Consider the following 285,088-nt stretch of genomic DNA (forward strand, 5'->3'; position numbering starts at 1 on the left):
CGCTTAACAAATGCCAACATTATTATTATTATCTTGGGCAAGTAACTTAACTTCTTTGTACCTCAGCTACCTCATTTGTAAAATGGGGATTAAGACTGAGCCCCATGTGAGACAAGGACTGTGACCAACCTGATTAAAAATAACCTTCCTTTCTGTCCCGTAAACCCATAACCTTGACATTATCTTTGACTCCTCAATCTCATTAAGAACCAGTGTGGCTTAGTGGAAATAGCCTGGGCTTGGGAGTCAGAGGTCGTGGGTTCTAGTACCCACTCTGCCACTTGTCAGCTGTGTGACCTTCGGAAAGCCATTTAACTTCTCTGCACCTCAGTTCTCTCATCTGTAAAATGGGGATTGAGACTGTGAGCCCCACGTGGGACAACCTGATTATGTTGTACCTACCCCAGTGCTTAGAACAGTGCTTGGCACATAGTAAGCGCTTAACAAATACCATCATTATTATTCAACCCACATATTCAATCCATCACCAAATCCTGTCAGTCCCACCTTCACAACACCACTAAAATCCGCCCTTTCTTCCTTCAAACTGCTATATCATATTAATACAGTCACTCATCCTATCCCGCCTGGATTACTACATCAGCCTTCTTGCTTACCTCCCACTCTCCTGTCTCTCCCCATCCAGTCCATACTTCATTCCGCTGCCCGGATCATTTTTCTACAAAAACGTTCAAGACATGTCACCCCACTCCTCACCCTTAGCTTTAAAGCAGTCCATCATCTTGCCTCCTACCTCACCTCACTACTCTCCTACAACTCAGCCCACACACTTCGCTCTTTTAGTGTTAACCTTCTCACTGTGCCTCAGTTTTGCCTGTCTTGCCGCCATCCACTGGAACGCTCTCCCTCCTCAAATCCAGTAGACACTCTCCCCACCTTTCAAAGCCTTATTGAAGACACACCTCCCAGAGGCCTCCCCAGACTAAGCCGCCCCTTTCTTCTTCTCCCAGTCCCTTCTGCATTGCCCTGACTTTGCTCCTTTTCTTCTTCCCCCTTCCCAGCCCCACAGTACTTATGTACTTATCTGTAATTTATTTGTATTGATGTCTTGTCTCTCCACCTCTAGACTGTAAGCTGCTTGCGGGCAGGGAATGTCATTGTTCATTGTTGCATTGTTCTTTCCCAAGTGCTTGGTACAGTGCTTTGCACACAGTAAGCACTTCATAAGCATGATTGAATGAATGAATTTTGTTACTGAAGACAGCTCTAGACTTTGTTTGTGGGCAGGGAACGTGTTTGTTTAACTGTTGTACTCTTCCAAATGTTTAGTACAGTGCTCTGCACATAGTAAGTGCTCAATAAATACCACACTGTCCTCTAGCAAACTAGAGCCATTATCTGAAGCAAACTCTGGACTCTATTTCCCCTGCCAGTGACCTAAGAACATGCCCTCTTGAATCAGCCCTATGGGGCATCCAAGCCTGGCTTTCCCATCAACAGCTGCCAGTCTTCTCTTGGGGCTACACCCTCTACCCCTTTCCCAATTCCCACCATCAGAAGGATCAACCAATAAGTGGTATTTAAGTGCAGAACACTGTACTAAGTCTTGGGAGAGTACAATGCAATAGGGGTAGTGGGCAAGCCCTGCCTACAACAAGCTTACAGTCTAGAAGGGGAGACAGTAATATAAATATCTTCATAGTTGGGCTTTTTCCCTGAAGGGAACAGGTCCGGTCCCAATCTAGGAAAATTGCTTTTTTTTTTTTTTGAAATGGTACTTGTTAAGTGCTTGCTATGTGCCAGGCATTGTACCAAGCACTAAGGTAGATACAAGTTACTCAAGTTGGATACAGTCCATGTCCCACATGGGGCTCACAGTCTTAATCCCCACTTTACAGACCAGATAACTGAGACACAGAAGTGAAGTGACTTGCCTAAGGTCACACTGGACAAGTGGAAGAGCTGAGATTAGAACTCAGGTCCTTCAGACTTCCAGAACCACGCTGCTATGCCAACTAGGCCATGCTGCTTCTCTGGAACAAAGATCCCAGCTTCAAGGCAAACCTGGAAGCAAGGTGGTCTGTGAATCGGGTGAAAGAGTGGGCCAAAAATCGAATCCACAGAATGACATCGATTCCCACCCTCATCCCCAGAGCACTCATATAACATATCCAGAATTCATTTTACTGTCTCCCCATCTAGACTAAGCTCCTGTCTACCAACTGTTTATTGTACTCTCCCAAGTGCTTAGAACAATGCTCTGCACACTAAGCATTCAACAGATCCCTCTAGGCCAGGCCTTTGCATCAGTGTTCTTTTTGGCACTGCTTTAGATTTTTGAGTGTCTCCTGGCTGCAGTGTGTTGCACTTTAGCTCTAGGGATACAACAGAACAAAGAGTGGCCATGAAACCTAGAGCTGTAACCCAAACCCCCACTTTAAAATGAGGTAAAGAAGCAGCATGGCTTAGTGGATAGAGCAAAAGCCAGTGGCCCAGTGGAAAGAGCCCGGGCTTGGGAGTCAGAGGTCATGGGTTTGAATTCTAGCTCTGCCACTTGTCAGCTGTGTGACTGTGGGCAAGTCACTTCACTCCTCTGGATCTTAGTTCCCTCATCTGTAAAATGGGGATTAACTGTGAGCCTCACGTGGGACAACCTGATTATGTTGTACCTACCCCAGTGCTTAGAACAGTGCTCTGCACATAGTAAGCGCTTAACAAATACCAACATCATTATTATTCTAAACCCAGCTCTGCCACTTGTCTGCTGTGTGACCTTGGGCAAGTAACTTCACTTCCCTGTGCGTCAGTTACCTCATCTGGAAAATAGGGATTTAAGAGTGTGAACCCCAGCTGGGACAGGGACTGTGACCAACTCCATTTGCTTGTATCCACCCCAGCACTTAGTACAGTGCCTGGCTTAACAAATACCATCTGGGACAGGGACTGTGTTCAACCTGATGAACTTGTCTCTATCCCAGCGTTTAGCACATTGCTTGGCACATAGTATTATTAGATCATTTCTAGACCACGTTGAAGTTGCAGTCTTCATTGGCCCAGCTGAGGCTACATCTGATGAATCCATAACCCTTGTCCAACCAGATTTGCTTGTACCCATACTAGCATTTAAAGTTTAGTGCCTGGCACATAGTAAGTGCTTAATACCACAATCATAATTACAAGGAAAGTCACTGTTGCACCCCATTAGAGCAGTTAACCCTTCCACACGTGACTCACACAATTAAAACATCTATAAATCAGCTGCATGGCTGATGATTGATCACATCCACACACTGGAATGTTTTAAATCATAAGGGTCACAGATTTACAGATGTAAAGACAGTTGGAACCAGCAATCTAATCTGATAAGATCAAATCAAAATTATTTCCCAAATGGAAGACCTTAATTATCTGGTTACTTCTTATTTTTAACTTCAATATTCATGATTAAGGTGGTTAAATGGAAGAATGATTTTCTTCAAGTGATCTGCCCAATTTAATACAGTGCTCTGCACACAGTAAGCATTCAATAAATACAACAATTAATTTAAGGATAAACCTGGGTTGTTAGCCAGTAAAAACTCTCATCTGAGCCTTGTAGACTGTCAGCTGGTTGTGGGCAGGGAATGTGGCAACCAACTCTGTTGTATTGTACTTTCTTCCCAAATGTTCAGTATAGTACTCTGCACACAGTAAGTACTCAATTCGATTGATTGATTGATTGATCCTAGCGTCTGTCTGAAAATGCATCCCACCCCACAACACCAGGAGGAAAAGTAGTCAAATAAAAATCTCAGATGGTTTATTCATCCATACGTTAATAAATTAATGCTACATCCTTCCTTCAATCACATCTTTTAGGGCTTGGGTTATAGGCTGTGGAAAGGGTGAAACTGTCTATAGTCCACTCTGTTCAGGGAAAGAGGATGAACGGATAACTGAGGGAGGAAGGTTTGACGGTAATAAGGCAGTTCGGGGACGATCCGGGGACTGAGGGACCTGTTGGGGGGAGAGTCAAAGAGCTGAAAAGAGGGAGGGCTGAGTTGGAGAACAGGCTTTGAGGAAAAGGGCAGACTCGGTTGCTGATGGAGCAGAGGATAGCCGGGGTAGTTTTGCAGGCTTCCTTCGCTGTGGCTGATGAAAGGGGGAAAGGTGGCTGCAGGCAGGAGGCTATGCCGGAAATCTTGTAGCTGCCTCTTGAGCTTCATACGGCGGTTCTGGAACCAGGTCTTGACCTGAAGTAGATGTAGAAAGAGTGAGATGTTACAGAGGTGGCTCCCCGGAAGGAGAGGAAATCCTCTCCCATTTACAACTCTCAATTCACCAGTGAGCCCCATGTGGGATAAAGACTCTTTGGACTGATTATTTTATAACTCCCCCAGAACTTGACACACAGTTAAAGTGCTTAATAAGTACCAGTTTTAAAAAATTAGGTGGGAGAGAATAGTACAGTTAGTAGACACAGTCCCTGCCTTCAACTCAAGTAGTTCTATGGGGAGATAAATTATGGGTATGGGGAAGCAACTGAGTCTAAGGATCTGTTAGCTAAGTGTTATTGGGGCTAAGTGCTATCTTAAGGGGCACTTAAGTGCACTTCTGTGGGGCTTAGTGGAAAGAGCACGGGCCTGGGAGTCAGAGGTCATGGGTTCTAATCCTCCCTCTGCCACTTCTCAGCCATTTGGACTTCGGGCAAGTTACTTAATTTCTCTGTGCCTCAGTTACCTCATCTGTAAAATGGGGATTAAGACTGTGAGCCCCAACCGGGATGAGCGGATTACCTTGCATCTCTCCCAGCACTTGGAACAGTGCTTAACACATAGTAAGCACTTAAATACCATCATTATTATTATTATTAAGATGGCGTGTTGGTCTGTCCAACATGAAGCAGGGAGAGGTTCCAGGGAGGAGGGAAGGAGAAAAGGAGGGTGGGAGCAAGAGCTGAAGTGATAGAGAGGCAGATTAAGTAGGTTGGTATTGGAGAAGCAAATTTTGTGCAGTTGGGTTGTAGTAGGGAGTAGCAAGGTTGAGGGGAAGAGAACTGAATGAGCGCTTTAAAGTTAATTTTGAGGAGTTCCTGCTTGATGGGGAGCTGCGTGGGGAGACCAGTGGAGACACTCGAGTGAGGAGACACGTTTAGTTCAGAGAAATGATCCCTGTGGCAGAGTCACCCAGTTCCAGGACATTACAAATCTCAGTACTATGGTGTTTGTTAATAACTGTGATATTTGTTAAACATTTTCTATGTGACAAGCCCTGGTCTAAGTGATGGGATGCATACAAGAAAATCAAGTCAGACACACACAGTTCCTGTCCCATTTGGGATCACAAGGGTAGAGGGAACAGTTCTGGAATTCCAATTTGATAGGAAGAAACTGAAGCAGAAGTTAAGTGACTTCCCCAAGGTCACACAGCAGGCAAGGTGGCAGACCTGGGATTAGAACACAGGTCCTACCTCCCAGACCTGGTATCGAACTCTCCCAAGCACTTAAAGTGCTCAAAAAACATGATTTATTTGATTCTTCCCACCAGGCCACACTGCTTTCCTCTGTAGGAAGTGCAGCCTTCCACTGGTTCTGACTCTAACCAGCAGATCCCCAGAGCTCCTGGATCCAGGTTTAGAAAGCAGCACGCCCAGAGTTAGCTTCTGAAGCCTCCCAGCCCCACCATTCAGCAATTCACAGGCTTCTGAGCCACAACCAATCGATCAGTGGTATTTGTTGAGTGCTTCCAGTGTGCAGAGCACTGGGAGAGTACAATACTGCTAAGTTGGTAATAATAATAATAATTATGGTCTTTTAGGTGCTTAATATGTGCCAGGCACTGTATTAAGCTCAGGGGTGGATACAAGCAAATCAGATTACACTCAGTCCCTGTCCCATGTACATCTCAATCCCCATTTTACAAATGAGGTAATTGAGGCACAGAAAAAGTGACTTGCCCAAGGTCACACAGTAGACAAGTGGCAGAGCCGGGATTAAAACCCAGGAACTCCTGACTTCCAGGCCCGTGCTCTCCACTAGGCCATGCTATTTCACTAAGTGGCAGATATAGTCTAGAGGTGGGAGAGACCCCAGGTTTATTTATTCCATTGTATTTACTGAGCTTTTACTGTGTGCAGACCACTGTACTAAGTGCTTGAATAATGATGGTATTTGTTAAGCGCTTACTTTGTGCCAAACACTGTTCTAAGCATTCTTTAACAATCACCATCTATATGCACTATATTAAGTGTTGGGGAAGATACAAGCTAAGCAGGTTGGATGCAGTCCATGTCTTATGTGGGGCTGTTTTCAATCCCCACTTTACAGATGAGGTAACTGAGGCAGAAGTGCAACTTGGCAACTTGCCCAAGGTCACACAGCAGACAAGTGGCAGAGCTCGGATTAGAACCCAGGTCCTTCTGACTTCCAAGCCTTGGTCAATCCACTAAACTATTTCTCTATTATTATTTACTGCGCTAGCTGTATGGGAATGTCTAATCGATATTTTTACTACCAAATAGATATACTTAAAGCAGGAGTCTCATAGATAAAGCCATCTCCACGAACACTAATAATTGCAAAATGTTCACCTTTGCAACAATAATAATGTTGGTATTTGTTAAGCGCTTACTATGTGCCATGCACTGTTCTAAGCCCTGGGGTAGATACAGGGTAATCAGGTTATCCTACGTGAGGCTCAGTCTTAATCCCCATTTTACAGATGAGGTCACTGAGGCCCAGAGAAGTGAAGTGACTTGCCCACAGTCACACAGCTGACAAGTGGCAGAGCTGGGATTCGAACCCATGACCTCTGACTCCCAAGCTCGGCTCTTTCCACTGAGCCACGCTGCTTCTTATCAAAAGACAAAAAGACAAAAGACATCGATCAAATTAATAGTATTATCACACCGAGGGCTTGGAAGAGTATAACAATAACAAGATTGCTGAGAAACCTAGTTTTGTGGGGAAACAAACAAAAATTGAATGTAATAGGGAATAACCTCAAAAATACCTAAATTTTCAGGTAAACAAGGGGAGAGTTCAGTTTTTAAAACTTGTCATTTCACCTGCCTGCCCACTGGATAAAACAGCAAAATCAGGAAAATGGAAAAAGGGGACATTCTGTGCAAGTCATTCGATAGGAGTCATTTTCATAATGGACATAAAGCAAACCTAGAGGAACTCTTAGTTGTGAACACTGTGACCAGCTATGTCTGAAGTCAGTATGGCTTGAACAAGTTACTTTATTTCTGTGTTTCAATTCTTTCATCTGTAAAATAGGGATAAAATACCTGTTCCCCCTTCTCCCTTAGGCTGTGATTCATAGATCAAGGCCTGTGCCCAAGAAGATTCTCTTAAATTTCCTACCAGTGTTTGTCATATCATAAGCCTTTAATGTCACTATTTTCAGAAGCGGCATGGCCTAGTGGCAAGAACACGGGCTTGGGAGTTGTTGGGCTTGCGTTAGAGGATGTGGGTTCTAATACCTGCTCTGCCATTCATTCAGTTATATATATTGAGTGCTTACTGTGTGCAGAGCACTGTACTAAGCACTAGGGAAGTACAATTCAGCAACAAATAGAGACACTCCCTGGCCACAATGGCCTCACAGTCCAGTAGGGGGGAGACAGACAACAAAACAAGTAAAGAGTGGCTCAGTGGAAAGAGCATGGGCTTTGGAGTCAGGGCTCATGAGTTCGAATCCCAGCTCTGCCACTTGTCGGCTGTGTGACTGTGGGCAAGTCACTTAACTTCTCTGTGCCTCATAATTGCATCTCCCTGTCCATTTTACAGGGACATCTGTAAAATGGGGATTAAGACTGTGAGCCCCACGTGGGACAACCTGATTCCCCTATGTCTACCCCAGCGCTTAGAACAGTGCTCGGCACATAGTAAGTGCTTAACAAATACCAACAAATACCAACATTAAAGAGGCATTAGTAACATCATTATAAAGAAATAGAATTATAGTTATCTACACATCATTAAAAAATAGACCTTGGGCAAGTCACTTCACTTTCCTAGGCCTCAGTTCCCTCATCTGTAAAATGGGGATTAAGACTGAGTCCCATGTGGGGCAGGGACTGTGTCCAACCTGAGTACCTTGTATCTACCCCAATGCTTAGAGCAGTGTTGGCACTTAATATTAAACAATATTAACTGCTTTACTGACTTCTCATCCAAGAGGAGGAGCCCAGACGAAAGCAAAACCTGAAACCCCCGATCCTGAATATTGGGGACACAGTCTCTGGTGGATAGAGCTCGGCCCTGGGAGCCAGAGGACCTGGGTTCTAATTCCGACTCTGCCTGTAGTTTTTTGTGTGACCTTGGGCAAATCATTTCACTTCTCTGGGCCTCCCATTTCCTCAACTGTAGAATACCTGAGTGTCGAGCCCCTTGTGGGACAGGGACTGTACCCCACCTGATTAACTTGTGTCTACCCAAGTGCTTTGAACAGTGTTCTACACAGTAGACGCCTAACAAATACCTTTAAAAAACTGAACAGGACCATTCAGCTCGATTAATAGCTGAGCCAGGATGCTACAGAAGGTCAAGAGGGTTACTTGAGAACATGCAGGCACTGTACTAAACGTTGAGGTAGACACAAGGTGATAGGGTTGGACAGGGCCCCTGTCCCACAAGGGGCTCTATCTTAATCCCATTTCAGCGTGGCTCAGTGGAATGAGCAGGGGCTTGGGAGTCAGAGGTCATGGGTTCGAATTCCAGCTCTGCCACTTGTCAGCTATGTGACTGTGGGCAAGTCACTTAACTTCTCTGTGACGCAGTTACCTCATCTGTAAAATGGGGATTAAGACTGTGAACCCCACGTGGGACAACCTGATGACTCTGTATCTACCGCATCGCTTATAACAGTGCTCTGCATAGTAAGCGCTTAACATTATTATTATTTTACAGGTGAGGTAACTGAGGCACAGAAGTGAAATGACTTGCCCATGGTCACAAAGTAGACAAGTGGCAGAAGCACAGAAAAGGGTGTAGTGGATAGAGCAAGGCCTGGGAGTCAGAAGGTCATGGGTTCTAATCCCTCTGCTATTTGTCTACTGAGGGACCTGGGGCAAGTCATTTCACTTCACTTCTCTGGGCCTCAATTCCCTCATCTATAAAATGGGGATTGAGACTGTGAGCCCCATGTGGGTCAGGGACTGTGTCCAACCAAATTTGCTTGTATCTACCCCAGTGCTTAGAAGAGTGCCTGGCACATAGCAAGCACTTAATAAATACCATAATTATTATTATATCCACCCCAGCGCTTAGTTCAGCGCCTGGCCCATAGTAAGCACTTACCACATACCATTTAAACAAAAGAAAAAGAAAGGTTTCCCCACCGTAATTATTATTACTATGACCTCGTATTTTCCCCAGCGATTCTACAGTGCTGGGCACATACCAAGCGCTTAACAGATATCATCACTGTATTTACCTCAGCGCTTAGAACAAGGCTGGGCACACACCAAGCGCTTTAACAAATACCATCATTATTATTGCATCTACCCCGACGCTTAGAACAGTGCTTGGCACATAGCGAGCGCTTAACAAATACTATAATTATTATTATTATGACCTTGTATCTACCCCTGCGCTTAGAACAGGGCTTGGCACACAGCAAGTAGTTAAATACTCACTATCATTCTTATTATTATGACCTTGCATCTACCCCGGCTCTTAGAACAGTGCTTGGCACATAGCAACCGCATAACAAACACCATCATCATTATTATTATGACCTTGCCTCTACCCCGGTGCTTAGAACAGTACTTGGCACCTAACCCGGGGGAGAGAGCGGTCCCTGACCTGGACTTCGGACAGGTTGAGGTTGGTGGCCAGCTTCTTCCTGTCGCCGATCCCCAAGTACCGCTGGCCTTTAAAGGTTTTCTCCAGGAGGCAGACCTGGGCCGGGCTGAAGGCGGTGCGCGCTCGGCGAGGCGGGGGAGGCCCCTCCGAGCCCTGGACCCCGACCAGGACCGGCTGGCCCGGGCCCGGCTGGCCCTCCTGGCCCAGGACTGGCTGGTCTTGCTGGCCCAGGACTGGCTGGTCTTGCTGACCCAGGCCCGGCTGGACCTGGAGGCCCAGGACTGGTTGGCCCTCCTGGTCCAGGACCGACTGGCCCTGCTGGCCCAGGACTGGCTGGCTCCGCTGGTTCTGGACCGGCTGGCCCAGGGCTGGTTGGCCCTCCTGATCCAGGACCGACTGGCCCTCCTGGCCCAGGACCGGCTGGCACAGGACCAGTTGGCCCAGGACCGGTTGGCCCCTCTGGCCCAGGACCGGCTGGACCCTCTGGCCCAGGACTGGCTGGCTCCGCTGGTTCTGGACCGGCTGGCCCAGGACTGGTTGGCCCTCCTGATCCAGGACCGACTGGCCCCGCTGGCCCAGGACCGGCTGGCCCCTCTGGCCCAGGACTGTCTGGGCCAGGACCGGCTGGCTCCGGTGGCCCCGGCCCGGCTGGTCCTTCTGGCCCAGGCGGGCCCTGGAGACCCCCACGGCCGGACTGTCGCTCTCGTAGCCGGACGAGTGTTCGGGGGTCCCGCCCGGCGACTGCGGCCCTGCGGGAAGGAGACCGGAGACACGAAGCTTCGTTAAACCCTCGGACCACGTGTTGCGCTCCGACGCCCTACAACGCGCCCCCGCCTCCCCACAACGCGAGGCCCTCCCTCCCTCCCCCGACCCCCCAGCCCCCCGCCCCTCCCCGGGGTCCCCTGGCCCGGCGGGAGGGGGGGCGCTGACCGGGGCCTGGGCTGCAGGGGGGCGCCTCCGACAGGTCCCGGGGCCCTGAAGGGGGGATCCGCGCCTCCGCCTCAGTTTCCCCCTCGGCCCGGGCCAGGGGGGGCGACCGGCCGAAGAAAGTGGGAGGGGTCGCACAGCAGAGGTGCGGGCGGCCGGGGGAAGGGGTGTCCTCCGCCCGGGCGGGTTTGCCCATGGTGCGGGGCGATGCTGTGCGGTGCGCGCAGTTGCCAAACGGGAGGGAGGTGGCCCGGGCCTGAGGCTTTATAAGGAAGCCCCCCACCCCGGGCCCGGGAGGGTCATCATTAGCAAGTGTCAATGCGACATCAAAGGGGGCGGTGGGAGCAGACCCCCTCCCCCAGGCCCCCGCCCCAAGCCTAGGCCCGGCTCCAGAGAGTCTGTGGCCTGTACTGCGCGCCCCTTGAAATGCAAACTTGGGGGTCTTTTCATCTCTCTCCTCCCGGGTGGGGTGGGGAGGGGATCGGGGGCTGGAGGGGCGGGGACACCCCCCACCCCCCGGACAAATGCAGTATGGTGTAGTTCTGGGAGTCAGGAAGTCGTGGGTTCTAATCCCGCCTCCACCACATCTGCTGGGTGACCTTGGGCAAGTCGATTCACATCTCTGGGCCTCACTCAGTTCCCTCATCTGCAAAATGGGGAGTGAAACTGGGAACCCCATGTGGGACAGGGATTGGGATATGTACAAAGAAGCGTGGTTCAGTGGAAAGAGCCCGGGCTTTGAAGTCAGAAGTCATGGGTTCGAATCCCAGCTCTGCCACTTGTCAGTTGTGTGACCTTGGGCAAGTCACTTCATTTCTCTGTGCCTCAGTGACCTCATCTGTAAAATGGGGATTAACTGTGAGCCTCACGTGGGACAACCTGCTTACCCTGTATTTACCCCAGCACTTAGAACAGTGCTCTGAACATAGTAAGCACTTAACAAATACCAACATTATTCCCCCGATTAGACTGTAAGCCCGTCAAACGGCAGGGACTGTCTCTATCTGTTGCCGACTTGTTCATCCCAAGCGCTTAGTACAGTGCTCTGCACATAGTAAGCGCTCAATAAATACTATTGAATGAATATAGAGAGAGAAACAGCGTGGCTCAGTGGAAATAGCCCGGGCCTGGGAGTCTGAGGTCATGGGTTCGAATTCCGACTCAGCCACTTGTCAGCTGTGTGACTGTGGGCAAGGCACTTCCCTGTGCCTCCGTTACCTCATCTGTAAAATGGGGATTAACTGCGAGCCTCACATGGGACCACCTGATTACCCTGCAACTACCCCAGCGCTTAGAACAGTGCTCTGCACATAGTAAGCACTTGACAAATACCAACATCATTATCATCATTATATATATACAGGCCTGGGAGACAGAAAGTCGTGAATTCTAATCCTCGCTCGGCCACTTGTCTGCTGAGTGACCTTGGTCAAGTCACTTAACTTCTCTGTGCCTCAGTTACCTCATCTGTAAAATGAGAATGAAGATTGTGAGCCCCAAGTGGGACAACCTGATCATCTTGTATCCTCCCCAGCACTTAGAACAGTGCTGGGCACATAGTAAGCACTTAACAAATACCATCATTATTATTATTATATCAGTACAAATAAAATTAGAGATATATGCGTAAGTGCTTTGGAGCTGAGAGATGGGGGGAAGAGATTCTCCTTCTCCCCCCCCACCCAACACCTGACTGTTTCCTGGAACACCCCCCTCCCCCAACCACCTCCAGTTTCTGACCCCTCGCTGGGACCATTCATTCATTCATTCAATAGTATTTATTGAGCGCTTACTATGTGCAGAGCACTGTACTAAGCGCTTGGAATGTACAAATCGGCAACAGATAGAGACAGTCCCTGCCCTTTGACGGGCTTACAGTCTAATTGGGGGAGACAGACAGACAAGAACAATGGCAATAAATAGAGTCCCCCAAGAGTTCCTAGGACCCTCTTCCCAGCCCCCCAACTCTCACCCTCTCTGTGACCCTATCCCCCCAACTGCTCATCACAGTCACAGCCACACTTGCTTCATCATCCCGACTTTGCCCCTTGTCAGCTGTGTGACTGTGGGCAAGTGACTTCACTTCTCTGGGCCTCAGTTCCCTCATCTGTAAAATGGGGATGAAGACTGTGAGGCTCACGTGGGACAACCTCATTCCCCTGTATCTACCCCAGTGCTTAGAACAGTGCTCTGCACATAGTAAGAGCTTAACAAATACCAACATTATTATTATTATGAGTTATTGGTCCATTCAGCGCAGGTTCATTCATTCAATCGTATTAATTGAGCGCTTATTGTGTGCTGAGCACTGCACTGTGGGCTTGGGAAAGTACAATACAACAATAAACAGACATTCCCTTGCCCACAATGAGCTACAGTCCAGAGGGAAAGACAGACGTTAGTATAAATAAATGATGATGATGGTATTTGTTAAGCACTTCCTTTGTGCCAGGCACTGCACTAAGCGCTGGGCTGGATACAAGCAAATCGAGTTGGACACAGTCCCTGTTCCATGAGGGGCTCACAGTCTCAACCCCCATTTGATAAGATCACCCCCATTTGATAAGATAAGATAACTAGGGCCCAGAGAAGTGAAGTGACTTGCCCAAGGTCATATAGCAGACAAGCAGCAGAACGGGAATTAGAATCCATGACCTGGTTCGCAGGTCTGTACTCTATCCACTGGGCCATGCTGCTTCTCAAAGCACCTCTTAGAAAAGGTGCTTCTTACCTGCTTCTTCTTAAACGTCCTTCAAGAAGCCTTTCCAGATTAACTCCCAACACCCCTAATCATATCAACCCAGCAGCCACCTGGAAAGAACATGGGCCACAAGCCTGGGAGTCAGAGGACCTGGATTCTAATTTCAACTCTGGCACTCATCTGCTTTGTGACCTTGGCCAAGTCACCTAATATCTCCGTGCCTTATTTCCCTCATCTGTAAAAGAAGAGGGACCACCTGATTACCTATTAGGTAATACCTATTCTCCCTCCTACTTAGACTGTGAGGCCCATGTGGGACCTAATGATCTTATATCCCTCCCAACACTTAGTACAGTGCTTGGCACATGGGAAGTGCTTAACAAATACCACAATTATCATTATTATTATATTCATTTAATAATGATTGTGGTATTTGTTCCACACTTAACTATGTGTCAAGCGCAGTCCTAAGTGCTGGGGTAGATAGAAGCTAATCAGGTCAGACCCAGTTCCTAGCTCAAGTGAGGTTCCCAATCTAAGGGGAAGGGAGAACAATCAGTCATCAATCAATCAATCAGTGGCGCTTATAGAGCCCTTATTGTGTGCAAACCACTGTACTAAGTACTTGGGGGGGAGTTGGTAGACTCATTCCCTACCCACAAGGAGCTGGTATTGAATCCCCATTTGACAGATGGGGAAACCAAAGCAGAGTAGTGAAGTGACTTTTCATTCATTCAATAGTATTTATTGAGCGCTTACTATGTGCAGAGCACTGTACTAAGCACTTGGAATGTACAATTCGGCAACAGAAAGAAACTTGCCCAAGGTCACACAGCAGGGAAGTGGTGGAGCCAGGATTCATCCCAGCAACCCAGACCCCCAGTCCTGTGCTCTTTCCATTAGGCCACACTGCTTCTTACTTCATGCCCATCCTCAGTGAGTTCTCGATTGAAGAGTTCCCTTATTTTGATTTTTCTACTTCAATAGTATTTATTGAGTGCTTAATATGTGCAGAGCACTGTACTAAGCGCTTGGAATGTACAAATCGACAACAGATACAGTCCCTGCCCATTGACGGGCTTATAATAATGATGGCATTTGTTAAGCGCTTACTATGTGCAAAGCACTGTTCTAAGCCCTGGGGAGGATACAAGGTGATCAGGTTGTCCCACGTGGGGCTCACAGTCTTAACGCCCATTTTACAGTTGCGGTAACCGAGGCCCAGAGAAGTTAAGTGACTTGCCCAAAGTCACACAGCTGACCAGCGGCAGAACTGGGATTTGAACACATGGTCTCTGACTCCCCAGCCCATGCTCTTTCCACTAAGCCTCGCTGCTTCACATGTAAACATGTCTATGTCTGTTTCCCCCCTTAGAATGTCAGCTCTTTGTGAGCTTCCTGTGAATTAATGTCTGTCTCCCCACCTCTAGATTGTAAGCTTGTTGTGGGCAGGGAATGTATCTGTGTCAGTTTATGGTTGAATTGTACTCTTCCAAGTGCTTAGTACAGTGTTCTGCACACAGTAAGCACACAATAAATATGATTGAATGAATGATTGTACTGTATAAAAGAGTTGGTAGACACATTCCCCCGCCCACAGTTTATTCATCAATTCAATCATATTTATTAATAATGTTAATAATGTTGGTATTTGTTAAGCGCTTACTATGTGCCGAGCACTGTTCTAAGCGCTGGGGTAGACACAGGGGAATCAGGTTGTCCCACGTGGGGCTCACAGTCTTAATCCCCATTTTACAGATGAGGGAACTGAGGCACCGAGAAGTTAAGTGACTTGCCCAAAGTCACACAGCTGGCAAGTGGCAGAGCTGGGGTTCGAACCCATGACCTCTGACTCCAAAACCCGTGCTCTTTCCAGTGAGCCACGGTACTTTCTGTGTGCAGAGCACTGTACTAAACGCTCGGGAAAGTAAAATTCAGCTATAATGAGAGACAATCCCTGCCCACAACAAGCTCACAGTGTAGAGTGGGTGGTTTAGAGAAACAGCATGTTGTAGTGGATAGAGCAGGGACCTGGGAGTCCCATGGCCCTGGGTTCTAATCCCAGCTCTGCCACTTGTCTACTGTGTGACCTTGGGCCAGTCACTTCACTTCTCTACACCTCAGTGACCTAAACTGTAAAATGAGGATGAATATCGTGAGCTCCATTCATTCGTCTTTATTAAGTGCTTACTGTGTGCAAAGCATTCATTCATTCATTCAATAGTATTTATTGAGCGCTTACTATGTGCAGAGCACTGTACTAAGCGCTTGGGATGAACAAGTCGGCAACAGATAGAGACAGTCCCTGCCGTTTGACGGGCTTACGGTCTAATCGGGGGAGACGGACAGACGAGAACGATGGCGATAGAGTCGAGGGGAAGAACATCTCGTAAAAACAATGGCAACTAAATAGAATCAAGGCGATGTACAATTCATTAACAAAATAAATAGGGTAACGAAAATATATACAGTTGAGCAGACGAGTACAGTGCTGTGGGGATGGGAAGGGAGAGGTGGAGGAGCAGAGGGAAAAGGGGAAAATGAGGCTTTAGCTGCGGAGAGGTAAAGGGGGGATGGCAGAGGGAGTAGAGGGGGAAGAGGAGCTCAGTCTGGGAAGGCCTCTTGGAGGAGGTGATTTTTAAGTAAGGTTTTGAAGAGGGAAAGAGAATCAGTTTGGCGGAGGTGAGGAGGGAGGGCGTTCCGGGACCGCGGGAGGACGTGACCCAGGGGTCGACGGCGGGATAGGCGAGACCGAGGGACGGCGAGGAGGTGGGCGGCGGAGGAGCGGAGCGTGCGGGGTGGGTGGTGGAAAGAGAGAAGGGAGGAGAGGTAGGAAGGGGCAAGGTGATGGAGAGCCTCGAAGCCTAGAGTGAGGAGTTTTTGTTTGGAGTGGAGGTCGATAGGCAACCACTGGAGTTGTTTAAGAAGGGGAGTGACATGCCCAGATCGTTTCTGCGGGAAGATGAGCCGGGCAGCGGAGTGAAGAATAGACCGGAGCGGGGCGAGAGAGGAGGAAGGGAGGTCAGAGAGAAGGCTGACACAGTAGTCTAGCCGGGATATAACGAGAAAGCACTGTACTGAACACTTGGGAAAGTACAATTCAGCAATAAAGAGTGACAATCCCTGCCCTCAATGAACTCACAGTCTAGAGAAGCAGCATGACATAGTGGATAGAGCACGGGCCTGGGAGTCAGAAGGTCCTGGGTTCTAATCTCAGCTCTGTCACTTGCCTGCTGTGTGACCTTGGGCAAGGCATTTCACTTCTCTGGGCCTCAGTTACCTCATCTGTAAAATGGGGATTGAGACTGTGAGCCCTACGTGGGACAGCGACTGTGACAAATCCAGTGTTTAGTACAGTGCCTGGCACACAGTAAATGCTTAACAAATACCATAATAATAATAATAATCATTTGGAGGGGGATGACTATCTTATGCAGGAAAGAGACTGTTGTCCAACCTGATTAGCTCACATCTACTCCAGTATGAGAAGCAGCGTGGCACAGTGGAAAGAGCACGGGCTTTGGAGTCAGAGGTCATGGGTTCGAATCCCAGCTCGGCCACTTGTCAGCTGTGTGAATTTGGGCAAGTCACTTAACTTCTCGGTGCCTCAGTTACCTCATCTGTAAAATGGGGATTAAGATTGTGAGCCCCAAGTGGGACAACCTGATTCCCCTGTGTCTACCCCAGCGCTTAGAACAGTGCTCGGCACATAGTAAGCACTTAACAAATACCAACAGTGCTTGGCCCATAGTAAGTGCTTAAGGAAGACTATCATCATCATTCCCAGGAGACAATCTTGACTGGGAGGGTTTCTATATTTCCATGTCAATTGGCGACCATCGAGGCCTATAAGCTTTTCCTCCAGATTCTTTTAGGATGCAGGGGAAGGGTCGGCTCAGAAATAACAATGTCACCGCCAAGACCACCCACGCCTCAGGCGGGAGCCGAAGCGTGGGAAACTGCCAAGGACCGGAAAGCAGATCAATCAATCATCAGTCGATCATATTTATGAGGATGATGATAGTATTTGTTAAATGCTTACTATGTGTCAAGCACTGTTCTAAGCGCTGGAGTAGATACAAGGTAATCAGGTTGTCCCCCGTGGGGCTCACAATCTTCATCCCCATTTTACAGATGAGGTCACTGAGGCACAGAGAAGTTAAGTGCTTGCCCAAGGTCATACAGCAGACAAGTGGCGGAGCTGGGATTAGAACCCATGAGCTCTGATTCCCAAGCTCATATTCTTTCTACTATTTATTGATATTGATGCTATTGATCCCTGTTTACTTGTTTTGATGCCTGTCTCCCCCTTTCTAGACTGTGAGCCCAATGTGGGCAGGGATTGTCTCTATTTGTTGCTGAACTGTAGTTTCCCAAGCGCTTAGTACAGTGCTCTGCCCACAGTAAGTGGTCAATAAATACGATTGAATGAATGAATGAAACAAAGGAGATCCACTAAAAAGCATCTGACATCATCATTAGTGGCATTTATTGAGCGCTTACTATGACAGTTTGATACAATTGACTTAGTAGACACATTCTCTGCTCACAAGGAGGTTACAAGCTAGAGAAGCAAAAGAGATTCCTTCGCAACTGAAAGATGGGGAAGCAGCATGGATCAATGGAAAGAACCCAGGCCTGGGAGTCAGAGGACCTGGGTTCTAATCTCTGCTCTGCTATTTGCCTGCTGTGTAACTTTGGGCAGGTCACTTAACTTCTCTGGGCCTCAGTTTTCTCATCTGTAAAATGGGGATTAAACTTTTTCCCTCCCTTTTGACTGTAAGGCCCATGTGAGACAGGCACTGTTTCTGACCTGACTATCCTGAATCTATCCCGGTGTTTACTACAAGGCTTGGTGCATACTAAGTACCTACCCCAGCGCTTAGTACTATGCCTGGCACATAGTAAGCGCTTAACAGATACCATCAAAAAGTGCTTAGCCTAGCAAATATTGCACTTTTATTATTGTATTATATATATATATATAGTCCTTATATGGCTCTGCAGTTTTACTTTCTTTCTGGAGAGTCTCTCAAGTCGTTTCAATGCCCATTCTTACAGATCTCCTGACATCCCCGAACACTGAAGATTTAAGGCATTTGTCAACTCTGGGAATTCAGCTAAAGAGATAGCAACTGAGAATGCTCTTTTGTAATGTCTCACCCCACCCTCTTGTCCTTCAGAAAGCCTGGGCCTATTAAGTTTTATTCATTAGCAAATCACAATTGTTTTTCCACTTTTCATTAATTCAATTTTGTCTGACTACCTTTGTTTACTCAACAAACTCCTCAGTCTCAACACTAGTTAACCCCAAACCCATTTCTGAACAAAGGAGTCAAGGATGCCAGTTGCCAAAACTTATTGAGCTTCCTTTCTCCCTTATTCTGGAGGGTTTACAAATTTAGATATATGGATTTTTAAGGACAAAGATGTCAGACAAGAAGATTGTCTTAATTTGTGTAGTTTTTTTTTTTAAATAGTATTTGTTAAGCATTTACTATTGCCAGGCACTGTACTAAGAGCAGTGATTGATACAAGGTAATTTGGTTGGACACAGTTCCTGTCCCACAAGGGGCTCACAATCTTCATCCCCGTTTTACAGATGAGGGAACCGAGGCACAGAGAAGTGAAGTGGCTTGTCCAAGGTCACACAGCAGACATGGGGCAGAGCCGGGATGAGAACCCAGGTTCTTCTGACTCCCAGGCCCGTGCTCTATCCACTAGGCTGTGCCGGCTCCATTTTACACCCTCAAAAAAAACTTCCACTCCTTGTCAGATGTGGAAGAATTGAGCTCAGAGTTAAATTATTTTCTAGGAACCCTTTTTCTTCCAAACATTTTTTCCTTTTCAGTGAAGTAAGTGGCTGATTTAAAATTTCCCTTTCCAGGTCATTCCATCAGAGATGATGTCTTAGCTCCCATTAAAAGAACGGGTAGTACTACTTTGAAAAAGTATCCTGTTCCCTTTTTAATGCATTTGTTCTGCATGAACAAATGAAGAGACAGTCCTAATATTCTATAGCATTCCTGGAATCTTTACAGCTTTCTCTGTCTGAACTGTCATGCTGCCCCAGTAAGCGTTCAATAATTACGACTGAATGAATGAATGAATGCCCCTCTCATCTATAAGTCTTGGTCCATTCCTCCTGTGTTCACAGTGTGGTTTGGTCCAGTGACTGAAATACTCTGGCTCCTCCACTTGTCTGCTCTGTGAGCTTGGGTAAGTCACTTAACTTCTCTGTGCCCCGGTTACCTCATCTGCAAAATGGGGATTGAGACTATGAGCCCCACTTGGGACAACCTGTTAAGCTTGTATTTACCTCAGTGCTTAGAACAGTGCTTGGCACATAGTAAGTGCTTAACAAATATCATTATAATTATTAGTAATATTATTATTACAGTGCCTGGCACATAGTAAGTGCTTAATAGATATCAATATACCGACTCTGAATTTTAGCCTGGAGTGAGACAGTGTCCAGACATGCCTACAGCCATCATTCATTCATTCATTCAGCCGTATTTATTGAGCATTTACGATGTGCAAGGCACTGTACTAAGTGCTTGGGAGAGTACAATCCAAGATAAATAGACACATTTCCTGCCCACAGTGAGCTTACAGTCTAGACGTGGGGGGCACAGACGTATACAAATAAATAAAATTGCAGATTTTCTGTACCTAGCTCCTTCCTGGCTTCCACAACTCCAACACCATAGAAAGCTGCCCTTAGTACTTATAAAATTCATTCCTCACCTCAGAACTCATGTATATATGTATATTCCTTTGAATATTCAATGATTTATTACTGTGTTTCATCAGGGCATATTTTTACTACTATCTGTTGCATCCTTGTTTTTCCTCCTGCTGCCATTTGTGAACAAATTTATTATTATCATTATTATTATGATGATTTTTTTATTTGTTAAGCACTTAATATGTGTGAAGCACTGTTTTGGGGTAGATCCAAGATAATCAGCTCAGGCATACTCCCTGTCCTACATGGAGTTCACAGTCCAAGTGGGAGGGAGAACAGGCATTGAATCCCCATTTTACAGATGAGGACAATGAGGCCCAGAGAAGTTCAGTGACTTGCCCAAGGTCACACAGTAGACAAGTGCAGAGTGGGGATTAAAACCCGGGTCTTCTGATTCCCAGGCCTGTGCTTTTTCCACTAAGCCACATTGCTCCATCATGTAGACCTGTCTAATCCTATTAGATTATAAACTCCTTGAGGTCAGGGAATGTGTCTTTCGCTTCAGCTGAACTCTCCTGAGTGCTACTGAGTAATTCCTTAATAACTGCCAGTAAATGATCGATTGATTACTTGGGGGACTTGGAAATTTGGAGATCCAGAAGTGACCCAGAGGTACCAATAGCACTTTTCAACTTAATATATTTTAATACCCCACCACAAACAGCCAAAACATTATAATCTGAAATATCTGAGTAATTGAAGTTAAAAGATATATAGGAACCCGAATAATCCAACTGTGACCAATTCATTCATTCATTCATTTGTATTTATTGAGTGCTTACTCTGTGAAGAGCACTGTACTAAGCACTTGGAAAATACAATTCAACAACAGATAGAGACAATCCTGACCCAACAACGGTCTCACAGTCTAGAAGGGGTAGACAGACAACAAAATCAAATAAGTGCACAAGCCATCAATAGCATCAAAATAAATAAAATTGTAGACATATACACATCAGATGATCTTGTATCTTTTTCGGTGCTTAGTACAGGGCTTGACACAGTAAACACTTAACAAATACAACAGTTAATCAGGAAAATTTGCTCGTGTTTACCCAACCAAATGTCAAATGAGGATTAGAACGCAAAGACTTTGGGTTTTTAAGCCTTGATCACCTTCCTGATCTGACCTGTCCAGGACATGAAAATGATGGAAGATGAGTGCTTTGAATTTTGAGTCAGAATCTGACTCCACAACGCTCAGTCTACCACACACACGTAAATCTTTTATTTTCCACTATTGCTAAATCAACAGTAAATTAAACACTGTACCCTTGGCAACTCATTACTTGAGTCATCATGAACAAAAAAAAAAATGAATACCTGAACTGGAATTTATTAAGCGCCCTTACATATCTGAATTGGAATTAAGTGGGAGTCCCCTACAGATCACTTCTTTCCCTACTTTTAAACAATCTGCAAACAGTGTGGTTTAGTGCATGGGCTTAGAGCATGGGCTTGGGAGCCAGAGGATGTGGGTTCTAATCCCAATCGTTTAGTCTGTGAGCCCATCATTGGGCAGGGATTGTCTCTATCTGTTGCCGAATTGTACATTCCAAGCGCTTAGTACAATGCTCTACACATAGTAAGTGCTCAATAAATCCTATTGGATGAATCCCAACCTCACCACTTATCTGGTATGAGACCTTGGGCAAGTCACTTAACTTCTCTGTACCTCAGTTACCTCTTCTGTAAAATGGGGATTAAGACTGTGAGCTGTGTGACTGTTAATCTTATTATAATTAATTAATTATTATTAATAATAATTCCTAGCCCTCTTAGCTCTAGTCACCAACTCTAACATTTATGAATTTATTTAGACACATTCACAGCAAATTTATATATAAATTTATTCACTTGAAGGTTCCATTATTTATCTTGATGATTAATAATAATAATGTAATAATAATGTTGGTATTTGTTAAGCGCTTACTATGTGCAGAGCATTGTTCTAAGCGCTGGGGTAGATACAGGGTAATCGGGTTGTCCCACGTGAGGCTCACAGTTAATCCCCATTTTACAGATGAGGTAACTGAGGCACAGAGAAGTTAAGTGACTTGCCCACAGTCACACAGCTGACAAGTGGCAGAGCCGGAAGTCGAACTCATGACCTCTGACTCCGAAGCCCAGGCTCTTTTCCACTGAGCCACGCTGCTTCCCCAAATGATTCTATTTGAAAATATTTTGGTGTCTCTCCCTTTAGAATGTAAGTTCCTTCTGGGCTGGGAATAAGTCACTGCTTTGTTTTCTATTTCTCAAGTGCTCAGTATGATGCATTAATAATATTAATAGTATTTGTTAAGCACATACTACATGTCCAGCACTGTCCTAAGCACTGAAGTAGACACTGATAATAATAATAATCATTATGATATTTAAGCACTTACTATGTGCAGAGTACTGTTCTAAGAGCTGGGGTAGATACAGAATACTCAGATTGTCCCACGTGGGGCTCACGTTTTTTAATTCCCATTTTTGCAGATGAGGGAACTGAGGCCCAGAGAAGTTAAGTGACTTGCCCAAGGTCACACAGCCGACAAGTGGCAGAGCCGGGATTAGAACCCACAACCTCTAACTCCCCAGCCCAGGCTCTTTCCACCAAGCCACGCTGCTTCTCCCGTAATCAGATAATCAGGTTGGACAGTAGTGTCTTTATCCCCATTTTACAGATGAGGTAACTGAGACATAGAGGAAAGGAAGTGACTTGCCCAAGGTCACACAACACACAAGTGGCAGAGCAGGGATTAAAATCCATGGCTTTCTGACTCCCAGGCATATGCTCTATTCACTTAGCCACGCTGCTCCTCCAGCAAATAATAATAATTTTGGTATGCGTTAAGCGCTCACTATGAACCAAACACTGTTCTAAGTGCTGGATGTGGGCCAGGTGGGAAGTGAATAATCAAGATCTGTCTGCCAGGAAAAACACTAGTTGTGGACTTGGAAGGAAGCCACTACACTATAGACACCTTTGCAAAGTGGCATTTGGTAGAACATTTACACATTACCAACTGGTGAGGGGTAACTCCAGAGAAAGAATTTGGTGCCAACTCCCACTGTGTCCACAGTAGGTAGTAGCTTGGTGTAGTGGGTGGAGTCCAGGCCTGGGAGTCATGGGTTCTAATCCTGCCTCTGCCACGTCTGCTGTATGACCTTGAGCAATCACTTGGCTTCTTTGTGTCTCAGTTCCCTCATCTGAGAAATGGGGATTGAGAGTGTGAGCCCCATGTGGGACAGGGACAATGTCTCCAGCCTGATTTACTTGTATCCACCCCAGTGCTTGGTACAGTGCCTGGCACATAGTAAGTGTTTAGCGAATATCCTGATCATTATTATTATTATTGTTAATAATGTTGGTATTTGTTAAGCGCTTACTATGTGCAGAGCACTGTTCTAAGCGCTGGGGTAGATATAGGGTAATCAGGTTGTCCCACGGGAGGCTCACAGTTAATCCCCATTTTACAGATGAGGTAACTGAGGCACAGAGAAGTGAAGTGACTTGCCCACAGTCACACAGCTGACAAGTGGCAGAGCGGGCAATCGAACCCATGACCTCTGACTCCGAAGCCCGCGCTCTTTCCACTGAGTCACGCTGCTTCCCCAAATTAGGGCTCCTCCCAAGAGACCCAGATTATAGGAGGATCTCAGAGAACCGAGTTAGTTTGGCTATTTATTAAACACTTATTATGCTCCAAGCCCAGTGGGAGACATAAGCAGCGTGGTTCAGTGGAAAGAGTCTGGGCTTGGGAGTCAGACGTCATGGATTCTAATCCCAGTTCTGCCACTTGTCAGCTTCGGACAAGTCATGTTACTTCTCTGTGCATCAGTTACCTCATCTGTAAAATGGGGATTAAGACTGTGAGCCCCATATAGGATAACCTGATTACCTTGTACCACCCACCCATTGCTTAGAACAGTGCTTGGCACATAGTATGCGCTTAACAAATACCATCATTATCATCATATGAGAGTTAGATCAGTCCCACCTAGGGGTCACAATCTAAGAGGACAGATATTTGATCTCCATTTTGCAGGTGAGGAAAATGAGACACAGGGAGGTTAAGTGACTTGCCCAAGATCACACAGCAGGAGGCCAAATGAACCCAAATCTCTTGACTCCTGGTTCCAAACTCTTCTCATCAGGTTATATTCCCTCTCTTCTTCATATAGTGCACACAGGAAGCATTCAATAAATACCACTGATTGATTTTCAGGACCATTTCAGTAGATTAATTGCCACTCTCAAAGTGGCACCTGGAGAGTTTCCAGTCCTCTACCAATCTCTACTACAAGGAGGGAGAGTGAAGCAGAGGCCTGTCCATTTCATTCCTAGCTTGGACAGTGGCTAGTGAGTGGCAGACCATCTGCTACAAGTCAAAACTCACCTGTGCTGGGCAGCAGCGGCACGGGAGAGAGTCGAGGGAGGAGACTCAAGTTTACTGCGCTGAAAAAGGCAAAGGTAAACCACTTCTGGATTTTTACCAAGAAAACTCTATGGATCCATTACCAGAAGGATTGCAGAAGGAGAATGGAGCGTTCTGGGAGAGATGTGTCCATGGCGTCGCTATGGGTCGGAGACAACTGGACAGCATAAGACAAAACAGTAGATTAATTATTCAATAGTATTTATTGAGCACTTACTATGTGCAGAGTACTGTACTAAGCGCTTGGAATGTACATTTCGGCAACAGATAGAGACAATCCCTGCCCAGTGACGGGCTCACAGTCTAAACCGGGGAGACAGAGAGCAAAGCAAAACAGAACAAAACAAAAACAAGAGAACATCATCTGTGTCTTTCAATAGCATTAATTCCTGGTGCCATTGGCTTGATTGATTGCACAAATCGGTATTGATGTCCATATCTGTAATTTATTTGTTTCTATTAATGTCTGTCTCCCCCTCTAGACTGTGAGCTTATTGTGGACAGGGAATATGTCTGCTTATTGTTCTAATGAACTCTCCCAAGCGCTTAGTACAGTGCTCTGTACACAGTAAGTACTCAATAAATATGACTGACTTTCACCTCCTTATGTAAAACCCACATAGCATAATGATAATAATATTAACTGTTATTGGGCAGAGATTGTCTCTATCTGTTGCCGAATTGTACATTCCAAGCACTTAATACAGTGCTCTGCACATAGTAAGCACTCAATAAATACTTCTGAATGAATTAACAATAATAATAAATGTGGTATGTGTTAAGCGCTTACTCTGTGCCAAGGTCTGTTATAAGCACTGGGGTAGATACAAGCAAATCGGGTTGGACGCAGTCCCTGTCCCGCATGGGGCTCACAGTCTCCTTTCCCATTTTACAGGTGAGGAAACCGAGGCATTTGTCGAACACCTAATGCCTTTGCAGCGCCTTTCTTCCTAGGATTTGAAAGTCTGGTTATCCTTTCTTTAAAGATGATGTAGCTCAGTTGCCTAAACAAAGGCTGGAGACTAGGAAGGGTGGCGGGGTAGGGGAGAGTGGAAGGAATATTCAAATTCTAATCCTTTTTCCACTGTGACTCACCACAGGATCCTGGTGACCTAAGCTTAGAAAAGGGAGTCTGTTTCCTGCACTCTATAGGAAAAGGAGCTTCGTCCCTGGTCAGAGATTTGCTGGGAAGGATTTAGCAGATGAGTTAAAGGATCAACCTGAGATCAGCTCTGTGGCTAAACCCATGGTTTGTGGAGGGTTGTTCCTGATCTTCCAGGCAGCAATAATAAGAGCAATAATTATGGTACTTGTTAAGTGCTTACTATCTGCCAAACACTGTGAGAATTAAACCCTGTCGGGCATTCCTTCAGTAAATTCTTACATATGTACTGTACAGCAGGAAAAGCTAGAAAGGTTTCCAATAATAATAATTATTCATTCATTCATTCCATTGCAGACCACTGTACTAAACACATGGGAGAGTACAATATAACAATAAAAAAAACTCCACATTTCCTGCCCACAGTGAGTTTACAGTCTAGAGGCAGAGACAGACATTAAATAAATTACTGATTGCATATATAAGTGCTGTGGAGCTGGGAGGGGAGATGAATAAAGGGAGCAAGTCAGGGCGACACAAAAGGAAGTGGGAGAAGAGGAAAGGAGGGTTTAGTCAGGGAAGGCGTCTTGGAGGAGATGGGTCTTCAATAAAACTTTGAAGGTGGGGAGCGTCATTCTCTATTGGATATGAGGAGGGAAGGCATTTCAGGCCAGAGGCAGGACGTGGGTTGAGAAGAGACTGAGGTCAGTGAGAAGGTTAGAATTAGAGGAGCAAAGGAGAGTAGCTAGGTGAGGTAGGAGGGGGCAAGATGATGGAGTGCCTTAAAGCCAATGATGAGTAATTTTTGCTTGATGTGGAAGTGGATGGGCAACCACCAGAGTTTCTGATTATTGCGGTGTTTGTTAAGCATTTGCTATAAGCCAAGCACTGTAGCAAATGCTATGATAAAATGATCAGTGAGATCAAGCACAGGCTCATGATCTGAGGGAAGGGGAAAGCACAGGGGAAATGATCTGAGGCACCAAGAAGTTAAAATGACTCATCCAAAGCCACACAACAGGCAAGTTGTGGAACCAAGATTTCCAGTGCTTCCACTTTTCCAAATAATAATTAATAACAACAATAATAATTATTGTTGTGGTATTTGTTAAGCACTCACTACGTGTCAAGCAGTGTTCTAAATACTGGGGTAGATACTAGTTAAACTAGTCAGATACAGTCCTTGTTCCACAGTCTTAGTAGAAGAGAGAACAGGTATTGAACAGGTATTTCGCTCTCACGGCTTTGACTACCATCTCTACGCAGATGACATGCAGATCTACATCTCTGCCCCTGTCCTCTCCCCTCCCTTCAGGCTGGCATCTCCTCCCTCCTCCAGGACGTCTCCACTTGGATGTCGGCCCGCCACCTAAAACTCAACAGGAGCAAGACTGAGCTCCTCATCTTCCCTCCCAAACCTGGTCCTCTCCCAGACTTCTCTATCACCATGGATGGCACGACCGTCCTTCCCGTCTCTCGGGCCCGCGATCTCGGTGTCATCCTTGACTCGTCTCTCTCGTTCACCCCACGCATCCTAGCCGTTACCAAGACCTGCCGGTTTCACCTCTACAATATCGCCAAGATCCGCCCTTTCCTCTCCACCCAAACGGCTACCTTACTGCTACCGGCTCTCGTAATATCCCGGCTAGACTACTGTGTCAGCCTTCTCTCTGATCTCCCTTCCTCCTCTCTTGCCCCACTTCCTCCGCTCTCGCTTCACTCCGCTGCTCGGCTCATCTTCCGGGAGAAACGTTCTGGGCATGTCACTCCCCTTCTTAAACACCTCCAGTGGTTGCCTATCGACCTCCGCTCCAAACAAAAATTCCTCACTCTAGGCTTCGAGGCTCTCCATCCCCTTGCCCCTTCCTACCTCTCCTCCCTTCTCTCTTTCTACTGGCCACCTCGCACACTCCGCTCCTCTGCCGCCCACCTCCTCAGCATCCGTCCGTCTCGCCCATCCTGCCGTCGACCCCTGGGCCACGCCCTCCCGCGGTCCTGGAATGCCCTCCCTCTTCACCTCCGACAATCTAATTCTCTTCCCCTCTTCAAATCCCTACTTAAAACTCACCTCCTCCAAGAGGCCTTCCCAGACTGAACTCCCCCCTTTTTTTCCTCTGCTCCCTCTACCCCCCCTTCACCTCTCTGCAGCTAAACCCTCTTCTCCCCCCTTTCCCTCTCCTCTTCCCCCTCTCCCGTCCCACCCCCTCAGCACTGTACTCGTCTGCTCAACTGTATATATCTTCATCACCCTATTTATTTTGTTTATTTTGTTTAATGAGATGTACATCACCCTGATTCTATTTATTTGCCATTGTTTTTATGAGATGTTCTTCCCCTTGACTCTATTTATTGCCATTGTTCACATCTGCTTGTCTCCCCCGATTAGACTGTAAGCCCGTCAAAGGGCAGGGACTGTCTCTATCTGTTGCCGACTTGTACATTCCAAGCGCTTAGTACAGTGCTCTGCACATAGTAAGTGTTCAATAAATACTATTGAATGAATGAATCCCCATTTTACAGATGAGGTAACAGGCCCAGAGAAGTGAAGTGATTTGCCCAAGGTCACACAGCAGACAAGTGACAGAGCCTGAATTAGAACCCATGACCCATGACTCCCAGGCCCATGCTCTACCATTATGCCTTGTTGCTGCCAAATGAAGGTTCTCCACTCCCAGAATTGTCCCAGCTCAGTTTCCAAGGCTTTTCCCTCCTGGCCTGGGCTTCTTTCTGAAGACTTTCTCCATGTGGCCTAGATGAATGATAATAGTAATAATAATTGTGGCACTTGATAACACTTACTATGTGCCAGGCACTGTTTGGGGTGGATACAAGCAAAGGGGGTCAGACACAGTCCCTGTCCCACATGGGCTCACAGTCTCAATCCCCATTTTGCAGATGAGGTAACTGAAGCCCAGAGAAGTGAAGGGACTTGCCCAAGGTCACCCAGCAGACAACTGGTGGTATGGATATTAGAATCCATGACCTTCTGACTGCCAGACCCGGGTTCCACCCACTATGCCATGCTGAATAAGCATGAGCCTGGATGGGAGTCAGAAGACTCACTTCCAATCTCAGTTTGGCCACATGCCTGGGGTGTGTGACCTTGGAAAAGTCATTTCACTTCTCTGGACCTCTGTTTTCTCTCAGTAAAATGGGGATAAAATATCTTTTCTCCCTCATTTTAGTCTGTGGGACAAATCAATCAATCAATCAGTGGTATTTATAGGGTACTTAACTGTGCAGAGCACTGTACTAAGAACTTGGGCCCTAGTGAGCAGGAACCCTGTCTGATCTAATTAATCTTGCCTCTATCCAAGTGTTTAGCCCAGTGTTTGACACCTAGTAATCATTCAGAGAAACAGCATAACCCAGTGAATAGAGCGTGGGCCTAGGAGTCAGAAGGATCTGGGTTCTAATCCCTACTTGCCCACTTGTCCACTGCGTGACCCTGGGCAAGACTTTTCTTCTCTATGCCTTAGTTCCCTCATTTATAAAATGAGGATTGAGACTTTGAGCCCCATGAGGGACAGGGACTGTGTCCAATGTAATTAGTTTTGTATCTTCCCTAGCGATTAGTACAGTGCCTAGCACATAATAAGTGCTTAACAAATACCATTAAAAACTTAATAAATTTCATCATCGTCATTACTATTATTGTAATTTCTAATCTCCACACAGTATATCCCCAATTGTCAGCACTTTGGTTCTACATAAACCCTTAGTGCAAACCCCTTAAACAGTTAGGTACATATTTTACATGCTCTATTATGTTTTCTGATCTACAACTCTGTGGGATTTTACTCTCTTGAACATTTAGTTCAGTGCTCTGCACCCAGTAAAAGCTCAGTAAATAACATTGACTGATTGATTTATCTGAAAGTTAGAGCCTGTTTCCAATGCTAAGTAAGCTTTTTAAGGGCAGGAATCGTGTCTACTAATTCTTTTGTATTCTCCCAAGGGCTTAATTAGTTCATTCATTAATTTGATCATCTTTATTAGGCGTTTACTGTGTGCAGAGCACTGTACTAAACACTTGGGAAAGTACAATACAGCAATAAAGAGAGACAATCCCTGCTCATAAGGACATCATAGTCTAGAGTCTACGGGAAGCAGTGAGGCTCAGTGGAAAGAGCCCGGGCTTGGGGGTCAGAAGTCATGGGTTCAAATTCCTGCTCTGCCACTTGTCAGCTGGGTAACTGTGGGCAAGTCACTTAACTTCTCTGTGCCTCAGTTACTTCAACTGTAAAATGGGGGTGAAGACTGTGAGCCCCACGTGCTACAACCTGATCACCCTGTATCCCCTAGCGCTTAGAACAGTGCTCTGCACATAGTAAACGTTTAACAAATACCAACATTATTATTATTATTATTATTAGGGGTCGGGGAGACAGACATCAATACAAGTAAACAGACATCAATATAATTCAATAAAATTACAGATGCTGTAATTACAAGTGCTGTGGGGCAGGGAGGGGGGAAGAGCAAGGGGAGCAAGTCAGGGTGATGCAGAAGGGAGTGGGAGATGAGGAAAAGTGGGGCTTAGTCTGGGAAGGCTTCTTGGAGGAGACGTGCCTTCAGTAGGGCTTTGAAGGTGTGTGTGTGGGGGGGCAGTAACAGTGCTCTGCTCCCAGTAAGTGCTCAATAAATACCATTGGTTGATTGACCGATCAGGGCCTGTTTCCAGCACTACACTGAATGCTTCTCAAGGGCAGAAATCATGTCTACTAATTCTTTTGATCTCTCCTAAGGGCTTAATACAGTGCTATGCACCCAGTAAATGCTCAATAAATACCATTGATTGATTGACTGATTGATCTGAAAGGGCCTTGTTTCCAGCACTAAATAAGGTTCTTGAGGGTGGAATCATATCTACTAATTATTTTGTATTCTCCCAAGGACCAAATCCAATCAAAGGTTTTTATTGAGCACTTACTATATGTGGAACATTGTATTAAGCGCTTGGTAGAGTACAGTACAACAGAGTTGGTAGACCTGTTCCCTGTCCACAAGGAGCTTACAGTCTAAAGGGAGAGATAGGAATTAATATAAGTAAATAAATTATGAATATGTACATAGTACAGTGCTCTGAATAGGGTAAGTACTTATTAATAATATTAATAACGTTATAGTGACAATCATTATTAGTGTGGCATTTGTTAAGCACTTACTATGTGCCAAGCATTGTACTAAGTGCTGGAGTAGGTACAATATAGTCAGGTCCCACATGGGGCTCACAATTTAAGTAGGAGAGAGGATCTATATTGAATCCCCATTTTGCAAAGGAGGGAATTGAGGCAGAGAGAAGCTAAGTGAATTATCCAGGATAATAATAATAATAATGTTGGTATTTGTTAAGCGCTTACTATGTGCAGAGCACTGTTCTAAGCGCTGGGGTAAACACAGGGGAATCAGGTTGTCCCACGTGGGGCTCACAGTCTTAATCCCCATTTTACAGATGAGGGAACTGAGGCACAGAGAAGTTAAGTGACTTGCCCACAGTCACACAGCTGACAAGTGGCAGAGCTAGGATTCGAACTCATAAGCCCTGACTCCAAAGCCCGTTCTGTTTCCACTGCGCCACGCTACTTCTCTAGGATCACACAGCGGGTAAAAGGAAGAACCGGGATTAGAACCTAGGTCCTTCTGACTCCCAGGCCAGGGCTCATTCCATTAGTCCATGCTGCTTTTCAATACTTTTCACGCTAGTTAAGTACTTACTATGTGCCATGCACTGTATTAAGCGCGGGGGGAGATACAAGCTAATCAGGTTGGACACAGTCCCTTTCCCACATGGGGCTCAGAGCCTTAATCCCCATTTTACAAATGAGGTAATTGAGGCACAGAGAAGTTCAGTGACTTTTTCAAGGCCACACAGCAGGTAAGTGGCAGAGTTGGGTTTAGAACCCAGGTCCTTTTTTTTTTGTATGTGTGAATACTTTTTTATGGTAGTCGTTAAGCACTAATAATGCGCCAGGCACTGCACTAAACACTGGGGTAGATACAAAAACTAATCAGGTTGGACACAATCCCTGTCCTACATGGGGCTCATTAACACCTCCTTTGTGGAGGAGCCCAGGGGTGGGGTGAAACTCCAATTTTACCCCTGGTTAGCAGCCATTTGAAAAGGAAACAAACTGAAACCCTCAAAGGAAGTTTGGGGATTAGCAAGCAATCAGTTGATTTTATTAAGGCCTATCATAGGCAGAGCAAAATGCTAAGAACTAGGGAAAATACTAGTGTTACCAAAAGTACTCAGGCCTCTTAATTGCTCTGATTACCCCTGAGTAATTTCATTTTGGAATACAAAGAACAATTCCTCTTTCCTCCTCATAGGGAAACTCAGCTGGCTCTGGGCTGTAAACTCATTCATTCATTCATTCAATACTTTTTATTGAGTGCAGAACACTACTAAACACTTGGGAGAGTACAATAAAATAATAAACAGCCACATTCCCTGCCCACAACGAGTTTACAGTCTAGAGGAGGGGGAGACAGACATAAATATAGATAAATATAATTTAAGGTATGGACATAAGTGCTGTGGGGCTGGAAGGGGGGAAGAACAAAGGGAACAAGTCAGGGTGATGCAGAAGGGAGTGGGAGAAGAGGAAAGTGGGGAATTAGGGAACGCCTCTTGGAGGTGTGCCTTATTGAGCGCCAACAGCGTGCACAGCACTGTACTAAGTGTTGATAATAATTGAGGTACTGGTACACAGTGTGCCGTAATGGAAGGGAGCACATGATCTTGGGAGTCAGAGGACCTGGATTCTAAACCCAGGTCTGTCCTTTGGGTAGCAGCATGGCCTAGTGGATAGAACACAGGCCTGGGAGTCAGAAGGAGCTGGGTTCTAATCCCTGCTCAGCCACTTGTCTGCTCTCTGACCTTAGGCAAACCACAACTTCTCTGGGCCTCAGTTACCTAATCTGTAAAATGGGGATTAAGACTGTGAGCCCCACGTGGGACAAAGTGATTACGTTGCCCCAGCACTTAGAACAGTGCTTGGCACATAGTAAGCACTCAACAAATGCCATTATTATTATTATTATTATAGTAAATGCTTAACAAAAAATAGCATTATTTTTATTATCATTATTACTTCCCTGCTGTGTGACCTTGGGCATATCACTTTATTCCTCTGTGCCCTCTGTGCCACGCTAGAGAAGCAGCGTGGCTCAGTGGAAAGAGCACGGGCTTTGGAGTCAGGGCTCATGAGTTCGAATCCCAGCTCTGCCACTTATCAGCTGTGTGACTGTGGGCAAGTCACTTCACTTCTCTGTGTCTCAGTTCCCTCATCTGTAAAATGGGGATTAACTGTGAGCCTCACGTGAGACAACCTGATGACCCTGTATCTCCCCCAGCGCTTAGAACAGTGCTCGGCACATAGTAAGCGCTTAACAAATACCAACATTATTATTATTATTATTATTATTATTAGTTACCTCATCTGTGAAATAAGTACAAAATCCCCCTCCCTCCAATTTAGACTGTGAGTGCCCTGTGGGACAGGGACTGTATCCAATCTGATAAATTTCTATCTTTCCCGGTGCTTACCATAACACATGGTAAGGGCTTAACAAATATTAAAAAACAAAATGAAACATTTATCATGTGAAAGTACTATGCTAAACACTGGGGAAGACACATTTTGAGCACAACAGACATAACCCCGTCCCACCTGAGGCTCACAGTCTAAGTGGGAAGGAAAACAGGTATATAATCCCCATTTTACAGATGAGGAAACATAGGCACAGATAATTTAAATGACTTGCCCAAATTCACACAGCAGGCAAGTGGCAGAGGAGGAATTAGAACCCAAGTCCTCCTAGGTCCCCTCACTCCTGGGGCCATGCTTCTCCCAGTAGGCCATGCTGTCTATCCTCTCCCCAGTAGATCAATCGACTGTATTTTTTGAGTGCCTACTCTGTGCAGAGCACTGTAGTAAATGCTTGGGAGAGGACAATAGATTAGAGTTAGTAGATACAATCCCTCTCCTCTCCTCTCCTCCCTCTTCCCTTTTCCCTACCCCTTTACTTCCCCCTTGCCCCTCTCCTTCCTCTTTTTCTATTCCTTCATCCTCTCCCCTCATTTTTTCAATTGTATTTGTTAAGCACTTACTCTGGCCAGGCACTGTACTAAGCACTGGGGTAGATACAAATTAATCATGTTGGACACAGTCAGTGTCCCCTTTAGACTGTAAACTGGTTGTGAGCAGGGAATGTCACTGTTTATTATTATATTGTATCACTATGGCATTTGTTAAGTGCTTACTAGGTGCCAGGCACTATACTAAGCACTGGGGAGGATACAGGCAAATCGGGTTGGACACAGTCCCTGTCCAGGTGGGGCTAATAGTCTTCATCCTCATTTTACAGATGAGATAATTGAGACCCAGAGAAGTGAAGTGTCTTGCTCAAGTCACCCAGCAGACAAGTGGCGGAGCCAGAATTAGAACTCTACTTGTTTTGTTTTGTTGTCTGTCTCCCTCTTTTAGACTGTGAGCTCATTGTTGGGCAGGGATTGTCTCTCTCTGTTGCCGAATTGTACTTTCCAAGCACATTGTACAGTGCTCTGCACACAGAAAGTGCTCAATAAATGTGATTGAATGAATGAATGAATGAATTAACCCATGACCTTCTGACTCCCAGGCCCCGGCTCTATCCATTACATCAGCTGCTTCTTTTGTACATTCCCAAGCTCTTAGTATAGTGCTCTGCACACAGTAAACTCTCAATAAATATGATTGAATGAATGAATTTCCCAAATGGGGCTCATAATCTTAATCCCCATTTTCCAGATGAGATAACTGAGGCCCAGAGAAGTTAAGTGACTTGCCCAAGGTCACACAGGAGATAAGGGATGGAGCTAGGATTAGAATAATAATAATAGTAATAATGTTGGTATTTGTTAAGCGCTTACTATGTGCAGAGCACTGTTCTAAGCGCTGGGGGAGACACAGGGGAATCAGGTTGTCCCACGTGGGGCTCACAGTCTTAATCCCCATTTTACAGATGAGGGAACTGAGGCACAGAGAAGTTAAGTGACTCGCCCACAGTCACAAAGCTGACAAGTGGCAGAGCTGGGATTCGAACTCATGAGCCCTGACTCCAAAGCCCGTGCTCTTTCCACTGCGCCACGCTGCTTCTCTAACCAAGATCCCTCTAGAACCAAGGTCCCTCTGACTCCCAGACCTATGCTCTATCCACTAGGTCACACTGCTTCTCTATAATAATAATGGTACTTGTTAAGCATTTACCATGTGCCAAGCACTGTTCTAAACACTAGGGTAGATACAAATTAATCAGATTGGAAACCATGCCTGTCTCACATGGGGCTCCAACAGGATAGAATCTAGAATAATAATTATAATGATTATGGTATTTGATAAGTGCTTTCTATGTGCCAAGCATTATACTCAGAGCTGGGGTAGGGGGCAGGTTGTTTCCTGTGGGGCTCACAGTCTTAATCCCCATTTTACAGATGAGATAACTGAGTTATAGAGGTTAAATGACCTGCTCAAGGTCACATAGCAGATAAATTGCAGAATTAGGATTCGAACCCACATCCTCTGACTCTCAAACCCGTCCTCTTTCCACTAAGCCATGCTGCTTCTATGAAGTGAGGTATTCAACCCTCCAGCGATGAGTTTGAGTACGATTATCACAAAGTTGGGACGCTGAGATCCAATTCTAACTTTCTGGTTACAGAGAGTGCAGGACTAAGGTAGGTTGCTGCTTCTCAATGTTTTCAACTAGGAAATCTTCTCTCCCTCTGGGAGTGGGGTAAAAGGGATGATAAGGTAACTAATCCAAACAACGGCCTTGCAAAAATAGGAAGGCCTATCCTATTCCACAGTGAGGAATCATAAATATTTTGGAGTCCTATGGATGGAAGGGTAAGAGCTCCAACTCAGAAAAACAATTTCCTTGTGTGTGCCCCAAGATCCTACACTATGTCCCTTACACTGTGCCCCATATGCCATTGTTAAAGGAGCAGACAATGAAGTGGTCACAGGATGGGAGTTGTCCTGGTGGCCCTGGTGAGATAAAATGATTCGTGGACTCTGGCAATTGTTTGTTCCAAACCACAGAGATTAAGAAAACGTTCTGGAGAAGCCAACAAACCGGATAGTTAATCAGATTTAATTCTATCGCCGCATCCCAAATCCACAAAAAAAAAAAAAAGACCGCCCCTCTGTCTCCCCTCATTCTCTTGGGAGGTTAGGATGGAATTATTTTAGTAAGTCTGTATTCAAGCAGGGTTAATCGATAAAAAGAGGAGCCGTTTTTAACAGGGTTCATTGGGAGATAGGCTGTGATACTGCCCGAGGGGGAGAAACCAACATCAAAAGACTCTTTCAGTAGAAAGTTACCAGACTTTGGAAGCAAGAAAACAACAACAAAAAAAAGTCTTTTTATCTGCCCGGCTATCAGCGGGTGTCCAAAGAACTTGATCCAGATACCAATAGTCTCAGACACATAGGATGTGGGGAGAATCAGAGGCAGTATGTGAAAAGGGTGATACTAAAGAATTACAGATAAACTGCTGGTCGTGGTCTGACCTTACCGCTGAGATAATAATAATAATAATAATGGTATCTGTTTAGTGCTCACTATGTGCCACGCACTGTTCTAAGAGCTGGGGTAGATACAAAGTAATCAAGTTGTCCCCCGAGAGGCTCACCATCTTAATCCCCATTTTACAGATGAGGTAACTGAGGCACACAGAAGTTAAGTGACTTGCCCAAGGTCACCCAGCAGACAAGTGGCGGAGTCTGGATTAGAACCCACGTCCTCCTCTGACTCCCAACCCTGCGCTCTTTCCACTAAGCCATGTTGCTTCTACTGAGCTCTCTGCATGGAGTCATACGTTGCTCCAGAAATATGCTGGTGGAACACCAACTTAATGTGTGCAGAGCACTGAGCTAAGCGCTTGGGAGAGTAGAGTGTAATAGAGTTGGTAGACACATTCCCTGCCCACGTAGAGCTCACATTTTAGACTGCTCGTAGTGTCCAGCGACTCATCGGGTTCACAACGTGTACTTATTCTTACCAACTGCTGTCTTTCCTGTGTCAGTCAATTGTATTTATGTGGGTTTACGGTGAGCAGAGCACTGTCCTAAGCCCTTGGGAGAGTACACTATAATAATACTACTTCTCAGCTGTGTGACCTTGGCTAAGTCACATCACTTCTCTGTACCTCAGTGACCTCATCTGTAAAATGGGGATTATTAATAATAATAATAATGATAATAATGTTGGTATTTGTTAAGCACTTACTATGTGCAGAGCACTGTTCTAGGTGCTGGGGTAGATACAGGGTAATCAGGTTGTCCCATGTGAGGCTCATAGTTTTCATCCCCATTTTATAGATGAGGGAACTGAGGCACAGAGAAGATAAGTGACTTGCCCACGGTCACACAGCTGACAAGTGGCAGAGCAGGATTCGAACCCATGACCTCTGACTCCCAAGTCCGTGCTCTTTCCACTGAGCCACCCTGCTTCTCAAGACTGTGAGCCCCAAGTAGGTCAACCTGATTACTTGTATCTACTCCAGTGCTTAGAGCAGTGCTTGGCACATAGTAAGTGCTTAACAAATACCATCATTATTATGATTATTATTTCAACAGGCACATTCCCTGCCCACGATGAGCTTACAGTCTAGAGGAGAAGGCAGAGTGCTTAGAACAGTACTTTGGACATAATAAGCACTTAAAAATGCCATCACTACTATTATTATTATTAAATAAATGATAGATATGGACATAAGGTCTGTGTGGCTGGGAGGGGGCAAAGAACAGAGGGAGAAAGTCAGGGTGACACAGAAGGGAGTGGGAGAAGAAGAAAGGAGGGTTTAGTGAGGGAAGGCTTCTGGGAGGAGATGGGCCTTCAATAAGGCTTTGGAGGTGGGGAGAGTCACTGTCCTTTCCATCAGGCTCATCTACCCACCCAATCAATCAGTCAATCGATAGTGCTTACTAAGGACCTACAGAGTGTGGTAGAATCATGCACAGTGCTTGGCAGCTCATAATAGAAGGAAAACACAAGGAGGAAGCCTCACTTTCAAGGCTCTTCATTCATTCATTCATTCATTCATTCATTCATTCATTCATTCATAGTGTTTATTGAGCGCTTACTATGTGCAGAGCACTGTACTAAGTGCTTGGAATGTACAAAACAGCAACAGATAGAGACAGTCCCTGCAGTCGAATTGGGGCTCTTACAACTAATGGGGAGATGGACAGACAAGAATGACTGTACTCTCTTGAATGTTTAGTACTGTGTTCTGCCCTCAGTTACTGCTCAATAAATAGGATGGATTGGTTAATCCAAGAGAAGCAGATAGAGCACAGGCCTGGGAGACAGAAGGACCTGGATTTTAATACTGGCTCCACCACTTGTCTGCTGTTTGACCTTGTGCAAATCGCTTAACTTCTCTGGGCCTCAGTTCCTTCATCTGTAAAATAGGGATTAAGACTATAGCCCCATGTGGGGCATGGACTGTGTCCAACTTGATTGACATATCTACCTCAGCGCTTAGTATAGTGTCTGGGACTGACTAAGGGCTTAGCCAAACTATAAACAAAGGATTTAACAATTAATAATTATAGTTTTCGTTAAGCTCTAAGTGCCAGGCACTGTACTGAGCGCTTGGGGGTGGGGGGGTGGGCAGGGAATGCAAGCAAATTGGGTTGTACACAATTCCTGGTCCCACATGGGGATCACAGTCTTAATCCCCACTTAACAGATGAGGTAACTGAGGCACAGAGAAGTGAAGTGGCTTACCTAAGATCACACAGCAGACAAGTGGCAGAGCTGGTATAAGAACCCATGACCTTCTGACTCCCAGGCCCGCGATCTCTCGAGCATGGCCTAGAAGAACGAGGATAGAGTAGGTTGTAGTGAATATCACCATTAAATTTCAAGACTATACAGTTGGATATGGATTCCTGCTCTCTGTTCTATCAATTCATTCATTCAATTGTACTTATTAAGCACTTACTGTGTGCAGAGCACTGTACTAAGTGCTCTAGATTGTAAAGTCGTTGTGGGCAAGGAACGTGTCTGGTTATTGTTATTCTGTACTCTACTCAGCGCTTAGTATAGTGCCTGGCACATAGTAAATGCTTAACAAATGCTATTATTATTACACAGTAAGCATTCAATACATATGATTGAATGAATAAATGCAGGGAAGTGTCTACCACTCTACTGGATGTGCTCAGTGCAGTGCTCTGCATACAGTAAGTGCTCAATAAATATTAGCAGTTGACTAATGTATGCATATACATAAGTGCTGAGATTGGGAGTAAATAAGACTGAGCTGTGCACTTGTGGAATTTGGAGTTTTGGAAGTTAGTCAGGAGAACTGAGCATATAGGAAGCCTTCAATAAATTGATTCCGTGTCAGAGGCGGAATTAGAACCCACGACTTTCTGACTCCCAGACCCCTGCAACTTGTCTGCAGTGTGAGCTTGGGCAAATCACTTCACTTCTCTGGGCCTCAGTTCCCTCATCTGGAAAATTGAGACTGTGAGCCCCATGTGGGACAGGGACTGTGTCCAGCTTAATTACCTTGTATCCATCCCAGCGCTTAGAACAGTGCTTGACACATAGTAAGCGCTTAATAAATACCATCATTTATGTTTTTAACGGGGTGGAGGGAGAAGGTCTCTTCGGGAAGAGGAGGGAGAGACAGCAGTTAGTAAGGCTGTAAACTCGTTGTGGGCAGGGAATGTATCTGTTTATGGTGGTATTGTCCTCTCCCAAGAGTTTGGACCCCAGCTCTGCACACACGTTGCTTAGTGGAAAGATCCTGGGCCTGGGAGTCAGAGGTCGTGGGTTCTAATTCCCACTCCAGCACTTGTCAGGTGTGTGACTTTGGGCAAGTCACTTCACTTCTCTGTGCCTCAGTGACCTCATCTGTAAAATGGGGATTCAGAATGTGGCTTCACGTGGGACAACCTAATTACCTTGTATCTACCCCAGGACTTGGCACACAGTAAGCGCTTAACAAATACCATCATCATTATTATTATTCTTTGAAAGCGCTCAGTACATACGACTGAATGAAGGCTGGCTGGATGTGAAGCTCTGAATCCCTCCCCGCCCCCCCCCCGACCCCGGTCCCCAGCCTGTCCTCTCAGCAGTTCTCCGACTTAATTGCCATTTAATTGAGCATCAAAGGGAGATAATGGCAGCAATTAGGTGTAATGGCCTGGCCGAGTGAGATGCCTTCAGATCAGCCCGCAGGACCGCGGCCTGGCCCCGACCTGGTAAACAAGCCCCTAACGTGGCTCCGGGGAGTCTGATGGGGTGGGTCAACTGTGCCCCTCCCTCACTCCTCCACCCTTGCCAGCCTCTGCTGCCCTATGCAGATGGAGGCCAAGGGATCCCCGACCTTAAAAAACAAAAATTATAATTGTCTTATTGTCTGTCTCCCCCACCACCCCCAGACTGTGAGCCCGTTGTTGGGGAGGGATTGTCTCTATTTAATAATAATAATTGTTATTATGGTGTTTGCTAAGCACTTACTATGTGCCAAGCACTGTTCTAAGCGCTGGGGTGGATACAGGATAATCAGGTTGTCTCCTGTGGGGCTCAGACTTTTAATCCCCATTTTACGGATGAGAGAACTGAGGCACAGAGAAGTTAAGTGACTTGCCTAAGGTCACACAGCAGACAAGTGGTGGAGCCGGGATTAGAACCCACGTCCTCTGACTCCCAAGATTGTGCTCTTTTCACTAAGCCATGCTGCTTCTCTAATGCTGAATTGTACTCTCCAAGCGGTTAGTACAGTGCTCTCACACTTTAAGTGCTCAATAAATACGATTGATTGAATTAATGAATGAATACTACTCCTAATAATAATGGTATTTGTTAACCTTTTACTACTTGTCAGGCACTGTACTAAGCCCCCTGGGTGGATTTCTTTGTATCTACGCCAGCGCTTAGTATAGTGCCTGACATAGAGTAAGTGTTTAACCAATACCATTATTATAATTATACAAGCAAATCAGATTGGACACAGTCCCTGTCCCAAATGGGGTTCACAGTCTCAATCCCCATTTTCCAGATGAGGGAATTGAGGCCCAGAGAAGTGATGTGACTTGTCCAAGGTCACACAGCAAATGAGTGGCGCAGGGCTGGGATTAGAACCTATGACCTTTTGACTCCCAGGCCCATCCTCTATCCACTACGCAAGTGCTTATTATGTGCCAAGCACTGCACTAAGCCCTGGGATGCGTACAAGCAGATCGGGTTCGTGTCCTAATAATAATAATAATGTTGGTATTTGTTAAGCGCTTACTATGTGCCGAGCACTGTTCTAAGCGCTGGGGTAGACATAGGGGAATCAGGTTGTCCCACGTGGGGCTCACAGTCTTCATCCCCATTTTACAGATGAGGGAACTGAGGCACCGAGAAGTTAAGTGACTTGCCCACAGTCACACAGCCGACAAGTGGCAGAGCTGGGATTCGAACTCATGAGCCCTGACTCCAAAGCCCGTGCTCTTTCCACTGAGCCACGCTGCTTCTCAGTCCTACGTGGAGCTCAGTCTCAATCCCCATTTTCCAGAGGAGTGAACTGAGGCCCAGAGAAGTGAAGTGACTCGCCCAAGGTCGCACAGCAGTTGAGTGGAGGAGTTAGGATTAGAACCCATGACCCGAATCCCAGGTCCCTGCTCTAGCCACCAGCCCATGCTGCTTCTCGACTTTCCCTTGAGAAGTAAGGCAGAACCAGGGCGGGGTTGCAGGACAAGATACTTGATGGACAGAAGGTGGACCTTCATATGTTTGGGGTGACCCGAAGGGGGGTCTCCTCCCCTGTCTGAGTAGGACGGATGTAGCATCCCCAAAGAGTAAATAGCCATTAGGATCAAATAATCAGGGCATTTTCCGGCCTCGGAGGCCCCAGCAGACAAGTGACCAGAAGGTCATTATTTTAAAAAGTCATTAACACCTTTTTAGGCCACCCCAGGACGCCGGCGACGGGATCGTTTAAACAAGCTCTTCTCAGGAGGGCAAAAGTTAGCCCCAGGATCAAAGGCGGGACCGAAAAACAACCCAACACCCCCCAATATTAGCCGGGTCCAGAAGGCCTCATTGTTTGCAAAGGCACCAGATAAAGGACTCCCATAAATCTAATTACAATGAATGAATCTCTCCAATTGTCTGAAATCAGGGCAGGCCAGGGTGGAAAAGACCTTTAGGGGAAACAGGGATTCTTCTGTTGATGTAGATAGAACCTACTCCCGCCCTATCTCCCTCCCCCACTTCCCAGCACCCCTCTCCTTTCCAAAAAGAAGCAGCAGTGTAGTTGGGGGAATTGCTCCAATGAAAAAAGTCCTAATCTTTGGACCCCTAAACTTAATCCTCATGTCTCCGCAGAGCCTCGTGTAGTGGATAGAGCATGGGCCTGGGAGTCAGAAGGTCATGGGTTCTAATCCCGTCTCCGCCAATTGTCTGCTATGTGACCTTGGGTAAGTTACTTCACTTCTCTGGGCCTCAGTTACCTCAAATGTAAAATGGGGCTCAAGACCGTGAGCCCCACATGGGACAAGGACTGTGTCCCACACGATTTGCTTGTATAATAATAATAATTCTGGTATTTGTTAAGCGCTTATTCCGTGCCAGGCGCTATATTAAGGGCTGGGGTGGATGCAAGCAAATCATGTTGGACATGGATCCTGTCCCACGTGGGGCTCACATTCTCAATCCCCATTTTACAGATGAGGAAACTGAGGCACAGAGAAGTCAAGTGCCTTGCTCAATGTCACACAGCGGACAAATGGAGGAGGTGGGATTAGAACCCACAGCCTTCTGACTCCCAGGCCCATGCTCTATCCACTACTCCATGCTGCTTCCTGTTTGTATCCATCCCAGTGTTTAGTACAGTGCCTGACACATCGTAAGCACTTAGCGAATACCATCATTATCATTTTAATTATTATCCTGTCATGGGCCATCCCTCTCGAGGACTGGGAAGTCTGGGCGTGGTTTGGCCATGCCCTGGAACCTGGTACTTGGAACCAAGCCAGCTATGTAGCTGGCATCAGGCCAAAAGAGTGGGGCTGTGGGACTGTGAGACTGTTAGACTGTGAGTCCGTTGTTGGGTAGGGATTGTCTCTGTTGCCGAACTGTACTTTACAAGAGCTTAGTACAGTGCTCTGCACACAGTAAGTGCTCAATAAATACAATTGAATGAGTGAATGAATGACTGGAACTGTGGAATTGTGGGTGTGTAGTGCTGTGGACCGTGAGACTCTGGATTTGTGGGTGTATGGTGCTGTGGAGCTGTGGGGTTGTGGGACCGTGAGACAGTGGAATTGTGCAACTATGCGTGTGTGGGGTTGTGGGTATGTGGGGCTGTGGAGCTTTGGGGCCGTGGCGCTGTCAGACTGTGGAACTGTAGGACTGTAGGTGTTTGGGGCTGTGGAGTTGGGTCGCCTTGGGGCTGCGAGACTGTGGGTGTGTGAGGCTGTGACTGTGGGGTTGGAAGGCCACGGGGTTGTGGGGCCATAGGGCCATTGGACTGTGAGACTGAGTAACTGTGGGACTGTGGTTGTGTGAGGCTGTGGAGCTGTGGGGCTGTGGGGCGGTGGAGTTGTGAGGCCGCCCATCCTCTCTGGGCTTTGTACCTACCTGACCCCAACCTGCAAGGATGGGGGAATCAGTCAATCCAAGGACCTGGGTTCTAATCCAGGCCCCGACACTGTTGTCTGTTGTATGACCGTGAGGAAGTCGCTTCACTTCTCTGGGTCTCAGTTACCTCATCTGTAAAATGGGAATTAAGATCAATCAATCAATCTCATTGATTAAGCACCTATTGAGTGCAGAATATTCTACTAAACCCTTAGGAGAGAAATAATAATAATAATGGTAATTGTTAAGCTCTTACTATGCTCTATATTAGGCAGTCTACTAAATGCTGGGGAGGATACAAGCAAATTGGGTTGGGCACAGTCCCTGTCCCGCTTGGGTCTCACAGTCTTAATCCCCATTTTACAGATGAGGTAACTGAGACACAGAGAAGTGAAGTGACTTGCCCAAGGCCACACAGCAGACAAGAGGTAGAACCGGGCTTAGAACCCATGATCTTCTGACTTCCAGGCCCGAACTCTATCCACTACCCCATGCTGCTTCCATACAACGCCATAATACAACAATGTAACAGACATATTCCCTGCCCACAATGAGTTTGCAGTCTAGAGGGGGAGAGAGACATTAATATAAAGTATGGATATGCACATGAATGATGTGGGGATTAAGACTGTGAACCCCATATGAAACAGGGACTGCGTCCAACCTGATTAGCATGTATCTGTCATTTTATTTATTTATATTGATGTCTGTTTACCTGTATTATTGTCCATCTCCCCTCTCTAGACTGTGAGCTTGTTGTGGGCAGGGATTGTCTCTCTCTATTGCTATATTGTATTTTCCCAAGTGCTTAGTACAGTGTTCCTCACACAGTAAGCGCTCAATAAATACTATTGAATGAAGAAGAGCTTGAGAAGTAATAATAGCAATAATAATGGTATTTGTTAAGTGCTTACTATGTGCCAGGCACTACACTAAGCTCTGGGGTGGATATAAGCAAATTGGGTTCGACACAGTCCTGTCCCACGAGGGGCTCACAGCCTTAATCCCCATTTTCCAGATGAGGGAACTGAGGCTCAGAGAAGTGAAATGACTTGCCTAAGGTCACACAACTGACAAGTGACGGAGCCAGAATTAGGACCCATGACTCCCAGGTCCATGCTTTCTCTGCTATACCATGCCGCCTACAAAACATAAAGAAGCATAGAGACCATAGAGAAGCAGTGTGGCTCAGTGGAAAGAGCACAGACTTAGGAGTCAGAGGTCATGGGTTCTAATCCTGCTTCTGCCACCTGTCAGCTGTGTGACTTTGGGCAAGTCACTTGACTTCTCGGTGCCTCAGTTACCTCAACTGTAAAATGGGGATTAAGACTGTGAGCCCCACGAGGGACAACCTGATTCCCTTGTATCTACCCCAGCACTTAGAACAGTGCTTGGCACATAGTAAGCACTTAAATACCAACATTATTATTATTATTATTATTATAAAGGACACATTTCCTACCCACAAGGAGCTTACCCTCTAATGGAGGAGACTGATATACACACATTCACAAACAGAGTAATGAATTAAGTAAATGAAGAATGAATTTATACAAAGTGCTCAGGGTAGCTATAAATGAATGCAGGAGGGCTTGGAGGTGGAGGCTACCATTTCTTGACTTAAGGTTCTGGGACAAATTGGTGCAGATTCACTGAGGGAGGTGAGAAACTATTATTATTGTTATTACTCTTATTTATGGTATCTGTTAAGCACTTACTATGTGTCAGGCTCTGGGGTAGATTTCAATTAATCCATGTGGGCTCAAAGCTGTAATGCCCTTTTTCCACATGAAGGAATTGAGGAATAGAGAATTTAAACGACTTGCCCAAGGTCATACAGCAGAGAAATGAGGAATCTGGGATTAGAAACCAGGTCTCACTGACTTTCAGGCCCGTGCTCTGTCCACTAGGCCATGCTATTATTATTGTTATTATGGCATTTGTTAAGCGCTTACTGTGGAATTTGTTAAACGCATACTATATGTAAAGCACTATTCTAAACACTGTGATAGATACAAGTTAAACTGATTGGTTGACTTGCTCTCTTTCTTCTTCCCCCCTCCCAGCCCCACGACACTTATATACATATCTGCCATTTATTTATGTCTATTAATGTCTGTCTGGCCCCCATCTAGACTGTAAACTCATTGTGGGCAGGGAATGTGTTTGTTTATTGTTGAATTGTACTCTCCCAAGTGCTTAGTACAGTGCTCTGCACATAGTAAGTGCTCAATAAATACAATTTAATGAATGAATGAATGGTAATTAGTTATAAAGTTGTCACTATGTACCAAAGCAGCGTGGAGAAGCAGCGTGGCTCAGTGGAAAGAGCATGGGCTTTGGAGTCAGGGCTCATGAGTTTGAATCCCAGCTCTGCCACTTGTCGGCTGTGTGACTGTGGGCAAGTCACTTAACTTCTCTGTGCCTCAGTTCCCTCATCTGTAAAATGGGGATTAAGACTGTGAGCCCCACGTGGGACAACCTGATTCCCCTATGTCTACCCCAGTGCTTAGAACAGTGCTCGGCACATAGTAAGCACTTAACAAATACCAAAGCACTCTGCTAAATCTGGACTAGATACAATTCAGTTCATATGGGCTCTCAATTCCTCACTAAGATCATAGAAGAACCCATCCTGGCTGCAGTACATGGAAAGAGAAGGGGCCTATGATTTTGCGTTCCTAGAATAAACCGAAGGGTTCAGGAAACAACTTTAGTGTCTACCAGCCACTAAGTACAGTGCTCTGTGCACTGTAAGTCCTCAAAAAATATAAGGGGTTGATTAAATGCTTCGGCTCTAGGTAGAGCATATTTAACACCTTGTACTCTCCCAAGCATTTAGTACAGTGCTCTGTCAATCAGTCATCAATCATATTTACTGAGTACTTACTGTATGCAGAGCACTTTAGTAAGCGCTTGGGAGAGTACACTAGCCTGGGAACTCATTTTGGGCAGGGAATGTCACTGTTTGTTGTTATATTGTACTCTCCCAAGCTCTTAGTACAGTGCTCTACATAAAGTAAGTGCTTAATAAGTACGGTTGAATAAATGAATGAATACACTCTGATAATAGACACATTCCCTGCCCACAAGGAGCTTACAGTCTACTGTGTGCTCTATACATAGTAAATGCTCAATAAATATGAGTGATTAATTAAAAGTTTCAGGCATGGGTTGAGCATATTTTAAATTTATGTGTATAATCCCATTGATTAATCTTTGCTTTTATTTACTGTAGAGTCTATCTCACCAGTTAGGTTGCTAAATTTTGGAGGTCTATTAATTCTAAAGTGCTCTGGGGAACTTGTGTTTTGCACACAGTAGGTACTCAATAAACACTCCTGATTGATTGGTCTGCCAGTTCAATGGGCCAAAGCTTCCCAAAGGAGCCCAGATCTCTGTCTTAACTAGTCTAGACATGCAAAACATGATTACCCCTTCCTGAGCTTCCATGGTACTACCCTGAATGCCTGGATTAAGAAGAAGAAGTGTGGCCTAGTGGATAGAGCACCCCCCGGGAGTCATTAGGACCTGGATTCTAATTCCGGATCTGCCATTGGTTTGCTGTGTGGCCTTGGGCAAGTCACTTCACCTTTCTGCCTCAGTTACCTCCTCTGTATCATACGGATTAAGACTGTGAGCCTCCTGTGGGTAAACCCACTGTGGGCAGGGATTGTCTCTATTGCTGTATTGTACTTTCCAAGCGCTTAGTACAGTGCTGTGCGCACAGTAAGCATTCAATAAATACGATTAAATGAATGAATAAATGAATAAATAGAATAGTCTGTTTAACCTAATTATGACTTAATTTGAAATGATCCCCTCCTTTCTTCCTCCTTTTTTCTTCTGGGAAGCAATGATGCCCACTGGGAAGACCAAAGACCTGGGAGTCAGAGGACCTGAGTTCTAATCCTGGGTTTACCACATTCCTGCAGGGCACTTGGACAAGTTGCTTCACTTCTCTGGGTCTCTGTTCCCATCTGCAAAAGGAGGATTCAGTACCTGTTCTCCCTCCCACTTAAACTATGAATCTTCCATGGGACCTGATTATCTTCTATCTACTCCAGCACTTAGTACATTGCTTAGCACATGATTCCCACAACCTTCCATTTAACCAATTGGGTAATCAGGAAAAGAGAGTTAAACATTCAATTTATAGTTTTCTGTTAATAATAAGCTTCTCAGTGTACCTCGACATCGCCTATCTCACCGCCGACCTCTCGCCCACATCCTACCCTTGGCCTGGAATGCCCTCCCTCATATCAGACAGATTGCTCTTCCCCACCTCAAAACTATTCTCCATCTACACTCATTTTATTGGTGAACTCATTCGCTAAGCCTTCGACTATCATCTCTAACACCCAAATGACACCCAAATCTACATCTCCTTCCCTATTCTCTCCCCCTCCCTCCAGGCTCACATCTCCTCCTTGCCTTCAGGACATCTCCACCTGGATGTCCTCCCACCACCTAAAGCTCAACATGTCCAAGACTGAGCTCCTTATCTTCCCTCCCAAACCCTGTCTTCTCCCTGACTTTCCCATCACTATGGACGGCACTACCATCCTTTCTGTCTCACAAGCCCGCAACCTTGGTGTCATCCTTGACTCCGCTCTCTCATTCACCCCAAACATCCAATCCATCACCAAATCCATCACCAGTTTTACCTTCACAACATCGCCAAGATCCACCCTTTCCTCTCCAGCCAAACCGCTACCTTGTTAGTACAATCACTCATCATATTCCGACTTGATTACTGCATCAGCCTCCTTCACAACATCGCCAAGATCCACCCTTTCCTCTCCAGCCAAACCGCTACCTTGTTAGTACAATCACTCATCATATTCCGACTTGATTACTGCATCAGCCTCCTTTTTGATCTCCCAACCTCCTGTCTCTTCCCATTTCAGTCCATTCTTCACTCTGCTGCCCAGATTATCTTTCTACAGAAACGTTCTGGGCTTGTCACTCCTCTCCTCAAAAATCTCCAGTGGTTGCCTATCTACCTCCACATCAAGCGAAAACTCCTCACTATTGGCTTCAAAGCTCTCCATCACCTTGCCCCCTCCTACCTCAACTTCCTTCTCTTCTTCTCCAACCCAGCCCTCACATTCCACTCCTCTGGTGCGGCTAACCTGGTTACTGGGCCTCGATCTTGCCTGGAATCTTGACTGAACCATCCCACTGTTGACCATGGTCCATGTCCTGCCCCTGGCCTGGAATGCCCTCTCTCTGCAAATCCTCCAAACAATCACACCTCCCCATTTCAAAGTCCTACTGAAGGCTCACCACCTCCAGGAGACCTTCCCAGACTAAGCCCCTCTTTTTTTCAGCTCCCCCTCCCCATCAATCCAACTTGCTCCCTTGCCCTACCCCCATCTCCACCCCTTAGCACTTATGTATGTACATATCTATAATTCTATTTATAGTAATTCCTGTTTACTTATCTTGATGTGCATATATTTAGAATTCCATTTATATTGATGCTATTTATGCCTGTTTACTTCTTTTGATGTCTGTCCCCACTTCGAGACTGTAAAACCCATTGTGAGCAGAGATTCACTCTTTATTGCTGAATTGTACTTCCCAAGTGCTTAGTACAGTGCTCTCCATACAGCAAGTACTCCATTAATATGGTTGACTGAATGAATGAAAACCTTATTGAAATGTCTCCTCCAAACAGCCTTCCCTGACTCAGCCCGCATTTCCTCTTCTCCCACTCCCTTCTGAGCAGCTCTTCTTGCTACTTCATTCATCCTCCCTCCCATCCCCACAGCACATATGTATATTCATTCATTCAATAGTATTTATTGAGTGCTTACTATGTGCAGAGCACTGTACTAAGCGCTTGGAATGTACAATTCGGCAACAGATAGAGATAATCCCTGCCCATTGACAGGTTTACAGTTTAATCTGTAATGTATTTATATTGTCTTGCATCTCCCTCTAGACTGAGCAGTGAGCAGTAATGTGTTACACTGTACTCTCCCAAGTGTTTAGTACAGTGTTTTGCACAGTAAGCACACAACTGAATGAATACTATTTTGTCCCACCTATAATCTGGCACATAGGTTTTTGAAGGTTGCTTCCACAAACATATTTATTAAGGGCTTACTGCATGCAGAGCACTGTACTAAACGCTTGGAAGAATCCCTCCTTGCCTGCAGGGCCTACATAAACTCTTCCATAGCCCTCCCCTGCCCTCACCCCCTATTTGTTACAGATTTCAAGAAGTTAATAGCTTATGATTGGAGGATTTGGGATTTAGCAAGTCCTGATAAAGCCATTTTAGAGGTCAAAGCCATTGTCAAGAGTGTGTGATTCTGTATTTCTGTGAAATCAATGGTATTTGAGCACTTAACTGTGTGCAAACACTGTAATAAGCACTTGGGAGAATACAAAAGAATTAGCTGGCCTATAAAACTTAAGAGTCAAGAGGGGGAATCCATTACATGCTGTGGAACAGATGTGGCACACTGTACTGACCCTAGTCAGGAAAAATCAGGGCCACCCTTCGTAATTTTCTTCTAAATGATCCAACTTAGGTATTTGGATAAAATATTAAGTGGATCCAATCTGTAAGTATCAATATTTTAAAAAATGGATTGCCAAATAATTGAAATTCAGCTGGTTGGAAAAACGTCAAGGATTTAAATGAACCCAGGATGCCCATTAGGTAATTACATCATATTTAATTCGTATTCGTAGCAAATAATTCCCCTGGGGGGACTGTGGTTGAGGTTTTAGGCAGTACAAATGGCTCTTTGCATTCCCATCCCCACTGAATTTTTATGACAAGGAACAATAGCGAATCCATTTTCAAGTTGACTCTATAGGAAAATCAGCTAGTGTGACTTGGCTTAAGTATTCCTTTACTATCCAGAAAGCCACTCAGTTCAAACCACGAATTTCCTGCCAATCACCCAAAACAGTAACAGATTGTTTCTGGACTTATCAGTAGGAGCCAAAGCCATTCATATGGTCATTGTAGCCGCCAAAAAGCCAGCACACACAATAGCCCAACAACCTGTTAACGTTTGCCCCCTCTTATTGAGGGCTGTTAGCCTTGGGAGGGAGGATCTCCAGGCACTTAATCACAACGGTAAGCAGAACACAACACTTTATTGACGTAGTAAATAGATTAAACACACTTAAGGACTTCTGTGTGTAATCGGTCCATAAAAGCACAGCACTCACTCTCACACACATGGTTTAATGAGCCCATGCCCAATATTACCATGGTAGTCATGTTGCACCTTAATATATTAACCTTTTCTCCTCAGTACATCTCAGAGCTAAATTATATCAAGTTCTGGAAACGGAAAAGTCGGGCTCCGTGGAGGAGAATGATCTCGGAGGCATGTATTAAACAAAAACCTGGATCTACTTCTATTTAGTCTATGGAATACTGGCGAGGTGGTGTCGCGCTTCTTGGGGTCCGGAGGCTGTCTGGAGACTCTCCCCGGATCCAGCCCCTTTCTCAGCACCCTCTCCCCCCTAGATTTCCCCAAGAGTGGGGGATGATAGCTGGGGGAATCCCTGCTCCCTGACCTTCCATAGTGCAAATATCTCCGTCTTCCCTTCCCCTCCCTGGTTAAATTATTATTATGATATTTGTTAAGCGCTTACTTTGTGCCAGGCACTGTTACCAAGCGCTGGGGTAGAAACAAGATAGGTTGGACACAGACCCAGCCCATAGAGGGCTCATAGTCTAAATCCCCATTTTACAGGAGGGAACTGAGGCCCAGATAAATTAAGGTGACTTGCCCAAGGTCATACAGCGGACAAGTGGCTGAGCCAGGATTAGAGCCCATGACTTTCTGACATCCAAGCCCGTGTTCTAGCCACTAGGCCATGTTGCTTCTATGGCCAAGAGGAAGGAGGCCGGGTCCTTGCAGTCCAGGAAGCAGGTGACAGGGGGCTGTGTGAGGCCCGGGGGTCCTCCCACTTGGCAGGCAAGTGGCCGGGGGAAGGCTAGGCAGGGAGGGAAGGGGTCGGGGCCCAGGACCCGCGGGGGCGGTGCCACCGCCGGGTAGAGGTAATGGAGGCCGGAGGGCAGCAAGGGGCTGGCCGCAGAGGGGGCCGGGAAGGGCAGCGGGCTGTAGAAGGGTAGCGGGAAAGGGTCCGGCCTGGAGTCCTGCAGCTGCCGCTTGAACTTCATCCGGCGATTCTGGAACCAGGTTTTTATCTGCCGGAGGTGAAGGGGAAAAAATGAGAACGAAAAATAATTGAATTGGGAATCCCAGGTATATGGAGGGCATGGGGGTGCGAAGAGGGGTCAGAGGGCGGGAATACAGTCAGAGGGACAAAGGGAAGGGGCAGAGAACAGAAGCAGTGCTCCCCAGTGGATAGAGCCTGGGCCTGGGAGTCAGAGGACCTTGGTTCTAACCCAGGCTCCCCCCTATATCTGTTGTATGACTTGGGGCAAGTCACTTCACTTCTCTGGCCCCTGGTTACTTCATCTGTAGACTGAGTCCCCGGTGGGACAGGGACTGTGCCCAACCTGATTAACTTGTATTTCTTCCAGCACTTAGTACAGTGCTTGGACATAGGTGCTTAACAAGTACCACAATTATTACTAGAGGGACAGGACAGGAAACAGGGAGGGGCGACAGAGGGATGGGGCAGGAGAAATGGAAAAAGGCAAGGGAGAGGGATGAGGCCAGGGAGGAGGCAGAAAGAAGGGACAGGTATGGGACAACCGGGACATTTATGTTATGTTGTACTCTCCCAAATGCTCAGAACAGTGCTTTGCACACAGCAAGGGCTCATGGCCTAGTGGATAGAGCATGGGCCTGGGAGTCAGAAGGTCATGAATTCTAATTCCAGCTCCACCACGTGTGGGCTGTTTGATCTGGGGCAACTCAGTTTCTCTGTGTCCCAGTTACCTCATCTGCAAAATGAGGAGACTCTGAGCCTCACTTGGGACAGGGACTGTGTCCAACCCCATTTGCTTGTATCCACCCCAGCACTTATTACAGCACCTGCCACATAGTAAGCACTTAACAAGTACTTCGAACAAGTGGAAAGGGCCCGGGTTTGGGAGTCAAAGGTCTTGGGTTCTAATCCCTGCTCTGCCACTTATCAGCTGTGTGACTTTGAGCAAGGCGCCAGACTACTTGTTTTGCTCTGCTTTGTTTTGTTGTCTGTCTCCCCCGTTTAGACTGAGCCCGTTGTTAGGCAGGGATTGTCTTTTGCCAAATTGTATATTCCAAGCTCTTAGTACAGTGCTCTGCACATAGTAAGCGCTCAATAAATACTATTGAATGAATGAATGAATGAAAGTAAGCGCTCAATAAATACAAATGAATGAAGTCACTTCACCTCTTTATGCCTCGGTTCCCTCGTCTGTAAAACGGGGATTAAGACTGGGAGCCCCACGTGGGACAACGTGGTTACCTTGTATCCACCCGGGTGCTTAGAAGAGTGCTTGGCACATAAGTAAGCGCTTTAACAAATACCGTTGCTATTATTAAGCACTACTGTTATTAAATACGATTGAATGAGAGGGGAGATGGGGCAGGTAGGGGGGCTTTCTCCAGCATGGCTGCAGGTGGGCTGGGGGTGGTGGGCCCCCCCAGGTTCCCCGAAGTCCCCAGGCCCCCTCAGGTCCCCCCAGGGTACCTGTCCCTCGGAGAGCTGCATCTTTCGGGCGAGGTAGCGCCTGTCGGGGGCTGCCAGGTACTGGTGGCGTTGGAAGGAGGTCTCTAAGGTGCTGATCTGCTTGGCCGTGAAGGCGGTGCGTAGCCTCCGGGCCGCGGGCCCACCACCGCTGCCGCTGCTCTCCGGGCCTGGGCCTTCAGGACCCGGGGCCTTCCTCCTCCTCCTCTTTCTCTGCTCTCCTCCTCCTCCTCTGTTCTCCTCCTCCTCTTCTTCCTCTTCCTCCTCCGCCGAGCCCGCACCTGCCATCCAACAGTCCTTACCCACCAACCTCGTTCTGCAGGGGTCCACTCAGGCCCCCCACCTAGGGCGGAAAAAAACCCCGGACCGACCACCCGCTGTGGGCGCAGGACCCTACTGAGCATCCAATGCAGACGCAGGACTGTATTGAACCCCTGCTGCGGGCGTAGGACCGTAGTGAACGCCCGCTGAGGACGCAGGACCGTCCTGACCACCCGTTGTAGACGCAGCACTGTAATGAACACCGCTGAGGGCGCAGGACCGTACTGAACACCCGCGGTGGACACAGTATAGTACTGAACACCCTCTGTAGGCGCAGCATTGTATTGAACACCCGTTGCGGGCGCAAGACCGTACTGAACGAACACCCGCCGTGGGCGTAGGACCGTACTGAACACCCGCTGCGGGCGCAGGAGGACTGTCCTGAACACCCGCTGCGGTCGCAGGACCGTCCTGGACGCCCGCTGTTGGCACAACAACGTACTGAACTCCCTCTGCGGGTGTAGGAACGTACTGAACACCCGGTGTGGGCGCAGGACCGTATTGAACACCCGCTGTAGGTGCAGCAACGTGCTGAACTCCCTCTGCGGGGGCAGGACCGTCCTGACCACCCGTGGGAGGCGCAGGACCATATGGAAACAATCCCTATATGGACAGGCCCGTACTGAACACCCTGTGAATATCCCAAACTGTCCTGATTGCCTTGTTCGGGTGGCCGGGAACCAAGTCCCAACGCCTGTAAGCCGCCCACCCCCGGGCAGGTGGGCAGGTAGGAGGGTAGGAGGGCAGGATTGCAGGAAACAATCCCAGAAAAGGCCAAGGCCGTTGGTTTCTTTCTCCGGGCCTGGGCCTGTTCCCCTCCCTCCCCTGGCATGGTCCCCCCAGACCCTCCCCCACCCCCGGCCTCCTTACCCAGGGCACAGCTGGCAGCCCCTCCGACGGGCAGCTGGGTCTGGGTCGCCTCCTGGAGGTCTCGGGGTCCGGGGGACACCCCGTCCAGGGGGTCGCCTTCGACCCCCGGCTTCCCGGCCCGGTCCTGGCTGCTCTGAGATAGCCACTCCACCGAAAACGGGGCCTTGGTCATCGTGTCCGCCTCTCGGGGGGGAAAAGGGGACGGGCTACTGAGCGGCTAAGGAGGGCCTACTGGCCCGCAGCCCTTAAATACCAAAATAACCGAGCCCCCCGCGGGGCTGGAGGGGAGAGCCGGTTTGGGTAAACAGACATCAAAGCCCCCAGATAAGTACCACCTAATTGTCATCCATTCATCCACACAAAGGAGACCGTTCGCACGTTGCCTTGGCTCCACGAAGTCTGAACCCGGGGGAGCTAATTCAGGGGTGAGGGGTTTCTAATACCTGTTACATCCTCCCCCTCCCCCGGACCCCCCGGGACTTTCCCCCCTCCGCCCCTCCATCAAAGCCCCTTGGAGCTGAGCCTCCCGGGGAGGGGCGAGAGGCCGAGCGGCCTACATTTAATTCTTGCCCTCCCGAGGGCAGGAAGTTATTATTATTTACCCAGGACCTCGGTTCCCTCCAAGTGGGAAGGCCTCTGGGGTGATATAACAATAATTACGGACTCTTGTTAAACGCTCACTATGTGCCAGGCGTTGTACTAAGCGCTGGGGTGGATACAAGCAAATTGGGTTGGACACAGTCCTCGTCCCACCTTGGGCTCACAGTCTTCATCCCTGCTCTGTCACTTGTCAGCTGCGTGACTGTGGGCAAGTCACTTAACTTCTCTGTGCCTCAGTTACCTCGTCTGTAAAATGGGGATTAACTGTGAGCCTCACGTGGGACAACCTGATTATCCTGTATCTTCCCCAGCGCTTAGAACAGTCCTTGGCGCATAGTAAGCGCTTAACAAATACCAACATCATCATCATCATCCCCATTTGCCAGGTGAGGTAAGTGATTTGCACAAGGTCACACAGCAGACAGGTGGGGGAGGTGGGATTAGAACTCACGACCTTCTGACTCCCAGGCCCGGGCTCTGTCTAAAGGGGGAAGCGATCCGGGGAAGAAGTAATAATAATAATAATGGTATTTGTTAAGTACTTACTATGTGCAAAGCACTGTTTGGGGATACAAGTGATCAGGTTGTCCCACGTGGGGCTCACAGTCTTAATCCCCATTTTACAGATGAGGTCACTGAGGCACAGAGAAGTTAAGTTCATTCATTCACTAGTATTTATTGAGCGCTTACTATGTGCAGAGCACTGTACTAAGCGCTTGGAATGAACAAGTCGGCAACAGATAGAGACAGTCCCTGCCGACGGGTTTACAGTCTAATCGGGGGAGACGGACAGACGAGAACAATGGCAATAGATAGAGTCAAGGGGAAGAACATCTCGTAAAAACCGATGGCGACTAAATAGAATCGAGGCGATGTACATTTCATTAACAAAATAAATAGGGTAATGAAAATATATACAGTTGAGCAGACGAGTACAGTGCTGAGGGGATGGGAAGGGAGAGGGGGAGGAGCAGAGGGAGATGGGGGGAAAAGAGGGTTAAGCTGTGGAGAGGTGAAGGGGGGCAGTAGAGGGAGAAGGGGACCTCAGTGTGGGAAGGCCTCTTGGAGGAGGTGAGTTTTAAATAGGGTTTTGAAGAGGGAAAGAGAATTAGTTTGGCGGAGGTGAGGAAGGAGAGCATTGACTTGCCCAAAGTCACACAGCTGACAAGCGGCTGAGCGGGGATTTGAACCCATGACCTCTGACTCCCAAGTCCCTGCTCTTTCCACTGAGTCAGGCTGCTTATGGCCATTATGGGAGTGGAATGTGTCTGTTTGTTGTTATATGGTACCCTCCCAAGTGCTTAGGACAGTGCTCTGCACACAGTAAGCACTCACTGAATACAACTGATTAACAAAAGTGAGGTGCTTTGGGGAAAAAAAATTAGAGGCTGAAAGAAGGTTGTTTGGACCCTCCACCCCTCAAGCCAATTAACATTCCAGTTAAGAGGAGCGATTTCTCAGGAAAAATGCTTCTCATATAGTGTCTCACATGCTCCTTCTCCTAGTCTCCATGACATAATACCTCCCTAGCAGAGGGAGCAAGAGACCAATCTGAGTTTGAAGAAACAGTTTCAGTTTCAAGGGAGAGTTGTTTCTATGTGTTAATTAAGGATTTGCAAAGAGTTAGTCCTATAGATGTTTGAGTGACTCCACTTCAATTGTATCAGTGACTCCAAAGTTAAAACAGTCCTTAGGATAAGGGCAGATCAGGGGTGGGGAAATAGATATTTTGCAGCAGTTTTGAAAGAGGGTCATTGGGGGAAATAATAGCCTTTGCTCTTGGGCCACAGACTAGTACAGCACCCAAGAGCCATTTCATGTTGCAGATGAAAATAAGAACATAATCTTTTTCTTTGATGGTATTGTTAAAACACTTGAGAAGCAGCGTGGCATAGAGCAGTGGATAGTGGATAGTACAGTGCCTGGCCCATAGTAAATGCTTAACAAATACCATCATTATTATTATTAGCGCATGGGCCTGGGAGTCAGAAGGACCTGGGTTCTAATCCTGCCTCCTCCACTTGTCTCTTGTGTGACCTTCTAGACTGTGAGCCCATGGTTGGGTAGGGATTGTCTCTCTCTATTGCCGAATTCTACTTTCCAAGCTCTTAATACGGTGCCCTGCACACAGTAAGTGCTCAATAAATACGATTGAATGAACTGAATGAAATCCTTTCACTTCTCTGTGCCCAGTTTACATCGTCTGTAAAATGAACATTAAGACTATGAGCCCCATGTGGCACACGGAATGTGTCCAACCTGATTTGCTTATATCCACGCCAGCGCTTACTACAGTGTCTGGCTCATATTATGTGCTTAACAAATGCCGCAATTATTATTAATAATAATAACCACTTACCGTGTGCCAGGTAAGTGTTTACATTGCTCTGCCCCCAGCATTCATTCATTCAATCATATTTATTGAGGGCTTACTGTGTGCAGGGCACTGTCCTAGAGGCTGGGGAGAGTACAGTAGAACAATAAACAGACACATTCCCTGCCCCCAAAGAGCTTACAGTCTATAGGGGTGGGAGACAGCAAATAAACAAATTATAGGTAAGTATATAAATGCTGTGGGGCCAAGAACAAAGGGAGCAAGGTGGGAGTGCTTAGTACAGTGCTCTGTGCAAAGTAAGCGCTCAATAAATATGATTGAATGCATGCATGAATGAATGAATAAGGCTTTGAGGAGGTGGTAGGGTGGGGAGAGTTATTTCTGTCGGGTTTGAGGAGGGAGGACGTTTCAGGCCAGAGGTAGGACATAGGCAAGGGGTCGGCAATGATGCGGGCAAGGAGGCATAGTGAGAAGGTTAGCACTGGGGTCCATGAAGTCAAAGTCAACCTGTCAACCTGATGATGAAGACCTGGCATTTTCCTAACGTGATTTTCATTTTTCTGAATAATGCAAATTGCAGTATTAGCACTGTTCCTTAATAAAAAAAAAAGAAAGAAAAGAAGACCCTCCAAGAAGCCCTCAAGGGAAAAGTAAGAGTCAGACCCCCGATGTGGCAATGACTCTGCAGTGACCAAGTGCACAGAGGTGCAAAATTCTGCCTCGGGGAATTTATTAACTTCTTTTAATGTTTAGCTCCCCCTCTAGACTCTAAACTCGTGGGCAGGGGATGTGTCCGTTTATTGTTCTAGTGTACTCGCCCAAGTGCTTAGTACAGTGCTGGGCACACAGTAAGTGCTCAATAAATACAATTGAATGAATGAAAAGGCGCCGGCTGTGGATGAGGCGGGTCAGCCCATGAAAGGGTTCCCGGGATCTTCTCTGGGCCCTGGACAGTCGTTGGGTGTCTCGGGGATGAAGGGGTGAGGCCTGGGCCCCACAGGGTGTATTCCCAGGGCCTGGGGCCAGTCAACGATCGGGGCATTTTCTGCAGACGTTGGGTGGTGGGTAGTGGGTGGTGGATGGTGTGGTGGTCTTCCCAAAGCCTCCCTGTGGCTCTTATCCCTCTGGGACACAAGCCGCCAACAAACACCTTCCTGGCTACCCCGCCGGCCATCAGGGAGCCAGGCCGGGCCGGCCCCCTGATGCAACCTTTGACATCCAATACGCTGGCCCTTTGTCGGGAGAAGGGCTGGAGAGGGGGAAAGGAGGGGTAGGTTTATGAGTCTGTGCCGGCCCACATAATAATAATGATAATAATACTACTGTTATACTCTACTCTCCCAAGTGGTTAGCACAGAGCTTTGCTTACTCTGTGCAATAAATGTAATTAATACTCCTCCTCCTATTAATAATAATAGTACTTGTTAAGCGCTTACTAGGTGCCAAGCACTGTTCTAAGCACTGGGGTAGATACAAGATAGGCCGGTTGGACACAGTCCCTGTCCCACATTCATTCATTCAATCTTATTTATTGAGTGCTTACTGCGTGCAGAGCACTGTACGAAGCGCTAGGAAAGTACAGTTCAGCAATAAAGAGTGACAGTCCCTGCTCACACTGGGCTTACAGTCTGGAATGGGGGAGACAGACATCAAAACAAGTAAGCAGGCAATGGGGCTCAAACTCTTAATCCCCATTTTAATAAAAATAATTATGGTACTTGTTAAGTGCTTACTAGGAGCCAAGCACTGTTTTAAGCGCTGAGGTAGATACGAGTTAAGCAGTTGGACACAGTCCCTGTCCCACACGGGGCTCACACTCTTAGATTAGAACTCAGGACCTTCTGACTCCCAGGCCGTGCTCTATCCAATTGACGACACTGCTTTCCCACTACTTTTACTGAGACAGCTCTGTGGAAGAATTCATCCATTCATTCATATTTGTGTGCTTACTCTGTTCAGAGCACTGTACTGAGCGCCTGGGAGGGTACAATTGAACAATAAACAGCAGCACAACGAGTTTACAGTCTGGAGGGGGAGAGAGACATTAATAGAAATCATTAAGGTACAGATATATAAATAGATTACGGATATTACAGAATCCAGCACAATGTTGGTTTAAAGCAGCATGGCCTATTGGAAAGAGCATATTCTATCAATACCACTGATCAATTGATTGATTGAATCAGAGCACCTGGCTTCTAATCCCAGCTCCATCGCTTGCCTGCTGTGTGACCTTGGGCAGATCACTTGACTTCTCTGGGCCTCAATTTCCTCATCTGTAAAGTGGGAATGAAAGCTCCACTTTCTCTTAGACTCCCCCAGGTAGGACAGGGGACTGTCAGATGGTATTGCATCTACTCCATCGCTTAGTACAGTGGTGGGCACATAATACAGGCTTGGGAGTCAGAGGTTGTGGGTTCTAATCCTGACTCCGCCACTTGTCAGCTCTGTGACTTTGGGCAAGTCATTTCACTTCTCCGTGCCTCAGTTAATCATCTATAAAATGGAGATTAAGGCTGTGAGCCCCACATGGGACAACCTGACAACCTTATATCTACCCCTGTGCTTAAAACGGTGCTTGGCATAGAGTAAGTGCTTAACAAATACCTTCATCATTATTCTTATTATAGTAAGTGCCTAACACCCCCCACAATTAGCATGAGGGCAACTTGCCACCATCTACAGTTCGGGAATCTTTTCCTAGGAACTGTAAATCCACCACTTGACTATCTGTGACTCCCAATCCCAGGAAAAGTGCAATATATTTATTTCTATTCATGTCTGCGTCCCCCTATAGACTGTAAGCTCATTATGGGCAGGAAATGTGTCCATTGTATTGTTCTACTGTACTCTTCCAAGCGCTCAGTACTCTGCATATAGTAAGCGCAAGTGGAAAGAGCATTGGCTTGGGAGTCAGAGGACATGGGTTCTAATGCTGAGTCTACCACTTGTCTGCTCTGTGACCTGGGGAAAGTCACTTCACTTCTCTGGGCCTCAGTTACCTCATCTGGAAAATGGGGATTAAGACTGTGAGCCCCACAGGGGACAACCTGATTACCTTGTATCTACCCCAGTGCTTAGAACAGTGCTTGGCACATAGTAAGAGCTCAACAAATACCATCATTATTATTACTATTATAACTAAGATGGACCAGGCTCAGTCCCTCTATGGAATGAGTGCCTGCCAGATGCTTCTAAGCAGTGTGTGGCATAGAGCATGGGCCTGAGCATCACAAGGTCCTGGGTTCTAGTCCAGGCTCTGCCACTTGTCTGCTGTGTGACCTTGGATAAGTCACTTTACTTCTCTGGGCCTCAGTTCCCTCATCTGTAAAATGGGAATTGAGACTGTGAGCCCCATGTGGGACAGGGATCCCAGTGCTGCTTAGTATGGTGATTAACACCGAGAAGCAGCATGGCTTAGTGGAAAGAACCCGAGCTTAGGAGTCAGAGGTCATGGGTTTTAATCCTGGCTCCTCCACTTGTCAGCTGTTTGACTTTGGGCAAGTTACTTCACTTCTCTGTGCCTCAGTGACCTCATCTGTAAATGGGGATTAAGACTGTGAGTCCCACTTGGGACAAGCTGATAAACTTATATCTCCCTAGTGCTTAGAACAGTGCTTGGCACATTGTAAGCACTTAACAAATACCATAATCATTATTATTATTATTATTATTAATAATAGACTGAAAGCTCCCTCTAGACTGTAAGATCACTGTGGGCAGAGATTGTCTTTATTGCTGGATGTTACTTTCCCAAGCACTTAGTACAGTGCTCTGCACACAGTAAACACTCATTATATGATTGAATTAATCAATGAATTAATGAACACATACACAAACGGGTCCACTGGGTCTCAGAGGATGAGGGATGAGGGGCTGGGGGAGAAGGGTTGGGCTTGTGACCGACTGGAGGTTTCCTCCTCCACCTCCCCTGAGGAGCGCAAAGTTCACTATTCAACTTCATCTGGGCCTGTTAATGACTTATTGAACCTCAGCTGGCCAGGCTCTGATCTCTCCCGACAGAGCAAAGAAGAAATCAGTCCAGACCCCCTGAAAAGAGGCTGCAGATAAAGCCCTGCCAAGGCCTGAGGGAGGGAGGAATAATAATAATAATAATGGTGTTTATTAAATGCTTACTATGTGCCAGGCACTGTACTAAGTTCTGGGGTGGATACAAGCAAATTGGGTTGGACTCAGTCCTTGTCCCAGAAGGGGCTCACAATCTCAATGCCCATTTTCGAGATGAGGTAATAATAATAATTATGGTATTTGTTAAGTGCTTACTATGTGCTGAGCACTGTTCTAAGTGCTGGGGTAGATAAAGGGTAATCAGATTGTCCCACATGGGGCTCACATTTTTTAACCCCCATTTTTACAGATGAGGTAACTGAGGCCCAGAGAAGTGAAGGACTTGCCCAAGGTCACACAGCAGACAAGTGGTGGAGCTGCGATTAAATCGTAGTAATAATAATTATGCTATTTGTCAAGTGCTTACTATGTGCCAGGCACTGTACTAAGCGCTGGGGTGAATACAAGCTAATTGAGTTGAATACAGTCCCTGTCCCGTGTGGGATGTGAGTCCCACTTCTCTCAACTGTAAAACAGGGATTGAGAATGTGAGTCACAGAGAAGTGGAGTGAGTTGCCAAAGATCACACAGCAGACAAGTGGCAGAGCTGGGACCATGATCTTCTTCTCGGACCCACGCTCTATCCACTAGACCATGCTGTCTGGGTGGTCCAGGTATGAGAGAGTTGGGGGGGTGTTCCCCCGGATTTGGGGTGATGCCCTGCTCTGAGTCAGGGTTGGGGGGCGGGGTCCATCTGGGGACAGGGTCCATCTGGGGACAGCCCTGGGATGACCTGGTTTAGCCACCACCTGGGCCCCGATTCCTTTTGATCCTTGTTCCCTCAGGCGGAGTTGCAAAGCAGCAGATGTATTTACAATGGCTAATAATATCAATAATAATCACTGTGGTCATCGGTAAGCACTTAAACACTGAGGTAGATACTAGATAATCAGTCCTGACAAGATAATCCTGTCCCTCATGGGGCTAGCAGTTTAGGGAGAAGAAGAATGGGGATTGAATCCTCAATCTACAGATGAAGAAACTAAGGCACAGAGAAGAGACTGACCCAAAGTCTCACAAGCAGGCAAGTGGGGGAGCAGGATTAGAACACAGGACTTCTGACTCTCAGACCAGTGCTCTTTCCACTAGGCAATACTGCTTCTCCAGTCAGGAGAGCTGAAATGATTGGGTGCAAACACAGGCCCGCTCGATTATCTGAACAAACTTGGGTGAATACCCTTTGAATGCTAGGGTGTACGGCTAGTTAACTGTGGGGGTTTGCTCAAGACTTATTCAGGATTTATTCCCCTTTCAAAGCCTTATTGAAGGCCCATTTCCTCCAAGAGGCCTTCCCTGACTAAGCCCCCCTCTCCCCTTCTCTCATTCTCTTCTGTAATGCCCTGATTTGCTCCCTTTGTTCTTCCCCCTCCCCACCCCACAGCTCTTATGTCCATATCTGACATTTATTTATATTAATGTCTGTCCCCCCCTCCCCAGGGTGTAAGCTCATTGTGGTCAGAAAATGTATTTGCTTATTGTTGTATTGTACTCTCCCAAGCGTTTAGTATAATGCTCAGCACATAGTGAACGCTCAATAAATAAGATTTTATGACAGCCTAGGCTCTAAGTCCCCTCCTATTCTCCATTTCCCCCCACTCGCTTTGGGAACTCATGTGCTGTCACAGCTTCAATTACCATCTCTATGCTGATGACTCCCAAATCTACATCTCCACATCCTACCCCTCTCCTCGACTCTACAATCTCCAGCATTTCCTTCTGCCTTCAGGACATCTTTACCTGGATGTCCAGCTGTCACCTCAAACTCAACATATCCAAAACTCAAAACTCAACCTTTCATCTTCCCTCTGGAATTCTCCCCACTACCTCTGACTTTCCCATCACTGTAGCCAACACTACCATCCTTCCTGTCTCACGAGCCTTCAGGCTTGGGATGGTCCTCGATTCATTTTTCTCCTTCGCCTCACATATCCTCAATTGTATCTCCAGAATATCTCTTAAATCTGCTCCTTCCTTTCTATCCAAACAGCTATTCATTCATTCAGTAGTATTTATTGAGTGCTTACTATGTGCAGAGCACTGTCATATTGGTTCAACCGTTTGCCATATTCTGCCTTGACTACTGCCTCAGCCTCCTCGTTGACCTCCCTGTTTCCAGCCTTTTTCCACTCCAGGCCATACCTCACTCTGCTGCCCAGATCATTTCTGAAGCCCGCTGTGGGCAGGGATTGTCTCTCTTTATTGCTGAATTGTACTTTCCAAGTGCTTAGTACAGTGCTCTGCACACAGTAAACGCTCAGTAAATACGATTGAATGAATTTCCCTAAAAAATCATCTGCATGTCTCCCCATTTCACCAGTGCCTCCAAATGGTGGCTTACCCAACTCCACCTCCGCATCAAACTCCTTACCATTAGTTTTAAGACACTCGATCAGCTCTTTACCCCATTACCTATATTTCTCTGGAACTATCCAGCCGACACACTTGGCTCCTCTAAAACCAACCTACTTTCCTTCTCTCTCACCTCACCTGCCATCAACCCCTTACTTATGCAATCAGTCCATCAATCAATCTCACTTATTGAACACTTATTATGTGCAGAATACTAGTAATAATAATATTTGTGGTATATGTATAGTGCTTACTATGTGCCAAGCACTATTCTAAGTGCTGGGGTGGATACGAGGTAATCAGGTTGTCCCACGTGGGGCTCACACTTTTAATTCCCATTTTCCAGATGAGGTAGCTGAGGCACAGAGAAGTGAGGTGACTTGCCCAAGGTCACACAGCAGATTGGAATCCACGTCCTCTGACTCCCAAGCCCGGGCTCTTTCCGCTAAGCCATGCTGCTTCTTCTATACTAAATGCTTGGGAGAGTACAGTGCAACAGAGTTGGTAGATATGTTTCCTGCCCACATCAAGCTCACAGTTTAGAGGGGGAGACAGGCATTAATATAATAATAATAGTTCATTGCTTACTATGGGCCAGGCACTGTTTTAAGCGCTGGGGTAGATACAAGATAATAGAGTTGGACCCAGTCTCTATCCCACAGAGGGATCAAAGTCTTCATCCCCATTCTACAGATGAGGGAACTGAAGCCCAGAGAAGTTAAGTGACTTGCCCAGTGTCATACAATAGACAAGTGGCAGAGCTGGGATTAGAACCCATGACATTCTGACTCTCAGGCCTGTGCTCTACTCACTATGCTGTGGTGCTTCTCAGTATGCTTCTAGACAAGCAGGGAATGTTTCTGCTAATTCTGTTATACTGTTCTCTGCCAATTGTGTTGCATTGTACTCTTTCAAGCACTTAGTCTGGTGCTCTGTAATCAATCAGTTGTGTTTATTGAACACTTACTTTGTCAGGTCACTGTACTAAGCGCTAGGGAGAGTACAGCATAACTACTTGTTTTGTTTGTTCTGTTTTGCTTTGCCGTCTGCCTCCGCCGTTTAGGCTGTGAGCCCGTTATTGGGCAGGGATTGTCTCTATCTGTTGCCGAATTGTACATTCCAAGCACTTAGTACAGTGTTCTGCACACAGTAAGTGCTCAATAAATACTACTGAATGAAAGAATGAATGAAAGAATTGGTAGACGTGCTCCCGGCCCACAACCAGCTTATTGTCTACAGTCTGCACGGTAAGCACTCAATAAATTCCACTGATTAATAAAATAAATAGTGTGTGGGCTGGGTGGTAGTAGGGCAGAAGCGAGGTAAGATAGGAGAGGACAAGGGGTGGACTGCTTTAAAATCAAAGGAGAGGAGCTTTTGTTTAGAGCGAAGGGGGATGGGCAACCACTGAAGTTTCTTGAGGAGTGGGGAAACATGGGCTGAACATTTTTGAAGAAAAATGAGCTGGTCAGCAGAGTGCAATATGAACTGGAGTGTGGAGAGACATAAGAGACAGAATGTGTGTGTGTGTGTCTCTCTCTCCCTGGTCGTGTGTGTGTGTGTCTGCTTTTCTGGTCCTCTGTGCATTTGTATGAGTATGTGATTGAGTTTGTGTAAGCGTGTATGTGTGTGTTTATGACCACCTCTCCAACCCTGTCTGTAACTATATCTCTTAGTTTTTTCCCAGTCCGTCCATTTATTCATTCAGTCGTATTTATTGAGTGCTTACTGGGCGCAGAACACTGTACTAAGTGCTTGGAAGAGTACAGGGTAAAAATTAAATAGATACATTCCCTGCCCACAAAGAGCTTACAGTCTGGAGAGCTCATTGATGTTTATTGAGTGCCTACTGTCTCCAGATCACTGCCCTAACTGCTTAGGGGAGTAAAAAATATAACAGAATTGGTAGACACTTTCCTTGCCCACAAAAGCCCGTCATTGGGCAAGGATTGTCTCTATCTGTTGCCGAATTGTACATTCCAAGTGCTTAGTACAGTGCTTTGCACATAGTAAGTGCTCAATAAATACTATTGAATGAATGAATGAATAAAGGGGGAGATAGCCATAGATGTACATAAACTTCAGACCTGTACATAAGTGCTGTGAAAAGTTGCATTTATAATAATAATTATGGTACTTGTTAAGCACTTACTATATGGCATGAACTGTTTTAAGCACTGGGGCAGATGCAATTTAAGTAGGTTGGACACAGTCCCCATCCCACATGGGGCTCCCACTCTTAATCCTCATTTTATAGATGAGGTAACTGAGGCCCAGAGAAGTGAAGTGATTTGCCCAAGGTCACCCAGCAGATATGTGGTGGATTCGGGATTAGAACCCAGGTCCTTCTGACTCCCAGGCCCATGCTCTATCCACTGGGCCATGCCTCTGTCTGAGTCTAGGTCTGTGTGGGACTGAATTAATAAAACTCATTTGTTCATTCAATTGCATTTATTGAGTGCTTATTGTGTGTAGAGCACTGAAATAAGCGCTTGGGAGAGGACAACAGAACAATAAACAGACACAATCCCTGTTCACAATGACTTTACAGTCTAGAGGAGTTTACAGTCTTAATTATTATGGTAGTTAATTATAATAACTGTGATACTTGTTAAGTGCTTACTATGCACCAAGCACTCTTCTAAGCACTGGAGTAGATACAAGTTAGTTAGGTTGGAGATAGTCCCTGTCCTACATAGGGCTCACACTCAATCCCAATTTTACAGGTGAAATAACTGAGGCCCAGGGAAGCAAAGAGACTTGCCTAAGGCTACACAATAGACATGTGACAGAGCCAGAATTAGAACCCATGACCTTCTGACTCCTAGGCTGGTACTCCATTCATTCATTCAGTCGTATTTATTGAGTGCTTACTATGTGCAGATTACTGTACTAAGTGCTTGGAAAGTACAATTCGGCAACTGATATAGTCAATCCCTACCCAACAAAAGGCTCATAGTCTAGAAGGGGGGAGACAGACAACAAAACAAAACAAGTAGACAGGCATCAGTAGCATCAAAATAAATGAATAGAATTATAAATATATACACATAACTAATAAAATAAATAGAATAATAAATATGTACATATACACACAAGTGCTGTGGGGTCTGGAGGGTGGGTAGAGTTGAGGGAAGGAGTAGAGCCGATGGGGAGGGGAGGAGGAGCAGAGGAAAAGGGAGGTTCAGTCTGGGAAGGCCTCGTGGGGGAGGTGAGCTCTCAGTAGGGCTTTGAAAGGGGGAAGAGAGTTAGTTTGGCAGAGGTGAAGAGGGAGGGCATTCAAGGCCAGAGGGAGGATGAGGGCCGTGGGTCGATGGTGGGACAGGCAAGAACGTGGCCCATTGAGGAGGTTAGCGGCGGCAGAGGAGTGGAGTGTGCGGGCTGGGCTGGAGAAGGAGAGAAGGGAGGTGACCGCGGTAGGAGGGGGCAAGGGGATGTACAGGTTTGCAGCCAATAGTGAGGAGTTTTTGTTTGATACAGAGGTTGATAGGCAACCACTGGAGATTTTTGAGGAGGGGGTGACATGCCCAGAGCATTTCTGTAAAATGATGAACCAGACAGCAGAGTGAAGTATGGACTGAAGTGGGGATAGACAGGAGGTTGGGAGATCAGAATGGAGGCTGATGCAGTAATCCAGTCAGGATATGATGAGTGATTGTACTAACAAGATAGTGGTTTGGATGAAGAGGAAAGGGCGGATCTTGGGGATGTTGTGAAGGTGAGACCGGCAGGTTTTGGTAACGGATTGGATGTGTGGGGTGAATGACAGAGCAGAGTCAAGGATGACACCAAGGTTGTGGGCTTGTGAGACAGGAAGGATGGTAGTGCTGTCCCCAGTGATGGGAAAGTCAGGGAGAAGACAGGGTTTAGGAGGGAAGATAAGGAGCTCAGTCTTAGACATGTTGAGTTTGAGGAGGCAGGCGGACAACCAGGTGGAGATGTCCTGAAGGCAGGAGGAGATGCGAGCCTGGAGGGAGGGAAAGAGAACAGGGGAGGAAATGTAGATATGGATATGCTCTATCCACTAAGCCACAGTGCTTCTCCACCTTTCTCAACCCAGTCTCACTGCCTCCACCAGCTGGGGTTCAGGGAGTTCTAGGAAGCCAGTCGGGTCGCCCCGATGCCCAGGACGGAGAGCGGACCGCCCCCTCCCACCGGGCAACCTTGCTGAGCCAGCCGGACCGGCACCGGGCAGGGCGGCCACCAAGGCCCTCACAGGTCTCGGCTTGCGTCTCCCACGGACTACCCATTTCACTCTGGGCTCCACATAGCCTCCCCCTACCGTACCTGAATCCAGCCTTGGTGATGTTCAGAACCTCCAGGGAGATGGAAGACTCCCGATGTCCCTGGACTTCTGGGAGTTGAACATGTAGCAGTTCCTGAACTTGGAGTTGATGAAGCTGGAGAAGGAGCTTGAGTTGTGTTTACTATGTACCAATCACTGTTCTAATCACTGGGGAAGGTACAGGTTAATCAGGTTAGATGCAGTCCCTGTCCCACATTCATTCATTCATTCATTCATTCATTCATTCATTCATTCATTCATATTTATTGAGAGCTTACTGTTTGCAGAGCACTGTACTAAGCGCTTGGAATGTACAATTCAGCCAAAGATAGAGACAATCCCTGCCCAACAACGGGCTCACAGGTTAGAAGGGGGAGGGAGACAACAAAACAAAACAAGTAGTCAGGCATCAATACCATCAAACTAGATAAATAGAATTATAGATATATACACATCATTAATAAAATAGAGTAATAAATAATATATACAAATATGCACAAGTGCTGTGGGGAGGGGAAGGGGAAGAGCTGAGGGAGGGAGTGGAATGGAGAGGGGCAGAGGGAAAAGGAGGGCTAAGTGTGGGAAGGCCTTCTGTAGGAGGTAAGCTCTCAGTAGGGCTTTGACGAGGGGAAGAGAGTTAGTTTGGCAGATGTGAGGAGGGAAGGCATTCCAGGTCAGTGGTAGGATGTGGGCCAGGGGTCGACGGTTGGACAGGAAAGAACGAGGCACCATGAGGAGGTTAGCAGCAGAGGAGCGGAGCGTATGGGATGGGCAATAGAAAGAGAGAAGGGAGATGAGGTAGGAGGGGGCAAGGTGATGGAGAGCTTTGAAGCTAAGAGTGAGGAGTTTTTGTTTCATGTGAAGGTTGATAGGCAACCACTGGAGGTTTTTGAGGAGGGAAGTGACATGCCCAGAGCGTTTTGAGGTTCATGCTCTTAATTCTCATTTTACAGATGAGGGAGCTGAGGACCAGAGAAGTGAAGTGTCTTGCCCAAAGTTACACGACAGAAATGTGGTGGAGCAGGGATTAGAACCCAGGTCCTCTGACTCCCAGGACCATGCTCTTTCCACTTCTCTGCATCTTGTATCCACCCCAGTGCTTAGTAAAGTGCTCAGCACATTGTAAGCACTTAACACATGCCACAATTACTACTACTTTTACTACTAATTGTGGGGAGCTATTCTCCTTTTTTCCTCTCCCCCTTCCTCCCTTTTCCCATCTCTCCTCCTGCCCCCCTCCTTCTCCTCTCTCATCTCTTTCCCTCCCACCTCCCCATTACCCGCTTCTTCTTTTCTCTTTCCCTCTAGACTGCAAGGTCATTGTGGGCAGGGGATGTGTCTATTTTTACATTGTCTTCTCTCAAACACTTAGTACAAAGGTCTGCACACAGTAAGCCCTTAGTAAATATGATTGACTGGCAGACTTTCCCGTTTCAGTTTTGCTCCCTGTTCCTCTCTTCTCTCCCCGCCTTAGGCCTGACCTACCCAAGTGATAAGCATTTGGATTTTCAACTTCAGTGTATTTAATCAAGTGCCCAAACAAAGCTAATGACCGAGTACCATGTATTAAATAAGATATCAAGAAGATTAACTAAGACATCAAGAACTGATTTTTCCTTTTTAAAAGTATCAAAGTGCAAGGAAGATAATTAAAAATCAGAGAACATTTGTCATGGTTTTAGCTTTCATGGTGTTAAACAAATCACATCCCCTTAGGTTATCATCAGAGACATAAAAAGGTTTTTCACTGGTCAGACACTGGAGTAAATGTATTAATCTAATTGCTGCTGTGATATCTCACACTATGCTGTCACTTCTTGTTTGCTTTGCCATAAAATCATTTTGATTATGCTCTTATAAAACTAATGCTGATTAATTTGGGCAGCAGGCATTTATGTGCATACTAATCAATTTTAGGTAAAAGCTCATACTTCTAACCATCCCATAGCACTTATGTCCATATCTGTAATTTATTTAGTTCAATGTCAGTCTTCCCCTCTAGACTGTAAGCTCCTTATGGGTAGGGAACATGACTACCAACTCTGTAGTATTGTACTCTCCCAAGCATTTAGTACACAGTAAGTGCTCAATAAATACCACTGATTGACTGATTATTTGATCAAATAGAACTCCTTATCTTCCCACCCAGGCCCTGCCCTTCCCCTGACTCTCCAGTCACTGTAGACAACACCCCCATCCTCTCTGCCCATAATCTTCACCATATCCCCAACTCGTTAATCTCCTTCAACGCACAAGTTCAGTGTCATGAAATCCTGGCTGTTCGACTTTCATAGAAGCACTAAATCCTCCCTTTCCTCTCTATCCAAATTACTATCATGTTAATACAATCACTTATCCTAACCCACCTGGATTACTCCTTGCTGATCTCCCAGCCTCCTCTCTCCCCCCACTCCAGTCCATATTTCACTCTGCTGCCCGGATCATTTTTCCTCAAATACATTCAGTCTATGTTTCCCCACTCCTGTAGAACCTCCAATGATTGCCCATTCACCTCCTCATCAGACAGAAACTCCTCACCATCGGCTTTAAAGCATTCAATTCCCTTGCCCCCTCCTACTTCATCATGCTGCTCTCTCTACAGTGCAGCCCACACACTTCACTCCTCTAATGCCAGCCTACTTACTCTACTTCAGTCTTGTCTATCTCATGGCCAACCTGTGATCCCTATCCTGTTTCTGGCCTGGAACGCCCTCCTTCTTTATATCCGGCAGACAATGACTCTCCCCACCTTCAAAGTCTTATTGAAGGCACATGTCCTCCAAGGGACCTTCCCCGATGAGGCCCTCATTTCCTCTTTTACCACTCCCTTCTGCGTTGCCCTCGTACTTGGATTTCCACCCGTTATTTCCCCTCCCTCAGCCCCACAGCACTTACATCCACTTTCATAATTTATTCTTTATATTAATGTCTGTCTCCCCTTCTAGACTGTAAGTTCTTTGTGGACAGGGAGCATGTCTACCAACTCTGATATACTGTACTCTCCCAAATGCTTAACTCTACAAACAGTAAGCACTCAATAAATACCATCGATTGACTGTGTTCATTTAAGAAGTAGGGATAGCCAGAGGGCTTAATAAATGCCAGACATTTTAATCTAAAATCAAGGGACTCTTCTGGTTCTACACCCCAGACCTAGTCTATTTTTGCTATATTTTTGCTATGTACAAGTCCAGAATTTCCTCTGCTGCCCTAATACCTTGGAAGATATTAACCTCAGATAGCAGGAAGGGGGGAAGATCATAATAATAATTACGACAGTAATAGTAGTACTAGTAGTAGGAAGAGGAGAAGGAGGAGATGGAGGAGTATCTATTGAGTGTCGACTTGGTGCAGTGTGTTGTTTCAATCAATTGAGCATTTACTGCGTGCAGAGCACTGTTCTAGGCATTTGAGAAAGGGCAATCGACACATTCCCTGCCCAAAAGAAGCCTTCTGTCCAGGCACTTGAGATTAGGTCTGACACTGTTTCAAAGATGCTGTGGGAGATTTCGAGTCATTTCGGAACCAGAATGGCTGAGCAGGGAACTCTGGGCCCAGGGTGGATTTCCACGGCTCTCATCTCTCTGCCACATCATCAACAAATGAGTCTCACAGATAGGCCAAAGCAGCCCACTTTGATATAAATGGTTTTTATTTAGAAATCCGTCACAGAATATACTGGCAACATGCAAACAATAATGCTCAAGCTGAAACATAATCATTTCCCTGTGAAACAAAATAACCGTAGTTGAAAATTATTATTTACACTGAACATTCTCTCTGGTTCAGAATTTGGGATACCACTACCTTTTCTAAATACAAAATCTAAAAATTTAACAGTTGATTGGCAAACAAAGCGTCCTTATAAAATCCTGGAAAAAACAACAAAAAATGAAACAAAAAATGAAAACCAAATAATATTTGCATCACTAGAAAAGCCGGGTGCAAGAAATAATTAAAGGTAAAAGTGCTTTTAGATGTGTGCTGTGAGCTCCATACCTTTTATGAAAACCAATTTCCTTAGCATTAGGAATAGTTAGGCTTATTGTTTTAAAATAAGAAAAAGATTTGAACAGAAACATTTCTCTAGGTAATGCTGGAAAGCACACTATTTCTCCAAATTCAAATAAATCAACTTTGGATTTTACTGAAATCTGAAACTGAAAGCAGGACTGCAGCAAGATGTCCAGGGCAAAATTATGTAAATAAAACGCTGTGCTCTGAATACATCCTAGGGATAGAACTGTATTTCTGCATAGGGTTTTGCAAGAGGATTTGATTTGTATGGGTTCTGTACTTTTTTTTTTCTGAGAAAATACACTACAGACCCAAAAACATGCTAAAATGAGCATATGGGTCTTGCAGATATTTTCCCCCATGATTTGGTCTGATAAAATGCTGAAAGTGTCTGTAAAGTGCCAACAGTAGCCATGGAAGCCACAAGGCTGGCACATGCCAACTTTTGGTCTTCCACCCAATGGGGCCGGTAGTCTCCCCGTTGGAGAAACCCGGACCTTAACCGCCTGAGAGAACGGTAATTAGTCTATTCCCAGGAAGAACTCTAAGTTCAAACCTAAGGAAAAGGAAGGCTTTGGAATGAAATTAAACTGCCAACACAGCGGCAACCTCATTGCTTCACTAAAAAAAAAAAGCCATAGTTTAAGGGGGCAAGTCAACAACACAAACACACGAAAACATACAGGAGCATAATACGATTCACCTTAAGGGCAATGATCTCCATCCTGAACCACCGACCCCTGAGATGGGAATTCTTTAGGTCTCCGTGTGAAGAAATACATTTTACACGTTGAGAGCAATGTCTCATTCGTGTCGGACTACAGGAAGACTATTATATCTGCACTAAAGCTGCAGAGGCTTTTTCTTAAGAGTGTAGGCACAAATTCTGTAGGTTAACTGGTGGCCATGCGCTGTCAGTAGATTTGGCAAAGTTCGAAGCTGGAGTCGAGGATATATTGGAAAGCCATGGCACAGTATGGAAACGGTATGGTTCTCTGGTGGTTATTCAGCTGCTTGTTGGAAAACTAAGACTCACTGGTTCACAGAAATGATTCAGAGTGACACCACTTAAAGGAACACCCACAAACACGATATTTCTAGTGAAAGAGATCCCTACTGTTGAGGTTTTCTGGATGATTTCCTCTGCTAGTATATATAAGATTCCTTTGAAAAATAAAATTTCCATCTTTAAGGGGAAGCTTGGGGAAGGGGGCTTTTATTTTTAGTTTTATTACCCTTTCACACACAAAAAAGTGATCCGAGTCAGGGCCATTCTATTCTGCTTAGAAAATTAGCAGAAAAGAAGGAGGGAGTATGCATTAGTGGAAAGAGCAGAGGACCGAGCATCAGGAGAACTGGGTTCTAGTTCCAGTTCCAGAAAACTGCTCTGTGCCTCAATTTCCTCACCTGTAAAACTGGAATGAAATACCCATTCTCCCTCTTCCTAAGAGCGGGAGCTCCAGGAGGGGGAAGGAGACTATGCCATCTGATTATATAGCACTTGGCACATAGTAAACACTTAATCAATACTGTTGTTATTATCAAAACGATGTGAAGATCTCAAGACTCATTCAGTTTGAAGCTAGGGTGAAATTTGCATATGCCCGGAGGCTTCATCCTGTGTGTTCCCCAAGCGGTCAATGGTACACAAACACACATGGTGGAACAGTAAATTCAGCCAATATTAAGGTGCCAGTGTGTTATAAAATGTTTCTATCATGCTGCTGCACGTCACAGAATACACTACCAGAAGCGTAGACTTCAAGAGAGAAAGTGCTCATCGAGTCAGTTCTGGCCAGGCTGAAGAGAAATATTTCCTGTTCTACCTGCAAGCACTGAACTAGGCATGTTTTTAGAGAAGCAGCGTGGCTCAATGGTAAGAGCGCAGGTTTGGGAGTCAGAGGTCATGAGTTCTAATCTTGGCTCCGCCGCTAGTCAGTTGTGTGACCTTGGGCAAGTCACTTAACTTCTCTGTGCCTCAGTTACCTCATCTGCCAAATGGGGATTAAAACTGTGAGCCCCACGTGGGACAACCTGATCACCTTGTATCTCCCAGCGCTTAGAACAGTGCTTTGCACATAGTAAACACTTAACAAATACCACAATTTGTTTACTTATTCTCACCGGCCTCTCCTGAGGGAACCGGAAACTTTGAGTTGGTGGAGGCTGTGGGGTAGCCTCCCCCTTTGGCTTGTAAGCCACAAGTGGGCAAGATGGGCTAGATCTGCACCTCTCGGGCTCAAGAGGAACACACCTGCAAGGCCCAGTGTTCCTCTCCTTCGTGACTCACTCAATCAGTCGATCAGTCGGATTTATTGAGCGCTTGGGCGAAGAAAACAGAACAGAGTTGGTAGATATGTTCCCTGCCCACTTCACTGGGACCAGGTGGCAGCAACTTGAGCAGGGATGGGACCCTGAGACCAGTGGGTGCCCCACACTTATTAGAATGATTGCCTCAGTGGCTACAAGAAGCTGCTGGCCTTGGGCAGAGACTTAGAAATCCATGTAGCTCCTGCCTTTAAAGGGGTTGAGCAGCAGGAGAGGGTGTCCTCACAGAATCAGGCACAAGAGAGCGATCTGAGGGATGGTCAGGGGGAGAAGCTGCTGGCCTTGAATTGAGAAGCCAAGATGGCTCCTGCTTCTGGATCCAGCAGTTAAAATGGGTGCTGGACCTGGATTGAGCAACTAAAATAGCTGCGACTCCAGAGGCCATGAACTACACTATATTGTATTGATGACTGTCTCACCCCCTCTAAACTGTGAGCTCACTGTGGGCAGGAAATGTCATTGTTTATTGTGGCATTGTACTTTCCCAATCACTCAGTACAGTGCTCTGCACACAGTAAGTGCTCAATCAAACGACTGAATGAATGAATGGAGGCACTGGAATCTCTGGGGTTGGGCTTTCTCCCCTATCTGTCTCTACCTTCTGTGCATCTCTGTAAAAGTTACTGCTCTTCTCTTTGGAGACTCAGTTTTTAACTGTAAAACTAGATTTTGGGGTGGGAGGGAATGGAAGGCTGGGCTGCTTTCTGACTGGTGGGGCAATTAATTCATTCTTATCCAGTTGTTTTGTTTTTCTTCTCCCTCCCTCCCCACCCTTTCTACCACCTCTAGCCTGGGCTAGAAAGCCAAGGTTCAAGTCGGTGAACTAGCCAGGTGGGAAGGAAGTAACTTAATCTAGGAGATGTTGAAATATGGGAATGGATCACTCTGAGTCTTCCATAATTTAATTGAAAGCACTTCAAAATGCCTCAGCCAAAGATGCTCACTTTTCATTTTTCTTCAATGTGGGAAAGGGAGCTCCATGCTTGAAGCGGGAAAGAGAGACAGCATTGCCTAATGGATAGAGCACAGTCTGGGAGTCAGAAAGACCTGGGTTCTAATTCCACCTCCACCACTTGTCTGCTGTGTGATGATGGGCAAGTCACTTATCTTCTCTGTGCCTCAGTTACTTCATCTGTAAAATGGGGATTAAGACTGTGAGTCCCATGTATAACAGGGACTGTTTCCAACCTAATTAGCTTGTATATTGTGAGCCCCACTTGGGACAGGGACTGCATCCAACCTAACTAGCTTGTATCTATCTCAGCACTTAGTACAGTGTCTGGCACAGAGTTAGTGCTTAACAAACACCATTAAAAAAAAAGCGGGGTGGGCAATTCAGGTTTCCACCAGCCTCACCCATTCTGAATTCTCCCAAGCGCTTAGTACCATGCCTTGCACACAGTAAACTCTCAATAAATACAAATGAATGAATCACCCCACCTCTATCCCCTCCTCTCTGACCTCTGACCCCTCTTGCCACCCAGGTAAGAGGGGCAGAAATGATTAAAAACTAGAGCAAGCCAAATCATCTCCTTGCCTTCTCTGCCCCATAAAGTCCGGTACCAAGGCCCTAGCCCTGGGGAAGAGAGGAGACTCGACACAGTTCTTGTTTCCCATCCATCTAGGGGCTGCATTCAGCAGAACCCCGCGCAACAGAGAATTCACTCCGTGTCCCATGCCACCTGTACACACAGAGCTTCTTCGCACAGATGGATGTTCATCTTCAGAATAATAATAATAATTGTGGCATTTGTTAACCGCTTACTACATGCCAAGCACTCTACTAAGCACTGAGGTGGATACAAGATAATCGGGTTAGACACAGTCTGTGTCCCGCAAAGGGCTCACAGCTTTAATCCCCATTTTCCAGATGAAGGAACTGAGGCACAGAGAAGTGAAGTGACTTGTCCAAGGCCACACAGCAGACAAGTAGCGGAGCCGGGATTATAACCTCTGACCTTCTGATTCCCAGTTCCATGCTTTATCCATCATGCCATGCACTTCACCAAGGATGTCCCCTAATTCTGTCACTACCACCTGTCTGCTGTGTGACCTTGGCTTCACTTCAATTCTCTGGGCCTCAATTCCCTCATCTGGAAAATGGGGATTAAGAATATGAGCCCCACAAGGGAGAAGGACTGTGTTCAAATCGACTAGCTTGTATCTAGCCCAGCACTTAGTACAGTGCCTGACACATAGTATGCGCTTAATGAATGCCATTAAAAACACATACAACTTCTCCCAAAAAAACAAGTAGGGAGACTCATGTCCAGGAAGAACTGAGAACCTGACACTCAGTATTCAATCCCTGGGCATGGGATCAACCAAACCTGGCTTGGCTTGCTCCTTGTTAGCCACTTCCCAGGTAAGTGAGAAGCAGTAATGGGTAGAACACGGGTCTGGGAGTTAGAAGGACCTGGGTTCTAATCCTGACTCTGCCACTTGTCCACTGGCTGACCTTGGACACGTCACTTCACTGTGCCTCAGTTACCTCATTTGTGAAATGGTTAAAATTGTGCACCCCTCATGGGCAGGAACTGGGTCCAATCTAATTATCTTGTATCTACACCAGCACCTAGAACAGTGCCTGGCATATAATAAGTGCTTAACACATGTCATTTAAAAAAAAGTACTTGGCAACAGGAGAGCAGGGGATATATTGAGACTCAAACAAAACGTGGTTCTACTTGCAGGCAGTTTCTGGACAAAGGCTGGATTGACTAAAATGAGGATTTGCGATTATCTGTGGATTCCCATTGTCCATGCTGTCCTACTCTGTGTCATGTGGGTATTTGGGGAGAGTCTTCACTCCCTAGATAACCAAGTAGGGCACGTTAAAATGTCACCAAAAGAAGGGAAAAAACAATCCAGCATTTTAAAAGGTGAACTGCATTGTATTTTCCAAGTGCTTAGTACAGTGCTCTGCACACAATAAACGCTCAATAAATACAATTGAATGAATGCAATGAATGATCTACTTCAGTACAATTCTGCGGATAAATGCGGCCGTGGTTTTGGCAATCCCATCTGAAGGTTCTGCTCTGTCCTAGATTCATCTAAAGCAAAGGGTCAGTCACTTCCTCCACCACTGGTCTCCACTGGTCTGGGTCCAACTGTGTAGATTCTGGACTCTCCAATGGAAACCCAAAGGGTCCCGTATCCCCCTTGGTCACCCATCCCGGGGTCCTTCTAGCGTTGGAGAGCAGCCTAACCAGGCTGCATCTGATGGCTTCGAGGGAGAGAAATCTTTCCATATCAGATCGGCTTGTTGCATGGGAAGGGTGTCCCGAGTTAAAGATCGGCAGTTCCACTACAAAGGAGGTACTGCAGATGGGCAATCTGAGATGCAGCATGGCCTAGTGGATAGACCAAGGGCTTGGGAGTCAGGAGGACCTGGGTTCTAATCCGGGCTATGCTACTTGTCTGCTGTGTGACCTCAGTTTCCTCATCTATAAATTGGGAATTGAGACTGTGAACCCTATGTAGAACAGGGATTGTGTCCAACCTGATTAGCTTATATTTACCCCAGCACAAAGTACAGCATCTGGTACATGGTAAGTGCTTAACACACACCATAAAAAAAATCTGCAGAAGTGGGAGAAATCTGGGCCACGCCCAGGGCCTCCTGAGGCTTGAAGAGGCTGGGAAGAATGCGGAGGACCGGGTGAGGAGATGGACGAAGGCACAGGTGAAGGAAGGTAAAGGGTCTGTCTGTCTCCTCATGCTCCTTCACCCGCACCGACTTCGGGAAGCCGGAATGGCTGCCCGGCTTCTCCCGATGACCTGCGGTTGATCGCTGATCCGTGCGGACCTATCGGGCCTCTCCCTGAGGTCACCCCCACCCCCTCTTCTCCCTCCCACCCTCAAGCAACGTGGCCTAGTGGACAGAGCCCAGGTCTGGGAGTCAGAAGTATCTGGGTTCTAATACTGGCTCCTCCATTTGTCTGCTGGGTAACCTCAGGCAACTTCTCTGTGACTTAGTTACCTCATCTGTTAAAGGGGGATGAAGACTGTGAGCCCCATGTGGGACATGGACTGGGTCCATCTTGATTTGCTCGTATCTACCCCAGTGCTTAGAACAGTGCTAGACACATAGTAAGCGCTTAACAAATACCATTGAAACAAAAAAGCCCACAGCTCTTTCTTCTTCCAGATTTTGAACTCAAGCAACTCCCCTAATGCAGATCGTCACTGAAATGTTGCCTTCATCCTGCGCAGGGTGTCTTGGATCTTGCGAGAATGTTTCTCGCCGGGGCCCTGGTGAAAGTTGGTGTGGTTGTCGGCGGCTAAGATGGAAACGTCGGCCCCGCTGAATCGGGCTATTCTCTGCTTGAGGTAAGACTGAAGCTTGTGGTCGACAGCAAAAGTATATGGACTCTCCTGAAAGGCATGGACCTGACTTACCACCTTAGCGATGTTCCTTTGGAAGAATATGGGGAAGAGAGGGAAGAAGAAAAGGAGGAAAGAAGGGACAGAGGGAGAGAGAGAGCAGAGAAGAGGGACAGAGATGGAGGTAGAGAGAAGAGAGGGCGGAAAGAGCAGACAGAAAGGGAGGGGTGAGAGAGAGATGGAGAGAGACAGAGAGAAAAAGGGGGGGGGGAGAGAGAGGGAGAAAGAGAGAGAAAAAGGAAAAGAAAAATATTAGTTTGCATAGCAGTTTAGCACAATATCCCACAGGGACCTAAAGTGACCAACTACTTTTGAATCTAGTGAGCAGACAACTAAAGTTTTAAACGCTGGGGTGACAAAGTTACCTGGTGAAAGGTTGGGAGTGGAGGGTAGGAGACCTGGGTTCTAATCCTGGCTCTGTCACTGTGCCTCATTATCCTCATCTGTAAAATGGGAATGTTCACCTCACCTCTGTAAAGTCTGGGAAGCTTATATAAGATCAGGGTATGTCTGATCTTATCATCTTTTTTTATTCCAGTTCTCTGCTTAATAAATGCCATATAAATAAATACTACAATTGCTGCTATTATTATGAAAATTAGAGATCTCTCGATTGTTCTCTAATTCTCACCCTCTACCCCTTCTAGCTCTGAGTTTATAACTGTCATCTCTTAAAAACAATTACGCTTTCCTTCCTTCCCCTCGAAAAGCAGCGTGGCGCACTGGAAAGAGCACAGGCTTTGGAGTCAGGGCTCATGAGTTCGAATCCAAGCTCTGCCACTTGTCAGCTGTGTGACTGTGGGCAAGTCACTTCACTTCTCTGTGCCTAAGTTCCCTCATCTGTAAAATGGGGATTAAGACTGTGAGCCCCACGTGGGACAACCTGATTGCCCTGTGTTTACCCCAGCACTTAGAACAGTGCTCTGCACATAGTAAGCGCTTAACAAATACCAACATTATTATTATTATTATTACTGCTGTCTTAGGAAACAGTGTGGCATAGTGGATAGATCCTGGGCCTGAGAGTCAGAAGGACCTGGGTTCTAATCCTAGCTCTACCACTTGTCTGTTGTGTGACCTTAAGTAAGTCACTTCACTTCTCTGGGCCTCAGTTACCTCCTCTGTAAAATGGGGATTAAGAGTGGGAGCTCCATGTGGGACAGGGACTATGTCCAACCTGATGAACTTGTATCCACTCCAGTGCTTAGAACAGTGCTTGGCACAAATTAAGCTCTTAACAAGTACCATCATTATTAATTTTTATAATGATTATTCAACCTCTAACCTTTTTGTCTCCCTGGCTTATTCCTCTCTGCCTGCACAAGCAGCATGATTTAGAGGAAAGAGGTTTGGGAGTCAGAGGTCATGGGTTCTAATCCCAGCTCTGCCACTTGTCAGCTGTGTGATTTTGGGCAAGTCACTTAACTTTTCCGTGTCTGAGTTACCTCATCTGTAAAATGGGGATTAAGACTGTGAGCCCCATGTGGGACAGCCTGCTAACCTTGTATGTACCCCAGGGGTTAGAAAAGTGCTTGGCACATAGTAAGTGCTTAACAAATACCATTATTATGTCATTAGAAAACATTCTAATCTCCCCTATACTAAAGAAAGTCTTATGGTATTCAACAGCTCTCTCCAACTATTGCCTCATTATCCACCTTCCATTCCTGTCCCAATTTTTGAAGTTTTCTATACCAGCTGCCATCTAGACTATAAGCTCCTTGTGGGGCAGGGAAGCTAATAGCTCTGTTATACTCTACTCTCCCAAGTGCTTAGTACAGAGCTCTGCACACAGTAAATCCTCAATGAAATATGAGTGATTGATTGATTGACTGATTGATTACTTTCTCTCCCTCAGCTCTGTTCCAGACACTTTACAGTTAAGTTTTCATCCCCTTCATTCAATCCACCAAATTCACTGTCCCCAAAATGACTTTAGCCAAATCCAAAAAGGTCTACTCTGTCCTAATCCTCCTCAATCTTCTGGCCCTGACTTCTCCTTCTCTGCGGCCTGGCATTTCCTCCTGCCTTCAGGAGATCTTTATTGAGAGGTCCACTGACACCTCAAGTTTAACATGTCCAGAAAAGAACTCCTTATCTTCCCACCCAATCTCTCTCCTCCCCCTTCATTCATTCATTCAATTGTAATTATTGAGTGCTTACTGCAGAGCACTGTACTAAGATCTTGGCTGAGTACAATAGAACAATAAACTGACACATTCCCTGCTCACAAGAAGCTTGACTTTCCCATCACTGTAGACAGCACCATCATTCGCCCCATGTCCTTAGCCCATAACTTTGGCATTATCCTTAACTCATTTCTCTCATTCAACCCACATACTCAATGTCACCAAATCCTGTTGGCTTTACCTTCACAGAATCTCTAAAATTTGCCTTTTCTTCTCCATTGAAACTGCTACTATGCTAATCCAAGCACTTATCCTAGCCCACCTCAGCTACTTCTACTAATAATAATTGTGGCATTTGTTAAGCAGTTACTCTGTGCCGGGCACTGTACTAAGAGCTAAGTTGTCTACAAGCAAATCAAGTTGGCCTCAGTCCCTGTCCCACATGAGACTCATAGTCTCAATCCCCATTTTCCAGATGAAGTAACTGAAGTACAGAGAAGTGAAGTGACTTGCCTAAAGTCACACAGAAGACAAGTGGCAGAGCCGGGATTAGAACCCATGATCTTCTGACTCCCAGGCCCGTGGTCTATCCCTTAAGCCATGCTGCTTCTCCTATTACATCAGCCTCCTTGCTAACCTCCCTCTCTCCTGCCACTACAATCCATACTTCACATTGTTGTCTGGATGTTTTTCTTAAAAAAAAAAAAAAATTACTCCATCTTTCCCCACTCCTCAAGAACCTTCAGGGGTTGCCCATCCACCTCCGCATCAAACACAAACTCCTCACCATTGGCTTTAAAGTACTCAATCACCTTGCCCCCTCCTACCTTACCTCCCTAATTTCCTACACAACCGAGCCCTCACACTTTGCTTCTGTGACACCAACCTGACACCAACCTACTCATCGTTTCTGGATCTTATCCATCTCACTGCAGATCCCTTGCCCATGTCCTGCCTGCCTGTCAGACTAAGCCCCCCTTTTCCTCTCTTCCCCCTCCCCTCCCCATAGCCCCAACTTGCTCCCTTTGCTCTACCCACCTTCCCCCCACAGCACTTGCTTATATATGTACATACTTATAATTCTATTTATTTATATTAATGATGTATATATGATGATGATGGTATTGGTTAAGCACTTACTATGTGCCAAGCATTGTTCTAAGCTCTAGGGTAGCTACAACCCTGGGGTAGCTATAACCTTGTATCTACCCCAGTGCTTAGACCAGTGTTTGGCACATAGTAAGCGCTTAACAAATACCATTAGTATTATTATTACTATTATTACAAGGTCATCAGGTCCCACGTAGGGCTCACAGTTTCACTCATCAATTTATAGATGAGGTAACTGAGGCACAGAGAAATTAAGTAGCTTGCCCAAGGTCACACAGCAGACAAGTGGCAGAGAAGGGATTAGAACCTGTGTCCTCTGACTCCCAGACCCATGCTCTTTCCACTAAGCCACGTATTTATATTGATGCTATTGATGCCTGTTTACTTGCTTTGATGCCCGTCTTCCCCTTTCAAGAGTGAGAGCCCACTGTGGGCAGGGATTGTCTCTATTTGTTGAGGAATTGTATTTTCCAAGCACTTAGTACAGTGCTCTGCACACAGTAAGCGCTCAATAAATATGATTGAATGAATGAATTCATGAATGGAACTCCCTCCCGGTTTCATATTAGACAGACCACCATTCTTCCCACCTTCAAAGTCTGATTAAAATCACATCCCCTCCGAGAGGCCTTCCCCAGCTAAGCTCTCAGTTTCCCTAGTCCTTCTCCCTCCTGCATCACCCTTGCACTTGGAATTGTACCCTTTAAGCATTGGATATTCACCCTCTGCCCCAGAGCACTTAGGTATATATTCATAATTGATTTAAAAGCCTGTCTCTCCAGCTAGAGCCAAGTGAACTCACTGGGTACTGCACAGTAAATAATACACTTGCTACAGATGCTAAAAATCAAAAATGCAAGAGAGTCAACTTGTTTCCTGTCTAGGTGAAGGTCCCGCAGGTGTGAAGCTGGCATAGCTGGGAGACTAGGGTGGGAGTTTCTCAAACGTCCTAAGGAATTTGGAGCGATTATGGAAGGATTAAGAAGACAGAGATGAGACATAAGTGTGAAATGCTGGCTGGGATGGGATTTGATGGGGGCTTTTTTGTCTTGCTGGGATTTGTGTTGGGGAGGAGCGTGGGAACAGGTAAGAAGGGTGGAAGCTTGGTTTGGGAAGGGCACTTGAATCCGGCCTTTGCATTGCCCTGAGGGAAAGGGCTATTTTCCTCTTTCCCCTAGCCTGGGGGAGATGTTGTGATTGAAGCAGGGTGGTGGTGACCCTTCCAGAGTTTAATACAGTGCCTGGCATATAGTAAGAACTTAACAAATACCACCATCATCATTATTATTACCGAAGTTTGCTCCATTTGTGAGCCCCATTGGTCATGGTGAAACCTCCAGTTTCCAGCTGCTGGATGTGCATGGCGAGAAGATGAGCTGAAGGGAGGGTGGGCTGGCTTCGGAATCGTCTCCCTTCCATCAGACACAAGCTGTCGCTTTTTAAGAACACCTGGGGAGAAGGGGTACAAGGGATGAGGCACAAAGAAAAGTCAGGGGAGGAAAACCCAGGGACCTAGCAGGGGACAAAATTTAGTTGTCAGCTACTGATACTACTGAATATTATTATTATTATCATTATAATAATTGTCATATTTGTTAAGCGTTTACTGTGTGCCAGGCACTGTACCAAATGCTGGAGTGGATACAAGCAGATTGGGCTGGACACAATTTCTGTTCCACTTGGGGCTCACAGTCTCAATCCCCATTTTCCAGATGAGGGAACTGAAGCCCAGAGAAGTCAAGTGACTTGTTGAAGGTCACCCAGCAGACAAGTGGAAGAGCTGGGATTAGAACACTTGACCTTCTGACTCCCAAGCCTGGACTCTATCCACTCTGCCATGCAGCTAATCAATGTTCCATCTTGTGTTTCCAATTCACGTCCAGCACCTCGAGAGGCAAAATCTCTGAATCAATCAATCGATCGATCAAATCGAGTTCTTACCAGGAGCGGAGTACTGTACTGTGTGCTTGGGAAAGCATAATATACTATAACATGGCCACTATTTCCTTTGGGTGTGGAAGCAATTCATTTCCTTAAGCACTATGATACTCACCCCAGCCCTTCAGCCCTTTTAATAATAATAATAATTGTGGTATTCGTTAAGCACTTACTATGTGCCACGCACTGTACTAAGTGCCGGAAGGATATAAGCAACTTTTTGTGGGCAGGAAGCATATCTGTTGATTGTTGCATTATTCTCTCCCAACCACTTAGTACAGCGCTATATACTCAGTAAGGGCTCAATAAATGCCTTTGATTGACTGATTGCTGAAAGGCTGAGGGTACTAAAGGCTTTGCATTCATTCATTCCTGCAATCATATGTATTGAGCGCTTACTGTGTGCAGAGCACTGTACTAATCACTTGAGAGAGCACAGTATAACAATAAACAAGCACATTCCCTGACCAAGACAAATTTACAGTTTGGGGGAGGGAGGGGACACTTTCCAGCACACCGGCAGTGGTAGTTGCTGAAACCACAATGGAAATGATTCGCTAAGGTGAAAATAGAGCCTGTTCACCTGGGGAGACTGTAAGCTCATTGTGGGCAGGGAATAATAATAATAATAATAATGTTGTTTTTTGTTAAGTGCTTACTATGTGCAGAGCACTGTTCTAAGCACTGGGGTAGATACAGGGTCATCAGGTTGTCCCACGTGAGGCTCACGGTTAATCCCCATTTTACAGATGAGGTCACTGAGGCCCAGAGAAGTGAAGTGACTTGCCCACAGTCACACAGCTGACAAGTGGCAGAGCTGGGATTCAAACCCGTGACCTCTGACTCCCAAGCCCGGGCTCTTTCCACTGAGCCACGCTGCTTGTCGGTTGAATTGCCAGCACTTAGAAGAGTGCTTGGCACATAGTATGCACTTAATAAATACCATTATTATTATCATTATTATTATATTGTACTTTCCCAAGCGCTTAGTTTGGTGCTCAGCACACATTAAGAGATTCATTCATTCAATCCTATTTATTGAGCACTTACCCTGTGCAGAGCACTGTACTAAGCCCTTGGATAGTTCAATTCTCAACAGAGACAATCCCTACCCAAAAACAGGCCAACCCGATTTGCTTGTGTCTACCCCAGTGCTTAGTATAGTGCCTGGCACATAGTAAACATTTAACAAATACCCTAATAATAATAATAATAAAATACTATTGACTGGCTAACTAACAGGAGAGTGGAGTGGAGGGCTCTTCGTCTCTTTTCCAGAAGCAACCCTGGCTCTCGGTCTGCAAAGTCTTTGGAGTCTCACTTTGGACCCTGAGTTGCTCCCTTTATTCAACTCTGCTCACCTCAGCTCCACAGTTCTTATGCCACTATCTATAATTTATTTCTTTCTATTAATGTCTGTCTCCCCCTTAGACTGTAAGCTCATCATGGGCAGGGAATGTGTTTGTTATATTGTGATATTATACTCTCCCAAGTGCTGAGTATAGTGCAGAACACTCAGTAAGTGTTCAATAAATACAACTGAATGAATGAATGAATGAATGAATGAATGAATGAGGCCTCGACTCAGTTGACGCTGCCAGGACAGCAGGAGCTGGGGCTACAGTTCCAAATGGGCCATGGCCGGGGCCTTGGTCATGACCGATGGACTCTGAGTTGATACTAATAGTTATAATGATAATGATGGTATTTGTTAAACACTTACTATGTGCCAAGCAATGTTCTATGCAAATGGGGAGATACAAGGTAATCAAATTGTCCCTCGTGGGGCTTACAGGCTTCATCCCCATTTTACAGATGAGGTTACTGAGGCACAGAGAAATTAAGTCACTTGCCCAAAGTCACACAGCAGGCAAGTGGTGAAGTCAGCATTAGAACCCATGGCTTCTGACTCCCAAGTCCGGACTCTTTCCACTAAGCCACGCTGCTTCTCCTGAAACTCTGCCCCTCCAGCTGCAGAACCCAACTGTGCTCTTGGCTTCATCTTTTTGTATGTATCCTTGTCTTGGTCTTTGATGTTGTTTCGGTGCTTTTTATTGTTTCAGCTTTCTTTATATATCTGTTGCCCATGCCCTCTCCTCGCTTCATATGACCTAATGGAAAGAGTCTGGGCCTATGAGTCAGAGGACCTGGGTTCGAATCCTGTCTCTGTCACTTCTCTGCTGCTTGATTTTAAGCAAGTCATCTAACTTCCCTGTGCCTCATTTCCCTCATCTGCAACATGAGGATTCTCCCTCCTATTTAGACTGTGAGCCCCATGTGGAACCTGCTTATCTTGAATCTTCCCCAGCACCTAGTACAGTGGTGGGCACATAGTAAGTGCTTAAGGAATATCACCATTATTATTAATTAATTATTTTTCTTAGGCTGGGAGCCTCTTGAGGGCCAGGGACCATGTCTAACTCTCACTAGTGCATTATTTCCTAGTGCTCTGCACACAGTAGCTGCTCAATAAACACAAATATACGACTTCTCTTCCTCCTGGGGTAGTGCTCCTCACACAGTAAGTGCTCAATAAATAGAACTGATTGATTGGATCTGGTCCTGGCTCTGCCACTGATCTGGAGAAGTCACTTTAAGGCTTTGGAGCCTCAGTTTCTCTATCTGTAAAATAGGACTAGGACTCTCCACCTGTCAGTAATGGGGTGAAGATGAAGTAGATCTTATGCATAAAGGGACTTTGCATTTTCAGACAAAGGGTGAGCTATAAATTCCTGGAATTATACCCATTGCTCTTGGGAGACTTTTGGCAAGGGTTCCCTCCACACGGTAGAGAAATGTCTGCCAAGAAAAGCACATTTTGAGTGTTTTGGACGCTCCCATAAACTCACAATTACCCCATAGGATAAAGGAAAATCACACTGGACTAGGAGAGTTGGATGTTAGTTAGGATTATAATCATAGCTTTCAAATGAAGCTCCCATTCTAGGTATAATAATAATGTTGGTATTTGTTAAGCGCTTACTAGGTGCAGAGCACTGTTCTAAGCGCTGGGGTAGACACAGGGGAATCAGGTTGTCCCACGTGGGGCTCACAGTCTTCATCCCCATTTTACAGATGAGGGAACTGAGGCACAGAGAAGTTAAGTGACTTGCCCACAGTCACACAGCCGACAAGCGGCAGAGCTGGGATTCGAACTCACGAGCCCTGACTCCAAAGCCCGTGCTCTTTCCACTGTGCCACGCTGCTGGACATTATCATCTTGAAACATTAAGCTCTGTCTTTCAAAGCAGGGTGGATTTTCCCACAGTTTGAAGGGCAGACCACTTTAGATAGACAAGACTGGGACCCTCATCAAGAAACATTGTTGTGGTGATTTGGTCTACACACCCCAATATTGTTTGTACTCATCATGACAAAGCATCATACATATGTTTGCAAAACAAACACTATGAGGCAATGTGAGAAATATTTCATTACCTCCACAGCCTTGAGTTCCTCCATGATTTCAGCTACCTTTGCAGGTAAAATCTTCCAGGCCTTAAAATAATAAAATCAAATTACTTTCAGCATATCCCAATGCCCTCCCATGTTGCAACCGGTTCCTGGCAGTTTCCAGAAAAAAACACACATTACTTACGGGTAACTGTCTGACTATAAGATGTTCCAGTCCTCCCAAGATTTGCATAGCTGTAGCAAAGTTTCTTTGCTCATAGCAGGACTTAGCAATCAGCAGAAATTTGGACAGCAAGTTTACCTGCAACTAAAAAAATCCAACAAAACAGAATGGATGGGTAATCCCAGGCTCCCAGAGCACAGCAGATTTCTCCAGAAGATTTCTGGAAATCTGCCCAGCTAACCCGAGCTTTGGGAGTCCATAGATGGATTCCAATTATTACCAGTGAATGACAAATGACGATGGTCAGGATAATAAACTTGTGGGAATCCAGATGTGCCGTTTGCCGAAGGGGGCTCTTTCCTCGATATTCTAGGATGAAGCCATACCGGTTTGGAAACAGCCTTGGAAATAGCTTATGCTATCAGGTAATTGGGTGGAAAGTTTTTTTTATGGCATTTGTTAAATGCTTACTATGTGCCAAGGCCTGTTCGAAGTGCTGTGGTAGATACCGGTATTCAGGCTGGAGACAGTCCATGTCCCACGAGGGACTCGAAGTCTTAATCCCCATTTTACAGATAAGGTAGCTGAGGCCCAGAGAAGTGAAGTGACTGTGAGCCCGTTGTTGGGTAGGGTTTGTCTCTATTTGTTGCTGACTGTACTTTCCAAGCACTTAGTACAGTGCTCTGTACACAGTTGAGTGCTCAATAAATACAATTGAGTGAATGAATGAATGAATGAATTAAAGTGACTTGCCCAAGGTTACACAGCAGACAAGTGCATGGCATAGAGGAAAGAGCATGGGCGAGCCCACTGTTGGGTAGGGATTGTCTCTGTTGCTGAATTGTACTTTCCAAACGCTTAGTACAGTGCTCTGCACACACTAAGTGCTCAATAAATACGATTGAATGAATGAATGAATGAAAGATGTGGGTTCTAATCCTGGCCCTGCCACTTGTCTGCTGTGTGACCTTGGGCAAACCTCTTCTTAACTTCTCAGTGCCTCAGTCACCTCATCTGTAAAATCGGGATTAAGACTGTGAGCCCCACATGGGACAACATGATTACCTTGTTTCTACCCCAGTGCTTAGAACAGTGCTTGGCACATAGTAAGCACATAACAAATACCATTATTATTCATTCTTTCATTCAAGTGTATTTATTGAGCACTAACTGTGTGCAGAGCACTGTACTGAGCACTTGGAAAATACAATTCGGCAACCGATAGAGACAATCACTACCTCACAACAGGCTCACAGTCTAGAAATTATTATTATCATTATTAAGTGGCCAAACCGCGACTAGAACCCAGGTCCTTCTGACTCCCAGACCCGTGCTCTATCCAGGAGGCCACGCTGTGAATGGGAATGTTATGTTGGGATAATTAATTCCCCCGTTTCTCCTTGAGGAAGTGGAGGGCTGACATGGAGGTGGGGAAATATCCCCTTAATGGAGGTTTGGGAAAATAATCCTAGGCAGTCAAAGAGCTTATTCTAAAATTTTCAGTCCAATTAGCAATCCCATAGGCTAGAAGGCTTCCTGCTAGCAAACAGACAACAGTCATCTGGATCTAAGAGGCCAATTACAATTATTGATATTAAGGTGATCCTCTGACATTAGCAAGACTTTGGGCCTAAGAGAGACCTGAGACTAGAAGCAAACAGAGAATCATCCATTGCAATACAGCCATTAAGTTCAAAGAGACCCATCTTGGAGTGTTAATTTCACTCAAATGATGCTCTTACTCTCTTCTAATGGCACCAAATTCCTGACAGTTAAAGTCTCTACTACAAAGTCCCTCCTCCTTGGGTGTATATTCCCCCAAAGTTCAAAGCTGGCCTTCAGGAGAAGCAGTAGGGCTTTTCCCTAGTGATAGCTGTCATTACCATCTGTGTCTGAGGTGGTGGGTTGGCACATCATCTGTGTGACCTTGGGCAAGTCACTTAACTTCTCTGTGCCTCAGTTACCTCATCTGTAAAATGGGGATTAATTATAAGAATAACATTAATAATATTTGTTAAGCATTTAGTATGTATCAAGCACTGTTCTAAGCTCTGGGTTAGAAACAAGGTAATCAGGTTGTTCCACGTGGGGCTCAAAGTCTTAATCCTCATTTTACAGATGAGTTAACTGTTGCCCAAGTCATACAGCTGATAAGTGGCGGATCCAGAATTAGAACCCACGACCTCTGACTTCCAAGCCGGTGTGCTCTTTCCACTAAACCGTGCTGCTTCTCACAGATTAAGTCTGTGAGTACCACGTGGGACAACCTGATTACCTTCTATCTACCCCAGTGCTTTGGATAGTGCTTGGCACATAGTAAGCACTGAACAAATGCCAACATTACTATTATTATTACATTTCACATCCATCCTATCGACTGCATAAACCACCACCTGGGCATTTCCTTGAGCGTGGAAGAAATCATTCCATCCATCAATGCTATTTATTGAGTACTTACTGTGTGCAGAACACTGTAATAATAATAATAATTATGGCATTTCATTCAATAGTATTTATTGAGTGCTTACTATGTGCAGAGCACTGTACTAAGCGCTTGGAAGGTACAATTTGGCAAGAGATAGAGACAATTCCTGCCCAATAACAGGCTCACAGTCTAAACGTACTAAATGTTGGGGTGGATACAAGTAAATCAGGTTGTGCAGTCCCTGTCCTGCATGGGGCTCACATTCTCAATCCCCATTTTCCAGATGAGGTAACTGAGGCACAGAGAAGTTAAGTGATTTGCCCAAGGCCACACAGCAGACAAGTGGCAGAGCTGGGATTGAGCCCCCCTTTCCTTCTCCTCCTATCCCCCCCCCACCGCCCTCTGCTCTTCCTCCTTCCCCTCAGCACTGTGCTTATTTGTATATATTATTTATTACCCTATTTATTTGTTAATAAGCTGTATATCTCCATGATTCTATTTATCTTGATGATGTTGTTTTGTTTTGTTTTGTTCTGTTTTGCTTTGCTGTCTGTCTCCCCCGTTTAGACTGTGAGTCCATCATTGGGCAGGGATTGTCTCTGTTGCCCAATTGTACATTCCAAGTGCTTAGAACAGTGCTCTGCACATAGTAAGTGCTCAATAAATACTACTGAATGAGTGAATGAATGGGATTAATGACCTTCTGACTCCCAGGTCCCTGCTCGTATCCACTACACCTAAGCACTTGGGAGAGTACCATATAGCAGAATTAGAAGACATAAGCCCTGCCCCTAACGAGCTTACAGGCTAGAGAAAGTAACACTTTAATAGTATTTTGGAAGCAGTTCATAGCACCTTCCCTTTTGTATCCAGTCTGTGGTGGTAGAAGCTTGCTTACACTATTACACACACACACACAAACCCATTTTCTCAGGACTGACACTGAATCAGTCACAATTGTCCATGGAAATCTATATTCTTGTATACTTACAACCTCCCTAGATTAAAAAAAAATTGTGATATTTGTTAAGCACTTACTATAGGCCAAGCATTGAACAATCGGGTCACAGTCCTTGGCTCACATGGGGGTCATAGTCCAAGAGAGAGGGAAGGAGAACAGTTGTTTAAACTCCCTCTCACCCCCGCCCCATCCCTATTTTACAGATTTGGAAATTGAGGGACAGATAAATTGTCTGCAATTAATCAATCAATCAATGGCATTTCTTGAGCACTTACTCCGTGCAGAGCACTTAACTAAGCACTTGGGAGAATGCACTATAATAAAGTTGGTGGACACAATTCCTGCCCTCAATGAGTTTACAGTGTAGTTGGGAGACAGACATCAAAACCAAATTACAGATAAGGAAAACATAAGTGCAGTGGGGCTGAGGTGGGGGTGACAACAGAAACAGATACTCTTCATCATCAACTTTAAAACAGTCAATCCCCTTGCCCCCTCCTACCTCAACTCACTATACTCCTACTACAACCCAGCCTGCATATTCTGCTCCTCTAATGCTAACCTTCTCACTGGGCCTTTATCTCTTCCAGCTCACTGCCTGGCCCATGCCTTGCCTCTGGCCTGAAACGCCGTTCCTCCTCATATATGATAGACAATTTTTCTCCCTAACTTCAAAGCCTTATTGAAGGCCCATCTCCACCAAGAGGCCTCCCCTGACTAAGCCCTCCCTTCTTCTCCTTCTCCCGTCTGCTTCTCCCTTTCTCCCTGATTTGCTCCCTTTATTCACTCCCATTCCACCAGCACTTATGTACATAGCCACAATTTATTCATTTATATTGTCTGTCTCCCTTTCTTGGCTGAAAGCTCATTATGGTCAGGGAATGTGTTTGTTTTAATGTTATACTGTACTCTCCCAACAGCCTAGTACAGTGCTCTGCACACAGTAAATGCTCAATAAATACGATTGATTGACTGACAGTATCAAAGGACTGCAGGACAACAGACTCAAATGGTTAGGCAGAACAGAAAGGAGGATGAATAGTTAAGGGGAATAAGGGATTAATCAGGGAAGGCCTCATGGAAGTGGTGTGATTTTAGTATTACAATAGTATTTGTTAAGCGCTTACTTTGTGCTAGGCACTGTACTAAATGCTGGGGTGGATACAAGCAAATTGAGTTGGACACAGACCCTATCGCACTTGGCGTCCACAGCCTCAATCCTTATTTTCCTGACAAGTAACTGAAGCCCAGAGAAGTGAAGTGCGACTTGCCCAAGGTCACACAGCAGATAAGTGATGGAGTTGGGATTAGAATCCATGACCTTCTGACTCCCAGGCCCATACTCTATCCACTACGCCATGCTGCTTCTCGTGACTTTGAAGTATGGCTCTGAAGGTGGGGAGAGAGATGGGTTTGCAGGATGTGAAGGGGGAGGGAGCCCCAGTTCAGAGGGAAGACATGATGATAATAATAATAATTATGATATTAATTAAGTGCTTACTATGTGCCTAGCACTGTTCTAAGTGCTGGGGTAGATACAAGGTAATCAGATTGTCCCACGTGGGGCTCACGGTCTTCACCCCCATTTTACAGATGAGGAAACTGAGGCCCAGAGAAGTTAAGTGGCTTGCCCAAGGTCACACAGCAGACTGGTAGCAGAGCCAGGATTAGAACCCACGCCCTCTGACTCCCAAGCCCAGGTTCTTGCCACTGAGCCAAGACATGAGCAAGGGGGCAGAATGGTATAGGGTCTGGAATGGAGCAAGACTGGAGGCAGGGAGGTCAGAGATGAGGCAGATGCAATAGTCAAGGTGAGCTATAATTGCTTGGTACAGAGCTCGAAACACAGTAATAAGTACCTTACTGTTACAGGCTCTCGTTATATCCCGGCTAGACTACCGTGTCAGCCTTCTCTCTGACCTCCCTTCCTCCTCTCTCGCCCCGCTCCGGTCTATTCTTCACTCCGCTGCCCGGCTCATCTTCCTGCAGAAACGCTCTGGGACTGTCACTCCCCTTCTTAAACAACTCCAGTGGTTGCCTATCGACCTCCGCTCCAAACAAAAACTCCTCACTCTAGGCTTCGAGGCTCTCCATCCCCTCGCCCCTTCCTACCTCTCCTCCCTTCTCTCTTTCTACCTCCCACCCCGCACGCTCCGCTCCTCTGCCGCCCACCTCCTCGCCGTCCCTCGGTCTCGCCCGTCCCGCCGTCGACCCCCGGGCCACGTCCTCCTGCGGTCCCGGAACGCCCTCCCTCCTCACCTCCACCAAACTGATTCTCTTTCCCTCTTCAAAACCCTACTTAAAACTCACCTCCTCCGAGAGGCCTTCCCAGACTGAGCTCCTCTTCTCCCTCTACTCCCTCTGCCACCCCCCCTTTACCTCTCCGCAGCTAAACCCTCTTTTTCCCCTTTTCCCTCTGCTCCTCCCCCTCCCCCTTCCCATCCCCACAGCACTGTACTCGTCCGCTCAACTGTATATATTTCCATTACCCTATTTATTTTGTTAATGAATTGTACATCGCCTCGATTCTATTTAGTTGCCATTGTTTTTTACAAGATGTTCTTCCCCTCGACTCTATTTATCGCCATCGTTCTCGTCTGTCCGTCTCCCCCGATCAGACCGTAAGCCCGTCAAATGGCAGGGACCGTCTCTATCTGTTGCCGACTTGTTCATTCCAAGCGCTTAGTACAGTGCTCTGCACATAGTAAGCGCTCAATAAATACTATTGAATGAAAGTGCTCAGTAAATACCGCTGATTGACTGTGGGACACTTGCCCAAGGTCACACAGCAAGCAAGTGGTGAAATTGGGATTAGATCCAGGTCACCTGACTCCCAGTCTTGAGCTCTTGCTTTTAGGAACACTGAATTTGGCTCTTTTTATTTATTTTTTTGATCATATTGAAGTGCTTACTTGGGTTCTAAGGTCTGGGGTAGATGGAAAGTGTTTCATGTTGGACACCATACATGTCCCGCATGGGACTCGGTCTTAATTCCCATTTTACTGATGAAGCAACTGAGGTCCAGAGAAATGAAGTAAAGTGACTTGCCCAAGGCCGCACAGCAGACAAGTGGGGAACCCAGGTCTTTCTGACTCACAGGCTCAGTCATTCATTCATTCAATTGCATCTATTGAGATCTTACTGTGTGCAGAGCACTGTACTAAGTGCTTGCAGAGTAGAATACAATAGTAAACAGTTACATTTCCTGCCCACAAAGAGCTTACCGTCTAGAGGAGGGGAGACAGATATCAGTACAAATAAAAAAAATTACTATGTACATAAGTGCTGTGGTGCTGGGAGGTGGGAAGACAAAGGGAGCAAGCAAGGGCGACTTGCAGAAGGGAGTGCAAGATGAGGAAAAGTGGGGCTTAGTTTGGAAAGCCCTTTTATAATGGTATTTAAGCGCTTACTATGTGCCAAGCACTGTTCTAAGCACTTGGGGTACATACGAGGTAATCAAGTTGTTCCGCATGGGGCTCACAGTCTTAGTCTCCATTTTAATAGTAATAATAATAATAATAATGTTGGTATTTGTTAAGCGCTTACTATGTGCCGAGCACTGTTCTAAGCGCTGGGGTAGACATAGGGGAATCAGGTTGTCCCACGTGGGGCTCACAGTCTTAATCCCCATTTTACAGATGAGGGAACTGAGGCACAGAGAAGTTAAGTGACTTGCCCACAGTCACACAGCCGACAAGTGGCAGAGCTGGGATTCGAACTCATGAGCCCTGACTCCAAAGCCTGTGCTCTTTCCACTGTGCCACGCTGCTTCTCTACAGATGGGGTAACTGAGGCACAGAGAGGTGAAGGGGCTTGCCCAAGTCACACAGCAGACAAGTGGCGGAGTCGACTTAAGAATTCACGTCCTCTGACTCCCGAGCCTGGGCTCTTTCCACTGAGCCACACTGCTTCCCATGGAGGAGATGTGTCCTTAATAAGGTTTTGAAGGGGGGGAGAGTCATTGTCGGATTTGAGGAGGGAGGGTGTTCCAGGCCAGAGGAAGGACGTGGGCTAGCGGTCGGTGGCGAGATGGGTAAGACGGAGGCACATTGAGAAGGTTAGCGGCACTAGAGGAGGGGAGTGTGCGGGCTGAGTTGTAGAAGGAGAAGTGAGGCGAGGTAGGGCAGGGCAAGGTGGTGGAGTATTTTAAAGCCAATGGTAAGGAATTTTTGCTCAATGCAGAGGTGGACGGGCAACCACTGGAGTTTTTTGAGGAGGAGGGGTGACACGTCCTGAACATTTTTGTAGAAAGATGATCCGGGCACAAAGGATGGACTGGAAGGGGGACAGATTGGGAGGTCAGCAAGGAGGCGGATGCGGTAATCCAGGCGGGAGAGGATGAGTGATTATATTAACGTGGTAGCAGTTTGAATGGAGAGGAAAGGGAGGATTTTAGCGATGTTGTGAACTTGGGGCCGACAGGATTTAGTAATGGATTGAATGTATGGGTTGAATGAGAGAGAGGAGTCAAAGATTATGCCAAGGTTTCAGGTTTGTGAGGCAGTAAGGATGGTGGTGCCGTCTACAGTGATGGGAAAGTCACGGGGAGGATAGGGTTTGCTTGGGACAATAAGGAGCTCTCTTTTGGACATGTTAAGTTTGCCAAGTTAAGCACTTAAACTCACATACATAGTACCTTCTCTTTCCTTCTTTTTATCATTTATTTTCATGGCTGCCTTCCCTTGTCTTCTGCTGTCCAGTCATCCCTACTTGAGGACAGGGATCATGTTTACTATGTTCTATCGTACTCTCCTAGCACTCAGTACAGTCCTCTGCACAGAATAGGCCCCCGACGACTACTTCTCTCCCTAGAGCTTAGTACAGTGCTCTGCACACAGTAAGCGCTCACTAAATACGATTGGTTGATAAATAGTGATTGATTAGCTGATTGAAATTAGGGGAGAGAGAGGCTCCAGGGTGTCTGTATCTGCTCCCTGTCTGGACAAGGGGAAGATTCCCATCTGGGCCTTTTTCCATACAGCTTTGGCGCTCCCTTCAGGCCAAACCAGTGACCAAAGAAGCAGCGTGGCCTAGTGGATGATAATCATGATGGTATTTGTTAAACGCTTATTTGCTTCCAGGCACTGTACTAACCTCTGAACTAACCCGGAGTCAAAAAGACCTACATAGGTTCCAATTCCGGCTCTGCCATTTGCCTGCTGTAGGACCTCGGGCAACTCACTTCAATTCTCTGGGCCTCAGTTACCTCATAAAATAAAATAAATAAAATAAATGGTGGTATTTGTTAAGCGTTTACTATGCGCAAAGCACTGTTCTAAGCTCTGGGGGGATACAAAGTGATCAGGTTGTCCCACTTGGGGCTCACGGTTTTAATCCCCATTTTACAGATGAGGTAACAGGCACAGAGAAGTTAAGTGACTTGCCCAAAGTCACACAGCTGGCAATTGGCGGAGCCGGGATTAGAACTCATGACCTCTGACTCCCAAGCCTGGGTTCTTTCAACTGAGTTACGCTGCTTATCTATCTGTACAATGGGGATTAAGACTGTGAACCCATTGTGGGGCATGAACTGTGTCCAACCTGATGACTTCGGGGATCTACCCCAGTGCTTAGAACAGTGCCTGGGTCATAGTAAGCACTTAACAAATACCATAACAAAAAAAGCCAAGGTTGGCAATCAATCAACCAATCAACTAATCAGTGATACTGACTGAGCCCTTACTATGCGCAAAGCCCTGTAATAAGCACTTGGGAGAGTGAAAAACAACTGAGTTGGTAGACAAATTCCCTGTCCACAAGGAGCTTACAGTCTAGAGTGGGAGACAGACATTAAAATAAATTATGGATACATACATAAATGCTATAAGGCCTCAGCCTTTGTGGATGAATGAATGTCTGCTGTGTGACCTTGGGCAAGTCACTTCACTTCTTTGTGCCTCAGTTACCTCATCTCTAAAATGGGGATTGAGACTATGAGCCCCATGTGGGATAGGGACTGTGTCCAACCTAATTTGCTTGTACCCACCCCAGTGCTTAGTACAGTGCTTGATACAGAATAAGCGCTTAACAAATGCCATAATAATAATTACTATTATTATTACTAATAACTACTATTATTACTATTATTATGGGGGAGTTCTTAGATCAGGGGCAGCACCTGGGCAAGGGGTTATTGGTAATATAGATGTGACTGAGGTATAGTAAGTTGGAGGAGCTAAATGTGTGGGTGGGGATGTAGTAGGAGATCAGTGAGGTAAGGGAGGATGGAGAGCTGATTTTTTTTAATGATACTTGTTAAGCACTTACTATAAGCCAGACACTGTACTAGTTCAGACATATTAATGTCTGTCTCCCTCTCTAGTCTGTAAACTCATTATGGGCAAGGGACATGGCTGCTAATTCTGTGCTATTGTACTCTCCCAGAGCTTAGTACAGTGCTCTGCACATAGTTTGCACTCATTAAATAACATTGGCTGATTGATAAATTCTGGGGTAGATACAAGGTAATCAGACTGGACACAGTCCATGTCCCACATGGTGGAGCTCACAGTCTTAATCCCCATTTTACAGATGAGATAACTGAGGCTCAGTCTGCATACTTTAAAGCCAATGATAAGGAGTTTCTGTCTGATGTGGAGTTAGATGGAGGTTCTTGAGGAGTGGAGAGATACGGACTGAACGTTTTCTGAGAAAAATGATCTGGGTAGCAGGAAATGCCCATAAAGGCGTAATCCCTTCTGTTATTGAAGCTAGGGGAGATTGAAGGGAAGGAAAGGACTGAAATGTTCTCTGAGGGGAGGGGAGAGGAGGGGCGTCCTGCATAGAGGAAGGATGGCTGAACCCAGCCTAGCCTGTGGGCACATGAGATCAATCAATGGTATTTATTGAGTACTTACTGAGTGCAGAGCACTGTACTAGGCACTTGGGAGAGTGGTTTACAACAGAGTTGGTAAACACTATTCCTGTCCACAAGGAGTCCTCTTCATCTCTGTAATAGACTGGAGTTAGTGTATAAACTCACTATGGGCAGGGAACCTGTTTTGTACTTCCACTTGCTTTGTTTTTTTTTAACGGTATTTGTTAAGTGTTGACTAAGTGTCAAACACTATTCTAAGCGCTGGGGTAGATACAAGTTGGACACAGTCCCTGTTCCACATGGGGCTCACAGTCTTAGTCCTCCATTTTGCAGATGAGGAAACTGAGGCCTAGAGAAGTGGAGGGACTTGCCCAAGGTCACACAGCAGACAAGTGGAGGAGCGGGGATTAGAATCCAGATCCTTCTGACTTCCAAGTCCCGGGTTCTATCCACGAGGCCATGCTGCTTCTCTAGGCCATTCTCTTTCTCACTGTTCTTTTCCAAGGGCATAAGGCAGGGACTGACTCTCAGTGGGGAGCTTGATAAATACCATTATTACTATTACTATTATTCATTCATTCAATCTTATTTACTGAGCACTAACTGTGTGCAGAGCACTGTACTAAGTGCTTGGGAAAGTACAATATTACTACTACTATTACTACTAATAAAATTGCTGTTAAGCACTTACTGTGTGCCAAACATTGTAACAATCACCAGGGCAGAGAAAAGACTCTGTTCACGTTAGACCCAATCTCTGTTCCACATGGGTTTCACAGTCTAGTGGGGGATGGGGGAAAATCAGGTATTTTATCCCCATTTAAAGATTAGGAAACTGAGACACAACCAAGTTTAGTGAGAAGCAGCGTGACTTAGTGGGTAGAGCACGGATCTGGGGGTCAGAAAGACCTGGGTTCTAATCCTGGCTTTTTCACCTGTCTTCTGTGAGACCTTGGGCAAGTCACTTCACTGTGCCTCAGTTTCTTCATCTATAAAATAATAATAGTAATAATAATGGTGGTATTTGTTAAGCGCTTACTATGTGCAAAGCACTGTTCTATGCGCTGGGGGGATACAAGGTGATCAGGTTGTCCCACGTGGGGCTCACGATTTTAATCCCCATTTTACAGATGAGGTAACTGAGGCACTGAGAAGTTAAGTGACTTGCCCAAAGTCACACAGCGGGCAAGCGGCAGAGCAGGGATTAGAACCCATAACCTCTGACTCCCAAGGCCGGGTTCGTTCCACTGAGCCACGCTGCTTCTCTATAATGAGGATGGAGACTGGTAGCCCAACATGGGACAGGGCCTGTGTCCAATCTGATAAGCTGGTATCGACCCCAGAGCTATATACAGTGCCTGGCGCGGGGTAAGCACTTCCCAAATACTATAAAAAAAGGGACTTGCCCAAGGTCACACTGCAGGCAGCTAGGGAATATACTCTGTTCAACTGTGACTTGGGCCACACCAAAAGGCAGCCTGAGTTCCAGAGACCCGGGCAGATATGTGTGTGAGCAAGGGGTGTCATTCCCACCCTCACAGAAAAGCCCTCCTGCTCGACAGTTTCCCGCTGCTGAACTTTCATTAGCTGTGGCAAGGAACAGAGGTGACAGATGGAGAAAATCTACAATATTTGCATGAATGTACAACTCAAGCATGAATAGTTAAGCAGAGGTATCAACATACCCTAATCAACTCTGCCTGCCTATTATGCGTAATAAAAGCCGTGTCACTGCCGCATTAGAAGAGTTTCAAATCCTGGCTGATTAAACAGGAAGAGACATCTATAATTATTCTGTCTTACTGAGAAACTTTTTCTAGGCAGGTTATCAATAAGGCTCTTACGGCATAAAAACTCGTTCTTGGAACTGAATATGCCTGTAATGGAAGGCATTTAACAGCCACCAACTACTGCCTAAGTGGGTTTCTTCTCTCTCGTTTCAGGCTTATTTTTTTTTTATATTTTTTAAGTGTTGACTATGTGCCAGGCACTGTTCTAAGCACTAGGATCTACATACAAGCTAATCAGATTGAATAGAGTCCCTGTCCCACATGGGCTCCCCATTTTATAGGTTAAGTAACTGAGGCCCAGAGAAGTTAAGTGACTTGTTCAAGTTTACACAGCAGAAAAGCAGTGGAGTCAGGATTAGAACCCAGGTCCTAAGGCTGGCCAGAACCGGGGCTCCTAAAGACACCCACAGAGCCAGAGAGAGAGAGAGACAGGAGAAGAAGCTAAAGAAGGACACAGTCGGAGAGATAGAAAGGCAAACAAGACTCCCGACTCTGCCCCTTGTCAGCTGTGTGACTGTACCTCAGTTCTCTGTGCCTCAGTTCCCTCATCTGTAAAATGGGGATGAAGACTGTGAGCCTCACATGGGACAACCTCATTCCCCTGTATCTACCGCAGCACTTAGAACAGTGCTCTGTACGTAGTAAGCGCTTAACAAATACCAACTTTATTATTATTAAATGAAGAGATGAAGAGAGGGGCAAGTGAAGTCACAGCCAGAGGCAGAAAAGCTGAGAGCCGAGAGGGAGGCTCCACAACTTTAGACTCAAACGCTCACCCGACCCTCTGGACTCCGGCAGGCGAATGGCTAGGTATGAATGTCACTGATTTTAAGACAAGAAGCAATGTGGCTTAGTGGAAGGAGGACAGGCCTGGGAGTCAGAAGGACCTGGCTTCTAATACCCAGCTCTGCCACATGTCTGCTGTGTGACCTTGGGTTCAAGGTCGAAGGCCCAAGGTCACTTCACTTCTCTATGCCTCGGTTACCTCATCTGTAAAATGGGGATCAGAGAATGAGGCCCATGTGGGACAGGCACTGTGTCTGACCTGATTAGCTTGTGTCTACCACAGTCCTTAGGCTAGTGCTTGACACATACTGAGTGCTTAACTAGTACCATAGTAATAATAATAATAGTAATAATTATTAAATATCACTTCTAAGGCATTCAATCAACTCGCATCCTTTTAGCTACGGTCACTTCTCCCACTACATCCCAGCTCACACACTCTGCTCCTCTAACACCAACCTACTCACTGGGCCTCGATCTTGTCTTTTTCGCTGTTGACCCCGTGCTTCTGTCTTCACTCCTGCCTGGAATTCTCTCCACTTGTATATCGACAGGCCACCACTCTCTCTGTCTTTAAAGCCCTACTAAAGTCCTATCTCCTCCAAGAAGCCTTCCCTGATTAACTTTGTTTCTCCTCACTCTCTTTTCCCCCATTTCTGCATCTCCTACCCCATGAAGAACTTTGATACCCAACCCATTCCACGTGTCTACCTCCTTACTCCTTCCTCCTTCCTCCCCCCTTCCTGGAATTAATTTGAATGTCTTGTCTCCCCTGCTAGATTGTGAATTCACTGAGGTCACATTTTGTGTCTTCTAATTTGGGAAGCAGCATGATCTAATGGAAAGAGCGTGGGCCTGGGAGTAAGAAGACTTGGGTTCTAATCCCAACTCCACCACGAACCTGCTGTGTGACCTTGGGCAAGTCACTTCACTTCTCTGTGCCTCAGTTCCCTCATTTGTAAAATGGGGATTATATTTTCCTGTCTCTGATTTACATTGCTAGCCCCATGAGGAAGAGGGACTCCAGTGTATGTTCCCAAGTGCTTAGTACAGTACTCTGAGCCTAATAAGTGCTCAGGAAATAATAATAGTATTTATTAAATGCTTTCTATGGGCTAGGCACTCTATTAAGTGCTGGGATGGATACAAGCTAATCAGGCTGGGCACAGTCCTTGTCCTACATGGGGCTCCCAGTCTGAATCCCCATTTTACAGATGAGGTAACTGAGGCACAGAGAAAAGAAGTGACTTGCCCAAGATCACACAAGCAGACTAGTGGCAGAGTAGGATTAGAACCCAAGTCCTTCTGACACCCAGAGGTGGGCTCTACCCACAAAGACACGCTGCTTCTTCCATTGATGATTATGATAATTATGTTGATGATGAGGATGGTGACTGTCTTAAAGTAAAGGCATTCCTCTATTCCCTTCTGATTTGCAAAAACCCTCAAAAAACTCACACACAATTTATAAAACACCATCCTCAACACATCTGCCAGTCTGAGTCAGATTATTTTGTGAAAGTCAATGCGCTTTCCCTCCAACAATCAGATAAAATGGAAGGCAAACCTTGGAAGTATGACTGGTTACAATTTCAGCAGCAACCCAGGTGCTGATATTGTCAGCGTTTCTTAAAAGTTGCAACAGATACTTGTCTTGTATATAATTGGGCAGGAAGAGGCTGCCCACTTTCCCGGACAACGATTCTGTGGAAGCAGCTCTGTGAAAAACAAACACACAGGTTAGTGAGACACCTTGACTAAGAAACATAACCAAGAAGATATTCACGCTTGACTCTCAAGTGTGTGTGTCGTCTGTGAGAGAAAGAGGATGGATGGGGCCGGGTGAGAGAGCGAGAGAGCAATGATGGGACTGAGGAAGACAGAGTAAACTTACTTGGGAATAGTTGCACTTTTGTCTATGACACCAAGGGCTCTGGAATTGAGGAAGTGGACTGGATGACATTTTTGAAACAATTCCTAAACAGAACATTTGAACCAGACATTTGGTTAGGATTACATAGTCACAGATTTTCCGAGTGATTTATGTTTTTCTAAGGGAGGGTTCCATCCTAAGTACTCTAGAGTTTTCCTCAAGAAAAATGCTTCTGCTTATTTGGAATTTCATTCATTCATTCATTCATTCAATAGTATTTACTGAGCGCTTACTATGTGCAGAGCACTGTACTAACTGCTTGGAATGTACAAATCGGTAACAGATACAGTTCCTGACCTTTGACGGGCTTACAGTCTAATTGGGGGAGACGGACAGACAAGAACAATAGCAATAAATAGAATCAAGGGGATGAACATCTCATTAAAACAATAGCAAATAAATAGAATCAAGGCGATGTACATCTCATTAACAAAATAAATAGGGTAATGAAAATATATACAGTTGAGCAGAATTTTCCATGACTCCTCTACTGAGTAGGAAACTTTTCGATCGGTTGGGACCTGCTGCCACTTAAATAAACAATTTCCAAGAGGGAGAATTTAAGAGGCTGTTATGCATCCTATTGAAACACCTGTTTAAGACAGTGCTCTTCACATAATAAGCGCTTAATACATACTATTGACTGACTAGTAGCAAAGGTAGAAGTAATCCTAGTAGTATTAGGCACTTGAGAAGTACAGAATTATAACCAAATGACACACTTCCTTTCCACAGGGATCTTACAATCTAAAATCTTTTAACTGGCTTTAAAATGTTATTAAATGTTACTCGTATGTGTCATCATATTCACAGTCTGTTTCACTTTCTGAATTCCCACCTTTGGACAATTCATCTGTGTGCAATCAAGTAAACTCTAAGCTACCTGAGGGCAACGACTGTATCTATCAACTCTGTTGTGTTGTCCTCTCTGAAGCTCTTGGTCCAATGTTCTGCATATAGTAAGTGTTCAATAAATGGCATTGATCATTAATAATAATAATAATCATGGTATTGGTTAAAGCACTTACTATGTGCCAAGCACTGTCCTAAGCAGTGGGGTAGTTACAAGGTAATCAGGTTGTCCCACATGGGGCTCACGGTCTTAATCCCCATTTTACAGCTGAGGTAACTGAGGCCCAGAGAAGTGAAGTGGCTTGCCCAAGGTCACCCAGCAGACAAGTGGCAGAGCCGGGATTAGAACCCACATCCTCTGACTCCCAGGCTCGTGCTCTTTCCACTAGGCCATGCTGCTTCTGTTTAAAAAGAGTTGATCAAAATATAGTGGAGTTACTTGATCAAACAGCAGGACAATGAAGAAATCTGACATAGTTCATAGATAGGTGTGACTGGGGTCTTTATCAGTGGTTGGTTGGCCCATGTTGTTCCCGCCCCTCCTCCAGGACCAGTAAACCCACTTACCAGCCTGAACATTGTTGCTGTCACGCCTCACCCCCAACCTGCCCAGGGTAGGGGCAGCTGACAGCTTTCTGGTTAGAGACCCCTTCCAAATTCCAACCTGTCCTTGCTCCTCTCCCAGTATAGTCAGTCAGTCACTCATATGTAGCAGCAGCATGGACTAGTGGATAGAGCACAAGCCTTGGAGTCAGAAGGACCTGGGTTCTAATCCTAGCTCCACCACTTGGCTGCTGTGTGACCTTGGGTAAGTCGCTTCACTTCTGTGGGCCTCAGTTCCCTCATCTGTAAAATGGGAATTAAGACTGTAAACCCCATGTGGGACGGTGACTGTGTCCAACCCAATTATCTTGTATCTATCCCAGTACTTAGAATAATTTCAGGCACATAGTAATTGCTTAATCAACACCAACATTTATGGAGTACTTACTGTGTGTAGAGCACTGTACTAAGCACTTGGGAGAGTACAATATAATAATATGACAGACACATTCCCTGCCCACAACAAGTTTACAGTCTAGAGGACTAGCTTACAGTTCAGCATGCATTCTTTGCTCCTCTAATTCATCCAATCGTATTTATTGAGCGCTTACTATGTAAAGAGCACTATACTAAGCGCTTGGCTAATCTTGCTCTGGTCTCGTCCTCCATCAACCCCTGGTTTACCTTCCCCTTCCTTCCTGGAACTCTCAACTCTTTCATATTGGACAGACCAACATTCCCAATGAATTGATCAATCGATAAATGGTATTTATTGAACAGTTACTATGTACAGAACACTGTATACTAAGCACTTGGGAGAGTACAATACAGCAGAGTTAGCAGACACATTCCCTGTCCATAACGAGCTTACAGTCTAGAGGGGGAGACAGACATTAACAAAGCAGTGTGGCCTAGGGGAAAGAGTACGGGCTTGGAAGTAAGAGGCCTGGGGTTCTGATCCTTGCTGTACCACTTGTTTGCTGTGTGACCTTGGGCCAGTCACTTAAATTCTCTGGGCTTTGGTTCCTTCATCTGCCAAATGGGGATTCAATACCTATTGTCCCTCCTGCTTAGACTGTGAACCCCTTGTGAGTCCTGATTATCTTATATCTATCCAGCACTTAGTACCATGCTTGGTGCATAGTAAATACTTAGAAGTACCACAATTATTATATTATTTTGTTCAAACACCTACCAAAACCTCCTGTCTTTCAAGAGGCTTTCCCTAACCAATCATTTATCTCCCTACCTCTCACTCTCTTCTGTGTCACCTAGAGACTTCGGCCTGTAGCTCTAAAGCACTTTGATTCCCACCTCTACAGCACTTATGTACATCCCACTTCCGTGGTTTTAATTACTATCTCTTTGTAGATGAGTCCTATATCTATCTCTCCAGCCCTGACCTTTCTCCTACTCTGCTCTCATATTTCCTCCTGCCTTCAGGACATCTCTCCTTACATTGACACCTCAAACCTAACATGTTCAAAACAGAACTCCCCATCTTCCAAACTTTCTCCTCCCCACTGACTTTCCCCATCGCTGAAGACAGCACCACCATCGTCCCTGTCTCCCAAGCCCACAGCCATGGCATTATCCTTGGTTCATCTCTCTCATTTGACCACACATTCAATTTGTTACCAAATCCTCTTGGTTCTACCTTCACAACATTGCTAAAACTCTCCCTTTCCTCTCCATTCAAACTGCTACTCTGCTGATCCAAGCACACATCCTATCCTGTCTTGACTACCACATCAGCCTCCTTGCTGACCTCCCTGCCTCCTATCCATCCCCACTCCAGTCCCTACTTCACTTAGCTGCCTGGATCATTTTTCTAAAAAAAAATTCAATACATAATAATACTAATGATGGCATTTGTTAAGCTCTTACTATATGCCAAGCACTGTTCTAAACACTGGGGGAGATATAAAGTAATCAGGTTGTCCCATGTGGGGCTCACAGTCTTAATTCCCATTTTACAGATGAGCTAACTGAGGCACAGAGAAGTTAAGTGGCTTGCTCAAAGTCACACAGATGTTTTCACACTCCTCAAGAACCTCCAGTGGTTGCCCATCCAATTCCAACAGAAACTCTTTACCATTAGCTTTAAAGCACTCAATCACCTTGTCCCCTCCTATCTTACCTTGCTGATTTCTTTCTATAATTCAGCATGAGCAGTTTGCTCTTCTGAACCTACTCCTTTTCCTTAATATCATCTATTTTGCCACTGATCCCTTACCCACGTCCCGCTTCTCGCCTGGAACTCCTTCCCTCTTCGTGTACGAGAGACCACCACTTTTCCCATCTCTAAAGCCTTATTAAAATCACATCTCCTTCAAGAGGCCTTCCCTGACTAAGCTCTCATTTTCCCTACTCTCTCTTCCTTCTGTGTTACCTTTGCATTTGGATTTGTACCTTTTAAGTACTCGATAATCACCCAACCCTCAGCCTCAGAGCACCTATTTCCATATCTGTAATTTATTTTAATGCCTGTATGACCCTCTAGACTATAAGTTCCTTATGCCAGGGAACAAGTCTACCAACTCAATTATATTGTTCTCTCCCAAGAATTTAGAACTGTGCTGTTCCCACAGTAAGTCCTCAATCAATAAAGTGATTGACTGATCTCCTTATACTCTGCTGCTTCTCTGAGCTGTAATTTACAGAGTTTCTGGCTCATCAATCCCTAGAGGGCAAGGACCGTGTCTATCATATCATACTTGCATTTTCCCTAGCGCTTAGTACAGTGCACACTCAATAAAGACAGAGGGAGCTGGGTTCCAGTACTGGTACTATCTTCTGTGTGACCTTGGGCAAGTTCCTTAATTTCTCTGCTCCTCAGTTACCTCCACTGTAAAATGAGAATTAAGACTGGAGCTCCATATGGGACATGAACTGTGTACAAATGATTAGCTTGTACCTACCCCAGACCATAGGACAGTGTCTGGCACATAATAAACGCTTAACACGTACCATAAAAAATAAATGCTGTTGATGGATTGACTGGGAGTCAAATTACTAGTAGAATATGGGTTTATGGTACTACAAAGCTTAAGAGCTTGTTTTCAAAATCCAAGAAGCCATCCCCCTGTGTGTATCAGCTGGTCCTAGCCCACGTAAAATTCATGAGAAGTAGTGTGGTTTAGTGGATAGACCATGGGCCTGGGAGTCAGAAGGACCTGGGTTCTAATCCTGGTTCTGCCACATGTCTGCTGTGTGACCTTGGGTAAATTACTTCATTTTTCTGTGTCTGGGTTCCCTCATCTGTAAAGTGGGGATTAAGACTGGGAGCCCCATGTGGGACAGTCCCAGATTAAACCCCCTTCCCAGACTAAGTGCTCCTTTTCCTCAACTCGCCTTCCCCTCACTTCACCCTTACTTGCTCCCTTTGGTCTACCCACTCCACCGCCCCATAGCACTTGTGTATACATGTATATGTCTATAGTTCTACTTATTTATATTAATGTCTGTTTTACTTGTTCTGATGTGTATGTATAGCTCTAATTCTATTTATTTATATTGATGTTATTGATGCCTGCTTACTTGTTTTGTTGTCTGTCTCCCCCCGCTTCTAGACTGTGAGCCTGTTGTGGGCAGGGATTGTCTCTCTTTGTTGCTGAATTGTACTTTCCAAGCACTTAGTACAGTGATCTGCACACAGTAAGCACGCAATAAATACGATTGAATGAATAAATGATTAACTTGTATCTACCCCAGTGCTTAGAGTGTGCTTGGCACTTAGTAAGCACTTAACAAGTACCATAATTATTATTATGAATTTTTACATCTTACCTGCTGCATCATGGTCAGCTGACTGAAAAGCTGATGTGTGCTGTACTCCGTTAAGAAATAGGGGCCCTTTTCATTGGTCTTGGTGTAGGAGCCGTAGAATTCTTCTATGAAACAAGGCTTCGGTAAAGCAGAAGCGATGGTGTATTGCCGCTCTTTATGATGAGGCATAATAAACCCATTTCCTTTGTAAAGCTTCCAGTTAAAGCTCTGGAAAGCAAGAGAAAGAAACTGTAATCCCTCCATTATGGTCCATCTTCCACACCTTTTAGGCCAGAATCCGGAGGAGGGAAACAGATGAACTCGGGTGGACTGCTGGATTGTCAGCTCCATAGTGTTAGCACAGTGCTCTGCACAAAGTAAGCACTCAACAAGTACTCCCGATTGGTTGTCTGGTTTTCATCTCTCCCACTGCCAACCAACCCCTCTTGCCCACGTCCTCACTCCTTCCTGGAAACTCCCTCCCACTTGCCGTCCGGCTGACCCCTGCTCTCCCTGTCTTCAGAGCCCTATTGAAAACACATCTCCCCCAGGAGGCTTTCCCTGATTCACCTTCCTTCTCCCCATCTTATTCCCTCCACACTACTGACACATCAGGATTGTCACGTCACCTAAGCACTTGGGTATTCACCCCCAGAGGTGATCCATTCTCAGGGACACTGCCACGCACCTATCCAATCCCTCCACGGGGAGGCTGGTGTTCTCCCGAGGACTATTTCTCTGTGGGTGGTACGTACCTTGCGAGAAACGTTATCTTCAGAGAGCTTCTTACACAGGGTGTGCAGGGATTTTGAGTCACTGTCAGCCTCCTTTAAGTCCTCCAAAGTACAATCGCGAGACATTCCGTCACATTTCTTGTCCGTGGTGACTTCAAGAAAGGACAGTAATTGCTCACCGTAGCGGTCGAGCGGAGCTATCTAAACAAAAGCGCAATACCTTGTGAAGGGAAAGAACATGTAATCTGGAGAAAAACACAAGCAAGTCATCTCCACATAACACGATTTCCTCATCCAAAATCTTGACTATGTTTTCCCTGTTCCAAAAGCATATTTTTCTTTCAACTTCAAAAGAAACCTCCCAATTCAGTTACATTTACATACCAGTCACAGTAATAACACTGATGATGATGATGATGATGATAATGATTGTGGTATTTGTTAAATGCTTATGCTGGGCCAAGTTCTCCTCTAAACCTTGAGGTAGATACATGATAACCAAATCAAGACAGACTCATGAAGGAAGAACAGGTCTTGAACCCCCAATTCACAGATGAGGAAAGGGAGGCACAGAGAAGTCAAGTGACTTGCCCAGGGTCATACAACTGACATGTGACAGGGCGAGGATTAGAATTCAGGTTTCCTGACTTCCCGGCCTGTGCTCTTTGTGTTGCTTCCTTGTTTTTTCACTTCACAAATGTTTTCCTGAACTGACTTACCTTGGAAGAAATAAAGCCTTCCAGTTTATCCAAGAGACCAGTATTTCTTGTAAAGTCTACAGTGTAACAGTCTTCAATCCAAGCCTGTAGGATGCAGAAACTGCGATTATAGATTTTGGTAAAAATGGATGAAGGGTCCTTGTTGGCTCTGGTAACATAAAAAAGGGAAGGAATCCCATTAAAATGATTTTCTGCTAGAGTTAGAAGCATTCCAGGCCATCGTATTAAGTGCACAACACATTTCACCATAGTCTGCATCACTCAGTCAGTCATTCAATCGTATTTATTGACCGCTTACTGTGTGCAGAGGACTGTACTAGCTTAACAAATGCCACAATTACTATTACCCTAATAAAAATACTACTGCAAACACTACTACTAATGATTGTGATATTTGTTAAGTGCTTAAGTGCTTACTCTCTGCCAAACACTGTACTAAGCACTGGGATAGAGCCAAGATAATCCAGCCGGACTAGTCCAGAACACGGGGCTCACATGCTGTCGGGGAGGGAAGAACTGGTTTGGAGCCCCCATTTTACAGTTGAGGAAACTGAGGCCCAGAGAGGTGAAGTGACTTGCCCAAGGTCACACAGCAGGCAAATGGCAGAGCTGTTTCTGGCAGTTCCACATGGGAGAGGCCTCTGTTGTGTTCATAAATTAGAACCGGGTTGGGACCGGATGGATAAAAGAGTGGAAGAAGGGTCAGCGGTACTAGGGAGGGTCCCGTGACCTCCAAAAAGGTTCCTTAGGTTACAGAAACTCACCCTCCCCACAACCAGCCTCACCTCCTACCCCACCAACCCACAGACAAAGGAAACAGACTCCATGAGTCAAATCCACCCAGATCACCCACAAGTAATGTCTGAGCTTTTGGGCTAAGACAATAGACTAGGGTTTTCAAACCTCTAGAGACAAGGCCCTGGTGATCTTAAGGTTTTACCTGACTTATTCCTGGTCTTCAGGGGTACCCCTAATCCAAGTCCTTATTGCCCAGCCAGCCACCCACCCCCTGCCAACAACACAACACCCAAAGAAATACCAGAGCTGGAAACAGCGACTGCAGAGTGGGTAATGAAAAGGTAGAGTCCCTGTAAGCCTCTCAGTCAGTCAATCGTATTTATTGAGAGCTTACTGGGAACTGAGTACTGTACTAAGCGCTTGGGAGAGTCCAATATAACAGAGTTGGTAGACACGTTCCCTGCTCGCGATACGCTTCCAGTCTTGAGGTCGAGCTTACAGTCTAAGGGAGGCTCATGACCTTTTTCTTTTATTTATGAGGATGATTATTATAGGCATCATAACAATAAATACTTATAATTAAATATATTTTAAATAGAATAATCATAACATTAATGATCATAATAATATTTGTTAAGCACTTACTATGTGTCAAGCACTGTTCTAAATGTTGGGATAGTTATCAAGTCAATCAATGGTATTTTTTGAATGCTTACTGTGTGCAGAGCCCTGTACAATACACTAGAGGATAGAGTTCAGTAGATCCCTGCTCTCAACGAGTTTATCATCTAGTGGTAGGGATGTGGAGGCAGATTTTTGGTTAGAGGTCAGGGTGGGGCAAAGAGGGAGGGAGGGGACATAAAAGGAGACCTCCATCCCCCACCCCGATGGCCCTGATCAAGAGGCTCATTCTGAACATTCGATCATGTTTACTGAGCGCTTACCATAATCAAACCCCTTCTCAGGGTCGCACCTGGAGAGTTTCCAGTACTTTACCACTCTTGACTACGGGAGGATAATAATAATGTTGGTATTTGTTAAGCGCTTACTATGTGCCGAGCACTGTTTTAAGTGCTGGGGTAGACATAGGGGAATCAGGTATGAATCAAGCAGAGGCCCATCCATCCCATTTCTAGCTTAGCCAGTGGCTAGCGAGTGGAAGGCCATCTGCTACAAAAGTCAAAACTCACCCATGCTGGGCAGCAGCGGCATGGGAGAGAACCAAGGGCGGAGACTCTAGTTTATTGCACGGAATGCGGTAAGAGTAAACCAATTCCGGATTTTGACCAAGAAAACTCTAAGGATCCACTACCAGAATGATTGCAGATGGAGTTGGGGCCTTCTGGCAGAGATGAGAAGCAGCATGGCTCAGTGGAAAGAGCCTGGGCTTGGAAGTCAGAGGTCATGGGTTCTAATCCCGGCTCCACCACTTGTCAGCTGTGTGTCTTTGGGCAAGTCACTTAACTTCTCTGTGCCTCAGTTACCTCATCTGTAAAATGGGGATTAAGACAGTGAGCCTCACGTGGGACAACCTGATTACCTTGTATCAACCCCAGCGCTTAGAACAGTGCTTTGCACATAGTAAGCGCTAAACAAATACCATAATTATTATGTACCCAAAGCGTTGCTATGGGTTGGAGATGACTCGATAGCGTAAGACAAGACAGACCGTAATAAAGCTCCTAGTACAGTGTTTTCACACGGTAAGCGCTCAATAAATACTACTGATTGACTACTAATCGCTGGGGAGAGTACAATAGAAGAATATAACAGAATCGGTAGATGCATCCCCTGCCCACAACAAGCTTGAACAAGTCATTTCCCCTTCTGTTCAATCCAGTCCTCCCCATCCAAACACTCAAGACCAAGTGGGCTCAGGGACCCTGGTTCTCAGGCTTCCCAGATTGGTGGGCAATTCTATCTGGACACTGGGCCACCCTCCCTCCCTCCCATCTCAGGGAGTCCTGCCCCTCGGGCACTGTTACCTGGACAAAGTGCTGTTGATCCTGTCCAGCAGAAACTGCAAGAAGTCGTCAGGGGTACAGAAATACCGGAAAGTATAGATGAACTGCTGCACGTAGCCTTCGAAAAACGCGTCCCTATGGGAGTCAAGGAAGCCTAATTACATGAGGTAAGCCTCCTCTTTCCATCGCTCGCTCAACTCCAACCGGAACCGGAAAATATAAGCGATAGCCACTCAGTCATTCATTCATTCAATCATTTATTGAGCAATTACTGTGTGCAGAGCACTGTACTAAACACTTGGGAGAGTACGATATAAAAATAGACAGATTCCCTGCTGACAATGAGCTTACAGTCTAGAGGGGGAGACAGAAATTAATAGAAATAAATGTGACAGATATGGACATAAGTGCTGTGCACCTGGAGGGAGGATGAATAAAGGGAGCAAGTCAGGGTGTCGCAGAAGTGAGAGGGAGAAAAGGAAAGGAGGGATTAGTCGGGGAAGGCCTCTCGGAGGAGATGTGCCTTCAATATGGCTTTGAAGTGGGGAGAGTAATTGTCTCTCCGATTTGAGGAAGGAGGGCATTCCAGGCCAGAGGCAGGATGTGGGTGAGAAGCTGATAGCAAAATAGACAAGATGGAGGCACAGCGAGTAGGTTAGCATTAGAGAAGCCAAGTGTGCAGGTTGGGTTGTAGTAGGAGAGTAGCAAGGTGAGGTAGGAGGAGGCAAAGTGAGTGAGTGCTTTGAAGCCAATGGTGAGTTTTTGTTTGATGCGGAGGTGGATGGACAACCACAAGAGGTTCTTGAGGACGGGGAAGCATGGACTATCAGCTTCAAGCACTTGCTACAGAGCAGTCCAAAGCCATGTGCCAGCCTTGGGGGCGGGTTATTTGGTTGGAACATCCTTTTGCCTCCCAGACTTGAGCATTTCTCTCTTCTGTAGGACCAGTTCCAACAGGAAGAAAAGGGAAAGAAGGCAGACTGCAAATTAATTAATTAATTAATTCATTCATTCAATAGTATTTATTTAGCGCTTACTATGTGCAGAGCACTATACTAAGCGCTTGGAATGTACAAATCGGCAACAGATAGAGACAGTCCCTGTCCATTGATGGGCTTACAGTTTAATCAGGGGAGACAGACTAAAACAATAGCAATAAATAGAATCAGGGTGATGTACATCTCATTAACAAAATAAATAGGGTAATGAAAATATATACAATTGAGCAAAAGAGCACAGTGCTGAGGGGAGGGGAAGGGAGGGGGGAGAAGCAGAGGGGAAGGGGGGAAAAGAGGGCTTAGCTGAGGGGAGGTGAAGGGGGGGAGAGGGGGAGCAGAGGGAGCAGAGGGAAAAGGGGAAGCTTAGTCTGGGAAGGCCTCTTGGAGGAGGTGAGCTCTAAGTAGGGTTTTGAAGAGGGGAAGAGAATTAGTTTGCAAATCTCTCCCACTGGTAATTGGTCAGAAATTCTTGCGAGAGATTTGATTGGGAAGGGTGTGGGGTGGGAGGAGAGCAGGTTAACACTAATGGTTTAAATGAAGGTTTTGGATAATTTGGGAGAGTGACCTTCTCTGCCTGTTTCTTAATATAGCTGTAGGTCTTTCTAGAATTGGCTTGCTTAGTCCATCATGGCAGGGACTCCTTTTCATACTATTTTTTTGAAGAGCCAGTACTTTCTCCCAGTGGAATTACATTGTGAAGACGCATAGCCTAGTGGATAGAGCACAGGCCTTGGAGTCAGAAGGACCTGAGTTCTAATCCCAGTTCATCCACTTTCAATCATTCATTTTTTCATTCAGCTGTATTTATTGAGTGCTTACTATGTGCAGCGCACTGTACTAAGCGCTTGGGAAAGTACACTACAACAATAAACAATGACATTCCCTGTCCACAATGAGCGTACAATCTACGAATAGGGGGGTGGGGAACGGGACTTGCCTGCTAATGTGACTTTAGGCAAGTCACTTCACTTCTTTGTGCCTCTGTTACTTCATCTGTAGAATGTGGACTAAGACTGAGAGTCCCATGTGGGACAAAGACAGTGTCCAACTTGATTAGCTCGTATCTACCCCAGGGCTTAATTCAGTGCCTGGTACATAAAAAGTGCTTAACAAATACCATTAAAAAAAAAAAAATCAGTAAACCATCTTTTGAAGGGGCAACAATATCACTCAAACTCAGGATTGTATACTGTAGACTCCCCACAGCACATATGTATATATCTGTAATTTAATTTATTATGTATATTAATGTCTGTCTTCCCCTCAAGACTGTGAGCTTGTTGTGGGTAGGAAATGTGTCTGTCTGTCGTTATACTGTAGTCTCCCAAGTAGTGCTTTGCACACAGTAAGTGCTCAATAAATACTACTGAATGAATGAGTAAGCTTGTTGTGGGCAGGGATTGTGTCTATTTATTGTTATATTGCACTCTCCCAAGCGCCCAGTACGGCGCACACTGTAAGCGCTCAATAAATACGATTGAATGAATGACTGTAGTATCATCCTAGCAAACGGCTTCCCCCCTCCTCTGGGGTCTTGGGCTTCTGTCCCCTGTCCTGCCTTCCATCTTCAGCAACCTTGGGGCTTTCCTCAAATGCCCTCAAAGGCTTGGCCCACTGAACCATCTAGCACTCAGTTTTCCTTTAACACCCCCGGGCTGGTAGACAATGTTCTGGGGAAAGATTGCTACATGGGGAAGGACAGTGAGGAGTGGCTGCTCTGTGGAGACTGGAGGTCCTCAGCCTATTCCTTGCTGGGAGGTCATTCAAACTCCCATCAGGAGGGGACAGGGGGATGGCATGGAAGGCTGGTGGTGGGGAGGGAGAATGTCCCCTTTTTAAATGCCCCCCTGTGCCCACCTCCATCTTTTTACCATCAGGGCCCTTCCCCATCTACTTACCCTGGGCCCTGCACTGCAACTCAGAAAGTTTTCTGCTTCCATTCTAAGTTCCAAGGATTCGACCCACAGTCCTCCACTGCATGCTTATCACTTTTTCACCTGGAGGTTAATTACTGAGTCTGATGAACCAAAATGTGCTGCTCAAATTAAGAGAAGCTCTAATTGTGTAAAATGCCAGAACGAGATAGCAAAGTCAGAATCTCCCTCATTAACCAACCAGGGGGCTGGCTGATTAATGGGCTTTAAACATTCTGATCCCTTTCTCATATTCCTTCTCTCTTTTTCCTTGCCTACATTGATCCTTGGGGACTTCGACATCCACATAGATGTTCCCGATGCCCCTTCCGCTGTCCGCCTTCGATCACTCCTCAACTCCACTGACCTCCTGCTCCACCCCATCTCACCCTCTCACCAACTTGGATATGGGCAAGATCTCATCATCTCTAGCCACTGCACAATCTCTACCCTCACCAACTCTGAAATCCCTCTATCTGACCAGAATCGCCTCACCTGCCTTCTCTCCCACACACCTCCTCCCCATAAATCTGTACTGTTCCCCCAAAGAGACCTCCCATTTTTTGACCCCTTCCAATTTTCCCAAGTCATCATGCCCCATTTAGCCTTCATACCCAAAATACCTTCCCTTAATGACCAAACTGATGCTCTCAACGCCACCTTCTCTATCGAAGTCAACTCACTCGGACCCCTATCCCTTCGTCGATCTTGTACCACTAACCTACAGGCACTGGATCACCTCTACAGTCTGCCTCCTTCACTCCTGTGCACAAGCCACAGAGCCTTGTCGGCAGAAATGTAGATATCAGGCCGATTTCATCCACTTCAAGTTTATCCTTGCATGCTTGAACTCTGCCCTCTCCCCTGCCCAGCAAGACTATTTCTCCACCCTTACTGACACCCATGCCCATTGCCCTCGCCAGTTGTTCTAGAGATTTAACTCCCTCCTCAGGCCTCCTGTCCTGCCACCTCCCCCATCTCTTGCCCCCCAATCACCTGGCCAACAACAAAATTGACACTATCGGGCGTGATCTCCTGAAAATCTCCCCTGCCCCGCTCCAGTCTCTACTCTCTCCTGCCCCTTCTATCTTTCCCAGGACTATCTCTAGAGGAAATCTCCTGCCTTCTCTCAAAATCCACCCCCTCCTCCTGTGCATCTGACCCCATTCCCTCACACCTCATCAAAACACTTCACCCCTCCCTGTCATCTTCAACTGTTCATTCTCCAGTGGCTTCTTCCCCAATGCTTTTAAACATGCAGATATCTCCCCTGTCCTAAAAAAACCTCTCCCTTGACCCCACAGCTCCCTCCAGTTATCACCCCATCTCTCTCCTACCATTTCTCTCCAAAATCATTGAGCGAGCTGTTTACACCCGCTGCCTCAAGTTCCTCTCCTCCAATTCTCTCCTTGACCCCCTCCAATCTGGCTTTCATCCCCTTCACTCCACAGAAACCACCCTCTCAAAGGTCATCAAAAATCTCCTTCTTGCCAAATCCAACAATCTCTACTCCATACTAATCCTCCTCAACCTTTCAGCTGCCTTTATACTGGCGACCTCTTCCTTCTCCTGGAAACAGTATCCAAACTAGGCTTTACTGACACTGTCCTCTCCTGGTTCTCCTCCTTTCTCTCTCGCTGCTCATTCTCAGTCTCTTTCATGGGCCAACTGTGGGTGTCAAGGTTCAGAATGGGTCCCCTCCTTTTCTCCACCTACACCCACTCCCTTGGAAAACTTATTCATTCACATAGCTTCAACTATCACCTCTATGCTGATGACATACAAATCTAATTGTACTCTCCAAGCACTTAGTACAGTGCTCTGCACACAGTAAGCGCTCAATAAATACAATTGAATGAATGAATCTACATCTCCAGCCCCAATCTCTCTCCCTTTCTACAGTCTCACATTTCCTCCTGCTTTCAAGACATCTACTTGGATGTCCTCCCGTCTCAAACTTAATATGGTAAAACTGAACTTCTTTATCTTCCCACCCAAACCCTGTCCTCCTACTCACTTTCCTATCACTGTTGACGGCACCACCATCCTTCCTGTTTCACAAGCCGTAACCTTGGCATTATCCTTAACTCCTCTCTCTCATTCCACCTGCACATTCAAGCCATCACTAAATCCTGTCAGTTCTACTTTCACAACATGGCCAAAATCCACGCTTTCCTCTCTGTCCAAACTGTTACCACATTAATGCAAATACCTATCCTATCCTGCCCTGATTATTTTATCAACCTCCTTGCTGACCTCCCTGTCCTCTGTGTCTAATGTTGGTGTTTGTTAAGCGCTTACTATGTGCCGAGCACTGTTCTAAGCGCTGGGGTAGACACAAGGGAATCAGGTTGTCCCACGTGGGGCTGACAGTCTTAATCCCCATTTTACAGATGAGGGAACTGAGGCACAGAGAAGTTAAGTGACTTGCCCACAGTCACACAGCTGATAAGTGGCAGAGCTGGGATTCGAACTCATGACCTCTGACTCCAAAGCCCGTGCTCTTTCCACTGAGCCACGCTGCTTCTCTAAGCAGCTGAGTCTACCCACTCCAGGCCTTATTCCACTCTGTTGCCCAGATCATTTTCCTTCAAAAACGTTCAGACCATATTTCCCTTGATTCTATTTATCCCCTTGATTCTATTTATCCCCTTGAGTCTATTTATTGCTATTGTTCTTGTCTGTCCGTCTCCCCTGATTAGACTGTGAGCCCATCAAAGGGCAGTGACTGTCTCTGTTACCGATCTGTACATTCCAAGCGCTTAGTACAGTGCTCTGCACATAGCAAGCCCTCAATAAGTACTCATGAATGAATGTCCCTACTCCTCAAGACTCCTTAAGTCATTGCCCAAATACCTCTTCAACAAACAAAAATTCCTCACCATTGACTTTAAAGCACTTAATCACCTTGCCCCTTCCTATCTCACTTTGCTATTCTCCTACTACAACCCAGTCCACACACTTTGTTCCTCTAATGCTAACCTTCTCACTGTACCTCGATCTTGTCTATCTCACCAATGATCTCTCGCCCACAACCTACCTCTGGCCTGGTACACCCTCACCCCTCATATCAGATAATTGCTCAAAGCCTTATTGAAGGCACATCTCCTCCAAGAAGACTTCCCTGACTAAGCCTTCCTCTTCTCCCACTTCCTTCTGTATCGCCCTGACTTGCTTCCTTTATTCTTCCTCCCTCCCATCCCCACAGCTCATATGTATATATATATATCTGTAATTTATTTATGCATATTAATATCTGTCTCTCCCTCTAGACTGTTAGTTCGTTGGGGGCAGGGAATGTGCCTATTTGTTGTTATATTGTACTCTCCCAAGCGCTTAATACAGTGCTTTGCACACAGTAAAGGATTAATTATGGAATTCCATGATTTAATAAACATGAGAGAATCCTGGGTACTGAAACAACCGTCTGTGCTTTGTTCACTTCCTTTCCAAGTACTCGGCTTTAATTACTTATGATTACATTTCACAGTTTCTTCTTTAAAATGTTACTTAATAAGATGACAGTACAGTAATCCACATGCTCTAGCTGACTTAAAATACAACACTTCACTGAGAGAAGACAGAAGGACCCGCTGGGTTTTCGTAACAATGATCAGAGTTAACTGAGCTCTATGTGCCAGGCACTGTACTAATAGCTGACGAGGAATACAGGCAAATCGGGATGGACACAGTCCCTGTCTCACATCAGGCTCAGAGTCCTAATCCCTGTTGTACACAGTAAATGCTTAATAAATACTACTGAATTAATGAATGAATGAAGTTTACTGATGAAGTAATTGAGACAAAGAGAAATGAAGTGACCAACTCACAGTCACACAGCGGACAAGTGATGGAGCTGGGAATAGAACCCATGACTTTCGGACTCCCAGGACTGTGTTCTAGCCACTAGGCTATGCAGAGTCGGGCTTGTCCATTTTAGCAACTCTGAAGAAGGGTGACAATGACAGTGTGATTTGGGCTTGGAGGCCAGAAAAGAAGAAGGGCAGTGGGGCCTAGTGGCTTTTGTCCTGGCTTTGCCGTTTGCCTGCTGTGTGACCTAGGGCAAGTAGCTGACCCTCTTTTGTGCCTCAGTTTCCTCCTCACCACCTCCTCACCGTCCCTCGGTCTCGCCCATCCCGCCGTCGACCCCTGGGCCACATCCTCCCGCGGTCCCGGAACGCCCTCCCTCCTCACCTCCGCCAAACTGATTCTCTTCCCCTCTTCAAAACCCTACTTAAAACTCACCTCCTCCGAGAGGCCTTCCCAGACTGAGCTCCTCTTCTCCCTCTACTCCCTCTACCACCCCCCCTTCACCTCTCCGCAGCTAAACCCTCTTTTCCCTCTTTCCTCTGCTCCTCCACCTCTCCCTTCCCATCCCCACAGCACTGTACTCGTCTGCTCAACTGTATATATTTCTATTACCCTATTTATTTTGTTAATGAATTGTACATCGCCTTGATTCTATTTAGTTGCCATTGTTTTTACGAGATGCTCTTCCCCTCGACTCTATTTATTGCCATAGTTCTCGTCTGTCCGTCTCCCCCGATTAGACCGTAAGCCTGTCAAAGGGCAGGGACTGTCTCTATCTGTTGCCGACTTGTTCATTCCAAGCGCTTAGTACAGTGCTCTGCACATAGTAAGCACTCAATAAATACTATTGAATGAATGAATGAATCTGTAAAATGGGGATTCGATATCTGTTCTCCCTCCTACTTAGACATGAGGGGCAGGGGCTATGTCTAATCTGGTCATGTTGTATTGACCTGAGCACTCAGTACACTGCTTAGTGCATAGTTGCCACTCAAAAAATTCTGGCATTCTTCTCATTAAAAGAGGAATAAAGGAGCTTCAGAGGTGTCAGCCCATTCAGTCAGGATCAGGGAAGATGAGGTTGCTTTAAATCTAATGCCACAATCTGGATTTTTCTCTGTTTTGGTGAGAATGCTTTTCAGGAATTAGGGAATACTGTCCAGCATCACCAATGTATTTGGATATAGTATGTTGCAGGGCTGGAAGAAGTAGCTTATGTGGATGCTTAGGGCATAGGAACACCTTAGTACTACAGAGAGAGGCTTCCTTAATACACACTTAGTAAAAATGTCACCCTCACAATTCTAAGAGAACAGGGTTCCTCCTGCCTTCAGGACAGCTCTACCTGGATGCCCCACCGACATGTCAAACTCAACATGTCCAAAACTGTCCTTATCTTCCCAACCAAACACTGTCCTCCCTGGGTCTTTCCCATCACTGTAGACAACACCACTCTCCTCCCAATCTCAATCTCAATCTTGGCATGGTTCTCGATTTATCTCTCTCATGCAACCCACCTATTCTGTCACCAAATTGCATTGGTTCTACCTTGTCAATATTGATAAAATCCACTCTTTCCTTTCCTCCAAACTGCTACCCTGCTGATCCAAGTACTTACCCTATCCCTCCCTGACTACTGCATCTGTCTCCTCGCTGACTTGCTGGCCTCCTTTCTCTCCCCACTCCAGTCCATACTTCACTCTGCTGCATGGATCATTTTTCCAGAAAAACGTTCAGTCCATATTTCCCCACTTCTCAAGAACCTCCAAAGGCTGGCCATCCACCTCTGCATTAAACAGAAACTCCTTACCAATGGCTTAAAGGCACTCAATCAGCTTGCTCCATTCATTCATTCATTCATTCATTCATTCATTCATTCATTCATTCATTCATTCATTCATTCAATCGTGGTTCAGTGGAAAGAGCCTGGGCTTCGGAGTCAGAGGTCAAGGGTTCGACTCCCAGCTCTGCCACTTGTCAGCTGTGTGACTGTGGGCAAGTCACTCAGTTGCCTCATCTGTAAAATGGGGATTAACTGTGAGCCTCACGTGGGACAACCTGATTACCCTGTATCTACCCCAGTGATTAGAACAGTGCTCTGCACATAGTAAGCACTTAACAAATACCAACATTATTATTGTTTACTGTGTGCAAAGCATTGTACAAAGCGCTTGGTCCTACCTCGCCTCACTAATCTCCTACTACAGCCCAGCCAACATACTCTGCTCCCCTAGCACCAGTCTTGTTTATCTCACCTCCGACCCCTTTCCCTCATTCTCCCCGCAGCCTGGAACTCCCTCCCCCTCCATATACGCCAGACCACCACTTTCCACTTTCACAGTGTTATTAAGGTCACATCTCCTCCAAGAGGTCTTCTCTGATTAACTCTTCTTTTCCCCGGCTTCCTCTCCCTTCTGCCTCATCTGTGCACTTAAATCTGTGACCTTTGGGCATTTGATATTTGCCCCCACCCCCAACCCCACAGCACTTATGTATGTATCTTTAAATTATACATCATACATTATTTATTTATTCGTATTAATATCCATCTCCCCCTCTAGACTGTAAGCTCGTTATGGGCAGGGAACCTGTCTGTTAATTCTGGTATTTGTTAAGCACTTACTATATGGCAGGCCCTGGACAAAGCACTGACTCTCCCAATTGCTTAGTACAAGGCTCTGCACACAGTAAGCACTCAATAAATACCATCAATTGAGTGATAACTGGGTATAGAGAAACATTTTTCCTGGAAAATTTCCTAGTCTGAGTTTTTCTGTCAGAGAGGCATCTCTTCTGTAGATGGATGCCTATGCATGGCTTAGTGGATAGAGCATGGGGCTGGGAATCAGAAAGACCTGGATTCTAATCCTGGCTCCGCCATTTGTCTGCTGTGTGACTGTGGACAAGTCACTTCACTCACTTCACAAAAACTCCTCACTCTAGGCTTCAAGGCTCTCCATCACCTTGCCCCTTCCTACCTCTCCTCCCTTCTCTCTTTCTACCGCTCACCCCGCACGCTCTGCTCCTCTGCCGCCCACCTCCTCGCCGTCCCTCGGTCTCGCCCATCCCGCCGTCGACCCCCGGGTCACGTCCTCCCGCGGTCCTGGAACGCCCTCCCTCCTCACCTCCGCCAAACTGATTCTCTTTCCCTCTTCAAAACCTTACTTAAAAATCACCTCCTCCAAGAGGCGTTCCCAGACTGAGCTCCTCTTCCCCCTCTACTCCCTCTGCCATCCCCCCTTTACCTCTCCGCAGCTAAAGCCTCATTTTCCCCTTTTCCCTCTGCTCCTCCACCTCTCCCTTCCCATCCCCACAGCACTGTACTCGTCCGCTCAACTGTATATATTTTCGTTACCCTATTTATTTTGTTAATGAATTGTACATCGCCTCGATTCTATTTAGTTGCCATTGTTTTTACGAGATGTTCTTCCCCTCGACGCTGTTTAGTGCCATTGTTCTTGTCTGTCCGTCTCCCCCGATTAGACTGTAAGCCCGTCAAACGGCAGGGACTGTCTCTATCTGTTGCCGACTTGTTCATCCCAAGCGCTTAGTACAGTGCTCTGCACATAGTAAGCGCTCAATAAATACTATTGAATGAACTTCATTTCTCTGGGCCTCATTTACCTCATTTGTAAAATGGATATTGATTAGGGTGTCAGCCCCATGCGGGGCAGGGTCTGTTTGACCAACCTTTCATTCATTCATTCAATAGTATTTATTGAGCGCTTACTATGTGCAGAGCACTGTACTAAGCGCTTGGGATGAACAAGTCGGCAACAGATAGAGACAGTCCCTGCCGTTTGACGGGTTTACAGTCTAACCTGATTGACGTGTATCTACTCCAGCGCTTACAACACTGGCTTGGCACATAGTAAGCACTTAACAGCTACCATCATTCTTATTACCTGGAGTATAGATAAGCCATCAGACCCAGGGGGGTTCCAGCCTGCAAAATCCTGGACCGCTTTTGCTTATTACTCTGGTGCTTATTCACATTGTAGAAAATCAGTGACGAGGATTCGTCCAGAGGGCTGAAGTCTGTGTCACATCTGGCTGCGATGTTCACTATGACGGGAAGGGCACATGGCTCTAGGCCCCACTGCTCCGGATACATAACCTGCATTGAGAGCCAAAATCAATCGATCAATCCATCGTATTGATCGAGCATCTACTGCGTACAGAACACCATTTATTCAATCCTATTTATTAAGAGCTTACTGTGTGCAGAGCATTATACTAAGCACTTGGGAGATCACAGGACAACAATAATCAGACATATTACCTGCCCACAGTGAGTTTACAGTCTAGAAAGGGAGAGAGACATTAATATACATAAACAAATGACAGATTTTCAGGTAGGTGCTGTGGGGCTGGGATCGAGGATGAATAAAGATCCTGAACGTTTGCAGCAGGGTTGGTAGACATGTTCCTTGTCCACAGGGAGCTTACCCCATGCCAAGCACCGCTGCCTGGGGAAAGGCCAGAATAGCTTCTCAGAAGCCGAGGAAATAATAATAATAATAATGATAATGATGGTATCTGTTAAGCACTTACTATGTGCCAGGCACTGTACTAAGCCTTGGGGTAGATACAAAATAATCAGGTTGGACACAGTCCCTGTCCCCCACAGGGCTTACAGTCTTAATTCCCATTCAACAGATGAGGTGAACTGAGGCCCAGAGAAGCAAAATGACTTGCCAAAGGCCACACAGCAGACAAGTGGCGGAGCTGGTATTAGAACCCATGACCTCTGACTCCTAGGCCCAAGTTCTTTCCGCTAGGCCATGCTGCTTAAAAATAATAAAAATCAAGAGATGAGTCCTTCTAGAAATGTTATCACTGATTATTGGACAAGAATCCTGCTTATAGCAAAACAACTCAAAATCAAGATGGGTCTCAAAAATTCTATTTTCTACTCTCTCTATCAGAGGTTTTTAAATCCTATTTTGTACCATCAACTGCTTTAAGCAGCTCATTAAGGCAAAAGCCAACATTTGAAAATCAATGCACCACAAAACCAAACAAATAGAAATCAAAGCTGACTTGCCTGTAGATATTTCTTTACCAGTTCAAGGAACTGCACCTTGGATTTCATTTCTTCCAACTGCCCTTTCAATTTGGACAGCATCGTTTTAACCTCAGATCCTTTAAGCAGAAAATACATTTATCACAAAAATGCACTTTGATTCAAAGTCACTGATTTAAAAGGACTTCATGGCCATTCCACCATTATATCTCATTAGAGTGCAAACATTACCTTTGTTTCTCTTCTCTTTCTGCAACAGCTTCTGATAGAACTTTACGGTCTTTCTGTAATTTTTTTTCTCAATCATCAGTTGTTGTTCCAGCTCCTGACCAAAACAAATGTTTGTGATTTGAATAACAACTATGCCTTGGATTAGATCTAATAGTTAATTTACATAAATGCAGACAGATACAGGACTCAATTAGCATTAAGATCTGATCTGCCTCCATAAGAATTGAGGGGGAAGGGGAGGTGTGTTGGAAGGGTGATGCAAAATTACCCAGAAACCACAAAAGTACATGATACATTCATTTTTATATACAGACTTCAGCAGAAGAAACTTGAAATCAATTCCATTAAGTCTTCACAGCATCTTCGATTAATCTATTGACCAAAAGTAATTGTCTGGGCATACCAAATGGATTCTGAGGATTTGGATTTAGAAATACCCCCCATTCAGGAGAGCTCATTTTTGGGGCTGGAGGCTGATTTTTCCTCAATCAGTCAATTTGTGGCATTTACTGACTTGCTCCCTCTGCTCGTCCTCTTTCTCCTCGTCCCACAGCATTCATTCATTCAATAGTATTTATTGAGCGCTTACTATGTGCAGAGCACTGTACTAAGCGCTTGGGATGAACAAGTCGGCAACAGATAGAGACAGTCCCTGCCGTTTGACGGGCTTACAGTCTAATCGGGGGAGACGGACAGACAAGAACAATGGCACTAAACAGCGTCGAGGGGAAGAACATCTCGTAAAAACCGATGGCAACTAAATAGAATCGAGGCGATGTACAATTCATTAACAAAATAAATAGGGTAATGAAAATATATACAGTTGAGCGGACGAGTACAGTGCTGTGGGGATGGGGAGGGAGAGGTGGAGGAGCAGAGGGAAAAGGGGAAAATGAGGGTTAAGCTGCGGAGAGGTAAAGGGGGGGTGGCAGAGGGAGTAGAGGGAGAAGAGGAGCTCAGTCTGGGAAGGCCTCTTGGAGGAGGTGATTTTTAAGTAAGGTTTTGAAGAGGGAAAGAGAATCAGTTTGGCGGAGGTGAGGAGGGAGGGCGTTCCGGGACCGCGGGAGGACGTGACCCAGGGGTCGACGGCGGGATGGGCGAGACCGAGGGACGGCGAGGAGGTGGGCGGCAGAGGAGCGGAGCGTGCGGGGTGGGCGGTAGAAAGAGAGAAGGGAGGAGAGGTAGGAAGGGGCAAGGTGATGGAGAGCCTTGAAGCCTAGAGTGAGGAGTTTTTGTTTGGAGCGGAGCACTTATGTATATATCCGCAATTTTATTTATTTATACTGATATTTATATTGATGTCTGCTTACTTGTATTGTATCACCTGCTTTAGACTGTGAGCTCCTTGTGGGCAGGGACTCTCTTTCTTTATTGTTATATTGTACTTTCCCAAGTGCTTAGTACAGGGCTCTGCACACAGAAAGCGCTCAATAAATAGGATTGAATGGATGAATAAATGAATTGAGCGCTTACTGTGTGCAAAGTACTTCATTAGGTGCTTGGGAGAGTACACTAGAGAAGCAGTGTGGCTTAGTGGATAAAGCCCGGGCCTGGGAGTCACAAAGATCCGGGTTCTAATCCAGACTCAGCCACACATCTGTTGTGTGACCTTGGGCAAGTTAGTTCACTTCTCTGGGTCTCAGTTCCCTCATCTGAAAAATTGGGTTTAAGACTGTGAGCCCCATGTGGGACAGGGACTGTGTCTAACCTGAATGACTTGCATCTACTCCAGCGCTTAGAACAATGCTTGGCACATAGTAAGTGCTTAACAAGTAGCAAAATTATTAGTATTACTATTATTACACTACAGCAGAGTTGGTAGACAAGAGCTAGGCCTTCAAAAGGTCTTACAATTTCATCTCCTCCAATCAATCATATTTAGTGAGATTATGGTCTAGTGGGGGAGGTTGTCCTTAATAAAAATTACAGGTGGGGGAAATGACACAAAGTATAAGGATATTTCTCCCTCCCCTCCCCAAATTATCCTGGTCAACCCACCCCTACAGGGCCACTTCATTGCTCTTGAATCACTTTATGGACTCAAAATGGCATTTACTGATGCAAGTAATTAAAATTTGCATCTCCTCTTAGTTGTCTTCAACTCTTATTGTTCACATTCAAATAAATTAGACTTTCAACCTGCCTGACAGACAAGAAGTATGAATCAGAGGACCTGGGTTCTAATTCCGGCTCCACCACTTTTCTGTTGTGTGACCTTGTCACTTTACTTCTCTGGGCCTTAGTTTCCTCATTTGCAAAATGGGGGATTTAACATTAAGTTTTAACTTTATCATTAGAACAGCACTTGTGTGCGCATAATGTTACCAGGGCTGACCTTTTCAGCCACACACACACTGGTAGACTACAGATGAGGTAAAAAAGGTCGAGTTTGTCTTAGAAACTAGCCAACCAAATTTAGCAATTCAGACTCATTTGAAAGTACAAGAATCCTCAGACAGACTTATTCTGTCCAAATGAACAGTCAGAGGTAGAAACCAAATACCTGGATTCTTTCAAAGTCCTTATGTTCTATTACATATTTTTATGTTGCCGTTTAAAGACAATGACATTTTTTCAGAACTACCTCTTTAACGAATGAGGCCAAATGGAATGGTTTCCCAAAAGTGCTGCACTTCTACAAATAAGCAGAAGGGCCCAGATTTTCAAAGATTTTCTGTAAAATCAGTTCTAAGATATTTTAAAAAGGCTGCTTATTTAAGTAACTGATGGAAACAAATCAACACCTCTGAAGCGACATTAACAGCATCACCTTGTAAACATTCAATTTTATTTTCCATTTAAATACACAAACCATCAGATTCTTTTTCCTCTAATGATAGCTTTCTCTCTCATGATGAGGACTACCCCTTATCAAATCACTTCAATCAATTTTTACTGTTGAGGGCTACATGCAACTTTCCCTCCAAGGAATGATAACTGGCCTGTTTACAAATACTGCAAGAAAATGTTGTAGGGAAGGAGGATTTAAATCTGCATAATAACAATAAAGAAAATTATTTTAAATAAAGCACTTGGGTGCTTTGAACTCTACATCACAAAGCACAATACAAAGGCTGATTCCCTGCCAATTGTTCTCCATTTCAAGTAATGGCACATTCATATACATTAGCAGCTGTATCCACCTGCAATTTTCTTCGCTGAAAACATCAGAAAAATTGTTGAAATAATGAGGGTTTTTTAAAGCCAGTGTGCACTGAGGAAATCAGATTCATAATACACTTATGACTGCAATGAAAATTTACACATTTTTTGTCATTTTTGGCTTGGCAGAAACATGAAACATGGCAACTCATCGTCAAATCCACTTCATTAATCCAAACCCTAAAATTTGGTTCATAAAAGAAAATGATACTTTTGTATTATTGCTTGGCTCAGGATAAAATAAGTTATTATGGCTTCTCCAGGACCGCATGGAACAAAACATTTAACTAAATAAGCTTCTGTTACCTTTGGGCAGCTGTAGATTGGAGACCATCATAAACAAAAATACAAAGCAAGCTGGACTTTCCTGATACACCTGTTTGATTTGAACACCATTTGGTGTGTACTTGGATGTGTCGGGAGAGAATACGGGATCTTCTAGCTAATAGCGCTACTTATAAACTTCTAGAGAAACTAGAATCTATTTATAACATAAACTAGAACCTATAGCCTAGGTCGATTGAAGTATGAGAACATGTGGCCAGTGGCCCTAGGATGCATTTTTTCACTGAGCATTCCTGATAGAGGGCTGCTGAGGGCTTGGACAACATTTTTTGGACATAGTGCATCTGTCTGGATAGAGGCCTACTGGATAGAACCTGGGCCTGGGAGTCAGAGGACCTGGGCTCCAATCCCGGCTCCATCACTTGTCTGCTGTGTGACCTTGAACAAGTCACTTCGCTTCTCTGGATCTCTGTTCCCTTATCTGTAAAATGGGGATTAAGACTGTGAGCCCTATCTGGGACCCAGGCTGAATCCTTCCTGATAAACTTGTCTCTACCCCTCTACTTGTCTGTTGTATGACCTTGGGCAAGTCACTTAACTTATCCATGCCTCAATTACCTCATCTATAAAATGGGGATTAAGACCATGAGCCCCCATGTGGGACAGGGATTGTGTCCAACCTCATTGCCTGTCTCATCTCCAGTGCATAGAACAGTGCTTGGCACAAAGTAAAGGCACTTAAATACCATTATTATCGTTATGCTACCTACCTGGGTTACTTTCCCCTTTGGCCACTGAAATGGGAAGCAGTGTTGCCTAGTGGAAAGAGCAGAGGATCGAGTGTCTGGAGAATTAAGCTCTAATCCTATTTGCCTGCTGAGTTGCCTAAGGCAAGTCAGTTAATTCTGTGACTTAGTTTCCGCATCTGTAAAATGGAGATTTAAATACCTGCTCTCCCTCTGCCTTAGACAGTGAGCTCTGTGTGCGTCAGAAACCGTGTCGGGATCTGATTGCACTGTATCTACATCAGTGTCTAGGACAGAGCTTGGCACATAGTAAGGTGCTTAGCAAATTCCTCACAGCACTTATGTACATAGCGACGAGGTATGAACCCGTTGTGGGCAGGGATTGTCTCTATTTGTTGCTGAATTATACTTTCCAAGCGCCTAGTAGAGTGCTCTGCATACAGTAAGCATTCAATAAATATGTTTGAATGAATGAATATTAATGAATGTCTTCCTCTCTAGACTGCAAGCTAGTTTTGGGCAGGGAATGTGTCTGTTATATTGTACTCCCCAGAGTACTTAAGGTATATTGCTCTGCACACATTAAACACTCATAAATACGATTGACTGGCAATTAACTATCATTAAATCTATCGGATGATTAGTGACTTCTTAATAATGTAATAATAATGTTGGTATTTGTTAAGCGCTTACTATGTGCCGAGCACTGTTCTAAGCGCTGGGGTAGACATAGGGAAATCAGGTTGTCCCACGTGGGACTCACAGTCTTAATCCCCATTTTACAGATGAGGGAACTGAGGCACAGAGAAGTGAAGTGACTTGCCCACAGTCACACAGCCGACAAGTGGCAGAGCTGGGATTCGAACTCATGAGCCCTGACTCCAAAGCCCGTGCTCTTTCCACTGCGCCACGCTGCTTCCCCATGCTATTAATGTTGGTATTTGTTAAGCGCTTACTATGTGCCGAGCACTGTTCTAAGCGCTGGGGTAGACACAGGGGAATCAGGTTGTCCCACGTGGGGCTCACAGTCTTAATCCCCATTTTACAGATGAGGGAACTGAGGCACAGAGAAGTGAAGTGACTTGCCCACAGTCACACAGCTGACAAGTGGCCAAGCCAGGATTCGAACCCATGACCTCTGACTCCAAAGCCCAGACTCTTTCCACTGAGCCACGCTGCTTCTCACTGGGGATGGGAGAAGGCCTGAATATGTGGTCTCCCTTAGGTTCAGTGTTCCTGACTTTTAGGCTTTACGTCAACTTGTATTTTTTTTTTCCTGTATTGGTGTTTGTTCTCTCTTTTTTTACGGTATTGGTTAAGTGCTAACTGTGTGTCAAGCACTGCTCTAAGCATTGTCATTTCACTTCTTTGTGCTCAGTTCCCTTATTTGTAAAATCATTCAATCAGTGATATTTATAGAGTGCCTACTGCAGGCAGAGCACTGTACTAAGCGCTTGGGAGAATACGCTACAACAGAATTAGAAGATCCGTTCCCTGCCCATCACAAACTTACAGTCCAGAGGGATCCATTTCCTCTTCTCCCTCCTACTTAGATTGTGAGCCCCATGTGGGACAGGAACCTGATTTGCTTGCATTCACCCCAGCGCTTAGAACAGTGTCTGACATATAGTAAGTGCTTAACAAATGCCACAGTTGTTACTGGGGTAGATACAAGCTAATCAGGTCAGACACAGTTCCTGCCCTACATGGGGCTCACAATCTAAGAAGGAGGGAGAACAGGGAATGGATCCCTCTAGACTGTAAATTCATGATGGGCAGGGAACAAATCTCCTAATTCTGTTGTACTGTATTCTCCCAAGCACTTAGTACAGTGCTCTGCCCCCAGTTAGCACTCTATAAATATCACTGATTGAATGATTTTACAGATGAGGGAACCGAGGCTCAGAGAAGTTGAGTGACTTGCCCAAAGTCACAAAGCAGACAACTGGCAAACCTGGGATTAGAACCCAGCTCCTCACTTTTTCCACTAGGCCATGCTGCTCTCTTCTAGACTCTATCTCCTCGAGGGCAGAGGTCATGTCTTGCTAAATTCATTCATTCAGTAGTATTTATTAAGCGCTTACTATGTGCAGAGCACTGTACTAAGCACTTGGAATGTACAATTTGGCAACAGATAGGGACAATAAATGCCCCGCAGTGTATCACACAGTTTTCTCAAGATGTATGTAATGGAAAATGCCAATGGGCATAGTCTTTAGATTCGGTACAGAGATCCACCCTCTCTTTAGGGACCAGGATCATGGAATTTTGTGATCGATCATGAAGCAGCGAGGCTTAGTGGAAAAGCATGGGTTTGGGAGACAGAGGTCATGGGTTCTAATTCCAGCTCTGCCACTTGTCAGCTGTGGGACTTTGGGCAAGTCACTTCACTTCTCTGTGCCTCAGTTACCTCATCTGTAAAATGAGGATTAAGACTGTGAGCCCCACCTGGGACAACCTGGTAACCTTGTATCTCCCCCAGCGCTTAGAACAGTGCTTGGCATGTAGTAAGTGCTTAACAAATACCATCATTATTATTAATCAATGGTATTTATTAAGCACTTACTGTGTACAGAACACTGTACTAAGTGCTTGGGAAAATACAATATAACAGTGTGGGTAGACATGTTCCCTGCCCATGTAGCCTAGTGGATAGAGCAGGGGCCTGGGAGTCAGAAGAACCTGGGTCTTAATCCTGGTTCTGATACTTGTCTGCTGTGTGACCTTGGGCAAGTCACTTCACTTGTCTGTGTAAAACGGGGATTAAGATTGGGAGTCCCATGTGGGTCAGGGACTTTATCCAACCTAACTAGTATTTACCCAGGGCTTAGAACAGTGCCTGGCCCATAGTAAGCACTTAACAAATACCATGATAATACTACTAATTGTTATTAATAATAATGATCTTACTGTCTAGAAGATTTATATATTCATGGAAAAAGGGCATTATTTTTGAAACAAGAGCTGGATAAAATATTTTAGTTTCATTAAATGGTCATTTAGAAATGAAAAGGATTTAAGGAAGACTTTCCCCCCTTGATTTAACTTCTTCAGCAGGCATCAGTGTATTCCAGTGGGCCAAGGCATTTCCATGGAGCTCATTAGCATTAATAGGAATCAGCCATCTCAGTCTCTTTGCAGTACTTTGAAAATTGATAACTATATGTTAATCAGGAACAGAGTGAAGGAGAAAAAGGAAAATTACTAACTGAATAATGAACTGGAAAATTAACAGATTAAATAAAACCAGGAGCTGTAAGGGGGAGTGAGAGGGGGAGAGAATATCCAAATATTAAGGGAGCGGAATCATAGGAAGATGAGACAATGCTGTTTTCAGAAAAATAAGTGTTGATTTTGGATTGGTGAATTATTCAAGACACAAATTACTAGGGAGAGACTGGAAGGTTAAGTGAGTGCTATATTCAAACAAGAGTAGAGTGATATTGTTGCTTGATCCACTCTTTCCCAGAGGCCCAGAATACTTATGTTGATATTTAATTCATGCATAGCATGCATCGGAACAGTTCATTTCAGCCATGACCTCAGACTCAAAGGAATTACTTTGCTTCTTTTGAATCGGATCATTCGATGGTACTTATTGAGCATTTATTAATAATAATAATAATAATAATGTTGGTATTTGTTAAGCGCTTACTATGTGCCGAGCACTGTTCTAAGCGCTGGGGTAGACACAGGGGAATCAGGTTGTCCCACGTGGGGCTCACAGTCTTAATCCCCATTTTACAGATGAGGTAACTGAGGCACAGAGAAGTTAAGTGACTTGCCCAAAGTCACACAGCTGACAAGTGGCCGAGCTGGGATTCGAACCCATGAACTCTGACTCCAAAGCCCGGGTTCTTTCCACTGAGCCACGCTGCTTCTCTATTATGTACAGAGCACTATACTGAGCTCTTAGGCAAGAAGAAAATAACATAACTGGTAGATGTATTCCCTGCCCATAAGGGGAGACAGACACTAAGATAAATTTCTGTTAGAGTGCTGCATATGAAATACATCCTTTGTGGGTTAAGAACACAACACAGATAATTTCACCCTTCTTGAACTAGTAAAGATTTGCCATGCACAATGGAATTTTTAGCCTATATTTGGTCTACTTGTTATGGATGACAAGAAGGGAAAAATTCCAGTTAGTCTTTTGCTATGAATCGATCAATAATATTTATTGAACACGTGCTGTGTTCAGAGCACTGTTCTAAGCACTTGGGAAACTACAACAGAGTAGGTAGAAGCAATCTTAGGATGGATTAAGACTGTAAACAATAATAATAATGATGGATTTGTTAAGCGCTTACTATGTGCAAAGCACTGTTCTAAGCGCTTACGTGGGTCAGGGACTGCGTCCAACCCAATTATTTGGTATCTAGCTCAGCTTAGTGCAGTGTCTGGCACCTAGTAAGTGCTTAACAAATAAGCACTTATTGCAGTGCTTGGCACACAGTAAGTGCTCAATAAATGCAATTGAATAAATTCCATTAAAAAAAACTCCCCTAATCCCTGCCACAAGGAGCTCACAGCCTCACTTGCGAAGTAGCCAAGGAGGTTTATGGAGCACTTGAGAACTGGAAATGGCACCCATCTCTCTCTGGTCTAAGATGGTTGTTTTGGGCTTCTTTGGAGAGGTGATGGGGTTTGCTGAAGGGAGACTCTAAGACCCCAGATGATCGGGGTATTCATTCAATAGCATTTATTGAGCGCTTACTATGTGCAGAGCACTGTACTAAGTGCTTGGGATGAACAAGTCGGCAACAGATAGAGACAGTCCCTGCCGTTTGACGGGCTTACGGTCTAATCGGGGGAGACGGACAGACGAGAACAATGGCAATAAATAGAGTCAAAGGGAAGAACATCTCGTAAAAACAATGGCAACTAAATAGAATCGAGGCGATGTACAATTCATTAACAAAATAAATAGGGTAATGAAAATATATACAGTTGAGCGGACGAGTACAGTGCTGTGGGGATGGGGAGGGAGAGGTGGAGGAGCAGAGGGAAAAGGGGAAAATGAGGGTTAAGCTGCGGAGAGGTAAAGGGGGGGTGGCAGAGGGAGTAGAGGGAGAAGAGGAGTTCAGTCTGGGAAGGCCTCTTGGAGGAGGTGAGTTTTAAGTAGGGTTTTGAAGAGGGAAAGAGAATCAGTTTGGCGGAGGTGAGGAGGGAGGGCGCTCCGGGACCGCGGGAGGACGTGACCCGGGGGTCGACGGCGGGATGGGCGAGACCGAGGGACGGTGAGGAGGTGGGCGGCGGAGGAGCGGAGCGTGCGGGGTGGGCGGTAGAAAGAGAGAAGGGAGGAGAGGTAGGAAGGGGCAAGGGGATGGAGAGCCTCGAAGCCTAGAGTGAGGAGTTTTTGTTTGGAGCGGAGGTCGATAGGCAACCACTGGAGGTGTTTAAGAAGGGGAGTGACATGCCCAGATCGTTTCTGCGGGAAGATGAGCCGGGCAGCAGAGTGAAGAATAGACCGGAGCGGGGCGAGAGAGGAGGAAGGGAGGTCAGAGAGAAGGCTGACACGGTAGTCTAGCCGGGATATAACGAGAGCCCGTAACAGTAAGGTAGCCGTTTGGGTGGAGAGGAAAGGGCAGATCTCGGCGATATCGTAGAGGTGAAACCGGCAGGTCTCGGTAACGGATAGGATGTGTGGGGTGAACGAGAGAGACGAGTCAAGGATGACACCGAGATCGCGGGCCCGAGAGACGGGAAGGATGGTCGTGCCATCGACGGTGATAGAGAAGTCTGGGAGAGGACCGGGTTTGGGAGGGAAGATGAGGAGCTCAGTCTCGCTCATGTTGTTTTAGGTGGCGGGCAGATATCCAGGTGGAGACGTCCCGGAGGTGGGAGGAGATGCGAGCCTGAAGGGAGGGGGAGAGGACAGGGGCAGAGATGGTAGATCTGCGTATCATCTGCATAGAGATGGTAGTCAAAGCCGTGAGAGCGAATGAGTTCACCGAGGGAGTGAGTGTAAATGGAGAACAGAAGAGGGCCAAGGGGGTGGCACTTGCGAGGAGGGAGGAGATCTCCTCTGAGGATACTGCTGACACTTGGTAGGTTTCCCAGTTTACATTTTCCGGGTAGTGTATCGATTCTCCAGCCAGGGTGGACCTGGACTCTTTGTGGTTCATGTAATTTCATTCAAATCATATTTATTGAGTGCTTATTGTGTGCAGAGCACTGTATTAAGCCCTGGAGACTGACTCTTAGGGCCACTGATGGTGTCCTGCCTCTGGCCTGGAAACCCTCCCTCATATCAGACAGACACTTATTCTCCCCAACTTCAAAGCCTCATTAAAGGCCCATCTCCTTCAAGACACCCTCCCTCTTTAAGCCCTCCTTTCCTTAAAGTGGAAGGGAGTCTTCCACTCCCTTCTTCATCGCCCTGACACTCCCTTTGTTCATCCCTTGTCCCAGCACCACAGCATTTATTTATCTGTCCTTTATTTCTATTAACGTCTGTCTCCCCCTCTAGACTGTTAGATAGGGAATGTGTCTGTTGTAGTGTAATAATAATAATAATAATGTTGGTATTTGTTAAGCGCTTACTATGTGCAGAGCACTGTTCTAAGCGCTGGGGTAGACACAGGGGAATCAGGTTGTCCCACGTGGGGCTCATAGTCTTAATCCCCATTTTACAGATGAGGGAACTGAGGCACAGAGAAGTTAAGTCACACAGCTGACAAGTGGCAGAGCTGGGATTCGAACTCATGAGCCCTGACCAAGCGCTTAGTAAAGCGCTTACTCTGCAGACAGTAAGTGCTCAATAAATATGACTGATTGACTGATTTGTAAGCCAGGCCAGCAGTGGGCTATGCCGCTGAACTTCTAGCTTCAAAGGGTGAGCCCTGGGATGTTGGCTTTTCCCACTACAGGATTTGGGTGAGCAGTGGCCAGAACGCTCCTTGGTGACAGAATTTAATAATAATAATAATAATCATAATCATCATGACATTTTTTAAGTGCTTACTATGTGGCCAGGCACTGTACGAGGCACTGGGGTGGATACAAACAAATTGATTGGAAACAGTCCCTGTCTCACATAGGGCTCATAGTCTCAATCCCCATCTTCCAGATAAGGGAACGTAGGCCCAGAGAAGTGAAGTAACTTGCCCAAGATCACACAGCAGAGAAATGGTGGATCTGGCATTAGAACTAGTGACCTTTTACTTCCCGGGCCTGGGCTCTATCCACTACGCCACACTGCTTTTCGTAGACTTCATGAGACTTCTCTGGTGGGAAAGTCTCCCGGGAGAGAAAGACCACCCAGTCAACCAAAGTCTCTCATTGAAGGGTCCTTCTCGATTATCTAAACCCTGCTGAGAATTGGGGCTCCACTGGGGACTCTTTGAGCACTTTCCAGACTCCAGGACTATCTCAGGGGTCACTTCTACCAACTAACAATAATAGTAATATTGTTTTTACGAGATGTTCTTCCCCTTGACTCTATTTATTGCCATTGTTCTTGTCTGTCTGTCTCCCCCGATTAGACTGTAAGCCCGTCAAATGGCTGGGATGGTCTCTATCTGTTGCCGACTTGCTCATTCCAAGCGCTTAGTACAGTGCTCTGCACATAGTAAGCGCTCAATAAATACTATTGAATGAATAATAACTGTGGTATTTAAGCATTTACTATGTGCCAGGCACTGCACTAAGCACTGAAGGGGATACAAGCTGATTGGGTTGGACATGGTCCCTGTCCCACAACGGGCTCACGGTCTTAATCCCCATTTTGCAGATGAGACAACTGAGGCCCAGAGAAGTGAAGTGATTTGCTCAAGGTCACAGAGCAGACAAGTGAAGGAGCAGGGTAAGAACACAGACCCCTCTGACTCTCAAGCCATGCTCCATCCACTAGGTCAAACTGCTTCTCTATTGTATTATATTTTCCCAAGCACTTAGTACAGTGTTCTGGACACAGTAAGTGTTCAGTAAATACCAGTGAAGGATTGATCATGGGCAAATTCATGGGCACTTCTGTACCCACAAGCAGGGCCCATCAATAAAGAAGCAGTTTGTCAAATGCGCTGGCTCAGAAAAACTCCTCGTGCCCCACAGCCAGACGATCCACAGGCTCAGATCATCACTTAGCAAATCGATTAATCAATGGTATTTATCAAATAGCATCATACTAAGCATTTAGGGAGAAGCAGTGTGCCTCAGTGGATAGAGCACAGGCCTGGGATTCAGAAGGATCTGGGCTCTATTCCCGGCTCTGCCACGGGTCTGCTGTGTGACTTTGGGCAAGCCCCTTCACTTTTCTGTGCCTCAGTTATCTCAGCTGTAAAATGGGGATGAAGACTGTGTTCTCTATGTGGGACAGGGACTGTGTCCAACCCTATTATCTTGTACCTACTCCAGTGCTTAGCACATAGTAAAGGCTTAACAAGTATCATAATTATTATTATCAGTTCGAAAGCGTGATTATTACTGCTTTGAAGATAAACCTTTCCGACGGAGAGTGCAGGGCTGCTGGTAAAGAACTAGAGTGGAAATATTCTCTACACATTTTAGTTCAGAGGTTAATAATACTTCAAATGCTTGACTATCCTCTTTGGATAGCATCTATTCTTAGCTGGAATATCCCCTTTGTGAAGATAGTAAAAACAATTTGGGTTCCCAGTTTTGAAACAGAATAAATTTTCTTTAAATTTTAAATTAATTTTAATTTGAATTAAATTTTCCTCTTACTCTATGACCAAAGTTCAGCCATTTGTCTAATTACATTGGTGAATCAATCGATAAATATTTACTGAATGCTGACAGAGTGCTAATCACTCAAACAGTAGTATGCAGGCCCTGCATTAAGTGTTTGGAAAAGTATAGGTGTGAAATACCATTCTAAAGGTTTGGGAAAGTTCAAAAGTAACAAGAAACAGATTCACTGCCCTGAAGGAACTTAAAATTTTAAATGGAGGAATCAGACCGAAATTATTTACAAAAGTGAAAGCACTAAGTAGAACGAAAAGGTAACAGGAAGTATAGTGCCTATACTGGGATAAAATAAATGAAATGAAATATCAACAGTTCACAATCATTTATGTTGTGAACAGCTATTTTCTATATCCACTGAGACAAAAGCTAGAGGAGACAAGTTTAAACTGTAACAGATGACAATGACTGATTCTAATTGATTAGTTGCTAACTAACGATGAATTCCTGGAGTTACTGGTCTCTCTGATGATCGAGGTGAAAACCTGTCTGGAGGTAGGAGGATAGTGAAGGTGAACTTGCAAAGTTTCTTTAGCTCCATATGATGCTTATTATCATTTTTAACAATGACACAATGGAAACTCAATGCTCAAATGCCTTTGGCATATATTACTAAAGTAGAAATCTGTTTTGATTTAGAACCCAAATCCCCATTCCACATCAAGCCATAAAGAGTTAAAATCTATGATCAATACAGTGCCCTTAACCGCACTGCTCATTTAAATCAGATTTGACATCTAGTCAAGAAAGTATATAATGAATCCTACCTGGTTACATTCACGATCTAGCAGAGGCTTCTTCATCAGAGTTGGCATTAAATGAATATGAAAAACATAGTCACTTTCCTCACTTTTAGACAGTAAAAATAGTGTTTTTCTACTGAGTTTATGGCAGCCACCAGTTACCTCACAAGCAATCATTTCCATAGGCAAATGTCACCACAAAGAAGCAGCAAGAAAAAACAAAGATAGCAGATATACCACGAGGCAGAGTAGAAAGGTTGCACAGTTGGCATCATTTCCCCTTTTCCCCCCAAATTCTCTCTTTAATGTACTCAAACCTATTTAAATTTTCGCACCCTTGCATTTAGATGAGATCGCTCCCACATACCTGATCACCAGATCAGCTCCACAGCTTTAAAAATCAGGACTCTTCCAAGGCCCAGGTGAATACCAAAACTCCCCATGCCCCCCAGAAATGGATCAATGCATCTCTCCACCGTACTAAGCGCTTAGTATGGTGCTCCACACACAGTAAGGGCTCAATAAATATGATTGAATGAATGAATATTAATTTTTCTGACCGACTTCAATTTCTCTTATGCTTCAGGTTTTCAAATACTTATTCTGGGGAAGAATTTGGGGCAGGAGTGCTCGAGTTAGTCTGGATCCCATGAAGCTGGTGCAATTAGCATTAATGTATGCTAATGGATGCAAATTATACTAAATAGACCATAAGGGGACCCTTTATACATTTCTTTAACCTCGCTTCATTTATGTGCACCTGGGGGTTCTTCTTGGAAAAAAATGTCACAAGCTTAACCTTTGATTTAGCCTAAATCACTGAGACTGACAAAATCTAAGGATTAGAAAAATTGCTCTGGCAAAAGTGCAGTTAACATAGTCCAAGAACCCTTTGCAGGGATGTAATATGAATGCAGTCTTTAGTAGGGAAGGTTAGAAAATCACCACGGATGTATTACACACAGGAAGTTAATGCCCTATTTACCAAGCTACCAGAGGAACTCTATTTTAAATCCACTTTCCGACCTCATGAAAAGTCAATTTCAGCCCGCTTACTGCTCTAAGGAAAATGGGCTTAGAGTCACAAAAGTTAGAAGCCCAGCAGAGTGAGGATGCATCATAGCATCTGAACTGTCCATTTTTTTCCTCCAATTCATGAATTTTGCTTGAAAGGAACAAACAGGTTAAGGTTCAGGATTTGTTGAATCCTGAAGGTTGGCTCAGATAGTTAAAACAGCTCGTTATGATAAACTTGATGTTATTGATGCCTGTCTACTTGTTTTGTTGTCTGACTGCCCTGTTCTACACTGCAAGCCCGTTGGGTAAGGGCTGTTTCTATCTGTTGCCAAATTGTACTTTCCAAGTGATTAGTTCAGTGCTCTGCACACAGTAAGCGCTCAGTAAATACGATTGAATGAATGAACTTGATGAGATAACCTTTTGCCTCCACATTCGTGTCCAATGGGTTCTAACCCACTCTGGTACTGGAACCAGTAAAATCATAAGAAGAAGCGTGTCTTAGTGGATAGACCACAAGCCTGGGAGTCAGAAGGAACTGGGTTCTAATTCTGCCTGCACCACATGTCTGCTGTGTGACCTTAGGCAAGTTGCTTCTCTTCTCTGGGCCTCAGTTACCTCATCTATAAAATGGGGATTAAGAGTGTGAGTCCCACGTGGGATAGGGACTGTGTCCAAGCTGGTTAACTTATATCTACCTCAGCTCTTAGAACCCTGCTTGAAACAGAGTAAGTGCTTAACAAGTACCATAATAAACTAGTGCTGGAAACATCACATCCCTCCAGATTTCCTTTGTCAAACATGTTTTTTGAAACACCTGTGCATTTTGCATAAGCATACTGGAGAACATTCATACACTGAGATGCAACATTTCATCTTCTAGATATAGGTTAATGAATTAAGAGGATGCTCCATGAAGTGAATTTCTGTGTGATTATAAATCCACCTCAGGTACATAAAGACAAATTCTACCATTTGTGACTAAGTCCCTGAAGTGAGCAGAGAAATTCATTCTTGGGGAATATTTAAATCCTATTCATTATCTCTGTTTTCCATTTATGCAGATAGGAAGGTTATCCAAACAAACCCATCCATGGTGACAAATTTCTAATATTAGTCTTTCAAAGCATTTCACCATCACATTTTCCTTCTCTCCATGGTACCCAACACTTACCATCCTGCCTCATTTAAACCACAAGTGATTGCAGGGGGAGTGAGAGGGTCTTTCAGAGAAGATAAATGAGTCATCGTCATTACCAAATCCTTATTTATCAGTCGGTTAATACTTTGATAGTGGCTGGAGAACATAATGATCAAATAAATTAAAGTGTGGTTGTAAAAATCAAGTACTGTCTGGGAATAAACTCATTATCCCCATGAATTCCTGGCTACTGCCCTTCATCTTTCAAAATATGACTTTTTTTTTTTCCACACACAGACCAGCTACTACTCAGAAGAAGTTTAAGGTCTTTTCCCCTTCTCAATAGTCTTGTCTCTACACGTGCAAGATTATGCAAACTAACCCAGTTTCCCCGGCCATTATTGTATTGTACAATTGACAGGTGTTCTTACTCAGTAGAATGTTCAAACTTCAAGGAAAACAACAGGGTTTTGACATTCAAAACGGAATTCCACTTCTCCAGACTATAATTGCTTACCTTTAGGAAAGGGAAAATGAAGAAGTGAATGTAAATGTTAATTTTCCTTTACAAAAGAAGATGACGATAATGTAGAAGTGGAGCATTTAGGTCTAGTTGGACATCAATCTCCAAAATGCACAAGGTGACCTACCCATTAATCAATTTAAATAAGGGTGAAATTCCCTGGTTATCCAATCCCCCAAATGGCAATGATTTCACACCCCTGACATGGTCAGTTTTACTAGCCACAGGGCAAGATTCTTGGCTATCTGGTCTCTGGGGACTACTGCTTTAGAGATGCATGCTGCTACATTAGGCAACATAGAAATTAGAGCTCAGGGAGCCAGGATCCTGGAGTAAAATCCCTTTGGCACAACACAAGAAGTGGGGAAGCAGTTGACATTTCTCCTGACCCATTTGCAGGCATAAATCTGATCAGCGTAAATAATGTGACAGACAAAGGATTACTGAGCTTTTCCTCTGTTGGATCTTCAGATCCACAGTGGTAGGTTTAGTTGCCGGAAGCTGTATTTCTTACTTCTAGAATTACTTAGTGTGGACTGGAAAAAATGATCCTGTCTAAAGAAAAGGAAGCAATTCGCTCCACCATTAGTCTGCTGTATGACCTTGGGCAAGTCATTTTCTTCTTTAGGCCTCAGTTCCCTCATCTGTCAAATGGGGACCCATGTGGGACAGGGACTGGTGTCCAATATGATTAGCTTGTATCTACCCTAGCACTTAGAACAATGCTTGACACATAGTAAACGCTTAACAAATACCATCGCTATTATTATTATTAGCAGAAGCAAAAGGCAGTGATTGTCTAAAATGGCTTCTGCTCCACTGCTTGGCCGATAGAACAAGGAAGAGTGTGAAAACGTGCCTCCCAGTCACCGGTACGTACCAGATTTTTGGCATCTAGATTTTGAGGCTCATTTCCTTTCTGCCGGCCCAGCTTTTTCACATAATTATAAACTTCTGAGCTGAAGCAATCAACCTCGTAGAATGCGCTGCCCCAGCCAGGACTGCAGCTCTGAAACTCAGTCGGGCAGGGATGGGGAGAGTTTCTGTTGTCATCCGCCTCCACCATGGCTGTGGCTCCATCGTTTTCCGCGTCTTCTTGGTCCAGCTCTGGGCCGAGACCACGATGAGTTGGGGAGCAGATGTCATCTAGGGAATACAGCTCTTTTTCTGGTCTTGTTTGCTGGGGTCGGAATCCAACCTCAAAGTTACTTTGTGAAAGGTCACTTGAATCCATTTCTACGAATGACGGGGAGGGAGAAAGGGCTATGTTGGCATGGGCTGTGGTTACCCGTCTCTCTTTTCCTGGAAAAAGAAGACGTTTGTCAAGTTCAACTTAAATGCCAGCAGTTCTCCAATCCGTTGTCAGACTAAATAATAATGATAATAACTCTGGTATTTATTAAGCCCTTACTACGTGCCATGCACTGTTCTAATCACTGGGGTGGATACAGGGCTCAGTGCTCAGAACAGTGTTCAGGGCTTAGAACAGTGCTTGGCACACAGAAGCGCTTAACAAATACCATCATTATTATACAAGCAAATCGGGTTGGACACAGTCCCTGTCCCACAAAGTGTTCACAGTCTTAATGATAATAATAATAATAATAATAATAATAATAATAATCTATTTGTTAGGCACTTATTATTTGTCAAGCACTATTCTAAGTGCTGGGATAGATATGAGCTCATCAGGTTGGACACAGACCCTATTCCACATGGGGTTCATAGTCTTAATCCCCATTTTGTAGATGAGGTAACTGAGGCACAGAGAATTGAAGAAACTTGCCCAAGGTCACAAGGCAGACAGGTGGTGGAGCTGGAATTAGAACCCAGGTCTTCTGATTCCCAGGCCCGATCTCTACCCACTAGCCCATACTGAGGAAACTGAGGCATGGAGAAGTGAAGTGACTTGCCCAAGGTCACACAATAGACAAATGGCAGAGACGGAATTAGAACCCAGGTCCATCTGACTCCCAGGTCTGTGCTCCATTAGGACACGCTGTTCCTCACAAAGGGCTACCAATTCCTTCCGCCGGCAGTTACCATGACAACCACTATCACTAGGACCATTCGAACAACTTCTGGTTTCTAAGTCCCCTTTCTTAATTGGTGGCTCTGCTTGCTGGCATCATGTCACTGTCTTCCTGATCCCAATATCGCTTACTCTGAGGTGAAAAGTAGGATTTGTTTTCCATATCTGTATATAAGCCTGTTAGTAACTGTGATATTTGTTAAGCACTTACTCAAGTGCAGTACTAAATGTTGGGGAGAGTAGAGTATAAACAATATCAATGTCAATATTTTTCATCTTAAAATTAATGGGAGAAATATCACCTATAATTTTTTTTAAAATTCACAGGCTGCCTTCTTCCTCTAGAATCCCCTTAATTATTTTAACCAAATGTTAGACCTTTTGGGTGAAAAACCATATGCATCTACTGAATCTGCCCGAGTCACACGCAGATATATTTACCTATTCCATCCTTTATCAGTTTCCTACCAGTTGGTAAACTGCCAGATTTCTTCATATTCTGAGTTGTCTGCTCCCACTGTGAACCAACGTTTTCGCTTGTGCTGAAAATGAGAAATGATATTTCACACAATTTTTTTTTTATACTTTGTAGAAACGTAACCTCTCAGCCATCTTTGACACTCTGGACTACAACACCCCCCTCCTCTGAAACACTCCTCCAGCCTTGGTTTTGCAGACTTGGCGTTAGCTTGGTACTCTACCTACCTCTGGCCGCACTTCATTCATTCATTCAATCGTATTTATTGAGCGCTTACTATGTGCAGAGCACTGTACTAACCACTTGGAAAGTACAATTCAGCAACAAATAGAGACAATCCCTGCCCATAATGGACTCACTGTCTAGAAAGGGGGAGACAGGCATCAAAACAAGTGCTGGGGTGGATACGGGCAAATCAAATTGGACACAGTTCCTGTCCCACGAGGGGTTCACGGTCTCAATCCTCAATTTACAGATGAGGTGACTGAGGCACAGGGAAGTGAAGTGACTTTGCCCAAGGTCACACAGGAGACACACGGATCCGGGAGTAGAACTCATGACCTTAATGTGTCTGTTTATTGTTATGTTGTACTCTCCAAAGCACTTTGTACAGTGCTCTGCACAGAGCAAGTGCTCAATAAGTATGATTGACTGACTTCTTAATCTTTCAACTCTCACATTCAAGCTACTTCTTCATCCTGCCATTTCTTTCTAAATAACATTTCCTGCCTCTGCTTGATCATTTCCACTCAGTCAGCTGCCCCTTAGTCTAAGCTTTTGGACTAAAAGAAATACCATGGCTTAGTGAATAGAGCATGGGCCTGGGAGTCAGAAGGTCATGGGTTCTAATCCCAGCTCTGCCTCTTGTCTCTGTGTGACCCTGGGCAAGTCACTTGACTTCTCTGTGACTCAGTTACCTCATCTGTAAAATGGAGAATGAGATGTGAGCCCCACATGGGACAAGGACTGTGTCCAAACTCATTTGCTTGTATCCATCCCAGAGCTTAATACAGTGTCTGGCACATAGTAAGCACTTAACAAATACCATAATTATTGATATGGTATTATATTAATAGAGTAGCAGTGTGGCTCAATGGAAAGAGCACAGGCTTTGGAATCAGAGGTCATGGGTTCAAATCCCAGCTCCGCCGCTTGTCAGCTGTGTGACTGTGGGCAAGTCACTTAACTTCTCTGTGCCTCAGTTCCCTCATCTGTAAAATGGGGATTAAGACTGTGAGCCTCACGTGGGACAACCTGATTACTCTGTATCTCCCCAGCGCTTAGAACAGTGCTCTGCACATAGTAAGCGCTTAACAAATACCAACATTATTAATATTATTATATCATGACCAGATTCTTGTATCAGCCTTCTCGCTGGTCACCCTGCCTCTAGTTTCTCCCTATCCAGACTACAATATAAGTTGCTGTACAGATCATTTTTGTGAAGCACCACCTCTCCATCAGTCAAATCAATCAGTGGCATTTACTGAGTCCTCACAGGGTGAAGAGCATTGTCCTAAGGGTTAGGGAGAGTACAATAGAGCACAATACAATGAGAAGCAGCACAGCTAGTGGATAAAGCACAGGCCTGGAGTCAGAAGGACCTGGATTCTAGTTCTGGCTCTGCCACTTGTCTGTTGTGTGACCCTGGGGAAGTCACTTCACTTCTCAGTTAACTCATCTATAAAATATAATCAGTTTGGACACAGTCCCTGTTCCACCTCTGGCTCCCAGTCTTAATCCCCAGTTTACAGATGAGGTAACTGAGGTCCAGAGAAGTGATGTGACCTCCCTACGGTCACACAGCAGATAAGTGGCAGAGCCAGGATTAGGACCCATGACCTTCTGACTCCCAGGTCCATGCTCTTTCCACTAGGCCATGCTACTTCTCTAATACCTCCTTTTCTGCTTCTGATAGTTCATACCACTTATGTCTATATAGTGGAGCCTATTTATTTTTTAAATATCTTTAAGTCTGTCTCCTCCTCCTCCTCCTCCTCCTAAATAGGCATTCATTGGTGGTTTTCACTAGTCTGAGCACATCAAAAGAGACTTTAGCTTTTATTTTAAAATACAAGCCTTCAAGAAGCATAGTATAGTGGATAGTGCATGGGCCTGGGAGGCAGAAGGTCATGGGTTCTAATCCTGTCTCCATCACCTGCCTTGATTCTATTTATTGCTATTGTTCTTGTCTGTCTGTCTTCCCCGATTAGACTGTAAGCCCCTCAAAGGGCAGGGACTGTCTCTGTTACCGATTTGTACATTCCAAGCGCTTGGTACAGTGATCTGCACATAGTAAGCGCTCAATAAATACTACTGAATGAATGAATGAATGAAAGAATGAATGAATACTGTGTGATCTTGGGCAAGTCACTCCGCTTCTCTGTGCCTCAATTACCTCATATGTAAAATGGGGATTGAGGCTGTGAGCTCCATGTAGAACAGGGACTGTGTCCAACCTAATTATCTTTTACAGATGAGCTGAGAGGTGAAGTGACTTGTCCAAGGTCACACAGCAGATAAGTGGCAGAGCCAGGATTAGAACCCAGGTCCTTTTGATTCCAGGCCCGTGCTCTATCCACTAGGCCGTGCTGCTTCTCATTGTATTGTATGCTATTGTTCTCTCTCTCTCTCTCTCTCTCTCTCTCTCTCTCTCTCTCTCTCACACACACACACACACACACACACACACACACACACAGAGTCACTGCCTGTTTAGTCACAAACATATGCATGCCCATTCACTGCCAGTTCAGTCAAACACACACACCCATACACAGTTGAATTTCTCTGCCCATGGTATCTTCTCTGAGAACACAGGATAATAATATCTTCACCAGTGAGGCAGCAGTAGCCTAGTTGACTCAACCCTTGCAGAGGTTGATGGTACTCTGTGGGACAAGCCAATAGTGAAACGCGCAGCCGTAAAAATAAGTAGGTTGGACATTTGCAGAGTGGAATTCGGGGGTCATTAATCCCCGAAGTTCTCTCGGCAGAGCACTCACAGATCCGAGATCCAGAAAGGGTACTGCCGTTTCTCACCAGAGCTACACTGGTGGGATTTGGGACTCGATACGGAATAGTTCTAGGGGGAGGAGACCGTGGGGAAGGGACTCAATCACTCAGGAGTATCGATTGAGCCTTTACTGTGCAGAGCACTGTAGCAAGCACATAGGACAGAAAGATTGAGCTAGAAGACAAGATTCCTGCCCTCAAGGGGCTTACCGTCTTTTCTCCACTTTCCTTTTCAGCCCCAATGTGGAGGGATTGTCTCCCAGTTTCTGCCCATTCAGGGTGACTTCTTTCTGAAATTCCTGAGGCCCCAACTTGACACTGGAAAGCCCTCAGAGGGCTAGTCAACCAGCTACCCTCATAGTTTCACGCTAATCTTTTCCAGGTTTCCATTCTGTGACTTAGTGGATAGAACACGAGGCTGGGAATCAGAAGGACCTGGGTTCTAATTCCGACTCTGCCACTTGTCTGCTGCGTTGTCCTTGGGTAAGTCACTTCAATTCTCCAGGCCTCAGTTACTTCATTTCTAAAATGGGGACTAAGAGTGTGAACCCCTGTGGGAGAGGGACTGTGTCCAACCTGATTAACTTGTACTTAAAACAGTGTTTGGTACATAATAAGTGCTTTACAAGTGCAATAATAATAATAATTGTTTTAATTCCTTGACATTTCACAACAGATGGCTAGTAAACTGATTTAGCCACTCTGGTCTACGGTCCTCCACTGGTAATCCAACTTCTGGCTAGGCTGATGAGTAGCTGGGTGGAAATTCAAAGGTTTCTCTCAGACACAGCCAGCCAACCTCTAAACCTGCTGCCCCTGTAGACCTTCCCTCCCACCCACTGCCCCAACTTCTTTTTTTTTTTTGTACGGTATTTGTTAAAAGCTTACTCTGTGCCAAGCACTGTTCTAAGCTTTGGGGTGGACAAAACTTAATCAGGTTGGACACAGTCCATGTTCTTGCAGAAACAGCATAGTTTAGTGGAAAGAGCATGGGCCTGGGAGTCAGAGGATGTGGGCTTTAATCCTGACTCTGCTTGTGACTTTGGGCTAGCCACTTAACTTCTCTGTGCCTCAATTACCTCATCTGTAAAATGGGGATTACGACTGTGAGCCCCACGTGGGACAACCTGATTACCTTGTATCTATCCCAGCGCATAGAACAGTGCTTGGCACATAGTAAGTGCTTAACAAATACCACAATAATTATTATAATGTCCCATATGGGACTCCCAGTCATAATTCTCATTTTACAGATGAAGTACCTGATAATAATAATAACTGTGGTATTTGTTTAGCACTTACTATGTGCCAGACACTGTACTAAGCACTGGGGTGGAAACAAGGAAATAGGGTTGGAAACAGTTCCTGTCCCAGGTGGGGCTTACAGTCTCAATCCCCATTTTACAGATGAGAGAACTGAGGCTCACAGAAGTTTAGTGACATGTCCAGGGTCACACAGTAGACAAGTGGTGGATCTAGGACTAGAACCCAGGTCCTTTTGACTCTCAGGCCCATGCTCTAATAATACTAATACTAATAATATTTGTTAAGTGCTTTCTATGTGCCAGGCATTGTGTTAAGTGCTAGGGTGGATACACGTAAATCAGGTCGGACACAGTTCCTCTCCACCACGGGATTCCCTGTCTTGATCCCCATTTTACAGATGAGATAACGGAGGCACAGAGGAAGTGAAGCGACTTGCCCAAGGTCACACAGCAGACAAGTGATGGGGCCAGGATTAGAATCCAGGTCCTTCTGACTCCCAGGCCCATGCTCTAGCCACTGGGCCACACTGCTCCTTTCGGCTCTGCAGTCAGATCACAATGTGAGGAGCCACCACTGCTCCCTGGAGCCAACATATGGAGATGGGTCATTCCTCTACACCTTGTACATAGCTATAATTTCTTTCTTTCTACTAATGTCTGTCTCCCCTTCTAGACTGTGAGGCCATTATGGACAGGGAATGTGCCCGTTATAGTACTATTCCATACTCTCCCAAGTGCTTAGTACAGTGCTCTGCACAGAGGAGGCACTTAATAAATGTGACTGACTGACCTGTCTCTGGGCTGTGTCAGTGGTTGTGGAGATGCCAGGTTATTGCAAGTGGAGCCATGTTTCTCGGCAATGATAGGCCTAGAGGATTGTTGTTGGTGTTTGTGCCGATGATTAAGAAATCCCATGCAGGTAATTGTTAAAACATGGCGAGGCAAGAGATTGCTCAAGACCAGAGAAAATGAGACAGAGAGACAGAGAGAGAGAGAGAGAGAGAGAAAGAGAGAGCAGGAGAGAGGGAAAGGGAGAAAGATAGAGAAGAAAGAGACAGAGAGAGAAAGACAGAGAGAGACAGAGAGGAAGGGAGAGTAAAGCAGCATGGCCTAGTGGATACAGCCTGGGCCTGGGAGTCAGAAGGACCTGGGTTCTAATCCCGGCTTTACCACTTGTCTGCTGAGTGACCTTGGGCAAGTCACTTTACTTCTCTATGCCTCAGTTCCCTCATCAATAAAATGGGGATTAAGACTGTGAGCCCCACATGGGACAGGGACTGTGTTCGACACCATTTGCTTGTATCCACCCCAGCGCTTAGTACAGTGCCTGGCACATAGAAAGCAGTAGCAAATACTACTGCTATTATTATTATGTGAGTGTGTTCGTGAGTACTTGCATGTGCATGTATATGTGTGAAGGTGTGTTTGGGGGGGAGACAGACAGTAATAAAAGTAATAAAATGACAGATATGTAAACATAAGTGCTGTGGGGCTGGGGCAGGGGGAAGAACAAAGAGAGCAAGTCAGGGTGACGCAGAAGGGAGTGGGAGATGAGGAAAAGTGGGGCTTGGTCTGGGAAGGCCTCTTGGAGGAGATGTGCCTTCAATAAGGCTTTGAAGGGGGGAAGAGTGATTGTTTAGCAGATTTGAGGAGGGAGGGCATTCCAGGCCAGAGGCAGGATGTGGGCCAGGGTCGGAGGTGAGACAGGCGAGATGGAGGACCAATGAGAAGTTTAGCACCAGAGCAGCAGAGTGTGTGGGCTGGGTGCCAACTCACTCCCAGAGTTAGGAGGAGGGGGGGCAGCTGTTCTCTCCTGCATCTATTCTTGTCATGGGCAGAGAAAGCTTCTGTCTACTGTTCTATTAGCCTCTCCTAAGCATTTAGAATAGTGGTCTGCATACAGTAAGCGCTCAATAAATTCCATTGAATGAATGAATGCTTGCCCCTTACCACTTTTAAACCTAGTCACAAGAACAATGGCACCACTTACCCAAGGGGCGAGGAAGTCTTTCCGTTTACGACATCGAAGAGATTCTGCAGCAATTTCTCATCCCAGTAAAGGTCACAAAACTTTTCGGATATTGCACCACAGAAAGTAGCGTAGGTGAGGTCTTTCAGGCCGAAAATGTATTCCCCTTGACAAGAAAAAGCGAATAAAAAATGATGAAGCAGTTGGAGGCAAGTGGACTCTGGGGTCAATTCTTCACTGAGTGCACTATTGGCCTGGAGTCAGAGAATAGGAACTTGAGTGAAGCAGATGGAGGATGTGAGGAGTTCTTCTCTGGTTTTACTGGGTGGGAGTGGGTTAAATCATTTCTGGAGGCTGCAGTTGGAAACCAAAGTTTTGTTCGTGGGGCAAGAGTGCTATTCTGTGCCTCACTATTCCCCTGTCCCAGGTACCTCCATCTCTCCTCCCCGTGGCTTCTCTGGGGAGGAGTAGAGGAAGCCGACTGTGGCCTGAAAGCATTTGACAGTTAAGTTCCTTATGGGCAGGGAATTCATTCATTCAATCATATTTATTGAGTGCTTACTATGTGCAAAGCACTGAACTAAGCGCTTAGGAGAGTACAGTATAAAAACAGATGGACACATTCCTGCTCACAATGAGCTCACAGTCTAAAGGGGGGAGATAGACATTAATATAAATATATAAATAAATTACAGATATATATATAGGTTTATACATATGTGCTGGGAGGTTAGGAGGGAAGATGAATGAAGGAGCAAGTAAGAGCGGTGCAGAAGGGAGTGGGAGAAGAGGAAAGGAGGGCTTAGTCAGGGAAGGCTTCTGGGAGGAGATGGGCCTTCAATAGGTTTCGAAGTTGGGGAGAGCAAATAACTGTCTGATATGAGGAGGGAGGGGGTTCCAGATCAGAGGTAGGATGTGGGCGAGAGGTCGGCGGCCAGACAGACGAGATCGAGGTACAGTGAGAAGGTTAGCGTTAGAGGAACAAAGTGTGGATACACTAATCTTCCAAGTTCTTGATTCAGTGCTCTGCACACAGTAAGTGCTTAATAAATACAATAGATTAATTGATAAACAGAACCAGAAGCAAGGCTTCAGAGCGCAGACCCTTGGGCCCAGTGTCAGTCAGTCATTCAATCGTATTTATTGAGCCCTTACTATGCGTAGAACCCTGTACTAAGCACTTGTGAGAGTACAGAATAATAAGACACATTCACTATCCACAAAGAATCTACAGTCCACAGTGGGAGACAGGCATTAATAGAAATAAATGACAGATATGGACATAAATGCTGTGGGGCTGGGAGGGCAGATGAATAAAAGGGAGCAAGTCAGGTCGATGCAGAAGGGAGTGGGAAAGGAGGGCTTAGTCAGGGAAGGCGTTTTGGAGGAGATGTACCTTCAATAGGGCTTTGGGTTTTGAAGGGGGGAGAATCACTGTCTTTTGGAGCTGTTATCTGTTATCTTATATCTACTCCAGCTTTTTAGCATATTACTTTTGCACAAAGTGTTTTTGCCCACAGAACATAATAAATATGACAAGTATCTGAAAGAGTTAATGGCCGTTCAAAAGGGGACAAGCACCTACGCATCTATGCATGGATGGCATTGAGAAAAAGCCTTTATAGGAAGCAGTGTGGCTTAGTGGAAAGAGCACAGACTTGGGAGTCAGAGATCTTGGGTTCTAATCCCAACTTCACCATCGGTCTGCTGTGTGACCTTGGGCAAATCACTTAACTTCTCTGTGCCTCAGTTACCCCATCTATAAAATGGGGATTAAGAACTGTGAACCCCGGACATGGACTGTGTCCAACCTGACTTGCTTGTGATAATAATAATGTCGGTATTTGTTAAGCGCTTACCATGTGCAAAGCAATGTTCTAAGTGCTGGGGTAGATACAGGGTATTCAGGTTGTCCCACGTGAGGCTCACAGTCTTAAAATCCATTTTACAGATGAGGTCACTGAGGCCAGAGATGTTAAGTGACTTGACCACAGTCACACAGCTGACAAGTGGCAGAGCCGGGTTTCGGCTACTCAGCACTTAGTTTGGTAGCCGGCAAAAGTAAATGTCTAACAAATACCGGTAAGAAAAAAAGTCCTCAAACATTGATTTAGATAATAGGACACTAGAACTGCCTGTACATATACCCTTTTTTAAAACTCTTTTTGAACAGATTCTACAAATGGAATGTACATACCCATAATTAAAACTTCTAATCCGTTCTCCAGATAGCCATCAAACGCAAACTCCTCTTGTATCAGGCGCACGGCTCTCTGCAAGGAAGGGCAGATCATCCTGTTTTGTGGAGAGGAAATTTCTAAATTCGGGGGTCGTACCGGATTTTGATTGGCTGGCCGGCCACATCCTGGAGAAGGCAAGGCACTGCCTAACATCATCTTGTCACTCCCCTTTTCTACTCTGGTCTGAACCATCAGACCATGATTTTCCTCTCCTTGGTCCGGGGCGTCGGCGTTTTCACCACTGGGCAACTTGGATGAGCGGTTCTGTAGGTTCTTACCTAGGGTGCCTTGGGACACAGAACTGGACATGGGTGACTTAGCCTTCTTATCTGGAGGTGGCTGTTGGTTTGACAATTGCTCCCTGGGGTCTTGCCCTATTTCCTTTAGCTTCTGCTCCTGTTTGGATAGGAAATCGTTTATCAGGGTAGGAGCCGGGAGGGTAGGACAGGCAGAGGAGTCTGAAGAAATGGATAAGCTCTTCTCCCGTTGACTGTCTGAAGAAATGAGAGGGGACGGAGAATCTTCCTTGGGAACGCTGCCTGGGGTCTCCTCTTTGGGAACTGCCTGGGTAGAACTCTTTATGTCTGGAGCTGAAGAAGGCATGTCTTGCGTTTTCTTATTGAGGGTTGCCAGCTGGTCCTCAGAAGCGCGATTTTCAATGTCGCCCACAAAAATACCTTTTTTGTTGCTGAAATCGAATTCCTCTCCCTCTGGGCTCTCTGGCTGACTCAGAGTTGACGCATGATTTTCCCTAAAAGAAACAGAAGCAAAATATGTTGGACAGAGGCAGCCACCATCTGATTTAAATCCAGCCAGCCAATCCTACCGGTATGCCTATCATCCGGCTGAGGCGAGCTTGGAACATTTGGCAAGAGCTCAGATAAAGTGCCAAATCAGATGAACGCTTGTCCAAAATAGCAGTCTGCCAAATCAGGTGAGCGCTTGTCCAAAATAGCCAACGTCTATTTTGTTTGGTTCCCAAGCCTTCGATGAAGTAAACTAGCCTCAGTCCCAATTTATTCATTCATGCAATTGTATTTATTGAGCGCTTACTGTGTGCAGAGCAGTGTACTAAGCAATTGGAAAGTACAATTCAGCAACAAATAGAGGCAATCCCTACCCAACAACGAGCTCGCAGTATAGAAGGGGAGAGAGACAACAAAACAAAACAAGTAAACAGGCAATGAATTCCAGTACATGTCAGTTTTGTCTTCCCCTGAGAGGTACTCACTTGGTGGTTTCTGTAGTCTGGGCAATAATTATAGGCTTGAAATGAGTGGCTGAAGAAGTGAATGCATCAGGCAGTTCAGAAGTTTCTTTATAAGGGGAAAACCGGCAAGGAATGGGTCCTTTGACCGCTATGAGCTTACTCTCGTTGGTACTTGGAACAAAGCCTGCAGACAAAAATGAGATTCATCCAGTGACAAACAGGGGAAACAGATGTTTGGGGTGCATTTTAACGTTCACGTCGTCTAATATGGTAACGTATCGAAAGATGACACATTGGGCATTTATTTGGCACTCACCTGAGGGGGAGTCTGAAGAGAAGAGTTTATTACTTTTATTTTTAAACTCCACTACTGAAAAAGCGTTTTGTAGACTGATTACTTCCTCTTCTGGATACACCTGCTGGAAAAATAAAATGATGGTCTGTTAAGTGCTTATTATGTGTTGAGCACTGTTCTAAGCGCCGGGGTAGACACAAGCTAATCGGGTTGGACACAGTCCCTCTCTCTCCATGTGGAGTTTACACTCTTAATCCCCATTTTACAGATGAGGTCACTGAGGCATAGAGAAGTGAAGTGACTTGCCCTAGGTCACCAGCATAGAAGTGGTGGAACTGGTATAAAAACCTAGGTCCTCTGATTCCCAGGCTGGTGCTCTTTTCACTGGGCCGTGCTTCTTCTCATGATTAGTGCTTCTGAAATGAACCCAGCATTTTCTCAGCAAACCTGTTGATTCCTTTCAGCTTTGAGCTGCTGCTTTTGCTCAAACCCTTAGTACACATCCTTAGCACAGTGACTGGGGGCAGGGTACACATTGTTCTTATCCCAGGCCTGTATACACTGTAGACCGCACTACCAGCTTCCCTGTCTCAAGCCTGTAACCTTGGCGGTATTCTTGACTCCGGTCTCTCATTCGACCCACATATTTAATCCGTCACTAAATCCTGTCAGTTTCACTTTCACAGCATGGTTAGAATCCACCCTTTCCTCTCGATCCAAACTGCTGCCAAGCTAATCCAAGCTCTTATCCTATCCTGCCTTGATTACTGCTTCAGTCTCCTTGCTGACTTCCCTGCCTCCTGTCTCTCCGCACACCAGTCCCTATTTCACTTGGCTGCTTGGATCATTTTTCTCCCAAACTGTTCGGTCCATATTTCCCCATTCCTCCAGAAACTTCAGTGGTTGCCCATTCACCTCCGCATTAAACGGAAACTCCTTCTCCTTGATTTTAAAGCACTTATCACCTTGCCCCCCCATCTCACCTCACTGCTTTCTTACTATAATTCAGCCTGCACACTTGGCTCCTTTTTATGCCAACCTACTCACGGTACCTCAGTTTCATCTATCTCACCGCCAACCTCTTGCCCACAACCTGCCTCTGCCCTGGAAAATCCTCCCTCTTCATATTTGACAGACGATCACTCTCCCCACCTTCGAAATCTTATTTAAAGCATATTTCCTCCAAAAGGCTTTCCCTGACTAAGTCCTCATTTCCTCCTCTCCCCCTCTCTTCTGAATCACTCTTGAATTTGGATTTGCACCCTTTATTCACCTCTCCCTCAGCCCCACAGGACTTACATACATATACATTATTTATTCATTGGTATTAATATCTTGTCTTCCTCTCTAGACTGTAAGCTCACTGTGGACAGAGAATGTATCTAACAACTCTGTTCTATTGTAGTGTCCCAAGCACTTAATACAGTGCTCCGGGCACAGTAAGCCCTCAATAAATCTGATTGATTGACTGAGTGTTGATTGATATCTGGGGAACTTCCCAGTGCAAACCATTACCTCCCATGCCAGTCAGAGTTTATGCAAACCCAAGTTCCCTCAGGAAGGATGGAGAATTGATTCAGCTTTTAGGGAATGGAAAAAAGGCCAGATTCCTCATACACAGATTCTTCTCCTAGATTGTAAAGTGCTTGAGGGCAGGAATTGTGTCTTCTAACTCTATTGGACTCTCCCAAGGATCTAATACAGTGTTTTCCTCACAACTGGTGCTCAACCAATACCACTGATGTATTTATCAGACCCACTGAATTACCCAACTCAAAACACTTTGCTTTTCTGAATAAACAAAGTTAAAATATTAACCAAAGCCCAAGGGAAGGTTTTTTTAATTTTGTTTTGGCTTGATTTTTTCTTTGGTTAAATTTATATATGCTGTCTGTAGTGAACTTGTGCCAATCTAGAAATATCCATGAGAAAACTCAAATATGGGCAAAGAGTGAGGAAATATAACATGGCACCCAACCGACACAACCCACCCATCAACACAAAAATATTTTATAACACAAGAAGAGCAGAGGAAATGTTTAAAATCAGTCAGTAGATTGTATTTATTGAGCACTTACTAAGCGCTTGGGAGAGTATAATATAACAGACACAATCCCGGCCCCAAAATGAGCTTACAGAGTAGAGAGGGAGACAGTAATATAAATAAATAAAATGACAGATACGAACACAAGTGCAGTGGGGCTGGGAGGGGGTGATGAATAAAGGGAGCAAGTCAAGAAGAGGAAGAAGGGGCTGGGAGAAGAGGATAGGAAATGACATAGTAGAACCAAGCCTCAAACTCAAGTGAATCCCACAAATGAGTTGCTGTGTACAGATCAGAATGATGCATTGTATCAGGACAGGAGTAGCTCACTTGGAGCAAAAACTTCATGAAGAATGAGAGACAAGGAGGAAAGCGAGAAAATAGCAGCAGGTAATAAGAATAATAATAATGTTGGTATTTGTTAAGCGCTTACTATGTGCAGAGCACTGTTCTAAGTGCTGGGGTAGATACAGGGTAATCAGGTTGTTCCACCTGAGGCTCACAGTTAATCCCCATTTTACAGATGAGGTAACTGAGGCACAGAGAAGTGAAGTGACTTGCCCACAGTCACACAGCTGAGAAGTGGCAGATCCGGGATTTGAACCCATGACCACTGATTCCCAAGCCCGAGCTCTTTCCACTGACACGCTGCTTCTACTGCAATCATCTAACATAACAACACAACCAGGGCTGGTTTTTCTTGTGCACTGTGGCTCCCACATTGGTCTTCCCATAGAGAAGCAGCATGGCATAGCGGATAGAGCACGGGCCTAGGAGACAGAAGGTCATGAGTTCTAATACCGACTTCGCCACTTCTCTGGTGGGTGACCTTGGGCATCTCACTTCACTCCTCTGGGCCTCAGTTCCCTTATCTGGAAAATGGGGATTGAGACTGTGAGTCCCACATGGGACAGGTGATATGTCCAACCCATTTTGCTTGTATTCACCCCAGCGCACAGTACAGTGCCTGGAACAAATGCCATTATTATAATTAATTATTATGATTATCCACATGTGCTCTCCTCGGTGAATTTCACTGCTGAGAATATCTTCTTCAGATACGGACAACTCTATCAACTCTATCTACAGTACTTTGTAAATTCTTATAATAGTAATGTTGGTATTTGTTAAGCGCTTACTATGTGCAGAGCACGGTTCTAAGCACTGGGGTAGATACAGGGGAATCAGGTTGTCCCACGTGAGGCTCACAGTTAATCCCCATTTTCCAGATGAGGCAACTGAGGCACAGAGAAGTTAAGTGACTTGCCCACAGTCACACAGCTGACAAGTGGCAGAGCCGGGAGTCGAACCCATGACCTCGGACTCCGAAGCCTAGGCTCTTTCCACTGGTTGGGTCTCCTAGGAGCCTCCAGAGATGATAATTTGTTCAGACCAGCTGGTTCTGGTTCTCCTGGGGAAGGTTAGGCTGAGTTAGTCCCATTTAAGCCAAGGTCTCTGACCACCTTAGCAATCTGCCCCACAGCCAAAAGACTATACAAAACGGATTGTGAATGGGCCTGGAACACTTAATCTCAGCAACTAAAGACAGCCGCTCTAAGTAGCCTTTTCTTTTTACCCCTCAATAAACTTGAAAATCATCATTTCCCGCAAGTCTCCTGTCTAGTTTCTTGCCTATAATGATTCAAGAGTAAAGTGGGGGAAATAAGCCAAGGAAAAGGGAGGGAGCCTGCAAAAGGGGTGCGGGGAGGCAGGGGTGGAATATCATCAATCTGTCAATCTGTCAGTTGTATTTATTGAGCACTTACAGTGTGCAAGGGCACTGTACTAAGTGCTTGGGAGAGGACAATAGAACAGAACAGACATATTCCCTGACCACAATGAGCTGACAGTCTAGAGGACTGTCAACACCATAGCAAATTCAGAAGATATTTTCCAGAAAACTATCCCAAAGCACAAATAAGCATGGAAAGTTAAGGATGTATCCTAAAATTACCCAATCATAAGGGTATGGAATTCTCTAAATAAGAACTTTGAAATACTGGGAAGATGGAAGGAAAACATAACACTGCTTCCAGATTCTTTAGTCTTCTGGAAATAGGCTTGAGATTCAGGAAATGGGGTCTTCATAAATTAAAGATAATTTCTATATAATTTAAGTGTATCCCAGAAATATAATTGAGGAAAGATGGCCCAGCCAATGTGATACTTTTGGCAAAATGCAGCACTTATAATACCATGTTTACTTTCTAATGCCCTTGCATTAGTTTCCAAAACTTGGGTTCATAAAATTCTAATTCAAATTTCCAGATCTGCAAAGGCTTGTCATTTCTCCTGACATTTTCTCCCATTTTGAGGAAGAAATTTGGGTCTAAAAGATGGTGGCAAGAGTGAATATTTTAAATGAGAAAAATTCAATTAATCCTGCTTGATTTTCCTCTTTCATCAGGATGTGACTGGCTTATTGATTTTTCAGAATGAAAACAAAAATCACTCGAGAGATAGTTATGGATTTTTTTTAAAAATTGGGGGAAAAATTCAGTTTAATTTTTTTTTTCAAATTTAAGGAAAGAGCATGGGCCTGGGAGTCAGAGGACCTGGGTTTTAATTCTAGTTCTTTCACTTGTCCGCTGTATGACCTTGGACAAGTCACTTAACTTCATTCATTCATTCAATAGTATTTATTGAGCGCTTACTATGTGCAGAGCACTGTACTAAGCACTTGGAATGTACAAATCGGTAACAGATAGAGACAGTCCCTGCCCTTTGATGGGCTTAAAGTCTAATCAGGGGAGACGGACAGACAAGAACAATAGCAATAAATAGAATCAAGGGGGTGAACATCTCATTAAAACAATAGCAAATAAATAGAAAGAATCAAGAGCAAATAAATAGAATCAAGAAGCACTTCCCTGTGCTTCAGTTACCTCATCTGTAAAATGGGGATTAAGACTGTGAGCCCCACATGGGACAGGGGACTGTGTCCCACCTGATTATCTTGAAACTACCCCAGCACTTAGAACAGTACCTGACCCACAGTAAAGGCACAACAAATATCATAAAAACAAAACCAAAACTTTAGGATGATCCTCAGCTTAATAGATGCTCCATCACAGCTACTTTTTGACAGCATTGAAGCAAATAGGCTAAATTTAGGGAATCGAATGCCCAACCAAACAGCAATTTCCAATCTTGAGTTGGAGGTGAGGGCTTTGAATTGGAGTAAGAAGAATGGTAACCCTCAAGAGCCCTGATTATTAATTAAATCAATGATATTTATTGAGCGCTTACTGTTTGCTGAGCTGAGCACTGTACTAGCCGCATGAGTGAGTACAGTAAAATTAAGAAGTTTGGGATCTAGTAGGGGAGATAGATGCTCAAGTAAATTCAGACAGGAGGAAGTAATAGAAGATATAAGATATGGACATAAGTTCTATGGAGCGGATGTGGTTGTGAGTACTTAAGTGCTGATGTGGGAGTTGGGGAATGTAAAGTGTGGAGAAGAGAAACTAATTGGGGGAGGTCTACTGATCAATGGTATTAATGGTATATACTAAGCACTTACTATGTGCTAGACACTGTACTAAGCTCTGGGGTAGATACATGGGTTCAACTATCATCTCTACGCAGATGACACCCAAATCTACATCTCCCCGGTTCTCTCCCCCTCCCTCCAGGCTCACGTATCCTCCTGCTTTCAGGCATCTCCACCTGGATGTCCTTCTGCCACCTAAAACTCAACACGTCTAAGACTGAGCTCCTTATCTTCCCTCCCAAACCCTGTCCTCTCCCTGACTTTCCCATTCCTGTGGATGGCACTTCCATCCTTCCTGTCTCACAAGCCCGCAACCATGGTGTCATCCTTGACTCTGCTCTCTCATTCACCCCACACATCCAATCCGTCACCAAAACCTGCCTGTCTCACCTTCCCAACATCGCCCAGATCCTCCCTTTCCTCTCCAACCAAACTGCTACCTTGTTGGTACAATCACTCATCCTATCCTGAAGGATGACTGCCTCAGCCTTCTGTCTGACCTCCCAACCTCCTGTCTCTCCCCGCTTCAGTCTATACTTCACTCTGCTGCCTGGATTATCTTTCTAAAGAAACACTCTGGGCATGTCATGCCCCTTCTCAAAAATCTCCAGTGGTTGTCTATCTGCTTCTTTATCAAGCAAAAGCTCCTCACTATTGGCTTCAAAACTCTCCATCCCCTTGCTTCCTCCTATCTCACCTCCCTTCTCTCCTTCTCCATCCCTGCTCACACACTCCGCTCCTCTGCCGCCGCTAACCTCCTCACTGGACCTCATTCTCACCTGTCCCGCTGCCAACCCCTGGCCCATCTCCTAAACCTGGTCTGGAATGCCCTCCCTCCTCACATCCACCAAGCAATCACTCTTCCCCCTGCAAAGCCCTACTGCAGGGTCACCTCTTCCAGGAGGCCTTCCCAGATTAAGCCCCCATTTTCCTCAGTTCCCCCTCCCCCCACATTGCTCTACCCCCCCATTCCGTAGCACTTGTGTGTATATATGTACATATCTATAATTCTGTTTATACTAACGTCTGTTTACTTGTTTTGATGTGATATATCTAATTCTATTTATTTATATTGATGCTATTGATACCTGTTAACTTGTTTCATTGTCTGTCTCCCCCCTTCTAGACTGTGAGCCTGTTGTGGGCAGGGACTGCCTCTTTTTGTTGCTGAATTGTACTTTCCAAGCACTTAGGTCAATGCTCTGCACACAGTAAGCACTCAATAGATACGACTGACCGACTGACTGAATGAATGATTGGTTACAAGATAATAACCCAGTCCATGTCCCATGTGGGGCCCCCAGATTTAATCCCCATTTTACAGAAAAGGCAACAGGCATAGAGAAGTGAAGTGACTTGCCCAAGGTCATACAACAGACAAGTGGCAGAGAACCCAGGTCCTTCTGACTCCCATGTGCTTACTGTGTGTGTAGAACTGTATTAAGAACTTGGGACAGTACAATACAACAGAGCTGGTAAACAATTTCCTTCCTACAAGGATCTTACGGCCTAGAGAGGGGACACAGACATCAAAATAAATTACAGATATGTAATTTATGATATGTACAATTTATGTGATTTCTGAAGGTCTTTGAAGATGGAGTCCAAGATGCCAGCTATATAAACAAATTCCAGATTCTTGTTAGAGTGGAAAATCCTCCAGAAAAAAAGATAATTCTGGCATATTATAAAATGATGCAGTTTTCCAGACAACAAAACTAAATCACTTGCAATTCTATAGCCAACTGTAGACACAGTGCCAATCCAGCCCACAAATGGGTGGATAGAATTAGGATGAAATCATAAATTGACAAGTTTATTTTGGCAAATAAAATTAAGAAAAAAACCCTAAATTTCAATTCAGTACCTTTAGCAAATTTGGGACTTAACCTTAAATGAAAAAAAAAGATTCTGGGGGAAGAATAAATTGGGTTCAAACATGGGCCACTGGAAAAATTCCTATTTCAGATATACCTAAGGAAAAATTGACTCATTTATCCCAAAGGAAGCTAATTTGGGAGAAGCAGTATAGCAAAGTGGAAAGAATAGAGGCCTGGGAGTCAGAGGTACTGGATTCTAATTCCAGTTCCTTTACTTGCCTGCTCTGTGACCATTGAAATTCACTTCATTTCTCTGTGCCTCAGTTTACTCAACTGTGAAAAGGGGATTAAATGCCAATTCTCCATTTTACTTCGACTGTGAGCCTGTGTGTGACTGTGAGCAGGACAGGGATGTTTCTAATCTAAGTGACTTGTACCTATCCCAGTGCTTAGAACAGTTTGACCCAGAGTAAATGCTTAACAAACACCATAGAAAAAATCTAAAACACCAACCGCACCCCCAAAATCTTTTCCCATTTTTGAAAAACCACAAAGGAATTGGAGAAAAAAAAGAGGATTATATGAAGGACAAAAGTTACCTGACAATTTTGTCCCTGATAGCTAAACATTTCTTGAACTATGGAGTCAGACACCCTCTCAGGCTTTACAAGGCTTTGGTACCAAAGACAGAGAAGCAGTGTGGCCTAGTGGATAGAGCACGGGCCTGGGAGTCAGAAGGTCTTGAGTTCTAGTCTGGGCTCTGCCACTTGTCTGCTGTGTGACCTTGGGTAAGTCACTTTAATAATAATAATAATGTTGGTATTTGTTAAGCGCTTACTATGTGCCGAGCGCTGTTCTAAGCGCTGGGGTAGACACAGGGGAATCAGGTTGTCCCACTTGGGGCTCATAGTCTTAATCCCCATTTTACAGATGAGGTAACTGAGGCACCGAGGAGTTAAGTGACTTGCCCAAAGTCACACAGCTGACAAGTGGCCGAGCCGGGATTCAAACCCATGACCTCGGACTCCAAAGCCCGGGCTCTTTCCACTGAGCCACGCTGCTTCTCTGTGACTCAGTTACCTCATCTGTAAAATGGGGATAAGACTGCGAACCCTATGTAGAACATGGACTGTGTCTGACCTGATTCCTTGTATCTAGCCCAGCGCTTAGAATACTGCCTGGCACATAGGAAGCACTTTATAAGTACCACAATTATTAGTAGTAGTAGAAATGACCCCGCTGAGTGTTAACAACTTCTGATAACTGGAAAAGTATCTTTACCTTGCAAGTGGATGAACTCAAGTGAGCTAAAACTTTTTTACCATTCATGCCTCGTTGAAGTAGGTAACCGCTGCATGTCTGAAAGAGGAGGGAAAAGCAAAAGAAAGTATGAATTATATAAATATATATGTATGTATAAGGAACAATAATCAATCAATCAATGTTAGTGGATGGATCTAGGCCCCAGAGTCAGAAGGACTTGAGTTCTAATTCCAGCTCTGTTACTTTTCTGCTATGTGACCTTGGGCAAATCATTTCACTTGTTTGCGTCTCAGTTCTCTCATCGATAAAATAGAGATTAAGACTGTGAGCTCCATGTGGGACAGGGACTGAGTCCAAACTGATCAGCTTGTATAATAATAGCAATAATGATGGTATTTGTTCATTCATTCAATCGTATTTATTGAGCGCTTACTATGTGCAGAGCACTGTACTAAGCCCTTGGAATGTACAGTTCGGCAACAGCCAGAGACAATTCCTACCCAACAACGGGTCCTGAGCTTGCTTCCAAAGTTCAGAGCAGCTGGAAGGACGGATATTGGTTCCCCATCAACTAACTGTCCCAACCTCCAGACAAACATGCTCACTGCCAAGTCAATCTTAAATGGACATAGAGGTCTGGAGATATTTAAATACATGATTTGTTAAGCCCTTACAATGTGCCAAGCACTGTTCTAAGCACTGAGGTAGATACAAGGTAATCAGGTTGTCCCACATGGGGTTCATGGTCTTAATCCCCATTTTACAGATGAGGGAGCTGAGGCAAGAGAAGTGAAGTGACTTACCCAAAGTCACACAGCTGATAAGGGGCGGATCTGGGATTAGAACCCACGATCTCTGACTCCCAAGCCCGTGTTTTTTCCACTAAGCCACGCTGCTTCTTGCAGCTATCTACTGCAGCACTTAGAACAGTGCCTGACAGTAAGCACTTAACAAATACCAACATTATAATAATCATGGAGCAATTACAGTGCGCAGAGCACTATATTAAGCACATGGGAGAGTACAATCATCCCTTACTGAGCTTACAGTAGAGAGGGGAGCTCTCAGTTTAGAGGGGCAGGTTTCCACAAACCAGGACCCTCTTCTAGGGTGCTGGCCTACATCAATTACGCTAGCGATAGTTTTTTTTAATGGTATTTGTTATCCTCTTACTATGTATCAGACGCTATTCGACGCTGCAAGTTAATTAAGTTGGACAAAGGCCTTGTCTTGCATGGGACTCACTGTCTAGGCAGGAGGGATAACAGAAATTGGAGTCCCATTTTACAGTTGAGGAAACTGAGGCACAGAGAAATGAAGTGACTTGCCCAATGTCACGCAGCAAGCAACTGGGCAGAGCCGGGATTAGAACCCAGGTCCTTCTGATTCCCAGGCCAATTGTCTTTCCACTAGGCCATGCTACTTCTCTTTCAAGAAATTTCGCATTCACGAAAAGGCAACACACTTTGGTCTTTGAGATTGAAAAACAATGGGGAAAGGACAACTCATTTCTAGGCTAGGAGGTTATCTCTAGCAAAATACATGTGCTTCATAAGACATGTCCTCAGCTTTTGTGAGATACATTTGTTCAACTGTACCAACAACTATCTAGATATACTTCTATGTCTAGCTTTCCTGTCAGAATATAAGTTCTTTGTGGGAGTGGAAAGGGGCTAATAGTAATAACAATAATAACAAAACAGCCACTACAATAATAATAAAAAAAAAGTTTGTTAAGCACTTATGTGTCAAGCACTGTGGTAAGAGTGGAGTAAATAAAGCTCTAGACTGTGAGCTCGTTGTGGACAAGGAATGTGTCTGTTGTATTCTCCCAAGTGCTTAGTATAGTGCTTTGCACACAGGAAGTGCTCAATAAATACGATGGAATGAATTGCTATAATCAGATAATAATAATAGTAATATTAATGGTATTTAAATGCTTACTTTATGCCAGACACTGTACTAAGGACTGGGGTGGATACAAGCAAATTAAGTTGGACACAGTCCCTGTCCCTTGTGGGCCTCACAGTCTCAATCCCCATTTTACAGATGAGGTAACTGAGTCACAAGAAGTTCATTCATTCATTCAGTAGCATTTATTGAGCGCTTACTATGTGCAGAGCACTCTACTAAGCACTTGAAATGTACAAATTGGCAACAGATAGAGACAATCCCTGCCCATTGGTGGGTTTACAGTCTAGAGAAGCAGCATAGCTAAGTGGAAAGAGCCCGGGCTTGGGAGTCAGAGGTCATGGGTTGGAGAAGCAGCGTGGCTCAGTGGAAAGAGCACGGGCTTTGGAGTCAGGGCTCATGAGTTCGAATCCCAGCTCTGCCACTTGTCAGCTGGGTGACTGTGGGCGAGTCACTTAACTTCTCCGTGCCTCAGTTCCCTCATCTGTAAAATGGGGATTAAGACTGTGAGCCCCACGTGGGACAACCTGATTCCCCTATGTTTACCCCAGCGCTTAGAACAGTGCTCGGCACATAGTAAGCGCTTAACAAATACCAACATTATTATTATGGGTTCAAATCCTGGCTCTGCCACTTGTCAGCTGTGTGACTGTGGGCAAGTCACTTAACTTCTCTGTGCCTCAGTGACCTCATCTGTAAAATTGGGATTAAGACTGTGAGCCTCACGTGGGACAACCTGATTACCCTGTATCTACCCCAGCGCTTAGAGCAGTGCTCTGCACATAGTAAGCACTTAACAAATACATTATTGTTATTATTATTATTATTGTTATTATTAATCGGGGCAGATGGACAAAAATAAGACAACTTAATCCCGATGAATAGAATCAAGGGGATGTTCACCTCATTAACAAAATAAGTAGGGTAATAAAAATATATACAAATGAGGACAGTGCTGAGAGGAGGGGAAGGGAGAGGGGGAGGAGCAGAGGGAAAGTGGGGAAAGGGGGCTTAGCTGAGAGGAGGTGAAGTGGGGGGCAGAGATGGAGCAGAGGGAAAAGGGGAAGCTCAGTCTGGGAAGGCCTCTTGGAGGAGGTGAGCTCTCCGTAGGGCTTTGAAGAGGGGAAGAGAGTTAGTTTGGCGGAGGTGAGGAGGCAGGGCGTTCCAAGACAGCGGTAGACGTGGGCCAGAGGTCAACGGCGGGATAGGTGTGAATGGGGGAAGTGACTTGACAAGTGAAGTGACTTGCCCAGGGTGCCATAGCAGACAAGTGGCAGAGCTGCGATTAGAATCCATGACCTTCTGTCTCCTAGGCTCTATCCATTATGCCACGCTGCTTCTACAGTTCCTGTCCTATATAAGGCTGACAATCTAAGCGGGACAGCGAGTCCCCATTTTACAGAAGAGAAAACCAAGTCCCGGAGAAATTAAGTGACTTGCCCACAGTGACACAGCAGGCAAATGGCGGAGCTGGGATTAGAACCCAGGTCTCCTGATTCCCAGTCTTGTGATCCTTTATTAGGCCACAATGTTTTTTCTTAAATATTTCTTTGTTTTGTGCTTGCCAAGGGCTTAGAAGAGTGCAGTGCACCTGGGGGCCCCTGAGCACAGGCTCTTTCTACTGGCTGTGGTTCTGGTCTGCCCACCATCGCCCGCAAACTCTCACCCTCTGCCTGGATGTGTTCCTGGGGTCTGACCCTTGACCCAGCCCAACCTGGCCCGGCCTGGCCCTCTGCCCTCCCTTGGAATCGGGTCCAGGTCTGGCACTGCCTCACTGTGCCTCTCCTTGCTCCCCAGGGGCTGCCAAATGTCAATGGCTCATGTGGTCACCCTGACCAGGGACCGACTCTAATGTCCACCTGGGTATTCTCGCCCAGCACTGAGCACAGAGCTGTCTACTCGTTCATTTATTCATTGATTCAGGTATATTTATTGAGCACTTTCTCTGTGCACAGCACTATACAAGCGGTTGGGAAAGTACAATAAAACAGTAAGTGCTTACTAACGACTATTACTATTAACACCAACCTTCTTCAGCCAGAGTTTCATGTTCAGTAAACATGCGTACTTCCATTTAATAATAATAACGTTGATATTTGTTAAGCGTTTACTATGTGCCGAGCACTGTTCTAAGCGCTGGGATAGATACAGGGCGATCAGGTTGTCCCACGTGAGGCTCACAGTTAATCCCCATTTTACAGATGAGGTAACGGAGCACAGAGAAGCTAAGTAATGTTGGTATTTGTTAAGCGCTTACTATGTGCAGAGCACTGTTCTAAGCGCTGGGGTAGATACAGGGTAGCCAGGTTGTCCCACGTGAGGCTCACAGACTTAATCCTCATTTTACAGATGAGGTAACTGAGGCACCGAGAAGTAAAGTGAGTTGCCCAAAGTCACACAGCTGACAGGAGGCGGAGCCAGGATTAGCTAAGTGACTTGCCCACAGTCACACAGCTGACAAGTGGCAGAGCCGGGATTTGAACTCATGACCTCTGACTCCCAAGCCCGTGCTCTTTCCACTGAGCCACGCTGCTTCTCTTAGGCACAAAGACATAAATACATCACCTCCCCCCATTCTTTCACTGATTTGGCTACTTGCCCTTTACTCCACATAAGGCAGAGAGATCTCTGGCAAGGAAAAGTCTTTTCCACTACAGGCCCAATAGAGAACCTGGAAGTCATCTTGTCTGCAGCCTCAGCCCAAGAGATTTTCCCCTCCAAAGTACCTTACTCTATTTTTGAGGGACTGTTCTCAATGGAAATTCCATTTTTGACCTCGATCTAACTTGGAATAAATTCATTCTTGAGGGTGAGGTGGCATGAGGATAGGGAGAGCTATGGCATCTCACAGATGGGGGAGCCACAGCTCAACGGAGGGAGCGGGCACAGTGGTACTGAGTAATGATGATGATGATGATGGTATTTGTTAAGCACTTACTAGAGAAGCAGCGTGGCTCAGTGGAAAGAGCATGGACTTGGGAGTCAGAGGTCATGAGTTCAAATCCCGGTTCTGCCACTTGTCAGCTGTGTGACTGTGGGCAAGTCACTTCACTTCTCTGTGCCTCAGTTCCCTCAGCTGTAAAATGGGGATTAACTGTGAGCCTCACGTGGGACAACCTGATTACCCAGAATCTACCCCAGCGCTTAGAATGGTGCTCGGCACATAGTAAGCGCTTAACAAATACCAACATTATTATTATTATGTGCCAAGCACTGTTCTAAGCACTGGGGTAGATACAAAGTAATCAGGTTGTCCCATGTGGGGCTCACAGTCTTAACCCCCATTTTACAATTGAGGTAACTGAGGCCCAGAGAAGTGAAGTGAATTGCCCAAAGTCACACAGCTGATAAGTGGCAGAGCTGGGATTAGAACCCACAGCCTTTGACTCCCAAGCCCGGGCTCTTTCCACTAAGTCACGCTGCTTCTTGAGTAGACAGGGAGAATTAATAAATAATGTATAAATAATGATGGTATTTGTTAAGTGCTTACTATGTGCCAAGGACTTTTCTAAGCCCTGGGCTAGATACAAGGCAATCAGGTTGTCCCACATGGGGTTGACGGTCTCAATCAGATGAGGTAACTGAGACACAGAGAAGTGAAGTGGCTTGACCAAGGTCACACAGCAGACAAGTGGCAGAGCCAGGATTAGAACCCATGTTCTCTGACTTCCAAGCCCGGGCTCCTTCCTCCGAACCATTCTGGCAACGGGTAGACAAGGAGAGCTGCAGCTTCAGGTAGACAGGGAGAGCCACAGCATCACACAGAGAAGCAGCGTGGCTTAGTGGAAAGAGACCAGGCTTGGGAGTCGGAAGTTATGGGTTCTAATTCCGGCTCCTCCACTTGTCAGCTGTGTGACTTTGGGCAAGTCACTTAGTAGTCAAGTGTTTAGTACAGTGCTCTGCACAAAGTGCTCAATAAATATGATTGAATGAATTATTCTATTTATTTTATTAATGATGTGGATATATCTATAATTCTATTTATCTATTTTGATGGTAGTGATGCCCGTCTACTTGTTTTAATAACGTTGGTATTTCTGAAGCGCTCACTATGTGCCGAGCACTGTTCTAAGCGCTGGGGTAGACACAGGGGAATCAGGTTGCCCCACGTGGGGCTCACAGTCTGCATCCCCATTTTACAGATGAGGTAACTGAGGCACCGAGAAGCTAAGTGACTTGCCCAAAGTCACACAGCTGACAAGTGACCGAGCCGGGATTCGAACCCGTGACCTCTGACTCCAAAGCCCGTGCTCTTTCCACTGAGCCACGCTGCTTCTCTAACTTGTTTTGTTAGCCGTCTCCCCCCTTGTAGACTGTGAGCCTGTTGTTGGGTAGGGATTGTCTCTATTGGTTGCCAAATTGTACTCTCCAAGCACTTAGAACAGTGCTCTGCACACAGTAAGTGCTCAATAAATACGACTGAATGAATAATAATTCTGGTACTTGTTAAGCACTTACTCTGTGCCAAGCACTGTACTAAGCGCTGGGGTAGATACAAGTTAAGCAGGTTGGATAGTCCCTGTCCCACATGAGGCTCACAGTCTCAATCCCCATTTTATAGATGAGGTCACTGAGGCCTAGAGAAGTGAAGTGACTTGCCCAGGATCACACAAAAGACATGTGGCGGAGCTGGGATCAGAACCCAGGACCTTGTGATTCACAGGCTGGTGCTCTAACCACAGCATGGCCGGGGAAGCAGCGTGGCTCAGTGGAAAGAGCCCGGGCTTCGGAGTCAGAGATCATGGGTTCGACTCCCGGCTCTGCCACTTGTCAGCTGGGTGACTGTGGGCAAGTCACTTCACTTCTCTGGGCCTCGGTTACCTCATCTGTAAAATGAGGATTAAAACTGTGAGCCCCACGTGGGACAATCTGATCACCCTGCATCCCCCCAGCGCTTAGAACAGTGCTTTGCACATAGTAAGCGCTTAACAAATACCGACATTATTATTATTATTATCTATGGCTCATGTGAACCGGGAGAGCTACAGTCCAACAGAGACAAGGAGAGTTAGGGCATCAGGTAGACAGGGAGAGCTATTCATTCAATCATAGAAGCAGCGTGGCTCAGTGGAAAGAGCCCGGGCTTGGGAGTCAGATGTCATGGGTTCGAATTCCGCTCTGCCCCTTGTCAGCTGGGTGACTGTGGGCAAGTTACTTCACTTCTCTGTGCCTCAGTTCCCTCATCTGTAAAAGGGGGATGAAGATTGTGAGCCTCTCGTGGGACAACCTCATTTCCCTGTATCTCTCCCAGCGTTTAGAACAGTGCTCTGCACGTAGTAAGCGATTAACAAGTACCAACATTGAGAAGCAGCCTGGCTCAGTGGAAAGAGCCCGGGCTTAGGAGTCGGAGGCCGTGGGTTCTAATCCCGGCTCCGCCACTTGCCAGCTGTGTGACTTTAGGCAAGTCACTTAACTTCTCTGTGCCTCAGTTACCTCATCTGTAAAATGGGGATTAAAACTGTGAGCCCCACGTGGGACAACCCGATCACCTTGTATCCCCCAGCGCTTAGAAGAGTGCTTGGCACATAATAAGCGCTTAACAAATACCACAATTTTTTTACGGTGTACAGAACACTGTACTAAGCACTCAGGGAGGCAGGGAGAGCTGTGTTATTACAGGGAGAGGCAGAGCTGTAGCATTACCTAGCCAGGATTACGGCAATCCAGAGACAGCGAGAGTTAGGGCCTCAGAGAGACAGGGAGAGCCACGGCATCACATAGGCAGAGAGACAGGCATCATATAGGGCATCACATAGGCAAGGAGAGCTAGGGCATCACGTAGACACATCCTTGGCTCGATCCCAGAGCTTGATTAGACTGTAAGCCCGTCACAGGGAAGGGACTGTCTCTATCTGTTACCGATTTGTACATTCCAAGCGCTTAGTACAGTGCTCTGCACATAGTAAGCGCTCAATAAATACTATTGAATGAATGAATGAATCTAACGACCATGTCGTTGGCACATCCATTTGATTTAAACAAAGCCTTTTGGACTTTTCCTGTTCCTCACCCTGCCTCTTACACTACCCTCCCCGCCCCCGACTGCTTGTACCCTCAAACCATCCTGGGGCCCCCAAGGGCAGAGAGGCAGGAAGGCAGTAGGGTAATAATAATAATGATGGCATTTGCCAAGCACTGTTCTAAACACTGGGGGAGATACAAGGTAAGCAGGTTGTCCCACTTGGGGCTCACAGTCTTAATCTGTGCCTCAGTTTCCTCATCTGTAAAATGGGGGTTAAGACTGTGAGCCCCACGTGGGACAACCTGATTCCCCTGTGTCTACCCCAGCGCTTAGAACAGTGCTCGGCACATAGTAAACGCTTAGCAAATACCGACATTATTAGCAAATACCAACATTATTAATCCCCATTTGACAAGTAACTGAGGCTCAGAGAAGTGAAGTGACTGGCCCAAGGTCACTATCTGTTACCAAGACCTGCCGGTCTCACCTTTATAATATCACCAAGATCCGCCCTTTCCTCTCCACCCTAACGACTACCTTACTGCTATGGGCTCTAGTAATATCCCGGCTGGATTACTGTGTCAGCCTTCTCTCTGATCTCCCTTCCTCCTGTCTCTCCCCGCTCCAGTCTATTCTTCACTCCGCTGCCCGGCTCATCTTCCTGCAGAAACGCTCTGGGTATGTCGCTCCCCTTCTTAAAAACCTCCAGTGGTTGCCTATCGACCTCCGGACAAAACAAAAACTTCTCACTCTAGGCTTCGAGGCTCTCCATCACCTCGCCCCTTCCTACCTCTCCTCCCTTCTCTCTTTCCACCGCCCACCCCGCACGCTCCGCTCCTCCACCGCCCACCTCCTCACCATACCTCGGTCTCGCCTATCCCGCCGTCGACCCCCGGGCCACATCCTTCCGCGGTCATGGAACGCCCTCCCTCCTCACCTCTGCCAAACTAATTCTCTTCCCCTCTTCAAATCCCTACTTAAAGCTCACCTCCTCCAAGAGGCCTGCCCAGACAGAGCTCTCCCTTTTCCCTCTGCTCCCTCTACCCACCTCCCCCACCTCTCCACAGCTAAACCCTCTTCTCCCCCCTTTCCCTCTGCTCCTCCCCCTCTCCCGTCCCCTCCCCTCAGCACTGTACTCGTCCGCTCAACTGCATATATCTTCATCACCCTATTTATTTTGTTTAATGAGATGTACATCACCCTGATTCTATTTATTTGCTATTGTTTTAATGAGATGTTCTTCCCCTCGACTCTATTTATTGCCACTGTTCTCATCTGCCTGTCTCCCCCGATTAGACTGTAAGCCCGTCAAAGGGCAGGGACTGCCTCTATCTGTTGCCGATTTGTACATTCCAAGCACTAAGTACAGTGCTCTGCACATAGTAAGCGCTCAATAAATACTATTGAATGAATGAATGAATAGCAGACAAGTGGCGGAGGCGGGATTAGAACCCATGACCTCTGACACCCAAGCCCGGGATCTTTCCACTAAGCCACGCTGCTGAAAGGAGCAGGGTGAAGAGAGCAGGGTTCGGGGGCTGGCGGTGCCGAATCAGCCGTGGGAAGCAGCTGTCAGCCAGGAGGAATCAATTGGGACACTCACACACTGTGCAATCCCTCAGTCAAAAAATCACATCAACCCCGGCTCAACTGATGGCTTGTGGGCAACGCGGAATCCTGAAGACACGGAGAATGATAGGGTGACCCTGCTTTAGCCAACTCGTGGAATGATAATAATAATAATAATGGTATTTGTTAAGTGCTTACTATATGCCACACACTGTTCTAAGGGCTGGGGTAGATACCAGATAATCAGGTTGGACACAGTCCCTCATGGGGCAGCCACTCTTAATTTTACAGATGAGGGAACTAAGGTCCAGAGAAGTGAAGTGACTTGCCCAAGGTCACACAGCAGATACAAGGCAGAGCCGGGAGTAGAAGCCAGTTCCTCTGACTCCCTCAGTGGAACAGAGGAGCAGTGTGGATAGATCACAGACCTGGAAGTCAGAAGGACCTGGGTTCCAATTTGGCTCTGCCGCTTTGCTGTGTGACTTCGGGCGAGTCACTTCATTTCTCTGGGCCTCTGTGACCTCATCTATAAAATGGGTATTAAGAGAGCGAGCCCCAAGCGGGACAGGGATTGTGCCCAACTGGATTACCTTATGTCTACCCCAGCGCTTAGTATGGTACCCGACACATGGTAAGTGCTTAACAAACAAAGCAGTGTGGCAGAGTGGATCGAGCATGAGTCTGGGAGTCAGAAGGTCATTGGTTCTAATCCCAGCTCTGCCACTTGTCTGCTGTGTGACCTTGCGCAAGTCATTTCACTTCTCTGTGCCTCAGTTCCCTCATCTGTAAAAGGGGGACTGAGACTGTGAGCCCCACATGGGACAGGGACTGGGTCCAACCTGATTAACTTGTATCTACCCCACCCTTAGTACAGTGTCTGGCTCATAATAAGTGCTTACTAATAATAATGACAGTATTTGTTAGGTGCTTACCATGTGCCAAGCACTGTTCTAAGCGCCGGAGTAGATACAAGGTCATGAGGCTGTCCCAAGTGGGGCTCACAGTCTTAATCCCCATTTTACAGATGAGGTAATGGAGGCACAGAGAAGTTGTGACTTGCCCAGAGTCACACAGCTGACAAAGAGTGGAGTCAGGATTAGAACCCATGACCTCTGACTCCCAAGCCTGTGCTCTTTCCACTAAGCCATTTTCTTCTCCATAACACGCTTAAGAAATACCATTATTATTATTATCATAACAAATGCCACAAAACAAAAACAAAAACAGAGAGATGGATATTGACAAACAAAGGTCTGTTCCAAGCCCCCATCTCCCTCAGGCTGGGGGGCCTGCAGACTGGGGTGAAGAAGATAGGGCTGGAAGCTTATTGTGGGCCAGGAATATGTGTACCAACTCTGTTAATTAGTGAATGATGGTATTCAGTAAGCATTTACTATATGCCAAGCACTGTTCTAAGTGCTGGGGTAGATGTGAGGTAATCAGGTTGTCCTGCGTGGGGCTCACAGTCTTAATCCCCATTTTACAGATGAGGAACTGAGGTACAGACAAGTTAAGTGACTTTCCCAAGGTCATACAGCAGACAAGCGGTGGAGGCGGGATTAAAACGCACGACTTTTGACTCCCAAGCCCGTGCTCTTTCCACTAAGACACTCTGGGTTCTAATCCGGGCTCCTCCATTTGCCTGTTGTGTGACCTTGGTCAAGTCACTTCAGACCCAGAATTAGAACCCACATCCTCTGACTCCGAAGCCTATGTTCTTGCCACTACGCCATATTACCTGGCCATATTACATATTACAATCCCCCAAGTGCTTAGTACAGTGTCCTGCATATAGCAAGTGCTCCATAAATAGGATTGATTGACGGGGACAGGGAGAGGGGAGGGGTAATCTGGTACCCTCCCCGTTTCACTCTTCCTGCGAAGTCTACTCTAACTTCGGAGTCTAAGTCTACTCTAAGTCTACTCTAAGTAGACTTCTAAGTCTACTCTAACAGCTGAGAAGCAGTGTGCCTCAGTGGAAAGAGCACGGGCTTTGGAGTCAGAGGTCATGGGTTCGAATCCCTGATCTGCCACTTGTCAGCTGTGTGACTGTGGGCAAGTCACTTAACTTCTCTGTGCCTCAGTTCCCTCATCTATAAAATATGGATTGAGACTGTGAACCCTATGTGGGACAGGGACTGTGTTCAACCCTATTTGATTGTATCCATCCCAGCACTTAATACAGTGCCTGGCACATAGTAAGCCCTGGCTTAATAACTTAATTTTAATCATCATCATCATCATCATCATTAGTATCATTGTTGTTATCATTATCACTCAGGGAAGTGAAGCGACTTGCCCAAGCTCACACAGCGAACAAGTAGCGGAGTCGGGATTAGAACCCATGACCTTCTGACTCCCAGGCCCCTGCTGTAGAGGGGGCTTTGGGGCAGAACAGAGAAGAAGGAGTCGGGAAGTGAGCTGGAGTGAAACAGAAAAACAGTGTTGCTTAGTAGAGTATGGCACGGAAGTCAGGACATAGTAAGCACTCAGTAAATAAGGTTGATTGAGGAAACCTGAGTTCTAATTGCAGCTCTATAACAGCCTGCTGTGTGACCTTGGGCAAGTCACCTCACTTCCCTGAGCCTCATTTTCCTCATCTGAAAATGGGGATTTAAAAACCCATTTTCCCGCCCCAGGGCAATCTCCCTGGACATATTTGAGCAGTCTCTCCCTCAGCTGGGATGAAGCCAATTCCCAGGAGCAGGAAGCAGTAGTAGTTTCTCACTCTGAAGGAGAAGGAAAACTAGCCAAGTAGTGGGAATCGATCATTCAGTACTTACTGAGTGCTAACTGTGTGCAGAACACTGGACTAAGCACTTGGTAGAGTACAATCCGTCCTCTCCTGGTTCTCCTCTTATCTTTCTGGCTGTTCATTCTTGGTCTCCTTCGCAGGCTCTTCTTCCCCCTCCTATCCTCTTACTGTCAGGGTTTCTCAGGGGTCAGTTCTTGGCCCTCTTCTGTTCTCCATCTACACTCACTCCCTAGGTGAACTCATTCACTCCCATGGCTTCAACTATCATCTCTATGCAAATGACACACAGATCTACATCTCCTCCCCTGTCCTCTCCCCCTCCCTTCAGGCTCTTATCTCTTCCTGCCTCCAGAACATCTCCACCTGGATGTCTGCCCGCCACCTAAAACTCATCATGTCCAAAACTGAGCTCCTCATCTTCCCTCCCAAGCCCGGTCCTCTTCCTGACTTCCCTGTCACTGTGGATGGTACGACCATCCTTCCCGTCTCTCAAGCCCGCAACCTCATTGTCATCCTTGACTCGGCTCTCTCATTCACGCCACACATCCAATCTGTCACCGAGACCTGCCAGTCTCACCTTTATAATATCTCCAAGATCTCCCCTTTCCTCTCCATCCAAATAGCTATCTTACTGCTACAGGCTCTCATAATATCCCGGCTGGATTACTGTCAGCCTTTTCTCTGATCTCCCTTCCTCCTCTCTCTCCCCACTCCAGTCTATTCTTGATTCCGCTGCCCAGATCATCTTCTTGCAGAAACACTCTGGGCATGTCACTCCCCTTCTTAAAAACCTCCAGTGGTTGCCTATCAACTTCCGCATGAAACAAAAACTTCTCACTCTAGGCTTCGAGGCTGTCCATCCCCTTGCCCCTTCCTACCTCTCCTCCCTTCTCTCTTTCTACCGCCCACCCCGCACGCTCCGCTCCTCGGCCGCCCACCTCCTCACCGACCCCCGTTCTCGCCTATCCCACCGTCGACCCCCGGGCCACGTCCTCCCGTGGTCCTGGAATGCCCTCCCTCCTCACCTCCGCCAAACTAACTCTCTTTCCCTCTTCAAAGCCCTACTGAGAGCTCACCTCCTCCAAGAGGCCTTCCCACACTGAGCTTCCCCTTTTCTCTCTGCTCCCTCCGCTCCCTCTCAGCTCCTCCTCCGCCCTCTGCTCCCTCCCCCTTCCCCTTTTCACCTCCCCTCAGCTAAGCCCCCTTTCCCCCCTTTCCCTGTGCTCCTCCCCCTCTTCGTGCTCCTCCCCCTCTTCGTTCCCCTCCCCTCAGCACTGAGCTCATTTGTATATATTTTTTATTGCCCTCTTTATTTTGTTAATGAGGTGTACATCCCCTTGATTCTATTTATTGTGATTATGTTGTCTTGTTTTTGTCCGTCTGTCTCCCCCTATTAGACTGTAAGCCCGTCAGTGGGCAGGGATTGTCTCTATCTGTTGCCAAATTGTACATTCCAAGAGCTTAGTACAGTGCTCTGCAAATAATAAGCGCTCAATAAATACTACTGAATGAATGAATGAATGAATGAATACAATATAACAGAGTTGGTAGAAGAAGGAGAAGATAGGAGAAGCAGCGTGGCTCACTGGAAAGAGCACAGGGTTGGGAGTCAGAGGTCATGGGTTCTAATCCAGGCTCTGCTGCTTGTCAGCTGAGTGACTTTGGGCAAGTCACTTAACTTCTCTGTGCCTCAGTTCCCTCATCTGTAAAATGGGGATTAAGACAGTGAGCCCCACGTTGGACAACCTGATCACCTTGTATCCCCCCAGCACTTACAACAGTGCTTTGCACATAGTAAGTGCTTAATAAATTCGTTCATTCATTCAATAGTATTTATTGAGCGCTTACTATGTGCAGAGCACTGTACTAAGCGCTTGGAACGTACAAATCGGCAACAGATAGAGACAGTCCCTGCCCATTGACGGGCTTACAGTCTAATCGGGGGAGACGGACAGACAAAAACAATAGCAATAAATAGAATCAAAGGGAGGTACATCTTATTAAAACAATAGCAATAAATAGAACCAAGGTGATGTAATAAATACAATCATTATTGTAGAAAAGGAACATGGTTTAGTAGAAAGAGGATGGGCTTGTGGGTTCTAATCCTAGGTCTGCCACTTATCTGCTGTATGGCCTTGAGCAAGCCACTTAACTTCTCTGTGACTCAGTTATCTCATCTTTAAAGTGAGGATTAAGACTGTGAGCCCCACATGGGGCAACCTGATTACCTTGTATCTACCCCATTGCTTAGAAAAGTGCTTGGCACACTGTAAGCACTTAACAAATACCATTATGATTATTATTATTATTGCATGTTCCCTTCCTATACCAAGCTTACAGTCTAGAAGGGGAGACAGACACATATATAAATAAATTCTGGATCTGTACATAAGTGCTTTGGGGCTCAGGGTGAGGTGAAGAAAGCGTACAAATCCTATATATAAGGGCTATGCCAAAGGGAGAAGGAGTAGGGAAAATGAAGCCTTGATCGGGAAAGACCTCTTGGAGCCTGATTTTATTCATTCATTCATTCAATAGTATTGAGCACTTACTATGTGTAGAGCACTGTACTAAGAGCTTGGAATGTACAAATCGGTAACAGATAGAGACAGTCCCTGCCCTTTGACAGGCTTACAGTTTAATTGGGGAAGTATAATAAGTCTTTGAAGGTGGGGAGAGTGGTGGTCTGTCAAAAGGAAAGGCAAGAGGCAGGACAACAATGGTGGTATTTGTTCAGCGCTTACTATGTGCAAAGCACTGTTCTAAGCGCTGGGGGGATACAAGGTGATCGCGTTGTCCCATGTGGGGCTCACAGTTTTAATCCCCATTTTACAGATGAGATAACTGAGGCACAGAGAAGTGAAGTCACTTGCCCAAAGTCACACAGCTGGCAAGCGGCGGAGCCGGGATTAGAACCCACGACCTCTGACTCCCAAGCCCGGGCTCTTTCCACTGAGCCGAGGATGTGGGCAAGGGGTCAATGAGATTGAGGTACAGTGAGTAGGTTGGCATTAGAGGAGTGAAATGTGTGGGCCAGGTTGTAGAAGGAAATCAGTAAGGTAAGATAGGAGGGAGTAAGGTGATTGAGTGTTTTAAAGGAGTTTGTGTTTTATGTGGAGATGGATGGGCAACTCCTGGAGGTTCTTGAGGAGTAGGGATACATGGACTAAATTGTTATGTAGAAAAATGATCCTGGTAGCATAGTGAAGTATGGACTAGAGTGAGGAGAGACAGGAAGCGGGGAGTTCAGCAAGGAGGCTGATGCAGTAGTTAAAACGGGATAGGGTAAGTGCTTGGATCAAAGTGGTAACAGTTTGGAGGGTGAGGAAAAGGAGGATTTTCGTGATGGTAGAACTGACAGGATTTGGTGACAAGCTGAATATGTGGGTTAAATGTAAGTGATGAGTTGAGGATCATGCTAAGGCTATGGGCTTGTGAGACAAGGAGGATGGTAGCGCTATCTACAGTGATGGAAAAGGCTGGTGGAAGACAGGGTTTGGGTGGGAATATGAGTTCTGTTTTGGATGTGTTATGTTTGAGGTGTCTATGGGACATCCAAGTAGAGATGTCCTGAAAGCAGAAGAAAATAGGACATCAGTGATGGAGATTAGGCTGGAAGATATAGATTTGGGAATCATCTGCATAGAGATGGTAGTTGAAAGCTATGGAAAATGAATGAGATCTTCAAGGGTGTGGATGTAGATGGAGAAGAAAAGGGGGCCCAGAACTGAGCCTCGAGATTCATTCATTCATTCAATAGTATTTATTGAGCGCTTACTATGTGCAGAGCACTGTACTAAGCGCTTGGGATGAACAAGTCGGCAACAGATAGAGACAGTCCCTGCCGTTTGACGGGCTTACGGTCTAATCGGGGGAGACGGACAGACAAGAACAACGGCAATAAATAGAGTCAAGATTCTCCCACAGTGAGAGGTTGGGAGGTAGAGGAGAAGTCTGAGAAAGACTGAGAATGAGCGGCCAGAGAGATGAGGAGAACCAGGGGAAGACGGTATCAGTGAAGCCGATGTTGGATAATGTTTCCAGGAGAAGGGGGTGGTCCATGGTGTCAACGGAAACTAAGAGGTTGAGGATTCTCTCAAGGAGAGAATTGGAGGAGAGGAATTTGAGACAACGGGGGTAGACAACTCGCTCAAGGAGTTTGGAGAGGAATGGTAGGAGGGAGATGGGGCGATAGCTGCAGGGAGCCATGTTATCAAGGGAGGGTTTTTTTTTTTAGGATGGGGAGACATGGGCAAGATCGAAAGCAATGGGGGAGAAGCTATTGGAGATTGAACAGTTGAAGGTAGAAGTCAGAGAGGGAAGAACAGAGGGGGTAACTCTTTTGATAAAGAGAGAAGGGATGGGGCCAGAGGTGCATGTGGAGGAGGTAGATTTTGAGAGGAGGTAGGAGATCTTCTCTTGAGATACTGCTGGTGTCTTGGGCAGGGGTCCCCAGGAGAGGACCCTAGATTGGCTGCTCAAACATCTTTGTATCGAGTCTTCGTTTCCTGGGATACACTGGAGGGAGGTGGATGATGAAGAGGTAGTGGAACTGGAGTGATTACACTTCCGGTAACTATCCACTGGTGAGCTGGAGAGCCTAGGGGCCAGTCCCTCAAACATCTGTAACAGGTTTTTTTTTTAAAAAATGGTACTTAATGGTATTTAAATGGCATTAAAAGCAAATTGTCAGCTCCTTCTAAACTGGATGCTCACTGTGGACAGGGAACATGTCTACTAACTCTGTTATCATTGTATTCTCCCAAGCGCTTAGTACTGTGCTCTGAACATAGTAACTGCTCAATAGATACCATCGATTGAGGGTAGAATGGGGTCTTTGGTCAAATACAAATAATAATTGTGGTGTTTGTTAAGCACTTACTATGTGTCAAGCACTGAGGTCAGACACAGACCAGATCATTAGGCCAGTCCCAGTCCCTCATCCACATGGGGCTCACCTTATAAAGGGGAGGGGAGAACAGGAATTTCTTGCTCATTTTACAGGTGAGAAAACAGGAATAGAGATGATGATGATGAAGATGATGATGTTACTTGTTAAGCACTTACTATGTGCTAAATACTGTTCTAAGTGCTGGGGTAGATACAAGGTAATCAGGTTGGACACAGTCCCTATCTCATAGGGGGCTCACAGTCTTGATCCTCATTTTACAGATGAGGTAACTAAGGCCCAGAGAAGTGAAGTGACTGGTCCAAGGTCACACAGCAGGCAAGCAGCGGAGCCAGGATTAGAACCCACGTCCCCTGACTCCCAAGCCCGTGCTCTTGCCACTAGGCCACGCTGCTTCCAATGTTAAGTGACTGTCCAAAGTCACTCAGTAGGCAAGTGGCAAGGGCTATGAGATTTTGGACAAGTCACTTCACTTCTTTGTGCCTCAGTTCCCTTGTGTGTAAAATGGGGATTAAGACTGTGAGCCCTCTGGGGACAGGGACTGTGTCCAAACCATTTAGCTTGTACCTACCCCAGCGCTTAGAACAGGGCTTGGCACATATTAAGCGCTCAACAAATACCACTATCATCACTATCATCATCATCAACTCAGATTCTCAGACTCCTAAATCCATTCTCGTTCCACTAGACCACCCTGCCTCCCAGCTGCTTTTGAACTGAGAAACTCCAAGGCACCCACAGTGTCCCTGTCTGAGCAGTGAGGAAATCGAATTCCTAAACTGAGAAGTTGAAAACGAAGGAGGAAAACAACATGGAACACATTTACTCTTGTTAGTCATCAGAGTTCACTCAGATTTTTATGCACATTTCCTTTCAAGCACTCATCCTGGCTCCTTTAAACCCTGCATTACCTTCCTGAGAGCCGATTTATTTGTTCTTGATTGGATTTCTAGATTTGATTAAATAATATTGGATTACATGATCAATCAAATCACCTTAATTGCATCAGCGATGGATGGTCTCTCATCAGAGTCGCTCTTGGCCATGTCCAGGAGAAGCCGCTTAAGTTTCCTTGGCAACGCCAGTTTGTGATTAAGCGGAAAGTTATATTTCGCTGCGGTCCACAGAATCGCAGCCACGCAATAAACAGATGCCTGTGGATGGGTGAAGGGAGAGGAAAGAGATGAAGTTTAGAAAGAGGCTCTTCTATCTCGTTCTTAAATATGCTTAACATCCCCTTTGTTGTGAACCTATGTTTTAATAAACATTTTTCTTCTGCAGGATTCGGTGCAGTTGAAAGTCTTTTCACTGAGGTTGGGCTCCTGCAGGTTAGGAGCAGGTCAAGAGTTATTTTCCTTATTTTGCAGGAGAGAAAACTGAGGCACAGAGAGATTAAAATACTTGCTTAAGATCACAGAGATGGGGGGAGGATGTGGGACATGATCCTAAGCTTTCTACCAAATACCATGACTATATTATTGCTGAACTCTATGAATAATCCTTACAGTATTTGTTAAACACTTACTCTGTGCCGAAGAATGTATTGAGCACTGGGGTAGATGTACGCTCATCAGACTAGACACAGTGGTAATGTGGTAATGGTGATATTTAATAAATGTTTACGATGGGCCAAGCCTTGGGATGGATATAAAATCAGCAGATCCAGTTCCTGCCTCACCCTGTCCCACACAGGATTCATGGTCTGAGTAGGTGGGAAGCGAGTATTTTATGTCCTGTTTGCCGATTAAGAAACTGGGACACAAGTCACACAGCAGGCTAGTGGCAGAGCCGCTGCTCTCCTACTACAGCCCAGCCCTCAGACTTTGCTCCTCTAATGCCAACCTTCTCACTGTACCCCGATCTCGTCTATCTTGCCTCCGACCTCTAGCCTATGCCCTGCCTCTGGCCTGGAACAACCTCCCTCCTCAAATCTGACAATTATTCTCCTGACTTCAAAGCCTTATTGAAGGCCCATCTCCTCCAAGAGGCCTCACCTGACTAAGCCCCCCTTTCCTCTTCTCCCACTCCCTTCTGTGTCGCCCTGACTTGCTCCCTTTATTCATCTCACATCCCAGCTCCACAGCACTTATGTACATATCTGTCATCCACTTATTTCTAGTAATGTCTATCTCCCTCTCTAGAATGAAATCTTGTTGTGAGGAGGGAATATGTCCATTTATTGTTATATGGTACTCTCCCAAGAACTTAGTACAGTGCTCTGTACCCAGTAAGCGCTCAATAAACATGATTGAATGAATGAATGAAAGAATGATTAGAACCCAGGTCTCCTGACTTCCAGTCCCATGATCTTTCCACCAGAAATGTTGATCACTGCTCTGAATTTTCTGTACACCAGTTTGCTAAGTGATGCAACCTCAGCATATAAAACGGCTTGGTCAAAACTGTACTGTATAAAAATTCCACAGCAGCCCTTAGGACTGACCTTTTTAATTTCATTTCCTTTCTAATTTGAATCTTATGAAGTTAAAAAAAAGATTTCTGGTTTCTCTAGAAACTGACAATGTTCATTATAAATATATTTTCAGTTTCCGATGAGAGTTCAATATCTGGAGGTGTTTCTGGCAATTAATCAATTAATTCGTATTTATTGAGCGCTTACTGTGTGCAGAGCACTGTACTAAGCTCTTGGGAGAGTGCAGTACAACAATAAACAGACACGTCCCTTGCCCACAATGAGCTTACGGTCTGGGGGGGAGAGACAGGTATTAATATAAAAAAATTACAGATATGTGCATAAATAGCTCAACTCCGCCAATCAATCCAGAGCATTTACTGAGCAGAGCACTGTACTCAGCCCTTGGGAGCATGCAATCCAGTGCTCTGGACATCATAAGTGCTCAGCAAACGCTGAGTGAAAGCCACAGGTAGGGGCCCAGCAAATGCTTTTGATCGATTGAGAAACAGCGTGGCCTAATGGAAAGAATGCAGGCCTGGGAATCAGAAGGACTTGGCTTCTAATCCTATTCTGGCAGGTGTCTGCTGTGTGACCTTGGGTAAGTCACTTAAATTCTCTGTGCCTCAGTTACCTCATCTGTAAAATAGGGATTAAGACTGTGAGCCCCATGTGGGACAGGGACTGTGTCCAACCTGAAAATCTTATTTCTACCTCAGCACTTAGAAGAGAGCTTGGCACATAGTAAGCGCTTAACAAATGTCATTACTATTATCTAGCCCAGTGCTTGGCATATAGTAAATGCCTAGTGAATGCCCAATTATGATCATTATTAATATTCACCAATCAATCAGTAATTATATTCATTGAGTGCTTACTGAATGTCGAGCATGGTACTAAGAACTTTAGAGGGAACAATACAACAGAATTAGCAGACACATTCCCTGCTCACAGTGAATTTACAGTATGGGGGATGGTGCTGATTGCATATTCCCAGCAGACTGAAATGGAACTAGAACCCAGGTCTCCTGATTCCCAGAGCCACCTTGTCTCCCCTGAAACCACAGGAGGACAAGTCAAGAATATTTTGCTTCCCCACAGGCCGCTGACATTTCACCCCGCTTCTCAAAAAACTCCAGTGGTTGCCATCCACCTCTGCATCAGACAAAAACTCTTTATCATTGACTTTAAAGCAGTCCATCACCTTGCACTCTCTTACCTCACCTCACTTCTCTCCTACTACAATCCAACCTGCATACTTAGCTCTTCTAGTGCTAAGCCTCTCACTGTGCCGCCACCTCGTCTGTCTCGCTGCCGACCCCTCGTCCACATCCTGCCTCTGGCTGGAACGCCCTTCCTCCTTAAATCCTACAATTACTCTCCCCTACTTCAAAGCCTTATTGACAACACACCTCCAAGAGGCCTTCCCAGACTAAACCCCATTTTTTCTCATCTCCCACTCCCTCTGTGTCACCCTGACTTGCTCCCTTAGCTCTCCCTGCCCGCCAACCCAGCCTCACGGCACTTATGTAAAATTTGTAATTTTATTATTTGTATTGATGTCTGTTTCCCTTTCTTTAGACTGTAAGCTCATTGTGGGCAGGAATGTGACTGTCTATTGTTGAAATGTACTCTCCCAAGCACTTAGCACAGAGCTCTGCATACAGTAAGCACTCAACAAATACGATTGAATGAACGAATGAATGAATGCTGAAGCGGCCAAAATGGCAGAATCCCTTAAGATCAGTTGATGTTCCCCTGAGATCAGAAAACTTCTGAAATAAGCCATCAAACAGACTGAGAGAGAGACAGAGAGAAAGAGAGAAAGCCTCGATCCACACATTGGAAAGTGGCATTTTTGATTGACTCCCAAAGCGAGTTAAAACCGGTTGGGTCTTGTCTATGTGTCTATGAATATTTCATGCTTGTATAATAAGTCCATTTGATCCCAATATTGAATTTTTAAAGGTGAAAAATGCAACAGCTCTCAACCTCCCTTTTCTTTGAAGTGTAATCTAACTGCGCTGATAGCACACTCTTCTCTCTTTTCCCGTCCCCTCCATTCCTAGCCCACACCCTCTTTGACTTTTAAGGGGATGGAGTTAAGGCAGCAAAGTTGGGCAGGTCGACAGGGAATAGATTCTGATTTTTAATATCTGCAGCTGTTCAGAGAAAGATTGCAACAGACACACGTAGCCAGACAGCAGAGCCAATTACCTTTTCAGTAACTACCTTCTCCTCTTCGATTTCGGGAGCCAGATAAAATGAATTGTATGGTCCTAAGGAATAAAACCAAATGAGAAAATATTTACTTGGTCCCATCAATCTCTGAAAAATGACCCAAACAGCCAAACTGTGATTATTTACCTCCTTCTTTAGGGGTATCAAAGAGGACGTTTCCATCTGCATCAATCAGTACCGAATCTAAGCATAAATATGCTGGAAAACAAGCATCAAAACACGTTTACCAGTATTCAAGTACAATGTGAGCATAATAGTAATAAAAATAACAGTATTTGTTAAATGCTATGTGTGAGGGACCATTCTAAGCACTGGGGTGGAATAAGGCAAATTGGTTTGGACCCAATCCCTTTCCCACATGGGGCTCACAGTCTTAATCCCCATTTCCTAGATGAAGTAACTGAGGCCCAGAGAAGTAAAGTGACTTGCCCAAGGTCACGCAGCAGACAAGCGGTGGAATCGGAATTAGAACTTAGGTCTACCTTCAAGTTATCTCTTAATTGGAAGTTCTCCCGTCACCTCAAGCATAATAGGTCTGAACCAGAGCTCCTTCTCTTCCCACCAAAACCATGTCCTCGCCTTGAATTTCCCATCACTGTAGACAGTACCACCATTTTTCCTGCCTCACAGGCCCATAACCTTGGCATTATGCTTGACTCCTCTCTCTCATTCAACCCACACATTCAACCTATCACTAAATCCCTCCAATCCCACCTTCACAACATCATTAAAATCCATCCTTTCTTCTCCATCCAAACTACTACCATGTTAGTACAATCACTTATCCTCTCCCGTCATGATAAATGTATCGCCCTCCTAATTGCTGCCTCCCGCAGCTTCCTGTCTCTCCCCACTCAGTCCATACTTCACTCTGCTGCCCAGATCATTTTTCTACAAAAATGTTCAGGACATGTTTCCCCACTCCTCAAGAAATTCCAGTGGTTACTCATCCACCTCTGCGTCAAACAGATACTGTTCACAATTGGCTTTAAAGCAGCCCATCTCCTTGCCTCCTCCTACCTCACCTTGTTACTCTCCTACTACATCCCAGCCCACACACTTTGTTCCTCTAAAGCCGACCTTCTCATTGTACCTCCATCTTGTTTATCTCACCACCAACCCCTCGCCCACATAATAATAATAATAATAATGTTGGTATATGTTAAGCGCTTACTACGTGCAGAGCACTGTTCTAAGTGCTGGGGGAGATACAGGGTAATCAGGTTGTCCCATGTGAGGCTCACAGTTAATCCCCATTTTACAGATGAGGTAACTGAGGCACAGAGAAGTGAAGTGACTTGCCCACAGTCACACAGCTGACAAGTGGCAGAGCCGGAATTCAAACTCATGACCTCTGACTCCCAAGCCCGTACTCTTTCCACTGAGCCTCCCTCTGGCCTGGAACACTCTCCCTCCTCAAATCTGACATACATTTATTCTTCCCATTTTCAAAGCCTTATCGAAGGCCCATCTCCTCCAAGAGGCCTTCCCTTGACTAAGCCCCCCTTTCCTCTTCTCCCACTCCCTTCTTCGTCACCCTGACTTGCACCCTTTATTCATCCTCCCCGCCCAGCCCCACTGCACTTATGTATATATCTGTCATTTATTTATTTCTGTTAAGGTCTCTATCCCCCTCTAGACTGTAAGCTTGTTGTGGAAAGAGAATTGTTTATAATAATAATAATGTTGGTATTTGTTAAGTGCTTACTATGTGCAGAGCACTGTTCTAAGCGCTGGGGTAGATACAGGGTAATCAGGTTATCCCACGTGAGGCTCACAGTTAATCCCCATTTTTACAGATGAGGTAACTGAGGCACAGAGAAGTTAAGTGACTTAATAATGTTGGTATTTGTTAAGCACTTACTATGTGCAGAGCACTGTTTTAAGCACTGGGGTAGACACAGGGTAATCAGGTTGTCCCACGTGGGGGTCACAGTCTTAATCCCCATTTTACAGATGAGGGAATTGAGGCACAGAGAAGTTAAGTGACTTGCCCACAGTCACACAGCTGATAAGTGGCAGAGCTGGGATTCGAACCCATGACCTCTAACTCCCAAGCCCAGGCTCGTGCCACTAAGCCGCACAGCTTCTCTATTTTTATATATTATTTATATTATATGTTTATTGTTATATTGTACTCTCCCAAGCGCTTAGCACAATGCTCTGCACACAGTAAGCATTCAATAAATATGACTGAGTGAATGAATCAACGATACTTCTGACTCCCAGGCTCATGCTCTATCCATTAGGCCATGCTGCACGCCAGCTTACTGAAATATCATTATTCATTATAAGCAATTGTTTGAATTAAATGAGGGGAAGGTAACCATTTCGGATGCTACATACAAAGACCAAAGCAAAAGGAAAGCAACAAGAAAATGAAAGAGAAATGAATAACCACCCGGAGACTGCAAGGTCGAATGGCAAATGTGTTTGTGAAGGGGAAGTTAATTTGCTCTTCTTTATGGAATGCAAGTGAGTCCAGAATGAGAGAGGAGAGGGGAGTAGAAAGCCCATAGATATCTTTCTTCCTTCCTACCTGGTTCGCGTGAATGTCAGGCCCGGCTCTCACTCTTAGCTCCAAAGGGGATTTCTCAAGAGACCTCACAAAAGAGACTGAGACCCCGCTTTATACTCTCATTTTTTATAAAATCTTTTTGTCTCTGGTCTCCCCTATTAGGCTGTGTGCTCCTCCAGGGAAGGGATCACGTCTTATAACCGATCAATTGAGAAGCAGCATGGCCGAGTGGATGGAACATGGACCTGGAGGTCAGGAGACCTGAGTTCTAATCTCAGCTCCACCGCTTGTCTGCTGTGTGACCTTGGGCAAGTCACTTCACCTTTCTGTGCCTCAGTTCCCTCATGTGCAAAATGGGGATTCAATACCTGGCCTCTCTTCCCATTAGACTGTGAGCCCCGTATGGGATGGGGATTGTGTCTAGCTTAATTAGCTTATTTACCCCAGTGCTCAGTACAGTGCTTTGCTTTTAGTAAACACATCATTATTATCATTATTGTTGTTGAGAAAGGAAGAATGAGAGATTAGGGATCTTGGAGAAATAATCTCGGTTCAGGATTTCAAAAGTTGTGGCAAATTTTCTCCCGTCTTGGCCAAACTCTTTCTTTCAATCCCGTCATCCATTGATTCAATCATATTTATTAAATGCTTACTGTGAGCTGGGTACTATACTAAGCACTTGGAAGAGTCCAGTACAACAATAAACGGATACATTCCCTACTCCACAATGAGCATCTTCCTATGTTGCCCCTAGCTTTCTTGATCAAAGTGGATCTTGGTCACAAGAAAAGCAGGGGATATGTCTATCAACTCTGTTATCTTGTACTCTCTCAAGTGCTTAGTAAAGTGCTCTGCACACAGTAAGTGCTCAATAAATTTGACTGATTAATCATGTGTGGACAGTAAAAATAATTGATGGATTTGTTAAGCACTCACTATGTGCCAAGATGTAAGATAATCACGTTGCACACAGACCCTGTCCCACATGGGGTTTGCAGTCTTGGGGAATAGGTATTTTATCCTCATTTTAATAATAATCCTACACTACTACTAATAATAATATTATCCTATATAATAATAATAACCCCGGCTTTGCCACTTGGCAGCTGTGTGACTCTGGGCAAGTCACTTAACTTCTCTGTGCCTCAGTTACCTCATCTGTAAAATGGGGATTAACTGTGAGCCTCATGTGGGACAACCTGATCACACTGCATCTACCCCAGTGCTTAGAACAGTGCTCTGCACATAGTAAGCGCTTAACAAATACCAACATTATTATTATCATTATTACTAATACTGGTAGCATTTGTTAAGCACTTACTATGTGCCAGGCACTGTACTAAGCGCTGGGGTAGATACAGCAAATCAGGTTGGACATAGTCCCTATCCCACATGGAGCTCACAATCTTAATCCCCATTTGACAGAATAGGTAACTAAGACCCAGAGAAGTGAAGTGACTTGCTCAAAGTCACAAAGCAGACAAATGGCGGAGCAGGGTTTAGAACCCAGGTCCTTCTGACTCCCAGGCCCATGCTCTCTCTGCTGGGAAGCAGCATGGCTTAGTTGAAAAAGCCCGGGCTTGGGAGTCAGAGGTCGTAAGTTCTAATACCGGCTCCGCTACTTATCAGCTTTGTGACCTTGGGCAAGTCACTCAACTTCTCTGAGTCTCAGTTACCTATTCTGTCAAAAGAGGATTAAGTCTGTGAGCCCTATATGGGACAAACTGATTACCTTGTATCTACCCCAGCGCTTAGAACAGTGCTTGGCACATAGTAAGTGCTTAACAAATATCATCATCATCACTAGGTCATGCTGTTTCAGTTTCCTCATTTTACAGATGAGGAAACTGAAGCACAGTTAAGTGATTTGCCTAAGGTCATGTAGCATGCAAGAAGCCTGCAAGTGGTGGAGCGGGGATTAGAATCCAGATCTCCCGACCCAAAGGCCTGCATTCTTTCCACTAGGCCTAACTGTTTCCTAATTGGAGCTGCAACAGTAAACTGGCTCATCCCCTGATACCCTTTAAACTGTAAGCTCATCGTGGGTAGGGAATGTGTCCGTTTATTGTTGCACTGTCCTCTCCCAAGCACTCAGTACATGGCTCTGCACACAGTAAGCGCTCAATAAATGTGAATGAATGAATGCATGAATGAACGAATACCATTCAGCCAGTTACACACAATGCACAATCATGTAATAAGGCAGCAGGGAGGTTTAGCGATCTATGAAGCTCTCTGAGGACAGTGCATCTGGTGAAAACGAACCCCCTCAGAATTTCCAACGTGAAGGATTACCTGGATAATCTGTGTAACTCTGCAGAGTAGACAGACATTCATGACACAGGGCCCAAAGCTCATATTCCTTGAATGGCCGGACAACTTGAGACAGGAGATCCTGAAGGGAGATCCTCTAGGAAACAAAATACGGGGTAGGGAACAGTGGGTGGAGAGGGAAGGAAAAATAAATGAGCTCTGAAGCAATAATGATACCTTAAAAGTTTCATGAACAGAGTTAAACTGAGCAGAGCAGAGAAGCAACGTGGTTTAGTGGAAAGAGCCCGGGCTTGGGAGTCAGAGGTCGTGGGTTCTGATCCCGGCTCTGCCACTTGTCAGTTGTGTGACTTTGGTCAAGTCACTTCACTTCTCTGGGCCTCAGTTACCTCATCTGTAAAATGGAGATTAAGACGGTGAGCCCCATGTGGGAAAACCTGATTACCTTGTACCTACCCTAGTGCTTAGAACAGTGCTTGGCACATAGTAAGTGCTTAACAGATACAATCATCATCATCATAATCATCATTAAACTAAACTAAACCCAAACTACTTAAGGGGAGCTCTTGTACTTCAGAGGTGCTTGGATAAATTTTATGCCGAATCTTAGAACACACACACACACATACACACACACACACACACACCTTCCACCCTCTTGCCCCCAAGTTGCTATTACTTACACTATTTTGGGAGTACACACCATGAAAAATGAGAGTCTTTATTAAATTGGATCATAGATTTAATAATCATTTATGATAGATTTAATAATCATTTATGATAGTAATAATAATAATTATGGTGCTTATTAAGCGCTTACTATGTTCCAGGCACTGTACTAAGTGCTGAGGTTGATAAAAACAAATTGGGTTGGACACAGTCCTTGTTCCACATGGGGCTCACAGTCTCAATCTTCATTTTACAGATGAGGAAAGGGAGGCCCAGGGAAGTGAAGTGACTTGCCCAAGGTCACACAGAAGACAAATGAAGGAGCTGGGATTAGAACCCATGACCTTCTGACTCAGGCCTATGGTCTCTCCACTACGCCATTTGGAGAGCTAGAAATCTTATCATTCTATGGTATTTGTTAATCACTTGCCATGTGAAGCAGCGTGGCTCGGTGGAAAGAGCCCAGGCTTGAAAGTCAGAGGTTATGGGTTCAAATTCCGGCTCTGCCCCTTGTCAGCTGTGTGACTGTGGGCAAGTCACTTCACTTCTCTGGACCTCAGTTTCCTCATCTGTAAAATGGGGATTAACTGTGAGCCTCACGTGGGACAACCTGATGATCTTGTATCTACCCCAGCGCTTAGAACAGTGCTCTGCACATAGTAAGCGCTTAACAAATACCAACATTATTATTATGTGCCAGGTATTGTATTAAGCACTGGGGCACATATAAGATAATCAGGTTAGACACAGTCCCTGTCCCACATGGGGCTCACGGCTTTAATCCCCATTTTGCAGGTGTGGTAACAGAGGCACAGAGAAATGAAGTCACTTGTCCAAGGTCACACAGCAGACAAGTGTTGGAGCCAGGATTAAAATCCAGATCTTTTGTCTCCCAGGCATGTGCTCTTTCCTCTTAGGCCACACTGATTCTTCAAGGTCCAGGATAGCAAATTAATTAAATTAAAAATTAAAAGAGTCCTCACAGATGCCCAAGAATATAATATCATGGAAGACAGGGCAGTCTTTCTTTAGCTTCTTAGAGAAACAAACTCCTGGGATATCCCAAGAAAGACGACATAGCAGATCTGACTTTACAATTGTAACCTTTTTTTTTTACTAGTCTTTCATTGCACACTCCGAAATTTCTCACAGTTTCACGGCGTTCTGTGAAATGTTCAGTAACAGTCCTTAGGATAATGCTACAGTAGGTTTTCAATTTTCAAGTGAAGACTTGTGAAGAAAAATCACTCTGTCCTTGAGTGAATAGCACTCTTGTTAGATGGGTAAGAGTACTCAAGGTGGGCCAAGTTTCTCCAGTCAGGTGGAGGATTGGGAAGAGAAGATGAGAGGAATAGGGAGCAGAGACAAGGATCGAACTCCAGGACAGTACTTTGGGAGCTGGCGCAAAAATAACATACCTGGGTGCTTGACACATAGGAGGTGCTCAATTAAATACCATCATTATTAATTTTCTAAGTCCCTGAGAGGCTATTTTTGTGGCAAATGCTGACATGAAACTTATTTTTACTCATCCTTAGCACTTTGGTATACACATTTAATTCAATTGTACCTTCGATTATTGATTGATTACTTGATTTGAAAATGTTTTATGGTATTCGTTAAGCACTTATTGTGTTCCAGGGACTGTGATTAAGCACTGGGGTGAATACAAGCAAACCGGGTTGGACACAGTCCCTGTCCCACACGAGGCTCACAATCTCAATCCCCATTTTACAGATGAGGTAGGAAACTAAGGCACAGAAAAGAGAAGTGACTTGCCCAACAGTCAAGTGGCAGAGTGGGGATTAGAAACCATGACCTTTTGACTCCCAGGCCCGGGCTCTATAATAATAATAATGTTGGTATTTGTTAAGCGCTTACTATGTGCAGAGCACTGTTCTAAGCGCTGGGGTAGATACAGATCAGTTTGTCCCACGTGAGGCTCACAGTTAATCCCCATTTTACAGATGAGATAACTGAGGCACAGAGAAGTTAAGTGACTTGCCCACAGTCACACAGCTGACAAGTGACAGATCTAGGATTCGAACCCATGACCTCTGACTCCCAAGCCCGGGCTCTTTCCACTGAGCCACGCTGCTTCTCAAGGCCATGCTGCTTCTCTACAATAATAATGGTATTTGTTAAACACTTAATATGTGGCAAGCACTGTACTAAGTGCTAGGGTAAATACAAAGCAATCGGGTTGGACACAGTCCCTGTCCCTCATGGGGTTCACAATCTCAATCCCCATTTTACAGATGAGGTTGTTTCGGCCCAGGGAACTGAAGTGACTTGCCCAAGGATATACAGTAGACTAGTGGCCGAGCTGGGATTAGAACCCACGACCTCTGACTCCCAAGCCCTTGCTCTTGCAAGTACAATAAAATTGGTTGTACTGTACTTTTCCAAGAGCTTAGTAGAGTCCTCTGCACAAGGTAAATGCTCTATAAACACCAGTGATTGACTGATTTGCTAATGCTTCTTTTAATCATGCTAAAAGCATCATCGGGAACATGACATGGGGGGGGACGGAAGGCATAAATTCAGAGGTGTAGGAGATAAAAGCGCATCTCCCCCAAGAGACCTTCCCTGACTAAGCCCTCCTTTCCTCTTCTCCCACTCACTTCTGCATCACCCTGACTTGTTCCCTTTATTCATCCCCCAACATCTCTCAGCCCCACAGCACTTATGTCCATATCTCTCATTTATATTTCTATTCATGTCTGTCTCTCCGCCTAGACTGTAAGCTTACTGTGGGCAAGGAATGTGTCTGTTTATTGTTCTATTTTAATCTCCCAAGCGTTTAGGACAGTTCTTTGTACACGGTAAGCACTCAATAACTACAGTTGAATGAATGAAAGTTCCAAGCACTTTATATGATGCTCTGCACACAGTAAGCACTCAATAAATAGCATTGATTCACAGATTGATTTTCCTCTGCAGATTCAGTGGAACTTTAATATAGTTGTATCCTTGGGACTAAGTATTACACATAATTGAAGTCACTTTGGGTGGTTATAAGCAAATTTGCTTTGCTTTGCTTTCAGTTTTTAGTAATTAGGTTTCCAGTTTATTGAGATTTAGGAAAATTAATAACAAATTCATTAATTTATTCATTCAATAGCATTTATTGAGCGCTTACTATGTACAGAGCACTGTACTAAGCGCGTGGAATGTACAATTAGGCAACAGATAGAGACAGTCCCTGTCCAGTGAAATAATACATTAACTGGCACTGAAAATATTAGGATTGGAAAGGATCTACCCAATCTCTTATATTGTACTCTCCCAAGGACTTAATACAGTGCTCTGCACACAGTAAGTGCTCATTAAATATCACTGACTGATTGACTCCAGGATTCAAGGCCTTTTATCCATTTATATTACCAAATTAAATAACATTTCCCATATAGTTTCTCTTCAATCTCTTTTGGAGAGCACCTTTATGAATGTGGACAAAACACTTGTCCTATCTCTTGATAATAAATCAAGCTTTGTGGGAAAATGGAAGCTACTATTATTCCCCCCACCCCAATTCCTAAATATTTTTGAGAATTTAACCATAGAGATAAACTTTTAAGGAGGCATGCTCCACAGCAATACAGGACTTAGGTCTCCTAAAAATAACTCTTATTTTCTTTATATTAGCATATTGTAACTTGTGAAAAATTACCACATTTACTTGTATAATTGCTTCCACTGCATCATTTTCTCTCTCCCCCCAGATTTTGAGGAGGAAATACAATCCATACTTTCTAAGCAGTTATTGGGCACAAACTGGAATATAAAGAAAGGCAGGGTGAGGGCTCTGTGGAAAAAGGCGTGAGCCTCTAACTTTTCTTTTTGGAAAAGTTTGCACATGTGATCCAAAGAAGGAAAATAAAGTATTGTGGGGGCCTGAATGCCTATTCTATGAAAGTACTTTTCTCTTTTTCAACATTTTGTTCTTTTCCTCTTCTTCTCTCCTGTTCCCCTTATTGTTAGATTTAATTCCTGATGTAATAGTCCCTCTAGAGTTTTGGTTTCCAAAAAAAGGAGAACTTACAGCAGTCACCCAGTCAATCTATTTATTGAATGCTTACTGTGTGCAGAGCACTATACTAAGATCTTGGGAGAGTACAATACAATAATTAGACACATTCCCTGATCATAATGAGCTTCCAATTACGTGAGCAAATATGGTAATATGGATGAGTGAAAAATAGCAACACTAGTTTTTCTAAAACCAAATGTGAAGTTGGGCTATAACAGGGGAAGCAGCGTGGCCTAGTGGGTAGAACCCAGGCCTGGGAGTCAGAAGTACCTGGGTTCTAATCCTGATTCTGCCACATGTCTGTTGTGTGACCTTGGTCTCTGACCTGGAATACCCTCTCTCCTCAAATCTGACAATGATTCTCCCCCCTCCTTCAAAGCCTTATTGAAGGCACATCTCCTCCAAGAAGCCTTCCTAGACCAAGCCCCCCTTTCCTCATCTCCCACTCCCTTCTGTGTCATCCTGACTTGCTCCCTTTGCTCTTCCCCTCCCCACAGCACTTATGTACAGATCTGTCATTTTATTTATTTGTATTGATGTTCGTCTGCAATGACTACAAGCTTGTTGTGGGGAGGGAATGTGTCTGTTTATTGTTGTATTGTACTCTCTCAAGTGCTTGGTACAGTGCTCTGCACACAGTAAGCGCTCAATAAGATTGAATGAACTTCACTTCTCTGTGCCTCAGTTACCTCATCTGTAAGATGAGGATTAAGACTATGAACCCCCACGTGGGACAGAGACTGTGTCTGACCTGATCTGCCTCAGCTCTAGTCTATTGCTCTACCCCAGTGTTTAGTATAGTGATAATAATAATAATAATGTTGGTATTTAGTGTTTAGTATAGTGATAATAATAATAATAATGTTGGTATTTGTTAAGCACCTACTATGTGCAGAGAACTGTTCTAAGCGCTGGGATACATACAGGGTAATCAGGTTGTCCCACATGAAGCTCACAGTCTTAATCCCCATTTTACAGATGAGGGAACTGAGGCACAGAGTCACACAGCTGCCAAGTGGCAGAGCCGGGATTCAAACCCATGACCTCTGGCTCCCAAGCCCGGGCTCTTTCCACTGAGCTACGCTGCTTCCTGCTAGGCACATAGTAAGCACCTAACAAATATCACAGTTACTAGTATCATTATTATTATCATCAACATTTTGGTCACAAGGATAGGCAGTGATCAATCTCCTGTTTATTTTAGTCAATCATTTAAATTAAGGGCTTACTGTGTGCAGAGCACTGTACAAAGCACTTAGCCAACACAAGTTATGGTTGTCAGCAAATGGAACCTGGCTGAGTCTTCCAATTCCAAGCATTCATAAGGCCCCGTGGTATTCTTGTTGTTGTTTTTTGAAGAGATACAGCAAAGATGAATTTGAACGCTTTTCAAAATGGAACTTAATGCATTTCACTTGAGGCAACTGCCAAGGTAGAGTAGAATTAAACAAATTTCACAGCTTCCTCTTGCTTAGGATTACTGACAATTCCTCTAAAGAGCTGGGTTTCCCAGGGCAGATGATCAACCGGGAGTAATTCGTTTGTCTCTTTAACCGACCCACAGACTTTCAGCTTTGCCTTTATATATACGTCTGCCCTTTTCTCTTTCATGAAAAATTGTTCAGTATGGGGTCCAGCTAGGGAAAGAATTGAAAGGAAGTAGTTACAGAAACTATTTGGTCAGATATTTAGACATACTACTTTTGGTGCAAGAGATTATAAATCTTTCTCTCATAATGCGAAGCAGCATGGCTCAGTGGAAAGAGCCCACTTGGGACTTGGGAGTCAGAGGTCATGGGTTTTAATCCTGGCTCCGCCACTTGTCAGCTGTGTGACTTTGGACAAGTCACTTAACTTCTCTGTGCTACAGTTACCTCATCTGTAAAATGGGGATAAAGACTGTAAGCCCCACGTGGGACAACTCAATTATCTTGTATCTACCTCAGTGCTTAGAATAGTGCTTGGCACAGAATAAGCATTTAACAAATACCATTATTATTATTATTATTATTCTCCAAACTGCCTATTAGAGTACTCTTTGTATGGGAGCTCAATAAATACTACTGATGAAGTTAAACAAAACCCTATTCCACTTGAGAGTTGGAAGCAGCATGGTCTAGTGAAAAGACCATGGGCCTGGCATTCAGACAACCTGGCTTCTAATTCCAGCTTCTCCACATACTTGCTGTGTGACCTTGGGTAAGTCATTTTACTTCCTTCTTCCTCAATTTCCTCATCTATAAAATGGGATTCATGCCTGTACTCCCTCCTACTTAGACTATAGGCCCCATGTGGGATAATAATGATGGTATTTGTTAAGCACTTATTCTAGACTTATTCTAGGTTGGGTAGGGATTGTCTCTACCTCTTGCTGAACTGTACTTTCCAAGTGCTTAGTACAGTGCTCTGCATACAGTAAGCTCTCTATAAATATGATTGAATGAATTAATGAATGTGCCAAGCACTGTTCTAAGCACTGGGGTAGATACTGTGGGGCTCACAGTCTTAATTCCCCTTTTACAGATGAGGTGAGGCACAGAGAAGTTAAGTGGTTTGCCCAAGGCTACACAGCAGACAAGTGGCAGAGACGGGATTAGAACCCATGTCCTCTGACTCCCAAGCCTGCGCTCTTTCCACTAAGCCACGCTGCTTCTCAGCAGTGTGGGAGAGGGACTGTGTCTGACCTGATTATCTCGTATCTTCTCCAGGGCAGACTATGGGGCTTTTTTTATGGTATTTGTCAAACACTGTTCTAAGCGCTGGGGTACGTACAAATTAATTAGGTAGGACACAGTCCTTGTCGCGCATGGTGCTCACAGTCTAAGTTGGGGGGAGAACAGCCACCCCAATTTGGAGTTGAGGAAACTGAGGCATAGAGAAAATAAGTGAGTTGCTCAAGTTCACACAGCAGACAAGCAGCTGAGCCGGGATTAGAATCAGGTCCTTTGGACTCCTAGGCCTGTGATTAATATTAATTATGGTACTTCTTAAGTGCTTACCATGTGCCAAGCACTGTTCTAAGCACTGGGTAGATACAAACTAACCAGGTTGGACACAGTCCCTGTCCCACATGGGGTTCACAGTCTTAATCACCATTTTACAGATGAAGTAACTGAGGCTCAGAGAAGTGAAGTGACGCTCACAGTCACACAGCAGACAGGTGGCAGAGCTAGGATTAGAACCCAGGACCTTCAGACTCCCAGGCCTGGGCACTGTTCACTAAGCCAGACTGCTTCTCACCAACTAGGTGCTTAAAACATTCTACAATAATTTTGATTATTCCTGTAAGGGTGACAGCAGAAGGTTAGGTTCTGTGACCTGGAAGGTAGGAGCAGTGGTCATCCAGGGTTTTGGGAGATATGGTGATTAACAATAATGATAATAATAATAATAATGATGATGGTACTTGTTCAGCACTGTTCTAAGTGCTGGGATGGATACAAATTAATCAGATTGGACACAGTCCCTGTCCCACATGGGGCTCACACTCTTAATCCCCATTTTACAGATGAGGGAACTGAGACCCAGAGAAGTTAAGTAGCTTGCCCAAGGTCAGACAGCAAACATGTGGTGGAACCGGGATTAGAACTCACATCCTCTTGACTCCCAGACCCATGCCTTATTTTCTAAGCTTCACTGCACCTATCTTCTGAATAGATCTGGAGAATCCGTGGGCAGAAAAGGGCTTCTACGCATGGACTGGAGACACAGCCGCAAACTCAGCCTCAACAATCCATCTGTGCCACTGGGGAAAAGGAAAAATAACAACTGTCTGCAGGAAGAGAATCCTTCTGGTTGCTAGGAGTTTTTGGGCTATCATAAGCTGCGTGAAGCAGCATGAGAAGCAGGGTGATTCAGTGGAAAGAGCACAGGCTTGGGAGTCAGAGGTCACAGATTCTAATCCAGGATCTGCCACTTGTCAGTTGTATGACCTTGGGCAAGTCATTTAACTTCTCTGGGCCTCAGTTACCTCATGGAAAATGGGGATGAAGACTGTGAGCCCCACGTGGGGCAACCTGATCACCTTGTATCCTACCCAGCACTTAGAACAGTGCTTTGCACATAGTAAGTGCTCAACAAATGCCATTATTATTATTATTAGAAATATTCTGAAATGGTTCATTTGGATTGAGGAACATTTTAGGGGAAGAGCCTATACGGCCCAGAGGAACCAATGAGAAAGCAGCATGGCCTAATGGCTAGAGAATGGTTCTGGGAGTCAGAGGATCTGAATTCTAATCTTAGCTCCGCCACTTCTCTGCTGTGCGATCTAGGGCAAGTCACTTAACTTCTCTGGGTCTCAGTTACTTTATCTGTGAAATGGGGATTAAGACTGTGAGCCCCACGTGGGACAACGACTGTATCCAACCTGATTAGCTTGTAACTGCTCTAGGGCTTAGCACAGTTCCCGGTACGTAGTAGGTGGTTAGCAATTACCATTAATAAAGAAAAATTCCATACCTGGGGGTGTATATGGAAATACAACTCTAATAACAGATTCAATCTCCTCCCAAAATGATGTCACTCTCAAAACACATGACACCTTTTAATTAATTGCTGTTTTGTACTTTCCCAAGCACTTAGTACAGTGTTCTGCACATGGTAATATGAATGAATGAATGAATGAATGAATGAATGAAGGTAGCCTCTCTGCTACCCCTCAGCACCCAGAATAATTAGGCCTTCGCATAAGCAAAATCAATCAATCAGTGGTATTTATTGAGCACTTATTATGTATACAGCACCCTATTAAGCATTCATTCATTCTATCATATTTATTGAGCACTTACTGTGTACTGTACTTAGCACTTGGGAGAGTACAACAGAACAATAAACAGACGTATTCATTGCCTAGAATACAATATTACAGAATTATCAGATAGGTTCCCTGTCCATACTGAGTTTACAGTCCAGAGGGGGAGACAGACAGACATTAATATAAGTAAAAGACACTAATATCAATAAAAAACCCTGCTGTCAGTGAAAATTCAGGTTTAATTACCTGCTCGTTACTTATGATTTCCGACTCCGAGTTTCCTTCGCTGTCGGGTTGAGCCATCCAACTGTTGCTGCTTTGCGGAGGTGGAATTTGATTTAAGGGGGAGAGCTGCTCGTCGAGATTGGTTCCTGTGAGTGAAGTCAGCTCGTTCCCGGGAATTCCTGCGCTTCCATCCTCCCCCTCAAGAATCTGGATCGGATCGTTCTGAGGGCCACATTCCCTCAGCGTTTCTCCGTTGGGGCCGGCTCCCCCTTTTCCCATGTTCCCTGCAGATCCAGCCTTCCTATCCCCCTTGGACTCCACTGTGGCCTCTTCACATGGAAGAGGCACCTCCACCCGAAGACCATCCCTAACATCGCTCTTCAGTTTGGTCTGGGCCTTGATGCCAGAAGGACCATTTTTCTCCACCGGGCAGCTCTTCTTCTCTAGTGGGAACAGCTCGGAGATAGGAAATTGACCCTTTTTAGACAGAGAACCACTACTGGCTACAGACACACAAAAGTTATTGGCCTCCGGGGCCTCAATCGGGAGCTTGGGAAAGGTTTGTATTTTTCTCAAACGGCTTTTCTTGAGGAAGTCTCGGTCCGGATCGCTGGCATAGTATTTGGAGTCCAAGATGAAGCTGGTAAACCTTTCCTGGTCATCCTTTTCGCCATTTTTAACCAGTGTTTCGAGTCGTGCTTTCAGAGGTGGGCTTCTGTTTTCAAAGCTGATGCCCCCCTCTTTTCTGTCACCCTCTCTGTCCTTCAACACCACACCGGTTAGACAGTTTAATGACACATCTTCGGCTGAGGAGAGGTCACTGGTTGTTTTTTCATTGGGCTTCAATTTGGGTCCCATGTTTTTCTGACTCATTTTCCCCCTCCATATGCTGTCATTGACATCTAGGGACAATAGTAAAAATGCATCACCATGTTACAAGATGAAGTATTTTCTCTGTAATAATAAGGACATCAACCCGGAAGATAAAGGTAAGTCAAGGTTAGGGTGCAAAGTGAAAACATGGACTGGAATCACTCTATCCACTTCCTGCCTATGTATGACCTTACTTCAGGCAGCGTCCCCTCTTCTGAAACAGAGGGTCTTTTCACCCCAAGACCACCAAACTAATGAGGCAGATTTAAAGATAAGAAACTGCTTTTAAATAAAACTGCTTTTGTAATAACAACCCAGCCCACACACTTCACTCTTTTAATGCTAAACTTCTCACTGCACCTCAGTCTCGTCTATCTGGCCGCCGACCTCTCGCCCACGTCCTTCCTCTGGCTTCAAACGCCCTTCCTCCTCAAACCCAAAAGACAGTGACTCTTCCCCTCTTCAAAGCAATATTGAAGGCACATCTCCTCCAAGAAGCCTTCACCTACTAAGCCCTCCTTTCTTCTCTCACTGCCTTCTGCAGTGCCCTGATTGGCTCCCTTTATTCATCCCCATTTCAGTCCCACAGCACTATTTAAAGAGCAGTAATTTATTTATATTGTCTGTCTCCCCGTCCTCCTATACCCCAACGACCACTTCAGCATATTCTCTATCAACTGAGCACTTGTTCACTAATAACCTCATGTAATAAAAATAATGATGGTATTTGTTGAGCACTTACTATTTGTCAAACACTGTTCTAAGCACTGGGAGAGATACAAGATAATAATAATGTTGGTATTTGTTAAGCGCTTACTACGTGCAGAGCACTGATCTAAGCGCTGGGGGAGATACAGGGTCATCAGGTTGTCCCACGTGAGGCGCACAGTCTTCATCCCCATTTTACTGATGAGGGAACTGAGGCACAGAGAAGTAAAGTGACTTGTCCACAGTCAAGATAATCAGGTTGGATACGGTTCCTGTCCCACATGGGCTCACAGTCTTAATCCCTATTTTACAGATGAGGTAACTGAGGCTCAGAGAATTGAAATGACTTGCCCGAGGTCACCCAGCAGACGAGTGGAGGATTTGGGATTAGAACCCAGGTCTTTCTGACTCCCAGGCTCATGCTCCATCCACTGGGCTATGTACATATCTTATAAAGCTCATCATTTAAGCACTAATTAAACACTTCCCTTCTCTCCTTCTACAACCCAGTCCTCACACTTCAATCCTCTGGTGCCGCTAACCTTCTCACTGTAACTCCATCTCTCCTGTCTCGCCGCCGACCCCTGGCCCACATCCTAACTCTGACCTGGAATGCCCTCCCTCCTCAAATCCACCAAACAACAACTCCCCCCATCCCTTTCAAAGCCTTACTGAAGGCACATTTCCTCCAAAAGGCCTTCCCAGACTAAGCCCCACTTTCCCTCATCTCCCACTCCCTTCCGTGTCACCCTGATTCTTTCCCTTTGCTCTTCCCCCTTCTCCCAGCCCCACAGCACTTAAGTATATATCTGTAATTTTATTTATTTATATTGCTGCCTGTTTATTTGTATTAATGTCTGTCTCCCCCTCTCTAGACTGCGAGCTTGTTGTGGGCAGGAATTGTTACTCTTTATTTTTTTCTACTTTCCCAAGTTCTTAGTACAGTGTTCTGCACACAGGAAGTGCTTAATAAGTACAATTGAATGAATGAATGAATTGATACATATCCCCTTTGCCTTCTTTTGCCTATCTGCAGGTTATTTCAGTGATTGTCTCCCCTGCTGGATTGTAATAATAATGATGGCATTTGTTAAGCGCTTATTATTTGCCAAGCACTGTTCTAAGCGCTGGGGGGGGGGGGGCGGATACAAGGTAGTCAGGATGTTTCCCCTTGGGGATCATAATCTTAATCCCATTTTACAGATGAGGTAACTGAGGCACAGAGAAGTGAAGGGACTTGTCCAAAGTCATACAGTTGACAAGTGGCAGAGCCGGCATTAGAACCCATGACCTCTGACTCTCAAGACCGGGCTCTTTCCACTGAGCCACGCTGCTTCTCCACATGAATCTTGTAAAATTCTTGGGGGCAGGGATCGTTTCTACTAACTTAATCGTACTCCCCCAAGGATATAGTACAATGCCATGCACAGCAAATTCTAGATCAATCAATCATGCATACTGAGTGCTTATTCTGTGCAGAACACCTCCCAAACCGGGTCCTCTCCCAGACTTCTCTATCACCGTGGATGGCACGACCATCCTTCCCGTCTCTCAGGCCCGCAATCTCGGTGTCATCCTTGACTCGTCTCTCTCGTTCACCCCACACATCCTATCCATTACTGAGACCTGCCGGTTTCACCTCTACAATATCGCCAAGATCCACCCTTTCTTCTCCACCCAAACGGCTACCTTACTGGTACAGTCTCTCGTTATATCCCGGCTAGACTACCGGGTCAGCCTTCTCTCTGACCTCCCTTCCTCCTCTCTCGCCCCGCTCCAGTCTATTCTTCACTCCGCTGCCCGGCTCATCTTCCCGCAGAAACCATCTGGGCATGTCACTCCCCTTCTTAAACAACTCCAGTGGTTGCCTATCAACCTCCGCTCCAAACAAAAACTCCTCACTCTAGGCTTCAAGGCTCTCCATCACCTTGCCCCTTCCTACCTCTCCTCCCTTCTCTCTTTCCACCGCCCACCCCGCACGCTCCGCTCCTCCGCCGCCCACCTCCTCACCGTCCCTCGGTCTCGCCCACCCCACCGTCGACCCCCGGGCCACGTCCTCCCGCGGTCCCGGAACGCCCTCCCTCCTCACCTCCGCCAAACTGATTCTCTTCCCCTCTTCAAAACCCTACTTAAAACTCACCTCCTCTGAGCGGCCTTCCCAGACTGAGCTCCTCTTCTCCCTCTACTCCCTCTGCCACCCCCCCTTTACCTCTCCGCAGCTAAAACCCCTTTTTCCCCTTTTCCCTCTGCTCCTCCACCTCTCCCTTCCCATCCCCACAGCAGTGTACTCGTCCACTCAACTGTATATATTTTCGTTACCCTATTTATTTTGTTAATGAATTGTACATCGCCTCGATTCTAATTAGTTGCCATTGTTTTTACGAGATGTTCTTCCCCTCGACTCTATTTATTGCCATCGTTCTCGTCTGTCCGTCTCCCCCGATTAGACCGTAAGCCCGTCAAACGGCAGGGACTGTCTCTATCTGTTGCCGACTGGTTCATCCCTAGCGCTTAGTACAGTGCTCTGCACATAGTAAGCGCTCAATAAATACTATTGAATGAACACCGTACTGAACTCTTGGGAGGGTATAATAGAGTAAGTAGACACAGTCCCTTCCCACAAGGAACTTAGAGTCAAGGCGGGGAGACAGACTCTAGAATAAATTACTCTCCTCTAACACTGCAGTGATCATTTTACAATTTTTCAAACGAGACTCTTGATTTCATTTTGTAATGTCGCCTTTTTGAAACAGATTCACAGTATTCCTTCGAACATATTTTACTCTTTTGAACATATTTTACCTTGAAAAGCACCAAATGACTCAATTGAAAGTACTCTCCTTCCAACAGCAGATAGACTTTGACAAATATTACATGAGGAAGCCAGTTTCATTTTTTCTTCACATAACGATATGATACTCTGCAGATACAAAAATGATGATCAATAATTCAAGGTTAAAGTGTTTACTGCTTATATTTACAAGAAAGGTATCATGTTCCCCGGGCTGATTACACTCATCCGAGAATTTTTTGTGGCGTAAGGTATGCATATTGTGTGTATGACAAGGCTTTCTAATACAGGCTATTGGTAAGTCTATTATTGGCAAGGGGTAGTGGATAGAGCATGGGTCTGGAAGTCAGAAGGATGTGGGTTCTAAAACTGGCTCTGCCACTTGTCTGCTGTGTGACCTTGGGCAAGTTTCTTCACTTCTCTGTGCCTAAGTTACCTCATCTGTAAAATGGGGATTGAAACTGAGAGCACCAGGGACTGTGTCCAACCCAATTTCCTTGTCTCCACCCCAGCACTTAGTACAGTACCTAGCACATAGTAAGCACTTGACAAATACAATAGTGATAATTATTATTAGTGTAATACTGCCAAACAGAGACTAAATCACAAGAGCATAAAATTATTCATTTTAACCCCAGTTAAACTTTATGAAATCCCAAAAGGAAATTCATTTTCGTGGACAACTTTCTTTAAAATTGTCATAATGATCAGAAGTTAGTGAACAGTTTATGGTCAAGTTTCAGTTTTTGTCATAATAATAATAATAGTGATGATGATTATTTTAAGCACTTACTATGTGCCAAGCACTCTTCTAAGCACTGGGGTACATACAAACTAATCAGGATGTCCCACGTGGAGCTCACAGTCTTAATCCCCATTTTACAGATGAGGTAACTGAAGCCCAGAGAAGTGAAGTGATTTGCCCAAGGTCACACAGCAGACAAGTGGCAGAGCCGGGATTAGAACTCAAGTCCTCTGACTCCCAAGCCCGGGTTCTTGCCACTAGGCCAGGCTGTTATGCCAGCAAAGTGGAAAAACAACAACAAAACCCTAGTTGGAATGGAGAGAAAACAATAGTGTATCTAATTTCTGGATCTAGAACATGATCAGGAAGATTTAAGGCCAAAAAATAGGGATAAAATCTAAATGTAAACTTGTCATGGGTAGGGAATGTGCCTGTTATATGGTCATGTTGTCATCTCCCAAGCACTTAGTACAGTGCCCTGCACACAATAAACTCTCAATAAGTACGATTGATTGGCTGAGTGAAATCAAACCTAAACAAAGCAACTTCACTCGAAGATCATCAGAAAGAAATTCCTCATAGGACGTAACCAGGAGACAAGACTAAAGAATTCAAAAATGAAATGATTAGCTTTGCGAGTTCATTTATCTTTCCTTCCAGCCAATTTTGAATTTGCTATGGATGCTGAGAGAAAACTCGTTTGGTCACTGTAAATTGCTTAGATATCCAAAAACAGGATGGCATGCCTTTAAAATAGAGACAGAAAGGCTGGCAAGCCAGGAAAGGCAAAGAGAATGGTGCACGCTAACTTCAAATTGCTAACTGCTCCTCATCATCTGAAAGAAAGGTTCAGAGGAGAGAGCTCCAAGGTGAGTCGCTGAGGGGGCCTAAAAGGACCAGTGCAGAATGACAGCGCTAAAATCCTGCATACTGACCTGAAAGAGGGAAAGAGATATTTAGAATTCAGAACCACATCCACTGTTCCCCTGGGTGCTACTTACACAACTTACATAAGTCCCCCCGCTTCCCCATTTCGCCTGTTTCCTGTCCGCATCCTCTGAAGTTAGAGATTTTTTTTCCCCTCCACTGCTTCAGCAAGGGCAATGGAATACAAAGAAAGGAACAAAAGATATCTTGGCGTTCTTTTTTTTTTAATGGTATTTATTAAGCACTTTACTAGGTGCCAAGCATTATACTAAACACCAGGATAGACACAAGGTAATCAGGTTGGACACAGTCCCTGTTCCACATGAAGCTCACAGTCTTTCCCCATTTTAAAAGCACAGGCTTGGGAGTCAGAGGTCACGCTTTCTAATCCCGGCTCAGCAACTTGTCAGCTGTGTGACTTTGGGCAAGTCACTTAACTTCTCTGTGCCTCAGTTACCCCAACTGTAAAATGGGGATTAAGACTGTGAGCCCCATGTGGGACAACCTGATTACCTTGTATCTACCCCAGAGCTTAGAACAGGGCTTGGCACATAGTAAGCACTTAACAAATACCAGCATTATTATTATTATTAGATATGATACTGTGTATGTTATATTGTTGAACTGTACTCTCCAAAGCACTTTATACAGTGCTCTGCACACAGTAAGCACTCAGTAAATACAAATGATTGGTTGTAAATGAGGCAACAGGGAAATGAAGTGACGGGACCAAAGTCACACAGCAGACAAGTGGCAGAGCTGGGATTAGAACCCAGGTCCTCTGACTCCCAGGCTCCGATCTCTGTCACTGGACCACACTGCTTCTCTGATTTTTTTAAGAGGCATATAATAATCATAATAGTGGTATTTGTTAAGCACTTACTATATGCCAGGCACTGTATAAGCACTATATAGAGAAGCAGCGTGGCTCAGTGGAAAGAGCTCGGGCTTAGGAGTCATAGGTTATGGGTTCTAATCCCGGCTCTGCCAGTTATCAGCTGTGTGACTTTGGGCGAGTCATTTAACTTCTCCGTGCCTCAGTTCTCTCATCTGTAAAAAGGGGATTAAGACTGTGAGCCCCACGTGGGACAACCTGATTACCCTGTATCTACCCCAGCGCTTAGAATAGTGCTAGGCACATAGTAAGCACTTAACAAATACCATTATTATTATTATTATTATAAGCACTGGGGTGGATACAAACAAATTGCGTTGAACCCAGTCGCTGCCCCACATGGGGCTTACAGTCTTCACCCCCCTTTTCCAGAGGAGGCAACCGAGGTCCAGAGAAGTGAAGTGACTTTTCCAAGGCCACCCAGCCGACAGGTGGCGGGGACGGGATTAGAACCTACAACGTTCTGACTCCCAGGCCCATGCACTAGCCACGGTGCCATGCTACCTTTGCAGAAAAGAAAACGGCTGCCCACCATTCCCCACCCTACGCCCAGTGTGGATCTTCGTGGTTTTACCTCGATATCGGGTCGATGTCCAGGATTGTCCTCTTGCATTTGGTCCAGGAGAGCTTCCAGATCCTGAGTGAACTGCGGGGCCAATTCAGGTTCTCTCACATACTCAACTGCGGCTCTCAGGGTGGCGCCCAAGGAGTAGATGTGTGCCTGCACAAGATGCAAACAATTCTCACCCCCTGGGATTTCACACATGGATCCACCCCTCCCTCAGAAAGCGGGCATTAATAATACTCATTGTGGCATTTTTTAAGCACTTACTGTCAGACACTGTACTGAGCACTTGGGGTGGATACAAGGAAATCAAGTTGGACACAGTCCCTGTCCCGCATGGGGCTCACAGTCGTAATCGCCATTTTACAGATGAGATAACTGAGGCACAGAGAAGTAAAGTGACTTGCCCAAGACCACAAAGCAAACAGAGTTGGGATTAGAACGCATGACCTTCTGACTCCATGGCCCCTGCTCTATCTGCTATTCATTCAATAGTATTTATTGAGCACTTACTATGTGCAGAGCCCTGTACTAAGTGCTTGGATTGTACAAATTGGTAAGCCCACTGCCTAAGGGCTCGTTCTCAAGCAGGAAAAGAAAATGGCAGGGTACAAGAAGGCTCTTTGATGACAACTGGAGGACTTAGATCATGAAGAGAAACAAAACTGAGAGAAAAACGGTAACAAACACACTGCTAAAACCATAATTCAGGTTGATTGACCGCAATGTGTGCAATGAATAATAATGATGGTATTTGTGGAGCGCTTACTATCTGCCAAGCAGTATTCTAAGCACTGGGGTGATACAAGGTAATTAGGTTGTCCCACATGGGGCTCACAGTCTTAATCCCCATTTTACAGATGAGGTAACTGAGGCCCAGAGAAGTGAAGTGACTTGCCCAAAGTCACACAGCTAAGTGGCAGAGACAGGATAAGAACTCACAACCTCTGACTCCCAAGCCCATGTTCTTTCCACTAAGCCATGCTGCTTCTCTGTACTAAGAGAACTGTACTAAGCGCTTGGGAGAGTACAATATGACAATAAACAGACACATTCCCTGTCCACATGAGCTTACAGTCTAGAGGGAAAGCAGGACTCAGAAGAAAGGGGTTTTGCTGCTTGACAGGTGTAGGGCAGAATAACACCTGGAGATTTCTCTCCTTGTGGGCAGGAAACATTTCTACCAACTCTGCTACACTGTCTCTCTCCCAAGCGCTTAGTACAGTGCTCCTCACACAATGTGTTGAAAAAATTCCAATGATTGATTGATGATTGATCTTTAGCCTTTCTTTTCAGTATACATGCAATTATTTATCTGAATTACTCCATTAGTAAATCATTTAAAGCTTTTTCTCCCCTGTTAGAGTGCATATTCCTTGTCAGGGGACCACGCCATTTTTTTATGGCATTTGTTAAGCGTTTACTATATGTCCAACACTTGTTTAAGCCCTGGGGTAGGTGTAAATTCATTAGGTTGAACCCAGTTCTTGTCCTGCCTATTTTATCCTTTCCAAGAATTTTGTTCTAATGGCAATGGTGCTAATTAATGTGTGGCAAGCTCTGGGCTACACGCTGAGTTAGATGCAATCCGATCACATCAGACACAGTCTCTGTCCCATATGAGACTCACAACCAGGGGGGAGGGAAGGCAGGTATTTAAATCCCATTTTACAGAAAAGGAAACTGAGGTACAATGCGTTACACCAAGGAGATGCTCAGCAAATCTTTATGAACCAATGAAAAGCAGTTTACAACAACAGAAGCCCGGAGTCTGGAAAGGACAGGCAAGGGTTCGCTGCTCTGAGAAATCTGTCAGTCAATCAATCTTATTTACTAAGTGCTTACTGGGTGCAGAGCACTGTACCAAGCACTTGGGAGAGTACCCTATAACAGAGCTGGTAGACAAATTCCCTGCCACAGATGAGCTTACGGATAAATTTATAAGACTAAATGGTAAACTACTTGGAGGCAGGGATCATTTCTACCAACTCTATACTCTCCCATGGGCTTAGTACAGTGTTCGACACGCAGTAAGCATTCGATAAATACCATCAGGGCAAAGGTAGCTAGTACATCACTAAAGGAGAAAGGCAGGCGTAGTCCTACATTCTATGTAGTCGCCGTTTGGTGACACAACAAGAATCCTGGAAGCCAGAGTCTGAATACGATCTCAGTCCACTGGGAAACTCTTTCCATTCAACAGGTCAAGAACATCACAAAATGTCCCTTTGAAGGGCAAATGCAGGATATTCCGGTGTGGAGATTGCCCAGGGCAAAGATGCCAGACATTTTCATGAATCTTCTAGACTGCAAGTTCACTGAGGGCAGGAAATGTGTTTAGCGACTCTGTCATTTTGTAAAAATAATAATAATAATAATGTTATTTGTTAAGCACTTACTATGTGCCAGGCACTGTACTAAGCTCTGGGGTGGATACCAGCAAATTGGGTTGAACAGTGACTGTCCCATGTGGGGCTCACAGCCTCAATCTCCATTTTACAGATGAGGTAACTGAGGCACAGAGAAGTGAAGTGACTCACCCAAGGTCACGCATCAGATAAGTGGCAGAGGCAGAATTAGTACCCATGACGCTCTGATTCCCAGGCCCGTGCTCAACCCAAAATGCCATGTTGCTTTTTAAGCACTCTCCCAAGTGCTTGGTAGTGCACTGCATAGAGTAAGTGCTCAATAAATACAATTAATTGATTGGTTGATTGAGTGAATGTTACCCTAATATCAGCTGACATCTCTTTTGCCTCACACAAACTCCAGGTTATTTTAAGTTAGAAGAATAAAGCCCAGGTATTTGTCTCCTGAAGCTTCTGGGGCATCTCAGCGTGAGAAGCAGCGTGGCTCAGTAGAAAGAGCCTGGGCTTTGGAGTCAGAGGTCATGGGTTTGAATTCCAGCTCTGCCACTTGTCAGCTGTGTGACTGTGGGCAAGTCACTTCACTTCTCTGTGCCTCAGTAACCTCATCTGTAAAATGGGGATTAACTGTGAGCCTCACGTGGGACAACCTGATTCCCCTGTATCTACCCCAGCGCTTAGAACAGTGCTTGGCACATAGTAAGTGCTTAACAAATACCAACATTATTATTATTATTATTGTTATTATTATTATTATTGTCCATTTGCTATTCCCTGCAAGCAGCATGATCTAGCGGATGGAGCCCAGGCCTGGGAGTCAGAATGACCTTTCATTCATTCTTTCATTCCTTCATTCATTTGTATTAATTGAGCGCTTACAGTGTGCAGAGCACTGTACTAAGCTTTTGGGCAAGTACTATATTATAAACAGATGCATTTCCTGCCCACAACGAGCTTACAATCTAGAGGGGGAGACAGATATTAATAAAAACAATATATTATGGATTAGACTGTAAGCCCGTCAAAGGGCAGGGATGGTCTCTATCTGTTACCGATTTGTACATTCCAAGCGCTTAGTACAGTGCTCTGCACATAGTAAGCGCTCAATAAATACTATTGAATGAATATACATAAGGGCTGTGGGGCTGAGAGGCGGGGATGAACAAAAAGAGCAAGTCAGGGCGATGCAGAGGGAGTGGGAGAAGAGGAAAAGGGGGATTTAGGGAAGGCCTCTTGGAGGAGATGTGCCTTCAAAAAGGCTTTGAAGGAGGGGAGAGTAGTTGTCTGTCGGATCTGAGGAGGAAGGGTGTTCCGGGCCAGAGGGAGGATGTTGGCAAAAGGTTGGAGGCGAGGTAGATGAAATCGAGGCACAGCGAGAAGGTTGGCGTTAGATGAGAAAAGTGTGCGGGCTGAGTTGTAGTAGGAGAGTAAGGAGGCGAGGTAGGAGGGGGCAAGGTGGTGGACTGCTTTAATGCCAGTGGTGAAGAATTTCTGTTGGATGCGCAGGTGGCTGGGCAACCACTGGGTTCTAATGCTGGCTCCGCCCTTCGTCTGCAGTGAGACCTTAGGCAAGTCACTTCATGTCTCTGCGCCTGAAGTCCTTCCTCTGTAAAATGGGGATTCAGATTGTGAGCCCCGTGTGGGACTGTGTCCAATCCGATTTGCTGGTATCCACCCCAGCGCTTAGTACAGTGCCTGGCACATAGTAAGCGCCTAACAAAAACCCTAATTAGTATTACACAAGGACTGTATCCAACCTGATAAGCTTGAATCTACCCCAGCAATTAATATAGCGTCTGGCACTTCGTAAGCACTTAACAAATCAATCAGTCGTATTTATCGAGCACTAAATATATTTAGGTATTTATTAAAGGCAGAGCACACAGAGCTAGGGAGAGAATAATAAAACAATGCAACAGACGCATTTCCTGCCCACAGATGCCACACACACACATCTCCATCTCGGAGGGAAGGGAGTGCCTGAGCACAGGAAATGTTCTTCAGGAATTTTACAAATGAAGAGGTTGTTAGCCAAGAAGTCCCCAGAAGTTTTATCTTTTCAACTAGCAGCAGAGCAGTGACCACCAACTTCTTTTCCTCCCTTGTCCTCCTTCAGAACAACTTAACAAAGAGACATTTGGTGAACAAAGAAGGCCATGTATGCTAAGCTCATTAATGAACAAGCGAAGGCATTTTAGCCCACAGTTTATTTACAGACCAAACAATGCATTCCAGATGCCTGCTCTCCGATGAAGACTATTTTTAGACATTTATAATGAGTGGCAGTCTAGTTAGGACAAAAGACTCAAAGGAATATAGGAAGCGGCATTTTGGAAAACCAACAACTAACCATTTGGTTAGCATTTGTCCGGCATAATCACTCTTTTAGTGCTGCTTTGAAAGAACACACCAAAGTGCAATTCAGTAGCACGAAGCTGCCTTCAAACACATGATCATGGGCAGACACAGCGCGGCTTAATGGAAAGAGCTTGGACTTGGAGTCAGAGGTCGCGGGTTCTAATTCCACCTTTGCCACTTGTCAGCTGTGTGACCTTGGACAAGCTGCTTAACTTCTCTGTGCCTCAGTTACCTCATTAGTAAAATGGGGATTAAAACTGTGAGCCCCCTGTGGGACAACCGGATTACCTGTATCTACTCCAGCGCTTAGAACAGTGCTTGGCACATAGTAATTGCTTAACAAATACCATCATTATCAGCGCTTAGAACAGTGCTTGGCACCTAGTAAGCGCTCAACAAATACCATCATTATTATATAAGCGCTTTGGAGGGATAAGGAAATGTCCATTTCTATGCCATGAGGGCACAAACTATTGTCTTTTACATTCTCCCCCATGAAGCAGCATGGCCTAGGGGCTAGAGCCTGGACCTGGGAATCAGAAGGTCATGAGTTCCAATTCCGACTCTGCCACTTGTCTGCTGTGTGAGCTTGGGCAAGTCACTTCACTTCTCTGGGCCTCAGTTACCTCATTTGTTAAATGGGAGACTATGAGCCCCAAGTGGGATAGGAATTGTGTGCAACCTCATTTGCTTGTATCTGCCTCAGCGCTTAGTACAATGTCTGGTACATAGTAAGCGTTTAACAAATGCCATAATTATTATAATTACTATTACAGTCCCTGCTAGAATGTTAGCTCCTTGAAGGCAGGAAGTCTGTTTACTAACTTATTGTACTCTCCTGAGGACTTAGTACATTCCTAATTCAATTCAATTATTATTATTATTATTGTTATGTTGGTATTTTTTAAGCGCTTACACTGTTCTAAGTGCTGGGGTAGATACAAGGTAATCGGGTTGTCCCACGTGGGGCTCACAGTCTTCATCCCCATTTGACAGATGAGATAACTCAGGCACAGAGAAGTTAAAGGATTTGCCCAAGGCCACACAGTTAACAAGTGGTAGAGCCAGGATTAGAACCCAAGACCTCTGACTCCCAAGCCTGTGCTCTTTCCACTACCATGCTGCTTCTCAATTCAATTATTGTATTTATTGAGCCCTTACTGTGTGCAGAGCACTATACTCAGCGCTTGGAAAGTACAATTTGACAACAGATAATTAGATTATAAACTCCTTGAAGGCAGAAAGCATGTCTACCAACTCCACCACAAACCTGCTGTGTGACCTAGGGCATGACACTTAACTTTTCTGTGCCTTAGTTTCTTCATCTGTAAAATGGGCATTCATACTTGTTCTCCCTCCTACTTAGAGAGTGAGCTCCAAATAGGACCTGACTTCAAAAGAATCGATGTTCTTTCTATCCTTTCATTCATTCAATAGTATTTATTGAGCACTTACTATGTGCAGAGCACTGTACTAAGCGCTTGGAAAGAACAAGTCGGCAACAGATAGAGACAGTCCCTCACTGTCCAGCTTTCAGATCCATACAGTGTCACCGGAAACACCATAGAATTGACTAAGATCTTGTACCTACCCCAGTGCTTATTACAGTGCTTGGGACAGAGTAAGCACTTAAGAAATACCATTATTATTATTATTATTAATAACTCTACTGTATTCTCCCAAGGGCTCGAATAGTGCTCTGCACACAGTAGGCATTCAGAAATACAGTAGACTGTAACTATTTAGTCACAACCCCCCATTTTTTCCCCACAGTGAATGTTATTCTTTGAAAAAGAGGGGATAGATACAAAGGAAAAAGTAAGCAAAGATCCTTTGAAGTGGTGAAGAATGAGACAAGGAGAACATTTCTATACTTAAAAATGTTGATTGTCAATAAAAAACTGTCACTAAGAAAATATTTGAAAAGCCAATTTCAGAGATTGATATCAAGAAATATAAATAAAATATTCAATGACAATGAATACAATCATTTTGCATTTCCCTGTGGAAATTGCTTTACTTTCTTTTGCTTTATTGCTGGATTGGAGGGCAGATTTTAACACATAATAGCATCAGAGAAGAAATATACCATTTAACAATAAATGGTAAATAGGAAGGTTATTGCAGATATCTTCACATGCCTTTGGTAAAATTTAATAAAAAGATTTAACAAACAATACCATTAGAAGCACATAATAAGAATCTATTATGGCTTTGTAAAATCATTAGCAGATTTTTTGTTATGCAAAGAATCAGTTCTGCCAGCCCTTAATAATTCAGCCAGTGGATTACTTCAAATGGAAATGATTAGAGTGAACTATTTAGCATTAAATAACGCTTTACTCTTGCAAAGTACTTGATATGAACATTAATTCTCTCTTTGACTGAGAAGATATTTGGGTATGTGGGGTCAACACAGGAATAATGAATATATCAATTTTATTGGAGGAGGTTACAGGGGAAAGGGGGAAAGAATAGGAGAAAGGTAACCAATAAAAGGAAAACAAATTCATGTTGACCTTATAGAAGAGGTGTTAACAATTAATTTGCCCCAAATATCACATTTTTAAAAATAGAATATAATAATAATAATAATAATTACGGTATTTGGAATATGTTAATCAACCGATGGTATTTATTGATAATAATTACAGTATTTGTTAAGAGTTTACTATGTGCCAAGCACTGTTCTAAGCGCTGGTAGATACAAAGTAATCGGGTTGTCCCAGGTGGGGCTCACAGTCTTAATCCCCATTTACAAATGAGGTAACTGAGGCACAGAGAAGGTAAGGAACTTGCCCAGAGTCACACAGCAGACAAGTGGTGGAGCCAGGATTAGAACCCACATCCTCTGACTCCCAAGCCCGTGTTCTTGCCACTAGGTGAGCACTTACTGCATGCAGAGCACTGTAAAAAGGGCTTGGGAGAATGCAAATTTCTGGAAAAACATGGGTGGAGGCAGCATGCAGTATAATTCTTAACATGTAAACCTGAGGCTGTCATCCCGGATCTGCCACTTGTCAGCTGTGTGACTGTGGGCAAGTCATTTAACTTCTCGGTGCCTCTGTTACCTCATCTGTAAAATGGGGATTAACTGTGAGCCTCACGTGGGACAACCTGATTACCCTGTATCTACCCCAGTGCTTAGAACAGTGCTCTGCACATAGTAAGCACTTAACAAATACCAATATTATTATCTTCCCACTAAAATGAGGGAGAGATATTGTGGAGAAAAAGTCTCTAAAAGTTCACCAGGGACGAGAGGACATTAATACCTATAAGCTATTGTCATCTATATTCATCAGTACAGAAAAATGAACCCACGGAACCTGGAAAGCAGTAGGTTTAAAACAAACAGGTGAAGCAGCGTGGCCTTGTGGAAAGAGTCCAGGTCTTGAAGTAGGAAGGCCTGGGTTCTAAACCCAGCTCTGCCAAATGCTTGCTGTGTGACCTTGGGCGAGACACTTGACTTCTCTCTGCCTCTTTTTCAATACCTGTTCTTCCTTCTACTTAGATTATGAGCCCCAAGTGGAAGATGGATCTGTCTGACCCAATTGACCTGTGCCTACCCCAGTGTTTAGAGATGCACCATGGCCTAGTGGCTAGAGCCGGGCCTGGGAGTCAGAAAGTCAAGGGTTCTAATCCTGGCTCCATTACTTGTCTGCTGTGTGACCTTGGGCTAATCACTTCGCTTTTCTGGACCTCAGTTACCTCTTCTGTAAAATGGGGATTGAGACAGTGAGCCCCACGTGGGACAGGGACTGTGTCCAACTCGATTTGCTTGAGTCCACTCGAGTGCTTAGTACAGTGCCTGGCACATAGTAAGTACTTAAACACCATCTTAAATCATAAATCATAAGAACAGTGTTTGACACTGCTTGGCATATAGTAAGCGCTTAATAAATATAATCGTCATCAATGATTTCATGTTTCCCCCAGCACACCCTCCAAAATTTTGCAGATTATAATCGTCATCCATCTCGGCTTTTGTCTTTCCAGACTAAAGAGTCCCAGGTACTTCCATTTAATAATTATTTTACTACTACTACTACTACTAATAATAATTAGTGGAATTTCTTAAGTGCTTACTCGGTGCCAGACACTGGATTAAGTGCGGGGTTAGATTCAAGATAATCGGGTTGGACATAGTCACTATCCCACATGGGGCTCCCAATCTCAATCCCCATTTTACAGATGAGGGACTGGAGGCACAGACAAGTTAAGTGACTTGCTCTAGGTCACACAGGAGTTTAATCTCAATCAATTAATCCATCAACCATATTTATTGAGCTCTTACTTTGTGCCGAGCACTATACTAAATGCTTAGGAGAGTTTAATACAACCTAATTAGCAGACACGTTCCCTGCCCACAACAAGCAATCAGAAGCTTCTCCGATACCCTCTGGATTAACTTGGTTTATCTTCTTTCAGATGATTGGGCAAAGCTATCCGAAAGGGAGGCAGCATCGAAAACGGGATTTAGAACGGAGCAGAAGGCAGAGCTTTGCCATTTCATAAAGGCTTGATGGGTCTCCACACTGAAAAAAATGCCAGGCCTACGTTCTATTGGCTAAGAGACTAAAGTTGTCCCACGGTTCGCATTGTCCTTTATTAAAGCTGTTTATCTGCTGAATTACAATTTTCCAGAGCACAATGATCCCTCTCTCCAGCAAAGCTAATTACTCTGAGGAAGCTCAGAAGCCCGTTGGCTATGTGGGTGGGTCCTCTTTGGGTGGCTGATTTTCCATGGATATGGATTTCCAAAGTTTCTTCCCAACAAACGTCTCCCCAAGCTCCCAGCCCACAAAATAGGACACTTAGGTATACTTCCACATGCCGGTGTTGAAATGCCAAGAGGTAGCCCTAAATAAGAGCAATCATCACGGTACTATAGCCAGGGAAAATGGAGAGTGCTGCTTTTCAATCCTTTGACAGTAAATATACATTTACACAGCATGAAACTATATAATTATGGAATTTGTTAAGCACTTACTATGAGCCAGGCACTATACTAAGCGCTGGGATGGATGCAAGAAAATCAGGTGGGACCCAGTCCCTTGTCCTCTGTGGGGCTTACAATCTCAATCCCCATTTTGTTAATGAATTGTACATCGCCTTGATTCTATTTAGTTGCCATTGTTTTTACGAGATGTTCTTCCCCTTGACGCTGTTTATTGCCATTGTTCTTGTCTGTCCGTCTCCCCCGATTAGACTGTAAGCCCGTCAAACGGCAGGGACTGTCTCTATCTGTTGCCGACTTGTTCATCCCAAGCGCTTAGTACAGTGCTCTGCACATAGTAAGCGCTCAATAAATACTATTGAATGAATGAATGAATTTTACAGATGAGGTAACTGAGGCACAGAGAAGTTAAGAGACTTGTCCAAGGTAACACAGCAGAAAAGTGGCAGAGCAGAGATTAGAACCTATGACTTCATGCATCCCAGGCTCTTACTCTATCCACTGTGCCAAACTGTTGCCTTTTTGCACACTATCAATCTCCTGGCTTTTCTTGTATGGTATTTGTTAAGTACTACATAGCAGACACTGTACTAAGCACTGGAGTAGATACAAGCTGAACAGTTTGGACACTGTCCATGTCCCACATGGTGCTCACAGTCTTAACCCCCCTTTTACAGATGAGGTAACCGAGGTCCAGAGAAGTGAAGTGACTTGCCCAAGTTCACACAGCGGACAAGTGATCTGCTCTCGGATCTCTCTTCCTCTCTACAGGCTTGCATTTCCTCCTGCCTTCAAGACATCTCTACTTGGATGTCCTTCTGTCACCTCAAACTTACATGTCTTCCCACCCAAACCCTGTCTGTCCCTGACTTTCCCATCACTGTAGACAGCACCACCATCCTTCCCGTCTCACAAGCCCGTAACCTTGGCGTTATCCTTGACTCCTCTCTCTCATTCAACCCACATATTCAATCCATCACCAAATTTTGTCAGTCTCACCTTCACAGCATCGCTAAAATCCACCCTTTCCTCTCCATTGATACCACTAGCATGTTAATACATCACTCATCCTATCCCAACTAGATTACTACATCAGCCTCCTTCCTGACCTCCCACCCTCCTGCTTCTTCCCACTGCAGTCCATACTTCACTCCGTTGCCTGGATCACCTTTCTACAGAAATATTCAGGACCTGTCAATCCCCTCCTCAAAAATCTCCAGTGGTTGCCTACCCACCTCCATCTCAAACAAAAACTCTTCACCATTGGATTTAAAGAACTCCATCACCTTGCCCCTTCCTACCTTACGTACAACCCAGCACGCACACTTTGCTCGTCTGGTGCTAAACTTCTCACTGTGCCTCCATCTTGCCTGTCTCATCACCGACCCCTGGTCCACATCCCACCTCTGGCCTGGAAGGCCCTCTCTCCTCAAATCCACCAGACAATGACTCGCCCCGGCTTCAAAGCCTTACTGAAGGCACATCTCCTCCAAGAGGCCTTCCCAGACTGAGCCCCACTTTTTCTCATCTTCCACTCCCTTCTGTGTCACCTTGACTTTTTCCCTTTGCACTTCTCCCTTCTCCCAGCCCCACAGCACTTATGGATATAGTTGTAATTTTATTTATTTATATTGATGTCTGTTTATCTGTATTGATGTCTGTCTCTCCCTGCCGTGCCCCCACTCCCCATTCTGTGAGCTCCTTGCGAGCAGGGAATTTTCACTCTTTATTGCTGTATTGTACTTGCCCAAGCACTTAGTTCAGTGCTCTGCATACAGTAAGCACTTAATAAATACAATTGAATGAATGAGTGTCAGATCCTCCTGACTCCCAGGCCTGGGCTCTAGCCACCAGCCCACGCTGCTTCTCATAAATCAGTACACAGTATGATGATTTGAATGCCACACAGAGCCCTGGGGAATAGATGTAGAGGAAGTGAAATCAAATTGCAAAGGTGAGACAGAAGCAAAAGACTTACAAAAATAAAACAGATGATAATCATAAGCATAACTGCAACTGCAGATGTACAAAAGAATGTAAGGTGTTTGTTGAGCTCCTACAATGTGCTGTCCTTGGCACTTATCAAGAAATACAGAAGCCTAAGATGTATTCTCTGGCCATAGGAGCTTCAATTCTAATGGAAGTCTGAATATCCAGGACAGGAAAGTGATGGATGGGGGTAGTTTGTAGAGAATCATTATAGCGTAGTGGATAGAGCACAGGCCTGGGAATCAGAAGGACCTGGGTTCTAAACCCGGCTCTGCCACTTGTCTGCTCTGTGACCATGGACAAGTCACTTCACTTCTTTCTGCCTCAGTTTCCTCATCTGTAAAATGAGGATTAAGACTGTGAGCCCCATGTGAGACAGGGATTGTGTCCAACTTGATTGGCTTGAGTCCACCTTAGCGCTTAGTACGGTGCATGGTATATTGTAAGTGCTTAACAAATACCTTTGAAAGAAATGTGGAGCTTCATTTTTACTAACACTACTGTACTCTCCCAGGTGTTTAGTATAGTGCCTGGCACAGAGTCAGCCCTTAGTAAATACCATTAAGGAATTTTTGGATGAGTTTTTCTCAAGGTTCGTCTGAGAACTCCTGGGAGTCTTCAAGACAAGGACATTTACTTTGGGAAAGGCAAGAGAGAAGATCTGCCCCAATTTTTAATTTGGTATCTACTTGTTCAGTCCCTCAGATTGCAGCAATGCTCACGAGAATAAGTTTATCTCAAACTCAATCATTTCCAGAGGCAGGAAGTCCTTGCACTACAAAAGATCCCCTTGTTCAGATTTTCTTCATTCCCCTTTCCCTGGCCTTGAAATCTATCCACAGCCTTCAATCAATGATATTTATTGAGGGTTTATGGTGTACAGAACATTGTACTAAGCACTTGGGAGAGCACACTATAACAGAGATGGTAGACACTTTCCCTACCCAAGTGAGTTTACAGACTAGAAGAAGAGACAGACATTAATATAAATAAATATCTTACCGATTTGCTCCTCTAGTGCTAACCTTCTCTCTGTGACTTGATCTTCCTTGTCTCTCTGCCGACACCTGGCCCAATTGTTGCCTCTGGCCTGGAACGTTCTCGCTCCTCAAATCCGACGGATGGTTGCTCCCCCCACCTTCAGATCCTCGTTGAGGGCATATGTCCTCCAGGAGGTCTTCTCAGATTGAGCCCCACTGTTCCTCACCTCCCACTCCCTTCCATATCACCTTGACTTGCACCCTTTGCTCTTTCCCCAACTCCCAGCCCCACAGCACTTATGCATGTAGCTGTAATTTTATTTATTTCTATTGATATCTGTCTCCTCCCTCTAGTAGGTGAGCTCACTGTGGGCACAGAATGTCACTGTTTATTGATGTATTGCACTTTCCCAACCTCTTAGTAGAGTGCTCTGCACAGAGTAAGTGCTTAAGAAATACAACTGAATGAATACATAAGTGTTGTGGGGCTGAGGGAGAGGTGAATAAAAAGTGCAAAGGTAACATAGAGGGGAGTGGGAGAAGAGGAAATGAGGGTTTAGAGGGGTAAGTCCTCTTGGAGGAAATGTGCTTTTAAAAAGGCCTTGAAAATGGGAAGAGTGATTGTTAGATATATAAGGGGAGAAAGTTCCAGGCCAGCATCAGGATGTGTTTTGCACATAGTAAGCGCTTGATAAATATGACTGAATGAAGGAGGGCTAGAGAGCAGCAGCGAGATAGACAAAATTGAGATACAGTGAGTAGACTGGGAAAGTGAAGTAAGTGGACTGGGTTGTAGTAGAAATTCAGAGAGGTAAGATAGGAGAGGCAAGGTGATTGAGTTTTTTTAAAGCAGATGGTAAGGAGTTTCTATTTGATTGAGTTCAATGGGCAACCACTGGAGGTTCTGGAGGAGTAGGGAAACACAAACTGAACGGTTTTGTTGACAAATGATCCAGGCAGCAGAGTGTAGTGTAGACTGAAGTATGGACTCATCTCTCAAGTCATTGGCGGTAGAAAGCAGGTTGTCAACATTTCCAAGTTTTTTGGAATTTGCTGGGCAGTTTATTTTTGTCACTCACCTGACCTAATCATCTCTCTTGGCACACTTTCATCTGGCCAAAAACTGGCTGAATTCAACCAGTTCTGCTCAAACACAGGTTCTCACTCTGTGTTTTGGACAGATCATGATGGCAGGATTAGGGAATTATGATGAATTCCATATTTACTCACATGATTATCTCCACCGCATAACTGCCTCATCCCAGTTTTTTAATTAGGAAGTAAAAATGGTGGGTTTGGTTTTTTTTGGTCTTTTTTTGCTTCCACATCACTTTTGACAGTGGCAGCTGCTCATCAGGGGAGGAAGAGGAACAGAAAGGTGAGAACAAGTCAAAGCAAATGAGGGTGATTAATTTCAGCTGGCTGGGGAAGGAGGAACCAGAGGGGAAGAAAGCAGCAAGGAGGATGGGAAGAGTTAATTCACTGAATGCTTATTATATACAGCACTTGGTAGAGTGTTATAGAAGTAAGTGTGCTTACTATACGCCAGGCACTGTACCTAAGCGCTGGGATGGACACAAGTTAATCAGGTTGGACACTGGCCCTGTCCCACATAGAGCTCACAATCCTCATTCCATTTTTACAGATTAGATAACTGAGGCAGAGAGAAGTTAGGTGACTTGCCCGAGGTCACCCAGCAGACAAGTGGCAGAGAGGAGATTAGAACCCAGGTCCTTCTGACCCCGAGACCCGTGCTCTATCTACTAAGCCCTGCTGTTAGTTTCCTCTTCCTTCTCCCCTCCTCCTTTTTCTCTTGGGAAGCAGCCTTGCCTACTGGGAAGAACCTGGGCCTGGGAGTCTGAGGACCTAGATTTTAAACCCAGCTTCAGCAATTACCAGCTGAGTGAGCTTGGGTAAGTCACTTCACTTCCCTGAGCCTCAGTTCCTTTATCTGCAAAATGGGGCAATTCAACACCTGTTCTCCCTCTTACCTACACTGTGAGCCCCAGATGGACCTGATTATCTTGTACCTACCCCAGCAATTAGTACAGTGATTGGCACATATTTAGCATTTAACAAATACAATTATTAGTTTTCTGTTCCTCTTGATATGAGACTTAATTCCTCACACAGTAGCCCCTTCTCTGTCTTTGGGTTGCAAAAATTATGCATCAAAATTATGCACATCCTCCCTCTGCGGCCCTCCCCATTCCTACATGACAAATCCCCACTCTCCCCACCTTCAAATTGTTATTTAAATCCCATTGCCAAGAGACCTTCCCCTACTAAACCCTCATTTCCTCTACTCTTTCTCCCTTCTACCTCACCTAAGCACTTGGAATTGTACCCTTTAAGCACTTGATATTTACCCTGTCCTCAATTCCAAGCACTTAGATACAAATCCGTAATTTAGTGTAATGTCTGCCTCTCCCTTGACTGTAAGCTCCTGGTGGGCAAGGAACACGTCTACCAACTCTATTGCACTGTACTCGCCCAAGCACTTAGTAATAATAATAATGTTGGTATTTGTTAAGCGCTTACTATGAGTCGAGCACTGTTCTAAGAGCTGGGGTAGATACAGGGTAACCAGGTTGTCCCACGTGAGGCTCACAGTCTTATTCCCCATTTTACAGATGAGGTAACTGAGGCACAGAGAAGTTAAGCGACTTGCCCAAAGTCACGCAGCTGACAAGTGCTCAATAAATACCTTGATTGAATAATTGATTGACTAAATATTGCTGCACATTTGATGGATGACAACATAGCTGGCTCCTGGAGTACTATGAGGAGCAGGTTTCCTATTGGGTAGAGCACGGACCAGGGAGTCAGAAGGACCTGGTTTCTAATCCCAGCTCCATCACTTCTCTTCTGTGTGACCTTGGGCAAGTTACTTCACTTCTCTGTGCCTCAGTTCCCTCATCTGTAAAATGGAGATGAAAATAATAATAATAATAATGATGGCATTTCAGTGTTTAGTATGTGCCAAGCACTGCTCTAAGCACTGGGGTAGATACAAGGTAATCAGGTTGCTTCATGTGGGGCTTACAGTCTTAATCCCCATTTTACAGATGAAGTGACTGAGGTACAGAGAGGTTAAGTGATTTACCCAAAGGCACACAGCTGATAAGTGGCAGAACCGGGATTAGAACCCACGACCTCTGACTCCTAAGCCCATGCTCTTTCCCCTAAACCACGCTAATTCTCTATAGTAATAGTGGTATTTGTTAAGCCCTTACTATGTTCTAAACACTGGGGTAGAAAGAAGCTAATCAGGTTGACCCACGTAGGGCTCACAGCCTTAATTCCCATTTTCCAGATGAGGTAACTGAGGCACAGAGAAATTAAGTGTCTTGCCCAAGGTCACACAAATGGCAGAGCTAGGATTTGAAGCCATGTCCTCTGACTCCGAAGCCTGTGCTCTCTCCACTAAGCCAAAACTGTGAGGCCTATATGAGATAGGGACCGTGTCCAATCTGATTATCTTATATCTACCCCAGTGCTTAGAACAGTGCCTGACACACAGTAAGCACTTGCCCAGTTCTCCAATGGAGAAGCAGTGTGGCTCAGTGGAAAGAGCCCGGGCTTGGGAGTCAGAGGTCATGGGTTCGAATTCCGCCTCTGCCACTTGTCAGCTGTGTGACTGTGGGCAAGTCACTTCACTTCTCTGGGCCTCAGTTACCTCATCTGTAAAACGGGGATTAAGACTGTGAGCTCCACGTGGGATAACCTGATTACCCTGTATCTCTCCCAGCACTTAGAACAGTGCTCTGCACATAGTAAGCGCTTAACAAATACCAACATTATTATTATTATTACCCCGATTATTATTAGTATTGAATAATAATAGGCTGTAAGATCAATAGCTTGCCTTGGATACTGAAATGAAGATGAAAAACGGTCACTTATTTTCCTGTTCTTGGAACCCAAAGGAAAAGTCAGAAGCACTGGGATCCGATGTGGAAAAACACCCTCTAAAATGCACTGAACCAAGATTTGATCAGAATAGAACTGGAGAAAGGAGGGAGAAAACACTTCACTCATGGCAGCCAACGAGAGCGGGAGAATGCCTAAGCTCAAACACTGGACTCCATTCAAAAAGCCAACAAGGAACAGAGAAAACCTGGCTGAGAACCTGAAGATGACATCAGAAAATGGCAACTGGAGCCACTTCCTTAGGTCCCCTAGCCCCTCCCACCGTCCTGCCAGGCAACAAGGACAGAGATGAAGAGGAAACGTTCAAAATAATAATAATAATAATGTTGGTATTTGTTAAGCGCTTACTACGTGCAGAGCACTGTTCTAAGCACTGGGGTAGATACAGGGTCATCAGGTTGTCCTACGTGAGGCTCACAGTCTTAATCCCCATTTTACAGATGAGGTAACCGAGGCCCAGAGAAGTTAAGTGACTTGCCCACAGCCACACAGCTGACAAGTGGCAGAGCTGGGATTCGAACCCATGACCTCTGACACCCAAGCCCGGGCTCTTTCATGGCGGCCTGACCGTCTCCCCACGACGGCAACTTCAGCACTTCCTAGTCAGCCGTGCATTTGGGCACTCAGGAAAGAGGACGAGCCTGGGAGTCAGAGGATGTGGGTTCTAATCCCGGCTCTGCCACCCATCTGCTGTGTGACCTTGGGCAAGTTAGGTCACTTTTCTGGGCCTCATTTACCTCATCTGTAAAATGGGAATGAAGACTGTGAGCTCTATGTGGGACAGGGACTGTGTCCAACCTGATTACTTGTACCTATCTCAGTGCTTAGCAGAGTGCTTGGCACAGAGTAAGCGCTTAACAGTAACCATAATTATTAATATAATTATTCATTCTTATTTGTATTTCCTGCTCCTCAATTGCTTGACCCTTACCTGTCATTTACTTTTGTGCCTGTTAACCCTATTACGCAGTGGACAGAGCCTGGGCCTGGGAGTCGGAAGGTCATGGGTTCTAATCCCGGCTTCACCACTTGTCTGCTGTGTGGCCTTGGGCAATTCACTTCACTTCTCTGTGCCTCAGTCACCTCATCTGTTTTGTTGTCTGTCTCCTCCCTTCAAGACTGTGAGCCTGTTGCTGGGTAGGGATGGTGTCTATCTGTTACCGAATTGTACTTTCCAAGCGCTTAGTACAGTGCTCTGCATACGGTAAGCGCTCAATAAAAATGATTGAATAAATTAATGAATGAATGAATTGAGACCGTGAGCCCTACGTGGGTCAGAGACTGTGTCTAACCCAATTTGCTTGTAATAATAATAATAATAATAATGATGTTGGTATTTGTTAAGCATTTACTATGTGCAGAGCACTGTTCTAAGCGCTGGGATAGATACAGGGTCATCAAGTTGTCCCATATGAGGTTCAAAGTCTTAATTCCCATTTTACAGATGAGGTAACTAAGGCACAGAGAAGTTAAGTGACCTGCCCACAGTCACACAGCTGACAAGCGGCAGATCCGGGATTTGAACCCATGACCTCTGACTCCCAAGCCCAGGCTCTTTCCACTGAGCCACGCTGTATTCACCCCAGCGTTTAGTACAGTGCCTGGCACATAGAAAACTCATAGCAAATCCCATTACTACCTTATGGACTCCTCAAAGGCAGGATTCTTATCTACTAATTCTATTTCGCTCCCCCAAGCACCTAGTTCTGTGCTCTCCACACGCAGATTGTAAGCTCCTTGAGGGTAGGTATATTGTCTAATAATTCTTTTGTGCTTCTTCCAAATGCTTAGCACAGTGCTCTACACTTAGTACAGTGCTCTACACAGTGCAGATTGTAAGCTCCTTGAAGGCAGGGATCGTGTCTATTAATTTGATTGTGCTCTCCCAAGTGCTTAGCACCGTGATCTACAAAGTGGGTGCTCAGTAAACACCCCTGATGGATGAGGGGCATTTATTCATTCAATTCATTCGTATTTATTTACCACTTACTGTGTGCAGAGCGCTGCACTAAGCACTTGGGAAAATGCAATATGACAATAAGCAGTGATATTCTCTGCCCACAACGTGCTCACGGTCCAGAGTGGGGGAGACAGGCACCAATACAAGTAAATAAAATTACAGATCTGTACATAAGTGCTTTATTCATTCATTCATTCAATAGTATTTATTGAGCGCTTTCTATGTGCAGAGCACTGTACTCAGCGCTTGGAATGTACAATTCGGCAACAGATAAGGAATGTGCTCTCCCAGAGGTGGAGAGAGAAGATCGTTCTTTGGTCCTCCTGAAGCCAGAGGACCTGGGTTCTAATCCTGACTCGGCCCATTGGCCTGTTTTGTGTCCTTGGGCAAGTCACTTATCTTCTCTGTGCCTTCATTTCCCCATCTGTAAATTGGGGATTCAATACCTGCCCTCCCTCTACCTTAGACTGCGAGGTCCATGTGGGATGGGGACTGTTTCCGGCCTGATTATTTGTATCTACCTCAGTGCTTACTACAGCTCCTGGCTCCGCCACTTGTCAGCTGTGTGACTTTGGGCAAGTCATTTAACTTCTCTGTGCCTCACTCCTTCATCTGTAAAATGGGGATTAAAACTTTGAGCACCAGATGGGACAACCCGATTACCTTGTATTTGCCCCAGTGCTTAGAACAATGCTTGGCACATACTAAGTGCTTAACAAATACTATAATTATAATTATTATTATTGTTATAGCGCTTGGCCCATAGGCATCTTTTAACAAATACAACAGTTATTACTGTGATCCCTTTTCAGGCCAGACCAGTACTGTGAAGGTGCTGTTCAATCAGGGGTGTAGACATGCCTATCAATTGAACAATCAATCAATCGATCAAATGGCTTGGTCACCCAGGCCTGGGATTCTGAGGGCCGGCATCATTCCATCCATTCATTCATGCATTCATCCATCCATCCATCCATCCATCCATCCATCCATCCATCCATCCATCCATCCATCCATCCATCCATCCATCCAATCATATTTATTTAGTGCTTACTGTGTGCAGAGCACTGTACTAGGGGCTTGGGAGAGTACAATACAACAATAAAGACACATTCCCTGCCCACAGTGAGCTTACAGTGTATATGGGGAGACAGACATTAATAGAAATAGATAAATGACAGATATGGACATAAGTGCTGTGGGGCTGGGAGGGGAGGATAAGTAAAGGGAGCAAGTCAGGTCGACACAGGGGGAGTGGGAGAGGTAATATGAGCATTACATTTAGCTGGGCAACTTCTACAGACCTGCAGGAAATATACCACCAAGAGCAAACATTTCTGGAATTCCTCAGTTGTTTTTTTTAAATGGTATTTGTTAATAATGTTGGCATTTGTTAAGCGCTTACTATGTGCCGAGCACTGTTCTAAGCGCTGGGGTAGATAGTGCTGGGGTAGATACAGGGTAATCAGGTTGTCCCACGTGAGGCTCACAGTGAATCCCCATTTTACAGATGAGGGAACTGAGGCACAGAGAAGTGAAGTGACTTGCCCACAGTCACACAGCTGACAAGTGGCAGAGCCGGGATTTGAACTCATGACCTCTGACTCCCAAGCCCGTGCTCTTTCCAGTGAGCCACGCTGCCAGGCACTGTTCTAAGCACTGGGGTAGATACGAGGTACTCAGGTTGGACACAGTCCCTCTCCCATGGGGGGCTCACGGTCTTAGTCCCCACTTTACAGATAAGGCAAATGAAGCACACAGAAGTGAAATGACTCGCTCAAGGACTCACAGCGGTGTGAGCCTTTCACGCGGTGTGAACAGTCCAAGGTTGTTCCGGTTTCCCAGCAGACAATCCCGGGGGAGGAAAGCGTGGTCTGTGGTGAGGGGCAGGTGCCACGCTGAACTCAGCAAGTCGTGACTGATTCAGCTGTTGCTGCCTGTATCTGCAATCAGCCTGTCACTGATTCACTTGACTGCGTGTTTCTGTACCTCCCCAGCCTCGTGTCACAGAAATTTTTCTTTGCTTTTATGGTATTTGTTAAGCGCTTACTATGTCCCAGACACTGCAGGGAATGTGTCTGTTACATTGCTCTAGCGAATTCTCTGAAGCGCTTACCACAGTGCTCTGCACACTGTAGGCCTTCAATAAATTTGTCTGACTGACTGACAAGCAAATCAGGTTGGACACAGTCCCTGTCCCACACTGGGCTCCCAGTCTTAATTCCCATTTTACAGATGAAGGACCTGAGGCACAGAGGTGTTAAAGGGACTTGTTCAAGGTCACACGGCAGACGTGGGATTAATAATAATAATAATAATAATAATGTTGGTATTTGTTAAGCGCTTACTATGTGCCGAGCACTGTTCTAAGCGCTGGGGTAGACACAGGGGAATCAGGTTGTCCCACGTGGGGCTCACAGTCTTAATCCCCATTTTACAGATGAGGGAACTGAGGCACCGAGAAGTTAAGTGACTTGCCCACAGTCACACAGCTGACAAGCGGCAGAGCCGGAATTCAAACCCATGACCTCTGACTCCCAGGCCCGTGCTCTTTCCACTGAGCCACGCTGCTTCTCATTAGAACCTAGGTCCTTCTGACTCCCAGGCCCGGCCTCTCAAAATTAGGTCACGTTGCTTCTCTGAAGTTGACTGAAAGGTGTTTTCACCGGTTGAAAATGAGCACAGGTTTGCGGGGTGGTTGGGGTCTGGAGGCTCAATGTATCTCCCTGGACCAGGGACAGGGGCTCAAACTCCCCTTTTCCCCCTCAAAAAAAGGACCTCTTCTGTAACTGTGGTATCCATTAAGTACTTACTACGTGCCAGGCACCATTCCAAGTGGCGGGGTGGATACAAGCAAATCGGATGAACACCATTCCGGTCCCACATGGGGCTCCCAATTCTAATTCCCATTTTCCGGATGAGGAAACTGAGGCCCAGAGAAGGGAAGCGACCTGACCAAGGTCACACAACAGACACCTGGTGGACGCAGGATTAGAAGCCAGATCCTTTTGACTTCCAGCCCCATACTCTATCCACTAGACCACACTGCTGAGATCAGCTTGTGGCGGTGGAGTTGGTGGAAGGAAGGAGAGGGAGAAGTTTGGGAAGAAAGAGGAGACAGGAAGGAGGAGTGGAAAAAGGTGGAAATGTGTCCTAGATAACACTTTTGGGTAGGATTTGCTACTGTAGCAGTTAGTAACAATAATAATAATAATAATAATGAAATAACAACAATACTAATAATAATAGGGTATGTATTAAGCATTTACTCTGCAACAAGCACTTTCCTTCCTCAAATCCACCATACTAGCAAACAGCCCCCCTTCAAAGCCCTACTGAAAGCTCACCTCCTCCAGGAGGCCTTCCCAGGCTAAGCCCCCCTTTTTCCTCTGATCCTCCTCTTCTCCCCATTGCCCCAACTCACTCCCCTTGCTCTAACCCCCTCCCCACCCCACAGCACTTGTGCATGTATGTACATATTTATAATTGTAATTCTAAATATTTTTATAATGATGTGCATATATCTATAATTCTATTCATTTATAATGATGCTACTGATCCCCGTTTACTTGTTTTGATATCTGTCTCCCCCCTTCTAGATTGAGAGCCCGTTGTGGGAAAGGATTGTATCTGTTGCCGAATTGCCAAGCGCTTAGTACAGTATTCTGCACACAGTAAGCACTCGATAAATACAATTGATTTGAATAAATAAATGAATGAATACTAAGCAATGGGATAGACACAAGATCATCAGTTGGGACACAATCCAGTCCCACATTCAATCATTCATTCAATCGTATTTATTGAGTGCTTATCATGTGCTAAGCACTGTACTAAGTGCTTGGGGGAGTACACTATAACAGTAGATAGACACATGGGGCTCATTCTCCAGTGGTTGCTATTCCTCTCGGCATAAAGCAGAAAAATCCTGACCACTGACTTAAAGGAGGTCACCCAGCCCTCTAGACTGTAAGTTCACTGTGGGCAGGGAATGTGTCTGTTATACCGTTCTATTGTACTCTCCCAAGTGCTTAGTACAGTGCTCTGCAAACAGTAAGCACTCAATAAATATGACTGAATGAAAGTTCCAGTCGTCTATTGGGGGTTTTAGGGAGGATCTGCCTGGTTTAACCTTGACCTCTGGGTCAGAACATGTCAAGCGGATGATATTTTGGTTTGTTCAGTGAACGTAAAGCCAACAGTTGTTGAGATCTACTGTTTCTTTCCTGGGATGTCAGGAGGAATTTGGAAGCTTAAAGGAAGAAATTCATTCACATTTGAGCACATTCAGATTATATTTTGTTAAAAAAAAAGAGCCCTCGGACGACACTCATCACAGTAGCCTTGAAAGTTGGAGGAGAAGTTACTGAGGTCAGATTCCAGATGTTAATCGGTTCATAAAGGTCATTAACAGACTATCCCCTTTAATAATTCATTCATTCATTCATTCATTCAATAGTATTTATTGAGCGCTTACTATGTGCAGAGCACTGTACTAAGCGCTTGGAATGAACAAGTCGGCAACAGATAGAGACAGTCCCCGCCGTTTGACGGGCTTACGGTCTAATCGGGGGAGACGGACAGACAAGAACAATGGCAATAAATAGAGTCAAGGGGAAGAACATCTCGTAAAAACAATGGCAACTAAATGGATTCAAGGCGATGTACATTTCATTAACAAAATAAATAGGGTAATGTAAATAGGGTAATGAAATAATGGTAGGGTTTGTTAAGTGCTTAATTTGTGACAAGCACAGTACTAAACGCTGTGGTAGATACAACATAACTAGGTCCCACACGGGGTTCATATTCTAAGTAGGCAGAGAAACAGGTATTTGATCTCCATCTTGCAGATGAGAGAACTGGGGCACCGAAAAGTTAAGTGACTTGCCCAAGGTCACACAGCAGGCAAGAAGCAGAGCCCCGATTAGAATTCAGGTCCCGCGTCTCCCAGGCCCTAGACTCTTTCCGTTGCTTCTCTGCTTCGCTTTAAAATCTCGATCCAATGCTGGATAATATGCCATGTCCAAATTAATCACCACAAGATCAAACAATAGACCCTCACCTCTGAGGAACATATATTAGAGAACTGTGTTTTATAATATAGCTACAGTAACAAATTCAATTATCTTTTGTAAAAAAATCAATGGCAATAGCCCCATTTTATAAAACTTACTTCAAATGTATTACCCGTTATATCAAACTCTGGAGGAACAAAGGCACCCTCAGGATCATCTTGGAGAGGAAAAGAGGAAAAACAAAAACAAAAGACTAGTTAGTGGACAGAGAAGTGGTTGCCTAAGGTAAATAGTAAATAAATCAAACACAAATCTATTACCATAATTACCCTGCCTTCTTGAGATCAAGTCATTCACCGCCAAATCCCCGGCTCAACAAGAGGTCAGGTTCAATATTTCGGTCAAACAAACCTTTTCTTGTGATTATATCAGAAGAGCGGTCCAGCACAATACATAGTTTACTCGGGGTTTCTCAGAAGCAGAGATGCAGGTATTCTGTGATTTTTCATCATCAAGCATAGCAAAACCCAGTGTTTGATAGAGTGGAGTCAGAAAATGGTCATCATTGTACAAGTGAGAAAAGCGTTCAAAGACTAAAGCAGAAAGAGATATTCCTTGAATGGCGTGACTCTCTTGGAGTGGAACATCCAAAGCTGCCTCGGTGGGTTGGGATACTCAGAGTGGGTTTTTAAGGCAGGGAACTGATCACTGCCCATCCTGCCACACCGCATGTCTACACTACAGTGTTTTGCTTAGCACGCTGTTGAGGGGCTGGGGGGGCTTTTTTCCGACAACGTGCCTCTGTCTGGGTAGAAACGTTGCGATGTTGGGAGGACAGCTTGGACGCTCTGCCTCTGGCCTGGAAAGCCCTCCCTCCTCTAATCTGACAGACAGCCACTGTCCCCCGCTTCAAAGCCTTGTAATAATAATAATAAAAATGATGGTATTTGTCGAGCGCTTACTGTGGGCCAGGCACTCTACTAAGTGCTGGGGTGAATACAAGGAAATTGGGTTGGACCCGGTCCCTGTCCCATGTGGGGCTCACGTTCTCAATCCCCATTTTTACAGATGAGGGAACTGAGACACAGAGAAGTGATGTGACTTGTCCAAGGCCACACGGCAGACAAGTGGCGGAGCCGGAATTAGAACCTGTGACCTTCTGACTTCCAGGTCTGTGTTCTATCCACTACGCTATGCTGCTTCTCTGAAGGCACATCTTCTTCTAGAGGGCTTCCCAGACTAATTCCCACTTTTCCTCATCTCTCTCCCTTCTGCATCACCTTGATTTACTCCCTTTTCTCTTTCCCCCTCCCAACTTCAAAGCACTTATTTATTCATTCATTCATTCAATAGTATTTATTGAGCGCTTACTATGTGCAGAGCACTGTACTAAGCGCTTGGAATGTACAAATATGAACCACAGGGCCAAGGGCTGCCTGAAAGAAAACTAACTCACCTCACCAAACCCCTATACATCTATTTTATTTATCCCTCTGCTCTTTCCCCTTCCCAGCCCCAAAGCACTCATGTACATAGCTGTAATTTTATTTATTTATATTGATGTCTGTCTCCCCTAATGTAGACTGTGAGCTCACTGTGGGCAGGGAATATCACTGTTTATTGTTGTATTGTACTTTCCCAAGAGCTTAGTACAGTGTTCTGCACACGGTAAGTGCTCAATAAATAAGATTGAATAAATGAATGAACTCATTATACGGTATTCTCTCAGGCGCTTAGTTCAGTGCTCTGCACGGAGCAGGTGCTCAATAAATACCATTGATTGATAAATGAGTACCTGAAAACCAAGACTCTTAATAACTGAGGAGCTCAATAAATACCATTGATTGATAAATGAGTACCTGAAAACCAAGACTCTTAATAACTGAGGACGACTTCCATCTCCCCTCCTCATCTGACTGCCTGAGCTCCCTGTTTTTCCAAAGGCTAAACATGGAAATCAGAGGCCCACGTTTTAACACGTCTATTCGGCGAAGATTCAGATCACTGACGCACCCTGCCCCCCCAAATTCACCTCTAAGTTTACTCATCCTCCATAAATACATTTCAGAGCCGTAGAAAAAATTAGATCCAAGATGCATTTTAACTACAGCGGAAACCCGTGTTCAATAGAATTCATGGAATTATGTGATGCTCATGTACCTAGATTCATTCCACTTCTACCAACGGTCGTTAATTCACCGAGGAACAGCGCTTTTTGACCGGAAATAAGAGATGGGTAAAAGTCGGGCCGACAAGGCAGAGCCGGTTCCTCCAGCCTATCGATCGGAGACAGAATACTTGACCAGATTTCCCTTCGGATCTTGGGTACTCACCGCTGAGCTGTTCCATGAAGCAGACGTTGCCCACGGTGTTGAAAGCCAGAGTGTCAGGAGTGATGCAGAGGGTCTGGAAGATGGAGGAATTGGAGATGCTTTTCATGGAATAGCTACATTCCAGGCAAATTGCCCAGATATCTTGCTCGGTCAGACCGCTATCCCGCAGCGACAAAATATCAGCCAGGGACACATTCTCCTGCCAAGACAGGAATTCGAAAATTACTCTGCGTTCTAGGCGGTGGAGAGTATGGTGCTATTCCACGACAAATCGTGCTGCGTCTTTCCTGTGGATTCTCTGGCCTTCTATGAGAGAGGATTTAGCACCCCCAAATATTTGAGAAGTCTTATTTGAGAAGTCTCATACTTTCCAAGCGCATAGTACGGTGCTCTGCACACAGTAAGCGCTCAATAAATACGATCGAACGAAAAAATACCCCAGAAAAATAACAACTCCCATATTTATTAATAATAATAATAATAACGATGGCATTTGTTAAGTGCTTACTATGTGCCGAACACTGTTCTAAGCGCTGGGGTAATAATAATGACAACGGAGGTATTTGTTAAGTGCTCACTATGTGCCGAGCACTGTTCTAAGCGCTGGGGTAGATGCAAGGTAATCAGGTTGTCCCATGTGGGTCTCACAGTCTCAATCCCCATTTTACAGATGAGGTAACTGAGGCGCAGAGAAGTCACTTGACTTGCCCAAGGTCATACAGTCGATATGTAGTGGAGCTGGGATTAGAACCCACGTCCTATGACTTCCAGACCCGTGCTCTATTCTCTAAGCCATGCTGTTTCTCTTCCCAGAATCGCGAGTTTCTAGGAAGACGATCTAGGTATAGATAGATGACTAAAATTGATCATTGATCTAATTAGAATCAAACTGGGCCATTGTCAATCAGCCGATCATTCAATAGGGTTTTTGGACCATCTGTTTAGAGAGCACCCTACTAAGCGCTTGGGAAAGAACAATTGAACTATATAGTATTTATTTCTTAAACGATATAGTATGTATTGATTAAACTATATATCTTGCCCATCCAAACCCTCTTTCATATCCAAGTCTCCTAGTTGAAGAGAAGCAGCGTGGCTCAGTGGAAAGAGCCCGGGCTTGGGAGCCAGAGGTCACGGGTTCAACTCCCGGCTCTGCCACTTGTCAGCTGTGTGACTGTGGGCAAGTCACTTAACTTCTCTGTGCCTCAGTTCCCTCATCTGTGAAATGGGGATGAAAACTGTGAGCCTCACATGGGACAACCTGATCACCTTGTATCCCCCAGCGCTTAGAACAGGGCTTTGCACATAGTAAGCGCTTAACAAATAGAGAAGTGGCCTGGCTCAGTGGAAAGAGCCCGGGCTTTGGAGTCAGAGGTCATGAGTTCGAATCCCAGCTCTGCCACTTGTCAGCTGTGTGACTGTGGGCAAGTCACTTCACTTCTCTGGGCCTCAGTTACCTCATCTGTAAAATGGGGATTAAGACTGTGGGCCTTATGTACGACAGGGACTGCATCCAAGCTGATTAACTTGTATAATAATAATAATAATGTTGGTGCTTGTTAAGCACTTACTATGTGCAGAGCACTGTTCTAAGCGCTGGGGGAGATACAGGGTAATCAGGTTGTACCATGTGAGGCTCACAGTTAATCCCCATTTTACAGATGAGGCAACTGAGGCACAGAGAAGTTAAGTGACTTGCCCACAGTCACACAGCTGACAAGTGGCAGAGCTGGGATTCTTCTCTAGAGCATAGTACAGTGTCTGGCATGTAGTAAGCGTTTTAAAATACCATTAAAAAAACCTCCACTCACTGGGAAATTCACCTTCTATTTATCTATGTTGATGCTATTGATGCCTTTCTTCTTGTTTTGTTCTGTCGTCTGTCTCCCCCTTCTAGACTGTGAGCCCGTTGTTGGGTAGGCATTGTCTCTAAATGTTGCCGAATTGTACTTTCCAAGCGCTCAGTACAGTGCTCTACACACAGTAAGCGCTCAATAAATACGACTGAATGAATGAATGAGGGCGAATGATTGAAAGGGCCAATTGGAAATCCCCAGCCTCAGTGTTACACACAGAAAAGCTGTCCCTTGTTAGGTCATCTTGGTTTGAAGCTGTAGCCCAGGGCAACTCCCGTGATGTCTCTAGAGTCCTTATTCTTGCCTACCTCAGTGACCCTCTGGGACCTGGCCCAAATTCAAGCCAATTATTTCTGAATGTAGCGGCTTCTACCTCGCTGTGAGTCAGCCGTGGATAATAATAATCATAATAATGGGATTTTTTAAATGGCTACTATTTGCCACTCACTACTAAGCACTGGGGTAGATACAATAATAATAATAACAATAATTGTGGTATCTGTTAAGTGCTTACTATGTGCCAAGCACTGTTCTAAGCACTGGGGAAGATAATAACCCCTGGGCCACGTCCTCCCACGGTCCTGGAACGCCCTCCCTCCTCACCTCCGCCAAACTAATTCTCTCCCCTTCTTCAAAACCCTACTTAAAGCTCACCTCCTCCAAGAGGCCTTCCCAGACTGAGCTCCCCTTTTCCCTCTGCTCCCTCTACCCCTTCCCTTCATCTCTCCGCAGCTAAACCCTCTCTTCCCCCCTTTCCCTCTGCTCTTCCCCCTCTCCCTTCCCCTCCCCTCAGCACTGTACCCGTCCGCTCAACTGTATATATTTTCATCACCCTATTTATTTTGTTAATGAGATGTACATCACCTTGATTCTATTTATTTGCTATTGTTTTAATGAGATGTTCATCCCCTTGATTCTATTTATTGCTATTGTTCTTGTCTGTCCGTCTCCCCCGATTAGACTGTAAACCCGTCAAAGGGCAGGGACTGTCTCTATCTGTTACCGATTTGTACATTCCAAGCACTTAGCACAGTGCTCTGCACATAGTAAGCGCTCGATAAATACTATTGGATGAATGAATGAATAATAATAATAATTATGTTGGTATTTGTTAAGCGCTTATTATGTGCAGAGCACTGTTCTAAGTGCTGGGGTCGATACAGGGTAATCAGGTTGTCCCACGTGAGGCTCACAGTCTTAATCCCCATTTTACAGATGAGGTAACTGAGGCACAGAGAAGTGAAGTGACTTGCCCACAGTCACACAGCTGACAAGTGGCAGAGCTGGCATTCGAACCCATGACCTCTGACTCTCAAGCCCGGGCTCTTTCCACTGAGCCACGCTGCTTCTCTGATACAATGTAGTCAGGTCCGACGCAGTCCCTGTCCTATATGGGGCTCAGGGGTTTAATTCCCATTTTACAGATGAGGTAATTGAGGCCCAGTGAAGTGAGGGATTTGCCCGAGGTCACACAGCAGGCATGTGGCACTGCCAGGATTAGAACCCACCCCGCTGCTTCCCTATCCAAGATAATCAGATCCCACAAAGAGCTCACAGTCTAAGTAGGAAGGAGAACAGGTATCGCATCCCCATTTTGCAAATGAAGGAATGGAGGTACAGAGGAGTAAAGTGATTTGCCCAAGGTCACCAAGAGCAGGTACCTAATGGAGTGGGATTAGAACCCAGGTCCTCTAAGTCCCAGGGCTGTACTCTTCCCACTAGTCCAGGCTGTGGATACAGGCAGCAAACTTCCCCGCGGGTCACGACAGTGAAAATCACTGGGTTTTCAGAGAAGCAGCGTGGCTCAGTGAAAAGAGCCCGGGCTTGGGAGTCAGAGGTCATGGCTTCAAATCCCAGCTCAGCCACTTGTCAGCTGTGTGACTTTGGGCAAGTCACTTCACTTCTCTGTACCTCAGTTACCTCATCTGGAAAATGGGGATTAAGATTGTGAGCCCCACGTGGGACAACCTGATCACCTTGTATCCTCCCCTGCACTTAGAACAGTGCTTTGCACATAGTAAGCGCTTAACAGATGCCATCATTATTATTATTATTGGTAGAGTGGGTACAAGCAAATCGCATTGAATACCGTCCCTGTCTCACATGGGGCTCACAGTCTTAATCCCCATTTTCCAGATGAGGTATCTGAAGCCCAGAGAAGTGAAGTTACTTGACCAAGGTCACACAGCAGACAAGTGGCAGAGCTCGGATTAGAACCCAGTTCTTTCTGACTTCCAGGTCCGGGCTCTATCCACCTAACCTCGCTGCCTGCCTCTGCTTAAAAACGAACACGGCTCTGTTGCCTTGCCACTTTTCTGCTGTGGCACCTTGGACAAGTCACTTCACTTCTCTGGACCTCAGTTACCTCATCTGTAAAACGGGGACTAAGATTTTGAGCCCCTTGTCGGGCGAGGACTGTGTACAACCCAATTTGCTTGTATCCACCCCAGTGTCTGGCACATACTAAGAGCTTAACAAACACACAAATTAACAACTGGCTTAGTGAAAAGAGCACGGGCTGGGGAGTCAGAGGACGTGGGTTCTAATCCTAGCTCTGCCACTTGTCTGTTGTGTGACTTTGCACAAACCACTTAACTTCTCTGGGCCTCAGTTACCTCACCTGCAAAATAGGGATTAAGACTGTGAGCCCCACCTGGGACAGCCTGATTACCTTGTATCTACTCCTGTGCTTAGAACAGTGCTGGGCACATAGTAAGGGCTTGACAAATAAGAGAAGGGGAAAGAATATGGAGGGGTGGTAGAAACTAGCAGGATTGGGGTGAGTACATGGTGGTTAAGAAGTGCACAGAGAGTGCTTGAGTTGGTTTTGCAAAAGCTCATGATCCTAATACAACTCCTCATTTAATACTGTGACGTTACACATTGAACTACTTTAATGAAGATGAAATGGTTGTTTAGTGATATTGCTCGCTCCATCTTAGAGCACATAAAAGGCATTCATATTACCTTTCCAGACTTCCGTAAATCTGTGGGAAAACACATCCCATGATAGAACCATTCCCAATCCAGTCACATTTTGAAGGAACCTGACAATCATAAGTCATTAACTTATTTAAGAGCTTACTATGTGCCAGGCACTGTATTCATTCGATTCATTCCATCGTATTTATTGAATGCTCACTGCATGCAGAGCACTATACTAAGCACTTGATTAAGCGCTGGGGTAGACTGAACACAGTCCATGACCCACATGGGGATGACAGTCTTCCTCCTAATTTTACAGATGAAGTAACTAAGCTACAGAAAAGTGAAATTATTTGCCCAAGGCCACCCAGCAGACAAGCGGCAGAGCAGAGACTAGAACCCAGGTCCTTTTGACTCTAAGGACTGTGCTCTAGCTATGCCGTTGAGTCATTTCTATCCACTTGTCTTCTCTTATGCTGTTGAGTCGTCTCCGACCCATATAAGCCACACTGATTTGGTTCTACCCTACTTGCCTGCTTTGTGAGCTTGGGCAAGTCGCTTCATTTCTCTGGGCCTCCAACTTCCTCCTCTGTAAAATGGTGAATCAGTACCTGTTCTCCCCTCCGTCTTAGACTGTAAGTCCCACTTGGGACGTGGACTGTGTCCAAACTGATTACCTGACTCAATTCTCAACATATAGTAAGCACTTAACATATACCTCAATTATTATTATAATTATTGCTACAGTATCTACTTGTTTCGCCAGACTACTTGTTTCATTTTGTTTTGTTCCGTTTTCCTTTGCTGTCTGTCTCCCCCGTTTAGACTGTGAGCCTGTTACTGGGTAGAGTTTATCTCTGTTTCCAAATTGTACATTCCAAGTGCTTAGTACAGTGCTCTGTACATTGTAGGTGTTCAATAAATACTATTGAATGAATGAATACACTACACTGTAGTGTGTACAATGTTCCTCCTCACAACAACTTGGAAGTTTTAGAGGAAGCAAATTGGAGCCATCTGTCTGGTATGAGTTCAGGTGGTTCAGAATGTAAACTCTTTGTGGAGGAGCATTGTGGCCTAATGTAAAGATCACAGGCCTGGGCATTAGAGGAGCTGTGTTCTAACCCTGGCTCTAACATTCACCTGCTGTGTGACCTTGGGTAGGTCACAACGAACGGCTCGGTGCCTCAGTTTACTCAATTGGGCTTCAGTACCTGTTCTCCCTCCCCATCAGACTGGGAGCCAGATCTGGAAAAGGCACTGAGTTTAGCCTGAGGATCTGATAACTATCCCAGTGCTTAGTACAGTGCTTGGCACAAGATAATCATCTAACAAACACCACCATTAATGTTAATATTCCTATGATGGGGGGCAGGGAACATATCTCATGCTTCCGTTGTATTTTCTCAAATGGTTAGTACCATAGATTGCACCCAATGAATCCATCAATGGTATTTATTGAGTGCTTCCTATGGGCAGAGTACTGTACTAAGTACCTGGGTGAGTACAATTCATTGGAATTTGTAAACACATTCCCTGGTCACAAGGAACTGACAATCTAGTGGGTGAGGAGGCATTAATTCAAATAAATGAATTATAGATCCGCAAATAAATAGTATGGGACTGAGTGAGAGGTGACTCTCTGGTGTTTAAAGGAGATAGATCCAAGTGGGTGCTCAGTATATGCCATTACAGTATTTATTACATTGCCTCCCCCGATTAGACTGTTAGCCCGTCAAACGGCAGGGACTGTCTCTATCTGTTGCCGACTTGTTCATTCCAAGCGCTTAGTACAGTGCTCTAAACATGGTAAGTGCTCAATAAATACTATTGAATGAATTACAGTATAAACTCCCTATAGGCAGGGGATGTGTCTTGAGCCTCTGTCCCAAGTGCTTAGTACTGTGCTCTGCACACAGTCAGTGCTCGGTAAATACCACTGATTGAGTAGTACGGCATACTGTATTCGGTAGGTGCTCAGTAAAAACCATTACTAGACTGTTATTATTATTCTTATTGTTATTATGGGATTTGTTAAGCACTTACTATGCATCAAGCACTGTTCTAAGCACTGGGATAGATCCAAGTTGATCAGGTTGGACACAGTCCCTGTTCCACATGGGGCTCACAGTCTAAATAGACTGAAGCAGCGTGGCTCAGTGGAAAGAGCCAGGGCTTGGGAGTCAGAGGTCATGGGTTCGAATCCCAGCTCTGCCATTTGTCAGCTGTGTGACTTTGGACAAGTCATTTAACTTCTCTGTGCCTCAGTTACCTCATCTGTAAAATGGGGATTAAGACTGTGAGCCTAACGTAGGACAACCTGTTTACCCTATATCTACCCCAGTGCTTAGAACAGTGTTCCGCACATGGTAAGCGCTTAACAAATACCAACATTATTATTATTATTATTAATAAATAGGATGGATTAGCATTTAATCCCCAGATGAGGAAATTGAGGCCTAGGAGAAGTGAAGTGATGTGCCCAAGGTCATGCAGCAGGCAATTGGCAGAGCTGGGATTAGAACCCAGGTCCTCTGACTTCCTGGCCCATGCTCTTTCCACTAGACCACACTGCTTCTGGACACTCTCTAGGTTGTGAGCTTGTTGTGGGCAGGTAACACGCCTACCTACTCTGTGGTATTATACTCTGTACTCTCCCAACTGCTTAGTTCAGTGCCCTCCACACAGAAAGCGCTCAATAAATACCACTGATTGATTCCTATCACTGCCATTGCTACTATTGCCACCATCCTCACTTAAATTCTCTGTGCCTCAGTTACCTCATCTGTAAAATGGGGATGAAGACTGTGAGCCTCACGAGGGACAACCTGATGACCCTGTATCTACCCCAGTGCTTAGAACAGTGCTCTGCACATAGTAAGCGCTTAAATACCAACATTATTATTATTATCCTCTAAGTGATCCCATCTGATTTTTGATTTGATCTCTTCAGCTGATTGTCAACTACAGTCCTCTGACACAAGGCCTAACTTTGATTTGTGAGTGTGGGAAGGAAAAGGGGAGGAACTTATGAAAAGATGCAAGTAGGAAAGGGCTGGAGAGCAGCAATCATCCAGTCATATTTACTTTTATTTTTTAGTGGTATTTGTTAGGCATTTCCTATGTACTAAGTTCTGGGATAGATGCAACTTAATTGGGCTCTCCTCCCCTGTTCTCTCTCCCTCCCTCTAGGCTCGCGTCTCCTCCTGCCTTCAAGACATCTGTACTTGGATGTCCTCCCGTCACCTCAAACTTACCATGTACAAGACTGAGCTCCTTATCTTCCCTCCCAAACCCTGTCCTCTCCCGGACTTTCCCGTCACTGTAAATGGCACAGCCCTCCTTCCCGTCTCACGAGCCCGTAACCTTGGTGTCATCCTTGATTCGGCTCTCTCATTCACCCCACATATCCAATCTGTCACCAAATCCTGCCGGTCTCACCTTCACAATCACCAAGATCCGTCCTTTCCTCTCCATCCAAACCGCTACCACATTAGTACAATCCCTCATCCTATCCTGACTGGACTATAGCATCAGCATCCTTTCTGGTCTCCCAACCTCCTGTCTCTCCCCATTTCAGTCCATACTTCACTCTGCTGCCCGGATTATCTTTCTACAGAAACATTCTGGGCATGTCACCCCCCTCCTCAGAAACCTCCAGTGGTTGCCTGTCAACCTCCGTATTAAACAAAAACTCCTCACTATTGGCTTCAAAGCCGTCCATCCCCTCGCCCATTCCTACCTCACCGCCCATCTCTCCTTCTACAGCCCAGCCTGCACACTCCGCTCCTCTGCCGCCGTTCACCTTCTCACTGGGCCTCGTTCTCGCCCATCGCACCGTCGACTGTTGGCCCTCGTCCCACCTCTGGCCTGGAATGCCCTCCCTCCCTCCTCAAATCCGCCAAACAATTACACTTCCCCCCTTCAAAGCCCTACTGACGGCTCATCTCCTCCAAGAGGCCTTCCCAGAGTAACCCTCTCCCGCTTTTCCTTGGCTCCCCCTCCCTTCCGTGTCACCTTGACTCCCTCCCTTTACTCTACCCCCCTCTCCCTGCCCCACAAAACGTGTATATATGTACATATCTATAATTCTATCTATATGCTTGTTTAAATAAAAAAAATTATGGTATTTGTTAAGCGCTTACTATGTGCAAAGCACTGTTCTAAGCGCTGGGGGATACAAGGTGATCAGGTGGTCCCACGTGGGGCTCACGGTTTTAATCCCCATTTGGCAGATGAGGTAACTGAGGCACAGAGAAGTTAAGTCACTTGCCCAAGGTCACACAGCTGACTAGCAGCAGAGCGGGGATTAGAACCCGTGACCTCTGACTCCCAAGCCCGTGCTCTTCCCACTGAGCCATGCTGCTTCTCAACAGCTTGTTTACTTGTTTTGATGTATATATAATTCTGTTTATATTGATGCCTGTTTACTTGTTTTGATGTCTTCTTCCCCCTTTCTAGACTGTAAACCTGGTGTGGACAGTGATTGTCTGTCTTTATTGCTGAATTGTACTTTCCAAGCGCTCAGTGCAGTGCTCTGCACACAGCAAGCGCTTAATAACTATGAATGAATGAATGAATGAATGCATGCCTGAATGAATGAATGAATCGGGTTAGCACAGTCCCTCCACATGGGGTTCACAGTCTTTACCCCCATTTTGTAAGTCAGGTAACAGAGGCACAGAAAATACAATAATAATAATAATATTATAAGAAGAAGAATACTTGTTAAGCACTTACTACATGCCAAGCACTGTTCTAAGAGCTGGTGTAGAAACAAGGTAATCAGACTGGACTCAGTCCCTGTCCCACATGAGGCTCCTACTTTTAATCCCCAGTTTACAGTTGAGGTAACTGAGGCTCAGAGAAGTTAAGTGACTTTCCAATGAGCCACGCTGCTTCTCAACAGCTTGTTTACTTGTTTTGATGTGCATATATCTATAATTCTGCTTATATTGATGCCTGTTTACTTGTTTTGATGTCTTCTTCCCCCTTTCTAGACTGTAAACCTGGTGTGGACAGTGATTGTCTGTCTTTATTGCTGAACTGTACTTTCCAAATGCTCAGTACAGTGCTCTGCACACAGCAAGCGCTTAATAAATATGAATGAATGAATGAATGAATGAATGAATGAATGAATCGGGTTAGACACAGTCCCTGTTCCACATGGGGTTCACAGTCTTTACCCCCATTTTGCAGGTCAGGTAACTGAGGCACAGAAAATACAATAATAATAATATTATAAGAAGAAGAATGCTTGTTAAGCACTTACTACATGTCAAGCACAGTTCTAAGCGCTGGAGTAGATACAAGGTAATCAGACTGGGCTCAGTCCCTGTCCCACATGAGGCTCCCACTTTTAATCCCCATTTTACAGTTGAGGTAACTGAGGCTCAGAGAAGTTAAGTGACTTGTCCAAGGTCACACAGCAGACAAGTGGTGGGGCTGGGATTAGAACCCAGATCCTCTGACTCCTAGGCCCCGGGCTCTTTTCGTTAGGTTGCACTGTCTCCGTACTGAGCCCTTACTATGTGCAAGGCATTGAACTAAAGGCTTAGGAGAATACATTGCAACAGTGTTGGTTAGATACATCCTCTGCCCGCAAGGAGCTTACATTATCTAGCTATGTTCTAACTCTACAGGGCTTGGGGCAAGATACATTCTCGGTATCACTAATGGCCCCTAGCTGGGCCCCACACAGATTTCAATTAGCCTCAAGCTAGAACAGGAGCTTCTTTCTTAATATTTGGCAGCTTTTATAGAAACGCAAAAAGCACTGTAGAATTCTAGCAGATTTTGCAAAAGTAAACACTGGCGTGCCTCTGCAGAGAGACCTTTTAAAATTTGCTCTTCGACTCATATCAGAACTTAACCAAAGGCCTAAGCTTTCACAACCCACTCAAAAAGTGTGATGAGATTACCACAAAATATTCGCAAATGAGCCCCCTTTTCAGAATGCCATCGGTGTTTACAGGACCTGTTTCTCACAGCTCTCACTGGGTGCTACTTGGGGGCCCGTTCTCTGGCTCCATAACTCGCCCATAACCAACGAAGAGATCTGCAGGAAAACAACAGCTAAATCTAGGGCAGACCAGAGGCCTAAATCCATGACCGCATCGCTCGGCTACATTCACCGGCAAACAGTATCTTCTTGTTTATTCGGCACGACTGATGAATAAAAACATGACGGGATGAATACGTTTATCATCGATTGAAGGAAGGCATTCATGATGCAGCTGCCTCAGAAACGGAGTGTTTTCCTCTCGTAGCCTTCTTCTTGCTCAGATCAGGGCAAATAAAGCTATCATTACAGGTACCGGCTCTCACTTTGCTTTCCTGGGCCTTCTTTCTCCTAATCCCTCAGTGAAGGCAAGCCCGGATTTCAAAGATCTTTCTTTTACTATGACACTTCCTCCCACCACACATTTGGATTTCGCTCTATTTTTTTTTTTTTTGGTGGGGGAGGGGGTTTGGGTGACCCAAGAAAAGGCGCTTCATAATTTTTGGCAGTTAAAGTCAACCCAACTATTCTTTCATCCCTAAACTGCAAAGACACAAGTTTTAGAGCTAGGGAAAAGACATCCTGTTTTCTTAAAACGTCAATTCCAGCAGCTTCGCTGAGAAAGAAAGAAAAAAAGGGTTCTCCCTGTTAGGGGTGGATGACCCACCTAGCATTCAGCATATCAGTGACCAAGTCACAGGGGCGAGTACTTTTGAAAAGCGATATAATGGGGAGGGGGAGAAGGGGTCGCAATAACTCCCAGGGGGATCCCGAGGAAGGGATGTCACCTTGTCCTGAGCTAACCCCATCCTATGCCACACCACACGGCTCTTCTTTGCCTCTGGATTAAAACCTCCAGCACAGACTAAAGCCATCCATTTTATTAATTCACCTTTCGCATCCAAGACAGGTGTCCACCGGAGGGGACTGGGGGAAGGGGCTTGAGTTTTTCAGGAACAAGTGGCGGTGGACTTGATCCGAGACCCTGAAAGCGGAACGGCTCTGCCCTGCCCTGCCCATCAGCCCACTAGTTGAGCACTTGTCTGAGTTAGGAGAAAGTTGGGTCTCCGGTGGACCGGGGGGGTCGAGGGGGGTCACTCCAGATCGTCCCCAACTCATGGCCGAGGAGGAAAGAGGGACGAAAGGAGTAGAGGGATGAAGGGAGGATGGAGGGAGGGGAGGATGGAGGGAGGATGGAGGGGGGAGAGGATGGAGGGAGGTTGGAGGGAGGATAGAGGGAGGATGAAGGGAGGGTGGAGGGAGGATGGAGGGGGAAGGAGGGATGGAAGGAGGATGGATGGAGGATGGAAGGAGGGAGGAGAGGATGGGGAGAGGATGGAGGGAGGAGAGGATAAGGGGGAATGGTGGGAGGATGGAAGGAGGTTGGAGGGAGGATGAAGAAGGGTGGAAGGAGGATGGACAGAGGGCGGAAGGATGGAGGGAGGGAGGATGGACGGAGAGAGGATTGAGGGAGGACGGAGGGAGGACAGAAGGAGAGGACGGAGGGAGGATGGTGGGAGGATGGAAGGGAGTTGGAGGGAGGATGAAGAAGGGTGAAAGGAGGATGGACAGAGGATGGAAGGATGGAGGGAGAGAGGATGGAGGGAGGACGGAGGGAGGACGGAAGGAGAGGATGGAGGGAGGATGGGTGGAGGACGGAGGGAAGACGGAAGGAGAGGATGGAGGGAGGATGGATGGAGGGAGGACGGAGGGAGGACGGAAGGAGGACGAGGGAAGGAGAGGATGGAGGGAGGACGGAGGGAGGACGAGGGAAGGAGAGGATGGAGGGAGGACGGCGAGGAGGGGGTAGGGAGCAGGCAGGGAAGGAAGGAAGGGAGGGAGGGAGGGAGGGAGGGAGGGAGGAGGCGGTTGGGGCGAGGTCCCGGACTCACCTCGTCCTCCAGCAGCGTAGGGAGAGGTTCGAAGCCATAGAAGTCCAAATCCTTGGCCTCCTCCTCGTCCAGGTGGTCCACGGAGGGGGCCGCCTCCTCCATCCTGGCGGGGCCTGGGGAGGGGGGTCCTGGGGGGTCCTGGGGGGGGGCAGGACTGACCCACCTCCTCTTCCTCCTCCTCCTCCTCCTGCCGCTGCTGCTGCGAGAAGCCCCCCCCCCTCCTCCCTCCCCTCCCCCCGGGGGGCTCCTGCGGCCTCTGATTGGGCGGCTCAGCCCCGCCGCCCTAGGTCTGTCCCTCCCCCTGATTTCTCCCTCGGCCTCCCCGCCTCCCCCGCCACCCCGGGCCGGGTCCCTGCCCACCGCCGGGGCCGGGGGACCCTGGGACTGCCCCTTTCCCCCCGCCCCCCGCCCCCGGAGCGGCTACGTACGCGACGCCTCCATGGCAACGCGCCCCCGGCCCAGCCTGCATCGGAGGAGACCCCTCCTCCCCAACCCCCAACCCCCAACCCCCCTCCCCCGGCTCCGGACGCAGCTCCCGGGACCCAGGGGGACCCAGGGGACCCAGAGGACACGGGGGACACAGGGGACACACTGCCTGCACCCCCCCCAGAAATCCCTCCATCCCCCCCAGAAGCCCCTTCATCCCCCCCGGGTCCCCCCGGAATCCCCTCCATCCCCCTCGGATCCCCCCCAGAAATCCCTCCATCCCCCCTCCCCCCCCGATCCCTCCAGAATCCTCTCCATCTCCCCCCCGGGTCCCCTCTCCATCCCCTCGGATCCCCCTCCATCCCCTCCATCCCCCTCGGATCCCCCCGGAATCCCCTCCATCCCCCCCCACCCCATCCCGCCAGAAGCCCCTCCACCCCCACCCCCCCGGGTCCCCCCGGAATCCCCTCCATCCCCCTCGGATCCCCCCCAGAAATCCCTCCACCCCCCCCCCCCCCAGATCCCTCCAGAATCCTCTCCATCTCCCCCCCGGGTCCCCTCTCCATCCCCTCGGATCCCCCTCCATCCCCTCCATCCTCCTCGGATCCCCCCGGAATCCCCTCCATCCCCCCCACCCCATCCCGCCAGAAGCCCCTCCACCCCCACCCCCCCGGGTCCCCCCGGAATCCCCTCCATCCCCCTCGGATCCCCCCCAGAAATCCCTCCATCCCCCCTCCCCCCCCCCCGATCCCTCCAGAATCCTCTCCATCTCCCCCCCGGGTCCCCTCTCCATCCCCTCGGATCCCCCTCCATCCCCTCCATCCCCCTCGGATCCCCCCGGAATCCCCTCCATCCCCCCCCACCCCATCCCGCCAGAAGCCCCTCCACCCCCACCGCCCCGGGTCCCCCCGGAATCCCTCCTGCCCCCGCCCAGATCCCTCCAGAATCCTCTCCATCCCCGCCCCCCGGATCCCCCCGGAATCCCCTTCATCCCCCCATATCTCCCCAGAATCCCCTCCATCCCCCCGGTCCCCCCGGAATCCCCTTCATCCTCCCAGATCTCCCCAGAATCCCCTCCATCCCCCAGATCCCCCCAGAATCCCCTCCATCCCCCCGGAATCCCCTCCATCCCCCTCGGATCCCCCCGGAATCCCCTTCATCCCCCCAGATCCCCCCAGAATCCCCTCCATCCCCCGACTCCCCCCAGATCGCCCCAGAATCCCCTCCATCCCCCTGGATCCCTCTGGAATCCTCTCCAACCTCCCTGGTCCCCGGAATACCATCCATGCCCCCAGATTCCCCCCAAAATCCCCTGCATCCCCCTCGGTTCCCCCCGGAATCCCCTTCTTCCCCCCAGTCCCCCCAGAATCCCCTCCATTCCCCTTGGATCCCCCCAGAATCCTTCTATCCCCCCAAATCCCCCCAGAATCCCCTCCATGCCCCCAGATCCCTCTGGAATCCTCTCAACCACCCCCTTCCCGAGTCCCCCCCAGAATCCCCTCCATCCCCCCAGATCCCCCCGGAATCCCCTCCAGCCCTGCGGATCCCCCCGGAAAGATCCCCCCTTCATCCCCTCCATCCCCCCAGATCCCCCCAGAAACCCCTCCATTCCCTCCAGATCCCCCCGGAACCCCTTCTATCCCCCCGGAATCCCCTCTATCCCTCCGAATTCCCCCGGACCACCCCCCCCGAATCCTCTTCATCTCCCCAGATCCCCCCAGAATCTCCTCCATCCCCTCAGATCCTCCCCAAATCTCCTCCATCCCCCCAGATCCTCCCAGAATCCCTTCCATCCTCCCCGGGGCCCTCCCGGAATGCAAGCCTGGGGAGGAGGGTCTGAGGGGTGGGAGTGGTGGAGCAGGAGGAGGTGAGGACCCACACCCCACCCCAACACCCACGTATACAAACACCCGCACGCAACAGCCCCCCATCACTGGAATCCCCAGGGGGCAGCCTCTGGCCTGCCCCTCCAGCCCAAGGTCACAGACCATTCATTCAATCTTATTTATTGAACGCTTACTGTGTGCAGAACACTGTACTAAGCGCTTGGAAAGTATAATTCGGCATCAGATAGAGACAATCCCTACCTAATAAGGGGCTTACGTTCTCCTCTGACTCCCAGGACCCTGCTCTATCCACTAAGCCATACTGCTCTTTATCTTCCTAACTCACCTGCAGAAGCAGTTCTCTGAATTTGCTTCACAAAACAGCCAAATTCAGGCTATCAGTAGATTTGAGAGCTTATTGAAAGCCCATCTCCTCCAAGAGGGCTTCCCTGACTAGACCCTCCTTTTCTCTTCTCCCACTTCCTTCTGCATTGCCCTGACTTTGCTCCCTTTATTCAGTCCCCTGCCCTCGCCAGCCCAGCCCCACAGCACTTATGTCCCTATCTGTCATTTATTTTTTTATATTAATGTCTATCTCTCCATCTAGACTGTAAGCTTGTTGTGTGTGTGGGGGGGGGGTCTGCTTATTGTTGTATTGTACTCTCCCCAGTGCTTAGTACAGAGCTCTGCATACAGTAAGCACTCAATAAGTAAATAGGAATGAATGAATGAATGAATGAATGAATGAATGAATGAATGAATGAATGAATGAATGAATGAACGAACGAACGAATGAGTGCACAGCACTGAAGTGTTTAGGAGGGTAGAACAGAAGTAGGCGATATGATCCCTGACCTCAAGAAACTTACCATCTATCTGGAGAGAGAGAGGCACTAAAATAAGTTAAAAAAAGAGGAGCCAGTGTCCACTGTCAGAAGGACCTGAGTTCTAATCCTGATTCCAACATATGTCTGGTATGTGACTTTGGGTAAGTCACTTCACTTCTCTAGGTCTTGGTTACCTTGTCTGTAAAATGGGCATTAAGAGTATGAGCCTCAGGTGGGACAGGGACTTGCTCCAATTTGATTCACTAGAGAAAAGACAGGATAGGGCTTGTGTACGTGTGTGTGTGCGTGCGCGTGCGCAAGCCTGTATGTACATGCCTTGTTGCACACGGCTGTGTACGCATGCTCAAATGTGGGTGGGTGGGTGTGGGTATGTGGTTAGACTGTAAATCCGATGGGGGCAGGGATTGTCTCTCTTTATTGTTGAATTGTACTTTTCAAGCACTTAGTACAGTGTTCTGCAGACAGTAAGTGATCAATAAATACGATTGGATGAAAGAATGGATGGTGGGGAGACGAGGGGAGGGGACCCCAGAAGCCCCCTCCCCTAAGGGCTCCGATCAGGAAAGGAAAGAGAAGAGGCCGGGGGTGGGAACTGGAGGATGAAGGCCACTTGGAGTGACCTTGGGACTGGGAGTTGGGAGACAAGAATCCCGGCTCCACCACTTGTCTTTCTGTGTGACCTTGGGCAAGTCACTTCACTGGGCCTCATTTCCCTCAGCGAGAAAATGGAGATTGAGACTGGGAGCTCCATGTGTGACAGGGACTGTGTCCAACCTGATTGCTTTGTCTCTACCCCAGAGCTTAGAATAGTGCCTGACACATAGCAAGCATTTAACAAATACCATTAAAAAACAAAAACAAAAACCAAGAAAGCACGAAGGGGAAATTGTCCTACATGTGTACACAGAGGTATCTGTCTTGTGGGTGGCGGGGGTAGGGGAGTGGCTTGGGGAGGAGAGCTGGGCCCTCCAACAAGCAGCTCCCTTTTCTTTGGCCATCGCCCAGCCTCCGTGCTCCTTGAGCATAGGAAAAGGCTCGCACTAGCCCTTCCCTCCCCACCCAACCTTCTTACCAAGGAGTTTGAGCCAGGGAGGGCAGCAGAGAAGTGGAGGGATGGGGAACAATCCCTTATTTGATGCTCAAGAACCAGTGTGGTTAAAGCACAGGCCTGGGAATCAGAAGGATGTGGGTTCCAATCCTGGCTCTACCTCTTTTATGCTGTGACCTCAGGCAATTTGCTTCACTTCTCTGTGCCTCAGTTACCTCATCTGTAAAACGGGGATTGGGACTGTGAGCCCTATGTGGGCAGTGACTACGTCCAACCTGCTCAACTTGTATCTAACCCAGAGCTTAGAACAGGGCCTGGCACATAGGAAGTGCTGATCAAATACCTTAAAAAAAAGAGGTCATGGAATCTGGTATCCAGGGCCTTCTTCCTTAATGGTATTTTTTGATGAGTCAAATAAATCCCCCAAACGATATTTATTGAGTATATTCTGTGAAGAACTATCCTAAATGCTTGGGAGAGTACAGCAGAAATCACAGTTCCCTGCCCTCAAGCAATTTCCATTGTAATAAAACAACTATTGTGTCCTTAAGGCATTAAGATCTTCAGAAAGGGGAAATGGTAATAGGACTGACTGAACAAATATCCTAGTCGGATTGATGGGGGAGGGTGAAGGTGGGGTGTGGGGTGTGTGTGTGTGTGTGTGTGTGTGTGTGTTTGGGGAGGAGGTGGTAATTAGCAAACAACTGCAGAAGGAAGAGTGCGGAAAAGCTGATATAAGAGAAAGATCAAACCAGTGCAAAAAACCATATAAGCAGAGGCCACCGGAAGTGGTGACTTTGACAGGTGGGAAAGTTGTGGTAATTTCTGCTATTTTTCTCACAGGACTGATGGACTGAAGTGTCGCACTTCTTGTCCTGTTGAATTCTAGTTGATCTGCTGATTCTCCTCTGTTCTGACTCATTTGAATGTACTGTCATTTTTCTGTCTGCACTACCTCCCTCCCACACCCCGCTTTTCCTTTTTCACTCTCACTTCCTACTTCCCTTTACCCTTTCCCCCTTCCTCCCTTCTCCCCTTCTTTTTTTTCACATTTCCTCCCCACTTACCCCTCTCACTTTCTTCCTCCCTTTCACTTCCTTTCTCCCCCTTCTCAAATCCTTCTCCCAGCATCCCAATTCCTTTTCCCTTTCCTCCCTGCTCCTCTTTTCCCTTTCCTTCGAAGTGCTTCCTGTCACTTCGACCTTCACCATATGGCTAAAATTCACGCTTTCTTCACTATTCAAACTGCTGCTCGACTGATCCAATCGCTGATCCTCCCCCCTCCTTAATTGCTGCATCCATCCCCTTGCTGACCTCTCTACCTCCTGTCTCTCCCCTCTCCAGTCAGTCAATCGTATTTATTGAGTGCTTACTGTGTGCAGAGCACTATACTAAGGGCTTAGGAGAGTACAGGAGAAGAATAAACAGTCTTGCAGCACTCTGCTGCCTGATCATTTTTCTAAAAAAAAATTCAGTCCATGCTTCCCCATGCCTCAAAAACCTCTGGTGGTTGTCCATCCACCTCCTCATCAAAACAGAAACTCCTCACCTCACAGGCTTTAAAGCAGTCCATCATCTTGCTTCCTCCTACCTCACCTCACGACTCTGTTACTACAACCCAGCCCACACACTTTGCTCCTCTAACACTCTACCTTGATCTCGTTTATCTCACCACAGACCCCTGGCCCACGTCCTGCTTCTGTTCTGGAACTCCCTTCCCCTTCATATCCGACAATCAGTCTCCCCACCATCAAAGCCTTATTAAAATCACATTTCCTCCAAGAGGCCTTCCCCAACTAAGCCCTCATTTCCCCTATTTCCTCTCCCTTCTGCCTCGCCCTTACCCTTGGTTTTGCACTCTTTATTTGCCCCACAGGACTGATCTACATAGTCGCTTCACTTCTCTGGGCCTCCGTTCCCTCACCTCTAAAATGGGGATTGAGACTCTGAGCCCCATGTGGGACAAGGACTGTGTCCAACCGGATTTGCTTCTATCCACCCCAGTGCTTAGAACAGTGCCTGGCACTTGGTAAGAGTTTAACAAACACCATAATTATTATAATTATTCTATCTGTAGTTTATTTTAATGTCTGTCTCCCCTTCTAAACTAGAAGCTTCTTGTGGGTAGGGAACATATCAACCCTTCCATATCATACTCGCCCAAGTGTTTAGTACAGTGTTCTGTAGGCAGTAAGTGTTCAATTGCTTGCTGTATGACTTGGGGCAAGTCATTCATTCTCTGTGCCTCAGAGAATTTCGTCTGTAAAACCTTCTTCCCTCCATCTTCGATCGTGAACCCCAATGCTTAGAACAGTGTTTGACACATAGTAAATGGTTAGCAAATACAATAAAAATGTTGGTATTTGTTAAGCGCTTACTATGTGCAGAGCACTGTTCTAAGTGGTGGGGTAGACACAGGGGAATCAGGTTGTCCCACGTGGGGCTCACAGTTCTAATCCCCATTTTACAGATGAGGGAACTGAGGCACGAAAAAATACAATTGACTGATTGAGTCCTCACGCCCCTCCCACTCCTCCAATTAAGGGTACCAACCCTATTATTATCCTCACATTCTTCATCATCAATGATATTTACTGAGTGCTTACTATGTGCAGAGCACTGTACTAAGCGCTCGGGAGAGTACAGTATGACAGAGTGGGCAGACGCGATCCTTGATCACAGAGAGTTTACTGTCTAGAGGGGAGATAGACATTAATATAAATAAGTAATTTTCAATATATAATTTAAATATATATACATAATATTCAGTACAGGGCTTTGCCCCCTGTAAGGATTCACGGACTGATTGGCGGAGTCCCGGTAATGGAATTTGACAAGCTTTTAGGGAGATTTGGTTAGTTCAGAAAAGGCTTTGAGACTCTCAGGGAAGTCAGAGACAGTATTTAATACGTTTCTGGAAAAAGTTGGTACTGTGACTAACCCATTTGTTGCTGGCACGTCTGGCAAACTGTAGACAATGTGCGAAAACCTAAAAAAAAAATCTCTTGAAAGGGCCTTATGCTTGCTTCAGCAGCTTCTGCTGAGAATTGGCAGTCCTGAAGAGGAATCTTCAGACTTCAGCACAGATTCTCTAGTGGATGAGCTTGCCTCATTCGCTGCCTTGACTTGGAGAAGGGAGAGGGCAGTCTGAACCTTTGCGAAGGAAATCTCGTTAATAGGGAAGTCAGTCAGTCAGTTCCGAGTGCTTATTGTGTGCAGCATCACGGAGTAGTGGCTAGAGCACGGGCCTGGAAATCTGAAGGACATGGGTTCTCATTCATTCATTCATTCAGTAGTATTTATTGAGCGCTTACTTGTGCAGAGCACTGTACTAAGCACTTGAAAGTACAATTCGGCAACAGATAGTGACAATCCCAACCCAACAATTGGCTCACGGCCTAGAAGTGGGAGACAGACAACAAAGCAAGTCGACAGGCATCACTACCATCAAAAGAGATGAATAGAACCATAGATAAATGCACATCATTAATAAAATAAATAGAGCAATAAATATGTACAAATATATACAAGTGCTGAGGGGAGGGGATAGAGCAGAGGGAGGGAGTAGGGGCAATGGGGTTCTAATTCCTGCTCCGCTACTTATCTATGTGACCCTGGGCAAGTCACTTCATTTCTCTGGACCTCAATTCCCTCACTTGTAAAATGGGGATTGAGACTGTGAGCCCCATGTGGGACAGGGACTGTGTTCAACCCGATTTGTTTGTATCAACCCCAGCGTTTAATACAGTGCTTGGCACATAGTAAGCACTTAACAAATACCACAGTTTAGAAGGAGTGTGGCATAGGGGCCAGAGCACAGGCGTGGGAGTCAGAGGATGTGGGTTCTAATCCCAGCTCAGCTACTCATCTGCTGGGTGACCTTGGGTGAACCACTTCACTTCTCTGTGCCTCAGTTACTTCATCTGTAAAATGGGGATTAAAACTGTGATTCCCCACCTGGGACAACCTCATTACCCTGTATCTACCCCAGTGCTTAGAACAGTGCTTGGCACATAGTAAGCACTTAACAGATTCCATAATTATTATTATTATTACTAAGATCTTCAGAGAGGACAATACAACATTAGAACAGACAAATTCCCTGCCTCCAGTGAGCTTACAGTCTAGAGGGGGAAGGCAATAGAGAATCCATTCATAAATTCTTCCCATCCAGAGAGGATGGAGACAAGGCTAGGAGTGACACAATGAGAATCTAGTCGGATCTGTGAATGTACGGGGTGATTGCAGCGGGAGTAATTTACCGTATTAAGTGCTTGGATAAGCAAAATGGAAACACGCAGCACCTTCCCACTTTATAGACTTTACTAGTAACAAAAAATGAACAGAGAATACAAACAGAATATAAAGAAGAGAACTAGAGATGCAGCATGGTTGTAGTGGATACAGTACGGGCGTGGGAGTCAGAAGGTGATGGGTTCTAATCCCGGCTCCACCACTTGTCTGCTGTGCTACCTCGAGCAAGTCATTTTACTTCTCTGTGCTTCAGTTACCTCATCTGTAAAATGGAGATGGAGATCTGAGCCCCATGTGCGACAGGGACTCGGTCCAACCCAATTTGCTTGTTTCCACCCCAGTGCTTAGTACAGTGCTTGGCAAATAGTAAGTGCTTAACAAATACCATAAAAAATGAAAAACAAATCTACGCAACTCTAGATCAATATTTATATTTTAAAATACATTACATAGATCTATAAATATATAAATATAAAGAGAAGCAGCATGGCCCAGTGGAAAGAGCATAGGCCTGGGAGTCAGAGGGCCTGAGTTCTAATCCCAGCTTTGCCCCATGTCCGCTATGTTACCTCGTGCAAGTCACTTAACTTCTCTGTGCCTCAGTTATCCTCTCTGTAAAATGGGGATTAAATCCTATTCCCTCCTACTTAGACTGTGAGCCCCATGTGGGACAAGGACTGTGTCCAACCTGATTAGCTTGTATCTACCCCAGTGTTTGGAACAGTGCTTGACATATTGTAAGTGCTTAAGAAATAGAGCTAAGAATAAACTTGAAATTTTAAATATTTTAATAAAAATAAATATTCTTGAGAATAAATTGACTGATCAATTATTAGAACCCCAGGTACCTTGGCCTTGGACAAGTTACTAAACTTCTCCAAGCCTCATTTTCCTTATCTGTGTAATGGGGGTTAAATACCTGTTCTTCCTCCCCTTCACATTGTGAACCCCAAGAGGTTCACACTTACCCCAATTTTTATTATTACTCTTTTTGATAATATTATAGAATCCCGGGGTCCAGGCTGTTTCAGTCCCATCGGAAATTTTAATTATTTTAGAGAGGTCATTGGTGTTTAAGGAGTCTTTTCTTGTCTTTTACTGTCGAGTTGTTTCCTCCGACCCATTGTGACTCCATGGATACGTCTCTCCTGAAACACCCCACTTCTATCTGCAATCATTCTGGTAGTGGATCTAAAGGGTTTTCATGATAAAAATATGGAAGTGGTTTACCAATGATGCCTTCCGCGCACTAAACTCGTGGCTCACTGGAAAGAGCATGGGCTTTGGAGTCAGAGGTCATAGGTTCGAACCCCCGGCTCTGCCACTTGTCAGCTGTGTGACTTTGGGCAAGTCACTTAACTTCTCGGTGCCTCAGTTACCTCATCTGTAAAATGGGGATTAAGACTGTGAGCCCCACGTGGGACAACCTGATTCCCCTGTGTCTACCCCAGCGCTTAGAACAGTGCTCGGCACATAGTAAGCGCTTAACAAATACCAACATTATTATTATTATTAAACTTGAATATCTGCCCTCGACTCTCTCCCCTGCCGCTGCTGCCCGGCACAAGTGAGTTTTGACTGGTAGCAGATGGCCTGCCACTTGCTAGCCACTGGCCAGGCCAGGAATGGATTGGGTATGCCTCTGCTTGACTCTCTATCCTGTAGCTGAGACTGGTAGAGGACTTGAAACTCTCCAGGTGTGACCCTGAGAGGGGAATTTGAGGAGTAGTCAGGCAATTTTCTAATCCCTCCATGTGGGGCTGTTTGGAAGAGAGATTGGGGAAGAAAGGAAATCACGCTAATCAGGACAGAATCGGCCCTTATCCCTTGTGGGACTCACAGTCTAAGGGAGAGGAAGAACACAGGCACATAGTAAGCACTTAACAAATACCATCATCATCATCATTATTATTATTATTATTAACAGGTATTTAACCCCCCTTTATACAGATGAGGAAACTGAGACACAGAGAAGTTCAGTGAATTATCGGAGGCCACATAACAGAGAAGGTCAAAGGCCTTCTCTTTGCCTACGTTCTCTCTCAGCTAAATAATATAATAGTAATGCTAGTTTTGGTACTTGTTAAGCACTGACTATGTGCCAAGCACTGTTCTAAGTGCCGGGATAGATACAAGGTAATCAGGTCGGACACGATCCCTGACCCGCATGAGGCTCACACTCTTAATCCCCATTTTATAGACGAGGTAACCGAGATCTAGAGAAGTGAAGTGACTTACCCAAGGTCACATAGCAGACACATGACGGAGCCAGAAGAACTCAGGTCCTTCTGACAGTGGACACCGGCTCCTCTTTTTTTTGGTTTTAAACTTTTTAAACTTGCCTCTCTCCCCTGCTAGATTGTAAACTTCTTGAGGGAAGGGTCATTTGGCCTAATTCTGTTCTACTCTCCTAAGCACTTAACGCAGTGCTGTGCACTCATTCATTCATTCAGTTGTATTTACTGAGTGCTTACTGTATGCAGAGCATTGTACTAAGCGTTGGGGAGAGTACAGTATAACAATAAGCGGACACATACCCCACCCACAGTGAGCTTACAGTCTAGACAGGGAGACGGACATTAATAGAAATAAATCAGTCAACAACAGATCTGTATATAGGTGCTGTGGGAATGGGAAGGGGGAAGAGCAAAGGGAGCAAGTCAAGGTGATGTAGAAGGGAGTGGGAGAAGAAGAAATGAGGGCCCAGTCAGGGAAGGCCTCCTGGAGGAGCCTTCCATCAGCTTTCAAATCTACTGATAGATTGAATTTGGCTGTTTCATGAAGCAAATTCAGAGAACTGCTCCCTGCAGGTGTCAGTTAGTAAGATAAAGAACAGCGTGGCCTAGTGGATAGAGCACGGGCCTGGGAGTCAGAGGAACTGGGTTCTAATCCTCGTTCTGCCATTTGTCTGGCCTGTGACCTTGGGTAAGCCACTGAAATTCTCTGTGCCTCAGTTTCCTCATCTGCAAAATGGGGATTCAATACTTGTTCTCCCTCCTACTTAGACCGTGAGGCTCATGCGGGACAACGATACGAATCCAGTCTGATTAATCTGTATCCTACCCCAGGGTTGAGAACAGTGCTTGACATGTAATAAACACTTCACAAATACTATTATTATTATTGTAATCAATAGACATGAAGTCTCCCTGATTTTCTTTCTTCCCCAATCTCTCTTCCAAATGGTTCCATTGGAGAGATTAGACAATTGCCTGACTATTGCTTACACGCCAGTGAACTCAGTAAATAATTAGAATTGCCAACGAGACTAAAACAAAGCAAGCATTTTAGATAAAAACCTTAACTATGCTCTGGATGAGTTTACTTATGGCGATGCAGTTAGTTTATAATTGAGGATCCGTGACAAGAAACGTAAGCTCTGCCTCTGGTGCTTCTGAGATTTGTCTACATGACAACTCTGTCATTTGTGCGACCAGGACTTAATGATAACTTTGTGTGTTCGGCATTAATCATATTTAGTCTATTCACTGTGTCTAACGTTATATCCTTCACCCTAATGAAAGCAAATCTAATTTGAGTGAAATACCTGGGGGAAAACCATTAGAATTTTGAAGGAGGAAGAATCAGCTTTGGGTATTCCGGGATGCGAAAGACTTTGCAGAAAGAACTGCAAGCTAGTCGTGGGATGTGTCTGCTTATTGTAGTACTGGGCTCTTCCAAGAGCTTAGTATAGTGTTCTGCACACAGTAAGCGCTCAATAAATATGATTGAATGAATGAATGAATGAATGAATGAACTGTATGGGGGAAGATGGGATTTGGGGAGATAAAAATAGCCCAGAATCAACCAAGGGTGAGGTTCATGTTAACCTCCTGCTAGTGACAGGTGTGCCTCCTCCTACCTCGCCTCCCTTCTCTCCTTCTCCATCCCAGCTCGCACACTCTGCTCCTCTGCAGACACTAACCTTCTCACTGGGCCTCGTTCTCTCCTGTCCCGTCATCGACCCGTGGCCCATGGCTTTCCTCTGGCCTGGAATGCTCTCCCTCCTCACATCTGCCAAACTAGCACACCTCCCCCCTTCAAAACCCTACTGAAAGCCCACCTCCTCCAGGAGGCCTTCCCAGACTGAGCCCCCCTTTTCTTCTGCTCCTCCTCCCCTCCCCATCGCCCCTACTCCGCCCTCCTGCTCTACCCCCACCTCTCCATAGCAATTGTGTGTATATGTACATATTTTTTATTCTATTTATTTTATTAATGATGTCTACATATCTATAATTCTACTTATTTATATTGATGCTATTGATGCCTGCCTATTTGTTTTGTTTTAGTGTCTGTCTCCCCCGTTTTAGACTGTGAGTCCATTGCTGGGTAGGGATTGTCTTTATCTGTTGCCAAATTATACTTTCCAAGGGCTTAGTACAGTGCTCTGCACACAGTAAGCACTCAATAGAAACGATTGAATGAATGTATGATTGATTGATTGATTACGAGGGTGGTTGATTGGTGTCGAGTAAAACCAATGATCTGGGAGCTATGTATCACTGGGTCCTCTTTCTTGCTTGTCCCACAAATCCTGATGACATCACATCTGCTTGACTGACAGAGCATTTCACCCTCCGTCAAGCACCAAAACCCGTTGGTGGGAATCATTTATTCATTCATTCAATCATTTTTTTGAGCACTTACTGTGTGCAGAGCACTGTACTAAGCACTTGGAAATCACAATTTGGCAACAGATAGAGATGATCCCTGCCCAATGACAGGCTCACAGTCTAATCGGGGGAGACAGACGGCAGAGCAAAACTGAATGAAACAAAAACAAGACAGCATTATCATGATAAATAGAATCAAGGGGAAGCACACCTCATTAACAAAATTAATAGGGTAATAAAAATATATACAAATGAGCACAGTGCTAAGGGGAGGGGAAGGGAGAGGGAGAGGAGCAGAGGGAAAGGGGGGCTCAGTCTGGAAAGGCCTCTTGGAGGACGTGAGCTCTAAGTAGGGCTTTCAAGAGGGGAAGAGAATTAGTTTGGCAGAGGTGAGGAGGGAGGGCTTTCCAGGACAGCGGGAGGACGTGGGCCAGGGGTCGGTGGTGGGCTAGGCGAGAACGGGGGACGGTGAGGAGGTGGGCGGCGGAGGAGCGGAGCGTGCTGGGTGGGCGGTGGAAAGAGAGAAGGGAGGAGAGGAAGGAGGGGGCAAGGGGATGGACAGCCTTGAAGCCCAGAGTGAGAAGTTTTTCTTTCATGCAGAGGTCGATAGGCAACCACTGGAGGTTTTTGAGGAGGGGAGTGACATGCCCAAAGCATTTCTGTAGGAAGATGATCAGGGCAGCAGAGTGAAGAATAGACTGGAGCGGGGAGAGACAGGAGGAAGGGAGATCAGAGAGAAGACTGATACAATAATACAGCCGGGATATTATGAGAGCTTGTACCGGCACGATAGCCGTTTGGATAGAGAGGAAAGGGTGGATCTTGGTGATATTGTAAAGGTGAGACCGGCAAGCGTTGGTGATGGATCGGACTTGTGGGGTGAATGAGAGAGCCTAGTCAAGGATGACCCCATGGTTGTGGGCCTGTGAGATGGGAAGGACAGTCGTGCAGTCCACAGTGAAGGGGAAGTCAGGGAGAGGACAGGGTTTGGGAGGGAAGATAAGGAGCTCAGTTTTGGACATGTTGAGTTTTAGGTGGCGGGCAGACATCCAGGTGATGTCCTGGAGGCAGGAGGAGATACGAGCCTGAAGGTAGGGGGAGAGGACAGGGGAGGAGATGTAGATTTGTGTGTCATCTGCATAGTGATGATAGTTGAAGCCATGGGAGCGAATGAGTTCACCGAGGGAGTGAGTGTAGATGGAGAACAGAAGAGGGTCAAGAACTGACCCTTGAGGAACCCCTACAGTTAGTGAATGGGAGGGGGAAGTGAAATGACTTGTCCAAAGACACACTGCAAGCAATAGGGAGAGCTGGGATTAGAACCCAGGTCCTCTGACTCTCAGGTCCCTGCTCTTTCCACTATTCATTCATTCATTCATTCATTCATTCATTCAATAGTATTTATTGAGCGCTTACTATGTGCAGAGCACTGTGCTAAGCGCTTGGAATGAACAAGTCGGCAACAGATAGAGACAGTCCCTGCCGTTTGACGGGCTTACGGTCTAATCGGGGGAGATGGACAGACAAGAACAATGGCAATAGATAGAGTTGAGGGGAAGAACATCTCGTAAAAACAATGGCAACTAAATAGAATCGAGGCGATGTACAATTCACTAACAAAATAAATAGGGTAATGGAAATATATACAGTTGAGCGGACGAGTACAGTGCTGTGGGGATGGGAAGGGAGAGGTGAGGAGCAGAGGGAAAGGGGGAAAAGAGGGTTTAGCTGAGGAGGGGTAAAGGGGGGGTGGTAGAGGGAGTAGAGGGAGAAGAGGAGCTCAGTCTGGGAAGGCCTCTCGGAGGAGGTGAGTTTTAAGTAGGGTTTTGAAGAGGGGAAGAGAATCAGTTTGGCAGAGGTGAGGAGGGAGGGCGTTCCGGGACTGCGGGAGGACGCGGCCCGGGGGTCGACGGCGGGACGGGCGAGACCAAGGGACGGCGAGGAGGTGGGCGGCGGAGGAACGGAGCGTGCGGGGTGGGCGGTAGAGAGAGAGAAGGGAGGAGAGGTAGGAAGGGGCAAGGTGACGGAGAGCCTCGAAGCCTAGAGTGAGGAGTTTTTGTTTGGAGCGGAGGTCGATAGGCAACCACTGGAGTTGTTTAAGAAGGGGAGTGACAGGCCCAGAGCGTTTCTGCAGGAAGATGAGCCGGGCAGCGGAGTGAAGAATAGACCGGAGCGGGGCGAGAGAGGAGGAAGGGAGGTCAGAGAGAAGGCTGACACGGTAGTCTAGCCGGGATATAACGAGAGCCTGTAGAAGTACGGTAGCCGTTTGGGTGGAGAGGAAAGGGCGGATCTCGGCGATATCGTAGAGGTGAAACCGGCAGGTCTCGGTAACGGATAGGATGCGTGGGGTGAACGAGAGAGACGAGTCGAGGATGACACCGAGATCGCGGGCCCGAGAGACGGGAAGGACGGTCGTGCCGTCCACGGTGATAGAGAAGTCTGGGAGAGGACCGGGTTTGGGAGGGAAGATGAGGAGCTCAGTCTTGCTCATGTTGAGTTTTAGGTGGCGGGCCGACACCCAGGTGGAGAGCCGACATCCAGGTGGTGACGTCCCGGAGGCGGGAGAAGATGCGAGTCTGAAGGGAGGGGGAGAGGACGGTGAGGAGATGTAGATCTGCGTGTCATCTGCGTAGAGATGGTAGTCAAAGCCGTGACACCGAGAAGCTAAGTGACTTGCCCACCGTCAGCTAGAAGCAGCATGGCCTAGTGGAAAGAACTCACTTCTGGGAGTCAGAAGGCCTGGGTTCTAATTCTAGCTTGGCTACCTGTCTGCTGTGTGATATTGGGCAAATCATTTCACTTCTCTGTGTCTCGGTTCCCTCTTCTGTAAAATGAGGATTAAAACTGTGGGCCCAAATTGGGACATGGACTGTGACCAACTTGATTAGCTTGAATCAGCCCCAGTGCTTAATGCCATGCCTGACACATAGTAAGTGTTTAAAAAATACCATAAACACTGTTTCTAATTGTGAAGCATATGAATATTCAGGGACAAAGAGTTTTGAGGAAGAAAATTGTCCTAAAGTTCAGCAATGCTTTGCATAAATTTACAACATTTTGTCCTTGGTAACCCTTCAGGGTTGAACCTACTTGACCTGCAAAATAGAAGAGAATCAATCTCTCCATTTCATGTATTTTCCAAGGGTTTTACAGTCTGTTTTCAATTAGATTTCTCTCCCTCTCCTTACCACCCTACAGAGAAGGTGGTTAGTAATCATATATCTATTTTAATAGAAATTTGAGGCACAGGGTGGGAAAATGACTTTTTTCCACTGGCATTAGATTCTTCTGGTGTAGGATAACATTCCAAAACTAGTTGCACCCCAGGGGCTAGAAGCCATGGAAATTACAAACGCTAAGGACTAGTGCAAAAACTGAGACATATCCTCCCCTGGTGCTATAAGAATAATAATAATAGTAATGATAATTGTTATTATGGTACTTAAGTGCTTACTATGTACCAGCGGGGCTCAGTGGAAAGAGCACGGGTTTTGGAGTCAGAGGTCATGGGTTCGAATTCTGGATCGGCCACTTGTCAGCTGTGTGACTGTGGGCAAGTCACTTCACTTCTCTAGGCCTCAGTTACCTCATCTGTAAAATGGGGATTAAGACTGTGAGCCCCACGTGGGACAATCTGATTCCCCCGTGTCCACCCCAGTGCTTAGAACAGTGCTCTGCACTTAGTAAGCGCTTAACAAATACCAACATTATTATTATTACCAGGCACTGTACTAAGTGCTGGGGTTGATACAAGAAAATCAGGTTGGCCATAGTCCCTGTCCCAAGTGGGGCTCACAGTCTCAATCCCCGTTTTAAAGATGAGGTAACTGAGGCCCGGAGAAGTGAAATGACTTGCCCAAGGTCACGCAGCAGACAAGTGGCAGAGCCAGGATTAGAACCCATATATAATGTAGCTGGCTTCAAGATAATGCGGCAAATTACCGCCAACAGACAAGCCTTCCAGGAGGGCAGGGATCTGTCTACTAGCTCTACCGTACTCCCCCAAGCAGAGTGTTCTACACAGAGTAAGCACTCAGTAAATACTCTTGATTGATTGATCCGTATGAGCCCGTCGTTTAAACTTTGAGCCCGTCGTTTAGACTGTGAGCCCGTCATTGGGCAGGGATTGCCTCTATCTGTTACCGATTTGTAGATTCCAAGCGCTTAGTACAGTGCTCTGCACATAGTAAGCGCTCAACAAATACTATTGAATGAATGAATATATTTTTCAATAACAATAATTGTGATATTTATGGATTCCTTAATAATTCCTTATTATGTGTTAAGTTCTGGGGTAGATTCAAGCATCTGAGATCAACCGGGATAGTTTCATGAATGTTACGCCTATTTCACATACTAAAGAAGTAATAATATTTATTGAGCAACCAATGAGTACAAATATCCTTTACTAAGCTCTTGGGAAAGAACAACAGAAGCCAAAGTAATTGGCCAGAAGAAATTTACCCTCTCATCAGGGGTTAAACATGAACATATTTGCAAATAAAACAAAACTAGTTGGGGTACTTCAGTTCTTTTTTTTTTAATGGTATTTGTTAAGTGCTTACTATGTGCCAGGCACTGTTCTAAGCACTGGGCTAGGTACAAGCTGCTGAAGTTGGACAGCCCCTGTCCCACATGGAGCTCCCAATCTTAATCCCCATTTTACATTTGAGGTAAATGAGGCCCAGAGAAATAAAGTGACTTGCCCAAGGTCACATAGCAAACAACTGGCAGAGCTGGGATTAGAACCCAAGTCCTTCTGACTCCCAGGCCTGTGCTCTATCTACTAGTCCATGCTGCTTTTCACTAGGCTTTGCTGCTTCCCGTGCTTTAGAGAAGGAGTGTGGCTCAGTGGAAAGAGCACGGGACTGGAAGTCAGAGGTCGTGGGTTCTAATCCTGGCTCCACCACTAATCAGCTGTGTGACTTTGGGTAAGTCACTTAACTTCTCCATGCCTCACTTACCTCATCTGGAAAATGGGCATTAAGACTGTGAGCCCCACGTGGGACAACCTGATTACCTTGCATCTACCCAGCACTCAGAAGAGTGCTTGGCACATAGTAAGCACTTAACAAACACCAAAATTATTATGATTCCCACCCAGCATAAAAGTAGCTGATTCAGGATTAGAACTCAGGTCTTGGGGGTCTAGGAGTCCATGCTCTTTCCATCAGGCTAGGCTGCTTCCCAGATTCATTCATTCATTCATTCATTCATTCAATAGTATTTATTGAGCGCTTACTATGTGCAGAGCACTGTACTAAGCACTTGGAATGGACAATTGGGCAACAAATAGAGACAATCCCTGCCCAATGACGGGCTCACAGTCTAACTGGGGGAGACAGACGGACAAAAACAAGACAACATCATCACAATAAATAGAATCAAGGGGATGTACACCTCATTAACAAAATAAATAGAATAATAAAAATATATACAAATAGTAGTTGGCTACTGTGGGCAAAGACCATGTATGCGCTTCACATTGTGCTGCACCCCAGCCTGCCTTCTGGCAGGACTCCCGAAGGAGCCAGAAAGACAGACCAGACCAGGCAGAAGGGCAACATGAAGAGTCTTTGTTGTGGTGGGGATGTGAAAGGAGGAGCTTCTCATAAGAAGACACGCCAGGGGATGTGAGATTAAGAAAAAAAGCACTATTTCTTTGGAGAGAAGGAGGAAATTGCACTATAATTTTTAAAGCTTTTTTAATGTTTATTTTTTATATCAGCTACCTTTAAATGGTTGATTTTTGTAACCTAAAATAAAGAAAACATTTCTTAAAGCCTTTGCAGCACAATATACTGCACCGATAATTTAATAATTGTGGTATTTGTTATATTTGTTACTTCAAGCGCTTAGTACAGTGCTCTGCACATAGTAAGTGCTCAATAAATATGATTGAGTGAATTCACCTCTTTGGGCCTCAGTTCCCTCATCTGTAAAACGGGGATTAAGACTGTGAGCCCCATGTGGGACAGGGACTGTGTCCAGCCTCATTATCTTGTAATAATAATAATGTTGGTATTTGTTAAGCGCTTACTATGTGCAGAGCACTGTTCTAAGCGCTGGGTAGATACAGGGTAATCAGGTTGTCCCACATGAGGCTCACAGTCTTCATCCCCATTTTACAGATGAGGTAACTGAGGCACAGAGAAGTGAAGTGACTTGCCCACAGTCACAAAGCTGACAAGTGGCAGAGCTGGGATCCACCCCAGCACTTAGAACAGTACCTGACACATAGTAAGCGTGTGGAGAAGCAGTGTGGCTCAGTGAAAAGAGCATGGGCTTCGGAATCACAGGTCATGGGTTCGACTCCCGGCTCTGCCACTTGTCAGCTGTGTGACTGTGGGCAAGTTACTTAACTTCTCTGTGCCTCAGTTACCTCATCTGTAAAATGGGGATTATCTGTGACCCTCACGTGGGACAAGCTGATTACCCTGTATCTGCCCCAGCGCTTAGAACAGTGCTCTGCACATAGTAAGCACTTAAATACCAACATTATTAGTAAGCGCTTAATGAATACAATAATAATAATATTATTTTTATTAATTTTAGCAGAGACAAGATTTTGAAAATCTTGTATTTTAGCGGTCACGATATTTTGTACAACGACCTGGGTACTTTCCCCCTGAAGGATCTCTCTCTCTTTTAGGAAGCTGACTAGTGAGAATGTTTTCATAACCTTTGTTTTGACCTTAATAATTGAACTAATCACCTTCTTCTGGAAATGTTTGCACTCTGCAGCCAGTAAGCACTCCATAAATACCATTCATTGGCCGATTAATTTGAGACACAATTGGTGACTTTGGGAAACAAGCATTGCCTTTTGAGGTAGTTTTAATGTTGTATTTTGGGATTTTTTTCAGCTTTGTTGAGCCTCCAATACCCAGAGCTTGCCGACGATTAAAATATCTCTCCTCCAGTACTCCTAATTCACTTATTCAATCATATCTGTAGAACGCTTACTGTGTGCAGAGCACAGTACTAAGCGCTTCAGAGAGTGCAATAAAACAATAGACACATTCTCTGCCCACGGTGAACTTTAATTATGGTAATTACTTAAGGCTTACTGTGAGTTAAAGGCTGGGGGGTGAAACACAAGATAATCCCCCCCTCCTTGAACAGTCAGTCAATTGTATTTATTGAGTGCTTACTGGGTGCAGAACACTGTACTAAGCACTGGGGAGAGTACAATAAAAAGATAAACAGACACATTCCCTGACCACACAAGCTTACAGTCTAGAGGGGAACTCCAGGCAGGAGGGAAAACGTGAACAGGGAGTTGAGGATGGGAGAGAGTCAAGATCAAGCAGTGTGGCCTATTGGAAGGACAACAGGCCTGAGTGTCAAAGGACCTGAGTTCTAATCTCAGCTCTGCCCTTTGCCTGTGGGGTGACCCCGAGTAAGTCACTTCACTTCTCTGTGCCTTAGTTACCTCATCTGTAAAATGGGCACTCAATACCTGTTCTCCCTCAATAATAATGTTGGTATTTGTTAAGCGCTTACTATGTGCAGAGCACTGTTCTAAGCGCTGGGGTAGACACGGGGGAATCAGGTTGTCCCACGTGGGGCTCACAGTCTTAATCTCCCTTTTACAGATGAGGTAACTGAGGCACAGAGAAGTGAAGTGACTTGCCCACAGTCACACAGCTGACAAGTGGCAGAGCTGGGATTCGAACTCACGATCTCTGACTCCAAAGCCCGGGCTCTTTCCACTGAGCCACGCTGCTTCTCAATCAATCATAGTTACTGAGAACTTACTTTGTGTAGAGCACTGTAGTAAGCTCTTGGGAGAGTACAATATAACAGAGTTGGTAGACCCATTCCTTACCTGCAATGACCTGACTCTCGCCCCCGGCCCCGCCCCTAGACTGTAAGCCCGTTGAGGGCAGGGATTTTCTCTCTTTATTGCTGCGTTATATTTTCCAAGCAGTGCTATGCACAAAGTAAGCACTCAATAAATATGATTGACTGGCAAGGCAGACACTCAATAAATAGGTGTTTGATTGAGGCTGAGTTCTGTTTGAGGGCCTCAGAGACGATGGTGAGAGGTTTCTGTTGGACGTGGAGATGGATGGGCAACCACTGGAGGTTTTTGAGCAGTGGGGAGATGCCCGTAGAATTATTAAAATAAAAATACCCGGGCAGCAGTCAGCACAGTGTCCACATCCTTATATTCCACCATATCCTATAACTATTTAACTCGCCACGCCCCCGCCCCGCCCCTTTAGATTGTAAACTTCTTGATGACTGGGTTTGTATCTACCAAATCCATTGTAATCTCTCAAGTGCTTACTACAGTGCTCTCCATCCAGTATATGCTCAGTAAATAGCATTGATTAATCGATCCTGCTCATTTTCCCACTTCCCTACTGATTATCATTATTATTATTATTAATAATAATGATGATGATAATTGTTAAGCACTTACTACGTGTTAAACACTGTTTTAAGTACAGAGGTAGTTACAAGTTAATCTGGTTGGACAGAGTCCCTGACCCACATAGGGCTCCCAGTCTCAATCCCCATTTTATAGATGAGGTAACTGAGGCGCAGAGAAGTTAAGCGACTTGCCCAGAGTCACACGGCAGACAAGTGGCAGAGCAGAATTAGAACTTAGGTCCTTCTGACTCCCAGGCCCTTACTTTATCCACTAGGCCACACTGCTTCTCTGACTACTACTACTATTATTATTATTACTATGGCATTTATTAAGTGCTTACTATGTGCCAGGCACTGTACTGGGTGGATTCAAGCTAATTGGGTAGGACACAGTCCCTGTCCCACCTGGGGCTCACAGTCTCAATCCCCATTTTACAGATGAGATAACTGAGGCACAGAGAAGTTAAGTGACTTGCCCCAGGTCACATGGCGGACAAATGGTGGGGCTGAGATTAGAACTCATGACCTTCTGACTCCCAGGTCTGTGCTCTAGACTGTCAGCTCGTTGTTGGGTAGGGATTGACCCCGTTTGTTGCTGAATTGTACTTTCCAAGCATTTAGTACAGTGCTCTGCACACAGTAGGCGCTCAATAAATACAATTGAATGAATGAATGCTCTATCTACTATAATAATGATGGTATTTGTTAAGCACTTACTTTGTGCCAACCACTGTTCTAAGCTCTGGGAGGGATACAAGGTGATCAGGTTGTCCCTCGTGGGGCTCACAGTCTTAATCCCCATTTTAGAGATGAGGTAACTGAGGCCTAGAGAAGTGAAGCGACTTGCCCAAAGTCATTCATTCAATAGTATTTATTGAGCGCTTACTATGTGCAGAGCACTGTACTAAGCGCTTGGAATGAACAAGTCGGCATCAGATAGAGACAGTCCCTGCCGTTTGACGGGCTTACAGTCTCAGTCTAAGTCACACAGCTGACAAGTGGCGGAGTCAGGATTAGAACCCATGACCTCTGACTCCCAAGCCCGGGCTCTTGCCACTGAGCCACGCCATGCTGCTTACTCTACTATCACTTTACCGAGTACTACTATCTCCAGCAATTTGAAATGTAATTTTCGGCGGCCTAGTGTGACGTTTTAACAATCCCCTGCCACTCTCTGACGCTAAATCTTTTCTGAGAGTCAATGATGGGACTAAAGAAATTCGCCTCATTCTGTTTAATTTTTTACCTTCTGCTACAAGTCACAGGCTTCAAAAACAGTCAGGCTTTCTTTATAACTATTTGCCTTTCCTTCTTTACGGATTATAGAATCATAATCGGTTCCATTGAAATTTTAGAGCCCCACTCTGTTAGATGAAGAGTGAACATTTGTTACACTATAATTAGTTGATATACTCTTTTTTAAGGGCTTCATATACTGGCACTGGGCCTGGAGATTCTCATTTTAATTTAGCTTGGATAAAACCAAAGGAGATTGAAGAGTAGAACTATAATTTCCCTCTCCATATGTAGTTACTTTTTTACGGCAAGGTGTTGACACGATTATGCAGATTACATTTTGTCGTGGTTTTTAATCAACTGTTTTTCTAAATGTTGGCGTTACTGCTTGCGGTGAATTCTTTCCTCACTTCTTAAAATGCTGGGATTGTGAGAGTTTAGAGGAGTGTTTGGAAACCAAAATAACATTCTTGTCTCCCCCTCTAGACTGTAAACTGGCTGTGGCCAGGGAATGTGTCTTTTACGTTGTTATATAGTACTCTCCCAAGTGCTTAGTACAGTGCTCTGTACACATTAAGTGCACAGTAAATACGACTGACTTTTTCCCCTCAGTAAATACCTCAAGGGAAAGAATTTCAGACTCCCAGGTGCCACAGCGCCGCAGCTCCGTATTGTACTGCACTTTCTCAAGCGTTTAGTTTAGTGCTCTGCACACAATAAGAACTCATTAAACACTACTGGTTGATTGATTACAAACTCGTGATCTCTTCTAGGGTCCTACAGTTTTGATCTGCTGGCCTAAGCGGGTGGATTTACCATGGCCTAGGGGATAGGGAACGGACCTGGGTTCTAATTCCGGCTCTGCCACTTGTCTGCTGTGGGATCTCGGACAAAATCACTTAACTACTCAGTTCTCCCATCTGTAAAATGGGGATTAAGACTGTGAGCCTTGTGGGACAGGGACTGTGCATCTACCCAGAGCTTAGAAGAGTGCCTGGCACATAGAAAGCACTTAACAAATACTGTTTTTCTTCTTCTTCTTCTTTTCTCCTTCTTCTTCTTATAGTTATCAATTCTTCAACTCACTGGCAAAATTTAGATTCAGTAGAATGGTGTGGCCTAGGGTAAAGAGTCCAGGCCGGGAATGAAGGTATTTAGGTGAGCCCCATGTGAGATAGGGATTATGTCTCCTCTGATGATCTTATACTCATTCCAGCACTTAATACAGCGCTTGGAACATAGTAAGCATTTACCAAGGTTGCGGGCTTGTTTTATGCTTATGATATTTCTTAAGCACTTCCTATATGTCAAGCACTATTCTAAGCGCCGAGGTAGAAACAAGCTAATCAGGTTGGACATATTCCCTGTCCCACATGGGGCTTTCAGATTAAGTAGGAGGGAGAACAGATATTTAATCTCCGTTTAGCAGATGAGTTAACTGAGGAACAGAAAAGTGAAGCGACTTACCCAAGGTCACACAGCAGACAAGCGGTGGAGCTGGGGTCAGAATCCGGATCCTTCTGAATCCCAGCCCCATGCTCTATGCACTAGGCCACCACACTGCTTGGGAGACCAGGCTGTCCTCAATACCATAATTATTAAGTATCTGCATTTTAATTCTGTCTCTGCCACTTACCTGTTGTGTGACCCTGGGCGAGTCACTTAACTTCTCTGTGCCTCCATTTCCTCATCTGTAAAATGGGGATTAAATGTCTGTTCTTCCTCTCCCTTAGATTGTGAACCCTATGTGGGACAGAGGATATGGCTGACCTGTTATCTTGCATTTATCTCAGTGCTTAGTATAGTGTTTGGCACGTAGTAAATGCTTAATAAATAAGACAGAAGTTATCATAAATAGAGCCTTCCTTGAATTCCTTTAAGTGTTGCAAACTTTGGCTTGACTGCCGAGGGAGAGAATCTGTCCTGTCAACAACTCACTTTTAATAAATCCAAAGCAGAATTTCTCTCCCAGACCTGCCTATCCCTGTAGACACCACCACCACCCTCCCTGTCTCAAAAGTCTGCAACCTTGGCATTATCAATCCCGATTAGACTGTAAGCCCGTCAGTGGGCAGGGACTGTCTCTATCTGTTACCGATTTGTGCATTCCAAGCGCTTAGTACAGTGCTCTGCACATAGTAAGTGCTCAATAAATACTATTGAATGAATGAATGAATCAATCAATGGTACTTATTGAACACTTACTATGTGTAGAGCACTGTACTAACCACTTGGGAGAGCACAATCCAACAGAGTTAGCCTCAGACTCATCTGTTTCATTCAACCCACACATTCAGTCTGTCACCAAACCCTGTCAGTTCTACCTTCAAAAATTCTTCAGAATCTGCACTTTCCTCTCCATCCAAAACGCTACCATGTTGATCCACGCACTTCTCATTTCCCACTTTGACTACTGGTCAGCCAATCATATTTATTAAACACTTTAGAGCACTGTATTAAGCACCTGGGAGAGTACAATATAACAATAAACAGACACATTCTTTGCCCACAATGAGCTACATTCTAGAGGCATCAGCCTCCTTGCTGACCTCCCTGCCTCCTGTCTCTCCCCACGCCAATCCATGCTTCACTCTGCTGCCTGGATCATTTTTCTACAAAAATGTTCATTCCTTGTTTCCCCGCTCCTCAAGAACCTCCTGTGGTTCCCCATCCACCTCTGCATCAAACAAAAACTCCTCGATATCGGTTTCGAGGCACTCAGTCAGCTCACCCTCTCCTACCTTACCTTCCTGATCTACTCAACCTGCACACTTCAATCCTCTAACACCAACTGTATTGACTGAGCGCTTACTATGTGCAGAGCACTGTACCAAGCTCCTTGGAGTGCACCATAGAACAGAGTTGGTGGACACATTCCCTGCCCACAACAAGCTTCCAGGCTAGAGGTTCAAATCCCTGCTCCACTTCTTGTCAGCTGTGGGACTCAAATTGTACATTCCAAGTGCTTAGTACAGTGCTCTGCAAATAGTAAGCAATCAATAAATACTATTGAATGAATGAATGACTTTGGACAAGTCACTTAACTTCTCTGTTCCTCAAGAGCCCGGGCTTGGGAGTCAGAGGTCATGGGTTCGAATCCCAGCTCTGCCACTTGTCAGCTGTATAACTGTGGGCAAGTCACTTAACTTCTCTGGGCCTCAGTGACCTCATCTGTAAAAATGGGGATTAAGACTGTGAGTCTCACGTGGGACAACCTGATGACCCTGTATCTACCCCAGCGCTTAGAACAGTGCTCTGCACATAGTAAGCGCTTAACAAATACCAGCATTATTACCTCATTTGTAAATTAGGGATTAAGACCGTGAGCCCCACGTGGGACAACCTGACCACCTTGTATCCTCCCCAGAGCTTAGAACAGTGCTTTGCAAATAGTAAGTACTTAACAAATGTCATTATTATTATTATTGTTAGAGGGGGAGACAGCCATTAATATAAATACATAAATCACGGATATGGACATAATGACTGCGGGGCTGAGGGAGGGGTGAATAAAATGTGCAAATCCACTTGCAAGAGTGATGTAGAAGGGAGTGGGAGAAGAGGAAATGAGGTCTTATCTACTCTGCCTCAGTCTGACCTGTCTCTCCACCACCACCTTGTCCACATCTCCCCTCTGGCCCGGAACTGCCTCCCGCTTAAATCCGACAGATCACCACTCTCCCCACCTACAAAACCCTACTCAGATCATTTATCTTTCAAGAGGCTTTCCCTGCCTAGCCCCATTATTCTCCCTAATTAGCCTCCCTTGTGCATCGTGGAGTCTCTGGGATACCTTAAACTATCCTCCTTCTAGACCGTAAGCTCGTCCCGCTCCAACGTAAGTTCACTGTGCGGGGGAAAGATGTGTGTTATATTGTTATATTGAAGCAGCATGGCTTAGTAGAAAGAGCCCGGGCTTGGAAGTCAGAGGTTGTGGGTTTTAATCCCGGCTCCTCCACTTGTTGGCTGTGTGACTTTAGGCAAGTCACTTCACTTCTCTGTGCCTCAGTTACTTCGTCTGTAAAATGGGGATTAAGGCCATGAGCCCCACGTGGGACAACCTGATTACCTTGTATCTACCCCAGCACTTGGAACAATGGTTGGCACATAGTAAGCACTTAAATACCATCATTATTATTTTTATTATTGTTGTTCTATTGTCCTCTCCCTAGCACTTAGTACAGGACTCTGCACACAGTAAGTACTAAATGAATGCGATTGACTGACTGATTCCTCTCTAAGTACTTGATATGCATCCCACCCCAACAGGATTTATGTTCATAACCTTATATTATTTCCTCTATTATTTATTTTCATGTCTGTTTCCTCTTCTAGTCTGTAAACTCCTTGTGGGCAGAACTCTTGCCTACCAACTGCAGTGCTCACCCCATGGTAAGCACTCAGTAAATACCTCTGATTGATTTATATTCCAACTTTTCAGTTGGAATTCAATGGTGAAAAGGGGAGAGGGATTTTAGTGGGGTGGTGGGTAGAGAGGGTAGACCTCCATGACCTAACAGGTCAGTAAATAGCCATTAGGGTCTTTTCATTCATTCTTTCATTCATTCATTCAATTGTATTTTTAAGCTCTTACTGTGTTCAGAGCACTGTACTAAGCCCTTGGGAAAGTACAATACATCAATAAAGAGTGACAATCCCTGCCCACAGTGAGCTGACTGGAATCTCTCAGGTCTTTTCTTAGGGGGCTATGAAATAGGTTACTCTCCCATGATCCAGGCTTCACTCCTCATTCATTCAATCATATTTCTTAAGCGCTTACTGTGTGCAGAGCACTGTACTAAGTACTTGGGAAAGTACAATACAACAGTAAAAAGTGACATTCTCTGTCCACAACGTGGTTACAGTCTAGAGGACTGTGAGCAGGGCTAGCGCTCAGTACAGTACCAAATAGGCCACTGTAGTGGTTATGGTTTGCAGAGGCTAGATCTGCTGGGGGAGAGGTTTGAGGATGGAACTGGTATTTTCCTTTCCCCCTCACCCTTCTCCTCCTTCTCCTCATTCAGTCAGTCAGTCAGTTGTACTTATTGAGCACTTACAATGCAGGAGCTGTTCTAGCCACTTAGAGGAGTACAGTATAACAATATAACAGAAACATTCCCTGTATTATTATTATTATTATATTTGTTGAACACTTACTATGTGCCCAGCACTGTTCTAAGCAATGGGGTAGATACATGTGAATGAGGATGGACACAGTACAGTTTTAGTAGGAGGGAGAATAGATATTTACTCTCCATTTTACGGCTGAGTAAACTGAGGCATAGAGAAGTGAAGTGACTTGCTCTAGTCATGCAGCAGACAAGAGGCAGAGCGGGATTAGAACCTAGGTCCTGTGACTCCCAGGATGGGGCTCTATCCACCAGATGACATGTTTTCTCTTCCCTTTTCCTCACCCCCCAGTCAAATGATTCCACCCCTTTGAGGTGACTTGAACTAGGCCCCGTGTCCTTGGAGGGATTCATTGATTCACTGGTGTCTATAAATCTTCTCTCATGCACAGAGCACTGTATCAGGTGCTTACTGGGTGCAGAGCACTGTACTCACTCTCATTTTTGGGCAGAGCACAAAAATAGGCTTCTATCGTGTCCAAATCACTGCATGAGGTATAATGGCTCGCACTATACTTACCTTATATTTATGTATTATATAATGGAGGAGGCAGCATGGCTCACTGGAAAGTGTCCAGATCTGGGAGTCAGGATACTCGGTCTCTGTCACTAGCCTGCTGTGTGACCTTGTTCAAATCATTAGCCTATCTATGCTTCAATTTCCAGCTTTCCCTATCTCTTATAGTCTCCCATAGGACAAGGACCCACCTCTCAGGCTCGCACTTAGAGAGTTTCCGGGACCCTACCAGTCTTGACTATGGAAGGGAGAGTCAACCAGAGGCCTGTCCAGTCCATTCCTAGCTTGGGCAGTGGCTAACGCGTGGCAGGCCATCGGCTACAAGTCAAAACTCCCCTGTGCTGGGCAGCAGCGGCAAGGGAGAGAGTCAAGGGAGGAGACTCAGGTTTACTGCGTGGAAGGAGACGACGGTCAACGACTTCTATATTTTTACCGAGAAAACTCCCTGGATCCACTACCAGAACGATGGCAGATGGAGGTGGGGCCTTCTGGGAGAGATGTGTCCAGGGCATAGCTATGGTTCGGACACGACTCGACGGCATAAGGACAAGGACCATACCCAACCTGATTATATCGACTCTACCTCAGTGTTTAACATAGAGTAAGTGCGTAATAACTGCCAAAATCATTACCATTATCACAGTAGTCAAACGCGTAGTCGAATGCATCTATGTTTAGATGTTTCTGTCACATTACACTCCTATATATATATTTGTGCTCGGTCTGCCTTTCTTATTAAATTATAAGCACCTCAAGGGTACTGACTATGTCTCTTATTTCTCTGGGGCTCCCTCGAGTTCTTGGAGCTATTCTGCTCAAGTGAATAGCCAGTAAATGTTTTGAATAAGAGTTCTAAGGCTTCCAGTGACTTCGTTTGCTTTTACTTTAATTACATCCCCACTAAATATGCAAACCTCGTCCTGGCCTTTTGCTTTAATGGTGCTGAGAATCTTCCAATTTGAGGAGACTCTGATCTAACCAGCTCCCTTGCTAATGTCTCATGGAGAACTGGGCTAACCGCCCTCCTGCGAAAGCGCCGTCGTAATCCGGAGCCTATGATTCGTAGAAAAGAGATAGAAAAAAAGCAAATAATAGGCACCGGCAGGGTGTCATGCCGAAAAAGACAAATCTCTCAAAGCAGTTGTTTTTCCATAAAACTATTGAAAATGAATAGGGTGGCTGTAGAAAATGCTGAGATCTTGCTCTGAGGAGGGCATAAAGCATTTGGGCGGTAAATGGTACCATCAGAAACTAGAAGGCAATTCAATCAATAGAATAGGTGCCACGGAGCCTCGACGTTTTTGAAAAGAGAAAAAACACCTCCCAACTTCTGTTCTGTATCTCCACCTGTCTGTTAGCAACCACAAGCCAGCGAATTGGCAATACGAGAAACACCTTAAACAGAGATGTCAAATGGCAGAGAGTGAGAGGGACCAGAGGAGAGGAAGTCGCTCTCTCTCAGCATACCGGAAAAGACAGAATTAGACATCTCACCCCAAACCGTTGCAGAACAGCAGCTTCGGGGTCTCGGCTTTCTCTGCAACCGCTGATGGCCCGTCAGTCTTAGTCACCTTTGTACGGTCATCTTCGGGAAACACTGAATACCCACTATACGCAGAGTGCTGTTTATTAAGCAGGAGGGAGTGTGCGATAAAAAGCCTTAGACCCAGGCCCTGCTCTCGAGGCGCTTAGGATCTAACCGGGAGAGACGGAAAAACTCCAAAAGTAGACGGGTGGGAAAAAGTGGGCGAATTGGTAATGACGTAAGCAAAAATTGAATAAATTCAAATGAAATAATCGAGTGGATAAACTGCTGGCTACGGAAGTGCTAAAGGAGGTAAAGGACTTGTGATCAGGGAGGTGGGAGTGATCTGGGGAAGGCTTACTGGAGGAGGTGAGGTTTTAGGAGGGCTTTAAGGTGGGGGGGGAATGTGGTCGGTCATTCATTCATTCATTCAATCGCACTTATTGAGCACTTACTGCGTGCAAAGCACTGTAGTAAGTGCTTGGAAAGTACAATTCAGCAACAAATAGAGACAATCCCTGCCCACAATGGGCTCACAGTCCAGAAGACTGTGGGGGAAGGGCCTAGGAGAAGCAGCATGGCCTAGTGGCTAGAGCATGGGCCTGGGAATCAGACGGTTATGGGTTCTCATCCCAGCTTCGCCACTTGTCTGCTGTGTGACCTTGGACAAGTCACTTCACTCTCTGTGCCTCATTGACCTCATCTGCAAATGGGGATGAAGACTGTGAGCCCCAAGTGGAACAGGGTCTGTGTCCAACCCAAATTGCTTGTATCCACCCCAGCGCTTAGTACAGTACCTGGCACAATCTAAGCATTTAACAAATACCACAATTATTATTATTATTGTTAAGTAAGCTGGAGAAGGAAAAGCCGAGAGGGAGGTACAATTAGGAATTTAGCTTGGCAGGAGTGGAGAGAGAAAGTTGGTGTGTAGTGGGAGAAGAAAACAGGAAAGTAAGAAGGAGATGGCTGGATGACAGTCTGGATTCTAATGAGCCAGAATGTAATGATAATAATAATAATAATAGTACTTGTTAAGCACTTACCATCAATCAATCGATTGTCCTTACTGAGCTCTTACTGTGTGCAGAGCAAAGTAAGAAGGAGACAGCTGGTACACAGTCTTGAATCCAATGGGTCGTTATCCAGAGGGTAACGATTATAATAATAATAATGATAATAACGATAATAATAATAGAGCCCCATTTGGGACAGGGACTGTGTCCAACCCAAATTGTTTGTGCCCAATTCAGGGCTTAGAACAGTGCTTGGCACATAATAAGCACTTAAAAAATACCATCATTATTATTACTTATTAAGCACTTTCCGTCAATCAGTCGATTGTCTTTATTGAGCTCTTACTGTGTGCAGAGCACTGTACTAAGCCCTGAGGTAAAGACAATACAATCAGATCAGAGTCCTTGCCCCACCTTTGGCTCACAGTCTCAGAGGGAGGGAGAACAGGTATTTAATGCCCACTTTACAGATGAAGAAACGGAGACATGGAGACGTTAAGTGACTTACCCGAGATCACACAGGAGGCCAGAGGTGGATTTGGGATTAGAATCTAGGGCTCTTGACTACAAGCTGCATGGTATTTCTGCTTGGCCCCACTGCTTCTCTATAGAATTTCTGTTTGATCCGAGAGAAGTGGGTAGTCACAGGGGAGTTTTGAGGTGACCTGAGTTGAAAGCTGTGAATGGTATTTCAGGAGGATGGCCGGGGCAGCCGCGGGTATGAGACAGAAGAGGGGAGAGGCTGGAGGCCGAAGACCAGTGAGGACGCTGATAATAACAATAATGATAATAATATTGATGGTATTTGTTAAGCCCTTACGATGTGTCAGGCACTGTACGAAGTGCTGGGGTGGATACAAGCAATTCGGGTTGGACATAGTCCCTGTCCCACGTGGGGCTCACAGTCTCAATTCTCATTTTACAGATGAGGTGACTGAGGCCCAGAGAAGTGAATTGACTTGCCCAAGGTCACACAGCAGACAAGTGGAGGAGTTGGGATTAGAACCCATGACCTTCTGACTTCCAGGCCCGGGCTCTAGCCACTTTGCCATGCTGATGCCATAGTTCAACTGGGAAAGGCTGACGACTTTTACCAGGGTGGTGGTTGAAGGGCTGGAAAGAAGCAGCGTGGCCTAGTGGATAAAACGTGGACCTGAGTGTCACAGTCTGCTGTGTGACCTTGGGCAAATCACTTCACTTCTCTGGGTTTCAGTTCCCTCATCTGTAAAATGGGAATGAAGACTGTGAGCCCTATGTGGGACAGGGACTGTGTCCAGCCTGATTAGCTTGTGTCTACTCCATCACTTAGAATAGTGCTTGCCACATAGTAAGCACTTGACAAATACTATCATCATCATCATACTTGATCAATCAATCAACCAGTGGTGTTTACTGAGTTCTTACTGTGTGCAGAGCACTGTACTAAGCACTTGGAAAATCAGCAATAGAGAGAGACAATCCCTGACCACAACGAGTTCACAGTCTAGAAGGCGGGAGACAGGCAACAAAACAGTAAACAGGCATCAATAGCATCAATATAAATAAATAGAATTACAGATCTCTATACATCATTAATATAAATAAATAGAATAATAAATATGCACATATATACACAAGTGCTGTGGGGGGTGGGTAGAAGAAAGGGGGAGAGTTGGGGTGATGGGGAGGGGAGGGGGAGCTGAGGAAAAGAGGGGCTTAGTCTGGGAAGGCCTCCTGGAGGAGGTGAGGCTTCAGTAGGGCTTTGAAAGGGGGCAGTGTGATTGGCAAATTTGAGGCGGGAGAGCATTCCAGGTCAGAGGTAGGACACGGGCCAGGGGTCGACGGCGGGACGACAAGAAACGAGGCACAGTGAGAAGGTCAGTGGTATGAGAGGATCGCATTGTGCGGGCTGGGATGGAGAAGGAGAGAAGAGACGTGAGGTAGGAGGGGACAAGGTGAGGGAGAGCTTTGAAGCCAAGTTGTGTAAAGTACTCTTCTATGCTCTGGGGTAGATACAAGTTAATCAGGCCGGATTTGGTCTCTGTTCCACATGAGGCTCACAGTTAATGTAGGAAGGATTGAATCTCCATTTTGCAGTTGAGGAAACCGAGGCCCAGAAAAGTTTAGTGGCTTGCCCAAAGTCACAGAGCAGGCTACAGTGGTGGAGCCAGAATTATTCATTCAACAGTATTTCATTCAATAGTATTTATTGAGCGCTTACTATGTGCAGAGCACTGTACTAAGCCCTTGGAATGTACAAGTCGGCTACAGATAGAGACAGTCCCTGCCGTTTGACGGGTTTACAGTCTAATCGGGGGAGACGGACAGACGAGAACAATGGCAATAGATAGAGTCAAGGGGAAGAACATCTCGTAAAAACAATGGCGACTAAATAGAATCAAGAATAGAATTAGAACTCTGATCCTCTGTCTCCCAGAGTACACTCATTATTCACTGCTTCCCTGTGTGCAGAACGTGGTGTGCAGTACATAATAATAATAATAATGTTGGCATTTGGTAAGCGCTTACTATGTGCAGAACATTGTTCTAAGCGCTGGGGTAGATACAGGGTAATCAGGTTGTCCCACGTGAGGCTCACAGTTAATCCCCATTTTACAGAGGAGGTAACTGAGGCACAGAGAAGTTGTGACTTGCCCACAGTCACACAGCTGACAAGTGGCAGAGCCGGGATTCGAACCCATGACCTCTGACTCCCAAGCCCGGGCTCTTTCCACTGAGCCACACCGCTTCTCTTATAATAATAAGAGAATAACTGAATAATAATTTAGTTCAGTGCACTGAACTGAACATTGCAGCGAAAAACAGAGTTGGTAGTCACTATCCCTGCCTTTGAGGACCTTACAGTTTAGAGGGGATTAAAATAAATTACAGATAGGGGAAATAGCAGAGAAGAAGGATATGGACCTAAGTGCTATAGGGTTGGGGATGTGAATATAAAAGTTAAAAGGCTACAGATCCAAGTTCATAGGTGACACAGAAGGGAGGGCAAAGAGGGGAGGGAGTAAGCGCTTAACAAATACCAACATTATTATTATTAATGCTATGCACACAGTAAGAGCTCAGTAGTAAATAATACCATTGATTGACTGATTGATTAAGAAGAAGAGGCTCAGTGTAATGGAGATCACTAAACTGGGCCACTTGGAGAAATGGCTAGAGCCCGGGTCTGGGAGTCACATCGACCTGGGTTCTAATCCCAGCTCTGCCGTGTGTCTGCTGTGTGACCTTGGGTGAGTGACTTCACTTCTCTGGGCTTCAGTCACCTCACCTGGAAATTGGGGATTAAGACTGTGAGCTCTATGGGAGACAGGGATTGTGTCCATCCCAGTTACCTCGTATCTATCCCAGTGCTTAGTACAGTGCCTGCCACATAATAAGCACTCAGCAAACGCCAGAATCACTATCAGAAATGGAATGACGAGGTTAAATGGAATATTATAGCCCAATATCACTGAACAATAATAATAATTATGGTACTTGTTAAGTGCTTACTATGTGCTAAGCACTGTTCTAAGTGCTGGGGTAGATAGAAGTTAATCAGTTTGGACATAGTCTCTGTCCCACGTGGGGCTCACAGTCTAAGTAGGAGGGAGTAGGATTGAATTCCCATTTTACAGATGAGCTATCTGAGGCACAGAGAATTGAATTGCCCAAGCTCACACTGCAGACACGAGGCAGAACCAGGATTAGGACTCAGATCCTCTGACTACCAGGCCCCTGCCCTTGCCATGCTGCTTCTTGCTGATATGTGAGTGTTGGAGAGACCGGGAGCCAAAGAGAGACAGAGCCACTGACCGAAACTGCTCTAAACCATGGCCATTTCGTGGTAGTCATTTAATCGTATTTATTGAGCACTGACTGTGTGCAGAGCACTGTAGTAAGTGCTTGTACTAAGTGTTTAAACATACACACACCCTGTCCACAATGACCTTATACTCTAGGTATCAGCGAACCCCAGCCTGATCAAAATTCTGGCCAGGTCGAGGTAATGGGACCATTTAGGTGCCTGCTTTGGATAAGACCAACTCTCCACTGGATCGGGGGGAAGAGAAGGGAAGAGCTGACTGCAGGTCCACCAGAGAGCACACACTCTCCAAGCACTAAAACTCACAGTTGTTATAATAATAATAAAAATAATAATAGCGAGGATGATATTTAAGCTCTTACTGTGAGCCTGTTGTGGACAGGGATGGACTCTTTTTGTTGCTGAATTGTACTTTCCAAGCGCTGAGTACAGTGCTCTGCACACAGTAAGTATTCAACAAATGTGATTGAATGAATGAATGAATGAATGAATGAATGAATGAAGCACTGTTCTAAGCGCTGGGGTGGAGACAAGGTATTCAGGTTGTTCCACACGGGACTCACAGTCTTAATCCCCATTTTACGTTGAGGAATCTGAGGCCCAGAGTGTGAAGTGACTCGTCCAAGGTCATACAGCAGACAAGTGGGGGAGCCAGGATTAGAACCCAGGTCCTTCTGACTTCCAGGCCCGTGCTCTATCCACTAGGCCATGCTGCTCCTCCCTTAAGAGGAAACACAACAGGATTGGAAATCCCAGTGGAGATTTACTTACAGGACCCTAGCTCTTCAATCAATCAGTCAATCTACGGCATTTATTGAGTGCTTACTGAATGCAGAGCACTGTATTAAGCACTTGGAAGACTACAGTACAACAGAGTTGGTAGACACGTTCCTGGCTTGCAAGGAATTTTCAGTCTAGAAACAAGCTTACAGTCTACTGCTCTCAGTTCCCTCATCTGTAAAATTGTTGATTCTATTTATTTGCTATTGTCTTAATGAGATGTTCATCCCCTTGAGTCTATTTATTGTTATTTTTCTTGTCTGTCTGTTTCCCCCGATTAGGCTGTAAGCCCGTCAGAGGGCAGGGACTGTCTCTATCTGTTACCGATTTGTTCATTCCAAGCACTTAGTACAGTGCTCTGCACATAGTAAGCGCTCAATAAATACTATTGAATGAATAAAATGGGGATTGAAACTGTGAGTCCCATATGGGACAGGGCCTGTGTCCAACCCAATTTGCTTGTATCCACGGGACAAGCTGATTGCCTTTTATCTACCCCAGAGCTTAGAACAGTGCTTGGCACATAATAAGTGCTTAACAAATACCATTATTATTATTATGATGATGATGCTATTGATGCCACTCTACTTGTTTTGCTTTGTTGTCTGTCTCCCCCTTCTAGACTGTGATCCCATTGTTGGGTAGGGATTGTCTCTATCTGTTGCTGAATTGTACTTTCAAAGCACTTAGTACAGTGCTCTGCACACAGTAAACGCTCAACAAATACAGTTGAATGAGTGAATTATCCACCCCAGTGCTTAGTACAGTGGTGGCACATAGTGAGCATTTAAGAAATACCACTATTATTATTATTATTCACAGATACAGAGAAGACAATCTACACAGTGAACCATGAGCAGTCCACAAGCACAAGTGGGTTAAATTGTACTTTCCAAGCACTTAGTACAGTGCTCTGCACACAGTAAGTGCTCAAAAAATACGATTGCATGAATGAACAAACAGCATCCAGGTGGCTTTGCAAGTCTACTTGCAATTATCCTGAGGTTTGCATATCATTCGGGAAGTATGAACATTTTGCTTGTCTGCATGTAGTAGGTCCTAAATAATGGTACTGTTGGATTTGGTCGGTATTTTATCCCCATTTTTCCACTTGAGGAAACTGAGGCCCAGAGAGTTTAGGTGACTTGCCTAAACTCACTGCAGGAGCTGGACCTCCTGGGTCTCCTGTGCCCCACTCACATATCATTTCAACGAAACCACTTTGGGCCCGATTTAGTGACTGCCAATTATTCTTTCCCTCAAGAGCACATAACCAGGATGATGGCCAACAGTGAGTCATTTTATTGGAACATTTGGCCCAAGGGTGATTTGAAATCTAAGAGGAAATCCATTAGCGACTCTCAAAGCCATTTCCTAAGAAAAAAAGAATTCTAAATCCTTGTAACTCCTTTCTCACATATACCTAAACTGTGAGCCCCTTGTTGGGTAGGGATTGTCTCTATTTGTTGCCATATTGTACTTTCCAAGCACTTAGTAAAGTGCTCTGCACACAGTAAGTGCTCAATAAATACGACTGAATAAATGAATGAATGAATGAATGAATGAATGAATAAAAGGCAGCCTACAGTCCTCCTAAATTCTTGAAACTTCTCTCCCCTGCAGGCCTCTCTTTAGACTATAAGCTCATTATGGGTAGGAAATATGCTTGCTAATACTGTCGGATTGGACTCTTCCAAGTGCTCAGTACAGTGCTCTGCACATAGTAAGCATTCAATAAATATGATTGATTGATTGACTTTCTTTAGCTGTTCACCCAATCCAATTTTTTTTTTTTTGGATACTTAAGTGCTTACTATGTGCCAGGCACTGTATTAAGTGCTGGGGTAGATACAAGATTGTCTGGTTGAACACCGTCCTTGTTCCACATGGGGCTCAGAGTGTTGATCCCCATTTTACAGTTAAGGAAACTAAAGCCCATAAAAGTGAAATGACTTGCCCAAGGCCACATACAGCAGACCAGTGACAGAGTCAGGATTAGAACTCGGATCCTTCTGACACCCAGGCCGGCCTTTATCCACTAGGCCAAGCTACAAGCCATTATCTCTTTCACTGTCTCTCTCTGACCTAATTAGGCCTCAAGTCCTTGGGTGTTTCCCATTCATTCAATCAATCATATTTATTGAGCTCTTATTATTCATTCAATAGTATTTATTGAGCGCTTACTATGTGCAGAGCACTGTACTAAGCGCTTGGAATGAACAAGTCGGCAACTTATTATATGCAGAACACTGTACTAAGCGCTTGGGAGAGTATGCTACAATAATAAACAGACACATTCCATGCCCACAATGAGCTTACAGTCTAGAGGAGGGGAGACAGACATCAATACAAATAAATACTTAATAGATATGGACATGAGTGCTGTGGAGTTGAGAGGAGCGCAACCTTGATATGCCCAGGTTCCCAATAATGGCCCTCTTTGTCTAATAATAATAATTATTATTACTATTATTATTACTTGGCACTTACTAAGTGCTAAGCACTGTTCTAAGCAAGAGAGTAGATATAAGGTAATCAGGTTGTCCCTCATGGGGCTCACAGTCTTAATCCTTATTTTACAGATGAGGTAACTGAGGCACAGAGAAGTTAAGTGGCTTGCCCAAGGTCACACAGCAGGCAAGTGGCAGAGTTAGGATTAGAACCCATGTCCTCTGACTCCCAAGCCTGTGCTCTTTCCACTCAGCCATGCTGCGGGCAGGGAATGTGTCCATTTTACTGTTCTAGTGTACTCTCCCAAGTGCTTAGTACAGTGCTTTCCACTCAGTAGGCGCTCAATAAATACGACTGACTGTCTCAGCACAGACACCAAAGGATGAAGGGAGCAGCCGTCGAGGCCCCATCGCCATCTCCGTCACAAGAGCCTCCTCTGATAGAAAAAAAAGGAAACATTTCTTATCTTTCAGTTTGCCAATGATAATGATCTCTCCCACGGGTAAAAGGCGTCCACAGAATAATAATAATGATAATAATGTTGGTATTTGTTATGCGGTTACTATGTGCAGAGCACTGTTCTAAGCACTGGGGTAGATACGGGGTAATCAGGTTGTCCCACATGAGGCTCACAATTAATCCCCATTTTACAAACGAGGTAACAGGCCCAGAGAAGTGAATTGACTCCCCATTTTACAGATGAGGTAACGGAGGCCCAGAGAAGTGAAGTGACTTGCCCACAGTCACACAGCAGACAAGTGGCAGAGCTGGGATTCGAACCCATGACCTCTGACTCCCAAGCCCGGGCTCTTTCCACTGAGCCATGCTGCTTCTCAATAGTCCGGTATGAAATAAAATGAGAAGCCTTGGGGCCTGGTGGAAAGAGCATGGGCTTGGGAGTCAGAGGAGCTGTGTTCTAACCCTAGCTCTGCTACTTACAATAATAATAATAATAATAATTGTCGTATTTGATAATCACTTACTACGTGCCTCGCACCGTACTAAGCGCTAGGGTAGATAAAAGCCAACTGGTTCGGACACAGTCACTCTCCAAGCCAAGACCCACAGATGAGAGAATCGAGGCCCAGAAAAGTGAAATGACTTGCCCAAGGTCACACAGCACACAAGTAGGCAGAGCTGGGATTAGAACCTAGGTCCTCTGATGCCCAGGCCCTTGCTCTTTCCACGAGGCCACACTGCTTCTCTTGCCTGCTGTGTGACTATGGGCAAGTCATTTACCCTCCCTGACCTCATTTTCTTCATCTGTAAAATGGGGACGAAATATGGGTGCATGAACCTGGGATTCAGAAGGTCATGGGTCATCCCAGCTCTGCCACCTATCTGCTGTGTGGCTCTGGGCAAGCCACAGTTACCTCATCTGTAAAATGGGGATGAAAACTGTGAGCCCTGTGTGAGACGGGGACTGTGACGGACCTGATTTGCTTGTATCCTCCTCAGAGTTTAGTACATTGTCTGGCACATAGTAAGCACTTAACAAATACCTCCTCCTTAAACTCTTCCTTATTAAACTGTGAGCCCCATTTAAAGCAGGGTCTGTGTCTGACCTGATTAACGTCTATCTACCCCAGTGTTGAATACAATGCTTGGCACATAGTAAGCGCTGAACAAATTCCACAATTCCTCTTATTATGATGATTTTATCAACATAATTATTATAATTATTCATTCATCCAAACATATTTATTGAGCACTTACTGTGTGCAGAGTACCGTACCAAGCACTTGGAAAGTACAATTGAGGAATAAAGAGAGACAATCCCTGCCCACAATGGGCTATTTTTCAGTCGGAAGCTTCCTGAAATCCCTTGCCAATTCTGAGCAAAGGTTTTGTTCACTTTTTGCTATTGATGGGAAGTTCTCATTCTGGTTGTGTAAGATATATTTGAACCTCCAAATTCTGTTGCTGTTTTCAAGATTTATGCTTTCCTCAATTTTCCTTCCTCCAATGACAGGACAGCGCTGCATACAATCTGGTGTTTCTGTTTTCTTTCCTCTGTATCTAATCTAGATTTCTTTCTTTCTCTTTTTTCTGTTAAGAAATAAGATGGATGGATTGTTCATTTGCAAATTGATTTTCGTAACCTCTCAGCAATTCCATGACTATGTGTTGAACACAATATTCATCATGCTTCTATTTTGGAATCATTCAGAGCCTTTTCAATTCACCTTAGTTGTCCATCTCTTCCATAACTACGAAATCTTCATAATTAAATCCATCATCGACGGTAGGAAATGGAAGAGGGATGAGGTAGTTGCGCAAAAGGTTAAAAGCGTCAACCCCGACCCTCTTCTTTGCTCTGCTCCCTTTGTCATCCATTGGGTGGGTAAAGAGAGCATTTTCAAGGAGCACTGGCCTCCTCGATTGGAAATGAGCCGTGTGGAAAGAGAACAGGACTGGAAGTTCGAACACCTGGGTTCTTTTTCCCTGGTCCCACAGGTTACTAGGATGAGCAATAAGATTGTGCTGACTGTAGTAATGACATGTATTGAGCGACTTCTGGGGTAAATGTACCTAGGTGTATATCTGTAATTTTATTTATTTATATTGATGGCTGTTTATTTGTACTGATGTCTGTCTCCCCGCCTCTAGACTGTGAGATCATTATGGGCAGGGATTGTCCACTCCTTATGGCTGTATTGTACTTTCCCCAGTGCTTAGTACAGTGCTCTGCACACAGTAAGTGCTTAATAAATATGACAATGAATGAAATGCAGTGCACTCAGTGCTTGGGAAAGTGCAACACAACTGAGATGTTCCCTCCCAATTCATTCATTCAATAGTATTTATTGAGCTCTTACTATGTGCGGAGCACTGTATTAGCACTTTGAAAAGTATGGTAGAATTGGTAATCTCTTATTCCTGCATGAGAATCCGTTCTTCTCCATCCAAACTGCTACCTACCCGGTCCATTTCCACTTACCATTTCCTTTCTGAACTACTGCATCAGCCTACTCCCTGACCTCCCAGCCTCCTGCCTCTCCTCATTCCGGTCCAAACTTCACTCTGCTGCCTGGATCATTTTTCTAAAAAAACCATTCTGCTTTTGTCCAGTCCTCAAAAGCCTCCGTTGGTTGCTTCATCATTTCTACCCCACACAGAAAATCTTTATCACCAGCTTTAAGGCTCTCAATCACCTCTCCGCCTCCTACCTCACCTCACTAATCTTCTACTGCAACCCAGCTCATACACGAAGCTCCTCGAACACCAACCTACATCTGTACCTCAAAAGTCACCTATCTGGCCGTGCCCTTGCCCAAGTCCACCCTCTGGCCTGGAATTCCCTCCCCCTTCATATCCAACAGTTCATCACTCCCACCGCCTCCCAAGCCCTACTAAAATCATATCTTCTTCAAGAAGCTATCCCTGACTAAACTCTCATTCTCTCATCCTATTTGCCTTCCCTTCTGCTTCGCTCACACCCTGTACCCCATAAGTAGCTTTATCTTCCTTATTTCCCTATCAATCCGTGGTATTTATTGAGCCTTTACTGTGTGAAGGCACATCTCCAAGAAGCTTTCCCTGATTCACTCCTCCTTTCCTCTTCTCCCATTCCCTTCTGCGTCACCCTGACTTGCTCCCTTTATTCATCTCTCTTCCCAACCCCACAGCACTTAGGTATATATCTGTCATTTATTTATTTCTATTAATGTCTGTCTTCCCCTCTACACTGTAAGCTTGTTGTGGGCAGGGAAAGTGTCAGTTTATTGTTATACTGTCCTCCCCCAAGTGCTTAATACAGTGTTCTGCACACAGTAAGTGCTCAATAAATATGAATGAATGAATGACTGTATAGTAGGGAACTTGGGAGAAAACACAACCGAGTAGACAGACACGATCCATTACATTACATTAGACTGTAAGCCCGTCAATAGGCAGGGACTGTCTCTATCTGTTGCCGAATTGTACAATCCAAGCGCTTAGTACAGTGCTCTGCACATAGTAAGTGCTCAATAAATACTATTGAATGAATGAATGTTCCCTGCCCACAAGGAGCTTTCAGTCTAGATACAGGCCATCTCCTGACTCTCCCCCTGTTGCTCCACCTATGCCCTTGAGTCTTCACCTCCGAAGTATTTAGGCATTATCCCACCCCGCTGCCCCACGGCACTTATGTACTTATCTTTAAACACTGGTACTTCTCCCCCA

General features: G+C 45.5%; 2 protein-coding genes across 7 annotated transcripts; both read right to left on the minus strand.

The window, feature by feature from the left end:
• Window positions 1–3,738: 3,738 nt before the first annotated feature.
• Window positions 3,739–10,875, minus strand: VENTX (VENT homeobox). The gene is made up of 3 exons (XM_029059906.1): window positions 10,683–10,875; window positions 9,753–10,501; window positions 3,739–4,193 (listed from the first exon to the last, which is right to left on the minus strand). Exons 1-3 carry the CDS (start codon window positions 10,873–10,875, stop codon window positions 3,828–3,830), a joined length of 1,308 nt encoding a protein of 435 aa, XP_028915739.1. The 3' UTR covers window positions 3,739–3,827.
• Window positions 10,876–78,267: 67,392 nt separating this feature from the next.
• On the minus strand, window positions 78,268–243,176 carry KNDC1 (kinase non-catalytic C-lobe domain containing 1). Of its 6 annotated transcripts, none has more exons than XM_029061499.2 (31): window positions 243,066–243,176; window positions 230,392–230,590; window positions 228,217–228,275; window positions 204,504–204,650; window positions 201,374–201,491; window positions 197,012–197,892; window positions 187,332–187,446; window positions 182,645–182,716; window positions 182,495–182,556; window positions 178,860–179,018; window positions 160,774–160,851; window positions 152,157–152,256; window positions 151,862–152,024; window positions 150,588–151,381; window positions 148,412–148,556; window positions 142,105–142,205; window positions 140,512–140,933; window positions 136,975–137,004; window positions 123,303–123,396; window positions 123,093–123,190; window positions 121,951–122,162; window positions 111,346–111,459; window positions 108,623–108,770; window positions 107,925–108,104; window positions 107,191–107,397; window positions 101,968–102,050; window positions 101,641–101,791; window positions 87,316–87,438; window positions 87,156–87,215; window positions 83,071–83,228; window positions 78,268–78,571 (listed from the first exon to the last, which is right to left on the minus strand). In XM_029061499.2, exons 1-31 carry the CDS (start codon window positions 243,165–243,167, stop codon window positions 78,340–78,342), a joined length of 5,607 nt encoding a protein of 1,868 aa, XP_028917332.1. In that variant the 5' UTR covers window positions 243,168–243,176; the 3' UTR covers window positions 78,268–78,339. The 6 variants fall into 6 exon arrangements, with proteins under 6 accessions (XP_028917332.1, XP_028917333.1, XP_028917331.1 ...); XM_029061500.2 differs by having other exon boundaries at window positions 136,975–137,001; window positions 152,157–152,259; XM_029061498.2 differs by having other exon boundaries at window positions 152,157–152,259.
• Window positions 243,177–285,088: the final 41,912 nt, after the last annotated feature.

The sequence above is a fragment of the Ornithorhynchus anatinus genome, chromosome 3 (genome assembly GCF_004115215.2).
Source record: "Ornithorhynchus anatinus isolate Pmale09 chromosome 3, mOrnAna1.pri.v4, whole genome shotgun sequence".
NCBI classification, from domain to species: domain Eukaryota; kingdom Metazoa; phylum Chordata; class Mammalia; order Monotremata; family Ornithorhynchidae; genus Ornithorhynchus; species Ornithorhynchus anatinus.

Excerpts from the sequence above, each read along its gene's own strand:
- VENTX (XM_029059906.1), bottom strand. The coding sequence starts at position 10,875 with ATGGGCAAACCCGCCCGGGCGGAGGACACCCCTTCCCCCGGCCGCCCG. Across the intron at positions 10,502-10,682 it reads CCCCTGCAGCCCAGGCCCCG|GGCCGCAGTCGCCGGGCGGG; the intron begins GTCAGCGCCCCC and ends TCCTTCCCGCAG. Across the intron at positions 4,194-9,752 it reads TCAACCTGTCCGAAGTCCAG|GTCAAGACCTGGTTCCAGAA; the intron begins GTCAGGGACCGC and ends CATCTACTTCAG.
- KNDC1 (XM_029061498.2), bottom strand. The coding sequence starts at position 243,167 with ATGGAGGAGGCGGCCCCCTCCGTGGACCACCTGGACGAGGAGGAGGCC. Across the intron at positions 137,005-140,511 it reads ATCTAGATGCCAAAAATCTG|AAGCCTCTGCTAGATCGTGA; the intron begins GTACGTACCGGT and ends ACTCTGATGAAG. Across the intron at positions 123,397-136,974 it reads TAGATCGTGAATGTAACCAG|GAGCTGGAACAACAACTGAT; the intron begins GTAGGATTCATT and ends TGTTTTGGTCAG.